Source organism: Panthera leo, chromosome D2 (genome assembly GCF_018350215.1).
Source record: "Panthera leo isolate Ple1 chromosome D2, P.leo_Ple1_pat1.1, whole genome shotgun sequence".
NCBI lineage: Eukaryota > Metazoa > Chordata > Mammalia > Carnivora > Felidae > Panthera > Panthera leo.
In genome coordinates, this window is record NC_056689.1 from 18,325,174 (window position 1) to 18,610,216 (window position 285,043).

Sequence of the window (285,043 nt, forward strand, 5' to 3'; positions counted from 1 at the left end):
GATCTCACGGTTCGTGGGTTCGAGCCCCGTGTTGGGCTCTGCGCTGACAGTACAGAGCCTGCTTGGGATTCTCTCTCTCTCTCTGGCCCTCCCCTGCTCTCTCTCTCTCTCAAAATAAATAAACAAACTTTAAGAAACAAAATAAAGAGAAAGCTAAAGGTTACGCATTTCACGTAGAAGCACATTTTCTTTTTCTTATCCTTGGACACACCAGGACATCCAGGACCTCTGACTCCAGGAAAACTCAAGTTGGGCATGAAGAAGAGAGCTCAACCTAGCACACAGCAGCCTCAAAACATCCACCGGAAGCTAAAACCCAAGGAGAACGAAGCACCTGTCAAAAATTCCCGAAAACCTGGATTTCGAGGTGGGAGAGTGTCTCTCTCCCCCACCGCTCCAGCTCTTGACCAGCGGCCCAGTCTCAGCTTATCTAGTCTTTTCCCCAAATGCCCTCTGTATTTTAGCAAGAAGGGTCCAAAATTTTCAGGAAGATAAGAAGTTCTTAACAAAACCTTCCACGGTCCAGAAGCCCATGGGCAGGAAGAGCTACTCACCCAGATCGCTGCAGGCATCTGTCCCTGGAAGGCAGCCAACTGAATCATCTCACTTGCCCCTCCCCCCCAGCCCCACCCCTGCACAAGGAAGGAAAAGGCCACCGGGGCTTGGGGGGGGGGGGGGGATTTCTGTAAGTCACCTCCAGCCTGGGTATCCTGAAAGGAGAAGCGTCTGCCCTTCTGGAGACTTTGAAAGGAACCTTTGCAGTTCTCCCTCCTCTCCTCTAGGGAGGAAAGGCCACATGCCTGCATCTGCAATGGATATGCATTTAAGGGGCTGGAGGAAACCCATTAGCAATTGTGGAACGCACAGCTAATGCAACAGTCTTTGGACACGCATGCTAACCATTTTGACAAGCTGCCCGCTGAGAACCGAGAGTGCCATCCAAATGCCACCTAGAGAATCCTAAGAGGCAAGGAGGCCGTTAGGTCTGTGCGGTGCCCCCGCTCGGGGGAAGGCACGGGGGACAGGGGAATGGCTGCTTTCAATGCACTCCGGCTGGCTCTCTTCGGGGCTCTCATTGCAAAGGGAGCCACCGGTCCCCGCATTTCCAGCACCGCACGCCCACGCGAGCAGCAGGACGCGTTGCCAGGAGCTTCCTCAGAATATCAAATCTGGCGGAACCGTCTTCCACCTGCTCTCAAATCTGAGTGACGGCCGAAACGAGATGCTGGCAAACAGGATCCAAAAACCTCAGCCTCTGGGGCTTAAAGCGGCCCTCTTGACACGTGCTGGATCAGGGACGATGCATCTGGGAAATTGTGACGACCGGGAAACTAAAACACAAGAACCGAACACCATGCTAGCATCGCATTCCCCAGATTTTGCTAAAATGTAAGCTGCGGGCGATACGTGGAGGACCCAGCTAGGAAGGTTCCCTGCAGTAAACAGCGGCCTCTGCAGATCCAGGCCGCGACGCTGCACCCGGGGGAAGGAAAACCTCATTGGCCGCTTCACTTGTTCTTTCAAATATTCTACAGAGACGCATTCGCTGACATTTAGGAGGCAGGAGGGTGGAGCACGGGTTTTCGAACTGCTCTGCTGAAAGCCCGGCGTTCCCAGGGGGCTCCCTGTCACAAACATGAATTGAACACCTACTACGTACCAGGCACTGTTCTGGGTGCTGAGACACAGCGAATGAACGGCACAAACATCCCCGTTCGTGTGGCTCTTAACTTTTGATGGGAGAGAGGGCACCAGATGAATTTAATAGGTAAAAGACACCGTAAATTGGAAAGCAGCAGCAATAATAATTAGCAGTAGTAGTAATAATAGGAAGAAGTCACCAAGCAGGGAAAGCGGATAGGATGGTCAAAGGAGGGAGGCTGGGACTTGCGTTGGGTTTCTAGGGAAGGCTTCACAGAGAAAGAGGCTTTCAAGTAAAGCTCTGAAAGAGAGACCCTGCTAGTCCAGCCGAGCTAGGGAGGGAGGACACGGGAAGGCAGAGCCGGGGATGTTCGGGGCCACGGGGGCGGAGGTGGTCAGGGAGGGGAGGGGAGGGGAGGCAGATCAGAGACAGAGGACAAGGGAGGGAAGAGAGCGAGCTCTGCCAGGTGGCCCAGTGCTTCAAACTATGGCGGCCCTATTTTCATCTGTTCAAAAATACTCATGTTCTACATCAATTTTTGTTTGGGGAAAATCATTCACTGCTAAAGAGAGCAGGGGTCAGGGGGTAGGGTTGAAAACAACCCCCCTGTGGTATAAAAAGGCCGGGTTCAATTCTCAGGCCGGTCACTCGTGACCTGAGTTTTCTGGAGCTCTCACTTCTCATTGTGCGTGCACCCGGCAGAGGGAGACTCGAAGCGCAACTGGAGTAGGGTTTGGAACCTACCAGAGCCCAATGGAGGGTTTCCCTGTCCCTACTCTGGTTTGGGCTGTGCTTGAGGGAAGTGCGGACACTGGGACCCGGCTTCAAGGAACGCACCAGCCAGTGGGCAAGGTGCAATGGTGCACACAAAAACATGGTGGGAGGCAGCATCGGGCCGTGGCCTAGCTACAGCTTTCATCTCCAGAAGTCATTATTTTCACCTACAGGGATCAGGAGAGGGCAACCCGGGCATGAGGCCTGCGAGCAAAGGGCGTCATTGTAACACAGGATATGAATCAGGGAGGACACTGCGGGTGGAGGGGACAGAACACATGAGGTTCAGGTTTAACAAGCAGGATGTGTGTGAGGGATGGCAGAGAGACCACTTTGGGGAAGGTCCTTCCTTGACAGCTGGGAAGGCTGCGGAGGGACGGCAGTCTGACCACAGAGAGCCCCCAGTGCTGGGATAAAGGGGATGTTTTTAGAAAAGAAAGGGTCCTTGACGGTTTTTAAGCAAGACAGAGCGATTTAGAAAAATACATGGGATTGATGAGCGGAGGCAGGAAGACAAAGGAGGACAGACAGGGGCCGGTACATCAACACAGATGCAGGGAACCACCGCTCAAGCCAGAAGAGTTAGACAAGAATCTGGAGACGGAGAGAGACAAATCCACTCTCTCCTCTCAGGCAGTCAACTCAAGAAGCAAGACAGGGTGATTCAGTGTAGACATTAGGCGATTTGAGAGGGTCTTGCACAGAGGCAAGTGGTGACGTCAGAGGAATGGAAGGGATTGGGGTGGGAGGAGAAGGTTGAGAGAGAATTGCCAAGGTCTGATCCTGGATCCTGGGTGAGGGAGACACCAGCATTTCAGGGTGGGACTGAGAAAAAGGAGTCAGTGAAGGTAAGAAAGCATTGGAGATATGCAAGTCCCTAGAGACAGAAGAGTAGGAGAAGCCAATGGCGGGCCCAACAAACCAAAGGGACCTCGAGACGAACAAGGTCAAAGATCAACCCAACAGCCATGATGCTGGGTAGTTAAAATTGACCCCAGGCCTTCAGAGGGCAGTTTCAATGGGGAGGATTATCAAGATCAAGGGTGGCAAGGTATGAACAACAAATGTAGGCTATTCCTTGTTCTTGGCTGGCAGTCAAGGGAAGGGACTGCCAGCGATTTGGGAGGATAACAGGAATAATCAAATTTTTCAGATCAAGGATGTTCTGTGTCTGTAAACAGAAAGTGACAGACATCCAAGAGGCAGAAAGGATATGGTTAGAAGATCGGAAAAGAGACTGTTTGGCTCATTTCCTCTGTGACAAACAGCTCAAAGAGGACTTAGAAACAATACCAGCACAGTGAGCCCACAGAACACCGGGCACGGAATGCTGTGGGCATCCACGTTCACGCACGCAAGGCCCATCACCCCAGTCTTCAAAGTGGCCACGGTTGGGAAACGTGAGCATGGCCGTGTCCTCCAGCAGGACACCGGTACATCCCTGCTCATTTATTGGTGTGGCTTCCCTCAGGGCTCTTCCTCTGGGGGTGTATCGCCAGTGGGGCATCTGGCCAGGCATTCCCGGGAGGATCTTCCATGGTCCTATTTTTCTGAATGTGTCTCTCACCCCACCCACACACCAGGTGAGCCTGGTCCCACTGCGTGTGGTGTGGCTGGTGCTGAGTCACGTCCCTCAGGCCCCCTTTGTAATGAAAACCCTGCCTCATCACATCGGTTGTGTCTGTTACAGAGCCTGTTCCAAACCTCCTTCTCTCATCTGTAACATTTATGTTACACAATCAACCGGAACTTTGTACTAAAACCATCACAATAATCCAATCACCACTAAATCATAACATCTCACAGATGCTTCTCCCTCTGATTAAAAAAAAGGAGGGGGGCGCAGGGCGTCTGGGTGGCTCAGTCAGTTGAGCATCCGACTTTGGCTCAGGTCATGATCTCTCAGTCCTCGAGTTCGGGCCCCACATCGGGCTCTATGCTAATAGCTTAAAGCCTGGAGACTGCTTCAGATTTTCTCTCTCTCTCTGTCTCTGCCTCTCCTCCACTCATGCTCTCTCTCTCTCTCTCTCTCAAAAAGAAATAAACATTAAAAAAAAATGCTTTCCTCTAAAAAAAAAAAAAAAAATCTTTTCCTTCAAACAGGTGGACGCAGCTGAGGAGAGAGGAGATTTTATGGCGAATCATCACCAGGATTCTATTACCTTCTCTAGCCACAGACCTTGCCCCCTTGGAAGGAGGAAGCAGTGGGATAACCAGGGGCATCTCGGGAGCTTGACAAAGTCACAACAGCCAAAGGAGGGAGCCGCCAGATGCAGGAATGGGAATACGGGCATGGTGACACAGTGGCCACAGGGAAGAAGCTGGGTGGGGGGACAACAGGGCGGACAGGCTGAGACCAGGTGGTACAGAGGGGGAGGAGACACTGGTCCTTGGAGTGAGGGGAGCCTTGGGGAGACGGATGCTGAAGGAGAGCAGAAGCGGAGGCCCCCGGAAATGTGAGGGCCAGAGGGTCGGAAGGGTGTTCCGCGTGGATGCTGGGGCTACAGAGGAAGCCAGGAGGAAACAAGAGGGGAAACCGGGTGCAGCGGAAAGGGCTGGGAGCTGCAGGCATAGCCACGGTCAGCTGGCCAGAGAGCCCGGGGACAGATGCTGCTGAGGGCTGACGCAGAACAGTGTCTGCAACAACCCTGGGGACAAGACATCCCTGCGGCCCCCTGGCCCAGGGGAACACACGTCACACCCATGAAGAGTGACAATAATCACCTACAGGCTGAGCAGGAGAGGAAGAGCCGTTAAAGGAATAGAGAAGCTTGAGCCCCTCAGAAAGGGAAGAGGAACGAACAAGAAAAAGTAAGAGTGTTGAGAAGACAGAAGACACAACGGGGAACAACGACTCGAACCCTGACTCGGCTGCTGCCTCGGCGATGGATCTTACGAGACTCAAAGCACAGGGATGTGAGCTCATCAGACGCGAGAGACGGGGCTGTAGCCTGGCACCTTGGCAATAGGTCAGTCACCTCTGTGAACTATTTGGAAGACTCACCCCAGATCCCTTCCAGGTACACACACACCCTCCTTGACGTGTCTTTTCTTCTTAAGCCTTCACACCCTTCCACGGCATCGGGCAGTTTCCACAAAGGAGCAGCAGGGAGGGTGGGGCAAGAAAGGAGGGGAGATGATGTGGAAGGTCCACATTTCGGGAAGCCGGAGAGGAAGACAGGCTGTGAAGACCTACCCACTGTGGGGCCTGGGTAGTGGTCAAGGTCAAGGCTGGGAAAGGGGCAGCTGGCCGTCTGTGTCTCCTTTTGGGCCGCTTGAGGTGCTACCATCCACGGCGGCTCCTGCGAAGTCACCTCCCAGGCAGAGCCCCCCACATCAAGCCTTCTCCCTTCCAACTCCCCCCACATCTGCCCCTCCCCTCGGGGGCCTTGTCTCTGCCCAGACATGTGACAAGAGAATTCAGAGCGGGCCTCCTTAAAGGCCCCTGCCCTTCAACTGGTTGGCCCCTCATCTCAGGCAGGTGTCAGCTGAAACGTCACCTCCGGGATGGCCTCCTCCTGCCAGCCCCTGCGCTTCTTTCCTTTGCTTCCCATCCCTGTGACCACCCCCTGGAAGGATCACGGTTACGTGACTGCTGGCTCCGTGTCGACGTGACAGCAGTCCCCGAGCAATGACGGTGAGGAAGGGGGACAGCGTTTCTCAGGAACAGGCATCCTGCCGAGGCAGCATGTTGGAACTGTGCGGGAAGGCCGCAGCGTTCAGCCTTCTTTTCCTCATTCCCCTTCCTGCAAGGCAGTGAGCGCTTCATATACAGGCGTCTCCAGGCTTGGTTCAAAGCAGCGCACGGCCTGGAGTTGCGGCCCGCAGTGCCACCGTGAGGACACCGGAGGAACTGCTCCACCTTGGCCCGCACTCCGCGAACATTCCCAGCGTAGGAGAAAAACAATTACCGCTCATCTCCGGCCTCTGTGAACAGCTGGCAGAAAAAAAATAATACGTACTACTTCGTGAGGGAATTCTGAGACCAGCGACCCTCCTATCTGGGCACGTGACCAAAACGGTAAAAGCAAGAACATGGTTTTAATTCCAGCTTCATTTACAGCCTGTGTCCTTGAAAGGTCACCTGCTTGCGCCAACACATCATCTCCAGGTGTGAACAAGAAATCACGTCACCAACCTCTCTCAGAGTTAGAGGTTCCTGCAGGGAATTGGGCACGGAAACAAAATTTCATCAATACAGAGCATTAAGCGAAAAGATGCCAAGCCACCTGAATCCACTTCTGGTTACCAGAGCTTAGAAGCCTCTACACACACTGTCTAGACAGAGGGAAGGAAGTGGATAAAGCATGCAGCATACAAAGCAGAATCATCTCCCCAACTCAGTCAGCCAATGCAAGAAACAAAAAATCAAATCTGGGGCAGGAAAAGGGAGCTGTTTCTCACAGGTAGCCCAAAAACTCCACATTATAATGTCTGTTCCAATCATATGTGCTAGAAAAAGTAGAGTAAAAGAAGTTTGTTTAGGGATGACCTTCAAATAATTTAAGTCTGTATTTCAGGAGAATTCCAATAGAAATTCCACAAAGATAGTAAGAAAAAAAAAGCAAATATCCCAACTGAGAAACAGGCTAATATTACATAAGAAACATAATTACATAAACATAGTCTATATAAAAAATAAAAACGGTAAATATGAAAAATGTATAAGCTCTTGGTAGCTAAAGAAATTGAAGAGAAAATAACGTATCTCTATCAAGGAAGCATAAAACCAAGAAAATCAATTACATTAAACTTGATTCACTAGTAAGAAAATAAATTAGTACACTTTCTGGAAGGCAGTTTGGTAATATTTATATAAATCTTTAGAAGGGAATAGGATTCAAAAAAAATTTTTTTTAATGTCTATTTGTTTTTGAGAGACAGAGCATGAGTGGGGTAGGGGCAGAGAGACAGGGAGACACAGAATCTGAAGCAGGCTTCAGGCTCCAAGCTGTCAGCACAGAGCCCAACGCGGGGCTCGAGCCCACGAACCAAAAGATCATGACCTGAGCTGAAGTCGAACACTTAATCGATTGAGCCACGCAGGTGCCCATGAATAGGATTTTTTTTTTTTTTTTTTTTTTTTTTTTTTTTATGGGGCACCTGGGTGTCTCGGTTGGTTAAGCATCCGACTTCAGCTCAGGTCATGATTTTAGGGTTCGTGAGTTCAAGCCCTGCATTGGGCTCTCTGTCAGTGCAGAGCCTGCTTTGGATCCTCTGTCTTCCTTCTCTCTCTGCCCCTCCCCTGCTCATTCTTTCTCTCAAAAATAAACAAACATTAAAAAAATATTAAAAAAAACTAAATAAAACAAAGCAGAAACAAAAACAAAACCTGGATAGGACGTTTTGACCAACAATACAACTATGGGAGATCATCTTACGGAAGTAACGACAGAAGGAAAGGGTCAGCTGCCAGCACCATCTGTAAAAGGAAGTTTAGGAAGATCCTGATGTCTAACCAGGGAAGATTTATTAAGTTGAACAACTGTATCTACTCAATGGACTACTATGTAGCCATGAAAAAGTGTGTCAAATGTCTTCATAGACCCAAAGATGTTACTGCAATAGGGAAAAAGCGAGGCAACTAAAACAAAACAAAATTGTATTTAAGATCCAATTTGGCAACTATATATTTACTTACACGAACATCTAGACAGACGCACGGGGATGAAAATAAGGTACTCATGATGACACATACTGTCTGTGTAGCCGATACTAGGAGTGTTCTAAATTTTTTTCTTTTTCTTTTCTGAGGTAGCCACAATAAAATATATTGCTTAAGTACCTTAAGAAGACGATTAAGAGTATTTCTTAGACTGAACAGAAAAAGAAAATTCTAGAAGAAACTTCAGAGAGCGGAAGCAGGAAGAGCAGGCGGAAGAAGAGAGCCCTGGAGAGGTCCATGCACGTGACACAGGCTGACCACTCCCACTCGGAGCAGGGGCCTCCACTAACGCTGGGTCTCGAAGCTCTGACATTTCCCGGCTCCATCAGAAGGTATACTCCGACGGAAGGTAGATCAGGGACAGTTCAAGAATACTTCCCAAGTTACCTGAAGAACATAAAAGGCGATGATATTTACCGGGGACTTAATTACACAGCCATGTACCTACACAGTGTCCAGTGGGGAGAACAGACATCAACCCCCTAGACGACAGAGACAAGAACCACATTTGGAACATCCACAATGACCATTTTTTATTAAATTCGCCTTATTCCAGGGTCAATTATCAGGATTCCACAGCAATACATACTGCATAAAAAGACACGTTAAAAAAATATTCAGTTTGCAAAACATGGCTGTAGAGTGTGTATTACATAAACCCACATTATCTCAACATTACAAATTAGCACGTCTGAAGTCTTTCATTCTCCAACTCTTTCAGAGCAGAGGGCCAAAGCCGCCGCACAGGAACACTGGCAGCACCTCTGGAACACAGCTTCAGGCGGCGTATCTTCTCTCGCCTTCACGTTTCGCCTTGTGGTACTTCGCATAATCGTTGTACAGCTCCTTAAAGATGTCTCTCACTCCCGGCTGCAGTGAGACCCGCAGGAACTGGACGTCTGGCTCAATGCAGAGGTCCAGGATCAGGTAAATGCCCTCCTGCAGGAGATCTTTCACCGCCGGATACAAGGTGACCTGGAAGAGGAGGACACGCCCCTCCGTCAGAGCAAACACACAGAGAACAAGCCCTCGGACAGCCCTACCCTAGCAGGAATTTCCACTTCGGCCCCCAACGTGGGGGCAACATTTTGCACATAAGTATTCGTATCTTAAAAAAAGTTTGTATTTTAGGGAAATAAAAGCCAACTCAACTGACAAAAACCTGGAATAAAGCATCACAGAATCACAGAGGTAGCTTTGCTATTCAGTAAATGATGCCTACCTACATATCTACCAGGGGCACATAAAAACTGGAATCCTTAAATTTAAAATCTTGTAAGAGCCACAAGCACATTGTGCCACATTCTTCAACCTGACCAATCACACTGGAAGCGACGCTAACGATGGGATAACGGCAGCGATGTTCACTACGTGACTGACTCTCACTCCCAGCCCCGGCACACACAGCAGGGCAGCTGGGGTGCGGGGGGCAAGGGGTAGGGGGCAGGCTCCAAAGCGCTGCAAACAGATCAGTGATAGGCCTAAGTCAGTAATTAGACCACATCACATCCAAATAAATCAGATGTGATTTATGATTACACCTAATGCATCTTTTTATTTCTACCAACAATAGCTCAATGGGACCTAAATTTCTAACATCCCCAGAATGGCCAGATCGGTCCTTGAGCCTAGAAAGGCCTTTCTTCCCTGAACTTCTGGGTTAACTAAAATCTGGGGCACAGCAGGAAGGCTGGGCAGTCGGCTCCACCTTGGCTACGTCGGATGTTGCACACAAACCCTCAGATCAGAGGTCCAGACTAATGTCTAGACAAACAGGCCAAGGGACAAGGCTCTACTCGCGTCTGCCACACCCACTTAGGTTTCAGCTGAACCTGGTGCTCAACAGTCTGAATACCCCAGGAGCTGTAACCAAAACGAACAGGAAGGTTCTGGCAGACAGGTCTGGGATTTGGCAGATTCTTCAGAAATGTCTTGATGGCCTAAAAGAGTTAAACTGCAAACACGTCGCTTCTGGTGAGGACACACCGCATTAACTGGAAGTCTGAGTCACCAAAGCCACCGCTGGGACGCAATCTGTGGGGCCCGGGGGGCTCAGTCAATTAAAAGTGTCCGACTTTGGCTCAGGTCACAGTCTCATGATCTGTGGGTTCAAGCCCCGCATCAGTCTCTGTGCTGACAGCTCAGAGCCTGGAGCCTGCTTCAGATGCTCCTTCTCTCTCTGTCCTTCCCCCACTCGCTCTCTCTCTCTCAAAAATGAATAAACATTAAAAAAAAATTTAATAAAAAAAAATTTAAAGATGCAATTTGTTTCTGTCACTAAGATGGTGACAGAAGTTACGGTCATTTTCACACGATAGCTCAAAAACTTTCTGACAGATGATCGTCTTAAGTCTTACTGTTTACAGATGATAAGAACATTCAAGGACCGGGGCACCTGGGTGGCTCAGTCGGTTAAGTGCCCAACTTCAGCTCAGGTCATGATCTCATGGTTCCTGGGTTTGAGCCCCACATCAGGCTCTGTACTGACAGCTCGGAGCCTGGAGCCTGCTTTGGATTCCGTGTCTCCTTCTCTCTGCCCCTCCCCTGCTTGCACTCTCAAGACTAAATAAACATTAAAAAAAAACAAAAAACCACTCAAGGACTGACGGTGGAGCTGTGATTTTACTGGAAGGTATTAGGGAATGAAGGAAAAAACAAAACGAAACAAACAAAAAACAAGTCCTGAATCGTACCAGCTGGGTGTGGACCCCTGTAAGTTCACCGCTCATTTATTCATCTACTCATCACTCACTAAACAAATAATTCTATCTCCAAAGGCAAAGAAAGTGAAATAACTGTCCCAGTGGCAGAACTGAGACCTGAACTCAGGCAGTCAGAGGCCAGGTCCTGTGAGTTCCACCGCCTCCTCGCATGGGGACTCAATAGTCAAAGGACAGCACGGGGCACAGAGCTCTGCTGGGTCACAGGAAGGCCAGCAGCATCCAGCCGACACAACCACCTCGCGTCTTTGTGTTTCAAACAGCTTATTTATAAAACAAGGGGGGAAAAGTCAGTTTCTACTCCACCAGGATCACAGACCTATGAATGCACGGGTCTCTAAATCGCATAAAAGGACCTTATGCAGGATGGGCAGTACAAGCTATTTACTCTAGGCTATCAAAATAGACAGCTGTAAATTTGATCTATGGATAAAAGAGAAAAGTGGCTGTGATTTCCCTGGCACATCCCCACTGTGACACATTATTGCACGGAGGGTACAAGATCTGTAGGAACCGCTCAGGACACGCTCTCACCAGGTCACCTGCCCTAACCACTGTCAGGTCTTCACCCATACCCTCTCCTCATTTAGCTGTACCTGCTATCTAGCATTTAATTAAGCTTACCAATGTCTTTCTGGTCTGGAAAAGATTTACAGTGCTCAGTAGAAGCCTCTGATACATATGGAATATTTTCTTCATTACTTGAATTAAAAACTAAATGAAAGATAAGATGTAGACTCTTGCCAATAAATTCTAGGATGCTACAGCCTTAGAGAATTCCCAAGGCCTTGGGCTTTCCAGATTAAAAATAAAAAAATAACTGATGAGCATAAATTAGACATGAGTAATGAGGCCAGGAAATCAGAGACTTCTCATAAAGTAAATCTCAGAATAATAATTAGTGACTTAAGGGTTCAAATTATCACCTCCCTTCTTGGCCCTTAGTTACACGATATTACTAGCTCTCATTTTATTCTTCACTGAAACAGAAAATAATGCCAGCTTTTCTTTCTGCAAAAGCTTACATATTAATGACTTGGGTATTTGGGAAATATGAAGATTCTATAAAAATGCTAAGTAATTCCAAGGAAACCAAACCCGAAGCCCATCTCTCACTCAAAGGCTGACTTGAAGGGGTCTTCCCAGGTTGTCACCGCTCCTTCCCTGCCTGGGGGGGACCCTATGCACACCCACGGGGCCGGGCTGCACCCTGCAGGGGGTCCGCCCCACCCACACCCCATCTCCAACCCAAGTGCCCACCCACATGACAAGCATCTCCACTCACCGAGAGTAAGGCTAGTGTGTTTGAAAATTATTTTTATAATTAGACTCGCCCTGGAAAGGGGTCGAGATGAAAACGGATACAACACCAGATTTTCTGAGAAAGCTCATTCAACCCCATCTCCCTCGAGAAATCTCTAACGTGACAAGTTTACCAATGGTTTTAATGTTACTCTTACAAGATTTACAAAGGGGGGCTATTCTATAGAAAGCAATACAAACAATACAGATGTACATTTACACCTGCAAAAGTAGACAGATATACACACAAACACACTGGACTTCAAGCCTCTGACGTTCCATTTAAATACAGTTAGATACGAAGTCCTGTAGTGAACTTTACCACGTGGGTCACACAGGGCCTCGTGGAATTTTGAAAATAACACACTGACGTTCCAAAGTGAGATCACTGCTGAACAACGAATGAACCATCCACAATACCGAGTCAAAAAGTCAGATGAGATAAGACAAAAGTATTTCTGTTTGACGTAGTTGAATGCATCTGCCGCTGTCTCTACCCTGAGTGTCCGAGAGCAGCTGATTCACATGCACGATGCACTCCAAGAGAACTCCTACTGCTGGGGGTCCCGAGACCCCTCTTCCTGATCACCATTAAGCCTGACCCTATGCGAGCTCCTGTTCTTAAACCTGGGAGGCATTTCACCTTGCTTACTCCACAGACTAACCAAAACAGGCCCCGCGGCTTGTGTCGAAGCGAGAGGGGAGATCTGACGGTCCCTGGGCGCCTTCTGTGTACCAGACACCGCCAGCCCTCTGACCATCACCTCACTCGGTGGTCCCGGGCACCCTGCAGGGGTGCTGCTGCGCCCGGAACACAGGCAGGAATGGTTTGGGACCGTCAGGCCAAAACGTCGCTTGCCACTGTGGTTGAGGAGCCCTTCTACAAAGGACTACAAATGAAAGCACCGGGTAAGAGTGAGCTCGGTTTACCTTCTGCACCTCCATGACATACTGGGCCACCATAAAGGGGGAGAACACCGTGAACTCTTCGGCCCGCGACGCGATGTGGCTGTACATCCTTGCCACCAGGCGGGCACACTCTAGGACCACCGACAGGCCATCTGTGCTTCCTGTGGAAGGAAAGTGTTTCCAAACCGGATTAGTCTAAAACACAGGCGTTTTGACCCTTCTAATGTTAAACATTTAACACAGCTGAAAATTATTCAAGTCTTCCCTTTTTTCCAAGACTCTTTAATTGGCTTATTTTGCAGACAGAATGAGGGAGACAATATATCCAAATATTTGTATTATGAAGGAAAGAACACGTAACATAGTCAAGAGTATGTGGGTTTGTTTTTTAAGAAGCCTAGAACAATCAAGATTTTTTGAATGAAATCTGACTGCTATTGTATTTAAAAAGGAGATGGGGGTCTATAAGTAAAGTATAAATTGAAAAATTATCTTTAAAAAACACTGTTTTGACATCATACGATTTTAAAGATCAGATGGCTTCATTAATTATGCCTTTGCCTGCTTATGTTTCAGAAATTGTGTAGGCAGATAGATATAAGACTCAGCTATCATTACTAGAGATCTTCCCATCATCCCTGATTTACTTTCGATTTCCTAGTTCTTTCCACCCTATGGTGCCAGGACCCCCAGGCCTGAACAAACTACTCTCAAGCGTTCTAACAACCTACCATGTCCCCAAGGCCCTGGTCACACCCGCTCCCCCAGGCCTTCACAATAGAGCCAGGTGGGGAACCCCAACACATGCCAGAATGCCTTCCCCAACTTCCATTCAACAAGAAATATACCCATTTTTATAAAACTCTAGAAGCCACGAACAAATCTACAGCGACAAACAGATCAGTGGTTGGTAGGGGCAGAGGCCAGAGCAGGAATAGTCTACAAGAGGACTGTTCTGGGGACGATGCAAATACTCTGTATTTTGATTGTGTTTACCTATCAAAACTCATTCAGGACAGCTGGGTGGCTTGGTCGGTTCGTGTCTGACTCTGGATTTTGGCTCAGGTCATGATCTCACAGTTTGTGGGATCGAGCCCCGTGTCAAGCCCACTTGGGATGCTCTCTCTCCCTCTCTCTACCCCTGCTCCACTTGTGTGCACTCTCTCTCTCTCTCAAAACAAAACCTCATTCATTTGTATACTTTAAACAGATGCAGCTTGTTACACTTATTTTACGACTCAATAAACTTGAGTTTTAGAATGCACAATGCCTTTTTTAAAACCTTGTTTATATGTACAAAACATCTTGAGTTTTTTCTAGATACAATGTAACTTTATGAAATTACGTAAATTTCTTCAAGTTTGAGAGAGAGAGAGAGAGAGAGAGAGAGAGAGAGAGAGAGAGAGAGAGCATGAGGGAGTGCACGCATACACGCATAGTGGGGGAGGGAGGGGCAGAGAGGGAGAATCTCAAGCAGGCTCCACGCTGTCAGCACAGAGCCCAATGCGGGGCTTGATCCCATGGCTGTGAGATCATGACCTGAGCCGAAATCAAGAGTTGGACCCTTAACCGACTGAACCACACAGGTACCCCCAAGTTATGTAAATTTCTAACATTCACTGGACACTTCAACACAAACGTACTTTAATGAAGCACTTGAATATCTACTACGTACCGTTTCTTCCCTGTTTTCCCATGGCTCAGTACACATCCAGTTCACGTGAATACCTGGCGTGAATCATTTCAGCCACAGATTTCACGCGTGGTTATCGCAAAGAGTGCATTGGATGCCAACAAGAACAGAGTACGTAGTTAAAATTCTACTTGGCTAATCTGTGAGCACATCAGAGAACCGGGTCTTGGGAGATGGGAGGTCACTGAGCCACACCAGCACAGACATGGCAGAGCCACGCTCATGACCATGTCCCACGCCCCTCAGAACATAGGACAAAGGACACATTTTCAACCACACGCAGGGCACACCCGAGGCAGTGTGTGCCCAGGGCTCTGCTCCCCCAGTGCTCAGCCAGGGGTGGAATAGGGCCTTCCCGACACTGCCATTTCCCATCTCCTGTGCAGGCGGATGTCACTACTAAAACAGGGGTTCTTCCTGCTGTGCTCAATCATGACTTCGGGGGCCCTGACACAGCGCCGCAGTTAGCCACCACCAACGGACCAAGGCTAGCACGGGAGACGGCACCCGTTTCCCAATCCTGCCCCTAAACACTCTCACAGTATCACACTGACACCAACATTACGTGGCTCCGCACCAGGCTGGGAGAAAGCACAACACCTCGTTATGCCACCGACTTATCTCAAAACCATGCAGAATAACCTCAGGAATTACATGCCCGCAGACCTCTTCTCTCTTCTCAACAGTTACTGAAATCTACAAGTCTGAACCCACGAACCCATTCAAGTGACTCACACTGGAGGGGGAGGAGCTGAGTACCATTCATTTGTTCCTAGTCCGTCTACAACTGCGGCCCCAGGGTCTTCCCTGACACCCTGAGTTAGAGAGCCCTCTTCTGTGGTTCCAGAGCATTCCACCAGGTACCCACTCCTTGTGCTTAGCAGCACCTCGAACGCGAGGAGGCTGTTCCACACTATGCAAATTTGAAATAGCGCAATACAGACTGCCTCAATTTATATGCAAATTTTTAAATAATGAGAATCTCCCCCAATTAGAAAGTTAGCAAGAAGCAACAACCTTCAAGGCTGACGACAAGCTGTACACGTCATTTGTGCTGTCACCGTGTGGCAGTTCGCTTCAGCGGCGAACAAACACAGCCCTGCCACAACAAGCTGAAACGGTGACCTGCCCGACCTCATCCCTCTAATAAAATGGAGCAGCTCTGTAAATGCCTGTTCTTTTTCAGCTTCCCCATCAAACTGGGGACTCCTCCAGGGCAAGAATGGGATTGTACTCACTTTACATCCCCCTGGCCGCAAACACTTCTTGAATCTAGATGCTTTTCTTTTTCCCAGAAAAAGAACTATTTCAGTTAAATCACAAATGCACTCACTGCTTTGGACACAGCAAGCAAGCAAGCAAGCAAGCAATAAATAAATAAATAAATAAATAAATAAATAAATAAATGTGACAGCTTGAAATTTTAAAACGCTATTTGAGGTATTCATCTGCTGATCTGAATGTTTCTTATTTAAACTCAACTGGGTGAGGGGCACCTGGAGAGCTCAGTCAACAGTTAAGTGTCCGACTTTGGCTCAGGTCATGACCTCATGGTTCGTGAGTTCAAGCCCCGCATTGGGCTCTGTGCCGACAGTTCAGAGCCTGGAGCCAGCTTTGGATTCTGTGTCTCCCTCTCTCTCTGCCCCTCCCCCACTCACACTCTGTCTCTCTCAAAAATAAGACATTTAAAAAAAAGTTTTAACTCAACCTGGTGGTTTTACTTTCAATAACATAGGAAACCAGAGACACCACAAGATAAACACATTTGAAATCATGTATCTGATACTGTTACTTTGACATTTACCTTTGTCTTTCTGCCTCCCTTCGTGCATAACTGAAAACACCAATCTATTAAAACAGTTCAAGAAAGAAGGGATGGCTTTCAGCATTACCTGGAATAATAGACAAAAGAATATAAACACATGTAAGTAACTGTTTATTTCAAGTTCTACTTTAAAGGTGCTCATATTTATTTCCTTTTTTGTTTGTTTCTTGAGACAGAGCACACAACTGAGTGAGGGGACAGGAAGAAGGGACAGAGAGAGGGAGAGAGAGAGGCAGGGAGAGAGAGAGGCAGGGAGAGAGAGAGAGGCAGGGAGAGAGAGAGAGGCAGGGAGAGAGAGAGGCAGGGAGAGAGAGAGGCAGGGAGAGAGAGAGGCAGGGAGAGAGAGAGAGGCAGGGAGAGAGAGAGAGGCAGGGAGAGAGAGAGAGGCAGGGAGAGAGAGAGGCAGGGAGAGAGAGAGGCAGGGAGAGAGAGAGGCAGGGAGAGAGAGAGGCAGGGAGAGAGAGAGGCAGGGAGAGAGAGGGAGGGAGGGAGGGAGAGAGAGAGGGAGGGAGGGAGAGAGAGAGGGAGGGAGGGAGAGAGGGAGGGAGAGAGAGAGGGAGGGAGAGAGAGAGGGAGGGAGAGAGAGAGGGAGGGAGGGAGGGAGGGAGGGAGAGAGGGAGGGAGGGGGAGAGAGTGCAGAGCCCAAAGCAGGACTCGAGCTCACCCAAAGCAGGACTGGCACTCATGAACCGTGAGATCATGACCTGAGCCGAAGTAGGATGCTTAACCAACTGTGCCACTCAGGTGCTCCTGATTTATTTCCTTCTTACCCGTGTCTATCAGGATGCTCAAAAGAGTGTGGCTACCTCTTTTTTGCTTGCTTTCGGGGGAAATCGCTCACCCACCTTGACTCTTTAGCATTTGTTTTAATGGTTTGGGATAGGGTTTCTGTGCCTCAAAACTTTAGGAGTCTAATGGGGTGATCACCGTTTAGAATTTGCTCAATCTGTGTCTGTTATCGTAAACCGTTACTAATGCACTCTGGAAATGGGTAAAAGAAACAATAGCCAACATATTCAAATATAACTGCACTAGAAGGAGATGACATAAAGCAAATCCATTTAAAATAAGGATCAAAACTTCTCATTTTTTAGTGATGAAGAGGTCTGGCTAGAAAGTTATCTTGAAAAATGATACAAAAATTTTAATTTTTTTTTCTTTTTTTTGAGGGTAGGGGGTAGAGGGCAGAGAGAATCTTAAGCAGGCACAGAGCCAGCTCAGGCCTCGATCTCACAACCATGAGATCATGATGAGCTGAAATCAAGAGTTGGATGCCGTGGATGGAACTAGAGGGTATTATGCTAAGCAAAATGAGTCAAGTCAGAGAAAGATAAATGCCATACGACTTCAGTCAAATGAGGACTTTAAGACACAGAACAGATGAACACAAGGGAAGAGAAGCAAAAATAATATAAAAACAGGGAGGGGGACAAAACAGAAGAGAGTCATAAATATGAAGAACAAACTGAGGGTTACTGGAGGGGTTGTGGGAGGAGGGATGGGCTAAATGGGTAAGGGGCACTAAGGAATCTACTCCTGAAATCATTGTTGCACTATATGCTAACTAATTTGGAGGTAAATTAAAAAAAAATAAAATTAAAAAAAGAAAGAGTTGGATGCTTAACCAACTGAGCTACCCAGGAGCCCCTATATTCAACCACTTTTAGATTGTGATCAAAACAACACGCTATCTCATAAAGCGACCATACCCTGCATGAGACTACTTAAATGAAGTAAAATAAAAATTCATTTCCTAGTCATACAGCTCCTAGGCCACATTTCAAGTGGTCAGGACACGCGTGGCCCCTGACTGCTGTGAACAATGCAGACACAGACCGTGCCCCACAGTGCTTCAAAGATCTACAGGACATCACCGCTCTTTTCTCAGAATTCTGAGAATGAGCAAGAGTGAATCAAGTGTTGGGATTTTTTTCCTTTGGTATTAATTTATCCAACCAAATTCTTGACAGCATAACATCCCGTTCTTTACATCAAATTACTGACCTCACAGCATGCTCAGAAAGAACTCGTTTTTGCACAAGTATTCCAGAGCTTCATCAAACTTCCCAAGGACCCCTCATAATCCTCTATCATACTGATTAAAAGCACACGGAGCCAGAGCCAGACTGAGTTCACACCCTGGCTTAATATGGCACCAGCTGCTGACCGGTCTGCTGGGCACTCTGGCTGAGGTGGCCTCATGCTGTCCCCTTGAGATTCACCTACGCAGACGCTAGCCTGGTGCTTTTGTCAACTCAAGCATGCACACGGCCGACGGTGTGGTCACGCGCCATGTGGGCCCCGTCCCCCACCCTAACCCAAAGGCAGTGAGTGAGAGCCACTATCATCGGTCACATCACTCTTGATTGCGACACACCGTTATCCCTGTCAATTTTCTCCTTTCATTAAATGGTCTAATTCCGCTACGTGATCATTTGTTAACGGTTCCGCGGGAGGTTCCCACAGCTTTCTAATATTGCTTTTCATCAACTGCATGGAATCCTACATCTTTTGCGAGATCAGCAATTCCAGCTTATAACTGATTTGTACTACGTGCATGCCATACGGTCACATAAAAAAAAATCTAACCATCAGCAGAGAGATCTAAAACAAAATGCTCACAAGACAGCCGGGGACAAAGGCAACTGTTCAGTGGGGAAGGGCTGGAGTAAGGCCCAACGTCACGAGTGCTTAGTCTACCAGAGAACTTTTTTTAAAAAACTACATTGCTCTCAGGTCTCTAACTCAAGGACATGAAAACACTGAAAAATATTTGCCTGCGTCTGTGTCTATGTGTACACAGCGTGTCTGTAAGTTCCCACACATCCCATGGATTGGCACTGGCGCACTGGGAAAAACACAGGCCAGAGAATCAATAATCCTGTAGCTAAGATTTAGACTCAGCTGGGTGACTTTGGCCAAATCCCTTAGCAGCTCCCAGCCTCAGTTCCTTTACCAACAGAATGAACTCCCATCTACTTTACGCGCTTGCTGTAAGGGTGAAGCGAGACACAGAGCAAATGTTCAGTACAGGTCGGCTGAACTGGAATCTTTTCTATGGGACGTTTAGTTTAATTTCAAAGGTGGTATACTATAAAACTGGAACTCCGGATGCCTCACTCCCTACACCCATCTGAGTCACAAACCTGTAAAGAGACCTAAGCAAGTGAGTGACATTTAGATATGCGACCTGCAAAAAGAGAATAATTCGTAACGAGCTTCCTTAAATAGCTAGTACACAAACGCCGTTCCAAGCGTCAGACCCAACAAAGATGAAACTCAAACAGCCTGGTGTGAAGATCCAACATTTTTGTGCCTGAGAAACCACTGTGTCCCTGGAAAGTACCGGAATTCAGAAGTTTGCTTAGCAGGTCACCATTTTTATCGTCCTCCCGCAGTCGGGCTCTCTCCTGCTGCTTTTCTGCCGCCTGGCACCCTGCCCCACCTCCTCACCTTTGGGTGACACTGCAGGATGGAAAAGAGCACGTTGTGCGTCCTCAGGAAGATGCTCCCATACTCAGGGGGCTTCAGGTGGTCCAAGGGCACGGTGAGCAGGATGCTGAAGGCCAGGCTGACGTGGTGCGGGTTGCCGATGGTCCCCTCCCCCCGTCGCAGCAAGGCTGCGAGCACGTCCAAAATGGACTCCACCACCGCCAGGGGCACAGTCTGCTCCCGACAAGCCTCTCGGTTTTGCAGCTACAGAAAAAGACAGAAGAAAGGAGAGAAAATGAAGGTGATGCTCTACAGAGAAAATACAAGTGAAGTAGACGGAGGTAAGAACTAAAGCGACAGCGGTAAGAATGTCCAAAATGAACTGATATGGTCAGAGGCATCCTTCCGAGGAGAGCAGGAGCCCAGTGTTCCATCTCCAACGGCGACCCACGGTGGGACTCTTTGTTGGACTCATCGACCACAAAGAGAACTAATCCCTTATAAGCACTGACTCCTCCAATTTGTCAGAACAAGGAAACTTCACACCAGATACACCTAATAATATTTTCCCAAAAAGATCAATAGTTCTACGTATCTTTAAATTAAAGTTTCTTTGTTACATGTCTTAAAAATCAGCTCCAGGGGGCGCCTGGGTGGCTCAGTCGGTTAAGCGTCCGACTTCAGCTCAGGTCACGATCTCACGGTCCGTGAGTTCGAGCCCCGTGCCGGGCTCTGGGCTGATGGCTCAGAGCCTGGAGCCTGCTTCAGATTCTGTGTCTCCCTCTCTCTCTGCCCCTCCCCAGTTCATGCTCTGTCTCTCTCTGTCTCAAAAATAAATAAAACGTTAAAAAAAAAAAAAATTTAAAAAAAAAAAATCAGCTCCAGATGTTTGATTATTGTTCTAGAGAATAAAGAGAATGGACTCAAAATGATGAGGGGCAACTCAAGGTCTGACCTACGTAAGCTGGGAGAGCTCACCAGTGACCCTCTTCCTCACGCTGCCATGTGTCACCAGCAGCCCTGCTGGGGCCTCTCACAGCGCCCATCTGCCTGGGGACACCGGCTGTGCTGACTTCATGCCGTTAGATTTACAAGCGTGCATATTAATGCAGCCCTACTGTGCACAGCACCAACACTGACCGTGCACCGCACGAGCCCCTCTTCCCTCCAGCCGTCACTCTCCCTCCTGGTCCCCACTACACGCACTGGGGAAAGATGAGGGTCACCCACCAAATGCAGATTCCCAGGAAAACGAAGAAGCAACAGACCAGAACCCAGAACATTAAGTCCACTCCTTAGGTCCTTCTGCCCTGAGAATGTGCTAACCCAAGCCAATTCTCTCAGGCAGCACAAGAGACTTACAGAGGGTGATGATGTTGAAACAGATACGGCTCTTTTGAACCCCAGTGCAAGGATAGTGACTGGAGACTCTAGAGGGCAGAAACACTGGGACAGTCCCAATCGAGACGAGGGTTTTGTGCTGGTCAAACAGAAAGTCATGGGACTGCCCCACGTGTCCACCAGGTGCCAAAATCTAACAATCGGGTGCGACTGTGATAATAATCTATCTGCAACACTACTATCCCATTCTATAAAGCCACTTTCCTCTCACTGTATCACACACTGTAAATGTACACACACCCCTGCAAATGAATGAATGCACTAAACTGACCCCAGAATTTGTGGGGACAAAAGAAAGCCCCACAATTCCTTCTCATCTCATCTACTTTAAACAGGCTTCCACAGGAGCCCCATCTGATCGCCGCGTGCCTTCCTGTACCGCCCGCCGAATGCTGCCCGAGGCTCCCCGACACGCCTACACACCGCCGCTGCACCCCATCTGCAGGGGACACACAACAGCGCGGACGACACGGGCATGGACAGAAAACCGCTCTGCCGGCAGCTGTCTTCAGGACGCGGCGTCCAGAAACACACTCTGCATAAAGCCAGAGACGGCAGAAGCCAAAACGCGGCCTACAGGAACAGGGGTGAAGAGTCAGAGGGCATGACCCAGGGGGACTCACAGTCAGAGCCGTGACTATCTGGGGGCTCGCACACCAGAACAGACTCGCTTTCTCTCCGCCGAGTGGGCAGCTCAGGAGCAACTTGATCAGTGTGATGGCTGACAAAGTGGCCTGAGGGGGGAAAAAACACAAAGTTAGCAGAAACGGCCAGCTCTCTCCTAACAAGTCTATCTTGGGAAGAAGCCGGGTCACGGGCGCTGAAGAGATACAGCAGGGCCCGTTAGCACCCCGGTGTCACGGGCATGGACCAGACCTGGTTTAAGGCTAAATCCTGAGGGGGAGGCCCTTTCCACCCTCAAGCAATCAGGAAATAAAGAAGATGAGCCCAACTGTGGCAAAGTAGAGGCCTCTGCAGTAGCATCTCACTAAACCAAGCAGGCAAAGGCACCAAGAGAGTAAAATAAACAAGGCCACAGATCGGTGCAGCAACCTAATTACACAGACCTCGTCTCGTCCAGATGTTGTGGAAAGAGGCAACGAGCCGTAAGTCACCTGTACAAGAATCGTATGTGCTCCTGGGGAAAAGGAGGAGCCAGGGGAAAACACGGACACAGTGAAACCATTAGATTAGGTGCTACAATTACAGGTGATGGTTTTAAACCAGGAGAAGGAACTCTGTGGGAAAGGAACTCACTTTAGCGAGTGCCTATGTCAACAAACGTCTGACCCTAGGCTGGCATTTTACACCATCGATTTCAGCCTCATGCCGGCCCTTCCTCCCCTAACCCCGCGGCCCCACAAACCCATACAATTCTGGCCTCTGCCCTTTGCTCTCCCTCTCCCTCTCTCAAGCCCTGACCAGCCACGCCCCTACACACTGCCTCACCCCGAGGTAGCCCCGCCCCCTGCCCCCGCTCATCTTCTCTATTTCCTGATTGCTTGAGGATGGAAAGGGCCTCACCCTCTCTCCCACCCACCTGTACCCACCAAGGGCCTGCCCACTGGCGCCTCCCTCGCTGTCCACCTTCTCACACCCACACAACCTCTGCCCTGCTGCGCACACAACACCCTCCTCCCTGTCTCCATAGCAACGTCCCCCCCAGCCAAATCCTCTCTGGCCCTGAACGCTCAGCCTCCAGTCTTGCCTCCTCTGTAAACCAGCCTCTGACTGAGACTGACCCTTCTCAACGCTGGGGCCCAATCATGCTGCACGTGCACACGATGGAAACTTCCAGAGGGGCAAGTGCCACGGCCACATAGCAGTGGCCCCGGTCCAGCCTGGGCCTCTTGCTCACGCACGAGAGACGTGAGCTCTCCCGCTGCCCCTCTGTGGCCTCAATTACCCTCTCCAGCTCTCTTCCCATCCAAATCAAAACCGAAGCCAGTGTGCTGATTACAACCACAAGTCAAGAAGCCACTCATGAGGCAGAGAAAGCTCAGAACCAGAAGGCATGGGCTGCACGGCTGGCTCTGTGGCATTCTTCCTCCTGTGCGAGCAGGGACAGCTGACCAGTCCAGTGCACACGGCTGTTTGGCAGAAATTCCAGCACGTAAGCTCCATGCAGAGGCTCTCCAAAATATGTGATGCCAAATGCAAATGCAGGGCTCCATTAGCAACCACCAAATACACAAAGTGCAAAGGACTGCAGGGCAGCTTGCCGATCAGAGCGATTCTCAAACGGGATCGGGCCCATGTGACCGAATCAGTTTTTAAACAGTATGACGGGAGATGTCTTAAGCAAAGAATGAGCAGAATTTAGCTTTTTTATATGCCAAAATTACGAGGATGCTACGTTTAATATTTCATATGATAGCACACAGAGTTGTACTTTGAAAAAGTTCCCCTTTGAAAACTAAGGCCCCTTACACTAAGGCCCCAGGCCTCTCTGCAGGCCACGGTTCCCTCCGTAAAACCCCCTGGCCCAGTCTCTACCAGGTAGATTTTGCGTGTTCATTTCCAGGGGTGATACCACAACTTGAATAAGTTTTCCCTTCGAGCGGATTATCATTTATGCCCCTGCCATACAAGGGAGAACGGGTACCCACCTGCACATCTCCTTTCCACACGTTACTGACGTCTAACCCTTGGAGAACATACCGCATCGCCATCCTCAAGTCCTCTGTCGTCCCAACTTCTAACATTTGGGTCAACAAGGCTCCCAAATGAGGCTCCAAGTCCTGAATTATCTGACCCGAAACTGCAGGATCTGTGCAGAAAAGAAACCCAAACGGCTAAGATGTGACAGGAAAGGGGCGGGTGAAATACACCAGAGTAACCACATGATGGAACAGGGTCCCAGCCGGTGAAAGTCACCATTTGAGGGGTGTGGAAATACTCGTGAGGCGTGTGGCACAGTGTGACCGCGCTCTCCCGCACACGGCTGACCTGTGCAGAGCACACACAGCGCGGGGGGTCGAGGACGACAGCGGGTAGCAGTGCTTCACGCCGGACTCTGCACGCGGGTGACTGCTACTTTCTCTACGTGCTTTTCGACGTTCCTTGTACGGGCAAACCTCAGAGATACGACAGGATTGGCTCCAGATCACCGCCAGGAAGCAAGGGTCGCAATCAAGTGAATCCAATGAATTTTCTGGTTTCGCGGCACAGATAAAAATTATGTTTCCGCTATGCTGTCGTCTATTTGGTGGACACCATTACGTCCAAAATGCGATGCACATACCTTCATTTAAAAATACTTTTTCCGTGAGGCACCCGGGTGGCTCAGTCGCTTAGGCGTCTCACTTGGGCCCAGGTCATGATCTCACGGTTCATGGGTTTGAGCCCCGCGTCGGGCTCTGTGCTGACAGCTCAGAGCCTGGAGCCTGTTTCAGATTCTGTGTCACCCTCTCTCTGCCCCTCCCCCACTTGCACTCTGTCTCTCTCTCTCTCTCTCTCTCTCAAAATTAAATACGCATAAAAAAATATATTAAAATAAATAGATAAAAATATTTTTGGGGCGCCTGGGTGGCTCAGTTGGTTGAGCATCTGGCTTCGGCTCAGGTCATGATCTCAGGGTTCCTGAGTTCGAGCCCCGTGTCGGGCTCTGTGCTAACAGCTCTGAGTCTGGAGCCTGCTTCGGATTCTGTGTTTCCCTCTCTCTCTGCCCATCCCCCACTCATGTTTTGTCTCTGTCTCTCAAAAAATAAATAAATGTTAAAAAAAAATTTTTAAAAATACTTTTTTGCTAAAAAATGCTAACCACCATCTGAGCTTTCAGTGAGTCATAATCACTGATCACAGATCATCATAACAAATGTAACAACAAAATAAGTTTGAAATATTGCAAGATTTACCAAAATGTGACAGTCATGAAGTGAGCAAATGCTGTTGGAAAAATGGTGCCAACAGACTTGCTCAAGCAAGGTCGCCACAAACCTGCACACTATGAAAAATGGGAGTATCTGTGAAGTTCAATTAAGAAAACTGCAATGAGGGAGGGCGCCTGGGTGGCTCAGTAGGTTGGGCATCCAACTTCAGCTCAGGTCATGATCTTGCAGCTCCTGAGTTCAAGCCCCACATTGGGCTCTGTGCTGGCAGCTTAGAGCCTGTAGCCTGCTTCAGTTTGTCTCTCTTTCTCTCTGTCCCTCCACCGCTTATGATCTCTCTCTCTCAATATGAATAAACATTTAAAAAAAATTTTTTTTTTTAAGAAAAGTGCAATGACGGGGGGTGCCTGGGGGGCTTAGTCGGTTAAGCGTCCGACTTCGGCTCAGGTCATGATCTCTCCATCTGTGAGTTCGAGCCCTGCATCAGGATCTGTGCTGCTGAGAGCTCAGAGCCTGGAGCCTGCTTCAGCTTCTGTGTCTCCCTCTCTCTCTCTGCCCCTCCCCCACTCGTGCTCTGTGTGTGTGTGTGTCTCTCTCTCTCAAAAATAAATAAATGTTAAAAAAAAAAAAAGAAAAGTGCCATGAAACAAGGTGTTCCCATATTCTTTTACAAAATCAGCAGGGACACAGGAGCGGCATGGCACTTTTAGAGACATGAAAAGAACTCCAAACTTCCGGGTCTGCCTGTCGCAATCATCAGGCTGCTTCCCACTTAACGTGGGAAGGCCTTCTGATGTCGCCACGGCAGACTGGTCCCCCAGGTCAGGGCATTCAAGGCCCTCTATAATCTGAACCCAGCCTACCTTCCCAGCCACATTTTGGCTCACAGACTATTCCACATTGCCAGAATACTTTCCCAGTCTTCGCTCACTACATAGGCATCAGGGGTGGAGGGGACCACAGGCTTTGATGGATAAAGACCTCAGCCCCAGCGTCCAACAAGGTGTAAGATCCTGGACCCCTGAGCTCTCCGAACCTCCATTCCCTCACCAGTGAAATGGGCAGAACCGCACCAACTCCTGTGGTTGGCAAATGAAGGAAAGAGCAGCGCGGGGCATCTGCCGTGCGGAGGGCTCGGCATCAGCACCCCCACCGTCTCCGCCTACCCCACCTACTCTTCGAAGGCCACTGCTTTCTGACGGTTTGCCCGCACACGCTCTAACCCACGGTCCCCAGGTCCGGGGTCCCGGAGAATGCTGCACCGTTCTGCGATCTGTGTAAACACCTGCTTACTTGATTACGCAGGTCAAAATCAACACTGCAGGGGCACGGGGGTGGCACAGTCGGTTAATCGTTCGACTTTTGGTTTCAGTTCCAGTCATGATCTCACAGTTCGTGAAATCGAGCCCCGCAGAGGGCCCTGCGCCGACCAGTGGAGTCTGCTTGGGATTCTCTCTCTCTCTGCCCCTCCCTTGTGCGCACCCGCATTCTCTCTCTCTCAAAACAAATAAACTTAAAAAAAAAAAAAATCAACACCGCATTCATCTCCAGAGTAGGATGTGGTTCCACGTGTGTATGGAGCATTTGTAAAAGCGACGGTTTCTCATAACTGAATTGAGGCAGCCCTCAGTAGACACTCCTTCCAGACCTCTCACTCCAGTCCCTCTTCTAGACAAAGTCTAGCAGCTCAAGGAGAGGAGGCCCGGACCCAACAGCAACGCCTGAGCCTGCGGTCTGAGGGACAGTGGGGCAGGCGGCCTCGGTCCCCCGATTGCCACAACAGAGGCTCTGTCCCTGGGGTTCTAACCCTCAAGTCCAGGGACACACGGTCAGGACCTCGAGTCCCCCTCAGGTCGAGAGGGTTGGAGGGAAAGAGACACACACGATATTCTGTATAACAAAGGGGAAGAGGGGCCAGAGCTTCAGGCCACGCGCTGCCATTTCTTGGATCACTCACTTAGGACACTGTAACCAGTGTTCGTCAAAGACTAAAATTCTAGCCTCCCCTAAGGTGAACACCGTTCCCTAAAAGAATCGCTGACAGAATAAGATAGAACATGTGACACCAAAGCCTTTTCAGTCAATCCACAATCAAGGCAGGGACAGAGAGGCTATTGAAAGGGAGACAACGGCAGTGTTATTCTGGCCTCAACACTCCAGTTCTGGCACTGGTCCGGGCGGCTCCGCTTCCTACAAGGTCCTACTAAACGCTTTTGTGTCTGATCACGCCTGCAGCCCCAGCTGCGGCTCCCTCCCGCCTGTCACAGCTTTTCCTCCGGGACACAGAAGTCGGCATGCCTTCTGGGGGCTACGCCCGGCCGACACGCTCCCCAGTCTCACCTCTAAGGACTACCCTAACTAACCCCGACCCTCGGTAACAAAACCAAAAGAAAACCAACCCACGCCAACCTGAAACAGAGACAGAGGTGGCCCTTCGACCTCGGGGACAGCAGCTATCAGATGCTTCTGCACACAGCCGTTACGAGGTCTGTGGTCTTGACTGGCTGGCCCAGGAGGATGACATCAAACTAAAAGACCGTGAAGACAGCTAAGCTCCCGCCCAATTAGCACCCGCAGCCCGATGATGGCCAGGCATCACACTGAGACCCAGGGGTGGAAGTTCACTGAACTGCCTCGAGGAATTTTGTGAGGTTCCCTATAAATTATTTGCGGTTTTTTCTTTGACTTGGCTTAACGTCGCCTTCGGTTACTAAAGATGGCAGTGGAGATTGGACACGGGGAAGCCTACCAAGAATGAAATTTATATGTTAACCATCAGGGCCAGGACAGATAAAAGGTAAAAAAGATAAAGAGTAACAGATTTCAAAACTATAAACCAGAACAATCCCCCAAATAAGTAAAAAGCTAAGATGTCAAACAACATACCTAGAAGGCCGCAATCTGTGTAGAAAACAGAACTGTGAGCTTTATATGGACAGAGAATGCAGACACTGGACATGAGTTCCTGGGAGCGGGGCAGTGGGGGGATTTTCTCACTGCCCACAGCATGTACCTTCCACAGTGAACAGCTGCTCCACGGGAGTGGGGGGGGGGGGGGGGGAAGGGGCACTCACCTTGCTGGTGGCTTACCAGCTTTTACCAAAAGCTCTATGGTACAGAATTAGCTCAAGAGAAAATACCTTACCTGCCAGAACTTTCGTCACAGAATGAAACACGGAGGCAAAAACAGAATCCTTCTTGGGATGGAGTTCTGGGGCCAAAAAGAACAGAGTTAAAAACCGCATGGCCGCCTGGAAAGACTGCTGGTCTCCTGCAAGGGCCGGTAACCCTGACAGCAGCTGAGAGTAAACATTCTGGTAGAAGGCGGTATGGGAGGTCAGCATCTCGCCAGTCATTTGGGAACCCTGGGCCCCGTGCCCGGAGCGCTGGCCCACATCCGCCTCCAAGAGCGTGCTGACCGACGAGATGAAGGCGGAGGGAAGGCGCTGGCCCCGGGCCCCGCGTGCCCAGCACAGTTGCAGCACGGCTCCTGTCTGGACAACGGCCTTCTGCAGCAGCTCAGGCAGCGCTTCTGAGGCCTCATGGTGCTGCCTCCGCTCTTTGACCAAAGGCCCCAGGACTTGGCACAACTTGGTTAGAGACACCAGAAGGAGCTGCTGGCCCAGAGGATTCTGGTTTTCCACCTGCTTGCCTGACGGTGCTTCGGTGGACAGTTTGCAGAGGAATGCAATGATTTTCCCAAAATTGAGCACCAGGCTGAGCTTCATCTGGATAAGCATCTGCAGTAGCTGTTCCAACAATGTCCCTGTCAGTTGGAGGAATTCCAACCAGGAGGGGTCATCCGCAGCAACAGAAAATCTACTACTGGCTCTGAACGAGGAGGTCAGCATGATCTCGAAAATCTCACTGGCGTACATGGTCTTGAGGACTGAGCGGGCACCTTTCCCTCTCTGCAGGTGGCCAAGAAGCCGGTAGCAAGTCTTCAGAAACCTGAGGGTCAGTGAGGAGGGGCAGGAGCTCCCCAGCCTGGTGACGGCCACGGACAGTAACAGAAGAAAGTAATGCACGTGATAGGGAGTCGAGAGGCTGTCCAGTTGCAGAGCAGAAATAACTTCCAACAATCCCAGGATGCTCTCTAATTGTTCTCCCTCCAGCTGAATTGGGAAGCCACTCTTGACCAAGGATAGTAAGTTTTGGGCAGTTTCTCCTTTTGGTTCTACACCTTCGGGTCCAACTTTTGCAAATCTGTTTTCCCAAAGAGCCACACCCATGTGCTCCTTTTCAAAGAGCCAGGGCAGCTGCTGACTGAGAAGACTCGGGTCACCCTGGGCCCCAGAACACAGGATGCCCGCACAGCCTTCGGACAGGCGCATTAAGAAAGCAGAATGGAGGGGCTGCATTTCCGGAAAGAGAGGGCTGTGAAGGACGGCACTGGATATTCTTTCAAGTGTGAGGTCTGCCTCTTCTTCTGCTGAGACCTCCTGGGCTTTGCTCGTCGGTAAAGTTCTCAGCAGCACACTGGCCAGGGATCGCACATCATCCGGACAAAGATAGGATATTAAAATTGTGAGATTCGACACGATCAAGTGCCAGTGCGCTACGGGGTACGTGAGTGCACTCACTGTCCCCACCTGGCCATCCCAGGAGGCGGTCGTCCTCCGATTCAAGCTTTCTCTGCCAGACCCAAGAATGTAGGCAGCATCACGCCTCAGAGTGCAGAGAGCTTCCTCAGACCGGAAACTAGTTTGCATTAAAGTCCTTTTCATTTTCTGCAGGTAGAGCTGTTCTAAGCAATACCTGCTGAGAGAGTCAAACCGAGCCACAAACTTTTCTATCTTCTTCCAGTGGTGCGTTTCTACACCGGGGAGCAACGAGGGGAGGTCTGCGGTCTCCACAGCAATGTCCGTAAGAGCCCCAGACACAGAGCGATACTGGCTGCAGTTCATGCTGAGCATGGTGTCGACCTGGGCCCAAGTGTAAGAGAGCAGGAGTGCAGAGTCACTGACCTTCTGCAGCCAGAGCTCAAGCTCCGGGCCCGGGGGGTCCAGGAGAAGGTCCAGCAGGGGCTTCACGAGCTCCCGGAGCATCCTCTCCATGGTGCGCTGCATCCGCCTGATGACGGGCAGAGGCGTGCTGCCGTCCAGGCTCCTCATGTTGAACATGATGCAGTGCAGCAGTGAGCTCAGGGACAGCGACTTCAAGGCCATGTCGGCATCGCCCCGCAAATAAGGCAAGACCAAAGACTGGAACTTCTCCAGCACGAGCGACCACGTGTCCAAGATCTGACTCGGAGGCAACTCCAGGAGGCACTCGCAGAGCACCCGGGAGGGGCCCGCGGCCAGCACGGGCTGCCTCAGGGCCTCGGCGGCCGGGCGGCAGATCACCCCCAAAACCTCCTCAAACAGCCGTGGCACTTGTCGGAGCTTCGCGTAAGTCTGGAAGAGGGTGTGAAGAAGCGCCTCCTGTGCTTTTTTCGTTCGAGAGTCTGTCACTTCTGCATCGATCCAAGCTGAAGCCAACAGGTCGTCGAGGTCCGGCTCCAAAACCAGATGATTCAGAGACGTCAAAGCCTTGAGGCAGCGGAACCAGGCCGGCACGGACGCTTGGGAATGGTTTGTCAGCAGCTCGGCCAGACGGCGGTAAAAGCGGAACTGAGCCTCTCCGTGCCGGATCCTGTCGGCGGCGATGTTGTAGATACCGCTGTGGGCCACCGAGGTCAGCAGCTGTTCCACAACCAGCAGTTCTGAGGTCCAATCCGATGCGGCCAGGGCGGCCAGGTGCTCCTCGTGCAGCTGTGCGATCCTCAAGCAGCCGAACAGCCTGGGGAGCACCTGGAAGCAGAGAAGCTGATTCCCCTCCCTGAAGTAAGAGTCCAGAAAGAGCTTATACAGCAAGGCCACTGAGTTGGCTACAACGGCAGCATGCAGTGACGGTTCACAGTAGCCCGTCTCCACCAGCCTGGCAATCACAGTGTCCGTAGGAGCGAGAACATTCTTCAGGGCCCCTATCTTCGCATCGCCTCGCTGCTGGTCCAAGAGCTCCTCTTTATAGGACGAGAGCAACTCGGGCTGAAAGACCCCACCTCGAAGCACGGCCTCAATCTGACTCTTCACATCCCGGCTCAGCGCCTGCCGCAGCTGGCCCTGGCCGGCCTGTGCCCACGGGCCCCCCGAGAGTAAGTGCCTCAGGACCAGGCAGGGCTGGAGCAAGTGCCCGGTCACCTCGCCAAAGGCTCGTCGTGGGTTGACTTGCTGCTGCTGGATCAAGAGGTAGCGGCCAAGCGCCAGGTGAATGACTTCGAATAACTGGGCGACCCCGGCTCCTTCTGGCTGCCTACAGGCCAACCAGCACAGCTGGCTTAGCAGCGCCACTAACAGCTCCTGTCTAGCCGTGTAGATGACGGCGAGGGCGGGTGTCGAGAGGATGCCCTGGCAACAGCTCAGCACGGCACACATACTTCTTTGGGATCCCAAAGGAGAGAAGTCAGCTATCCTCTCGTTTATGATCTGAGCGTTAAAAAAGCAAGAAAACTCATTACGACACCCACCCACACACAAGAAGAAGACAACTGAATCAGTGGACTCACTCTTTGTCCTTATCTTGAGGAGGAGGAAATCCCCAGATCACCGTATCTAAATCAACTTGACATTCGCTTACTGCGCCAAAGGACGGCAGAGTACCTGTTTTAAGTCCTTCACACAGCCATCTCCTACCAATATAAATTCAGAAAAGGGATCGGTGCCTTTGTAATTCTGCTGTCCCTTCTAAAGAGCTTGTTTTTCATAAGACTTGAACTCCGAAGATTACTTTTCCTTATATCCTAAGCCTCAAATTCAGCTTAGAAGTTATACGTGGATGGACAGTGGCTTTGGACTATGATCCTATGGTCCGAAATACGTTTTTACAATTACACTTTATATTAAAAAAAAAAAAAAAAAAAGCAAAAGGTACTCTTAAAAGAGAAAAGCAGAGGGGTGCCTGGCTCAGTTGGTTAAGCATCCAACTTCGGCTCAGGTCATAATCTCACGGTTTTTGAGTTCAAGCCCCGCGTCGGGCTCTTTGCTGACAGCTCGGAGCCTGGAGCCTGCTTCAGATTCTGTGTCTCCCTCTCTTTCTGCCCCTCCCGTGCTCGCACTCACTCTCTCTCTCAAAAATAAACATAAAAAAAAGTTAAAAAAAAAAAAAAAAAAAGGTCATCAGGGCCCCTGGGTGGTTCAGTGGGTTGAGTGTCTGACTCTTGATTTCGGCTCACGTCACAATCCCAGGGTCGTGGAATCAAGCCCTACGTCAGGTTCTGTGCTGAGTGTGGAGCCTGCTTAAGATTCATCCCCCTCCCCTTCCCGCCACCACCATCACTCTCCCCCGCTTGCTTGCTCACTCTTTAAAATTAATTAAGAAAAGGTAATCGACCACTACCCTGAAATAGTTCTAAGCTTCCCTTTAACATTAAATAACACAAAGTGCTTAGCACAGTGTAGAGCATAGAAAACGCATTCGATAAGTATATTTAGTATAAGTATACTAAAATTCTAGTAATATTATTTCCTTCTCGTCTTTCTCTACCTTGATACTTCCTATATCTTGAATAATTAACCCCAAAATAAATGAGCCTACAGCATTAACAGAAATCAAGAGATGCACGTTAACACACACAAGATAACACAGGAAACAGATAATCACCTTGACTAGGGAAATCTGAAGGTTAATTGTCTTTCCATTCTTGAGGAGATTCTGCAGTTTTCTGCTGTGTAGAATATTATCTATATAGATCCAAAGCCTTTCAACAATGTCTTCTTTCAGTTCAAGTTTTTTCTTATAAAATGCAACCAATGACTGTCTTGCCCAATCAAGTAATACCTGAATTTGGAAGAAATATGCTCTGAAAATATATATTTTCTTACCAAGAAAGATGCTGAACATTTATAAGGATGTTCCACGTATAACCAAATCCAATTGCCAGAGAAAAAGCTGTCTTTTAAAACCTACCTTTAGTATTGAGGAGGGCACCTTTTGGGATGAGCACTGGGTGTTGTATGGAAACCAATTTGACAATAAACTCCATGTATTGAAAAAAAATAAAAAATTAAAAAAAATAAAATAAAACCTACCTTTAGTAATATTATTTTATATATAATAGAATGTCCTAGTAACTTAAAATGCTTATTATTACAGAAAACAATAAAAAGAAAAACTAAGGGCACCTGGGTGGCTCAGTTGGTTGAGCGTCCAACTCTAGATTTCAGCCCAGGTCATGATCCCAGGGTCGGGCTCCGTGCTGAGAAGGGAGCCTGCTTGGGATTCTCTCTCTCTCCCCTTCTGCCCCTCTCCCCTGCTTGCTCACTCTCTCTCAAAAAAAAAAAAAAGTAAATAAATAAATAAATAAATAAAATAATAAAAACAGAAAAAACTAATTTTGTCTTCATTTGAGGCCAATAAAAAGTTTCAAGTGAAACTCTAAACAGTTTCTTCTAACTCTTCTCGAGTTATGCTAAATTTCAAAAGTTAGAAGCACAACAATTGCTCAGAATGGCCACTCAAAATGAATCACACCCAGAAGCAAAAACAGAGTCAAAAGGCAGAGGTTTGTGTCCTGGCTTTCCCACGTTACCTGTAAAACCTCTAGGTCTATTTACCTCATCCAGAAGACGGAGACGGTCTTCTGCGAAATAATGCACGGGGTGCTTTATGAAAGGGGGGGGGGGGTCAGACATGCATAGTTTCCATTACTGTAACATGTTCATCAAAGGGGTGAGGCCTCAGGTCATGACAGGAGAAATGTTGTAACAGTATGAACAGTGACAGATGCTAAAGGGGAAAATAGTTCTCAGCATAAGACTACGGAGACCTTGATCCAACCGCCACTGCTACTTCCGCCTTCGGCTCACCCTGGGTAGCACCTGCCAGGTGACTATCAAGCTGCTAAGATGATTCTCAGGTGCAGCCAAATTTAGAACCCACCGGATGTGAGAGCGCTCTACCTCCTGGACCTCATCATCATCTTAATAGATGTAACCCATCTTTGATGCATTTTGTTCTGTCTTCTTTAATACTAGCACATGGGTGTGTGTTAACACAATTTCATGAGTTCAACATCCTGGTGTCTCTAGTATATTAACAGGATTTTTGTTTGTTTGTTTTTTGCCAAATAAGCTTGAAAAATGTTAACAAGACCTGCCTTTCTTGGTTCCTAATCTACTTCTAGAATGGCTTACTACAGATACTAAAGCTTCTCTACTTCCCACCGGGTCAAATTCCAAAGCTGTTTAACAAATCACCAAAAAGCAGTTGCTTATGGAGCATTACCTTGGATTCACAAACAAATGCAGCTACCTACAGACTCGGATCCTAATTTTTGTAACCCAGTTCCCAATTCGTTCACTGATGCATATAGTTGATTTGAAATATGAGAGGCGTTTCTTTTTTTTTTTTTAATATGAAATTTATTGTCAAACTGGTTTCCATACAACACCCAGTGCTCATCCCAACAGGTGCCCTCCTCAATGCCCATCACCCATTTTCCCCGCCCTCCCACCCCCCATCAACCCTCAGTTTATTCTCAGTTTTTAAGAGGCTCTTATGGTTTGGCTCTTTCCCTCTCTAAGAGGAGTTTCTAAACACACACAAAAAAATACTGACTTTGTAACAGAAAATCTCTGTTAATGAAATATTTGACTCATTCATTTTTTTTACTGATATTACTTTTAACCTCTAACCACGTTTTATTTTCCGACCTTTTTTCTTTTTAAATTTTAGTTAAATTTCAACACATAATTTATATAAGTGACTGTTCTTTTTAGTAGTAAACAAAAAGGTAAATTTCACATTAAACTTACTTGCTCTTTATTTGGAAGAACGCACTGGTGGGAAATCCAAGCAAAATGAGCTAGTTTTAGTTTATCTTCCCAAGAAGTTGTCTTGCTTTTGAGCTTAAAGGAAATGCCAGAATAAATAGCAGCCATTGCTACACTTTATCTAAAATTTAAAATGGAAAAAAATACTGTATTAAGGCCAAACTCAATAGGCACCAAAAAAAGAACATCATGTATCTTATTATCTACATAATACATATTCCTTGAAAAAAAATTTTAATGAACTAAAATATATCAACAGAGTTATTGGGCATAAAGCTATACATAAAATGCTTTAGCCCATGAATTTTCCGGGGGAAATTCTGACAAAAGCAGGCATAAAAAGAATTACACTCACACATGTACCAGTATTCCTGCTGTGATCAAACATCATATCCTCCGATGTGAATGTGCAGGAATACAACCGGGCAAAACCCAAAGTATTCAAATTATTTGTGAAAGGAGATTCACGAGAGGTTTTAGACTGAAAATGTCTGCATAAATCACCTGCAACTATGTATCATCGATATGACTATCACCTATATGACAAGCTCCACTAGTTTAGAGAGAGAAATAAGCAATCTTTGGAGAAAATATTTCACCAAGTAGAAAAGAAATATAGTATAAAACCAGTCCCAACAGATGTACTGTTATTTCAGCTGCAACAGTAACTTTCCACTGTAACTTTATTCTGTTTATATACATGTAAGCTTATAGACATGCTCTGCTTCCAAAGACTCGATACAGTTACACAACTGAAACTATAAAAATGAGATATAAGAAAATTATAAGGGAAAGCAAGCATACTGACCAGCTATAATTCCATAAGCCTGAAGTAAATATAGCTTTGAGTTTCCTAAACGTCATTAAAAAAAAAAAAAAAAAAAAAAAAAAAGGCGGAAACCTATCACATTAAGTCATATTCATTATACACAAGAAAACAAGTTCCTCAAAAGTGAACCATTTTCCTACTCGGTACTGAAATTAAAATATTGTAAATAAAATCAAAATAGGACAATACCAAAAAACAAAAACAAAAACAATCGCAGTTTCATGATTCTGACATACTACCAAAGGGAAAGAATTTGCTATGCCAAGGGCTGGATCACTTGTATTTCTTCAATCTACGGAGCCTGAAATCCTACAGACCTACCTTCAGAATTATACAAGGAATGAGCGACCACCACGGGAAGGACACTAATATCAGCACAGCATCCTTCCCTCTATTAGAGAACAGAAGAGTCAAGCGCTGTCAGTTTTCCCAAACTGTCAAGAGGTCCACACGTGCCCAAAGAAGAACTTACTTGTAACTTCAGTGTGTCAGAAAGCCAACGTACCAGCTACAAAGTACTTAAAAAGTGTTGGCAGAATTGGTTACAAAGACCCTCCCGGAGGCTACCAACTTTCCGCTCCCGGTGCCATCCGGCGGCCTACGCGAGGGGGCGTGAAGACCACCAGGCCGCACGCGAAACCGTGTTAGTACCCACGCAAAGGGAGCTTAAGCGCGGCCACACTCGGAACCCCGCGGCGCATCATGAAAGCAAGCAAGGAGACCCAGAGAGGAGCGAGGAGCGACGTAAGGGGCTGCCGAAGGAGCGAGCCCCGGCGGCTCTCCGCAGCGCTCGCTGTCCGCGGCGCGGGGACGGACCCGGGGCGGAGGACCCTCCCCGCTTAAGGAGCCCACCTCGAGGCCAACCCCGGATAGGGACGGCGGGCCGGGGCGTAGCGCCCGCCCCGCGGGGGAGGCTCACCTCGGGGCCGGCCCTCGGTGAGGGGCACACCTGGAGGACGCCCCCAGGGAAGCTCACCTCCCGCCCCGCCCCGAGCAGGGCGGCGGCGCGGCCGGAGGGCAGTCCCCAGGTTAAGGAGCTCACCTGGCGGCCAGCCCCGCTTAGGGACGGCGGGCCGGGGCGCAGCACCGTGGAAGCGGCCACAGGTCCGGACTCCCGGACTGGCCCACCACGTGGGACCGGCCCCCGCGCTCCTTCCGCCCGACGACGGCGGCGCGGCGGGGCGGGGCGGCGCGCACGCCAGGCATCGCCAGCAGAGCGCCGAGGCGCCTCGCCCATTGGTGGAGACGGTTGCGCGTTGGAGGCCCGAGCGGCCCAGCCCGCGGCCCGCTCCGTGTCAGTCAGTCATGGAGCGGCCGCCCATAGCCGCCGCCGCGGGGGCGGCAGGGCGCGGGGCGCGGGGGCCCGGCTGAGCCGGCCGTCGGAGCGAGACCCTGCGGCAGAGACGACGGAGGCGGAAGCAACCCGATCCCGGAGGCGGCGGCGGCGGGAGGAGCCGGAGCCGCCTGGGATGTTCAGTGAGTGCGGGGCGCGCGGGCGGGGAGGGCCGGGGGAGGGGGTCGCGAGCCGAGCGCGCGCGCGGGCGGGCGGGGGCCGGGAGGGAGGGCGCGCGGGCGGCGGCGCGGCGGCGCGCGGCGAGGCCTAGGCGGGGCGCGCGCCCGCAGCTCCCGCCGGCGGGGCGGTGGGGGCGGGGCGGGCGGGCGGGGCCGGCTGTGCGCGGGCGCGGCGGCCGCGCCTCCGCCCTCGGCCTGCGAGTCCCAGGCGGCCGCGGGCGGCGTGGCCTGCAGTCGGCAGCTACACCTGGAGGGCTCCGCGTTCCTGCTCGGGGTGGGTCCCGCCGGGGCGGCTGCCGGGCACCCGCCGGGAAGGGGTCCTGAGCGCTGGGCAGCCGGGGCAGGAGCACAGGTCCGCATCTCCTTTTCATTTAAGGAAAAAGGAAATGCCTTTTGGCCGAACTCACGATTAAACTTCGCACATGGTGCTTGCGGGTGGCCGGGTGTGAAATCGACCTCTGCGTGTGACAGGGGGGCGATCTCGAGTTAGACTAGTTGCTGCTGGAGGATACCGACCTGCAAGGCTGCCTTTGAGGCTGCTTAACTCATGACAGCAAGAGGTTTGTGCGCTTAGGCGGTACTCGCGAAGCTCCAGCCAGGGCTTTTTGAAAATGTATCAGGGGAGGCGTCGGTCCGAAGTCAGTTGATGGTTAGAAATAGTGGGTGTCATTTTAGACTTAGCGGAAGTGGAGGACTTGAAAGCTTCATGCAGTTCTCCCATCAGTTGTGAAAGTGTCGTTATACTGCGGATCTCGCAGCTTGTGTGGTTCTGGGATCAGAAGGTAAGTCTGCCAATCCCATGCGGCGTTCGTCTTCAATTACCTAAACTCTGACCTTGCAGATTGAAATCTTGGAATGGGGACTCCCGCGAACAAGCAGTTGGGTGCCGTGTCCGGAGGAGCAGTGAGGGTGGAGTTTGTCTGCTCTTAGGTGATACAAGTGCGTGACCTACCTGAGTTGTGGGGTGGGAGGACACGGCGGCCGTTCCCCCATGCTCACAGCCCTGCTTGAAAGTGAGAGTAGGAAAGGGAGTTTGTGCCACATCTTTAAACTTCCGAGAAACTTCAAGCAGTGGATGGCGCTTGATGACCCTGTAGACCTAAGGTTGAAACCATGTAACCTCTTTGAGCCTTAGCTTCCTCTTCTGTAAAACGAGGTGAGGACTGATAACTTAAAAGTAGGTCTCTTAAAGGGTGCCCCCCCCCCCAAAAAAAGGAATAAGGAATGTGAAAATGCCTGACATATAGAAAGCACTAAGTAGTAGCTATTGTCATTTCCTTTTGGGGAGAATACCTTTTAGATTCCTTGTGGGCCTAAATTCTTCGTGTAAAATGTGAAGCCTGCTAACTTTGATTTGCTTTGCCAATTACAAATCCTTCTTGCCTCTGAAAATGCAGTGTTAAACTAGGAAGCCAATGGGTGGGCTTGCTTTGAGTGCTTTTTCTTCATCATCAGACAATAAATCAGGTTCTTGTGTCTTGGAATGATTTTGTTGCTCCTGCCTATAAATGTGAGGTTTACATGTGCTTCTGTCCCTGTGAAGCTAGGTGAAGGCCTCAACCGCTCAGTAACTGGTTTGGGGGGTTTTGTTCTTACAAACAAATGTCCTTCGTAACACCTGTGAAGGACATCCCAGGAGAAAGGGAAGGGGTTCTGGTTTGGATGATTGGTCTTAGCTGGAAGGGAGCCCTAGCGGTCCTCTGTTAAACCAACATCACCCAGTGGATGCTACTGGAAGTCGTTTCCAGCCTCCTTGCGTGTGAGGGGCAGCTTCCCAGGTAGCAGTTCTGACCATTCTCTCAACGAGCAACTGGGAAGCCTTCACTGTTGTCAAGAAGCCTCTGTTTTCATGTGGAACCTTCTTGGGCAGCAGGACATTGTAAAGGGTCGGGGCCCAGGCCCTGAAGCCAGGTGACCTGAGTTTCCATCCTGGCACTGTGAAACCCTAGGGTAGCGTCTAACTTCTCTGGGCCTCAGCTTTCCTATCCAAGGAATGTTACTTAGTTTCCGGGGCTGTTGAAGCGTACGGGAGATGATCTACGTGCGGCCCTTAAAATAGCGTCTTGCCAGTGGCATTCGCTCAAATAAGTATTAGGTGTTAGCAGTGGTAGTGTAGGAACCAGTGTGGTGAGCAGTGAAACAGGTTGGTCCTGGGTTTGGCAGTGGACCGGGCTGAGCTGAGCTGTGTGGAGGAGTAGGCCTTAACCAGGTCGGAGTGCCAGTGCGGTGGGGGGGTGCCTCCCGTCAATGGAGGAGTCTTGGCCAGAGCCCCTGACGTGAGCAAGCGAGGTTGGTACCCACCAGTTGGGTAAACAAAGGTGGATCAGAGTAACCTAGAGATGACACGATGGAGATTGATGATTTTTTTTTTTTTTTTTTTTTTTTATCCTCCACGCTGGTGGAGGCAGCAGAAAGGTTTTAAGTTGAGCACAGTTGCCATCAGATTAGCTTTTTGGAAAGATTGTGCCTGCAGTAGCACGGGGTTGGATTAAAAGTAGGGAAGGCCCATCCATCCACTTGTCCTGGCAGCTTTTTGTCTGCCTGTGACTCAAAAAGGAAAATGACTGCTTAGCAGACAGGCATTTCTTTCCAAATCTGGAAGCTTAGAGAGCATTCGCAAAAGGCACGAAGAAACCTTTAGATCATCCCAGGCAGCCTTACCTCTTAAAAGTTGTTTTCAAGGATATACTGTACATACCTGACTACGAGGCCAGGCTCCCCGCAAACATCTGTCTGTAAAGAGGGTGTCACCACGTGTTCAAGTCTTTCCTATTTATTACAGGGCACTCTCAATTACTCTGTTTTTGAACAACAGGATGCTGTTTGGGAAATACATAGTGCACTACAAAACCTCAGTTGCTGCTAATTTGGTATGTTTATACAGTGAATCAGTACAGTCAGTGATGACTGAAAAATGTTCCGCCCTCCTGAATACGTATTGATGGCTTCGGTTGGTTGAGATTTCCAATGAGAGCATCGTGTGTGGATTCAAAAAGCATTCTTTCGCAGCTGATTTGGCAAACGTGAAGGTGATGTGCTCTAGAAAACGGAATTCAATCGTTCAGAGGGGCTTAAGTGACCACAGAGACACTGATATGTGGAAGACGAAAGTGAAATAGAATAAAATTGTTTCATGAATTAACATATTGCCTTTTATAACGTATTTTTAAATACACATAGGTTAATAAGTTAAAGATTATAAGCAGACATTTGCATATTTCATCTACAGCCCTCCAAGGTTTTATTTAAATTAATCCTCACAATTTCTTCTTAATTTTCTCATTGCAAGGGTATCATTGTCTTAGGTTTGAACTTAAGCTCCTATTTGGACATTTCACAGAAATTGTTGATCTTTTTCTCTAAAACAGATTCCCTTTTCTCATTTTTTAACTCTTAGAAGGTTTAAAGAACATTGTGTACTGGCAGGGTTCAGAAAATATCATGGAGAACTTCCATTCATAATTCTTTGTTGAGCAGTCAAATAAGCTACTCTTCTGGTAAAATGTATTGAAATGTATCTTAGTCACCTTGCAGTGTTTGGTTATAGTAAAAGGTAGTTGTGTCTTACTAGCAAAATACAGCTGACCTTTGAACAACACAGGTTTAACTGTGCGGATCCACTTATACACAGATTTTTTTTCCCATAAAGATAGTACAGTACTATAAATATTTTCCTTATGGTTGTCATCACATTTTCTTTTCTCTGGCTTACTTTATTGTGAGAATACAGTATGTGATTCTCATACGAAATACGTGCTGATCGACTGTATTTGTGATTGGTAAGGTTTTCAGTCTACAGGATATTAGCAGTGAAGTTTTGGGACAGGCAAAAGTTATATGCAAATTTTTGAGTGGGGGCTGGGCAGGGTCAGTTATGTTGTTCAAGGGTCAACTGTACTAACTTTTGGCTATTTGGTAATTTAGTAATCAGAAGTGTTTTGCCCAACTTTGTGAATCAGCGTTTTTAGATGCTGATACATGAGTTTCGCAAAGTAACGCCATGCTCTAGAACCGTGTTGTCCACTACAGTTAACATCGGCCACGTGTGGTTACTTAAATTTAATTAAAATAAAAGTTCAGCACTAGTCACAGTTTAATTGCTCATTAGCCCTTTGTGACTGGTGGCTACCGTACTGAACAGTGCAGACTTAGAGCATTTTTATTATTGCAGAAAGTCCTGTACTGCTCTAGAATGAAAAATGGATATCATTCCACTTGAGACACATAAATGTTTTAAGGTCGTTAAATTGTTCCTGACATATTCCCCCTATTCTCTGAGAGTAAACCATTCTTTTTTTTTTCCTGTCTACAATAGTGTTTGCGAACAGAGCACGTATGAAAGTTTTCGTTCTGAAGTCGTAGTAAATGTAGATATCCATTCATGTTCCATACTCTTCCGTGTTAGTGAAGTTTTGATAGAAATAGTTTTTCTGTGCTGTAAAACAGTTTTAAAGCAGGAGGCAAATATTTGTGGCTCATAAAAACTCAGAAAAATCACGAACCTACAGTAAACTGTCACGAATTCCAACAAACAGAAGCAAGACAGCACTCACTTTATTCTTCATGTAAGTTTCAAAGATAAGAAAAGCTCCATCCTCCGGGAAGTCTCCCGTCTGTCTGGGCGAGCTAAGGAACAGTGATGGCGGGATTGGACAACCTGCACTAGGGCAGAGGGATAGCAGTTTTAAACCTGGGAGTAGCATAATCAGATCTGTCTTCTACTCTGGCTGCATTCTAGAGGGTGGTTTGAGGTAGGGCCAGAGGTGGAGGGGATATTGGAACATTCCAGTTGAGAAGTGATTTGTGCTGTCACATTGCAGTGGATGGGATAGCAGCAGTGGCTGCAAGAAAGAATTCTATATACAGTAGGAGCTGGTGGCCTGTTAGAAATGAGAGGGAGAAGAAAAATCTCAAGACGATGGCTGGGTTTTTTGCTTCGGTGGTAGATGATGGCATCACCAAGCTGGCTAGGAGCAGTAGGAGAAGGAAGAGGGTTTGAAGGAAGACAGTAAATTTGAGCATGTTGAACTTAGATGTTTGCAGCATCTAGGCGGAGATGTCCCTCAGACTGGAGCTCAGGAAGGTGGTCCGACTAGAGACGGTGTGAGTCTTGTCTAAGTAGAGTCATGATGTAGGGAATGTGAAGAATGAGAAGCAGACCAAGAATGGGGGAGGGGGAGCGACCAAGGGAGAGGGAGCTTCAAGGGAGGAGGCGCGTTCAGCAGCCAAGAGACCTTGTGGGGTAGTGTGGAAAGGGACTGTTTGATTTGGCAAGAGTTGAGGAATCTCAAGTCTTGGTAAATAGCCTGCTGAGGTGGGAAGCAGGGTCAGTTGGTTGGATAAGGAGGCTGGTGCCGTTTTGGAATGGCTGGGTGAGAAGCTATAGGGCAAGAAACTAGTTGGTGAGAAAAAACATCTGGAACATCGTAGAGGTCCCAGCTGATGTTGGAGAAAAGCAATTCCTGGGGGCATCTGTCCACCTAGTTGTGTGAGTTCTGCTCCCCATCCCCCACCCCAGCCCCAAAGAACCTCCAGGTGCCACACTGCATCCTGAGCCCTCAGCACTGAGCCTTATCTTCGTGCCGTCTGTTTCTCGGGGCACCATAAGAAAGAGCACAGCTTCTCGTTCAAGTATATTCATGTCAGTCTGGGAGCACAGGTCGAAATGAAAGGCCATCGTAATGTTAACATTATATGAGGTATTAACTAAAACTGAGTGTACTGTGGCTCACTTGTCATCTGTGCTTTATATTTTCACGAAGGTAATTGAATACACTTTACCATGATGATTAATGCAAAAGCTAGCTTTCTAAATCCTCCTTCGAATGACTTTTTGATAGATACTGCATCTATACTGCTGCCAAGTAAAGAAAAAAGAACTAATATATTTGAGTACCCCGTAGGCGCTTCACATGCCATTTAACAAAAAATACACAATGATTTTTACCTGTTTGAAGCCTAAATGTATAATTGGAATACTTTTGCTTCAAAGCACACTCACACACACCCCTAGCCACCTGCCAGTGGGCTCATTTAGGGAGCTGATTGGAGAATGGTGGTGGTGAGTTTGCCTGGATTTATTTGGATGTTTTTTTGTTTTTTAATTTTTATTTTTGAGACAGAGAGAGACAGCATGCGCAGGGGAGGGCAAAGAGAGGGGGAGACACAGAATCTGAAGTGGGCTCCAGGCTCTGAGCTGTCAGCACAGAGCCCAATGTGGGGCTCGAACTCATGGAGCGTGAGATCGTGACCTGAACTGAAGTCAGACGCTCAACCGGCTGAGCCACCCAGGCGCCCCTGCCTGGGTTTATTTTGAACTCACTCAAAGCTGCCACCTTACCCAGGAGGTGCTGTGCAAGCAGTAGTCTGTTGGCCTTTCATGGAATTGTGAGTCCTTCGCCCACCTAGCCCTTGACTTGGCAAGCACCCCTCACCAACATGTATGTTTGAACGTAAGTGGATGGGGTTAGGTTGCAGTCTGTAACCAATAAGAAATGTACTTGGCTGCAGCCCCATCTTCTTAAGAGTGTGCCTGGGTTCCAGGTGTCTTTGCCTCTCCCTATTTCTGAAGTTAAATATCAAGAGTGTGTCTGTGGTTTTTCCTGCGCTGTTGCTACTTCGAGACAGGAAGATGGTCACGTCTTGATTTTATGTAGCAACTTTGTTAAAGTATTAGTTAAACAGTAGGCAACTATTGACATACGAGAAATAGATACATATTGTGTCAGAATCCCCATTTTAGTTTCTAGAAATATGAATATGGCGTGAAAAGAAAGGTATGCGGTCATCTGTTTTTGCCTTTAAAAGTTAAGATATTATGTAAAACAGAATGTTGTGGGAAATCTTGAAGTTTTAACAAAGATGTAATTGTATCCAAATTTACTTTAAATTTAAAAGATTGTATAATTCTGGGAATAGCTAAGCAAGTAACTTGAAATTGCAGTGTTCGTCTCATGTCTGAGTCTCTCAAAAGACAGGTCTATTTTAAGGAGTTTTCTCTCTCTCTCTCTCTCTCTCTCTCTCTCTCTCTCTCTCTCATGTGTCCATGTATGGGTATTGGTATTACGGAAATCAGTCGGGGGAGGGGAACTGGTTTCTCCACAGAACTCTTCATTATTTATCTATTTCATCTGAAATATGTGTGCATTGGAATCAAATTCAGTTAAGTCGATTGGATCATGTCTCTGGTATTTCTGTTGAGTGCAGTTGTAAAAGAGAGTCAATGCCAGCATTCTTGCTGTTAAGGTCCTTGGCCCTACAGTTGGCTCACCGCCCACCCTCAGGAAAGGTCCCTTGTCATACATAGTGGTTTGGGTTCAGAGAAACTGCCATTTGGGGCAGCTAATTGAGATAGATTCATTAGAATCAATATCTATAAACTAGTTTCTAGCAATTCCCAAATATGGCCATTTTTTTTTTGCTATTGTTCATTCTCCTATTTGCTCTTCCATACCTTTCATATTTTGTCCCCTCCTCCTCAGATGTGCATAAGCATGGCCCCGCTGTGAGGACATGTGTCATTGCAGGGTCTGTTCTCTCTGTCGGTTTTTCTGTGTCTTCCACACGCATGGTTTCTTCCCATTAGAGAGGTGATCTCTTACTCCCACCTTGTTTGGAGCACTAAGGGACACCCATTGATATACGCATGCATTCCCGTGGTGACAAGAGATTGGCAGTAGGAAATCTGAAAATGTTGGTCTCAGCTAAAACACAAGGAATCGGGCTGCTTTCGAAGAGTTTGGGGACTCTGAGCTCTTGAAGTTAGATTGAAAGCAGCTTTAGCAAGCATCCTGGGGGATGGGGGCGTGGCACGGGCTGGGAAATTGGGAGCTGGTTGGATTTGACTAGTCCCGACTTTGGGCCAGACTGGGAAAGGGCAGTATCGTCACAGTCTCTGTGTGCATTTCATTGTTTTTCCCTAAATATAACATCAAATCAGAATCTTCAGGGCTGAAATTATTTACACACACAGTCACAAGAGGTTCTAGGTATGGCCAGGTTAGAGAACCAGAGAGAATCCCTGATACAGTCAAAATGATACAGTAATGCCTATTAGTAATCTCCAAAAAACAATTATCTACCTTCATTGATGGACAGATGAATGCTTAGAGCAGTATTCCTGGTTGACATTCCTTTGCCCTTCCTTTTTAGCGAGTGATACTGTACTGTCTTTGGTAATCCAAAACTGAAATGCATGGGGGATATAATTTTACAATAAATGGAGTTAAACATATTTATAGTTTATACATATTTATGATGTTCTAACATTTATATTTTTTGTATAGATGTATATGTTTTAGCGCGTGTATCCCCAGCCTTCCCTGTTTGCTCTGTTGTCTGACTTTTCCGGAATTGAAAAGCAGACCTTCTGGGGCGCCTGGGTGGCTCGGTCAGTTGAGTGTCCGACTTTGGCTCAGGTCATGATCTCACGGTCCGTGAGTTCGAGCCCCGCGTCGGGCTCTGTGCTGACGGCTCAGAGCCTGGAGCCTGCTTCCGATTCTGTGTCTCCCTCTCTCTCTGACCCTTCCCCGTTCATGCTCTGTCTCTCTCTGTCTCAAAAATAAATAAGCGTTTAAAAAAAAAAAGAAAAAGAAAAAAAAAAAAAGCAGACCTTCAGAGTTTATTTTAAAAGGGCCACCACAAATCAGTTCGGAAAGAAAGAAATATTTTTGCAAATGACTTTAGAACAGTTTGTTGCTACGGTATCTGTGTAAATGTTTGGTTATTCACCACACATTATACACTAAAATTGCAGACAGATAAAATTAGATGCAAATAAAATATTTTGAAATGTTTAAAGGGGGAAAAAAAAGGCAGATTTCTGGAACGGGAGGAATTTCAAATCCTAAAAGAGAACGGAGGAAATCACAAAGAAGGCCAGTGCGTGTCATTGAAACAAAAAAACTCAAACACACCCAAATGAGTTACCAAAAGCGGATTTTCCACAGAAAACATTGGGAGCCCTTGGTTTAGAGAAGATCGCGGTGATAGGGACAGTCCCAAGTGTGTGGCTGATGTTACATGCGCTCCATTTTTACATGACCGAAGGGAACATGCAGAACTCATCGGGGTCATTGGCCACATGGACTACAGTGCCGTGTACTCCTGGCAAAGTAGCTTCTGAGACCATGGCACGTCCTGTTACTCATTATAATCAATTTGGTAGTCAAGGAAAATAGTCCTTTGGAGGGGAACCCTCAAATTGGCTTGAATTATCAAAAGTCATTTACCCCTCTTTGGTGCACTTCATTTCCTTTCCTTTCTTGCATGAATTCGTGAGACATTTACCGCGTATACATGCCCTCTCACCATGTTGATGCCTTTCTGTGCCCGAGGTTATAAATAAAGAGTAAGAGAGGTCAATAATGTGATTACAACGAAAACACATTACTCAAATCTTGGACGTGGTGCTGCCAGCCTTCTCCTATTTGGAAAAACACAGCCTTCCTTTCCTCCCTATTAATTTCTCACTTCCTCGACATCTATTCATCCAGTTTCTGAATTTCTCAGATCTTCGATTTTGCATTGCCTCCAGCCCGCTTTATTAGCTGGTTCACTGCCAATTAACACCTCTCTCCCCGAGTAGGCAGGAGAAATAAAAGACTCTGGAATTGACCTGGTCCCCTGTTAGCAACCCTGATGAAAAGCTCCACCAGAAAGACTGAAATCATAGTATAAAATGAAGTTTGGGGGGGGGATCCATGGGGTGTTATTCTCAGTGACATTCCTGTTGTCCATAATTGAAGGTGACCGTATGACTATCGAGAAAATGGATAAAATGGAGAGTGCCCCAGGTTAGTAATGAAGGAACTTTGTTTTGTCTCAACTAGGTCACTTGCTTAGCCACGTGGCTAGTCTGTCTCCTTATTTTACCCATGTGATGTCCTCGTTGGGTTGGACGATCTCGCAAATGCCTCAGTGTTCTGTGGTTCCCTCTGAAGGTCATGAAACGAGTGCGCACCGAGCAGATTCAGATGGCAGTGTCCTGCTACCTCAAACGCCGGCAGTATGTGGACTCCGATGGTCCCCTAAAGCAAGGACTGCGGCTGTCACAGACTGCTGAGGAGATGGCAGCCAACCTCACAGGTACCCGCGGGCCCGCTCTGGGGGTGGGCCGGAGTGTCCGTGACAGGTCACGCTTCTCCGGAGGCCTCAGTGGGCACCACCAGATGATGGTGCTGGCCTTCAGAGATGCTATCTATCCTTCAAAGCCGCTCCTAGAAGCCTCCTGTCGTAATCCATCCCGCCTCGGAATTCTAAGTGGTTTTGTCTGTATCTGATGTTACGTGCGACCTGTCCTTCTGTGAACTCCTATGCTACAGGACCCGGAGGGCCAGGGTCTCTGTCCCCTTCCTGCACTCATCCCTCTGCTGTAGCCCGGAGCCTGGCCCACGGGAGTCAGGTTTGCTGGGTGAACGAATACTTTGGGACCAGTGGTTGGAAAGATTGGCATCCTAGATATGTTCCTGAGGTTCTAAGTTTGGGTGTTGTTTCTTGTTTTGAAATCAGATGCTTTTTCGGGGGGGGGGGGGGGGAAGTGTCTTAAATCTGTCCAGAATAACAAACACTTATTACTTAGCTGTGCTGTCAGTTCGGTTTTTATGTAATAGAATTTTCTTCTATTGGATCCGTGTACTGGAGATTTGGGGGGAAAAAACGAATGGCTGCAGTGTTTTTAGGGTGACTGTGCCCTTTAACGGCTGCAGGTGGAGTTCGACATTGCAGTGACTTCTCCAGCTCAGCCCTGATTCCTCTTATCTGCTCAGACTGGACTCTTCTCTTTTTTATTCTTGCACTTCGTTCTGCTCTTCTGAGTGTCTGCCTCCACCTCCTCCTTCCCTTAATGGTTTCAGCCTCCATACTGGTAGCAGCAGCTCCCTCTGCCTCCCTGTATTACCTCCAAAATCATGAAGCCAGACCCTGCGTGCTCTGAGGGTATGTTGCCATTGCTGTAAAGGAAGAACGATGGGACAGTAAAACCCTGAGGGTGTCCTCAAACCCTGAGTGGTTCCTGACCCCCCCCCCCGAGACCGTAGAAGTAGCCCAGTCAGGCATTTGCCTTCCTGTTCCTCAGCATCAAATCCACTCCGTTCTTCCTTCCTTTCGGACTGGGTTACCCTCGACAAGAACGGAGCCAGATGACAGACGTGGAATAAATTACTAAATGCCTTATTATTTCTAGTAGGATGGCCAGTTTATAGCGCCAGAGTAATTCCTTGTAAACTTGCCATCATAGCCCTTGGTGTGCATTAATCATCTCCGGCTGCCCTGTATTCATTAGAACCTGGGAACAGTAATTCTCTGCAGTTGTTGGTAGAAGGTAGAAGCAAGAACTATTACACAGACTTCCAGAACATGACTCTTAGTTGCCTTAGTTAAGACATAATGGCTTCCTAGGAAGGTCTCTGTTGTCCCTGGAAAACCACCAGGAAATGTGAGAAACATGAAATGTGATCATCCTAAGATGTTGTCCAAGGTCTTTCTGTCAGTTGAGCAATCTGAATAATATTATGTCTTCATTCAGCAGACCACCTATTGAATATCTGCTATTGCCAGGTGCTGAAAAGTCCTAGAGATAACTAAGGTTTGATCCTAGCTCCTAAAGAGCTTAACATTGTAGCCAGGAAATGAGGCAGATAAATCACTGATGATAGGGTATCAGTATGATACCCTATGAGATACATAGAGTACTACATCATACCCTATGAGATGATAGGGTATGATGTAGTAAGTTCCGCAAAGGGAGAATGCCTCAGGTTCTGTAGGGACAAAGACGATGGTCGTCTCAATTAGCCTAGCAGGTCAAGGATTGCTTCCCAAAGGTCTCGTGGTTGGGGCTCCTGAGCGGCTCAGTTAAGCATCTGACTCTCGATTTCAGCTCAGGTCATGGTCTCACCATCATGAGATCAAGCCCCGCATCAGGCTCCACACCAGACATGGAGCCTACTTAAGATTCTCTTTCTCCCTCTTCCCCTGCCCCTCCCCCACTCACATATGTGCACTCGCGCGCGCGTGCTCTCTCTCTCTCCCTCTCTCTCCCTTAAAAATTAATTAATTAAAAAGGAAAAGGTCTCGTGGTTCCTAGCATACAGTCAGGGGTTAGTAAATAGAAGGGATGAGCTAGGTTTCAAAAGAACCATTAGGAGCTCACCAGGGGCCAGTGGAAGGAGGGTATCTAAATTCTCAAATGTGAATTATGGAAAGATCACTGTGGTGGCTGTGGTGTTTGGGGAAGGCCCAGAGCAGAACCAGGGAAACCACTTACAAGGCCACAGAATAATCCAGTGAAAAGTGAGGACGACCTGAGTTAAGGACGCGGTAACAGTGGAGAGGAGAGGAAAGATTTGAGGAACCTATAGGACTTGGTGACTGGTTAACTCAAGTTGGGAGCCTCATGGAGGACAGAAAGGAGTCCCCTTCTTCCATGTGCAGCATAGTCTCCTGCTTTAGGCTGTCGCTCTGACTTCCAGTGGGGCACACTGACTTCTCATCTGTACCCCCTCCCTGCACATTTTATGTTGTGGCCGCCTCAGACCTGCTGCATTAGATTCCACTCCTACATTATCTTCCATCTTCTGAAATCTGTTAATGTTTCATCCAGATTATTAAAGATGGCTCCCGCAGCCCCCAGCCACCTTTCCCCAGTGTCTCCCTCCTCCCACAGAAAGGGTGAGGGAATGTCGTTTTTCTTCTTAGAAAGCATAAATTCATAGCATGGAGACTAAGTGCGTGTCTACGTACTGAATATTAAGACTCCAGTCTTCTTGGGGTGCCTGGATGGCTCAGTCGGTTTTAAGCATCCGACTTTGGCTCAGGGCATGATGTCGTGGTTCATGGGTTCGAGCCCTGCATCGGGCTCTGTGCTGACAGCTCAGAGCCTGGAGCCTGCTTCCGATTCTGTGTCCCTCACTCTCTGCCCCTCCCCCACTCATGCTCCGTTTCTCTCTCTCTCAAAAATAAATGAACATTAAAAAAAAAAAAAAAAAAGAATTTAAGACTCCGGCCTTCTTGCCCACATTCTGTTGCCCAGAATACTAGTAACCAGTCACATATCCTTCAGGAAGGTGATTACAGATTCTTCCCTGGTGAATCTGACCTGCCCAAGACAGAAGACCTACAAAGGCATTGACATTGGGAAACAGCCCATCCAAGTCATGCTGGGTGATAAGCATACGAAGTTTCTGTCAGCTCTGTAGGGCCTCACTTTCAGCCATGAAAGAACCTACCATACCCTCTGTGAAAAGGAGATGTGGAAAGAAACCGTAAGAAGCAGTTTGGATGAAGCAGACAGCTGAGAGAAGAAAACTTCAAAAATACCTTCAATGATCGCCTCGAAACAAGAAGAGAATGCTTCTTTTAAAAAACAAAGAACATTCAGAGAACAGCAAGAAATTGGATAAATTAAACTACAGGGTAGTAAAAATGAAAAATCAGTAGGAAGGCTGAAAGTTGAGGAAGCGAGATCTAACCTTGAAATCGTAGGGTTTCCAGGGGTGCTTAGCTGGCTCAGTTGGTACAGCATGTGACTCTTGATCTCGGGGTCGTTCGTTTGAGCCCCACACTGGGCCTAGTGCTTACTTAAAAGGAGGGGGGGGTGGAAGAAGAAAGAAATAGTAGGGGTCCCAGAAAGAAAACGGAATCACAAAATTTCTCAGAACCAAGAGACATGAGGGGGCACCTGGATGGCTCATTCGGTTAAGTGTCTGACTTTGGCTCAGATCATAATCTCACGGTTCAAGCCCCGCGTCGGGCTCTCTGCTGTTAGCACAGATCCTGCTTCAGATCCTCTGTCCCTCTCCTCTCTCTGCCCCACCCCTGCTTGCTCTCTTTCTTTCAAAAATAAATAAACATTAAAAAAAAAGAAAAAAGAACCAAGAGACATGAATTTCAATTGAAAGGGCCCACTAAGTGTTCATCACGATGGTTGAAAGTAGACCCACACCAAGGTACCTTCTTGTAGGATGTCAGAACATGGGGTCAGATGCTTTCAGATAGGTCTCTCATGAATTTATGGACCTGTCCTCTCACTCACCTTTCTCTGTGCTTTATACTTTTTCATTCCTCCACTGTCATTTTCTTTTGGGTATCGGGAAGGAGAGGAGATACATAGGTGTCATCACTTGGTCATATTTACCCAGAAGTCCCAGCATACTTTGAAAATGTACTGAAAAGTCCATTGCTGCTGATGCGTACTCAACACCCTCGTCCATCCATCCTGCCACAGATTGGATTAATAATTGTGTTTCCCATCCCCATCTCGTGTATCTTTTCCGCCTCAGTCCAATCCGAATCCGGTTGTGCCAACATCGTGTCCGCAGCCCCTTGCCAGGCAGAGCCCCAGCAATATGAAGTACAGTTTGGACGACTACGGAATTTTCTCACTGGTAAGTACTCAGCCCCAGGAGCTACTTCTTATCAAGAAAGAATCATGCAAATTTCCCTCAGAACCTGGTATATTCCAGGTATGGTGTACATAGTAGAGATTCCAAGGTGGTTTCGCACAGCCCTTGTACTCAGTATTACAATCTATTGGAATTCGTAAGAGGGTTAAAGCACAAGGTTGAAGTGTGCCAGAACCAGGGCTCCAGATGTTTTGTTCACCGTTTTATCTGTGGCTGTCAGCAGACTGACTAGAACTTGGGTTGAAACAGCGAAAGCTCAATCAGCCGTGTAGAGAAACATACTTAAATGTAGAGAATTTGAAATGTACATTGAAATTGCTGTTACTAATATAGCACATCTCAGGATGAGCTTTTCCCCTTATTTCCCCAAGTGCAAGGCTGTTGTTCTCATGAATCAGCAAGATAAAAAATTAGAAGTAATTTAGACCATTCATGGGTGGTGTAATGACCACTAGAATGCAAAATCAGTAGATACGAGTTCCAATCAGTTCTGTTAACTCCCTGTATGACTTTTTAAATTCATCACTTAAAAAAAAATGGAGTTGCTTGGCCTCTCTGGGGCTCTGGTTTCCTTGTATTTGAAATAGAAAAGGCGATTCAAGGGGTGCCTGGGTGGCTCAGTCGGTTAAGCGTCCAACTTCGACTCAGGTCATGATCTCACAGTTCGTGGGTTTGAGCCCTGCGCCGGGCTCTGTGCTGACAGCTCGGAGCCTGGAGCCTGCTTCGGACTCTGTGTCTCCCTCTCTTCTCTGCTCCTCCCCGACTCATGCTCTGTCTCTCTCTCTCTCTCTCTCTCTCAAAAATAAACATTAAAAAAAAAATTTTTTTTAAAGAAAAAGCGATTCAAAAGTATAACCAAGTGTTCTCATCCATCCAGTCCCAAGATGACTGATTATAATTTTAATGTTGGAAAGATTATTGCAGTGAGGGAGACCAGCTTGATTCAGGTTATTAATCAAACTTTCTTGAGTACTTTCTTCATACACGATACCTTGAAGTACAAGACATACAAAACTCTCTGCCCTCAAAGGATTGAGAGTAACTGGCAGATAAAATGGTTAGTAGTAAATTGTAGTTAAAACTCTTTGAGGTTGTTTTCTTTTTTTTTATTTGAAAAATCCTCAATAATAATCTTTAATGGTAAAGGTGCATATAATGCAATCAGTTATAAACCAAAATAATACATCTAGTTTTATTTCACTTAGGGTTGTCCTGATTTTACTTGACCTTTAATAGTTTGTATTTTAAAGGAGAGATTCCATATTTCCTGTGTCCTGCGGTTGGGGAAAATGGCCAAAATGTTACAGGGAATAAACGTTACGAAATAAAACCTTAGAGAGGGTTATCTTATCAGCCTCAGAGTTGTTGATTGCTGGAATTCAGAAGTATAGTCTTTTAAATGGTTACAAAAATGAAAAAATCATGAAACTTAAAGGTTTAGTAAAAAGAGTCTATTAAGTTTAAACTGAAAAGAAAGAAATTCCATTAAGATCCTCATATCATATGAATGTTAAATATCTCAGAACAGTGATCAGCTGCTCTCCATCTCCAGTAAGGATTAAAAAAAAAAAAAAAAAATTGAATTTATAAGAAGGATTTCATTCAGAGGTAAGCAAGAACTTGGAGATAATTTAATCATTGGCATTCGCTTTGGAGGCTTAAAGCAGTATTTCAAAATTTTTAATTCAGTCTTTAGAAAGCCATTTTACTCTGTTTTTAAAATAGGGCTCTATTTCTCTCTCCACGATAGATTTGTCTCTCTGTGCTATTGATGGGGAAGCTGGTTTGGAAAGGAATGCCTAACTCTTCTCAGCCTTTGTCTTTCATCCATTCAGCCGATATTTATGTTAAGCAGTGGTATTGCAATAGAGAGTATTGGTGTGGAGCCCACTGTCTAATGAGGGAGACAGACAAAAGCATAAAGCCCCAATGTATCATTACAATAGTGATGCCTTCCCTGTACTCACCTCATGAGATGACTCTTGTCATAGATACGACTTATTTCTATTATGCATGACACTCGTGACTGTAGTGATACTGTATAGATTTTTGTTTACGTTTTTAAATCAATGAAGCATAGATATGATAGGCTCATTGGAATAATTTCATGATACAGAACTGTGGTTACTTCTTGCAATGGAGAATTATGAATACATTTAATTGCTCACTGATGTGATTTACCCTGGTGCTAAGTTTTCTGCTTCAATTTATTTCTTTGGGCTCTTGATGTTATTCTTAAATATTTGCGGGGCGCCTGGGTGGCTCAGTCGGTTGAGTGTCCGACTTTGGCTCAGGTCATGATCTCATAGTTCGTGAGTTCGAGCCCCGCGTCAGGCTCTGTGCTGACAGCTAGTTCAGAGCCTGGAGACTGCTTCAGATTCTGTGTCTCCCTCTCTCTCTGCTCCTCCCCTGCTTACATGCTGTCTCTCTCTCAAAAATAAAGATTAAAAAAATATGTATATACCTGCTCAAACTCTTAACATGGAGTAAATGTTGACTCCTTGTATTTGAGGATGCTGGTTTTTTCCTAATATGTGGTATCTTCTTTATTCTCATCTCATAATTTCCTTCAGCCAGAACTTTACATTGCAGTAAATTGTAATCTACTAACCCTCTCCTTTGTCTTGTTTCAAAACTGAGGAAGTTGTCTGTTATTTTACCTATAATTCCTTAATCCACTGGGCACAGGTTATTTGGAGGGGGTGAATATATGTTTTGTCGTGTGTTTTTACAGACTGCTTTTCCCGAAACATTTTTGCATACCCTCAGGCCTCTGAAGAGTAGTCAACCAAGTCAAACGAACAAGTGTTTCCTGAGCACCAAAATAAAGTATAAGATATAGTAATTAATCTAAGTGAGAAGCAATCCAAACCACAGAAGTCTAAAACTAAAAGTTTTTAAATAAAGTTCAAACATAGTGGAAGAATTTTCACAAGCAGTGTGAAACCAGTGTTGAATTTTGTACGTCTAGGAATCGCATTCTGAAAGAAAGGTGAACGTTGGATGGGGTAGTCGAGAAAGCCTTCCTGAGTAGGGGGTAGAATTGAAGTTAGCATTTGGAAGGTGGGGTGGATTTCAGTAAATGGTGGAAGAGGAGAAGGAGGAGGATTCGGGGTATGGGGAAAAGATAGGAACGAGAGGGTACAGATGGCAATTTTCCCCTCTAGGAGCAGGGAGAAAACGAGCTTGGTTGAGAATAGGGCTTTCCGATTGCAGAGAAAGCCAGACACCCTGGAGCCAGGCTGAGGAGAGACCTGACCACTGGGCCTGGAAGCGTGAGCCTCTTCCTGTCTCCTGGCGGAGACAACCAACAGGAATGTTAGTCTAAGGGCAGTTTGTGACAGGGTTTGCAAGTGGGATGGCACAGAGGCCAGCCTGAAGTCCGCTGCAGTACTTGCTTGCGAAGGGAGGTGAGTAAGGACCAGAACTCAGCGGAGGTGTGAAAATGGAAAACAGGGTCTGGATCTCATAATTAAATTTCCAAGGTAGACTCTCCAAGGCTCAAGATCAAAGGAGGATGACTCGGGCTCTGTGACAAACCGGGGCTTAAGCTACATTGGGCAGAAATAAGTCACGTTGTGTCTTGTACATCATGATGATGGTAGCCTCCCATGGTATAGACTGCAGTAGGAAACCGAGGCTAGTATTTAAGAGAAGATACAGCCTTGTGATACAGAACTCAGCATCAGCTTCACGGAGGTGCAAATTCCAGTTTTAGGAGATGATCAATCTCGAAGATAGTAGGAAAATAAGAGCATCTCGGGCTGGAGCACCCGGAGTGGTTTTTTCCTCCGTAAGTTACCTGTGGGCGAGAGATTCTGGGAGCTCACCTACTGCTGTGGGCCCTTTTCTTCAGGAGGCACAGTAGGAAGAGCAGAGGCTTTGGAACCATTCGGTCCAGGTGTGAATCTGGGGCCAGCCGTGACCCTTAGACACAATGACGGATGTCAGGTGCCTGGGTCACAGGAAACACACACTCCGTGTTCACTCCTGAAAGTGAAATGAGCATTTGAGGAACACGAGGGAGAAGCGGAGCCCAGGAGGGAGGGAGGTGAGAAGTCAAGCTGGGCAGTGTGGTGTTTCAGAGTAGAGGCCGGGGTGCCACGTAGTGGGGTCAGACCACACAGAGACAGGCAGGAGGACACGGACTGACAAGCTCGGTTTTCACTTAACCTCGTGTCCTTTTCGCTGCTGATGTCTGCAAACTCCATGAAAAGCTTCCTCTTCTTTCCCACCAGAGGAGTGTGGCTCCAAGTAGGCATTTGTTACGTAGCCGGCGGGTAGATGGATGGGAGGAAAGAAAATCACGCTTTTCGGAGGATATGCTCCTTTTGAAATTAGAAAAAATCTATTTTAAGTGGGTCCCCTTTGAGCAGAATCCAAAGTGCGTGTTATGATTGCAAGGAAACAAGATGAATCATGTGGGTCTCACCTTGTTCCACATAATGAGTATGTTGATCAAAATGTTATTTTATACCTGACCAGTTCTCTTCAGACAAGAGAGAACAGCTAAGCAATTTTGAAACTGAGCTGAAACAGCAGTGAATTTCAGTCAGTTTTGAAGCAGTGCAGCCCTGTTTCTTGCTGGCTAGGTTCTTTCTATAAACTTATTAAACTAAAATGCCTCTCATTTTGAAAAGGAAGCCTGAAACTAAGATTTTAAGGAATTGCAAACAATTCATCCCCATCGTATATCGGAAATCCAGTTGATAAGGATTGAGCTGTTTTGGTTTTGGTTTTTTCATTAGTATTTTGGGGAAAAAAATTTTCCAGAGCTCTTCTAAAGAACTACAGCATTTAGGGGCACCTGGGTGGCTTAGTTGGTTAAGTGTCTGGCTTCGGCTCAGGTCATGATCCACAGTTTGTGTGTTCGAGCCCCGCGTCGGGCTCTGTGCTGACAGCTCAGAGCCTGGAGCCTGCTTTGGAGTCTGTGTCTCCTGCGCTCTCCGCCCCTTCCCCGCTCGCACTCGCTTGCTCTCTCGAAAGTAAATAGACCTACAAGAATTTAAAAAAAAAATTACAGCTTCTAAAGAAAAAATTTTCGGGAGCTCTTCTAAAGAATTACAGCATTTACAGAAGAAACATTTAAAGAATTGGGGTGCCTGGGTGGCTCAGTCGGTTAGGCATCCGACTTCAGCTCAGGTCATGATATCACAGTTCGTGAGTTCAGGGCCCCACGCCGAGCTCTGTGCTGACAGCTCAGAGCCTGGAGCCTGCTTTGGATTGTGTGTGTGTGTCTCTCTCTCTCTCTGCTCCTCCCCCGCTCCTGCTCTGTCTCTTTCAGTGTCTCAAAAATGAATAAACATTAAAAAAAAAAAAAAAAGAATTAAAGACCAAAGTCTGTATCTGGGCCCTCCATAGAAACACAACTGATAGGGTATATGTGCAGAGAGATACGTTTCAAGGAGTCAGTGCATGCAGTTCTGGAGGCTAGCAAGTCCAAAATCCACAGAACCGGCAGGCAGGCTGGATACCCTGGGAAGCATTGCAGTTCAAATACAAAGAATTCCCTCTTCTCCTGGCAGAATTCCCTCTTCCGGGGAGATCAGTGTTTGTTCTTATAAGGCCTTCAATTGATTGGACGAGGCTCACCCACATTATGGAGGATAATCTGCTTTACTCAAAGTCTACTGATTTAAATGTTAGTCGCATCTAAAAAACAAAATACCTTCACAGAACCATCCAGAATAATGTTTAACTAAGTATCTGGGCATTATGACCGAGCCAAGTTGACACGAAATTAACCACCACAAGTCCACCCCCTGTCAACTTGGCACCCGTACCCATCTCCTGAAAGCGTACTTACTCTCCAAATAAAGGTTATTAACAAGGTCATTATTCCACCTAACATGATACAGCTCTCCTGAGGACAGTGAAAAATGCACTAATCCTTCCCCCAGAAGAAAAAACAAAGTCCTTAGGTGATTTACTCTTTTCCTTGATATCCTGAAACTTAAATACTATGGCATAAAGTTAATACTTAAATACTCTGATACAAAATCAGAGTAACTTGTGTACATGATAAGGGAATAAGAGAGGAAAGAAAACAAAGATATTTGCCTATAGATACACACACACACACACACACATATTCACAACAAAATAGGGTTACATAAATAATCTTCATTTCTGTAACTGGTCACATATTTCATTCTTGGTGGGTAACTACCTTCTTCTACCCGTTCTGTATTTTCTTTCCCTTCGGCGAACCCCTCAGCTGGTCCTGGGTCTTTACCTGACGGGATGATCCATACCTTCATTTCTGAAGAGCCTTGGGCCGTTACTGGACCTGCCTCGATTAGAGTTTTGTAGTTTTCCGTTACCCTTAACCAAGGGACAGAATGAGACCAAGAGATGCCCTAAGGGATCTCCTGTAGTCCAGACATACCCTTCCTTTCCTCCACTGTAGAGTGACCGTCCAGTGTCCCCTTGGTAGTCAGGATCAGTCGGCCCAGCCAGCACTGCAACTCCCTTCTTTGCCTGCTGGAGACAGGAGGAGCCCAGAGCGGCCCGGTGACAGTCGTAATTTCAGTTCATTTTCTAAACATGTCTTGCAGTAGGGACGCCTTTATTCTAAACTGTACGTATTGTACAATTAATTCACCTGTGATAAAGTGAAGTAGGGTGTTGGGTAGAGATACCATGCGGGTATCATTTGTCATCAAATTAGGGAGGCAAGATTCTCCGATGTTCCTGCTTTTGAGCCATGAATGGATTCTTTTTCACGAAGGGGAAAAAAAGATGCCAGCAGAAGCAGCAAATGCTGACTGAAAGCATTTGGGTACTTGTTTGTTTATGTGCAAACATTACACTCGATATAAAACCCTTATGGCTGCCGTATTTCCGAATGAAACCGAAACTCACAAATCAAGTGCAAGCAAAACCACAAAAGCATTAAAGTTCAAATTAACAGCAAGTGAATATATCGGATGGATTTTGCCGGAACTAACTTGCCGCTCCAGGTGGAGTTGGTGACGGTGCTGCTGGCTGTGACACAGGCTAGCCTGCACTCAGCTTCCCGGAGGCCCTTGCACCCCGCGTAAGGTCCTGCCACCCCCACTGGCCTCTGGCTGAACGACCTTTGTGCCTTCATGGCTCACTCTGCCCTCACTTAACGTAGGTGTCATACACCTCAGGGCTTTTCTCGTTCGCCTGTGACATTTAAAGCCGGACCCTTTTTTGAACATCCTTTGTCACATAGCTTCCTGATGTTAAAGTCTCAAATTAGTAAATGGTTTAGACTTAATGACATGAAAATGTCTCATCTGTGAATTATCACTGCAAAAGAGAAGTTTTATTTTGTAGTCAACATAATCAAAATGATCACACTGGCAGATACGGGACAACAAGGGATGGATGTTGTCATCTTAGTGTTAGGGCGTGCCAGCCTGGGTAGGGAGACACGGTAATGAACTCACAAAAATAAGTACTCCCTGATATCACTTTAGGTGACGGCTGCCAGAAGTAATCACAAAATTAAATCGAGCACTAAAATCGTATGTCAGTACTTGCTTAATGGCCATCCAGACATTCTGAATACACTTGTGTTCGGTTTTTTTTGTTTTTTGTTTTTTTAATCATCATCGAGTTAAAAAGTGTCTGTGAAGAAGTCACAGTCTCCCAAGAATATATCTAAGGACCCTCAGAGGTCTGCGCTCCCCAGTTTTGAGAAACATATTGAAGGGAAAGTACTGAACCTCGAAGACCTGGGCACAAGCCCCTGACGTGTCGTGAGGACTTAGGCAAGTCACTTAACCTCTCTGGGCATCAAAGTCCTGATTTGTGGCCGACTTCAGACCCAGTTTTGCTGGACTTCAGAGTCCCTGCTCTTTCTTCTTCAGTCAGAAGGCTTTGAATTTCCACAATTCCACGTTGGGCTTCTATTTCAATCGATAGTCCTGACCAGAAAGTGTTCTGTGATGGTGGGCTCCCCGGGAGAGTCCCATTATTCCTTGAAATTATACTGATTATAAAGCCCTCGTTTTTTGTTTTTTGTTTTTTTCATTGTAGATTCTGATTCCCAGCATAGCCACGAAGTGATGCCTCTCCTCTATCCTCTCTTTGTCTACCTCCATCTCAACCTGGTCCAGAACAGTCCTAAGAGCACAGTGGAAAGTTTTTACAGCCGCTTCCATGGGATGTTTCTGCAGAACGCTAGCCAGAAGGATGTCATTGAGCAGCTACAGACCACTCAAACCATCCAGGACATCCTGTCTAACTTCAAGCTTCGAGCATTCCTAGATAACAAGTACGTGGTCCGTCTGCAGGAAGACAGCTACAACTACCTTATCCGCTACCTCCAAAGTGACAACAACACCGCCCTGTGCAAAGTCCTCACCTTGCATATCCATCTTGACGTGCAGCCTGCCAAGAGAACAGATTACCAGCTCTACGCCAGCGGCGGCTCCTCCCGGAGCGAGGGCAACGGCTTAGAGCCCGCCGACATGCCCGCCCCTATCCTGCAGAACGAGGCTGCCCTGGAGGTCTTGCAGGAGAGCATTAAGCGCGTCAAGGATGGCCCTCCCTCCCTCACTACCATCTGTTTCTATGCCTTCTATAACACAGAGCAGCTGTTGAACACTGCGGAAATCTCCCCAGACAGCAAGCTGCTTGCTGCGGGGTTTGACAACTCCTGTATAAAACTGTGGAGTTTACGAGCCAGGAAGTTAAAGTCAGAACCCCATCAAGTAGACGTGTCCCGCATCCACTTGGCTTGTGACATTCTGGAGGAGGAGGTATGAATATCAGTTTTCTTGCCTACACCTGCCTTACTAATTTGCTTAGAGTTCTTACCAAACATGACAGATCTTATGGAGAATGGACTTCGTTATTTCCTTCACCGTATAGCCGCAGCCAGACTAATGCCCATGTAACCTGTAGCCATTGAATTCCTGCTCATGCCTAACCTTGGAAGACATGAAAACTATTCTTAACAACATTAACTGAACATCATTAATGATCGATCAGTGTTTGTTACTGTCTGAATGTGGATAACATTGCTAAGCCTAATTAAAGACCTTTAGCTAATATTGAGATTTACAGTAAGTGTGGGTGTGGGTGGCGGTGACAGCGGTGGCAGCCAGGGTGTACACTTGTGCAAACATAAACATTTAGAAGTAGGATTGCTGGGTCAGAGGGTCTGCACTTTAAATTATGATAAATATTCTCATTTTCCGGTCACATCAACGGTAAATGAGAACTCTGGTCTCCCTTCACCCTCACCAACACTGGGTGTTACTGGCCTTCCTGGGGCCAGTGCACGTCCTCTGGCTTCATGTCCCCCCGGGGCGTTCCCAAACCCCATTTTGAAAAGTACACAGAAAGTATAGTTGACATTTCACCCATCAGTCGGGGTAATGATCTTGTTCGGTTTGTTTAGGGATGGTTACCGAAAAGGCAGGCCGAGTGGCCCGAGTTTCAAGTCCCTGAGAGTTACTGTCTTAGAAAACATGTGGGCAAAGAGAGAAATTTCATAGAGTTCGCCTTCCCTGAAAGTGGCCCCACAACAGCTGGGGGCTAGAATATTTTCGTCATCTCACCACTGAAATTCAGGGAGCTGTGGCTCAAGTTAGTTTCGATGGAAAATTCTTTGCATGGGGTTGAAAAATTAAGGAGTTTAGAAAAGTTCAGCGTAATTTCCATAGGTGATAAGGATATCAAGAATATTGGATGCACAAAATAAGCCCTTTTTTCCAATTCTTGTTTTCTTAATCAACTTCCAGTTAATATGATCTTTGAATTTTTGTTTCTTGTGACTGAGATGACACAGAGGAGTTTGTTGTGATGAGTAAAAGGTCTAAATTCCAATACACACCCTTTGATTTCTAGAATCTTACAAGTGAGGGAGGGTCAGAGAGAGAGGGAGGGAGAATCCCAAGCAGGCTCTACCCTGTCAGAGCAGAGCCCAGGGCGGGGCTCGATCCCCCAACCATGAGATCATGACCTGAACTGAAACCAAGAGTCAGACACTCAACCAACTGAGCCACCAAGGCACCCCCGAGATATTTTTTATTGCTCATGTATTTGAATTTTTAGATTTCTTTTCCTAGGAGACAATTCTAGCCTGTTGAGCATTCTTCACATACAACTGAAGGATGCTGCCTTCGTTGAGTTACAACCTTCTGTAAATACAAGGAGAGAAATTATTCCTGCTGACCTTATCAGCTTGATGATATTGTTTGGAGATTATTCTAGGCATTACAAGTTAACATAAAGGAAGACAGCAAAGAGAAAGATAAATACGAAGAAGGAAAGAACATTAGGTTCAAAAAACGTTTTAAGATTCTACCTGGGCTACCACTGAGAATTAGCTTTGTGACCTATTCTGTAGAGATTTCCAGGCTTTGGAAGGCGTGCATTTGAAGACCCAGAAGCGAAGAATAACATGATGAATTCCAGGAAGTGATAGAAATTAAATGTAGCTACCGTTGGGAGTGGTAAGACAGGAAGCAGTATGGCGCCACAGGCTGCGTGAGGGATTGCGGTGGCCTGAGCAAGGGGAGTGGCGGCAGGAAGGGAGCACAGTGGACAGGTTAGATGAGGGCTCCAGCATTGGATTCAGTGGAGGGGCTGGAGGCAAAGGAAGAGTCGAGGAGGACATCTGTGTCTCAGACTTGACCACCTGGGTGGATGGTGGGACATGCTATTCGACTCAGAAGAGGTGATGTCAGGGGAGCGCTTGTTTTGTTTAGGTATCTTCCTGATTTATTCGCCATTATCCACATGGAAAGTACCATAGATTCTGCTACAGTAGGAAGGTACTGCTTTCCTTGTGAACAAACTTTCTTTTACCTTTAGAACTAAAGTTGAGATCGTCCCATTATGTTGTGAGGGGTTTCCTGTTTGGGATTTCTACCCCCCACCCCCCCCACCCATTTTGTCATAGCAGTTTAGGGAAGTTTTTGTCGTTATGGTGGGGAGGGGGGTTGTTTTTGGTTTTTTGGTTTCTGATGAGGAACATTTTGAGGGAAAGCAAGGTATAAATCAGTTCTGATAGTTTTTAATGTTTCTTGAATGAGAACTTGGACTTGTTATAGAATTCACAATTAAAATGGAAACTCTTAAAAAAATTTTTTTAATGTTTATTTTTGAGAGAGAGAGAGACAGAGTGCAAGTGGGGGAGGGGCAGAGAGAGAGAGAGAGAGAGAGAGAGAGGGAGACATGGGATACGAAGCAGGCTCCAAGCTCTGAGCTGTCAGCCCAGAGCCCGACATGGGGCTCAAACTCACAAACCACAAGATCATGACCTGAGCCGAAGTCAGATGCTTACCCGACTGAGCCACCCAGGCACCCCTAAAATAGAAACTCTTTTTTTTTTCACATTGATTTATTTTTGAGAGACAGAGTGAGACAGTGCACGAGTGGGGGAGGGGCAGAGAGAGAAGGAGGTACAGAGTCTGAAGCAGGCCCCAGGCTCTGAGCTGTCAGCACAGAGCCTGACACGGGGCTCGAACCCACAAACCGTGAGATCATCAATGACCTGAGCTGAAGTCGGACACTCAACTGACTGAGCCACCCAGGCGCCCCTAAAATAGAAACTCTTAATGCAAAGATCACAAACTCACATGCTTGTAGAGGCCAAGCAGGTAAAAGTAAATGGTAAAGCTACCTGGATCAAAGAGCTGGTAGGAAGTACGAAAGGACACGAAAACCCAATCAAAACTCCACTTTGCAACCTCTGCCTTAATCTTTGTGAAGCAACAGCTGTTGCACAAGTTAGTGGATAAAATGTTTTAATAGTAGGTATTTAAAATATTGATCAGACCCAGCAATTCCATTTCCAGATATATGCCCAAGAGAATTGAAAAGACATGTCCACACAAAAATTTGTACATGTTCAAAAAAAAATTTGTACATGTTCAAAAAATTGTACATGTTCATAATATCATTATTCATAATTGCCCCAAAGTGTGAACAGCCCAAATGTCAGTCAGCAGATTAATAGATACACAAAATGTGGTATATCTGTGTGATGGAATACTGTTCAGCCATAAAAAGTTATAAAGATACATATGAGACCTGCTGTAATGTAGATGAGCCTCGTAAATAAACATTTTGCTAAGTAAAAGAAGCCAGCCACGAAGGACCACTTACTATAGGATTTCATTATAGGAAATATCCAGAATAGGCATATCCGTAGAAACAAAGTAGACTGTTTCCCCAGGCCAGAGGCTGGGGACAGGGAACTGGGCAGCGATTGCTAATGGGGAAAGGGGTTCTTTTTTGAGGTGATGAAAATGTTCTGTACTAGGTAAGTGGTCATAGTTGCACAATTCTGTGAGTATACTAAAAGCCATCGAGTTATGCTGTAAAAAAAAATTTTTTTTAACGCTTATTTTTTGAGACAGAGACAGAGCATTAGCAGGGGAGGGACAGGGAGAGAGGGAGACGCACAATCCGAAGTGGGCTCCAGGCTCTGAGCCGTCAGCACAGAGCCCAACGTGGGGCTCAAACCCATGAACCACAAGATCATGACCTGAGCTGAAATGGGACACTTCACCAACTGAGCCACCCAGGTGGCCCGAGTTATACTTTTTAAAGAGAGTGAATTTTAGAGTATGTGAATTCTGTCTCAGTTTTAAAAAATCAGAAAACAAAAGCTCCAACGAGGGCATAAAATGTTCTCTATTAAGTCAAGTAAAACTGGATGTACGGCACTGCCCCGATATCTTCAACTTGGAAGATATTCTGGATTAACCTCTGAAAAGCTGTTAACTGGCACGGCAGTGCCCTTCTTCCCAAAGGTAGCAGCACCCCCCCCCCCAACCCCCGCCTCCTGTCTGAGACCCTCCATCCTCTATAAGTTAGCAATGAGGTCCGGCGTTTACCCTTGTTGATTGTTAACTATGTCTTTTTAACATTCGAGCAACATGGCCAAACCACAGATACCAGATCAAGGATTTTCTCTGTTTCAGGTATGTGTACACGATCACCCTCATCCCTGCCAGCCTCCCACCCTCCTAGCAGCCCTGCAGTACAGCATCCGTTCACGCACTGTCTAGCGAGCCTTGCCCCAGTCCAGCAGTCTTTCAGTCTGAAAAGGAAAGCAGTCAGTGTTGTGAATGACACTCAGTTCTGTGATTTGTGTATAAAATGGTCGTTTAGGTCTTTGCCGGCCTGTAAGAGTGTAACGTGAGCCTTGTTTGTACTTTTTATTTTTCTAGTAGCCACATGAAAAAATCAAATTAATAATGTATCTTATTTAATCCAGTGTGGCTAAAGTATTATCATTTCAACATGTAAGCAATATTAAAAAAATTATTACCGAAATCTGTTATATTCTCCTTTTTTGTCCTAAGTCTTGGAAATCTGGTGTGTTTTACGCTTACAACAACGTGTTCAGCTCCACGAGCCGAGAGCCGCCTTCTCTCGTTCCCAAGTCTTAACCAACTCCCAGGCCCGCCATATTTAATCTCTTCCAGTTCCATTGGCACCTGATGATGGGAGAACAGCCCAAGGCCAAATCTCAGACCCCAAAGAGTACCCTTGAGCTAAGAAAGTCTGGAGTGTGAGCTGAGGCACATCGAACCTCCTAGTCCAGGAGCAGACATCCATAAGAAGTCCGAGATTTGTAGGGCCTCCGTGACCTAAAGCAGGGTTTAGCAAACTATGGCACAGGGGTACGAAACACAACATTCGAAGACCTTTTTATACTTCCTTTTCTTATTTTTAAATTTCTTACGCGTGTTTTATAATGTACACGGTGTCATTTAGTATTACACGAATACACTTTACAAATTAAAAATTCCTATTTGGGACCAATGCGCATTTGCTGTCGGTTCAGCCGATTGTAGGGAGTTTGGGGTTTTGTCCTGTTGGCACGAAAGGAAGGAGAGGGAGAATTGGGCTGGGCATGTGTGAATCAGCTGCTTGTTCAGAGTTTCAGCTTGACTATGCTGAGGCCCTTGTGGGACTGGGTTGAGCCACAGAAGAAAATGTGGCTGGGTTATTTTAAGCTGTGGTCCTGGCATAGGGCTGATAGTGATAGCCAGCAGGAATGCTCTGGTTTCCCCATCTCTTGGTCTATACAGTCAACCAGGCACTTTTCCATGTGCTCGGGACAGTCGTCAGGACCCCTGGAAGTGCCAGCCTGATTTTAGGGTCCCCACCTAGGAGGCGAAGACCCACTTCCCTAACTTCTTGCTCCAAATGAAGACCACTTAAGCCTCAGAGATGGTAACGTGCCCTGTGGATTACCTTCAAAGGGTCTCTGTGTAATTCATCCGGGGTCGTTTTTTGTTCCCACGGTTTTTATATAAATTTTCTGGTGTACAGCAGTGAGTCATTCTTGAAATTTTAAAGTGTTGTTGTAACCTCTTTTGAAAGGAAAATTACTAATATTCTTGGTAACGCTCGGTAGAACGTTGGGCTCCCGAATGCTTATGTATTTTTAATGTTGAATGTCTGGAATAGCCATTCTGAATATTCATGGACGTCAGTATTTATTTTCTCTTACCTTTTCCTCAAATATGTACACATTGAAGGCATTTGTCTTATTTTGATTTTCATCGTGTTCAAATGGAAATGAGAAAGATGCCCTTTTCCTGTACCAGAACCTAAGGCTCGTAGACCTTTTTATTTCTAAGGCAGCAAAGCCAGTTGGTTCAAAAATCTTCTTACTCCCCGTTCACCTGGGGTTTAATTAAAACCCGTGTTAATTTATGAATTCCTGGACAGAGAGCTGTAGTGCTAAGTGAGGTGCTTGTCTACGAGAGAATGAAGGGAACCGGGATTTTGAACAGAGATAGTGTCCTTGGGGGGAAGAGGGTGAGGAAGGGGACTTCCCTCAGTACTATGAGCGGCTATCTTCTTTTCTGTCCCCACACACAGGAATTTATTTCCAAGAATCCCATGAGTCTCTTGGCTTTGTTTAAAGCTATTCTAAACCCATGCTTTGTTTGGGAAAATGTTTGAGACCCTCCAGAAAGTCTCAGTTTAACATTTCATCTTAGGGGGGCGCCTGGGTGGCTCAGTCAGTTAAGCATCTGACTTCAGCTCAGGTCATGATCTCATGGTTCGTGAGTTCAAGCCCCGCGTCGGGCTCTGTGCTGACAGCTCAGCTCGGAGCCTGGAGCCTGCTTCAGATTCTGTGTATCCCTCTCTCTCTGCCCATCTCTCCTCTCTCTCTTTCTGTCTCTCTCTTTCTCTCAGAAATAAATACACATCAAAAAAAAAAAAAAATCCCATCTAGGGACACCTGGGTGGCTCAATTAGTTGAGCATCTGACTCTTGATTTCAGCTCAGGTCATGATCCCAGGGTCGTGGGATCCAGCCCCGAGTTGGGCTCCGTGCTCAGCATGGATTTCTCTCTCTCTCTCTCTCTCTCTCTCAAAAAAAAAAAAAAAAAAAAAAAAAAGAAGAAGAAGAACAAAAAAAACCCTTCATCTTTATTTCTTTTTGGACACCAGCAGTTTATGGTTTATGCCTGGTCGCAAGGTGTGAGTGTCATTTATTGGTAACTGCACCTTTCTGGTTTACTATTCGTTCTGATGTGTCTAAGCTTTATTGTGGACAGCCCCTACGGTGGTTTTGGATTAATTTCGAATCAAGACCACGTCTGCCTTCGTCATTGACCCCAGTCATGGGAATGCCAGGAATTTTCTTAGCAGGGTAGAAACAGGGAGCGATGTGGTTTATAAAGCAGCTAAAACTGACCGATGAAGACCTGCCCACAGAAGAAAAGAACCTAAGAACGTAATGTGAATTCAGAAGTAAATCTTTCCAAATGATGCCCATCCAAATTAACAGTGGAAATTACCATTGACTTGTTTTTTGATCAGCGTTTGAAATCTCTTATCCCCAGCCTAACGGAAAGGTCCACAGTATTATAATAATAGCCTCGCATCTGTATACTTTTAATATAGTCTTAGCTGCAGGACGAATGTCAGGAAGCCAATTTGTAAGTTGTAGGAGACTTTTTATGCAGTCATGCGATGTTTTCCTGGGCTCACCCTTAAGCGCGAGGCCACTGACACTGGGCAGATGCTCTGTTTTTGCTGGACTCTTTGGTTTTCATGGCAGACCACTAAACATTTTTTTTCTTGTGTGTCTCTTTGCCATCCCCCACCCCCACCCCCACTGTTCCCAGGATGATGAGGATGATAATGCGGGCACAGAGATGAAGATACTACGGGGACACTGTGGACCGGTATACAGCACAAGGTTCCTCGCAGACAGCTCAGGGTTGCTCTCTTGTTCTGAAGACATGTCCATTAGGTACTGGGACCTCGGGAGTTTCACCAACACTGTGTTATACCAAGGACATGCCTACCCCGTGTGGGACCTGGACATTAGCCCATATAGCCTGTACTTTGCCAGCGGGTCCCATGACCGCACCGCAAGGCTGTGGTCATTTGATCGGACGTACCCGCTGAGGATATATGCCGGGCACCTGGCAGATGTGGACTGTGTCAAATTCCACCCTAATTCGAACTACTTAGCCACAGGCTCGACCGACAAGACTGTCCGGCTGTGGAGTGCCCAACAGGGGAACTCGGTGAGGCTCTTCACCGGCCACCGCGGCCCCGTGCTCTCTCTCGCCTTTTCTCCCAACGGTAAGTACTTGGCATCGGCCGGCGAGGACCAGCGGCTGAAGCTGTGGGACTTGGCCTCTGGGACCCTTTATAAAGAACTGAGGGGCCATACGGACAACATCACCAGCCTCACCTTCAGTCCGGACAGTAGTCTGATCGCCTCTGCGTCCATGGACAACTCGGTACGCGTCTGGGACATTAGGAACACGTACTGCAGCGCCCCAGCCGACGGCTCCTCTGGCGAACTCGTGGGCGTGTACACCGGGCAGATGAGCAATGTACTGAGCGTGCAGTTCATGGCCTGCAACCTTCTTCTAGTGACTGGAATCACACAAGAAAATCAGGAACATTAATTTCTTTCTTCCTTTTTTTTTTTTTTTTTTTTTTTAATCTTTGTTGTAACGGACTGGGGCAGTAGTGGAAAGGCTCCAGGTTGCAAGTCTTAGGACGAATTGAGATTGAATCACTGACTGACTGTGAAAGACTCCCCGCTTCCCCCCCCTTCTCCCGTGCAGACGTCCCGAGCACGTCACCCCTTCCCTCCCTCCGTCCCCCCCAGGGTCGAAGGACTGGGGGCAGGAGAGGTGCTGTCATTGGACATGAGATGGAGAATCAAGAGGCTCTGGAGGTCGGATTGCAAGTTCTTACAAAGATCCCCCCGCATCCTCGCCTGAGCACCTTCCGGTGTGTGTCTCGCTTTCCCCGCGTGTAAACCCGAGATGCTGCTTCCCTCGCCGCCGCCACCGCCGGGGTGCTGCGTTGGGCCCAAGGATGGCCGCAGGGCGCGCTCAGGACAGTGCCCCAGGGTCACGTGTTCTCGGTCGCCTGGGTGGAAGGGGGCTTTACTGGGGTAGGAATGAGGGGGTGGGAACTAGGAACGGGGCGGGGATAATCCTGGCAAAAAGTCTTTCCTTTTCCGTGATTACAGAGAACCAGGATTTGTTTTTTATTATTATAATTATAATTATTATTATTATTGAGAAGAGGAAACCTAGCACTGGCAGAGGGGCTTTCTCTGCTCTCATCTTTCAGGTTTTACTCCTGGCACTGGCTGTGATACTTGGAATCTTGAGGTTCAGGGAATTCAGAGAATTTGGTAGCACAGTGTTTTGGGAGAAAGGGAAAATTTCTGGGGTGACGGACTGATCACTCCGGCTGACATGTTTCTCGAAGCGGGCGGTGGGGGTGGGGGGGGGGGTGGGGGGTGCGTGTGAGCAAGTCCTGGGCTCTGGCGGTGATGGTGGGAGAGAGTCTCCTCGCGGCTGCCCTTCTGTGAACAGTTCTCTCCCCCCGAAAGGACAGATTGCGGCAAAGAGATGAAAATAAATTGAAGCGATAAGGCAAAAGATAGAATTAGAAAATGTTAAATTTCCAAACGCCCACCTCTTCAGAGGCGTGGCTCTCTCAGCGTCCTTTTCTCCTGCGATCGGTTGCTCCCACCTGCGCTGCAACAGCGGTTTAATGAACAGTTTGCGGAACAAATCGTTGAGTACGCCCGCACGCATAGCCAACTGTGCTTTGAGGATAAAGCAAGTTCGAATTCGTGGAAAAAGGATTAAATATTTCTGTTTTCTGAAAAGAGTTATTTTGTATTTTGTTTTCTATTAAAATGTATTTAGTTTCAAAAAAAAAAAAAAAGTGTCGTATCTCATTGAAACTGTGAGGACAGGTGGGCGTGCGGCCTGTCCCGGGGTGGCGCGCAGCCCGCCTCTCCCGGGGATGGCAGCCATGGATGTAGGCCAGGCCAGCCCCGATGCAGGTGTACTCTTCTCTGCCCCTATGTCCTGTGCAGCTTACTGTGAATCGTGATTCCTCTTCCCATTCACAGGAATTATTGGTCGCACTTAAGACTGATCACATTTCTGGGGCTCCTGGGTGGCTCAGTCGGTTAAGCGTCCAACATCAGCTCAGGTCATGATCTCGCGGTCTGTGAGTTCGAGCCCCGCGTCGGGCTCTGTGCTGATGGCTCAGAACCTGGAACCTGCTTCACGTTCTGTGTCTCCCTCTCTGTCTACCCCTCCTCCACTCACACTCTGTCTCTCTCTGTCTCTCCAAAAAAAGAAAAAGACTGATCAAATTTCTAAGGGGCATAAGAGCTGTGTTTTTTCATTAATTTAAACCATGTATTGAACAATTCTGGATAAAGGTCTTGTGCAAAAATTTAAATGATGTGAGAATTTTTTAAATGTACTGGTGAAACATCAAAAGCTCTCAGGAAACCAAATAGGAAGATTCTAGCATTATGTGTGAAAATTCTGTTTTTACTTGAGCCTAAGATGCTAATAATAATAGGAAATGTTTCTTAATCATAAAAATCTGTATATTTGAGATACAGTAAGAAGGATCCTATGGCAACTTAGCCAGCGTCACTTTCCACATCGTCTGTGGAAGAGCCTAGATAGAATTCAGATGTATTCTTATATGTAAGAAGTGAACTCTCAAGTTAGATTGTACGCTATATTGCCAGAAACAATAATCCCTAAATTGAGCTGAATCATTTTCCAGAAGTGAAAATACCACTGATTAGGGATGATTTGGAAACGGTTTGTGTTTGTTTTTGAATGCAATATTTCTTTGATTAAACACAAAAAATGTATTAGGTTGGTCAGTCTTAAAATTACCGATCATGTATATGCTTTGTAATTTCAGTTGAAGCTCTTAATGATCCGTATGTTTGGCCTCTTTTTGCTGTTTTGAACTAATTTTAATGTGGAGTAATTTAACTTAATAGAACCCTCCTCACAACATCCCCCAGATTCTTAGAAACATCATATGTGTGATTATGGCCACGAGGGTGCATATGAACATAGTTCTACTCTTAAGGTTGCTCTCCTGCATTGTTTTATTTTTCTCTTCAGAGCAGTTTTGTTCGGCACACAGGACTGGTGATATCACCACTTGGTACATGAAATACCTAAAGCCCAGAGAAGCTATATTATCTACACCCAACAGGGAATGATCACATGTCTTGGATGTTTTACAGAGAGGATCTCTATTTAGTATCCTCAAGTTCTAGCTGGAGGATATAGCCTTGAAGATAGAAAAACCTTTAAAAAAAAAAAAAAAACCTTCAGGAAAGAAATATGCATATTAAATATATATGTATGTATATGCAGTGCTTACTGTCTCTCAGAAATCATTCTATGATCTCCATAACAACTCTGGGAGCTAAGTGCCATTTTTATCCACATTCTACGTTGAGGATTTTGAGGCCCTGTTGGATTAAGTCACTTACCATAGAGTCACACAGCTAGTAACCAGAATTTGAACCTGGGCAGTCTGGCTCCAAAGTGCATGTCCTTCCCCAGACTCTTGTCTTCCTTCGTTCCCGCATTGCCAGGTAAAGAGTGACCTGAGGTTACTAGAAATTAAATATTCTTGCCAATAGTTGTTAGACTCATGCTTCCCTTTGCCAGAGAAATCAGCAGCAAGCAGATCGAACTGACACTAACTACAAACAAACAATATGTACCAGTTTCTAAAAGAAACTTGAGAATCTTCAATTATTTTGAGCCACGATGATAAATCTCTGTAATGTGTGTCAGGTAGGGGAAAAAACAGCTTGAGATTTCTTAGATTGAGAGTCTCAGAAAACCTGACTGTAATTTCAATTTAGCAGTAGACAGGCCAAAAGAAAGAGAAAGTTAAGATAAAGGAAAGTAATAAATTGAGATGAAACGGGAAACAATTTGAAGTTTATGTGTGTGTGTGTGTGTGTGTGTGTGTGTGTGTGTCCTTAGCTTCTAAGTATAGCTGTGATTAGCTTTTCCCTTGTTTTATTCAGATATTAAAAATGTGGATGTATAAAAAAAATCCATTGAGTATGTAGGCTTCTAAGTTTGCTATTGCCCAGATTGATATTTAAGTATATGGATTAAAAGATTAGTCTGTGGGCGCCTGGGTGGCTCAGTTGGTTGAGTATCTGGCTCTTGATCTCGGCTCAGGTCAAGATCTCACGGTTCATGGGATGGAGCCTTGAGTCACGTTCCATGCTGACAGCAGAGAGCCTGCTTGGGATTCTCTCTCCCCATCTCTGCTCCTCCCCTGCTCATGTGCGTGCTTTCTCTCTCATAATAAATAAACGTTAAAAAAAAAAAAAAGATTAGTCTATACATCAACTTGTCTTTCGGTTGCATGTTTTAGAAAAGTGTTCATTATATCTATGCCCGGCCCACAGCAAGGATTCATGTTATCGAGCCCCACATGGCAGCCAATTAATTCCGAAACTGCTTTATGGTAAACAGAAAATCTTCACTGTAGAATTTGAGGAATGCAAATGTTCCTTGTCAGTTTGGCCCATCGAAGGACAACTTAAGATACTTTCCCATGATTGGCTGAAATTTCTATAAGAAAGATTTTTATGTTAAATATGTGAACGTCTGTTATGATCAGATACTGTGTTAGCGGGCAAAGATGCAGCAGTAAGCAAACTGATATAGACCCTGACTTGAGTTTATAGTTTAAAGAGGGAGGCGAATATTGATCATACAATACCATAAATAAATATATAATTTCAAGCAGTAGGGAGTGCTATACTGGGTGCAATGAAAGAATATGCCCAGGAATCTAATTTACACTAAGCATTCAAGGAAGGCCTCCCTGAAGAAGTAACAGTGAAGCTGAGACCTGGAGGGGAAGCAGGAGTTAGCCAGGCAGAGCTCGGGAAAGAATGGTCCAGACCCCCAACTGGGGAAGAACCTGGTACACTCAAAGAAGTCCACTGGAGCTGAGGCAAGGTGAGTAAGGAGCACAACAGCTCGACATGAGTTTGGATAATTGGCAGAGTTTTGGGGCACTGTCGGGAGGTTGGCTTTTATCCTAGGTGGGATGGAAACCATTGAACGGTGTACCTCAGCCAAGTGACGAAGTCCAAGTTCCACCTTGATGTCACTGCCAGCAAGAGGACATAGACACATTTGCAGTGGACTTGCACTTCAGCATCAGGATAACTAAGCAACATTTACTGGACCTGTCTGTACCGAGCACTGCAGGGCAGCTGAATGATGGAAGCCAGCGACCGTGTGCCAGGCAGCCCTACGTGGCATGACCTGTGGGGCAATGAACCGAAAGCAGCCTCTAACCAACAGCCTGTGAGGACCCGAATCCTGCCAACTACCACACAAATGAGCTCCGATGCAGATGCTGTCCCGTTCGAGCCTTCAGATAAGACTGCAGCCTCCTGATCGACCTTGAGACAGAGACGTCCAGGTAAGTCTGCCTGGTTTCCCAACTCACAGAAACCGTGAGATATTAAGCCACTAAGGTTTGGGGTGATTACTTCTGTAGAGTCGATAACTAACCTATCAGTCCCACTCCATAGTCCATCCTTTTAACTGCTACGCTGTAGAAAATGAGATCATTACTGATTAAAAAAAAATCACTGGCAGGTGTAAGGAGCATGGATTGAGGGTATGAGAGTGAGCAAGGAGGCCAGTTAAGATCATTGCAGATGTCCAGGGGAGAGATGGGGGTGGCATGGGCTAAAGTAGCTATGGGGGAAATGGGGAAACGTGGACAAATCGAGTGAATGTTACAGAGGTGGATTGACTAGACTTTATTGGGTTGTATGGGGGGAAGAGACAGAAATAGATGACCCACATGTTTCTGGCACGAGCAGTTTGGTGGGTAGAGTTGCCATTTATTGTGATGAAAATCCTAGAGGAAGAGGAAGTTTGGGGCAAAAGGTCGAGAGGTCGTTTTGTACCTCTAAAGTTTGAGGTGTGTACGAGAAAACCAAGTGACGATACCGGATAGGCATTGAGATAGAGACACGTGGGGCTTAGAGCAGAGGTCTGGCCCTGACGTGCTAGTTTGGGACTTCTGTTCATTAGAGGACTTTCTGCCACGGGCAGAAATCTGACTCCAAGTGGTTTACAAATAAGGCATTTTATTGGTTCCCGTAACAAAGTGTACAGGTCAGGTGGGTTTCGCGTGCAACTCACTAAGGGCCCCGCCTGTGTGCTGCGACTCCTCTGTGTTCTCTTCCGTGGTTGGCTTGTTCACAGCCTGGCTTTTCCCATGGTTGTGAGAGGGCCGCCAACAACAATGAAGGCCAGGCTCATCCTCAGTCATGTCAAGTGGGGATGTGAGCTCACTTTCCATTCCTCGCTTTTAAGAGCAAGGAAAATGTATCTGGAAGCTCCAGCAAACCTCTCCGATTTGCATTAGGCCTGCTAATCATGGAACCTGTCCCTGATGAGGGCAAGAGTCATTAGCACGTAGTTGGAATTTGAAAGCTCCCGAACAGATGTGATTACCAAGGTTAAGAGCATAGAGTAAGAAGAGATGAGGGCCTACAACTACGTCTTGACGTTCCCCAACATGTACAGTTTCAGAAAGGAGCAGCAGCCAACAAAGGAAGGAAAATAGAGGGCCCTGTCTCAGGAACCAAGAGAAGAGGGTACTTCACGATGGAAGCAGGGGTGGCCTGGCTGGCTCCGTTGGTGGAGCGTACGACTCACTCTTGATCTTGGGGTTGTAAGTTGGGTGTAGAGATCACTTAAAAATGAAATCTTTAGGGGCACCTGGGTGGCCCAGTCGGCTAAGCGTCCGACTTCAGCTCAGGTCATGATTTCACGGTTCATGGGTTCGGGCCCCACGTCGGGCTCTGTGCTGACAGCTCAGAGCCTGGAGCCTGCTTCGGACTCTGTGTCTCCCCCTCTCTCTCTGCCCCTCCCCTGCTCATGATCTGTCTCTCTCTCTCTCTCTCTCTCAAAATAAGTAAATAAACTTAAAAAAAGCGTGTTTAAAAATTACTCAACCTTGTGTTACTCAGGGAAATGCAAATGTAAAACAATGAGATACTGTTAAACACCCGTCAGACTAAGACTAGCAACAATGTAAAAGCCTAACAGTGCCACGTGTTGGTGCATCTGACCCGCCTACACTGGTGAGAATGTAAATTTGTAACCTACTTGAGAAGCCATATGGTATTGTGCAACTAAGCTGAAGAGAGGTGAACTCTGTTATTCCCGGCATTCCTTTCAGCCGCCAGGATACATATATGAAAATGTCCATGGCAACATTGTCTATCATTTCCCAAAGCTGGAAACAAACTAAATGCCCATGAATAGAAGGGATAAATACATTATTGCATAGTCATGCAACGACAACCTTGACTCTAAGAAAACACTAGAGCTAGGGGGCGCCTGCGTAACTCAGTCGGTTAAGCATCTGACTGCGGCTCAGGTCATGATCTCACACTCCGTGAGTTTGAGCCCCGCTTCGGGCTCTGTGCTGACAGCTCAGAGCCTGGAGCCTGCTACGGATTCTGTGTCTCCCTTTCTCTAACCCTCCCCCATTCATGCTCTGTCTCTCTCTGTCTCAAAAATAAATAAACATTAAAAAACAATTTGAAGGGAAAGACACATCATTCCTATAGAATGATTGCATTTACATAAGTCTGAAATCAGACCAAGCTAACTGCATAGATGTTAGTGTGTGTTCAAAGATGCTCTGTAAAGGGGGAAGGGTCCTGATCAGGAGGAGGCGCTGGAGGGCCAGGAATGTTCTACTTCTTGACTTAGGTGGTGGTTACCCCGGCGTGCACTTAAGAACTCTTCATTATGTGGTACAATTTTATTTCATTATAATTAAAACGTTTCTGAAAGAGTAAAAAGTAGATGAGAAAGTGGAGTGCGGGGTGCAGATAGCGTGAGACACTTGAGAAGGGGCAGAGAGTGAGACCTGTTTGCCGGTTTGCTTTGGTTCGGTCTCTAATGGAAGTTCCTCAAGCAGGGGCTTTCAAATGTTGAGACCTCAACAGACAGTAAAAATGTATTTTGGGGCTCCTGAGTGGCCAAGTCGGTTGAGCATGCAACTCTGGATTTCGACTCAGGTCATGATCCCAGGGTTGTGGGATCAAGCCCCTCATCAGTCTCCTTGCAGAGCATGGGGGCTGCTTAAGACTCTCTCTCTCTCTGTCTCCCTCTGCCCCCCTCCCCGCTTGCGCTCTTTCTAAAATAAAAATAAACCTGCTTCAGGTGAACACGAACCCCGTTTTGGGTGAGCTAGTGCCCCTCTTTGGATAAAAAATGAGCCCTGGGTGAGATCCACTTCTCTCTCTCTCTCTCTCTCCCTCTCCTCCCTCCCCTCCCTTCCTCCCTCCCTCCTTTCTTCCCCCCTTCTCTCCCTCTCTCTCTCTCTCTGCCCCTCATGGTATTCTTTCTCTGCCCCTCACTCACTTGTACCCCCTCTAAATAAATAAATGAATAAATAAGCAAATAAATAAAATAAAATATCATATATACAATGTATATACAATATATGTTATATACATGTATAATAATGTATATATGTACATATGTATGTATATAGAAAGACAGATATACATATATATGTACGTATATACATACATATATATATAATAATTATATAATGACATAATAATATATACATATATGATATATATTTATTTATTAAATAAATATATATTTTATTTTACACTGTGACCTAGTATGCACATATACTGGGTTTTATTAAATTAAGACTCCATTGACTATAAGAGGCACCATTCTTTCATACACCATTTATTTTCACTGCCATCAAATGTTGAACAATGCTTTCTTGTCACTTAGAAGTTTTGTCTATTTCAAATGTTATGTTCATTTAAAAACTTTGAGACTTGCATGGTTCCTCTCCCTTGAGTGAAATGCGTTGCGATTGTGTTCTGGAAACTTGAGCTTCGGTTCAACTTTTTGAGTCAGCCATCAGGATTGAAGTTTTCCCTTCTGTGCCCCTAAATAAATGTTGGATAAGGCATCCTAGAAGAGGGCGGGCACCCTTGTCCCCAGGATTTCCTTCCAAGCTATTCTGCAAGGTTTGAGGTTGGCCCCTTCTTTCTCTTAGGTGTCAACAGAAGGCTTCCAGAAAACACCCAGGCTTCGCATCCCTTCCTTAAACTGTCCTTAAATAGTCTGCTGATGGAAATAATGGGCGGTCGCGGTGAGACGAGACCGTCCTGACACCGGGACTGACTTCATGCGTCACAAGTGCCACCTGGCCAAGAGCAGCTATAGTGTCATCCGGCTGTAAGTCCCATCCTCTCTTGATTCCAGAAATGTTCAAAAAAAATTGTCTTAATTAAATCTTAGACTCAACAGTGTAGTGCGTAACAACTTTCTATGTGTGTTGTACCGTGATATATAATTGTTAGTATTGGTCACAACCTACTGGTTAATTTCATGGCCCACTAATGAGGCCGGTACATAGAAACAGGACAGCACTACCCAGGGCCCCTCTGAATGCTGGGGAGGGGAGCCCAGATTGGGGGTGGTGGAGGCAAGGGGTGTTGCCCATGGAGATGAGTAGGTAGGAGGGCTGGGATCAGAAGTCCTGGCTCCAGGCCCTTCCCCAGGGCTTACAAGCAGGAGGAAAGAAAGGAAAAGGAGGAAGAGGAGGGAGGTTATAAATAAAAGAATGAGCTTATGAACCAATATGATTTTTTTGGTTCACTCGGGTTTGTATTTTTGCATTAGGTTTTGTCCACAACACTCAGCTTTGACAGAGATATGATAACCAGAGCAAGCTGCTTAGCCTCTTTGAACTTGAGATTGATTTTGAAAACATGAAGAAGGAAAATCAAACAAACAAAAAACCCGGAGAGTTCAGTGAATGCTGGCTATTTTGTCTGGGTACAATCCCAGCAGCTAGACCTGATCTTCCCCTAGCCCAGCAATGCTGCTCAGTCTAGCTTCCTGGAGAGGCAGTAGGATGTACAGCTTACTCCCTCCAGCAGTGTAGACACCGAATTCAGATGCTACGAAATGCACATACCTGTCAGAAAGCAATCTGGGCTTTTATTGGGGGATGGGAGGAGGGGAGAGGGTATTTTAATTGGCTTGCTTAGTTTGAGCTGGTGCCAAGGAGGGAGCCCAGGGTTTATTTGCAGAATGTGGAACACTGTGGCCTGAAGAGGCGAAGGGTGCTGTTGATTCCCAGCTGCAGTGAGGTATGCCATGGGCATGGGTAAGTTACTTGGCTTCTCGGAGCTTATTTCCATCCTTGAATATGGAAAAAAAGAATTGAATTGGAATTTAAGATAGTTAAAATTTCATAATCAAATGGTGTCATGATATAAACTTAGTAATACTAACCGAAAAATCTAATTTGGTAAAATATCTGTTACCAAAAATATGGAAAAGCCAACCAGTTTGCCTAGGGAAATCAAAGATAAAATCAAAAGGTAACAAGGGTTGATGAAACTCGATCATGATGATTGCACAACTCTGAATACACTAAAAACCATTGATTTGTGCACTCTAAATGGGTACATTGTATGGTGGGTGAATTAAATCTCAATTGTTACCAAAATTTTTTTTTTTCAAAAGATACGATGTAACTGGCCTATAATTGGCACTCAAACGTTTACTAAATGAATCAGTAAGTGAATACATAGCAAATGATAGCTACACAATCATGGGAGAAAACATGGCTCCTTTGGCCCTTGACAAGACTTCAACACAACTGCCTACAGGATTTTTTAGGCTCACATCTTCACTGGAGCAGAGTCACAAATATCAAGTCGAGGCTTCAAGTTTTATATTTTGAATTGTTCTAGTTTCTTTTGCTATTTCCAAAACACAAGATTTATGCTTCCTAAAAGTGTCTCTAAAATTGATTGGAAATGTATTTCTTGGCTCAGCTAATATCCCTAGGTTTATCAATGAGAATAAAACCACAGGTAAGTATACCAAAAGCAACTTTTACTTCAGAAGAATAAAGTAAAGTGATTTGCAGTGATATCAAGCTAGAATTCAGTGCCCAGAAATGCACCATACTCTGCTGTGCACTTAATCTACCTCCTAATCATAGTCTTTGTTAAGGGCTAGTCCTAGAAAACAGAGAAATTGACAAACCCACCTCTTAAAGGACAGAAAACTAGTATTTCCATAATTAGAGACCTTTCTCTTTAATTGTAAACTCTTTTTAAATCCCCCCCCCTCAAAAGAATCCGATCCCTAGATTTCAGTGCTACTAAGAATCTGTCACCCCCAACATTTTGCTCACTCTTTGGAGAACCTTCTCCCATCTTAGCTTATCTCATCTTTCTCCGTTAGCCAGTTTTCCCACATTGGTTATTATTATTATTATTTTAATGTTTGTTGCTTTTGAGAGAGAGAGAGACAGAGTTGTGGGGGGGGCAGAGAGTGAGGGAGACATAGAATCCGAAGCAGGCTCGAGGCTCCCAGCTGTCAGCACAGAGCCTGACGCGGGGCTCGAACTCACAAACCGTGAGATCATGACCTGAGCTGAAGTCGGACGCTTAACCGACTGAGCCACCCAGGCACCCCTTCTCCCACGTGGGTTCCAAGCCTTGTCTCTTTTCTAGACTTGCTAAGAGTTCCCAAACTATCACCGTCACTTTGACTCTGACTCGAGACTGTATGACCAGTCAGATCCCACCACCTGAGCACACAGCAGGGCCAGGATCAGACATGTGGCTCACAGCCGGGGCTCTGAAGACATCTCGTCCTCAGCACTCTGCCTCACAGCACAGTGCCCTGTGCGTCCTGAACAGTGAGGACAGAGCTGCTCGGGCTTCCTCCCAGCCACAGTCAGAGCACACAGAGGGCCTGCCGACTGCCTCTGGGGAGTCCTGAAATGGCCTTCTATCTGTGCGCGGTGCCCATCTGAGCTGCGGTCCGAAAGCGTGCCACGACGAGGCCACCTGGGAGTCTCCCATCAACTGCAGCAGACAGCTTACTGTCCGCATCCCTCGTCTCCCTCTGCTGGGCGCTGAGCGATATTTACATGAATTAGAGGCAGGCCATGAGTTAATTTCCCCTCTCCTTCGCTCTATTTTTGGACTTGTCTCTCAGGGCTTCTTGTTCTGATGACATCGTTCTTACAGCCAGTGGTTCGTACATTCGTTCTGAAGGTCCCATAGATCTTCCCTCACTCCCCCATTCTCTGACCTTCTTTGTGAATAATGAAGAACGTGAAAAGTGAATCCCTTGAGGAGCAGGAAGTAGCTTCTCCCTCTCTCGGCCAGCTGTTTCTTTTCTGTGGGACCCCCCCCCCCCCCCCCCCCCCGTGTAGCAGCAGGATTCAGAGACTCTTTGGGGGCAGTGTTCTTCTTTTGGTCTCTGGGACATTTGGAGGTGGGGAGGGGAAGGGGGGGCGGCTAGAAGCCTAATAGAATAATAATAGAGGATAATAAGCACAGGTGTCACTTACAGAATATATACCGTGTGCCAGGCATGGTGCTAGATGCCAGAAACTCCGTGAGAAACTAGATAGAGATGCTCCTTCATTTTTCAGTTAACAGGGAGGCCTTGCTCACGGTGGGTGCTCAGACATCATTGATCTGAAATGTTTGCCTGTAGGTTGAACGTCAGCATTGCCGCTTAAGATCTGCCCACCTTCTCGTAAGTGTGCACAGCCCCTCAAGAAGTTCCTGAGAACAGTAATGCCATGGATCTAGCCTATGAGCAAATGACAATAACCTAAATTACTTCTCCCCGGTCAGGTGGGGTGACACAGCATGGCGCCCCGTCCACTGATGCGATATTCTGCAAGTTCAAAGAAGGTGATGTTAAGTGTGGCCCAGGAATTTTAAGATCATATACAATGTTTCATGACACTGAGCCCTACTTCAACCGTGCCCTCTAAGCAGTCGTAGGTAGGACCCACTTCTAGAAGTTGTCAGGACTGTTGGATGTAGGGTGAAGATTTTACACTTCTGGGTTTGTTCAACTGGTTACCTCCAGTTTTCAGGTAACAGAGAGGCCAGGCTTCTTATAAGTGCTCAGACACAGGAAATGTTTGCCTCTAAGTTGAATACTAACAATGTGTGCTGAGCCTGCCCGTTAATGTTTTGTTTTGTTCTTGGTGAGTGTGCCCAACATGTCAGGAAATTCCTATGCACATTAATGCCCTAGATCTAGCCTATTAAGGAAAAATCAAATTTTTTCCTTTTTTAAGTTCAATTTATTAAAACAGTGCTCAAGAGGTGCCTGGGTGGCTCAGTCGGTTAAGCGTCCAACTTCGGCTCAGGTCATGATCTCACAGTTCATGGGTTTGAGCCCCGCGTCGGGCTCTGTGCTGACAGCTCAGAGCTGGAGCCTGTTTCCGATTCTGTGTCGCCCTCTCTCTCTGCTCCTCTCCCACTCACACTCTGTCTCTGTCTCTGTCTCTCTCTCTCAAAAATAAATATTAAGAAAAAAAGTTTTTTAAATAAAACAATGCTCAAAATCCAGGGTGGTTTGGTTAAGCATCCAACTCCTGATCTCAGCTCAGGTCTCACGTTGTGAGTTCAAGCCCCACATTGAGCTGGGCATGAAGCCTACTCAAAAAAAAAAAAATATTTTTTTAATAAAAAAAAAAAGCCTCAAAATCCAGTTTTATGGCAAATTTCAACACTTTGTCTAAAACTTAAGGCTATTTTTACTGTGTTATATATTACCTGATCTGATGATTTGGTCTCAAACAAAGCCAGAAAATTGGCAGGGCAAAATGTCTTCCTTAATCATTCTTTTATTGCTTTAAGACCACGTATTTTTATATTGGAGGTCTATATCATGGTTTTCTACCACTTTATGTGCCTGGCCCAACACATGGGAAGGTAGCCGACCTTTCTAGGCATATAACCGTGTACAATGCTGATATCGTGCCGGATAAGCTTAAGCAGGTGCACTGCTCGATATTCTGCCCATAGGGAAGATTTCCCCTGTCTGCTTTCCAGGTTGTCCCTGAGTGTTGCTACAATGTGCACTGGATAAGCAAGAGATTGCTATTGTGCTGGAGGCTGTTTAAGCCACGTGATCCCAACAGGCCTGAAGCTACTGCAGGCATCAGCGGTAGAGAAGATACAGTAAGAAAGTGATGGCAAGCTCCAGATGGAGAGTCACAAAGCAGGCTCAGGGTCTGGAACGAGGCTGTCCAATCTGCTACTTAAAAAAAATCGTTCTTGGGGCACCTGGGTGGCTCAAGTCAGTTGGGTGTCTGGCACCTTCAGGTCATGGTATCATGGTTCGTGAATTCGAACCGGGCTCTGCACTGACAGTGTGGAGCGTGCTTTGGATTCTCTCTCTCCTCCCTCTGCCCCTCCCCTGCACGCACACACACACACACACACACACACACACACACACATGCTCTCTCTCTCTCTAAAAATAAATAAATAAAACATTAAAAAAAAATAGCTCCTGATGTGCTACAGGGCTCTGGAAGAGATCAGATGTTTGACCATGGACACCAAGTGGCCATGCGTTCAGAACTGCCTACCATAACCTGGCTTCTGTCAGACTCATTAACTCACAGGATCAGGTGAGCCCAGAGACAATCCATCATAAGATGGAAATGGTACATCCAAATCGAGCCCAAACAGGACAAGGGAGTATAAGTAAACCACATGAGCAAGTAGCCAGACCCCTGCCACTCACCACGGTTGCACCTGTACCCCTCCCTCAATTTACATGAATAGCCATTGAGGTAGAGGGTCCCCTATGATCAGGTGAGACGGGAGAAAATACCCAAAACGTGATTTATGATGGTTGCCTCAGTGAGTAAGTTCAAGCCAAAAATGGCAGCTACATTGTAGCCACACTCAGGGGTGACCTTGAAAGCAGACAGGGGAAATCTTCCCTATGGGCAGAACATCGAGCAGTGCACCTGCTTATGTGTGGTGTGTGGAAGGAAGAAAAGCACAAGATGAAAATACACATGGGCTTATAGGTGGTGTTGAATGACCTGGATGATCGTGTCAGGAACCTGGAAGCCCACGACGAGGAGGTCTTGGATGGAGGAATGTGGACGGCCACGAGGGAGTGGACACAAGGTGGGAAGATCTCTGAAGTACATGCTAGGCTCAGCAAAAGTATCCACCTCAGAAGAAGGGCCATTCAACTACGCAGACAAAATGACTCGGCCGGTTGACGTTAACCAGGCTAATCAGCCACCCCAGAGCAGAGGGGCATAGTGCCAGAGATGGATGCCCGACGTGGGCCCAATTGCATGGATTGTCACTTACCAAGGCTGTTCTAGCTACCATTGCTTCTAAATGCCCAACCTACCAGTGATTGAAACCATCTCTGATCCCCCAATATGGCACTATTTTTGAGGCAATCAACCACCCACTTGGGAAGTTTCCAGCACTGGGCCTTTTCTATCCCGGAAGGGTCCACAGTTTGTCCTCACAGGAGTAAACACTTATTCCAGCCAGGATGGCCTTTTCTGCCCACAGAGGCTCAGTCAGTACCACAACCAGAGAATGAGGAAGTACCTGATCCATGGAGCATCCAACCAGGAGGCCCACTTCACCAAACCCATCCCAGAGCAGGCACAACAGGGCACCAGAAGGCCTGCTCTGGCACTGCTGCTAAGTCAGTATGGAAACAAGGATGCTGTCTTCCAGGTCATACGCGCTGAATCTGAGGTCTCTGTACTGCGTTATATCCGATAGAAAGAATGCAAGGGTCAGAGAACCAAAGGACAGAAGTGAGAGTGGCCCCCTTATCATCTCTTTGACCCAGGGGGGATCTTTGTGCTTCCCATCTCTCCTCCTCTGTGCTCTTTGGGGGTTGAGGGACACATTTCAACCCATGCACCTCCCAATAATCTGCTGTACTCAGTGTCTGCTTCTCAGAGGCCCCAAGTGACACAGAAGGGAAAAAGGTGGGTGAATTGGCCACCCAATTCAGTTTACACAGAGGATTAAGTTAGTCGTCTAGAGGAATCCATTGTCTGATTTCATTGTTTATTATTTCCTTACAGCCCAGAGTCTTTGAAGCATTTTACTACATAGATATATCTCTGTCAGGTAGAAAAGATAATCCCAGAGGTTAGAAGGAAGGAGATTTGGTGCCAAACTAGAGCTGTCTGTTACCTGAGAAAAGTGCTGACTTTTCTTCCAGGAACAAGGAAATTTACTTTTTCTCAGCAGACTTTATAAGTGTTGTGGGAGACTATTGCAAAATCGAAACAGATCCATAGATACAGAGAACAAACGGATGGTTGCCAGAGGGAATGGGGTGGGCACAAATGAGTGAAGGGGAGTGGGATGTACAGGCTTCCAGTTAAGGAATGTAGAAGTCACAGGGATAAAAGGTACAGCATAGGGAATACAGTCAATAGTACTGTGACAGCATTGTATGGTGACAGATGGTCGCTGCACTTGTGGTGAGCACAGCAGAATGTATAGGCTTGTCGCATCACTACATTATACACCTGAGGCTAAGGTGGTGTGTGTGTCAACTACATTTCAGTTGGATGGATGGATGGATGGACGGACAGATAGATGATAGATAGATAGAATTTTTGGCATGTTAAAATACTGCTTGTTTGACATACCAGTTATATGCACATTAACATATTAACTGAAGACATCCAGTGGGAAAGAAACCTGTTTAGCTTTGGTTTAACTTGCTCCTAAGAAAAATGATCCAAAATTTGGAAACAGGCAAAAGGTCCCACTCAAAGTTGGTAGCAAGCTTGCTGGAAGAGCCTTTGTTTGACTTGCTACTCACCTTTGATTAGGATATTTGCAACTCTGAAGGAGATTAACTTGAAGACAATTGATGGTACAGCAAACAATATTTGTCTTATTAGAGTAAAGATGACCTCCAAAAATACCACGTATTGCCTTGTGGGAAATTAACCATGTTAACATAGTAATCTTATTCTACATTTTTTAAAAAAAAACTTTTTTCCTTGTTCTTCAATACTTCTGGAACTAGTTTTACCATCCTGCTATTCCTTCATCAACAATGTAGTTAATAGATCTTTGACACATTTTGATTCTATATTTGTAAGAGGTAGTCATGCTTCATAAGTTATTGGAAATTGTACTTTAACAACTGTTTCCAAAAGTTACTTAGTTGCAGGAACACCACTGGTTTTTGTTGCTGTTGTTGTTGTTGTTTTCTAATCTCTTGCTGCCCATCCCTAGTGTTTTCTTTAGGCTAACTTCCTAGAAGTGAAACACTAAAAGGAAGTGCATTTTTCTTTTTCTTTTTTTTTTTTTGGGGGGGGGGGGGACATTATTGCTAAATAGTCCTCCAAAAGATTGTACAATTAAGAATACCACTGGGGCACCTGGGTGGCTCAGTCGGTTAAGAGTCCAACTTTGGCTCAGGTCGTGATCTCACGGTCCGTGAGTTCGAGCCCCACGTCGGGCTCTGTGCTGTCAGCTCAGAGCCTGGAGCCTGCTTCGGATTCTGTGTCTCCCTCTCTCTCTGCCCCTCCCCTGCTCATGCTCTGTCTCTGTCTCAAAAATAAACAAACATTTAAAAAAATTAAAAAAAAAAAAAAGAATACCACTAACAGGTGTATGAGTGTGTTGTCCCTTACATTCTCCACAATAGTGGGCACCATATTTTTAAATATATTGATCCATTTAATACATTGGTTAATATAATTGGTTAATTTAATAGAGAGATTAGAATCTCATGGTTCTGATTAGCACTTAATTATTAGTAAGGTCAATACTTGTTCATATTTTTTGGCCCTGTTTTTCTAGGTGTGTGTTTATTTTTCCTAGGAATTTTAGTTCTATGGAAAAGATTTTTGGTATTTTTATCGAGATTGTGTTAAATTTGGAAACTGACCAGAGAATTTATGATACTGAGGTGTTTTACCTAAGAATACTGGATATATTTCCATTTGTTTTAATCTTTCAGAAGTGTTTTAAAGTATCCTCCTATAAACTTTGAACATATATGTTTATGTTTATTCCTAAACTTATTTTCTATATTATATAATTGTTGCGTATCTGAAGGCTTTTAATTTTTGTATGTGGATATTATATTTTGCTATCATAAGGAAACTCTGTTGTTTCAGTTAGCTTTTATCATTGATTCTCTGAGACTTTCTAGGGATACTATCATATCTTCTGCAATAGAGATCGTTTTACTTCTGTTACCAATTCTCCTAATAGATTTCTTTTCAGAGTTTGCATTGACTAAAACCTCTAGTAGAAAGTGAAATCACGTAGGTAGTGGGCATGCTTTCTGGTACCTGATCTTAACAGAAATGCCCCTCGTGATTCCTCTTTAAGAAAGATGTTGGGGGGTACCTGGGTGGCTCAGCCGGTTAGGTGTCTGACTCTTGACTTCAGGTCAGGTCACGAGATCGGGTCACAATCTCACGGTTCGTGAGTTTGATCCCTACACCAGACTCTGCGCTGGCAGCACGCAGCCTGCTTGGGATTCTTTCTCTCTCTCCCTCTTTGTCTGCCCCTCCCCTGCTTGTGCAACGCGAAGTTCTCTCTAAATAATTAAACAAACTTAAAAAGAAAGAAAGAAAGAAAGAAAGAAAGAAAGAAAGAAAGAAAGAAAGAAAGAAAGAAAGAAGAAAGAAAGAAAGAAAGAAAGAAAGAGAGAGAAAGAAAGAAAGAAAAGAAAAGAAAATGTATCCTTCTTCACAGTCAGTGCTTTTTTTGGCTTGAATTCTATTTTGTCTGCCATCAAGATCACAGAACTTGCTTTTTTGTTTGTTTCCATTTTTCTGTCCCCTTTTTTTTCACCTTTCTTTTATATACAGACTACAGTTGATCTTGCTTTATTGGACACATTGGAAACCTTTCTGTTTCATAGATCAACCTTATCCATTCACATTTATTTATCCATCTTGCGTTAAAATTGCTTTGTATACATATAATTAGTTGAAATGCTTCTCTACATGTGTTTTCTTTGCTGTTTTATTTTTATTTTTATTATTTTTTTAATGTTTACTCATCTTTGAGAAAGAGAGAAAGACAGAGTGTGAGTGGCTAAGGGGCAGAGAGAGAGAGGGAGACACAGAATCTGAAGCAGGCTCCAGACTCCGAGCTGTCAGCACAGAGCCCGACGTGGGGCTTGAACCCACAAACCGTGAGACATGATCTAAGCTGATGACTGAGCCACCCAGGCACCCCCGCTGTTTTATTTTTTAATTTTCTTTTTTTACTTAAAATGTTTTCATGCTTGTTTATTTATTTTGAAAGAGAGAGAGCAGGGGAGGGGCAGAGAGAGAGAGAGAGAGAGAGAGAGAGAGAGAGACTCAATCAGGCTCCAAGCTGTCAGTGCAGAGTCAGACACAAGGCTTGATCTCTTGAAACATGAGATCATGACCTGAGCCGAAATCAAGAGTCAGATGCTTAACTGACTGAGCCACCCAGGTGCCCTTAAATTTTCTTTTGATATTTAGGAAACTTTGTAATTTTATACTAATGCTTAGTTTTGGAATTCTCTCCTTTATGTTCTTGTTTTTTATTTTATTATTATTTTTTAATTTACATGCAAGTGAGTTGGCATATAATGCAAGCATGATTTCAGGAGTAGAATCTAGTGTTTCATCCCCTGCATATAACACCCAGTGCTCATCCCGACCAGTACCCTCCTCCATGCCCCGTATCCAATCAACCCATTCCCCCATCCCAGAGCCCCCCAGCAACCCTCCGTCTGTTCTCTGTATTTAAGAGTTTCTTATGTTTTGTACCCTCCCTGTTCTTATATGATTTTTGCTTCCCTTCATTTATGTTCATCTATTTTGTATCTTAAATTACACATATGAGTGAAGTCATATGATATTTGCCTTTCTCCGACTAATTTCGCTTAGCATAATACCCTCCAGTTCCATCCATGGAATTCTCTCTTTTCTGATGCCCGTCCCCTTTTACTTTCTGATTTGTCCATTTGTATTCATATCCACCGTTCCCATCTGTTGTCTAGACGATGAGTTTGTTTTGCTTTTTCTTTCTCTCTTCCTTCCCCTCCTATTTTAGTTGCTTAAGTTTTTACTTAGAACATATCACATTTATATATTACTATTTTATTCTCATTCCCAACTTTGTTTTGGCCTTAAATTTAATTTTTATTACATGCTCATCATCAGCTCGTTTGCTAACAATCTCTCAATCATCTCTTAGTTGAAGGTCACCCTCTCATAGACTCCTCAAGAAAGATTCATAAGTTCCATATTTCCCAAGCTTTTCCATGTTCAAAATGATTTTCCTATACTCTTGGTACTCAAGTATATTTGCAGATACAATCAAGGATCTAGGGATGAGACTATCCTGGATTTGGCATAGGCCCGAGGTCCAATGACTGGTGCCCTTATAGAGGAAAGAAGGTGAAATTTAAAACACAGAGGAACCTAGGGGAATGCCATGTGAAGACAAAGATAAAGACTGGAGTTACACAGCCCCCAAGGCAAGGGATGCCAGTTTTGTCAGAAGCCACCAACAGTTCAAGGCCAGCCATGGGACAGATTATCCCTCAGAGCCACCAGAAACACCAATGCTGCCATCACCTTGAGTTCAGATTTCTGGCCTCCAGAACTCTGAAAGAATAGATGTCCATTTGTTTTAAGCCACCAAATTCCTGGTAATTCATTATGATAGCCCTGCGAAGAGAACATAGACAGCTTGGCTGGTTATAAAATCTCTAGTTCATGCTTTCTTCCCTCGAGTTTCCTTTCTTTCTTTTAAAAACGCTGCTCCTGGGGCGCCTGGGTGGCGCAGTCGGTTAAGCGTCCGACTTCAGCCAGGTCACGATCTCGCGGTCCGTGAGTTCGAGCCCCGCGTCAGGCTCTGGGCTGATGGCTCGGAGCCTGGAGCCTGTTTCCGATTCTGTGTCTCCCTCTCTCTCTGCCCCTCCCCCGTTCATGCTCTGTCTCTGTCTCAAAAATAAATAAAAAAACGTTAAAAAAAAAAAACAAAAAAACAACGCTGCTCCATAGCTGCCTACTTTGCATATTACTTTTGAAGAGTCTGGAGGCTGAAAGCTGTCTCATTCTCTTGCCCTTACAAGTCATTGGATCCTTTTGCCTGGAAGCTTTGAAAACATGTTTTTATTTTTAACGTTTAACCGTTTTGCTATCCTATGTCTGAGAATTGATTGTTCAGTGTCCATTTTCTCCAGTGGCTGTGGGCTTTTTAAACAGTAGACTCAGATTATTTTTATTTTTGGAATGTGTTCTTAGATTATAGGTTTTAATGTTAGTTCTGGTCTATTGTTTTGATTTGCTTCTCCATTATAAGAATCTTGGACCTTCTCAGCTATTTGTTCCCTTTTCTTTTATTGTTTTGCTGCTTCTTTCCAATGCTGCTCTTTAAATTTTTTATTTAAAACATTTTTCCTTGGGTACTTAACCATTTAGTCAATTCTTTTTTTTTTTTAATTAAAAAAAATTTTTTTAAGTTTTATTTATTTTAAGAGACAGGATGAAAAGGGGAGGCGCAGACAGAGGAAGAGAGAGAATCCCAAGCAGGATCTGTGCTGTCAGTGGGGAGCCTGATGTGGGGCTCAAACTCATGAACCATGAGTTCGTGACCTGAGCCAAAACCAAGAATTGGACGCTTAACCGACTGAGCCACCCAGGCGTCCCCTTCATAAAATTTATTTTTTAATATTTATTTTTGAGAGCCGCCTGGGTGGCTCAGTCAGTGAAGCATCTGAGTGCAGCTCAGGTCATGATCTTGTGGTTCATGAGTTCGAGCCCCGCGTCAGGCTCTGTGCTGACAGCTCAGAGTCTAGAGCCTACTTCAGATTCTGTGTCTCCCTCTCTCTCTCTGTCCTTCCCCCACTGGCGCGCTCTCTCAAAAATAAATAAACATTAAAAAATACTTAAAAATAAATAAATAATAAATATTTAAGACAGCTCCAGGGAGGGGCAGAGATGGGGGACGGGGAAGAGGATCAAAAGTGGGCTCTGTGCTGACAGTAGAGAGCCCAACACAGGGCTTGAACTCAACGAAATGTGAGACAACGACCTGAACTGAAGTCAGACGCTTAACCAACTGAACCACCCAGGTGCCCCAGAATCTGGCTCATTTTTTAGTTCTTTTCTTTTGGTCAGTGGTTTGGCCCACAAGAACTTTCTCCCCACCCCGCTGCCCTGCTCCATATTTTCAGCTTTAAATTCTCCTTCGCTCTCATGACCTTAGGCCAATTTGAGACCCTTACATCACCCTCTTCTCTTGTTTTCACAGTTTTTTAGGAGTCCTCCTGCCCCAGGTATGTTCAAAGCCTTGTGACAGACCTGGACAGATAGCTCTGGTAGAAACTGGTGTTGATTTTTCTATGTAATGGCAATATGAGGTCTGTAATTACATTATAGGTAAGAGATTTGTGTGTCTTTATTTGTTCTTTTTGTTACTCCATAGAGTTTTGGGGAGCAGGTATGAGAAGCTTCATATTTAATCGGCTTCAATTACCAGACATTTCCCCTGGCTACTTTATTTTTTTTATATCCTAGATTCACTTCAGCAAGTTTAGAAATTGCTTTTCATGGGTTTAGTTGGAATTATGTTAGATCTATAAATTAACGTGAGAAAACCAACTTGGCTGCTAGGCATGTGCTTTGGAAACTGATTGCCAGAATTCAAATCCTGCTCTGCCATCTACTATTTGTGTGATTTGGGGCAAAATGCCTCGCCTCTGGGGGCCAGAGCTTCTTCATTTGTTTAAAAACAAAAGAAAACAAAACAAGGGATGCCTGGGTGGCTCAGTCGGTTAAGCATCCAATTCCTGATTTCGGCTCAGGTCAGGATCTCATGGATCATGAGCTCGAGCCCCGTGTTGGGCTCTGCATTGCAGGGAGCCTGCTTGGGATTCGCTCTTCCTCTCTCTCATCCCCTTTCCCTTAAACTAAATAAGCAAACATTAAAAAAAAAAAAAAAAAAAAGACCCACCCCCTAAAAATGTAGTGCGATTATGTGTATAAATTGCTTAACATAGAACCTGGTACATATCGAGTAGTATTCAGTCTACATATCCAGGAAAATATTGCATTTCTTCTTTTTATTTAAGTCTTATTTCTACCTAAGCACAGCTTTATTATTGTCTTCACATTTGTCTTGTACATTCTTTTTAATTTCTTAGGTGTTGTACCTTTTTATTGCAATTATGAATGCCATTTTTTGGTAGTGAATTCTCTACCTTCATACCCAGGAAAACCTATTTTTTGCCAATGTTGGGTTCAACGGTCTGGTAGAATTCTCTTATCGCTTCATTATATTTTCAGTTGACTCTCTTTGGTTTTTTTAAGTAAAGAAGGATATAATTTGCCTGTAATGACAATTTCGTCTTTTTCTTGTCCGTAACTACACCTCGCTTATTTTTGTCTCTTGCATTGGGTAGGACCTCCAGCACCACGTTTCACAAGAGCGGTGATAACTGGCATCTATGCTTTATTTCTGGTTTAGATAAGATGGTCTCTGTTGGTTCACTAGTAAGTATGATGTTACCTAATGGCTTGATCGAGATGCTTTTTCTCAGGGCACTGATTGTGCAACGTGGCAGTTCTATTCTTATCATGTTAGTTTAGTAATAATGTGTTTTTTCTAAGTCTTTTAATATTCTGTTGGATATGATTTGCTGTGGTTTTATTAAGGATTTATATGTTGATATTTTCCTGTGTTTTGCTTTTGGTGGTGATCTTTGTTAGATGTAAATATTAAGGCTAATGAATTTCATAAAATGGATTAAGAAGTCTATCTTTTTCTTATGCTTCGGAATAGTTTATATACCAGGGGAACCATTTATTCTTGAAAAATTTGAAAGAAGCCCTCGACACAAGTATTTGTAAAACTAAGCAAAAATAAAAAATAAAAATAAATAGCCCTCAACACAAGAGTTTGTAAAGATAAGAAAAATAAATTTTAAATTTTTCCTCTTTTTTCTACATAGGAGGCTATCTTTTATTGTTTTCTTAATTTTTTAATAAATACTTTTAGCATATTTTTAAAAAAGCTTTGAATGTTTTTTTTTGTTGTTTTTTTTTTTTTTGAGAGAGAGAGAGCGTCAGCAGGGGAGGGGCAGAGAGAGAGGAGACACAGAATACAAAGCTGGCTCCAGGCTCTGACCTGTCAGCACAGTGCCTGATTCAGGACTCAAACCCACAGACCGTGAGATCATGACCTGAGCCAAAGCTGGATGCTTATGCGACTGAGCCACCCAGGTGGCATATTTTTTAATAGACATTGGAAAATCCAAAAAGACACATACCCTAATACCCTGGCCATTCACTTCTCCATAGAGAAAACCACTGTTCCTTGTGTATCCTTGCAAAGATACTCTGTTAATATATGAGTGTGTGTGTGAGTATATATATTTTTATTTTTTACTCAAATAGAGCATACTATACATGCAGCTCTGCACCTTGTTTTTTTCATTGTATGTCTTACGGTATGGTTCCAAATTGGCACGTGTAGAGTTGCCTCATCCTTTCTAAAGATTGCATGGCCTTCCACTGCCTGAATGTACCCCAATTTATTTAACTGATGCCTAATGCTAGACTATAGTTTCCAGGCTTTTTAAAAAAAATTTTTTTAATGTTTATTTTTTTGAGAGAGAGAGAGGGAGAAAATAGGGGAGAGGGAAAGAGAGAGAGGGAGACACAGAATCTGAAGCAGGCTCCAGGCTCTGAGCTGTCAACACAGAGCCCGATGTGGGGCTTGAACCCATGAGCTATAAGATCACGACCTGAGTTGAAGTCGGAAGCTTAACCCATTGAGCCACCCAGGCGCCCCCCCCTTCTTTAAATTACTTTTCCAGTCTTTTTCTATTATAAACAATACTGCAATGAATCTTTGTATAAATTTATCATTCCATACATGTGAGAATGTATATAGAATTTAAATTCCTAGAAGTGACACACCCATTGGAATGGCTAAAATCCCAAACAGTGATAACACCAAATTCTGGCAAGGATGTGGAGGAACAGAAGCTCTCATTCATTGCTGGTGGGGATGTGAAACAATGCAGCCACTTTGGAAGACAGTTTGGCAGTTTCTTACAACACCGAACGTACAATCCAGCGATCTCTCTCCTTTGTGTTTACCAAGAAGAGGTAAAAACTTTTGTTCGTATAAAAACCTGCATGTGGATGTTTATAGCATCTTTCTTCATAATTGCCAAAACTTGGAAGGAACCAAGACTTCCTTCTGTAGGTAACTGGATAAACTTCAGTACAGACGAGGGATTATTATTCAGGGCTGGAAAGAAATAAGCTATCAAGCCATGGAATGACATGGAAGAAACTCAAAGGCCATTACTAACTGAAAGGAGCCAATCTGAAAGGCTACATACTGTACATAGGACATTCTGGAAAAAGGCAAAACTATGAAGACAGTAAAAAAGATCAGTGGTTCCTGGGGCGAGGGGGGAAGGAGGGATGGATAGGCAAAGCAGAGGATTTTTAGGCAGTGAAACAATTCTGTATGATGTTGTAATGGTGGATACGTGTCCATATACATTCATCCAAATGTACAACACCAAGAGTGAACCCTAATGTTAACTATGGACATCCATCAGTGGACTCGGGTGAGGGTGTTGTTAGTGGGGGGGTGGGGGGGAGGCTGTGCTTGTGTCAAGGCACGGGGCAGGTGGGAAATTCCGTATCTTCCTTTCAATTTTGTTGTGAACCTAAAACTGCTCTGAAAAATAGTCTATTTTTAAAAATCCTGGAAGTGACATTGTGCGATCAAAGGATATATGTATTTACATTGTTAATAGATATAGCAAGTGCTTTCGTGCAGCAATTGACATTTTTCACCAACATGTGGACACCTCACCCTCATCAAGGCAATGCAGTAAAACTTTTTGATCTTTATTCAAATGATTGAGGAGAATCATGGTATCTGCTTGTCATTTTAGTTTTCATGTCTTCTATTATACATCAGATAGGGACACCTGGGTGGCTGAGTTGGTTAAGCGTCCAACTCTTGGGTTTCAGCTCAGGTCACGATCTCAGGGTTGATGAGTTCAAGCCCCGTGTCGGCTCTGGGCTGACAGCTCAGAGTCTGGAGCTGCTTCGGATTCTGTGTCTCCCTCTCTCTCTGCCCCTCCCCTGCTCGTGCACTCTCTCTCTCTCTCTCTCAAAAATAAATATTTTTTAAAAATTGATACCCTACTCCTACTCCAATATGGCTTCATCTTACTTTAATTTACTATATCTGCGACCACTCTGTTTCCAAATAAGGTCACATTCTGAGATACCAGGAGTTAGGATTTCAACATATCTTTTTTGGAGGAACACAATTCAACCCATAACAACCTTCCTCTAGAGTCTTTGGGGAGGGGGTGAGAGAGAACGTAAAAGCGAAAGATGCCGAAACCTTCTGCTTACACTGCATTCAGCCTGCCTGAGTCATATTGCTGAGACAGTTACAGCCTCAGCCTTCACTCTAAGCACACAATGCAGAAGAGTTACCAAAAACTTCAATCTGGACTTCAGAGGAATTTACAAAACACTTCTGCCCCATGTAGATTGCACCCCTTCCTGGTTCATGCTTGAGGGAACTGTAGGCTCATCTTTCAGCCGTTGCCTCGCCACTCCGGTCCTTGACTGGATAACCTGCAAGCTCGAATTAAGAGAAAAAGAAATGTACAAAGAAAGGTCAGATGACAGCCCCACCTCCATCCTTATCAGATCAGAGACCTCACACCAGGAAGATTTTTGTTTGCTTCTTGTGCTGCCCATGGGGCGGGGCAGGGCAGGGGTCCTGCTGTCCACATGAGCTCCCTATTCGCCCTTTGAGAGGTACAGGAACCCACAGGTGGAACTGTTCTCGAAGTAATTCCACTGCTCTCAAGTTTCCGTCAAAAGACATCCTTTTTGAATTCAACACCTGTTACCCACTAAACCTATTAAGAGTCTGTCTATTCATGGAAGGCCAGATTTTACTGCTTGGTTCAACCACACCTCTACCAAGAGCCCTTTCTGTCTGTCATTGGTCAGGATTTGGACTTTTGTTGTCTCAGGATTAATGCACAGGCTTTTCTTGCTTTTCTATGGTGTTTTATACTATACCCTGCATCCTAGAATTTAGACACCCATGAGAGGCTAACCTAAGTCATGGTTAACTTGGGTGGGGATTCCATGCTCCCCTGGGTCTAAGAGGTTGGAATTTAGAGGAAGGCATGCTTCCTGCTCACTTCCTGCTCATCAGGGCATTTGAAGCACTATTTAATTCCACACCACCTTTCTATGATCAGTACTTCCTCTCAAAAGTCCTACACTCCTTACCTACCCGGGCCCCAAGTAGGGTGAGGTAAGTGAGGCACTCTCCTGGGGGTGAAACTTAAAGGGGCCTAAAAAGTGTCCGTAATCAAGATAAATAACACTTTCATGCAAAAATAGAATAATTGGCAAAGTAGGCCAGCTGCTAACTGCCTAATTTTGTGAATAAGGTTTTTAGGGGTGGGATTAACGTGGGAGGAGAGAGGCAGGATTGTGCAAATGCAGAAATGCATTTGAAATTTTGATACATTGCTCATGATGGATTTTTTTGCATTAATTTTGATTTTAAAAAATATTGCATTAAAATATTTATCTTGATTATGGGGGTTTAGGGTTTTTTTTCTCGAATCCATACATTTTGCGATTGAAGCACGTGTCTCTCACTAGCCTTACCCTCGTATCGGCTTTGTAAAATTACGAGTCAACAAAAACTCAATCCACCTTCTTCAGCCACGCCTCATACATGTTAGAGAATCAGGCTGGTCCCATCCCTAATCCCCCAGCGTACAGATGCCTGCACCTTTAAGTCTCCTTGCGTCCCGGTGGGTTTTAAGATCCTCTCCTCTGGCTTTCCTTGCACGTGCATTAAAATACTACATTGCATTTAGATTGGTCTTCTGCACTCTCAGCAGCCGGGGTGTCTCGACCATGTGTTTTTGCACTGCGGCTCAGGTTAGGAAATGATCTCTTCCTTTCCTCAAAGTTACCCAATTTCACGGCTCGCCAACCACCTCCTCCAACCACGACGCCTTCCATAACCGCGCTGACCCGCAGCGGTGTCCTCTCCAGCAACGTTCTGCGTCTCAGTCCGTTCTCGGCCCTGGGACGTAGGGTGACAGGACCGGCCCCAGCCAGGGTCGCCGGGGCCGCGGACCCTCCCCGAGCCCAGACCAGCTCGCTGTCGGGCCTCCGCATCCCTTCACCGGTCATCGTGTGATCCGGTCTGCGCGCTCCGCCGAGTCGTCCGGCGTGAGAAAGGGCTCGCAGGCTTTTACGGGAAGGGACTGAGAAGCGCGAAAAAGCTCCCCGCACGATAGTGCGCAGGCGCAGCAGCGCCCGACGCTTTCTTCAGCCCGGTCTTTGGCGCCGCCGGCTCCGCGCCCCGCGCTCGGCAGCCCGGTGGGGGGCGCTGCGGGGAAGGACCCCCGAGGCGGGAGGGGGCTCCTGGGAGGGGGTGTGGTGCGGCGCCCGGGTCGCCGCCCTCGGGGGCGGGGACCCGTGCGGGCGGAGGGCCGCGGCTAGGACGGGCATGGGGCGGGCGCGACCCGGGGCGTGCGCGGGGGCCGGGGGCCCGAGGAGAAGGGTGACGGCGGGTGACAACGGGCGGGGCTGCGGGCGGCGCCGCGTTCACGCCCTCTGCTCGGCCGGGCCGGGAGGGTCCTCGGCCTCTGTGCGCACCGGGCCGGGCAGGCTGAGGCGCACGGGGCGGACGCGGCGCCATGCACGGCCCCCCTGCTTGGCCGCTGCGGCTGCTGGTGTGGCGAAGCCCGGCCGCCAGAACGTGGGCCCCGGGCGCCCGTGTCCCGGGGCCCCGGCCACAGTTGACGGGCCTTTGGCCGGCGCGGCCTTGGGGCGCGAGGCCGCGGCTCCTCGGGGATGCCGGAGCCGCGCGAGGCCCGCGCCGCTGGACTAGCGGCTACCCGAGCGGGGGTCCCCGCGGCCCCGGGGGCGGAGCAGGCCTCGCGCGGCTCCTGGGGCTGTGGGCGCGGCCCCCCGGCGCCTGCAGGTGCTGGGGGCTCGCCGGGCCCGGCGCTGCGCGGCTCCCGCGCGCCGGGCTCCCGGGCGGCCCAGCAGTGGCCGCCCGGGTCGGGGACGAGGCCAGGCAGCGCGGGCCGGCTTTGCCTGCGGCCGCGGCGACTCCCAGAGACGACTCGCGAATGCGCTCCGCGGCGGCCAGGCGTTCGGATGCCCGGAAACTTCTAGGGCTGGCGTATCCGGAGCGCGGGAGGCTGGCAGGTAGGGCTTTTTCTCCGTCCGTTCTCTTCCCAACGCTGGTCAGCACCCCTTACAAAGCGCGTGGTCCCGCGACCGCCGAGAGGGGACACCGCGGGGGCTGCAGAGAGACCCTGGGCCACTTGTAACACTGGCTGTAGGGACGGGCTGGCTTCTTACCTGGAGATCTCCACCAAGAAGGGCTGGGTGGAGCGCTCACCTCCCGGTAGCACTGTCGAGCGTTCAGGTTGGCCGAGTTGTGTTTTATGTTTCTCAGCTTGACACGTGATACGAGTGGAGCAGTATTTCATTATTGGAAACTTTGGGTCTGTTCTGCTTTGGCATTTGCCAGTATTCTCAGAATGGGCCGCGTCCCCCGCCCCCTTCATTGTGAAATTTATTCTAGCCAAAAATATACCTATTTTGTATTATACACTGATAGTACTTAAAAACATTTTTTGCCTTAGACAAGTTTATTAAACAGCATTTTTTTTTTTTTTTTTTTTTTGCTATGTGAAGTAAAACAATCTAAGCCTTTCAGATTTGTCTCATGTGCTTTTTGCCTCCCTCAATGGTAAGCAGGAAGTTACTAGCTCTTCAAAAAAAAATCAAACACTGCCTACCATCAGTGATCTGTAAACTCCAGAAACTTTGAGCAAACTATAGACCAAACCCCAACTAAATCATAATTGAGTAATTTTTTTAAAGAAATAAAAGTGAATGTTTTGAAATGTGTATTTTTTTGAGAGAGAGAGCGTGAGCCGGGGGAGGGACAGAGAGGGGGCAGAAGATCTGAAGCAGGCTTCTTGCTGTCTGCACAGAGCCTGACTTGGGGCTGAACCCACTAATCGAGGGATCACGACCTGAGCCAAAGGCAGGCACTCAGCCGACTGAGCCACCCAGGCGCCCCAAAATGAATGTTTCAGAACAATTTTCTATAGCTCCTCGTTTTTCACCATAATTCGGGAAATGTTGGCCTTTTAAGATTTAAAAGTTTCTGAGATTTCCCTAAATCTTCATTTCTTTAATAAATATTTATTGAGCCCCCTCAGTGTCTGGTGGGCCATGGGGTTGCGTGGGTGAGCAGAAAGAAACACAGTTCCTGTTCCTCCTAGGGCTTTCAGCTTAGCGGGGAAGAAACATAAATGAAATAATCATATGACTGGAGAGAAAACTGCAACCGTGATGAGGGTTTGGGATCGAGGCCTGTGAGGTTGTCAGATGCAGCCCTTGAAACAGTGAGAATCCCACACGCTTTGCCGCAAATCCACTGCTTTAGAAAAGATTTTCCAAGAGAGTCATTTGCAATGTAGGGCAGGTTGGTGCTACGGAGGAGGGCAGCTAGGGAGAGAATATTTCTCTTCTTACTGTTGAAGCTTAGGGGAATTCTTGGTATCACGGAGGTAGACAGAATTTATGTCATGGCTCAGTTGATTGTATGTAGATTTTGATGGAAATAAAGATCTTTTACTCTATTAAAAGAACATTTTGAGGGGCGCCTGGGTGGCTTGGTCGGTTAAGCGTCCGACTTCGGCTCAGGTCATGATCTCACAGTCTGTGAGTTCGAGCCCCGCGTCGGGCTCTGTGCTGACAGCTCAGAGCCTGGAGCCTGTTTCAGATTCTGTGTCTCCCTCTCTCTCTGACCCTCCCCTGTTCATGCTCTGTCTCTCTCTGTCTCAAAAATAAATAAACGTTAAAAAAAAAATTTTTTTTTAAAAAAAGAACATTTTGAGACTGGAAGATCCCACTGGACTGTGAGCTGCTTGAGAATGGCGCTGGGTCTAATTCTGTCTAGTTCTTAGCATGTGTGCTGCCTAGAGCAGGGGCTCCGAGTGCCTGAGGTGGAAGAATAAATAATGGTACAACCAGGCCCAGATTGAGGCCCAAATGTAGAGACCCTGAACCCTACAGGGTGTGTCTGCCATTCCCATATGCAACTCAAAGTAAGTGCCAGGAAAACCAGGGTTTTTTAAAGTTTATTTATTTATTAAGAGAGAGAGAGAGAGAGAGCGTGCGAGTGAGTGGGGGAAGGGCAGAGAGCGAGGGAGAGAGAGAAGCCCCAGCAGGCTCCACGCTGTCAGCACAGAGCCCCACGTGGGGCTCGATCTCACAAACCGTGAGACGACCTGCGCCGGAACCAAGAGTTGGACACGTAACCGGCTGAGCCACCCGGGTGCCCAGTTTTGTTTTCTTTCTGAGATATGAGGCGCTGAGAAGGTTTTTTAGGTGCCAGGCTTTGCTGGTGCCCACGTGGGCTCGGCACCATGGGTAGCCTCACCCCGCATCTCGCGTGCCCATCATCCCTGTACCTTCTTACTCTGTTCCCACATGTCCCACCACGCTGGTATGTGGAGAAGTAAAGCAAGGGCTGCACCGCCTTTTATTATAAGAAGAGCTGGTTTGATCTGCCCCGCTGAATAATTGTGAACATTTAATCCGAGAAAGGCTGAGGTTGGTTCACTAATTCTTCTAAACGGACAATCAGCACGTGTTGTACCTTATGAGGAAATCTGATGAAAAACCCTTACTAGGACATACGGTTTCCTTAAAAGTCATTGTGTATGATATATTGAAGCCAATCTGGATGTTGGCATTTGTGGGATTAAAAGGAAGTGGGGTGTCCTGTCGTCATTAATTTGTAACTTATCATCATAAGGGCAGCCTCAGATGTTGGCACAGCTCTTCGAAATGCTACAGATAATGGGGCGCCTGGGTGGCGCAGTCGGTTAAGCGTCCGACTTCAGCCAGGTCACGATCTCACGGTCCGTGAGTTCGAGCCCCGCGTCAGGCTCTGGGCTGATGGCTCAGAGCCTGGAGCCTGTTTCCGATTCTGTGTCTCCCTCTCTCTCTGTCCCTCCCCCGTTCATGCTCTGTCTCTTTCTGTCCCAAAAATAAATAAACGTTGAAAAAAAAATTTTTTAAAAAAAGAAATGCTACAGATAAGGAGCTGTGTGCGTGTGTGCGCGCGCATGTGTGTGTTATAATCAAGAGACCAAAAAAAAAAACCCGAGCTGCAGAGAAGGAATTCCAATGTTAACATGCTGGTTTTTAGGAAAACAAACGCAAACGTCCTTTTTTAACAATTCAGCCGTACATCTGATTAACGACATTTTCCTCTGTCTTCAGCAATTTGCTGAGTATGCCACCTGAAGTGCGTGACCGGGAAAGTTGGATCTTAAGTAATTTGTGTCAGAAACTGTAACATCAGGGTCTGCCATTTGAACTGTTTCCAGATGTGTGTGTGCAGAGAGCGGTCATAGCGTCACCCACCTCTCCCCACCCCCCCAGGTCTTCTAGAGGCACTGCAGCCCCTCACCCGCCCCTGTGCCCCCTCCCCTGCTACCCACTTGCTAGAGGAACCCGCAGCCCATCTTCCTACAGCTGTGGCCCACAGCGGTGCTCTCCGGTCTCACTGATAACTCTTCCTCTTATCCCCTTGGCCAGAAGGAGTCTTCAGAGATACAGGAGCTCACTGAGGAGCCCCCAGTGGACTGCTGGGATAAGAAGTCATTTGTCAGAGCCCCTTGCTGCGCCTGGCAGATAGAGGGGGGCGGTGGAGGGCTCTGACCATCCCATTGAGTTAGGGGCAGGGAGCACTGCGTGAGCTGATCTCAGCCGTGAGGTGTGTGGGCCGTTGGGGTCCTGTGGGGTCGTGACCACAGTGCCAACCTGGAGGTGCACACAGAGACACCTTGCCAGGCAGGTTCCCGGTTACACTGTGCAAGATACACCACACCCCTCCACCCACACCGTTCAGTTGAGGCCTCTGTGGAGGACCTGGGAGGGTGCCTCTCACTTAAAATACTGATAAGGGCTGTGTGCTTTGAGATTAGGGCCATTCTGAGAACCCCATGCCCACCGGGAGCTTTTGCTGAATGTATAAGTTATATTTTATGAAGTGACCAAAAACAACGAAGTGATAAAGCCAGTGAATACGGTAAACAAGGAGCGGATGAGCCGTGCTGAGAGCGACTATTCCCTGAAGTCCCCAGTCAGGACAGAGGCTCTGACAAGGACAGTACTAACTGGCACATGAGGCTGTACCTTTGAAATGAGGATTGCTCCAGAAAGCGGGGGATGTTTGTTTGCTCTGGAGACACCATATATCAGAGAACGCCTTAACGTTCTGTAGCTGTGCTATGAAACGTGTTAGCATTGATTTAAGTGGAAAGTGCATACCAGATTTTAAAAGAACTTGGTATGAAGAAAAAAAAAAAGTGAAATATCATTGTAGGGTTCGCTATTATTTTTATGTAGATTACGTGTTGTTGAATAACTTGGATATATTGGATCAAGTGTGTTGTTAAAATTAATCTTACCCACTCCCTTTTACTCTTTTAATGTAGCGATTAGAAGATTTAAAATGACATAGGTGGCTCAGTCGGTTAAGCGTCCGACTTCAGCTCAGGTCGTGATCTCGCGGTCCACGAGTTCGAGCCCCACGTCGGGCTTTGTGCTGACAGCTCGGAGCCTGGAGCACCTGCTTCGGATTCTGGGTCTCCCTCTCTCTCTGCCCCTCCCCCACTGGTGCTCTGTCTCTGTCTCTCTGTCTCTCTGTCTCTCTCTCTCAAAAATAAATAAACAAAAAAAATAATAAAATTACATAGGTGGCCGTCATGTCCACTGAGCAGAGAGTACTGGAGGCAAAGGCAGCCCCCCCTCCCCCCCATTGCAAATATGACCCAGATGCCTCAGTCTTCAGCGCGTGCTGACAGTCTGGAAGGTCTTTGTTCTGCATGAACCTAAGAAGTTTCCTAAATGCTCTGCTTCCTGCTAGTCTGCCAGCCCCTCGCGTCTTCACTTCCTTCCCTATCCAGTTTAGATGCCAGGCTTCTTCACCTCACCCTCGAACCTGGAGTATCTTCTACTCCTTTGTTCCCCATGGTACCCACCTTGCATCCACGGAAATGTCTCCCAGATGCCTGAAAACTCAACATGGCCAAAATCCAAAGTTGCCTTCCTCCCCCAAACTGCCTTTTCTGCTGCCACTTCTCTCAGAGAGTGGGCTGCTGTGTGAACCCCTTTGCCAAAGCCAGAGACATTCTTGACTCCTTGTGATGAGGACAACGGAAGTGATATCTACTATGTATTGTTTGCTAGATATCGGGCACCGTACCAGATGCTTTACATGTATGTACTGAATTTTCTCCTTGTGGTATCTCTATGAAAGAGGTATTATTTTTATTGCCATTTTACAGATGAAGAAACTGAGGCACAGAGAGGTTGAGTGACTCACTGAAGGTCCAACAGCTAGATGGCAGAGCTAGGTCTCAGTTTAGAACCTACCCGCCTAACACGCTTCCCAAATCCGGTCAATTCTCGGGTCCTCTGGAGCCTCGTTCCTAAAAACATCTCCAGTCCTTGTCACCTTCCTTGTCCCCTCTGTCCCCACCCTAGTTCCCCCAGTCCCCCTTGCCTGAAACCCTGGAACACCACGCCCTAAGCAGTCTCCGTCTGCGGTCATGCTGGCCTCCAGTTCTCTCCTTTCACTCTGCAGCCAGAGCGGGACATTTAAAATGCAAAGCTGCCTGTAGCACTCGCCAGCCTAAAGCCCTCTGACAGCCTGCCATACTGCAAATTCCCTGTTTCACTTCATAATCTGGAGCCCCCCACCTCTCCACTTTATTTCTCAGGGCTGCTTTTGTGTCACGAGGTCCCTATTCCAGCTCTGTCCTGCAGCCCTTCTGGTGCTTCCTGGCCTGCCCCAACCCCAGGCTCATGCCGATTTCTCTGCTTGGAATGTAGGAAGAAGAGGAAGGCTTTGTGTCAGAACAGGGTTCTGTACTATATGAACTGGGTGACCTTGGGCAAGCGCCCTCACCTCTTTGCTGGAGTTGCCTCTAAAATAATGAGGGTAAGAGGGGCGCTGGGAAGATTCAAGGAGATAATGCCTATCAGAGGCTTCAGATCGTGGTGGGGGCTCGTTTTTGTGCTTCGTCTTTAGTCCTGGAACGACACTGGGGATAGCTGTACCGGCCTGATGGTCAGATGCGTCACTAAAAGATTGGTTCTATGTCCAGCAGCTGGGGGTCATGCTGTACAGCTTCTTCCACCCACCCCAAAACCTCTGTGCTTTCATGAGTAAACTCTGCATTTTAGGATTTCTTCCCTCCTCCCTTTGAAGAATATTTCTTGCACTTTTTGGATGCCGTGGTTCAGTAGAACGAGGATAATAGGAAGATACCTGAAGAAATCTGTCAAGAGATGCATAACAGTTGCTGGGTCCCATCAGGCAAGAGGCTTAACCATGGAAAGCAGTTGAAGAATTTCAGAAGGGTTGCAGTGTCCTTGGCATGTTGGGTTTAGGGAGGAATCTGGAATGATAGTTCTGGTTCAAATCTAAATTATTCACTAATGTCAAAGACAGTGGTATGTAGGGAAGACGTCCATTAAAAAGAATCCATCTAACTGAAAGCTGAAAAAATCTTTTATTTTACTTTTGTCTACGTTCATTTACTTTTGTCTATTTTATTTTACTTTTGTGTCCTGCATTGTAGGAGAAGGACATAAATGGCAATAAAACAGGCTGATAATCTTTTTTTTTTTTTTTTAATTAAAAGGAAAAAGGGGATATCCTGGAATGAGTTTGGATTCAACTAAATTCTTTCCTCTTCGTAATCATTATTATGACTGTGTCAGAACTCGGGTTCAGAATCTAAATCATGGGGCATTTCATTCACGAACTCCAGATCCTGATTTGGAATCATCCATTTGAATGAAAAGACGGGAGGAGGGAGGGGGAAATGGACCCGTCTGGCACTTCACATGCATTGCACCCGTGGAGGCGTTTGCCAGAGCGAAAGAGCAGACTGGAGAGACTAGCTAGCTACTGATGACAGATGAAACAGAAAGGCCTCTCGGGTTAATCCCTCGTTCCTCAGGACGCCTCTCTCTGGAGCCCACCAGCTCCCTGAGGTTGTGCTGGGCGGAATCCCGAGTAAACGTTCTCTGTGCCTGGTGGGCTTTCAGTCCCTCTGGGCTCTTGTCGTCAGGAGCGTGGCATTTTGAAACAAGACCCCAGGTCTTGCATCAAAATGAAACGGCCCTTGACCAGGTTCACATTATTCAGTTAAACTGTGGTTGTGTGGTAGGAAGCCAGACACAGGAACTTTCTGGCTCTGTGCAAGGAATCATTTCCATGTGGACTTTCCGAGGCGCCAGATATTCCGTTCCTAGTTAGGCTCACTGAGGCGCTTCGGCGTGATAGACTTTTGTGCCTTCTTTGCCCCAGTTCAGTTTATTTGTTTATTCATCCAGCAGATGTTTATTGAACTTCTCCTGTGTCTCTGTCCCCTAGGCGGTGGGGGGATAGCAGTGAACGAAACAGACAAAAATCTTTTAGGTCCTAGTGGAGAGTAGACAGTAAACAAGTGACACTTTTCATTTAGAATGCCAGAAGATGGCAAGTGCTAGGAGAAGAAGGAAGGGGGAGTGATGCAGGCAGTGTTTGGGTATTTATAGTTTCACAAAGGTTGTCAGAAGGTTGTCCGCTAAGGTCTTCTCCAGAACAGGATGTCAGGAGGCCTCGAGGAAGGAAGAGAGCCATTGTGGGAAATGTTCCTTCCATGAACGCCTCCCCTTTCTCCTAGCGCTCTGCCAGCCAAATAACCGTTGGCACTGAGTCTGCTCTTTGCTCTTTTTTAAGTCTAAACAAATATTTTTGATTGAAGTCTAGTTGATGTGCAAAGTTATATTCGTTCCAGGTGTAATATATTGAATCATCAATTCTGCCCTTTACTCCGTGCCCACCACGATAAATGTAGTCGCCATCTGTCACCAAACAGCATTTAGTACTGTATTATTGACTGTATTCCCCAGACTGTACTCTGCATCTCTGTGGCTTATTTATTTTATAACTGGAAGCTTGTTCCAGTTCATCTCCTAAATCTATCTCTCTCTCTTTTTTTTTTAATTTTTTGTTTAACGTTTATTCATTTTTGAGAGACAGACAGAGACAGAATATGAGCGGGGAAGGGGCAGAGAGAGAGGACACAGAATCTGAAGCAGGCTCCAGGCTCTGAGCCGTCAGCACAGAGCCCGACACGGGGCTCGAACTCACGAACTACGAGATCATGACCTGAGCCGAAGACCGACTGTGCCACCCAGGCACCCCTGTATCTGTCTCTTAATACTCTCTCCCACCTTTCCTCTGATAATCTCCAGTTCTCTGTATTTAAGAGTCTAAAATATTTTGTTTGTCCATTTGTTTTGTTTTTTATGCTCCAAATGTAAGTGAAATCACGTGCCGTTTGTCTTTCTTTGTCTGACTTAAACTTACTCAGCCTACTACCCACTCAGTCCATCCATATTAGAGCAAATGGCAAGCCCTCGTGCTTTTTTATGGCTGAGTAATATTCCACTGTGTGTGTGTGTGTGTGTGTGTGTGTGTGTGTGCGCGCACATGCATGCGCGTGTACCACACTACCCATTCATCTGTGGATGGACACTTGGTATTGTAAATAATACAATCTGTATTCTTTTTATTGAGGTTACGTGAAAGTAATACCTTTAACTGCAGTGTTAGCATTAGACAAAACACCAAGGAAGCAATTGCTACTTGCAGGGTGTGAGAGCTCCCATCTCCTGGGGTTCAGTCCATATCGTGTTCATCTAGGAGCCTCGCCACTGACTTTATAGTGGTGGTACTAGGTGGGTTCCTAATAGGACCAAGCTCAAAAGTACGCAGTAGCACATACCCTGTCCCCCAGTCACCCTGGTCTTAAGAAGGAACTTTTGTTGCCTGCGTCTGATTACTCTCCTGGAGTTGTCCTGTGTGTATGCAAACTTCGAAACCAACAAGAAAATGTTAACATCCGGGTCCTGGGCTGCTTTCACTAATATTGTAGCTTGGTGACGTCAATACCTATAGAGTTGCCCCATTCTTTTTAATAACTGTGTAACACTCAGAAAATAAATGCTCCTTTATTGATCTAACTTGTTCCCCATTTGTGGATGTTCCGCTGGTATAAGTGATGCTGTAACGAACATCCGTGAGGGTACATGTTTTGCATACACTTAGGGGAGTACACATAGAAGTTAGAATCTTAGAGGCAGAATTGCTGGATCAAAGGGAATGTACATTCACATTTTAACCGGTATGATCGCATCACTCTCCGTTGCATTTGTACCACTTTGCACACCCACTAACAGTGCAAATGCCCCTTTTCCTACAGCTTCTTCCAGCACAGTGTGTTATCGATCTCTGATTTTTGCCAATCCAGTAGATGAAAACTGGAATACCTTTGTAGTGTAGATTTGCACTCCCTTATTATGAATGCACTTACCTGTTTTATGTGTTGTTCCTGATTGGGTTTTCTCAGTATCTTCCTTTCTGTTAAGACTCTATCCCACTGTTTTTTAGACGGATGAACAATTGTGTTATTATCTATTGTCCTATCATGCCAGTACTCTGGTGCTTTATTCCCCAAAGCAGTAAGATTAAGAGGGAACATACCACATGTGTCATGGATGACAGCAACTGCTTTCCAAAGGTTATTTAAAGTTTTGAAATTCTATACATAATTCAGAGATTGACCTGCATTGCTTGATCTTCAAGCGAAGATACAGTTCAGATGCCAGGGAATAACCATGTGTAGCATGAATGTAGGAAAAATCTCATCTGAGATAAACACCAAGATCAAGCGGCAGGGAGGGAGGCCAGAACGGATTTTCAGATTTTCACAGTCAGCTCTTGGATATTCCTGGCAAGGAAGACAGGATCAAACCTGGGTAAAAGCAAAAGTCATCTTCTCTGGCTACTTGGGTATGCTCGGTCACCCTCCTCACTCTGTCCCTGGAAGCTCCTTGGTTCTTGCCTTTAGTCAAGGGTCCGGGAGCTGAAAGAAGGAAACTCGCAGCACCTGCTCTGCGCAAGCTCTGAGCAGCGCACGCTCTGAACAGCTGCTGCGGGCAAGACGCTTGGTGAATTCGGCGCCCCGCCCCTCGCCAAAGCACCCCCGGGCCTGAGAACTTCCTGTGTTTTCTAGCTGCAGTTGGGTTTCTGGCCATGTCCAGTGTCATCACCATGTCCGCTCCCTTCTTCCTGGGGAAGATCATCGATGTCATTTACACAAACCCCACCGTGGACTACAGCTATACCCTGACCCGCCTCTGCCTGGCGCTCAGCGGCGTGTTCCTGTGCGGTGCTGCTGCAAACACTGTTCGCGTCTACCTCATGCAGACTTCAGGTAAAAGGGCCCTCATCTTGCCGAGCGAGGCGTTCCAGAGGATTCGCACTGGGGCTCACGTGGGGTTTCGTGTGCTCCGGGCCCCCTGTTCCTCTTTTCCCACAGTCCCATCCAGCGGGGACAAAGCCCCATGTCTGGCCAGACGTGGGAGCTACGAATATTTTTCGATCCGGCACTCACTTCTCAGCTCCCCTGGTACGTGGGTGGAAGGGAGGGAAGCCGCCTGTCTTACGGGAGGTTCGCGGGCGCGGCCCGTGGACAGGAGGCTGGAGTTCTGAGCCTTCTCCAGGGAGCTGTGGAAATCTCGCATGCTCCGTGTTTGTGTTTCCCCTCCAGTGGGCACTGGGGCGATGGTGTTTTACAGCCTTTCCGTGACGAGGCCTGGCTGTTAACAGGCCGGTGACAACCACAGAAATCACAGAGCCCGGGGTGCCCGACTCTTCCGTCGGCTGCTCGCCACTTAGCTCATAAAACGCTCTGCGGATGATTAACCGGCCCTTGCCGTTGCCGAGCTCAGCACAGAAAAGGATTGCCAAGGGGGAACAGAATCAGCTTTGGGGAAGTTAGCGTAGGAAGCCTTATTTGTAAATAGCACTGTTTTAAATGTCTCTCAGCGATCAGCGATCCTCTGTTTTATCCCCAGATCCCCTCCTGCGCATCCACGGTCTCCACACGGTTCCTGAGGCAGAAAGAGTGCTCGTTACCAGTGTGTGCGTGTCAGTGTGCTGGGGCTCAGAGGGGCCTGTTGCCGGCAGGTGGACGCAGGGCCCCAGACGTGCTGGGAGGAGGTTGACGACAGCGGCCCGAGCCGCTGCCTGTTAGCTGGCTCGACCCAAGCTGATGCCGTTCTTCTTTGCTTTTGCAGGTCAGCGCATTGTGAATAGGTTGAGGGCTTCGTTATTCTCCTCTCTTCTGAGGCAGGAGGTTGCTTTCTTCGACAAGACTCGCACTGGAGAATTGATTAACCGCCTCTCCTCGGACACCGCACTCCTGGGGCGCTCAATTACAGAAAACCTGTCGGATGGGCTCAGGGCCGGGGCCCAGGCTTCCATTGGCATTGGCATGATGGTACGTCGGCCTGGCTGGCATCGGCGCCTTCTGGTCAGGGCTTTGGCCTGTGCCGGGCCTCTCAGTCAGGGGATGAGCTCTAGCTGAGCTGTTCTCATCGCCCCGTAAGCCACTTAGCCAGGAGTGCTGCCACAGAGGCACGGGGGATGTGGGGCTTGCATCCTCCTGTGCGGCCTCCTGCACCCTTCATTTCTCCAGGATGACTTCTTATCTGGAGCATGCACCATTAACATTTAGGAAAGATTGCATTATTGCCTGGGTTTTCTAAGAATGTGTGAAAGAATGTTGCTGAAAAAAGCAACAGGTGGAAGGAGCGCTTTGAGCACCAAGCTGTGTGTTAGAGGAAAGGTAAGTAAGTTGCATTCCACCCGCCTCCCCGTGGCCCACACCAAAAAATGCAGTAAAGCTGCTATTGCTGTCTTGACAAGACCAAGGGATGGTTTCCTTTCCTCTTCATAAGGAAGACGATAAATTCTATCCTGTACACGAGTGGGTCTGTACTCCACTGAAGTGAGCCCTCTCTACTCCCGCAGCCCCTTTTCCTGCCTTAACCGGGTGGCTTGAGCACCGTCGTCTGTTTGCCTCGCCTCTTCAAACCCTGTTTCTGTTCAGACCTGTGCTGCTGGCCACTAGAATGTAATGCAAACTACATAGGTCATTTTAAACTTTCTAGTAGCCACATTTTATTATTATTTTTAAATGTTATTTATTTATTTTGAGAGAAAGAGAGAGAGTGCGAGCAGGGGAGAGGCAGAGAGAGAGAGGGAGAGAGAATCCCAAGCAGGCTCTGTGCTGTCAGCGCAGACCCCAAAGCAGGGTTCGATCTCACGCACCGTGAGATCCTGACCCGAGCTGAAGTCAAGACTCTGACACTTAACTGATCGAGCCACCCAGGCGCCCCTCTAGTAGACACAATGTAAAAAGCAGAAAGAAATGATTTTTTAAATGTTTATTTGTTATTCTTAAGAGAGAGCGAGAGTGAGAGCAAGCAGGGGAGGGGCAGAGAGAGAGGGAGACAGAGAATCGGAAGCAGAGTTTCCACTGTCCGCGCAGAACCTGACGTGGGGTTCGAACTCACAAACTGTGCGCCGAAGTCAGATGCTTAACTGACTGGGCCACCCAGATGCCCCAAGATGAGATTAATTTTAATAATGTATTTTACTTAATCCAGCATAACAAAGCATCAGTTCCACATGTAATTTTTGTAACAATTATTAATCTGATATTTAATATTATTTTTTCATGTTAAGATTTCAAAATCCAATGTGTATTTTATACTCATGGAGCATCTCAATCCAGATGCTAAATTTGCATTGGAAATATTTCAGCTGTATTTAGATGTCATAACATTTGCCATTGAAAAGGTAGATTGACATGCCAGAACTTGACCTAAACTTGACCAATAACTGAATAGAAATGAAATATTGGTTTTTAAGTTTAAATTTTAGTGAAAGCTAAACAAATTTAGGGATTCAGTTTCTCAGTCACACTGGCTCCATTTGCAGTGATCAGTGGCCATGTGGCCCTATCATTGTGAGCAGTGCAGTCCTAGATCCCCAGAGTGAAGATTCTAATTGATCCCATCTCCCAGGTGGAGCAGCTTGGGTTTTTGTCCTCTTTGCGGCCACGCAGCGCTCAGTCCAGAGCAGAAGGACGTACTGCCAACCTGAGCCGGTAAGATCTGATTTATGAAAAGCCGCTGTGAAATCCCGTGTTTTCTCAAGAAGACCCATCCTGCACTAAAGCATCATTCCTAAATATCAATAGTTCTGGGGCTCAGGAAAAGTTGGGAACCTCTTCCTGTAACAGTTTCAGACAGTTCAGAATAAGTCCGATGGCTAATCAGAAGGGGCCTTAGTCTGCTCAGGCTGTCTTAACAAAGTACCACAGAGCGGGTGACATAACCGACAGAGATTTACTTCTTACAATTCTAGAGGTTGGAGTCGAAGGTCAAGGTGCTGGCCAAGTTGGTTCGTTGTGAGTCTCTTCTATTGGCTTGGCTTGTAGGTGGCCGCCATCTTGATGGGTGGTCACATGGCCTTTCCTCAGCGCTTGCGTGCAGGTTCTTAGAGACTCTTAGGGGTCTCTTTTCTTAAGGACCCTGATCTCATCAGGGCCCTACCCTTATGACCTCATTTCACTTTAATTACTTCCTTAGAAGCCCCATCTCCAAATATAGCCACACTAGGGTTAAGAATTCAGCATATAAATTTGGGGAGGGCACCAACATTCAGCCTCATGAGTTGGCATCACCTGGGACCTGGTCTTTAGCCCTGGAGGAACAAGAGTAGCCTTAGTTTCTCACAAGCTCCCTGGACCTGACCTCTGATAAGTCTGCTGACAAGAACCTAGTAATGTCTATACCAGACTGCAAGTTTAGTAATTTACATTACGGGATCTTCCTTCCTACAGTAAGATGTGTGTTCCTGGGGCGCCTGGGTGGCTCGGTCGGTTGAGTGTCCGACTTCGGCTGAGGTCAGGGCCTTGCAGTTTGTGAGTTCGAGCCCCGTGTCGGGCTCTGTGCCGACAGCTGAGAGCCTGGAGCCTGCTTCAGAGTCTGTGTCTCCCTCTCTCTGCCCCTTCCCCACTCGTGCTCTGTCTCTCTCCGTCTCTCAAAAATGAATAAACGTTAAAAAAAAAAAATGTGTGTTCCTGCTCTTCCAAATGCTCCTTTTTTGGTGACAGGACCCTGCGTTAGGCTTCAAAGACTTACTACCAAGCACGGAACCAGAGCAGAGAGAGGTGGGTGGTGCCGAGACATTCTGATGGCTATTCCGGCCCCACCGCAGAGGACGCCCCATGCAGTTGGTTTGCTTGAGCTCTGTCGGATTCAGGCCCCGGAACTGTGAGGCCTGCCTTGATTGCATCCCTGGCCCTGCACATGGCCTGCAGGTGACCTGCTGGACTGCACGGCCTGTGTGCTCAGGGTGGATCGGTCCATAAGTGGTCAAAGGTGCCAACCACCTTCCTGCCTCAGGGCCTTTGGGCACTTGCCCTTGTAAGACCCTATTACACCTGCAGTTATCCTCTGTGTGTCTCTCTCTTTTACCCATCTGCTATCTAGCTGTCACTCTGATAAAACTCCACATGGATCAGCTGTCTCCCAGGGGCCTGGAATAGTGTGAGCTGTCTGTAGGCGTTCAGTAACGGGCTGTTGAATGAACGATTGGCTGATCCGTTTATCACTGTACGTTTCGGTCTGCGACTTTTCCTCAGCGTTTTAAGAAAGCCTCATGCCGACTATACTATTTCCCGTGCAGATGAGATTTGGCGGATTTTAAATTTTTTTTTTTTTCAACGTTTTTCATTTATTTTTGGGACAGAGAGAGACAGAGCATGAACGGGGGAGGGGCAGAGAGAGAGGGAGACACAGAATCGGAAACAGGCTCCAGGCTCCGAGCCATCAGCCCAGAGCCTGACGCGGGGCTCGAACTCACGGACCGCGAGATCGTGACCTGGCTGAAGTCGGACGCTTAACCGACTGCGCCACCCAGGCGCCCCTGAGATTTGGCGGATTTTAACCATTTGTTGAAGAGACGCTGGTACCATTGAAAATCCAATCACCGAACTGCAGGGTTGGCAGGAACCCCATTATGTCATGTCTATAGAAGTTGATTATTTCCTCCTTGAGCAGCTCCAGTTGCTAGAAACTTCTTAGGTTGAGTCCACATCCCTCCTGCCGAGACTTCAGTCCTCTGAGCCCTGGAAACAGCTCCAGCTCTTCTTCCACTTGTTAGTCCTACTTTCACCTGATCGTCGATTGATACGGGGTTTTGTGGTGTCTTTGCCGTCTTGGCCATTTCAGTGCGACGTTGCTCTGGTCATTCAGTGCCTTAGAGGGGATCCAGACTTGAACACAGAATTCCTGGTGTGGTCTGGCCAGCGTGGAGCAGCCTGGGCCTCCTTCCTTCACTCCTGTCCTGCCTTCCCCCCCTCTCTCGTTGGACAGCATGGTCTAATGTGCACACAGCACTGTACCGGCTGTGGTCCAGCACTGGACGGTAAAATATTTCCATCCTTTCTTCAGCAGCTTTGTCCGTATTACCCCTGTGTGGTGTGCTCAGTACTCAGGGGGTTTTATGAAGCTTGAAGGTGTCTGAATAACACACACACACACACACACACACACACACCTGTAGTAGGTAATGAAAGTGTCTTGCTGCTCTATGTAACAAACACCTAACACCTTTTGGCTTTTGTTGTTGACAGTTTTATGTCTCACCTCAACTGGCCACTTTTGTTTTGAGTGTGGTGCCTCCAATATCCATCCTTGCTGTGATTTATGGACGTTACCTACAGAAGCTAACCAAAGTTATGCAGGATTCCCTGGCACAGACCACTCAGGTAAAAGCCCCTCCCTTACGTGGTCTCCGCTTGGAGGAGATGTGCTTCTGCTTTTCAAAAAAGTACTGAACTTTTCCTTAAGGGAGCCCTCAAGAAGGCTAGAAACCCAGACTAGGTTTCTATAGGCTAGAATCCTATAGATTCTATCCTTCTAGAATAGGCTAGAATCCTAGAAACCTAAAATACCCTGCCTTCTAGACTAGATTACTACCCACACCTTGAAGTACATCCCACTTGACTAAACATTGTGTGAACTCTCTAGTTCTTTACCATCACTGTTTCTTATAGGATCGAAAAGCTCATTATATTTTGAAAATAGTGTCTGTGTGACATTCTGTCCTTCGTTAATTGATAAGTGAAGCTTTGCAATGCTATCCAGTATTGCATTTTTTAAAAATTAAACATAGCTGTTACATTTTCATGTTACAAAAAACATGGGTGTTTATAATTGAGAACTTGAAAATATCAAGAGAAAAAATAACACATATAACTCTACCTCTCAGAATGAATGGTATTAACATTTTTGGAGTCTATCCTTTTTATCTATCTTTTTCTCTGTATAAAAATATATTTCACAGGGCACCTGGGTGGCTCAGTCGGTTAAGCATCCAACTCTTGATTTCGACTCACAATCTCACAGTTTTGTGAGTTCGAGCCCCGCGCTGGTCTCTGCACTGACCACACAGAGCCTACTTGGGATTCTTTCTGTATCTCCTCTCTCTCTCTCTCTCTCTGCCCCTACCCTGCTCGTACTCTCTCTGTCTCTCTCAAAATAAGTCAACTTTAAAAATATATATATACTTCAGTATCTATTAGCCCCCATTTGCCTTTCTATCTACATATATATGGCGTGTAAATGTGTAAATATAACAAAAATATATTTGTTTCCCAAAATAAAATTGTTCATATACTCTGCTTTGTAATCTATTTTTAATGTCTTAAAAATGAGAGCCCCATTTTAACTTAGCTCTAGAAATCTTGGAATGTGACTTTCCTCCCCTGAAATGTATTTATTATTCTCCCAGCTAGCTGAGGAAAGTATTGGAAATATAAGAACTGTTCGAGCTTTTGGGAAAGAAATAACAGAAATAGAGAAATACACCAGCAAAGTGGACCACGTGATGCGGTTGGCAAGGAAAGAGGCGTTTGCTCGGGCTGGCTTCTTTGGAGCAGTAAGTAGATCATTTTGAAAAGAGTGCAAAGGACAGATGTTACGACTGAAACAGATTTGTATTCCCTTGACTTTGCCGTAAATAGAAAATAATTCTGTTCCACTTCAAGATTAGTTCTGAGAGTTCATTTTTGTGAAAGAAGAGGAAACCACTACATGGGACTAAGCGGCGGTGGGCGATGAGACCAACACGCGTGGGGGCAGGCAGATCCCCAACATGGCCCAGACCAGCCACGTCCGCCTCACCGGGGAACTGTCTAGAAGTGTAGACCCTCAGCTGCACCCCAGGCCTACAAATCCAATGCTCTGGGGCTGCGCCCAGCCACAATCTGTTTTAACAGGCCCCCAGGTCGCTTCTGATGCAGGCAGTTTGAGACCCACTGGGGATTAACCGAAATAACTTCAGTGTGTTTCAAGAAAAAAGTATGACAAAAATGATCTCATTGATCGCAATGAACTCAAATACAACACTGAACTAGAAAATCACCACGAGCGGGAAATCTATACCATGTTCAAATGGGAAAGAACTTCAGAGGTGATTCAGTAATGGTCATGATTTAGGGACACAGAGGAAACAGGCCCAGATGAGGCAGCATTACCAAAGACCATGTACCTAACAAAGCTCAAGGCAGATCAGAGACAGGACTCCAACTTCTTGTCTAGCCTTTGCTCAGGGCATCACATTAAGATACATAAATGCATATGCTTGCTGTGCATTCGTCTTGTTGTTAGGCAGGGAGGCCTTAATATCGTGTTTTCCTTTGCAAACCGAGTCCGTTGAGTAAAATAGGAATCTGATGGGTGACTTAGCTTCTAGGTTTTCACGTTGATGAGATCATTTCCTTCAATACTGTGATCTTTCCAAAGTAGTTTTTTATTTGAAATTCAGATTAAAACTTAGTGTTCTGGGAAAACCTTGTTGTGATAGTTAAATGCAAAAAAGAGACTATAGGCCATGTTTACGCTTTTTGCATTTAGGTTTCTGGCTCCTACCTGAGGTGTCTTCATTTTCTTCATTTGACAGACGGGGCTCTCCGGGAACCTGATTGTGCTTTCTGTCCTGTACAAAGGAGGGCTGCTGATGGGCAGTGCCCACATGACCGTGGGTGAACTCTCTTCCTTCCTAATGTATGCTTTCTGGGTTGGATTAAGCATTGGAGGTATATAATTTAAATAGGCTTGGGAGTTACAAATTAAAACTCAGCTTATTGTCTCTGCAGTAATAATTTAACTTTGCCATTACACCACCTCTCGTCAGTTAACTTCAACTGAAAAAAACATTTCCTAGAATGTTAGTCCAAATTGCCTCTGAAAGAAGATGTAAAGATATGGGTGCGATCTTGCCATGTAGGTGAGCAGCTCCTTGGCTGGGAAGGTGAGGATTTTCATAGGCCTCTTGTGGCTCATTGAGCTCAGGGTCATACTGGAGCCGTATTTTCCAACTTGTATGTTAACACAGCTTGCTGGCTCTGGTCCTAGGAGGTGGGACCAGCAGGTGGGGGCTCTGGGACCTAGGAGGTGGAAGGAAGGACAGTACTGAACAGGTGTGCACACAAAACCCACGGTTCCTGTGGCTCTGGTAGTTACCCGACTGACAAATCACCGTGAAATAAAATTCCTTTTGTACCAAGTCAACCACATTCAAAACTGATGAATAGTCGTAAGTATAAATCAGAAAGTGCGTGAAGCAGAGTCGCTTGCCTTGGTCCAGAATCTCTCGAAGTTCAGCTTCTGTTGTTGAATCCTGGCCAAAGGGAAGCAAGTTCTTGGAGACAGAGCTGTGTGAAGTCTATGAAAGTTTTCTTTCCTGTACCTCGCCTGCATGCCCAGCCAACAGGGGACAAATGATTTCCTGCCTTTTGTTTTCCTCCTTCCCTGAAAACTGAGATAGAAAGGTTAGATAAATAGCTTGAGGTCTGGCCAGCGGAACTCTGGTATCCCACCGTGGCATCTCAACCCAAGACTTTTATTTTCAGGGTTAAAGCTAGAGGCTTTTCCTTAGACGTTGGCAGGCAAGTGAGGATATTTTCTGGACTGAGATTTTGAGAGATCCCTGAAAAGAGCATGTTAGTTCTGCGGGCTGCTCTGGAAGAAAAACCTGATTCAGACCGGTCAGGGTGCTAAGTGACTTGGGAAGTGAGAGGGTCAGTTCGAGAGGACCCGGTGAGGTGGGGTTGCTCTCCTCTCCACCCCTGGGATGAGCCTGCTGGGCCACAGGGTCTCACACCTGGGTGGTTGTGTTCCTTCAGTCTTCTGTCCTGCCCGACGGTGGATTTACCTTCTACCACTTACCCTCTATGCGGCCTTTCTTTCACATCCCACGCTTGACTGCAGTCTGCTGTCCTCCCCAGCCTCCCCCAATCTTCTGTTTTCTGCCACAAGCTGCTTTGATCTTTCTTAGTCCCTCCGCTCCTCGCACCTGCTTTTCTCCAAAATTCTTGACCCGACAGAAGCTTTGTTTTGGGGTCTTCACTGCCTTAGTTTTTGTCCTGACAAGTTCGCAGCTGTGTCTTATACAGGAGTAGGTGGGAAACACGGTGTACCGGGTGACTGACCGGGAGTTAATTCCCTCCCCCAGTTACGGAAGCTGCTGCTGAGGCTTTGTCTGTGCTCGAGGTTTGAGGGTAACTTTGCTTTCTGAACCACAGGCTGTCCCATGACCTCTGGTCACTGCCTGATACAATACCTGCCATCTGGGGCCGGAGGGAGGAGAAAAGGTGTGGGTAGATGGGTGGGGATCTGTGACCACACGGTTTCCCCACATTTACAACCTAGATAGGTACTTAAGGCTATAGGAACTTGATTCAAGAAGCTGAAACAGATTTTAAATGTTTTTGTGAAGCTCACTGTTGAAAATAATCGCATGATGAATCCGTAAGCAAGAAATTCTATTTTGTTGATTAGAATGTATTTAATAATTAAATGTTAAAGAATGTTTAGATGTTTTCTGCTTAGAATAGCATACTGAAAAACAAATACAACAAATTCTATGTACATTCGAGAGAGGATCAGAAGGGCTGTTTGAAGAAAAGCATGCTTGTTTGTTTTGTGCCAGAGAATGCCCTTACATCTACCTAGCGAACCCCAATATCTCGTTTCTTATTTATTTTTATTGAGGTGAAATTCACCTAACGTAACGTGAACCGTTTTAAAGTCTACAGTCCGGTGGTATTTTGTACATTCACAGGGTTATGCAACCACCGCCTCCCCTTGGTTCCGAAATATCTTCGTCACCCCCCCCCCCCCAGCCCAAAAAGAAAATCCCATACTCGTTAAGCAGTCGGTTTCCATATCCCTCCCTCCCCCAGCCCCTGGCAACCACAGTTTGCTTTGTGTCTTCCCGTCTTTACTGGAGTTCGCATAAAAGGAATCACATAATATGCGGCCTTGTATGTTTGGCTTGTTTCACTCAGCACGTTTTCACAATTCGCTCACATTGTAGCGTGCTTTGGTCCTTCCTTCCTTTTCACGGCTGAATAATACTCCGTTGTATGGGTGGACCACGTGTTGTGTATCCGGGGCCATTTTGCTTTGTTTTTATTTTCACTATGTTGAACTAACTCCAACTCCTTCCCTCCTTTTTTCTTTTTTTTTCTTTTTTATTAATAGAAGATTTGTTAGAGGAATTTTAGGTTCACAACAAGATTAAGCAGAGAGTATAGGGAGTTCCCACATGTTCCCTGCCTCTACGCGAGCACAGCCTCCCCATCAGCATCCCCCACCAGAGCGGCACATTTGTTATCATTGACAAAGCAACACTGACAGGTGATTATCACCCAAAGTCCAAAGTCCATCGTTTACATTACGTTCACTGGTGTTGTATATCCCATGGGTTGGAACACGCATCTATCATTACAGTATCATACAGAATACTTTCACTGCCCTAAAAGTCCTCTGTGCTCTGCCTATTCTCCCTTCCCTTAACCCCTGGTGACCACTGATCTTTTTACTGTCTCCATACTTTCACCTCTTCCAGAGCGTCATCTAGTTCAGATAGGCATCTTTCATTTCGTTGGTGGCATTTAGTGTTCCTCTGTGCCCTTTCAGGACTTGATCGCTCGTTTCGTTTTAGCACGGACTAATATTGCATCGTCCGACGTACCACGGTTTCTTTACCCACCCGCCTACTGAACGGCATCTCGATTGCTTCCAGGTTTTGGCAATTATGAATAAAGACGCTCCAAAGATCCACAGGCAGGTTTTTGTGCCGACGTGAGTTTTCCCCCTCTCTGGGTAAACCCAAAGGAGTGAGATTGCTGGGTCGTAGGCAAGAGTATGTTCGGTGTAAGGAACTGCCTTCCAAGGTGGCTGTGCCATCTCGCATTCCCACCAGCAGTGAATGAGAGTTCCCAATGCTCTTCGTCCTCGCCAGCTTCAGGTGTTGTCAGACTCTTGGATTTTCATCCTTCTGCTAGGTGTGCAGAAGTATCTCGTTTTATTTGCGTTCCCCCCGATGACATGTGATGTCACCTGTAGATCTTTAGTGAGGTCTTTGTGTTCAGGTCTTCTGCCCATTTTGTGATCGGGTGGTTTTCTTACTGTTGAGTATTAAGAGTTCTTTGTATATCGTGGATACCTTTGTCAGCTAGGTCTTTTACAAATATTTTCTCCCAGTCTGTGGCTTGCCTTCTCATTCTCTCTGAAGAGCACAAGTTTTTGATTTTAATGAAGTCTAATTTGTCAGTTCTTTCTTTCATGGATCATGTGTTTGGTGTTGTGTCTACAAAGTCATCACCAAGCCCAGAGTCATCTAGGATTTGTCCTATGTTAGCTTCTAAGAATTTTATAGTTTTGTTTTTTACGTTGAAGTCTGTGATCCATTTTGAGTAATTTTTGTGAAGGGCATGAGGTCTGTGTCTAGATTCTTTTTTTTTTTGCATGTGGATGTCCAGTGTTTCCAGCACCACTTGTTGAGAAGACCATCCTTTCTTTATTGAATTGCCTTTGCTCATTTGTCAAAGATCAGTGGACTATATTTATCTGGATCTGTTTCTGCCCGGTGCATTTTTAATTCAACACGAAGAATTTAATCCACTGTATCTTGCACAGATTTCCACAAAAAATGCACCAAAATACCTTAGAAAGAATAGTTGAATTGCATTTTTGTGGCATCCTTACTGCATGTTACAAGTATATGTTCTTGCGGTTGGCATGGCCTAGTGTACTTGGAGTTTGTTTGCTTTAAGTCATTAATTCATTCACAGTTCAAAGGTGACTTTGGGGTACCTAGGTGTCTCAGTCGGTAAAGCATCCGGTTCTTGATCTCAGCTCAGATATTGATCTCAGGGTCTGAGTTCAGGCCCCATGTTGGGTTCCACGCTGCATGGGGAGCTTATTTAAAAAACAAACAAACACGGGGCGCCTGGGTGGCTCAGTCGGTTAAGCGTCCGACCTCGGGTCAGGTCATGGTCTCACGGTCCGTGAGTTCGAGCCCCGCATCAGGCTCTGTGCTGGCTGCTCAAAGCCCGGAGCCTGCTTCAGATTCTGTGTCTCCCTCTCTCTCTGACCCTCCCCCATTCATGCTCTGTCTCTCTCTCTCTCTCAAAAATAAATAAACATTAAAACAAACAAAAACAAAGGTGACTTTAAAAAGAGATTGTTGGAAAATTTAACTTTTCCAAATTCCTTTTCAGTTTTTAGCCTAGTAAAAGTTGTATTTGTCGAGTGCTTGAAATGGGGTTTGATTTTGCAGATATGAATTTAAAATGAATATTGGGATGTTTTATATTCCTTTTAAGTAAGCATTATATTCTATTTGTATTGCTCTGTTTTTTCACTAGGTAGCTTTTCTCTGTAACGTTGTGATTTTAATTCAGTGGTTGATTACTGTGGCTATATGCATTTGTAAATTCCCAATCAAACATGAAATCTGTATTAGAAATCAGTGAAATCGGAGGAGGAGAAGCTGAAGGCAAACAAGGGTATGAGATAGAGGGAATTTTGAGTACAGATTCCCAGGCAGTTGCCTCAAATCCTGTTTGAAAGTGAACAGATGTTATATTAAAAGCAAGTTACCGTTACTGTTTGCAGAGGGCTGTAGCAGATGGTTGTTTCCTGGCATTGGTGATGAGTATGTTTGCTTCTTGTCCTTAGGTCTGAGCTCTTTCTACTCGGAGCTGATGAAAGGGCTGGGTGCCGGGGGACGCCTTTGGGAGCTCCTCGAGAGAAAGCCTGAGCTGCCTTTTGACGGTGGGTATCCCACGGGTTTGTTCTTTGCTGGGATTAGACAAATGTTGCTTTGGGGGTGCCTGGGTGGCTCGGTTGGCTGAGCATCCAACTTTTGATTTCAGCTCAGGTCATGATCTCGCAGTTCACGAGTTTGAACCCCCTCCCTTCCCCTCTGTGCTGGCGGCTCAGAGCCTGCTTGGGATTCTCTGCTTCTCCCTTGCTCGCTTGCGCTCTCTCTCTTTCTCTCTCTCAAAATAAATAACTAAACAGTTTAAAAAAAAAAAAAATGTGGCTTGGGACAGTTAGACCAGCTCTACCTGTGAAGGCTGAGCATGACAAGGATGTTGTCCTTGCCACGTTACGGAAAGGGTGATCAGAGGGGCAGGTAGTGGGAGGGGAAGGACAAAGGAAGCGTGGGGGCTGACCATGCAGTGTGTCAGTCCTGCCGGTGATTTGTTACCACCAGCAGCAGGAAGGAAGCGAGTACCACCCGGGGGTACAGACGGGAAGGGCCCTGGCCAGTCCGCCAGATTTGTCTTCTGTAGGGCTTTTGATGTTTGTGTTGGGGCGAGGGCGGGGCAGGGGGGAAAGGAAGGCAGGTCACACATTAAAAGCCTCCAAATTTCTTGGCTTGGGGAGGGGGGTAGGGCTAGCGGATGCTGGTGTTAATTGGCTAGAGCCATCTCCTTCGTCAACTCCTTCTCTAGAAGCTAGTGCTCCGGGGAGCTACGTGACACAGAAGCAGTGGCCACTCCGTCACTCGCTGACTCCCAGGACACTGACTGCTGCTCAGCCCCAGTATTCTCCAGTGTGACAGGCTGGAGGAAGTAAGCCCGGCTGAGGGAGATGGAGTGGCTTCTCCCGAGTCATCGGCAGGGTGAGGAATACGAGGACAGAGCAGCCCTCGGATCCCTCTGGCTCTGCGGCTGGTGTACAATGCTCGGCCCTCTGTCATCCTTCTCTCAAGACATTTAGAGAAGAGAAGATAAACCCTGCACCCGAGGAACTCGAGGTGGCGGCACAGAGGGGGAAGGCAATCGGGTTCGAAACCAGACTGCCCTACGGGTGGACGGTAGCCCCGCTGCCCGTTGGCTTGGGCAGGTGGTTGTCTCTGAGACTCCGTGTCCCGTCAGTAAAACTGGGACAGTCAGCTCTGCCCATCAAGGGCCATGAGGCTCAGACGAACGCAGAGGTATCGTGCCTCGCACAGAGTGCGTGCAGAGCAGGCTCCGGGTGAGCGTTAGACGGAGGCCTCTTCCTGGCTTGCCCGGGAAGGGCTCACAGTCCGGGGGAGTGTGGTGGCCGTGGCCCGGCACCGCCTGGAGTCAGACGAGTGGGAGAATGGAGTTCCGCTGTCCGTTCGATCTTTGCGTTAAGTAACTCGTATTCTGTCTTGTTTCAGAAGGGGTCGTTTTAAACCAGGAAAGTTTCCAGGGCACTCTGGAGTTTCGGAACGTGCATTTCGCCTACCCCACTCGCCCGGAGGTGCCTATATTCCAGGATTTCAGCCTTTGTATCCCATCAGCGTCGGTCACGGCGCTGGTTGGCCCAAGTGGTTCTGGCAAATCAACGGTGCTGTCCCTCCTGCTGAGGTTGTATGACCCCATTTCTGGTGAGTGGGTCATCGCCTGGTAGGGTGGGAGGCCTCTCCAGAGCCCCCCTACCCCTGTGTTCTGGGAGAGGACCAAATTATGCAACGACTTGTAGTGTGAGACTTCTGGATGCCAGAGGGTTTGTTCCCAGGAAAGGAAGCCCCTATACAAGGGGGTCCCTCTTAAGAGTACACAGAAGCCCCGTCAGGCAGTTTGTAGAGTTCCTGTCTGGCCTCTTCAAGTCCCGAGCGACTTCCTGAATCCTGCCTCCTCTCCCGTGCCGGTGTCTCCTTCTGACGCCCCCATCCTGGGAGAGGACAGGCAGGGCTGCCCCGCAGCTACGGGAAGGTGCCCCACGTGTGGCAGAGCATCACTGCCCAGCAGCCTCGGAGTAAGTGCCTCTCTGTGCCAGCCGCTCAGCTTGTAAAGCTTCTCTGGAAGCCTTCGGGCTGCATCCGCCCGTGAACTGCCCCGTGGCCAGCGTGCAGACGGGTGATTTGGCAGTCCGTGGTTCACTTCTAGTTTGTGACTGCTTTCTTGAAGTCATTTTGAGGTAGTAGGAATTTTTTTAATGGATTTTTCTCGCTCTGGTTTTTATTTTGTTTTTAACTGGATCATAGCATCTTTTAGAGCAGAGAACATGTTATTTTACTTCCTTATGTCCTTTGTCAATTAAGATGTAATTGACATATAATATTATATTAGTTCCGGGTGTACAACCTGATTTGCTGTATGTATATCTTATGGAAGGTCTAGTTAACATCCATCACCACACATAATTATAAAGTCTATATCCTTCTTTACATCAGAGCCTGAAGTAGATAGTCCTTATGTATGGCTTTCATTCTGGATTGAGACAACAAGGATGTTTCTCAACAAGAAAACAACCGCTTGTTAGTAAAAAAAACCACATCATTAATTTAAAATGAATACGTCTCGTGGCTTTTGTAGCTGTGCTTTTTGGTTAAAACAACGAGAGAGCTGGCTGTGTGCCAGATAAGTATTTGACTTGCGGATCCTGACCCACAGAATAGCCAACTGCATTAAAATGGGTGTTAGCTCCACTGTTTGCCTCTGGAATCCCCGTTTTGATTCACTCTACTTGCTATAAAATTCTGAAATGAGAAAAATCCTAGTGAAGTGAATGCAAAGCAAGTCAGAACATTAAGCCTGTGGATTCTTTATCATAAACTGCCTTATCATAAATCCCAGCCTTGGGTAGACTATATATAAATATATATACACTTGTACTTTTTAAGCCAAAGACCTCAGATGTTTGCCAGTTGGCGAACGTTTACAGCTGGCTTGTAGAATCCCACACCACTGAGAAGGAATGGCATTTCTGAGTCACCATCACCGTCACCACCAAGCATTACTGAGCGTCGTAGAATTAATTCTGTTAGCGAGGGTCGCAGGGTTACATCTGATTATTTAGATGTTCTGCTCTGGTATCAGATTCTCGGTGGCGGATAATGATTCTCCTCCAACTGCGTTTATGCAGGAAGAGATATTTTAAGGAAGAATAAAAGAGCCAAAAAAAAAAAAAAAATCACTGGCGGGGTTAAACTCCCAGGACACGTCTCGTAACTTCACTGCAGAACCAGGCCTTCGAGGTGGTTGCTGACGCTGACGTGGCCCACAAGCTCCAGGATGAGGCAGCCACCGTCACAGGTGCCAGCTTCAGAGCCGTGCCACCACCGCCAGCGTCTGTGACAGCCAGCGGGCACCTCGCTGCTTGCCCCCTTCCATGTAACTCTCTCCTGAGTCAGTTTCGCACAGGTGCATCTTCTTGCGGGGCCCTGAGTCACTCCAGAAAGGAAGCCATTGCAGCAAAGTGAGCTGCGTGGTTGAGCGAGGAGACGGGCCGGTCAGCTACCCGCCGCAGGGAGATGGGAGACACGGAAGTTCCATGAAACATGTTGATTTTAGATTCCGTTTGGAGATTTTGAATGTACTTGTAATCTTTGAAAGAACCGAGTGTGGAATTTTTCCACCAGATCCTTTCTCTGTTGTCATGAGTCATTGGCCCCGTGACACTCCGTGACTTTCCTCTCCTCTCTACAAGGAACTATCAGTCTCGATGGCCATGATATCCGTCAGCTAAATCCAGTCTGGCTGAGATCCAAGATTGGGACAGTGAGTCAGGTAGGAAGAGAGGTTTCTATTTTTATTGTACTTGTCCTTTCACTTTGCTTTTATTATTTATTTTTGCCTTAGACTGACCCTCCCAAAGGAGAAGGAAGTTTTCCAGATGTACCGAACTGAGCTCACCCACGGGTTTTGTAGATTTGGAAACAGAGCTGTATCCTGCAGACCTTAAACACTCGATCCAATCGAAACCGATTTTTATCAAAAGCTGGGGACTAATGTTACTTTGTAGAGCAGATAGTCTAGAGGGTGAGGAGAAAACAATAGAACTTTTCTACGTTTTACTGACTCCTCCACAGTTCCCGTCTTTGTCACCAGCACAGTCTACGGTTTCCCACAATGGGCTTCAGGGATAGTAAGCAAGCCAAGGTTCGGGCGAGAGCCGGCGTCTCCTTGCAAAGAGGTCGCGGATTTCGAGGCAAAATTGTTAGTGTAATACGGCGACTTTGATGGGGCTGTTTTCCCGAGACCCTTTGGCGCGGGGAATTTTTGACGCAGTTGTTTATATTTTTATTACCAGGCTATGTGCACAGCAGGCATATCTGAGCCTCCCCTCAGATCTTACCCCTGCCCCCACTCCCCTAGGCGAGGAGCAGGGGCGGGGGGTTGCTTGGTTGTATAAGTATACCAGCAGTGCATATTGTTTAGGGATGAAGAAAAGAAGCTGGAGGTTTATTTGCTTCTCAGGACTGTTCCACAGGGTTCTGTGAAAATGTCATGTCCCCACCCTGGTTTGTGTATATTTCTAAAAGTAATGAAGAGAGATGGATTCCCCCCTTGATTCTCAGTGGGAAGCCCCCAGCTGGAAAATTCAGGTGGACTCGGCATCTTCCATACCTGACAATTCCTAAGGGGAGGAGCTTGCATTTATGAAGTATCTACCGTGTGCCAGGCACCTGCTGTGGAATCTCATTTCCTGCAGTATAATGATGAAATCAGTCCTGTTCGTGGAACAACATGAATTTTTTAGAAGTCGGCTGGGCGAATTTATGGAGAACGAGGGAGTAGAATTGAGAAAACAGTATACAGCTGACCCTTGAACAACATGGGTTTGAACTGCATGGGACCACTCATATGTGGATTTTTATAGTGCAGGACTGTGAATGTGCTTTCTCTTCCTTATGATTTCCTAATAACATTTTCTTTAGCTTGCTTTATTGGAAGAATACGATATGGAATACATAGAACATACAAGATACATAGTAATCACCTGCTTTATGTTATCAGTAAGGCTTCCAGTCAGCAGTAGACTATTAGTGGCTAAGTCTTCGGGGAGTCGAAAGTTATACTCAGATTTTTGACTGCACGGGGATCAGCACCCGTCTAACCCTCATGTTACTCAGCGGCCGACTGTGTGTTCTTGGGGAGCAACTTAATAGTTTCTTAGATATAAGTACTGTATTAAGCTTCACTATATTTACTAGATATGTTTGAAGTCTGTGTTGAAATTTGCAATAAATATGTTGTATTTCCAATTTGCAGGAACCAGTTTTGTTTTCTTGCTCAATTGCCGAGAACATTGCTTACGGTGCGGACAACCCCTCCTCGGTGACTGCCGAGCAGATAGAAAAAGTGGCTGATGTAGCCAATGCAGGTGCTTTCATCCGGAATTTCCCCCAAGGATTCAACACTGTGGTCGGAGAAAAGGGCGTTCTCCTCTCAGGTACCTTTTTGTTACTGCTTTGTAGCGAAAACTTGCTGTTCCAAAGAACTCTCCAGCATTTCGTATGGCAGTATTAATTTCTAATTAGGCTCTTGTCCTTAGAGTTTATGCAATTTCCATTTCCTTTCCATTTTCTAAAATTTCTTCTGTATGTGGACTGCTCCCCAGTGTCCTTCACTTTCCACCCCAAAGGTGTTCCCAGATTCCCACGCAGTGTCCCACTGAGTAATAGCCACAGCAGCTTTTTTCTCACCTGAGAAAAAATGTGTTTTGCAACTTGAAATCCTTGAATTTTGCAGAAAAGAAGACAAACACAGGGTAGCAAGATGATCTGTCCAGGGAGGCAGAGGCTGTGAATCAGGAACAGAACTGAAATTGAAGAATTCTTTATTCCCCACTCTGTACTTTGCCCGTTAGACCAGGAGTTTCATTAAAGGGCCAGAGAGTAAATATTTTTTAAAAAGATTTTTTAATGTTTATTTAATTTGGACGGAGAGAGAGAGAGAGAGAGAGACAAAGTGCAAATGGGGGAAGAGCAGAGAGAGAGAGAGGGAGACACAGAATCCGAAGCAGGCTCCAGGCTCTGAGCCATCAGCACAGAGCCTGATGCAGGGCTCGAACTCACAAACTGTGAAATCATGACCTGAGCTGAAGCCGGACACTTAACCGACTGAGCCACCCAGGCGCCCCGGTGGTTTATTCTTTTGGTTTTCTCCTGTTCTGTGCACACACACAGACTGCTCCCTGTGCCTGTTGTCCCCCAGGAAAGGAAAGACAAGAGGACAGCATGAGGACGGAAGGTGTCGGGAGTAGCGCCCTGAGGTAGAACAGCAGAATGACAGGCCCCAGCACCACGGATGCCCTCTGCGCCCGTATCGGCTCCCATCCCCTTCACATACTGTTCAGAGACCCCTTGATGTCTTGAGTTTCTGGTTTCCTTGCCACACGGGATGTTCTGCAAGGGAAGCGGTGCGTGTAGCAGTTAAGAGCATAGGCCTTCGCTGTTGGTTCACACCTCCGCTCTGCCACCTACCAACTATAGACCTCAGACTGATTATTTTCTGCCTTGGTTTTTCATCCGTGAAAAGGGAATGATTACAGAATCTACTTCATAGGGTTTTTTCAAGATTGAACGAGATAACATCGTAACACATTCAGACAGTGCCCGGCACATCGGAACTCCTCAGTAAATGTTAGCTATGATAATAATGTTTGTTACTAATTTTGAGGTTGGTGAGGCGACAGTATATCTTAAACAGAGGTCTCTGTCCCCCGACCCACCTCAGCTGTGACTAACTGGAAGAAGCTGTCTTCAAACTGCCGCGTAGCTGATCAGAAAATCCTATTACCAAGAATTTTTGTTAAGGCTTTCAAGTTTTTAAAAAAAAACATTGTCATTGTCAGGTGGACAGAAACAGCGGATTGCAATTGCCCGTGCTCTGCTTAAGGTAAGCTTCAAGCCACTTGGCAGGGATTTTTTGTTGTTCTTGTTATCATTTTTAATTAGAGAGCTTATCATTTGTAATTTACTACTCTTCTTCCTTTTGTTTTTTTTTGGAGGGGGAGGCGAGGTACGTGGTTGAGAGTTCTGGTGAAAGATGGGTGGGGAGTGTTCCACCGGCTACGTCTCGTCCCAATTTAACAAGTATTTCTTGGGTATGAGGAGCCCAGGACTAAGCTAGAGTTGTTGGAGGGAGAGAAGTTTGGCACATGAACCTTCCGTCCTGAAGTATACGGTCTCATGAGTGAAACCGTGATTAATTCAAAATATCAAACAATACAAGTATGATTCCTTGTATCGTCTATAGTCACCTGTTCAACTTAATAGTAGTACAGACTGGAAATACTTATACAGGACTCCTAAGAAGAGAGGGAAAGCCATTTTAGCTTAAGGCCCCAGACATTGTATTTCTTAGCAAATGATAGCCTTCCCCTTTGTTGTATAACTGTTCTCCTCAGGGTTATAGGTGAGGTTTTACTTTTAAAACTTTTTTTATGAAAAAAAATTTGTTTAAGTTTATTTATCATTTATTTTTTGAGAGAGAGTGAGAGTGCATGGATGAGGGAGGGGGCAAAGACTGAGGGAAAGAGAGAGATTTGTAAGAGGGCTCTGTGCTGACAGCACTGAGCTCGATGCAGGGCTTGAACTCACAAACCATGAGATGACCTGAGCCAAAATCAAGAGTCCGACATCTAACCAACTGAGCCACCCAGGTGCCCCTAAAACTTTTTTTTTAAATGGTTACTTATTTTGAGAGAGAGAGACAGTGTGTGTGAGTGAGGGAGGGGTGGAGACAGAGAGAGAGAGAGGGAGGGAGGGGCAGAGAGAGAGAATCACAAGCGGGCTCCAGCTGTGAGCTCAGAACCTGATGTGGGGCTCGATCCCACGAGTCGTGAGGTCATGACCTGAGCCAAAATCGAGTCAGACACTTAACCGACTGAGCCACCCCGGCGCCCTCTTAGGTAAGGTTTTAAAAAACAGCTATATTGAAGCATACCATAAAATTCACCAGTTTTAAATGTACTTTTCAGCGACCTTTAGGAAATTTACAATTGTTCAACTGTCACATGGTCCAATTTTAGAACATTTCTATCACCCCAGATTCCCTTGTACACACTTGTAGCTTTTCTTCTCCCCACCTCTAGTCCCAGGCCATCGCCACTGTAATTTCTATCTGTCTGGATTTGCCTTTCTGGACATTTGAGATCAATGGAGTCCTACAGTTTGTAGAATTTTGGGTTTGGCTTCTTTCACTTGGCAGAATGTTTTCAAGGTTCATCCCCGTTGTGTCGTGTATCAGTACTTTTTTTTTTTTTTTTATTCCTGAGAGTTTGTGTTTTCCTAATAAAATTGTGTTCCTTTTCTTTTTAACGTTTTTCTTTCTTCAGAATCCCAAAATCCTTCTCCTAGACGAAGCAACCAGGTGAGGATATCTTAATCGTATGTATGATTGTATAAGCCACATTCTTCCTTTACCAAATATTACTCCTTACTTCAAAGTGATACAGCTGAAAAATGCCGTTTCCCCCCCTTCCACTTTAAAGTGACCGAGTGTGACTTAACGAGGCCAGTGGACAGGCTGAGTCGTAAGTTGAGTGTTCTAGTCTCAACCTAGACACGCTTGTGACGAGCCCCGAGTCACTCTACTCAGCAGCGGTCCCGCAAGTTGTGTGGAAATCAAGGGTTCCGAGCTTCCTTTGTAGTATCTTTACACTATAAGAAGTAGATAGTAGACCCGAGAGGTTGTCATTTTGATCGCAGTGAAAATTCACTGCCGGTTCAGGACAGCTGTGTGTGCAACAGGAAACACGTAAATACGCAGTATGGGTGGCACTGACAGCTTTGCTTTCTCATGTGGGTTTCCTGTTTAAGTGCCCTGGATGCTGAAAATGAGTACCTCGTTCAAGAAGCTCTAGACCGACTCATGGAAGGTAGGACGGTGTTGATTATTGCCCACCGTCTGTCCACCATTAAGAATGCTAATACGGTGGCTGTTCTTGACCAAGGAAAGATCACAGAACGTGGGAGACATGAAGAACTTCTTTCAAAACCCAACGGGATATACAGAAGATTAATGAACAAGCAAAGTTGAGTCCGCATAAAGAAGTGGTTCCCGATGAAGTGAACGCGAGAGACTTTAGAGCGAAACATGGTCACAGGAATAAACGAACTTAGAGAGAGGATGTGAAATCTGGGAGTCACACTGCAAGTTATCTTAAGTATGCCGATTTGTTCCCAGGGTGGGTAAAATATTGTTTTGAGATGCACCTGTTCTCAAGACCTTTTTATTCAGAGTTTTAATCACGGTAACTTTCTAAATGTCTCTAGCACTGAGATTATTTTCAGGTGTTTTACTTTCTTTTATCTTGGAATACTTTAGTTAATATAACGTGGCACCTCATTTGTTTTTTCTTACCTGCCATTACAGATTGAAACTATTGTCACATGACAATTTTTAAAAGGGGATTTTAAATAAAAGGCTTAATCATTTTAGGTGAGTTTTCCAATCACTGTGTAATCCTCTCGGTAGTATTCTACCTCCTTTGTGTCTAATTTTACTAGAAGATGAAAATCTTACCTTTTTTTAATTCTGATAATCTCATGAAGTGAACCTCACATACAGACCTACAGAAATCGTAAACATCACAGGACAAGATGGGAACGTTTACATTCCATACTTCCTGTATTTTCAGAGGTATGAGAGTTTAGGAATATGTGTTCCTCTGGGATGAGACTGTTTGAATGTGTGTGGCTTTCAAAATCCTTAGCACGCGAAAGCCTGACGAGTTTTAAAAAGGGTTAAGAAGCCTATCCTTTGAATAAGAAAACTTCTATTTTCATTATTCACGCATTTGTTACTGTGGGAAGTGAGGCATGAACTGCCAGGTATTATTAAGAGGTAAAAATGAATTCTACCTTGAAGTCACCCAAAGGCATGTCTTTTGACAATTATCTTTAAAAAATGTATAATTCCTAACCAAATGTTACTTTTCATCAGTTAAATACATTCGAAATTTCACTCAATGAGGCAAAAACCTAAATAATTTTCAACCCTAAAACATTTGAAAAAAGCTTAGTTCTTTCTATTCTGTACAATGTCATGAAATGTTAAGAACTTGTCACTCTTCTAAAAAGAGGACAATAGTCATTTTTATTTATGGTTATAGTTTTATGCACCCAAATGCCTCGGAACTCATAAAGCAATGCTGAGAGCCATTAGATTTGCCATGTTTCAAGCCAGTGCTGTTAATTTGCTGTTGCCTCAAGAAAAAGTGGTTTTTTTTTACATTGACAATGCCAGAATCTAAGAAATAACTATGTTGATGTAATGAAAATAGAGGTTTTCCCTTGTTCTACATGTTTATTAGTTCACTGATTATACTGGAAGGAGAAATCACTACTTTATGACAAGCACAGAGTATTAGATTTCATTCTACATAAAGGAGTTTATTATTGAATAAAGTGAACTCAGTGAATGAACGAACTCTATGTTCTTTGAATTAGGAAGCAGTACATCTGTGACAATCATTTTCACAACCTTTACTTGCATTCTTTATACAATTTGCTGTTAGGGTGTGGTTCTCAGAAAGCAGGCAAAACACGACGACAAGGGTGGATCTCTTTGTGCCATAGAAGTATTGACAAAATTGAATTTGATCATTACATTTTATTCTCTAATACAAAAATGTTCAATTGTGTCTTTAGGGAACATTTTATATCCTGGATTAAAATTTATAGTGAACTTTATCTGTGTCTGTCACTTCTTATAGAACTTTATTACATTCAGTTTCTCATTAGAATTTGGCTTTGGAGATTCAGAAATAAGGAAAAAAACTGACATTACAAATAAAGTAAGTAGTATTACAAGTTCCCTTCATTTCCTCTTTACCTAAGATTGTTACTGTCTTTTTTATTTTCTATTTATAAACTGTTAGAAGGTGAGGGAGGGATAGTAAAGTATCCCCCAAACTGAGACAGCATTGAAAGACTGGAAAACGAAGCAGGTGACTCCATTCAGCTTACACACAGTTTTATTCAAGGTAACTTACTGATGGGAGTTCGGATGGACGACCATCCAGGCAGCTGCACAAATATTCTCCGCAAAGTTGAGACCTTAGTCTAGAGATTTTATAGGGCACTATAGTGAGATCAAAGGGCTTGCATGCACCTGACCTCGAACCTGTAATTAGATCTTGTGGCACCATCCGGGCATCGCGCAGAGGAAAGACTATGGTATCTCTACAAGATTTATGGGAGCCCAAAGCAAGCCTCCATCCCTCCCAGCCTTGGCGGTCATTTCTAAGGTATGTATGTCAATCTTCAAGGGGCCTGGAACACAAGGGAGGTCATTGAGCAAACATGAACAAGATGGAGGGCTAAAGGGGGAATCAGTATTGTCAGTAGTCCCACAGAAACATTGTAATTAGTTGCTTCCGTGCAAGAAATAAGTATCCCCTGCCCCTACCACGGACAAGGAACTGTGCTATGGAGTGGACAGATTAGCACCTGCCCTCAAGGGGCTTCTGTTCAGAAGGAGAGATGAGGCAGATAAAAATTAATTACAAGAAGCTAGCTAAATATCACAGAGGTGTCGCTGCCCATACCGTGGTGGTTCCTACCGCTTTGTCTCCTGAGTGTTTGCACGAGTTACCACGTTTGATACTTCGACGGTCCTGTAATTTAAATAAATACCTATCATCCCCTTTTCACAGAAGAGGAAATAAGAATAGGCAAGTTGTAATTAATTCAGCGTTGATGCCATATACAAGAAAAAATTAGAGAAATAGGAGCCGGATCATGGCGGGGGGGGGGGGGGGGGACCTTCAATATCATGCTGAAAATCTTAGTTTTCATCCTACATGTATGGAGAGCCATTGAAGGATGTGTATATTCATAGGGGCAATTTAGAAAATAAGCAAAAAAGGACATTTTAATCACCTGAAATTTTACACGTGAAGATAAAATATCACGTTAATGAGCTTAACATTTTGTTGTCCGCCCTCCCAGGCTCATCTCTATGTGCAAGGCCTTCTCTGACCGCGGACCTGACTGCTTCTCAGGGAATAATCACAAGCTAAATAAAACATTATAGGCTAAACCCTTGCAAATACAGTTTTATAAATTAGGGCTCTGTTTTGGGAAATCCATTTTATTCCATAAAAATGCCAAAGTGGCTAGAAAATAAAACAAACGTAAATGTTATAAAACATTAAGTATATTAATGAAAGGAATATAGGACAACTACCTTGTAAATGTTCCTTTGGGGGTGTTCTCTGTGATTTATACATCATGGTATCATGGTAATCTATTCATTCAACTCATTCGAGAAACATTGATCATCCTCTATTTTGTTAGGTCCTATGCTAATAAAGGACCAGTGCCTCCCTCCTGAAACTAACCTGTGGGTCACCAAAGTGCAGCCTGCTGCCTGATTCGTACGGCCTGCAAGCTAAGGATGGTTTTTATAGTTTTAAATGGTTTTTAAAAAATCAAAAGAAAAATATAACACATTAAAGTTCTCTGAAGTTCAAACTTCAGTGTCCATAAACAGAGTTTTATTGGACCACAGCCAACTTGTGAGCAGTTGCAACTGACCGTACGGCCTGCAAGCAGGTGCTCTCTGGCCCTTGACAGCTTGCTGACTGCAGAACTAATGGAAACAATATGCGTGCTTCCCCGCTCGAAGGACTTGGAAAGCTGCAACGAAATTTAGCATTCTCTCAAGAAGTTCCACTGGCATTAGAGGGCAATTAAATGAATACCGTGGACACTGGCTGGGGCATGGATGATTTCCATGATGAGTTCTCCATTGTTTCCCTGCCTTTCCATTTTAATATTATCACCATTATGTTGGTGATCATGGAAGTCTAACAATTCCGCCACAGTCACGGGATGTAGTTCTGGCTACTATCCTCTTGTTCATTGCAGTGATTACTACCACATAAATCAAAGTTTGGTCTTAACTGGAAGGGTAGTACTTTAGGAAGGGTATACAGAAGGGAGGCACGGGTTGAGGTTGAGCATCTCACACTTGTACTTACATGTCTATACTTAGGAGGTACTTTATTTCAGTTAAAAAAAATGGGCTCGTATTGGACATACTATTTTTTGACCAATCTGCTTTTTAAAGTTTGATATTTTCCTATATCCTTTAAGTATTCATTACACGTATCTACATGTAGTCTTTTTAACCATATAGAATTCTATAATGCGAATATACTATAAATCTATCATTGGGTATCCTTCTATATTCCTTGCTATTATAAACAATACTATCTTTGTTATGATGTGATTTGTTCAGATAAACTTCTAAAACTTCAGATAAATTTCTAATTGCCAAGTTTAAGGAACACATACAAGTTATAAGGCTTTTTGATAGATTGTCTGCTTAAAAGACTGTACTAACGTATAAAAATCTCCCCAGAAATGTATACATCAGCTCCTCTTCCCCCCGCAGCCTTTCAACATGAGCTATTTTCATTTTTTAAAACCTTCCAGCTAGGGGCGCCTGGGTGGCTCAGTCAGTTAAGCATCCAACTTCAGCTCAGGTCACGATCTCACGGTCCGTGAGTTCGAGCCCCGTGTCGGGCTCTGGGCTGATGGCTGCTTCTGATTCTGTGTCTCCCTCTCTCTCTCTCTGCCCCTCCCCTGTTCATGCTCTGTCTCTCTCTGTCTCAAAAATAAATAAACGTTAAAAAAAATTTAAAAAATAAATAAATAAAACCTTCCAGCTAATTCAACTGGCAAATAATACTGATGGATGGTTTGATTTGCATCTCTTAATAATTACTAGTGAAGTTGAAGACCTTTTCATTGTTTTTGGTCATTTGTAGTCTTTGACTTAATGCTAGCTCATGCCCTTCGTACATTTCCATCTTTTCCTATTGGGGTAGCTGGCTTTCTCTTACTGATTTTCTTTAAAGAGTATTATTTATTGGAAATGCTGGTTTTCAGCTGGTTTGCCCTCACTATGTTTGTGGTTTTTGACATCCACAAATATAGTCATATATTATGTAATTCTCACAAGTGAGTACTATTCGTAATCTAATAAAGGCTCAAAAAGGTGACACAGATAGCAAATAGCAGAGGTGATTTGAAGCAAGTCCCATTTGATTCGAGTCTATGCCCTCAATTACTACACCAGTCGTTATCAAAACGTCCCCAGATGGCAGCATCACCAACACCTGGAAACTTGTTAGAAATGTAAACACGCAAGCCTTAGCCCAGACCTAGGACTCAGACGCTGTGGGTAGGCAGCAATGCGGCTTAACAAGCCCTCCAGGTGATGAAGCACCCTTGAGTGTGAGAGCCACCGCACTACGCTATCCCCTCCTTCTTGATTTCCCCGTATGAGAGACTATACTATTTAAAATGAGGCCCGAAGTAAGGAAATGAATTTTTTTTTTAATTAGGAAACGGCAGCCACTAGGAAAATGTCGCATCCTCGGTAGTGATAAAGAAGCACTCCGCTGCCCCCAAGGCATAGTCCTGAGTATCTACTGTTTCACTCGCCCTCCCCACCATACACTGCGGGAGGCTGACATCCATGGACTGTACTCAGGAGCCACAGTGTCCCAGCCTGTTGCAGTGGCGGGAAGTGTGAAGAATGACTCTAGGGTAGCGCCCTTATTTTTGACTTGGGTGATCGGCCAATTTTACCAAGTAGGGCAGAGGTGGTAGGAGAGGGGTCCAAAAGGAAAACAAGAATTTAGCAGGTGTATTGTGAGGAGTCTGCAGGACATGCAGGGCAAAGTGTTAGGAGCCCTCAGTTTTTGACCAAGATCCGGGATAGAGGTGGACTTGGGGTGTTACTAGCGTGGATGAGACAGTGCGGGGCTGAATGGGGAATGACAAACCTAGAGACCAACAAATACAACGCTAAGAGTGAAACCAGTGACAGCTTTTCGGTTTTTCTCCCTTCTCAGCGACGGACACTTTCCAGTTCCCCAAGAGGCTCAGAAAAGACCAGCGTGCAGAGAGGCTTTGCCTTCAGGGTGCTAGCGGGCCAGCCCCACCCACCGGAGTCGAGAAGGGCACCTGGCTTTCCAGTTTCACTTCTCCGGAGGCTAGAGACACCCGCCAGCTGCCTAGAACCCTCCACACTAGCCACCGCTGCGATCACGCCTCGCGGCGGGACACTACCCTCTGACGTCATTACGACGCGCCCCCTTCCAAACCGCCCCCACCACGCCCCGCGCCTCGGCGCTGCCCTTTGACGTCTGACCGCGCGCTCTCCCCCGCCACCTCGACCACGCCCCGCGACTCGGCGCCGTGCTTTTAACGTCATCAGCGCGCGCCCTCCCGCTCGCGGGTGTTCAAGCTCCGCGCGCGAGCGGAGTTTCAGCCCCACAGGCGGAGTGTCCGTCGCCTCTCCTTTCCGTCATGTTCCCGGCCGTCTCCTCTCCGCGGACACCGGGGCCCGGGACTCGAAGGGGCCCGCTGGCCGGAGTCGGGCCGGGCTCCACGCCCCGGGCGACAAGCAGGAAAGGTCTATCCCTGGGGTCTGCAGTCAGCTCCCCGGCGCTCTTTTCGCCGGTCGGCCGGCGTAGCTCGCTGAGCTCGCGGTAGGTGATCGTCCCCGGTTGGGTCTGGTGAACAATAGAGTTAGTGGGCCTGATGGGGTAGTGTCTCCAGACGCCTTCGGAACGCGGAGGAGGGGGCGGGGAGGTAATGCCAAGGCTGGGGGAACTAGACCTTCGCCATCTTTGCGAGCCTCAGTTTAATTCATCTCTTAAGCCTTCACTTTGCACTTTTCATGGAATTACCTCTGTGTATAAGTGAACAAATTGGATTTCAGTCAGTGGTTACCTGCCTCCTTACTACCCCCGTCTTCCATTGTAAGTCAGTCATGATTCATTTGGTGAAATGGCAATAGTAGGCGACCTGAGCCTGCTTCTCTTAAGGCCAAATGAATCAATACGAAAACCCTCGACGACGGTGGGAATGAGGATCTCCAATTCTGGAAAGTGATGTTATGCCTAACATAGTTACTGCCATTAATATCTGCTGACTGATAATTACATGACTTTTAGCAAGAGAAGTTATCTTTGCAGCTAAATTAATAGGGGAAAGTCTTTCCTAGCAGGGAGATAAGAATAGTAGTTTTGTTCCCAAATAAAAGTGTGGCACATCAGTCCACGTCATTCCTTAAACCATACTCTGCATCCTGCTTTCATAATTAATCTAGAACTGTAGAAGGTAACATGTTTCTAAGTAGTTTCCTCCGAATTCATCTACGAAAAAAGAATTTTCCTTTGCAAGAAAAGTGTAATATTGGGTCTTGAGCTTATAGTTAAAATTATCTATAGATGCTTGCAATACTTTAAAGGAGAAATGATTTTTAATTTTTTTAAGTTTATTTTACTTACTTTGAAAGAGAGTGTACACAGGAGGGGCAGAGAGAGAGAGAATCCCAAGGCTCCACACTGTCATCTCGGAGCGCGATGTGGGGCTCAAACTCACCAACCGTGAGATCATGACCTGAGCAGAAAAGAGGATTTGGTTGTTTAACCCACTGAGCCACCCGGGTGCTCCAAGGAGACATGATTTTTAAAGAATTCACTGCGTCTTTGACTTTTACATCTCGAAAGTGCTCTTCAAAGTGGTGATCTTTCAGTGTTTTTTTTACTACCTTTGAGAAAAGTAAAGCTGTACTTTATTTAATGCGTTTTGTTTCAAATCTCTTTTTACCTTCCAGTGATCATTTAAAGAAAAATCTTTGTTGTAATACTCTCAAGAAACAAAGCTCACTTAATCCTCATGATAAGAGATGGAATAAATTTTATACTGGTAACTTTACATTATTTTTTGAATGTTGACAAGGTGAAAAGATCTAATTTCTACACTGTATCTGCTATTAAAGAACAGGTAACAGCAGATACTCATGACCCTATTTAATTTCTTAGTTATAGAAATCTGGTAGATTTCATGTAATCCTAGAGCTGATGAGGGCAAAATGGGTGAAGGGGAGTGAGAGGTACAGGCTTCCAGTTAGGAAATGGGTAAATAATGGTGATGAAAAGTACAGCCTAGGGAATATAGTCAACAGTACTGTAATAGGGTTGCGTGGTGACAGATGGTAACTGTCCTTGTGAGCATAGCATAGAGTTTCGAATCACCATGTTGTACATCTGAAACTAAAGTAACGTGTGTCAGTTATACTTCAATTAAAAAAAATTCTAGGGGCACCTGGGTGGCTCAGGTGGTTAAGCATCTGACTTCGGCTCAGGTCACGATCTCATGGTCTGTGAGTTCAAGCCCTGCGTCAGGCTCTGTGCTGACAGCTCGGAGCTTGGAGCCTGCTTTGGATTCTGTGTCTCCCTCTCTCTCCACCCTCCCCCACTTGTGCTCTGTCTCTCTCTCTCTCTCTCTCTCTCTCTCTCAAAAATAAATAAACATTAAAAAAAAAAATTCCAGAGCTGATGAGAGCTGAAAGATAATCTAATCCAATGTTTGTAAAACTTTTTGGCCACAGTGTAGGATAAATTCTAGTTTATATCCTATTTTATTTTTCAGAAATGTTAATTGAGACCCTCACAGTGACCCACAATTTGGAAAATGCTGATCTAGTCCAACCTTTGTATTACATAGCGAAGGATACAGTCATATAAAGAGTTTAAGTGAACGGAGCATGCATCTGATTACTAGAGCATAAGAGTCAGAAGCCAAATTTTCCTATATCCTGTCAGTCTTTTTTTAATGTAAAATATATTTACACAGTACACATGAGCCAGAGTTTTCTTTTACTGCTACAGCTCATTTTTTTTCTTGTTTATCAAAGATCTTTTCTTTATATGAAAATAGTACATAAAAGTAAGCATAACGGAAAATTTTAAATATCATGCAAGTTGTATGGTCTCTTTTCTTTAGAGGAACACCTACACGAATACTGCCACACCACTGTGTAACTGAGTCTATGAACTATGATGTGAAAACATTTGGATCTTCTCTCCCTGTTAAAGTAATGGAAGCCCTAACATTGGCTGAAGGTGAGTGTCATTTCCATTTGCCTATATTAGCAATTCAGAATGAAGCCTGTCCCTGGGTCCGAGATTGAAATTTGTGCTTTTTCTGGTATACCTTCACTTAAATGGGGTAGAAACAGGTAACATTTGGTTTTCCATGAATTGCAAAATGTAATAAATTTGAGAAGCAGAGTGAGTCCATTTTTAGCACAGATTACTTCTTCAGTGGTCGTAAACACTGCATATGCAAAACTCAGTCCAATTTCAAAATTTGATTGCGAGTGTCATGTTATGAGTATGGGTATAATAACCACTCTGTCATGTTATGAGTATGGGTATAATAACGTTATTGTAAGATCAAGTCTTACCTCCATTTCTGGATCCTTTGGAGTATCCCAGAGGCTATATGTACACATTTATGTTATCAGCGTAAAGTACCTTCAGGAGATTCTGTTGGCAGAGAATTAGAGTGGGAGTTTGGAAGATGCAGTCACGCAAGCGTCAGAAAGGCAACAGTAAGGATAAGGGGTTGGGTGACTGGCAGAACAAAGTTCACAGCATCCTCCATGATCTGCCCAAGTCATTTTTATTTATGATTCAATTCTAGATTTCTGTGATTTTTTTGGAACAGTGTTTTTCAAACTGTAGGTAGTGACTGAAATCAGTTTAGTGGTCATGGCCAGCACTTAAAAAAATTGAAAGCAAAACATCAGAGTGCGTTTTATGTCATAATGTTACATAAGTTTTGTGTGTTTTACTTAAATTACATGTGAATGCATCATGATATAAAATATATTTCATATTGTGAATGATGGTCAAATAAGTTTAAAGTACTCCATTCTAGAAGGAATATTTCTCATCAACTTGAACTACGTATCTTGCCTGTGAGACCTTGGGAACCCAGGTACAGAGGTTTTCAGACAACTAAACTTCCACTGTAACCTCCATCATGTACTTTTCTTGTTTTAATTATATATAGCATGTATTATATTTTTCTTTAGTCCTCTAAAAATTTCAGCTCAAATAGTATTTAAACCTTTTAACATACTCCTGGTTCATGCCACCAGACTGTTAATAACAAATAGTACACAGCCTCAGAGGAGAGAGTCCCTCAAAATCAAGATGTGTAAACTTAAGGGTGTGTAAACTTGAAGAACTTTTCTGAATATGGAAACCTACCAAGTGCTGTGTGTTAAGTCAGGGACCCCACAGGTTTGCCAGTAGAGTCTTTGGAGCTGCTATATTGCTTTCAGGAAATGAAAATATTGAACAGATACTCTAATTCAGCAAAAGCCCACACTTAGCCTAGGCATGATTTAGTATTTTAGCTTGTAGATTATTGATGCCTTTTATTTTGCCCTTCTACCCTGCTTTAGGCAAAGAGCAGAGCTCAAATTAATTAAGTTTCCAGGGCTAACACACTTAACTGAGGTTTACCGCCAGTGCTTATGACAGCAATATACTAATTTAGTTTTGTCACTTACTATGGAATGCAACCCTTGATGTCTACGTATAATGAAGTGATTTATCAAACTTTTAAAGAAGGTATTTGAAAGTCATGTTCTTTTGAAGGAATAATTTTTTCTTGAAATTCTTTATATATTTAATGAGAGAGATTATTATTTGCATTGCTGTATCAAAATAAAATTATGAATGTTACTAAATATTGTAGAAAGTAAGATACTTGTTTATGGCCAATATTAAAAGATAGTAAACCTAAGGCCAAAATATAAAAGGCTAAAAGGCTAAAAGTGGTTATCAAAGTTAAATGGCTCTCTTGTTTTGGATATTAATAACTCTAACTCTTGAATTACTCAAGGGCATTTTTTTCATATGAATGAATCTTTTTTATCTGTGGTAATTACTTTTTTTTTTTCCAATAAAGAATGTATCCATAAAGAAGATCTTGGTATAAGGAATTTTAACAGTTTTTCTTTTCTGTTTCTTTTTTTTTTTTTGTTACAGTTTTTCTTACTCGTTCTTTGAGGTTAAATATGTAAGTTATGTACTTTTTTTTTTTAGTTGATGATCAGCTGACTGTTCACATAGATGAAGGTGGATGGGCTTGTCTGGTCTGCAAAGAGAAACTCATTATTTGGAAGATTGCTCTGTCACCTATTACTAAGGTAATGGCTCTTGAGAAAGCTAGAAGGAGAAGAGGAAAGGATTACCAGTTGGCTCTTAATTTTTACTCTAAATTTTTAGAGTTGTTGGAGGACACAATCTGAATTTACTCATTAGATTTGCATTTTCATAGTGGTATGAATTACAGAGCATACATTCACATTTTTATGTTGGGAAAAAAAGTTTCTCCCCTTTCATAATTTTAAATAGGATCCATGTTATTAAAATTTTTAGTGAGTGTTATGAATGCCATGCCAGTCTGCCTAATGAAGTTTAAGAATAAATACTGCCCACATTAGCTAATGAACTGAGCTTATTTCTTTTTTTAATTTTTTTCTTTTTTTTTTTCTTTTTTTTCAACTTTTTTTTTTTTTTTTTTTTTTTTTTTTTTTTTGGGACAGAGAGAGACAGAGCATGAACGGGGGAGGGGCAGAGAGAGAGGGAGACACAGAATCGGAAACAGGCTCCAGGCTCCGAGCCATCAGCCCAGAGCCTGACGCGGGGCTCGAACTCACGGACCGCGAGATCGTGACCTGGCTGAAGTCGGACGCTTAACCGACTGCGCCACCCAGGCGCCCCTTTTTGTATTTCTTTTTTTTTCAACTTTTTTTTTTTTTTTTTTTTTTTTTTTATTTTTGGGACAGAGAGAGACAGAGCATGAACGGGGGAGGGGAATTTTTTTCTTTTGAGAGAGAGAGTGAGGGAGAATCTTAAGCAGGCTCCATGCTGAGTGCAGAGCTCAATCCCACGTGATTGATGCTGGGCTCAATCCCATGAACCTGGTGTCATGATCTGCGCTGATATCAAGAGTCGGATGCTTAACTGACTGAGCCATCCAGGCGCCCCTGAGGTTATATATTTCTAAGATAGGACTATGATTCACTGAGTCTACTGAATGGTGTTTAATGGGAAAAAAATGATACCAATTTTAGCAATTGCTAGTTTAACTTTCAGTTGTCGGTTTCTCACATGGGATTATCATTTGCGTTTCTAGGAACTTATCCTCGGCAACCTATTTTCCTGTCTGTTCCAGATGAGGCATAGTCTCTTGCAACCACTCACTGGTCACTGTTACTGGGCCATCGTTCTGTTGGACCTGGGGATTCTTGCTTACTTAAACTCTTCGTGTCTGCTGGCCTCTGTACTTCTGCCGAGAAGATAGTATTTGTAGTTAAGAGCATAGGTGAGGGAAAGTTCTGGGGGCCATGAAGAGTTAGCAGCAGGAGCCTGATATTTGGCTGAGGCTAAGAAATATTTTCTAGACACCTTGGTATAATTAATTGCTCTGTAGTCATGCTGATTTTAGATGTCAAATAAATCAAGACTAGACTGGGAAAATTCCATAGGAAGCCTACATACTTCTTTACGGGAAGTATGACTTCTCTTAAGTCTTGCAGACTTTTTTTAGTCTAGAAAGATACTGAGCTAGTTGATGTTCAGAGTCTGGTCTAGCTCTTAAGTTTTTCTGATTCTATATCTCTTAAAATATTTTGCTTTAAAATGACTGAAGGGCCTGACGAGAAGCTGATCAAAAAGATGTGAGAAAAAAGTACGTTTGTAGAATATTTCCAGCAATGACTCAGATTCTGAAATGTACAAGGAAGGGAAATCATGAAGTCGGGGTGCATATGCAAAGAATCGGATTTGATGTGAAAGATTTTTTTTTGTTTGGGTTTGTTCTTTAGTTATCTGTTTGCAAAGAGCTTCAGCTGCCACCAAGTGACTTCCACTGGAGTGCTGACTTGGTGGCTCTCTCTTATTCTGCTACCTCAGGTGAAGCACATTCTACTCAGGTAGGTGACTTAAATGCTTGATGTGTGTGTGTGTGTGTGTGTGTGTGTGTGTGTGTGTGTGTGTGTGTGTATTTTTTTTTTTTTTAATTTAAATAAGGGAAGTTGTAACATTGGAGGAATTATCCAATCAACATTATCCAAGTTGATTCAGAGACATAACTGTAAAGCTACAGGAATCAAGATACTAGTATTGGCAAAGAGGTAGACACCTAAGGGCAACTGAACAGAATAGAGAGTGCAGATGCAGATCAACAAAGAGGTGTCCCTTTGGTCTTTAACAGAGCTGCAGTAGCAAGCCAGTGAAGTAAGGGTAGTCTTTGCGGCAAATGGTGCTGGGACCATTGGGCATCCTTAGGCAAAAAACAAAACAAAAAAACACCTCATACCGTATACAGAGGTTAACTCAAAATGGATCGTAGGTCTAGATGTAAAATGTTTAGAAGAAAACAGGAGAAAATCATCATGACGTGGCGTTAGACAAAGAGTTTTGGGAAATCACCGAAAGCATGATTCATGAAAGAAAAAAATAGATAAGGCAGACTTCATCAAAATTAGAAACTTGGTGTCAGAGACACTGACAAGAAAATGAAGAGACAAGCTACAGACTGGGAGAGAATCTTTCCAAGTTATATATCCAACAGAGGACTTATATCTAGAATGTAAAACAAACTCTGAAAGCTTAATAAGAAAACAACCCAATTTAAAAACAGGGGACAGGGCTTGAACAGACACTTTATCAAAGAGGATGTAAGGATGTCACAGAGATGTTCACATCATTAGTCATTAGAGAAATGTAAATCAAAACTAGAGTGAGATATCACAGTACTACGTATTACAGTGGCTGAAATACAAAGTACTTGAACTGGCAAGTGCTGACAAGGATGTAGAGCAACTGGAAATTGTGCTTTGCTGGTGGGAATGCAAAGTGGTACAGCTACTTGACTTTCACTTTCTAGTAGTTAAAATACACTTGCTGTTTTGACCGAGCAATTCCATTCTTGGCTGTTTACCTCAGAGAAATTAAAACTTACGTTTACACAAAAAACAGTACATGAATGTTACAGCATTCATATCACATTGTTTATGATAGCCAAAGGTGGAAACAACCCAAATGTCCTTTAGCGAGTGAATGAATAAACGAATGGTTTCATCCATAGAATGGAATAGTACTCAGCAGTAAAAAGGAATGAGCTCTTGATACAAGTGACAACCTGGATGTATCTCAGAGACATGCTGAGTGAGATCAACAGTGCTTAAAGGTTACATTCTGTATGGTTTCATTTGCTTGACATTCTCAGAAAGATGAAACTATGATGATGGAAATAGTGGTCGCCAGGGTTAGGATAGGGGAAAGGTCTGATCATAAAGGGATACATAGCACTAGGGAGTTTTGGATGTTAATGGAACTGTGCTGTATTCTTATTGTGGTGGTAGTTACATGGATCTTTGCGTGTGTTAAAATTTACAGAACTGCACAGCAAAAGGAAAAGAAAGTCAATTTTATAATGTGATAATTTTTAAAATACAAAAAAAGAGGTGGTTTTTTTCCCCCTAATTTCTCTTAAATAATAAATTGCCCTGTTTTCTTTTTATCAGTGTCACCAGATTGCTAGTTTTAGGGTACTTCTTTTTACTGTGATTGCTGAGCGTTATGATCTTGTTTCAAGGCTGTTGCTGTCATGGTTGCCACCAGAGAAGGATCCATCCGCTATTGGCCAAGCCTTGCCAGTGAAGACATCTACACAGAGACCTTCGTGGATTTAGGAGGTGATAAGACTTACAGTTTCCTAACAGCAGTGCAGGTATACAATAGATATTCTTTTATATTTATTGGAAAGCTGTAATTTGACTTGGAAGTGAGATGTGAACAACTAAAAATACAGGGTTTTGAATAGACCATACAGGCCAGAGAGGAATTCAGGAGCCAAGAGAAGAATGTAAGGGTCTAGGATTTGAACAGTTGGGCAAAGGAAAGCCCTTCTCCTAGGACTCTGAAATACCAGTATCCGGATAGTAGCCAGCGGTATTCATTTCTTTCGGAAATATTTTCTGATGGTGGCTTTGAAGCCCTTAGACGTTATGAAGTCTGGTTGGCTAAAATACACTCTGTAGGTCGACCAAAGAATAAAATGTGGTACTTGATTTGTTGAACCTGTAATGTGATGAACCTGTAATTTAAAAATCAGAATTCAGACACTCAATGAAAAAAACAGAATTGCAACTGAAGGTTTCCTATGTAGAATTAGTAGTATTATGTGAATGGATTCATAAGTAAATCATTTTAATAAAGTTTTCTTTTTTTATTCTTTTAAATCTGTTTTAAGGGAGATGCTAGATCATTTATCTCTGTATCAAAGCATTTTTTGTTAATGTTCTTCATCTTAGTTATAGAAGCTTACTTAACGAATTTCACGATATTTGTTCATAGGGAGAAAGTTTTATTTTGTCCTCATCGGGAAGCCAGCTGATTCGACTGATACCTGAAAGTTTAGGAAAGATTCATCAACATATCCTGCCTCAAGGACAAGGCATGCTTTCAGGAATTGGTCGGAAGGTTTCTTCTCTCTTGGGGATTTTATCTCCAAGTACTGATCTCATCGTAAGTTGATGAAATGACGTTGTTTTATGAGCCTGTTTCTTCATGAAATCATTAAGTTGGAAGTTTCCTATGAAGTTGATATTGCCTCCGTATGAACACTAGTGTATATGAAATAAAACCTTTGATCTTTTCAATGATGCATATTTATTGTGATCAAATGAGATGCCATACTAACCCTCTCACACTGTAACTGTAATATTCTTAAATAAATCATATGGATTCTTTTGAATCTTCGAATTAAAACTGTTTTGTAAAATTATATATGTGCTTAAGGACCAGTTTTGCTTTTTAGACTTAACCAAAAGTGTGTTCACTCCCATTACTGCAGCTGTTTGTGTGGATGACTCAAATCTGGGTCTGTTGGCTGGGCTTGTGCCTCAGGCTCTGGACTAGTGAAGGGAGGCGGATGGGAGCTCACATTTATGGAGCATGGTGGGTGCTCTGTAGTTGTTATCTCGAGTAACAATTACAATCACCTATGATGTAGAGAGCTTTCTCCCCAGTTTGCCAATGAGAATACGGCCTCAGGGATGTCATGTAAGCTGCCTGAGGTTATGGAACGACTCCGTGCCCAGGCACGTTAGAATGGAAAGCACATTTTCTTTCTACTGTGCTCTTCCCTTCTAATTTCAGGTTGCTCTCATCATCTGCTTTCTTGATGCTCTTTGAACCTAAAACCTGACCTGTCTGAAAACAAATGGACCATATTCCTTTTTCTCTCCCATTTTCTACACCAAAAGTGTATATAAAACTTCTCTTTTGACCTGTTTATTTCTGTCCATGACCCTGTTTTTTCAGTGACCCAGGTATAAACCTTGATTGTGTGTGTGTGTGTCTCTGTCTCCTTCTTACTTACCAGATACTGTAGATTTGATTTCTGTCATGTCTCATTTTCATCCCTGTCTTTTGCTTCCATTGTTATGCCCTAATCTGTACTCTTGCTAAATTTCCCCTAAGCTCTTGGTGCCAGTTCCGTTCACTCACCGTCGGCCTCCTTACCCATTAGTGGCCAGAATCATGGTGACAAGAGAAACGGAGAAAATTAGGGCTTCAGCTCAAAACAGTCGTGTGCCCATCTTAAAAAAAAACACGTCTGTACTTCATAACCAAGTGTATACTTGAAAAGGCAAAATAATCTGCCTACATGTAACTAACTATACACATCCCTGCCACATTCACTTTCCTGTAACACAGCTCTTGAGTTCAAAAGCCATTGAGAATATCTCCCTTGCTTACTAGGTTTACAAACTCATATTCCCGACTCTCTGCCGTGTGTCCCTCATGTTTCATTTAAGCATTATTTCTACTTGTAACATTGAGCATTATTTCCAATGTGCTGGTTGCTCTTTGAAAGACCTTACAACTTTCCTAACTCCCAACTGTGCTCTTTGTGGGCTGTCTGCTTTCATATTTCTGCCTATGAAAATCTGACCTGGCTTTCAAGGTCCATTTGAGGATCACTCCTTTCTTTGAATCCTAAATGAAGAATTCTGCTAAGATTACTAATAGAATACTCACAAAATATATAAAATTTAGATTTCAGAAAAATAGTTCATTAACATTAGAACTAAAAAAAATCTATAAACTTAACCTTTTTCTTCTCTCCATACAGCTTTCAAGTGTCCTTTGGGATAGAGACAGAGCAAGTTTTTATAGCCTGACAAGTTCAAACATCAGTAAATGGGAATTAGATGATTCTTCAGAAAAACAAGCACATAGTTGGGATATAAACAGAGCTCTGAAGGAAAACATTACTGATGCTATTTGGGTAAGGAACAATAATATTCATTTCTGTAATTCACATTTATGGCTATATGAGAATGCTAGTTTCTCTCATTATTTAGATGACATTATGCAATGCACTGTTTTTAGCCATCAGATAAACAGGGCGCATTCAATCTCTAGAAATAGTGGAACTCACTGATTTACCTAATAATTTTTAAAATGCATCCATTATTTTTATTTATTTAATAACTATTTGAACCGTTTAGTAGGTGCTGGGAATACAAAGTTGAAAAGAAATCCTTACACTCCAGGAGCTTACGTTATTGATGTTTTCACGTAGGGATCTGAGAGTAACTACGAAGCTATTAAAGAAGGGGTCAACATTCGGTATTTGGATTTGAAGCAGAACTGGTAAGCAGTTAGTTTGTCTCATAAAGAATATAGATCGTTGTTTGGGAAAATAATGTTTATTATAAAATGATGAGCAGTCTTGCTATCTGTTCTTCTAATGCTAATCCTTTCATACTGTTATACCTCACTCAATGATTTTATGTTCTTTATCTAGAGATGCTGGTTCATTTGACAAATGTAGGCAGTTCTCAGCCTTCAGCTGTGTATTCTTATATTACTTGCCTGCCCTAGTTCAAGACTCATCTTTCCTGCTCTCATGGCTGGAGCTTCTCTTTCTTCGTGCTAAGAAATGCCCTCCCTGCTGCTGTGGGTGCTCCGTGCTGTCCTCCTTCTCTTCTCAGTGGAGATACCAGGCATATTTGTCCACATCTTTTGCTTTAGTAAGCCTGTGTTTGTGGCTGTATTGGAGAAAGGAAGGTGGGGTGAGGTTTTGTCTTGGCAATACACGTTAGAACTCAGAGTTTATAGTCCCAGTGAATTTCCTCTTAGAAACAAGGCTCTAAGTGGTACTTAAGATCCCAGGTTAGTCTGATAAAGTTAATATATCCTGTCTTACTTAGTTTTAATACCAAAGGTCATATGGAACTTAAAAATCATTCGTAACATGGCGTCCATGAGAAAGTTCGTAATCAGTGCCAATGTATGACTTGGAATCCTTCAAAACACAACTTACCAGAAGTTAAAGGCAGTTTTTATGTGTTTTTAGGGTAATTTAATTTAGTAGAACAAATTCTTATCTCTTGGAAGGATATTATAGTTTTGCTGTATAATTTTTCTCTCTCAGGCTCTTGAGAATGTCAGTAAGATCCTTCTTTATAGTTTCTGAAAACCTTATATAAACTATCAAAGAGGTATAAACAATAGTATATACTGAATTCTCATGTATGGTTTAATTAAATATAGTTTATCTGTTTTCCTTTATCTTTACCAGACTTTCAGAGATTTAGAACTGCTGGTAGGACGCAACCCACGTGGGCATACGATGCAGACATGTTTCCACATACACTTTTCAGAATGGAGACGTGGGCTGAAAACAGAAAAGAGAAACATACTTAGGAATTGCTGTACTGGGCCAAACCCCAAGCTCCTTTCCCCCATTTTTGTCATGCTAACAAGATGCTTGTGGGGTTTGCAAGACACGGCTCTTGTTCTCCTTCTGGGCCCTCTAGTGATCCATATGGAGTATCTGTGTCTGCATATGTTTCTTCATTTAAGAATAGTGTTTGTTGGGGCACCTGGGTGGCTCAGTCGGTTAAGTGTCTGACTTCGGCTCAGGTCATGATCTCACGGTTTGTGAGTTCGAGCCCCCGGTCGGGCTCTGTGCTGACAGCTCAGAGCCTGCCTGGAGCCTGCTTCGGATTCTGTGTCTCCCTCTCTCTGCCCCCCCCCCCCCCCCCACTCACACTCTCTTTTTCTGTCTCAAAAATAAAAACATCAAAAAAACTTAAAAAAAAAAAAAGAAAAAGAAAGAATAGTGTTTGCCTTCCCAGTGCTTATGGATGCTCCTTGATCTGTTGTTCGTTTTGGCCAGGTTTACAACCAAGGCTTATATTTTCAGTGAGCAGGCTTATAAGTTCTTTTACTAGATTATTACTGACAAAACTCAGATTCATTTTATTTTTATTTTATTTTATTTTATTTATTTTTTATTTTATTTATTTTTTATTTTATTTTATTTTATTTATTTTTTATTTTATTTTATTTTATTTTATTTTATTTTATTTTATTTTATTTTATTTTTTTAAGCTAATTTATTTTTGAGAGAGAGGCACAAGTCGGGGAGGGGCAGAGAGAGAGGGAGACACAGAATCTGAAACAGGCTTCAGCCTCTGAGCTGTCAGCACAGAGCCCGATGCGGGGCTTGAACTCACAAACCATGAGATCATGACCTGAGCCGAAGTCGGACCCTTAACTGATTGAGCCACCTAGGCTCCCCTCAGATCATTTCATTTCATTCCATTCCATTCCATTCCATTCCATTCCATTCCATTCCATTCCATTCATTTTAATTTTTTTTTTTAATGTTTATCTTTGAGAGAGAGAGAGAGACAGAGTGCGAGTGGGAGAGTAGCAGAGAGAGGGAGACAAAGAATCAAAGCAGGCTCCAGGCCCTGAGCTGTCAGCCCAGAGCCCAACGTGGGGCTCAAACTCATGAACCGAACCACAAGATCGTGATTTCAGCCAAAGTCGGACGCTTAACTGACTGAGCCACCCAGGCGCCCCTCAGATAGCTTCATTCTAGATATGAAGTTGGATTTTTTAAATCATAAATGTATTATGTATGTACTCACATAAAAATTTGTTAAATTTTTGCTGGTTTGCAAAATTTTCATTATCTATTGTTCTGTCATCTCTACTACCTAAAACAGCTTCATGGTTTTTAGAATGTGACAATGTTTTTCTAAAGATGTCAAACCTGGCCTAGCACCACTCTCTAAGGAGTTCTGTTAGATGTGTCTCCATGACTCGGCGCTCCTTATCACCCAGTGATGTAGTCTTTATTTTATTTTTATTTATTTATTTTTTAATGTTAATTTTTAGAGAGAAGGAGAGGTGGAGAGAGAGGGAGAGAGAGAATCCCAAGCAGGTTCCACACTGTCAGTGCAGAGCCCAACACGGGGCTCGAACTCACGAACTGTGAGATCATGACATGAGCAGAAACCAAGAGTTCGACACTTAACTGACTGAGCCACTGAGGCCCCCTGAGGCAGTCTTTAAAGTAACTTCAACGTAGAGTCTTATCATCGGTGTAACCAACTGTACCTCCGTCCTTGGTATTTTTAAGACTGCATTCTCCAGGAGCTCGCTCGGTTCCTTTTTTGTGTTGTGTTTTGGCAATACTTTTCATCTCTGTGACTTGTTTATTGTATAACTGAAAGTTTGTACTTCTTAGCCCGCTTTATTTCACCCATTCCCTCACCCCCCTCCCTTCTGGGGAGTCTTCTTTTGTTTTTGTTCATTTGTTTTGTTTTTAAGATTCCACATGTAAGTGAAATTGTATGGTATTTGTCTTTCTGTGTCTGACTTATTTCACTTAGCATAATACCCTCTAGTTCCATTCATGTTGTCACAGATGGCAGGATCTCATTCTTTTTTATGGCTGGGTAATATTCCATCGTCTTTATCCGTTCATTTGTTAATGGACACTGGGGTTGATTCCATATCTCAGCTGTTGTAAACAATGCTGAATTAAACATAGGGGTGGGGCGCCTAGGTGGCTCAGTCAGTTAAGCATCTGACTTTGGCTTAGGTCGTGATCTCACGGTTCGTGGGTTCGAGCCCCACATCGGGCTCACTGCTGTCAGCACAGAGCCCGCTTCAGATCCTTTGTCCTCCTTTCTCTCTGCCCCTCCCCTGCTTGCTCTCTCTCTCTCTCTCTCTCTCTCTGTCTCAAAATAAAATAAACATAGGGGTGCATATATCTTTTTGAATTAGGGTTTCGTTTTGTTTGGATAAATACCCAATAGTGGAATTATTGGATCATATAGTATTTCAATTTTTAATTTTTCAGGAAACTTCTATACTATTTTCCATAGTGGCTGTACCAGGTTTGCATTACCACCAACAGAGTATGAGGGCTCCTTTTTCTCCACATCCTCACCAACACTTGTTAATGCTTGTCTTTTTGATTTTAGCCATTCTAATAGGTGTAAGGTATTATCTCATTGTGGTTTTGATATGCATTTCCCTGATGATTACTAATGTTGAGCATCTTTTTATATGGCTGTTGGCCATCTGTGTGTCTTCTTTAGAAAAATGTCTATTCAGGGACACTTGGGTGGCTCAGTTGGTTAAGTATCCATCTTTGGCTCACGTCATGATCTCATGGTTCGTGGGTTCGAACCTGTGTTGGGCTCTGTGCTGAAAGCTTGGAGCCTAGAGCCTGCTTCGGATTCTGTGTCTCCCTCTCTCTCTGCCTCTCTCCCTCCCACACTGTGTCTTCCTCAAAAATAAATAATAAACATTAAAAAAAATGTCTATTCAGGCCCTCTGTCCATTTTTAAATTGGGTTTTTGGGTTTTTTGGTGTTGAGTTGTATGTCTTCACATATTTTAGATACTGACCGTTTATCAGATACATTATTTGCAAAATTCCATTCAGTGAGTTGCCTTTTTGTTTTGTTGATTGTTTCTTTTCTCATGCAAAAGCTTTTTATTTTGTTGTAGCCCCAATAACTTTATTTTGCTTTTGTTTCCCTTCCCTGAAGAGGCATACTCATAAATATGTTGCTAAAGCTGCTGCCCCAGAGATTACTGCCTGTGTTTTCTTTTAGGAGTTTTATGATTTCAGGTCTCACATTTAGGTCGTTAATCCATTAGTTCCTTTTTATGCGTAACATTCTTCCATGTCCTGTATTAGCTCTTCAGGTCATTGCCCGTATGTTACAAATTTGGACCGATATTTTTAAATTTCTTTCAAGAGTCCAAGTAGAAGTGATAAAGGTTCAGGAATTGGGTGAAGAAAACAGTGGAAAAGGAGTCAGAGCCACGTTAGGACTGCTTGGTTTGGAGTGGTGTGTCACTGAGTCCCTGGCTGCCACTTTCTTGGTTTTTTTGTTTGGTTCCCCACCCCCCGTTTCTTGTTTTTAGTTGTCAGTAGAGGGCGCTTACCGCCCTGTTAATGTTTCTGAGACTTGAATGGAAGTGGCTAATAATTAACACTACTGAAAGTTCCGGAGGGGTTAAGGGTAGAGACCATTTAATTCTTTTTGAGGGCAACAATTTTGATAGACTTGAGAGGAACATAGAAGCTTTAAGAGAGAAAAAGGTTTGTCTTCACATGGAGATTTCTGTAACTGACTATTACAATTAAAAACAAAATCTTCTTCTGGACCAAAGTAAACTTCAAAGAACAGATTAGGCCAGGGTTTGGCAACCTTTTCTATGAACGGCCCCAGACTGGCTGTTTCAGGCTTTGGGGGCCATTGTGGCCTTCACTGCAATTATTGTACTCAATCAGTGATAGCACAAAAGCATCCATGGACAGTATAGAAATAGGTGGACGTGGCTGTATTCCGGTAAAACTTCATTTATAAAAACTCACTTGGGCACAGTGCGGCTTGAGGGTTATGCTTTGCCAACCCCTGAATTTGATGATTTGATTTTTTAATTTTTTTGTAATGTTTATTTTTGAGAGAGGGAGAGAGAGAGAGACAGCTTAAGCGGGGGAGGGGCAGAAAGAGAGGGAGACACAGAATCTGAAGCAGGCTCCAGGCTCTGAGCGGTCAGCACAGAGCCTGACATGGGGCTCGAACTCAAAGACCGCGAGATCATGACCTGAGCTGAAGTCAGACGCTTAACTGACTGACCCACCCAGATGCCCCAATTTGATGTTTTTTTAAGTCAGATTTATTGAGCTTATTTTATATACAGTAAAATTCATCCATTTTAGTGTATAATTCAATGAGTTTTGACAAATGCACACTCATTTGGGATACAGTCAAGAAGAGGAATAGTTCCGTCACCCCAAGAATTCCTTCGTGCCCCTTTGTAATCAACCCCTCCTCTTCTTTCAGCCCCTGGCAACTATTGATGTGTTTTCAGTCCCTGGAGTTTTACCTTTTCAGAATGCCATATAAGTGGGATTATATAGTATTCGAGCCTTTTGAGACTGGCATAATGCATTTGACATTCATTCAGTAGTTTCTTCTTTTTTACTGCTGAGTAGTGGCACACTGTGTAGAATTACCAGGGCTCATCAGTTCAGCAGCTGAAGGATCTTGAGCTTCCAGTTTTAGGCAGTTACGAATAAAGCTACTCTACCTATTGGCACACAGGTTTTTGTGTGAACTTAAGTTTCTGTTTGTCTTGGGTAAATATCTAGGAGTGGGATTGCTAGGTCATATGGTCAGTGTATATTTAACTATATGAGAAGACAAGCTGTTTTCCAAAGAGCTATAGATCTTTCTTTCTCATTGATTAGTGATGGGCTCCTGATTTTGGCAGCTGCATGGCACCCAGCGGACAATCCATGTCTCATCTATTACTCTCTGATAACAGTAGAAGATAATGGCCACCAAATGTCTGATGTAGTAACTGTAGAAGTCACTCAGTATAATCCACCTTTTCAGGTAAGATTTCTATCGTAAATTACAGATGACAGTAACATACTCATGAGTAACTCAACTCATACGAGTTGTTTGTCTTAACCATTGCAGGGTCAAATCTTTTTAGGAGATTGATCTGTGGGGCTTGGAAATATTTTTAAATAGCCAGTGTTTAGGCATTGCATTTTGTTTGCCATCTTAGATTTGTTCCTTTGTGCAGCCTTAGCTAAATGAGAGTGGAAGCAGCTGACAGGAAGCAGTTGTTTAATATTGTAAGTATTGTTTAATAATGGTGTCTTAAATCAGGAGACTATAGATGCTGGAGAGGATGTGGAGAAACGGGAACCCTCTTGCCCTGTTGGTGGGAATGCAAATTGGTGCAGCCACTCTGGAAAACAGTGTGGAGGTTCCTCAGAAAATTAAAAATAGACCTACCCTATGACCCAGCAGTAGCACTGCTAGAATTTTACCCAAGGGATACAGGAGTACTGAGGCACAGGGGCACTTGTACCCCAATGTTTATAGCAGCACTCTCAACAATAGCCAAATTATGGAAAGAGCCTAAATGTCCATCAACTGATGAATGGATAAAGAAATTGTGGTTTATATGCACAATGGAGTACTACGTGGCAATGAGAAAGAATGAAATATGGCCCTTTGTAGCAACGTGGATGGAACTGGAGAGTGTGATGTTAAGTGAAATAAGCCATACAGAGAAAGACAGATACCATATGGTTTCACTCTTATGTGGATCCTGAGAAACTTAACAGAAACCCATGGGGGAGGGAAGGAAAAAAAAAAAAAAAAGGTTAGAGTGGGAGAGAGCCAAAGTATAAGAGACTCTTAAAAACTGAGAACAAACTGAGGGTTGATGGGGGGTGGGAGGGAGGGGAGGGTGGTTGATGGGTATTGAGGAGGGCACCTTTTGGGATGAGCACTGGGTGTTGTATGGAAACCAATTTGACAATAAATTTCATATATTGGAAAAAAAATAAGAAAATGAAAAAAAAAAATAATGATGCCTTAACAGGGGTGGCTCTGGTGGTTGAGCATCTGACTTCGGCTCAGGTTCATGGGTTTGAGCCCCGCATCAGGCTCTGTGCTGACAGCTCAGGGCCTGGAGCCTGCTTCGGATTCTGTGTCTCCCTCTCTCTCTGCCCCTCCCCCGCTCATGCTGTCTCTCTCTCTCTCATTAATTTATATTATATTTAATTCTCATTAAATATAATCTTTAATTTTCAGTCTGAAGACTTGATTATGTGTCGGCTGATGGTCCCAAACTTTTCAAACCAGACTGCTTATCTGTATACTGAGAGTGCCGTCTATGTGTGCTCCACTGGAACTGGGAAGTTTTCTCTTCCTCGGGAGAAAATTGTCTTTAATACACAAGGTATAGTATCAGCTTTAGACAGGATGATTAACGACTCATTAGTCATTCCTCCTAGCAGTCTTTATTGTCTTTCCATAAGTGTTATTTTAAGCATGATACCTCCAGGTGTTATTGAGACATTCATTCTGTATGATACCAGTGGTAGCTGAAGTCCTAACCCTACCGAAAAACCAAAAGGGTAGTAAATTCCCAAACTGTTTTGGGCAAAAAATAGTAACATTTTCTCCAGAAGAAGCCAGGAAGGAAAGAACCAATGGTGAGAGAAGTAATTGCTTATTCCTAGTTATAATAACTTATCCTGAGTTGCTGTTCTTTAAGGAAGTTTGTCCAGATCTCTGGATAAGAAGAATCCCAGGTGCTGGACTCATGCGGGGGGACTGGAATGGGGGCGAGGGGAGCCAGGCAAGAGTGGAAAAAAAAAAAACAGCCAAGTAGGTCTAATTAGAAATTTTAATCTAAAGAGATTGGACATAGTGCAAAATCCAAGTTGGGCAGTAAGACGGAACATAGATTTTCTAGTTTAAACACAAGAGCCTTGACTTTGGGTTGGGAGATTGTTATTAAGGCATTGAGCAAGCGTAGACTTTTTTTTCCCTCTCCTTTGGCTTACTTAGTAAGTAAAAATACAGGGCACCTAGGTGGCTCAGTCAGTTGAGCATCTGACTCTTGATATTGGCTCAGGTCATGATCTCTCAGTTGTGGGATCGAGCCCTACATCAGGCTCCACACTGGGTGTGGAGCCCGTCTGGGATTCTCTCTCTCCCTCTGCCCTTTCCCCCTGCTCATTCGCTCGCTCTCTCAAATGAAGTTTTTAAAAAGCTGAGTTCTGAGTAGGAATATTGTAAAGGAAAAAAATGTTTTTATTGTAGCAAAATTTTTTTTTGCTTAAGGTGGTAGATTATATTTGTATTTTATTTTTTTAGAGAGAGAGTGTGTGTGCAGGGGAGGGGCAGAGGGAGAGTGAATCTCAAGCAGGCTCTGCGCTGTCAGGGCTCAATCCCACACCCCTGGGATCATGACCTGAGCTGAAAATAAGAGTCAGATACTCGACTGAGCCATCCAGGTGCCCCTAGAGTGGTAGATTTTAGAAAACATTTTTTTTGTTTTGTTACGTATTTTTGTATATTTTTCTTTCTTTTAGGAGATAGTATTTTAGGAGCTGGTTCCTGTGGTGGTCTTCCCATTCTTTTTTCTAGAAACAGTGGGTTGGTGTCTATTACATCAAGGGAAAATGCATCTATATTAGCAGAAGACCTTGAAGAATCCCTAGCATCTTCAGTTGCTGGACCCAGCAATGAGGTAATGCAGTTCTATAAGACTCTTTAGTTTTTATTAGAGTATTCCTTTTAAAAAAATTTTTTAATGTTTATTTTTGAGAGAGCGTGAGCGGGGAAGGGGCAGAGAGAGAGGGAGAGACAGAATCCGAAGCAGGCTCCAGGCTCTGAGCTGTCAGCACAGAGCCCGACGCGGGGCTCAAACTCATGAACCACGAGATCATGACCTGAGCCGAAGTCAGACGCTTAACCGACTGAGTCACCCAGGTGCCCCTGGGTATTTCCCACAAATGTTTTAGTTGAACAGCTTAAAAGAGTTGTGATGAAACATAATTCTTTTATCTCCCTCATCTCCTCTGTCCTCCTTTCCAGAAGCAACTCCCTTTAGGTCTTTGAGCCGTGTCTTCTGGTGTTTTTTTCCATATTTCTAAGTAACATCGTATGTTGCTATCTCTTAATTTACCGGTTTTAGACACCTCTTGATTTCCTATTACGGAAGGTAAGGATTTAGGGTAACTTACACTCCTTCCTCTGCCTATATTGTCCCAGTATAAATTTTTTTCCTTTAATGACAATGTGAATATTTATGGTTCACTGAGTCAAGTAATGTACTGTTACATTTCCTTCGTTATTCAATTTTATGTGATTCTTGGAGTTTTTAATGGACTAATTTTGTATTTGCTTTCATTCTTTAGTATCTGGCCCATCTTCTAACAGCCTCCAGCAGCGGTTTAAGTGCCTTTCAGTATGGTTTTCCCCATAGTCAAATCTCTAGAAATTCTATGTCTATGATCACCTTGGAATTTTTCTTTTCATTGTCCACAGATCCCCACCAGGATCTGTCCCTGCACCACCCACACCGATTTGCTTTGTGTCCTCTCTGCTCTATCATCTGCCTTTCCTTCTGGTTTTTCCATCGCCATGCGTTGTAGTTGGAATCACAGATGTTTGGGTGGTTGTGCTTCCTGCTATTGTGGGATTATATTGAAAGGGAGAGTGGGATACAAGTCATCAGTTTTTTTTCTGTCTTGAAACACGGAATACCCTGATCTGTAGATTTGTATCATTCTTTTACAGAAGACTAAATTAATATCATGTGGGGCAATTTCCATTTGAATAGAATGTGAAATATATAGACTATTTCTGTAATTCGAAATTGGAATGACTTGGTAGTTTCAACGGGAAGTAACAATTTTTTTACTTTTATTCTTTTGTAGCCTTGTGGTTTTGTAATACTGCCTTATGTTCTGAAGCTATCTTAGAGCATTCTACTTCTTTAAAATTTTTCTAAATCCCTGTTTAAGCCTGAAATCAACTGTTATTGTTAGTAATATACATTGTGGTGAACTGTGTAAGAGCAAACCTATGAAAGGTTGTGTGGCTTATGATGAAACCCCCAGATAGTTTTACTCACAATATAGTCCCTGAGTTATATATATCTTTTTAAAAAAAAAAATTGTATGAGTCGATTCATATTCTTTATTTTTATTTTTATTCCAGGATAGTTAACATAAAGTGTTACATTAGTTCCAGGTATACAGTGTAGTGATTCAGTAATTCTATACATTACTCAGTGCTCCTTATGATAAATGTGCTCTTAATCCCCTTCACCTGTTTTACCCGTCCCCCCACTCACCTCTCCTCTGGTTACCACCAGTTTGAGTCTATTTTTCACTTTGTCTCTTTTTTTTCTTTGTTTGTTTGTTTTGTTTCCTCCACGTGAGTGAAATCATATGGTATTTGTTTTTCTCTGACTGACTTCATTTAGCATTATACTTCCTAGATCCATCCATGTTGTTGTAAATTGCAAATATTCATTCATTTTTATGGCTGAGTAATATCCCAGTGTGTGTGTGTGTGTGTGTGTGTGTGTGTGTATACATCTTCTTTATCCATTCATCTGTGGATGGACACTTGGGCTGCTCCCATAATTTGGCTCTTTTAAGTAATGCTGAACTAAACATAGGAGTTCATATACGTTTTTGAATTAGTGTTTTGTATTCTTTTGGTAAATATCCAGTAGTGTGATTGCTGGATTGAAGGGTAGATCTCCAAGTGTGCGTGTGAGTGGGAGAGGGGCAGCAGGAGAGGCAGATCTTCAGCAGGCTCCACACCCAGTGCAGAGCCAGACTCAGGGCTCCATCCCACGAACCGTGAGATCATGACTGAGCCGAAATTGAGAGTCAGACACTTAACTGAGCCAGCCAGGCACTCCAGGGTAGTTGTACTTTTAACTTTTTGAGGAATCTCCATACTATTTTGTACAGTGGCTGCACCAGTTTGCATCCCTACCAACAGGGCACGGGGGTCCCTTTTTTGTCCACATCCTTGCCAACACTTGTCGTTTCTTGTTTTTGATTTTAGCCATTCTGACAGGTGTGAGGTTATATCTCAGTGTGGTTTTGGTTAGTATTTCTCTGATGATGAGTGACGTTGAGCATCTTTTCATGCGTCTGTTGGCCATCTGTGTGTCTTTGAAGAAATGTCTGTTCATGTCTTCTGCTCATTTTTTAATTGAGTTGTTTGGTTTTGGATGTTATATCAGTTCTTTATATATTGTGAATAGTGACCCTTTGTCAGATACGTCATTTGCAAATGTCTTCCATTTAGTAGGTTGTCTTTTAGTTTTATTGTTTCATTTGTTGTGCAGAAGCTTTTTGAGTTAGTCCCAATAGTTTATTTTTGCTTTTGTTACCTTGGCCTCAGCATACATATCTAGAGAAATGTGGATGTCAGAGAAATTACTGCCTGTGCTCTCTTCTAGGATTTTTATTGTTTCAGGTCTCATGTTTAGGTCCTTAATCAAATTTTGAGTTTCTTTTTGTGTTTAGTATAAGAAAGTAGTCCAGTTTCATTCTTTTGCACGTAGCTGTCCAGTTTTCCCATCACCGTTTGTTAGAGAGGCTTTTTCCCATGCATATTCCTGCCTCCTTTGTCAAAGATAAATTGATCATATAATTGTGCATTTACTTCTGGGCTGTCCATTCTGTTCCATAGATCTGTGTGCCTGTTTTTGTGCCAGTACCATACTGTTTTGATTACTACAGCTTTGTAATTTTTTTTTTAAATGTTTATTTTTGAGAGAGAGAGAGACAAAGTGTGAGCAGGGGAGGGGCAGAGAGAGAGGGGTGGGGGGGACACAGAATCTGAAGCAGGCTCCAGGCTCCAGGCTTCGAGCTGTCAGCACAGAGCCCGATGCAGGGCTCGAAGCCACGAACTGTGAGATCGTGGCCTGAGCTAAAGTCGGACACTCAACCGACTGAGCCACCCAGGCGCCCCTGATTACTACAGCTTTGTAGCATAACTTGATAACTAGGATTGTGATACTTCCAATTTTTTCTTTTCCAAGACTGCTTTGGTTATATATACCATTTTGATAAGGTTTTTGTTGACCATTTGGCCCATTTTATCTTGTTTCAATGTCTTAAGTATATAAACCACTGGTATAAAGTGTATGGTAAACAGTTTGTGCATCTGTGTTGTTGCTGTCATAGGTGGGTCCAGTTTCTATTCTAAATTCCAGTAACTTAGAATATTCTGATACCTTCACCTCTAAATTACAGTTTTTTATTTGACAGAGTATGGTTTTTGAGGCTTCTACAAAGAATGAAACCATAGCCCAGGAAGATAAAACTAAAGTGTTAAAAGCTGCTTTTCTGCAATACTGCAGGTATGAAAAGTTTTTTTAAATTATGGCTTAGTTGATGTCTGAGCACACATTTTACTGACGTGCGTTCCTTATTTGTTGACTGGTGAGCAAGTTGGAAGAATGCTGCCACCAAGGAGCGGATGTTTTTCTGAGCTTCGGTGCTTTACCAAACTTACCGTGCACTTGGTAGGCACAAGAGGCTTCCAGCTGGTCTAGGAAAAAACGTGGTGTGACATACCCTCTCCGCTTAATGGATAACAACGTGCTGTTAAAAATGGTGATCGTGGGGGGCGCCTGGGTGGCTCAGTCGGTTGAGTGACTTCAGCTCAGGTCATGATCTCGCCGTTTGTGAGTTGGAGCCCCACGTCGGGCTCTGTTCTGACAGCTCAGAGCCTGGAGCGTGCTTCGGGTTCTGTGTCTCCCTCTCTCTCTGCCCCTCCCCTGCTCATGCTCTCTCTCGCTCTCAAAACTAAATAAATATTTAGAAAAAAATTTTTTTAAAAATGGTGATCATGGAAGACCTCTTGCAAACATGTTTTATGTATACTGTGAAGGCAAATAAGTTGCATACAGAGGTTTAGCGATGTTATAAAGAAGTGAGACTTGGCCTATTCATTGGGTTTTGTTCTGTACAAAATCACCCGAGAACTTAGCAGCTTATTTAACATAGCTCATGATTCTGCAGCCTGGCTGTTCAGGGGTTGGGCTCATGTGGACTCGCTGTCTGTGATCAGCTGCCAGCCACCCAGGCTAGACTTGCCCACATTTTGGGGTCTCTGGCTGGTCATGTCTCTGCTCGTGTGCCCCCTCATCATCTAGCAGGCTCTCCCCTCTGGGTGTTCTCCTCCTCCCCGTGGCCTCAGTTCTTTCCTAAGATGCAGACATTCCTGCTCATGGGGGTGAGGTGTGCTCTCTTTGCCCCCGTGTGCCCTTCCTCATAGTCCCTCGGCCTCGCTGCTCTTCTTCCTTGGCTACAGGCCTCTGCTTATCCATGCCTTCCTCCGGGAGGTTTTCCCTGCCCCTTGGACGGTTTTGGTTTCCCTTCGGTGTGTTCTGTAGCGCTCCCCTTTCTTTGTCGCGGGGTACGTGTGACTGCTTGTTTAACTCTCCGGCTCCTTGCGACACCGTATCCTCTGTGAAGCCTTGGAGTGTGTTCTCAGTGTCTTGTCCTTCTGCCTCCAGTCCCTGGTGTGTTGTAAGTACTCAACATATATTTGTTGAACTAATAAATGCATAATAGGTGTCTCTCTTTTATTTATGTTTTTAATGTTTGTTTAGAGAGAGAAAGAGAGAGCAAGCGGGGAGGAGGAGAGAGAGAGGGAGACAGAGAATCTCAAGCAGGCTCTGCACTGCCAGGGCAGAGCCAGACGTGGGGCTCAAACTCACGACCCACGAGGCCATGACCTGAGGCAAAATCAAGAGTCAGACATATAACCGACAGAGCCAGCCAGGCGCCCCTCGTGTCCCTTTTAAACAAATGTTGTTAACTTTTAATAATGTTGTTTTAATGTTTTAATAATGTTATTAACTTTGGGCTAAAATACGGGAGTTTCCCAATTAATGTTTATGTGGTGAATTTTGAAAATGTTTGCCTCCTTTAATACTTCTGTGTTCCCATTTTATTTCAGAAAAGATCTGAGTCATGCTCAAATGATGGTTGATGAGCTCTTTTCCTCCCACTCTGACTTGGATTCCGACTGTGAACTAGACAGAGCTGTTACCCAAATCAGCGTGGACCTGGTGGATGACTACCCGGCCTCAGACCCGCGATGGGCTGAGTCTGTCCCTGAGGGTGACAACTTCTACTTTTCATATTATGAGTGATCTGTTTTGAGAATGTTCTGGTTCCTTTTTTAAGCATCTCTTGAAGCGTGTCTTTTTTAGTTTTTAAAACAGTTATTAATTTATTACGTTTTAAAAGGTTGTAATTTACCTTATAGTAGATTTTGGAAAGGGCTCAGAACAGATCTGCCTAATAAAAACTGAAGGAATATCAGAGCAAATCTTGCTTGTTCTACCTGAAGCAGATTAGCCCTACTTAGCTTCCTCTCACATTTTATTTCTAAAAAATTGGTAGCATAGGTAAGCATTTGGCATCTGTGTGTGTGTGTGTATATGTGTATATATATGTGTATATATGTGTGTATATATATATACATGTATATGTATATTTTGTATCATATATATTTTTTATATATGTATATATTTTTTAAAGTTTATTCATTTATTTTGAAAGAGCGTGCGCAAGCAGGATGGGGCAGAGAGAGAATTCCGAGCAGGCTTCACTCTGTCAGTGCAGAGCCTGATGCGGGGCTCAGACTCACGAACTGCCAGATCGTGACCTGACCTGAAGTTGGACACTTAACCGACTGAGCCACGCAGGTGCCCCTTTGACACCTGCTTGTTAGCCCCCAAATTAAATGATAATTCTGGCATAATCACTGTATTTGCCTAATAGAAGGTATACATTTTCCTAAGAGCTGCATTGAGCAAATCTCAGTGTATACAAGTGGGCGTGTCTTGACATTCGGCCCAGGATTTTCCTCCCTGCCCTGGGGGACTGTCCCTCTTAGACTTCTACTGCCGCGTCCCAGCAAACTGTCTCAAACCTCCATTTCTCTCCCTTATTTCTTACTTAGCAAGTTTGCTAAGCCTTATTAGAGGTTTAGGAAGGAAACGTCAGTGCTTACCTTTTTTCTTTGACTTTATTTTGATCTGTCGAGCTTAGAATGATATAAATGATTAAGCTATTGTTAGCTTAATGTTTTTGTGTTTTGAATAAATACACTATGAAATGTATCAAACTCCCAAAATTTCCCTCTAAATTTTTTAAATTCTTGGGTAATGTTATAAATAATTGCATTGAAAGGTTGGTGGTTTCCTTTTGTATAGATTTTTTTTGGTTTTATTTTGTATAGATTTTTTTGTATAGATTTTGTATAAGTTTATTTTGTATAGATTTTATTTTAATAGCAGTAGTTATTGTAAACCCAGTATATTATGTGTTTAAATTTTGTTACTGTGTTTCAACAGAAGCACCTGGGTTTAGCAATACGTCGCTGATTATTCTTCACCAGCTAGAAGACAAAATGAAAGCCCATTCTTTCCTTATGGACTTTATTCACCAAGTAAGCATCTAGTCGCTGTGAACAGGGATGGCCAGGACCCTGTGTCTTTTGTCAGCTCTAAGGCAATGGGAGATCCTTGCTTATTGTGAGATGTTTCATTGGGTGGGGACATGACCAGTGTTCTCATTTTCTTTGCTGACTTAAAAGTAAGTAATTCCAGGGCTGAGGGGGTGACGGGGGCGAGGTATTCAAGTATAAATAGTGCATTGAAAACAGGGTGAAAAGAAGAAAAATAGTGTCTTTCAGCAGAAATGTTTCAGTTTTTCTTATCATTTTCTGTGATGTCCCGCTTTTCATTCAGATCTATTGTGTGCTTTAATGTAAACTTAGGTTTTCACGAATTGACTTTGTATTATTAAAAAGAGTGAACCATATTAAGGTGATGACAGATTTTGATACATGGGCTTTTAATTTTGAAGTGCCATTAGAATCAATTCCCTATTTAAAGTGTTTTCTTTCAGGAGTATTCCCGTTTATATTGGGTCTAAAATTAGAATATTAAAATTTGCTGCTAGACAGAATTGTTACGCAGAATCATCCACCTCTGCTTTGTTGATCAGTAGTGGCTTCCACGCATATTGTATATCCACATGAAGAAATTCAATCCCACTTTTGCTTACTTTTTCCAAAATCAGTAATGCCTTGACATTAAAGAGATTCTGATGCTGTCTCAGTAGAACTTCCTGTGGTGACGGGAATGTTCTGTATCTGTGGTCTTCGGTAGTCACTAGTCACAGGCAGCTGCAGAGCACTTGAAATATGACTGATACAGCTGAGGAACTACATTTGTCTTTAATTTAATTTTAATTAACTTAAATTTAAATCACCATTTGGTGGAGAGTGGCTCTCTTATGATTCCAGAAATAGCTTGATTGTTCTTAATTCCACATTCTGCTTCATTATAATGCATGGTTTGGCTCCTGACTACTTTTATTGTCTTGGCAAGAGAACTCCATTTAAGTCGCTCTCTCTCTCTGTCTCTCTGTCTCTCTTTTTTTTTTTAGGGGTTTAGGTGGACTGCAGATTAATGGGGAAAATACAACATTTTCTTCTGATATAATTGTTTAGTCAAGTGTACTAATTAACTATTAGTTAACTATTAGTACCTAACAAACCACCCCCAAATCCTCAAAAGGTGGTGGATTAAAGCAGTTCTTTAGGGTACCTGGGCGACATTTCTGTTGATTTTGGCCGGTACCACGCCTTGAACTGCATTTAGGGTAGGCTGGGCTGGAAGGTCCCCAGGCTTCTCTCGCCTGACGGACAATTGGCCGTCAGTTGGGCCACTTGGTTCTTCTCCACTTAGTCTCCAGTCCTCCTTTCGCCTGGACTGGCTTCCTGTGGTCTCGGGGCAGCACTCACCGGGGATGAACTTAGAAGCTGTGGTCTTGCTCAGGTCTTACCTTAGATGTCACATCGTGTTACTTCCACCAAAGTGACATTGGTCAAAGCAAGTCACCAGGCCAGCCCAGATGAAAAGGATTGAGAAGTGGATTATACCTCTTGACGGGAGGAGTGGCGGTCACGTGGCAGGAAGGTGTCATACTGGGATGGAAGGAGTTCATGCCTTAACATGCCACACCGAGGACACACTGACTGATCAGAGGGGGAGGGAGCCAGGGGGCAGGAGCAGTTACCGCCTCTTTTGGCACAGCCTCCCTGGGCTTCAGACTCCTGCTGGAGTCACTGCGCTCTTGGAAGCAATGTGCATTGCAAGGTAGTGTCTAGCTGGATCTAAAAATCCCATTCCGGCTATGTGTTTATACTTGCGTTACCTTGTTAACGCTTATTATTAATTTATATTAATAATCAGGAAAAACGTGTAACCAGATACTTGTATCTAAGGAAATAATTCTGAACATAAGGCTCTCCTCCTCGGGCCAGATTCAACACCAACAAGGCCATATCTCATCCCAAAGGGGAGGAGAATTAGTATCCGGGCCTCGGGACAGTATCTTTGCCTCTGGGTTTCCGGTGTTGAGGGAAGCATATATCCTCACACATAGTGCAGAGAACCTTGGAAGCAGGGAGTTAATGTGCTCCTCTTTGCTGTGTGGCTTGAGTGACGTTACTGTGTCGTTACCACTTCACTGGCCGTGCTGCCGCACTGAGGCAAATAGAAGCAGACGAGCAGAACGTCCTCATGTAAAAACTACATTTGCGGTATTTGTGAGGGAACCAAGAAGGGAATTCAAATCAGAAAGGACAATGGAACTCTTATTTTAAAATAGCCAGGTGAACAGGTTGAATAGATTAAGACAGATTGATTCAGTGACCTGTTCCACGGTCACTAAAAATAATGGGTAAAAAGAAAAAAAATGAATAAGTGTGTTGTGAAAAATAAGATGCTGTCAAAACAAGGTACAGGGGCCCCTGGGTGGCTCGGTTGGTTAAGCGTCCGACTTCAGCTCACGTCACGATCTCCCCATTCGTAGGTTCGAGCCCCACATTGGGCTCTGTACCGACAGCTCAGAGCCGGGAGCCTGCTTCAGATTCTGTGTCTCCCTCTCTGTCTGCCCCTCCCCCACTTGTACTCTTGTGTGTGTCTCTCAAAAATAAACAAACATTTAAAAAAAACTAAAAAGCAAAACCAGGTGCTGAACAACATATATAACGTGACTCCTTTGTGTTACAGAAACCAAAATGTCTTCCAGAGTAGAAATGCCACAAAAGCATATAAAGATATGAAGGAGACAACTGCAGGTCCAGTAGGGAATGGGCGGGGGACTTGTACCTCTCCACGCTGTTAAGTTTCCTAACCATGTGCAAGTCAGGCTCTCTGCGTTCACCGTGGACAGTGTGGTGGAGAGATTTCCGGAGCGGTGACCCACACCTGCGCTGTTAGTTGAGCCTTAAGGGGAGGAGCGTGTTGGGAAGAGAACCCTTTGTTATATATTTTGTATTGTTCTCTTCCATGGGTTAGAGCTTCACGCCGTCTTTCCTGACTTTGCTATTCATTTGGGATGGTAGAGAATGTTCCTGAGAGCCTTGAGGTCCAACCTACAGTATTATCCTTCCTTATGGCCCTGGTTTATCACACCCACTCTCTTTTGGTTGTATTCTCTGAAGGAAGGGTTCTTGGGCGCTGTCCTCTTAGTCGATGTGTCTTTATGTATGATTGCTGTACGTTCTCAGAAGTCAGGGTGTGGCTTTTCTTTAAGCAGTTTAATGAGTGAATTTGGCAGCAAAGTGGCAAGAAATGGTTCTCCAGCCAAGAGAGGTCATGTTCGTCCTCTCGTTGCCCAGGTTCTCTGCTCGCAGAGGCAGGCAGTGAGAGGTGCCGGCAGCACCCTGGACACACAGCATTTCCATGGTCATTCCCAGTGTAGAAACCATCTTCTCCCATTTAGAAAAAGGGAGGAAAGAGCATTTTTACACAGAGAAAAAGGAAAAAGATGCATGAATGTCATCTTTTGTCTTTTGTTTTCAGTTGGCTGATGTTGGAGTGTTTGTTCTTGACATGTGCTTGTTTTTGTGTTTTTAAAAAAATTTTTTTAATGTTTATTTTTGAGAGAGAGAGAGACAGAGACAGAGTGCAAGCAGGGGAGGGGCGGACAGAGAGAGGCATAGAATCTGAAACAGGCTCCAGGCTCTGAGCTCTCAGCACAGAGCCTGATGCGGGGCTCAAACTCCGGATCGGCGAGATCATGACCTGAACTGAAGTCCGATGCTTAACTGACTGAGCCACCCAGGCACCCCTTGACATGCACTTGTAAACCAAGTTTGTTTACAAAACCAAGTCTTGCCAAGACACAAGTTGTTTTGGCTTTTCACTGTAATTACCTCTTGTTCTTCTTGTCTTGACTGCTGATGCTCCTAAATGATTCTATTTTGTGGGAAGCAGCCTTCCGCCCTGGGTTTCCTTTTACACACTGCAGGGCTGTCTTTATACTTTAAAAAAAAAAAAAAGAAGAAGACTAACCTCATGGGGTATTTGCAGAAAACCATTTAGCAAAAGGTAGATTCCTCATTGTTTTTTTGAGCTCGTTGTAATAAATCTAATTCAGAAAAAAAATTTTTTTCTTAATTTTTTTTCTTTTCTTAAAACAAAAATTTTTTTTAATGTTTATTTTTGAGAGGCAGAGTGTGAGCGGGGGAGGGGCAGAGAGAGAGAGAAAAACACAGAATCTGAAGAGGCTCCAGGCTCTGAGCTGTCAGCACAGAGCCCGACACGGGGCTCGAACTCACAAGCCGTGAGATCATGACCTGAACCGAAGTTGGACGCTTAACCGACTGAGCCACCCAGGCACCCCCCAAAATTTTTTTTTCTTAACCATGTGCATTCATCACGTCTGTCCATAGGAATTCCCTGGGGATTTGGGTTACTGTTTATTTTTGTTTTCTCTGTACTTTATTTAAAATAAACCTCAGCATATAAAAACCAAGTCACTTTGTTAATGAAATAGATCACACTTAAAATGTGGAAGAGTATTCAGTATTTAGATGTCTCTTGGCTTCCTAGTTGGGATGTAACGCTTCATCAAATGAGAAAGCTTAGAAGTCCTGGAACCTAGCAACGCCTGAAACAGGCATCAGGCAGACCAGAGGTAGATAGTGCAAAGGATTAAAGACTCTCCCACCCTCCCCATGGCTTTAAGGTTCTGGGAATCAGGTGCTGAAGATGGAAACTGCTGAGTGTCTAGTTCCTGAGGATCTTAAATGTAGGGAAGTTATGTAGAAAAGAGCAATTTTACGATTTTCATAACTGTAAGTAAGAAATAAGATGGAGTGATGGAATGGCCCTAATCTCAGAAGAGGAACCATCTGCCCTTTCTTATAGGTGCTCACAGCTCTGGCTGAAGTGTGTGTGTGTGTGTGTGTGTGTGTGTGTGTGTGTGTGTGTGTGTGTGTGTGTGTGTGTGTGTGTTCGTGTTCAAAACAGCAAAAAGGAGAGGTAGCTGAGGTACTTTTTTGGGGGCAGATGAGGCCAGTGGCTCTGTACCCAGTGTGCTCCTGGGGCAGATAAGGCTGCATTACTTTGTACGTTACTGTAAATGCTTTCTAAGAACATGTGTTTGTGTTTTCACCAGGTTGGCTTATTTGGACGTCTTGGCACTTTTGCAGTTCGAGGGATGCCCATGGCAACTCGCCTGTTGCTCTGTGAGCATGCCGAAAAGTTATCAGCCGCCATCGTTCTCAAGAACTACCACTCGAGGCTCTCTGAGCTCGTGAACACAGCAATAATGATTGCTTTAAATAAGAGGGACTGCGAAATCCCATCCAACCTGACCCCCGCAGACGTCTTTTTTAGAGAAGTAAGAGTTGTTATTTTGCCCTTAATGTGGCTTTGTAGAGCTGGGCCCTTGGCCGATCATGCCCCCAACAGAGAAAAAGCTTGAGGCCAAAAAAAAATCTCATTGAAATTTTAAACAGGACTCCATATTTATTCGTCACTTTCCCTACAAATTAGAGCTTGCAAACTTGACTAAGAAGTCTTCCCTACTGTCTGCTGGGTGTTTTCCTTTTGTCTCTCCAAATCCACTCTTGACTCTGCCTCAGAGGGCACCTTCGCCAGTGGGTTCCTTTGCCCTGTGGCTTCTTGTTGCCTTTAACAGAGGTGAGGCACTGTTATTCTCTGTTCTGTCATGCCCCCCTCCCCCCAGCCTCATTCCCTCCCTGCTTCCACTGCAGTTTGCTGTGCCTTCTGTCAGAGACTGCGGCTTCCCTCTGGCTGCTCTCCGCGTTCCCGGTAACTGCTGCTTCCCAGTGCCCCTTCACCCCTGGGCTTAGTGGTGGCTTCCCTGTCGCTAGCCCTGGGTGCCGCCCCTTCCTCTGCAGATCCCCTTACTCTGCCAACCGTCCCTTCACTAAACTCTTCTCAGGCACCTGCTAGGATCCTACTATCTACCTTGCTGTTAAAATCAATTTATTTTCAAAGGAAAAGAAAAACCTGCTGTAAACTTTGGAGGGAGAAAAGAGGAAGATGCTGGTCAGCTGGCCATTGTGAAATAAGTACTTTTTGGGAGGGAGAGGTTAGATCTGATGCCAGAGCTTGTCCAAAGAGTTGGGGTCTATCCCTAAAACCCTGCTGGAGAGCTGTCCAAGTTAACTGTTGGGAGTGTTGGGTGTTGGGGTCAGTCTAGGTGGAGGTGAAAAGGTCTTGGAATTCTGAGGAGATGGGACTAGTGAAGAATGTGTTCTTAAGATCCAAGTCCGTGAAGTACATGGTGGAGGGTGGCGTGGCGGAGAGGAGGGTATATGGATTGGGGCCAACGGCCTCAGGTAATTCTGAGATCCCGAACTAGTCTATAAGAACCATCCGGCTTTTGGAATGGAGGGACTGGAGTATTGTAAGGAGAGTTAGTAGGTTTTAATACATTTGAGGAAGGAAATTCGGAAATGGGTCGTAAGCCTCGCAAGGCCTCAGCTTTGAGAGGATGTTGGGGTTTTGAAGGGAAAAAGATAGGACCCTTAAGGCATATAGGTTGCTTTCACAATCAAAGTGTTTGTTGTAACTTTTGTGTCTTTTTTTTTTGTCTTTGTTCATACTTAATTTTATACAGCAAAACAAAGTTTTTTTCAAAAAATTCACAAATTATTTGAAAGAATTAAGAGTCGTGTTCTTTTTTTCTGCATTCGGATCAAAGTGGAAAGCATACTAGTTAATTCAGTATATATTTTCCAGATAACTGGAAAAAAAAGGAGTGATTTGGAAATGAGAAATGATTATCAGTTGGATACATAATTCAGGAATAGTACCTTAGGAATAGCATAGGACAAAACCAAAAATGTGATAGGTTTTTCAAAAAAACACTCCATATGGGAAATGGTAATGTTTAAGACTATGACGTTTACTGGCCTTAAGCTTCCTTTGGGTATAGTTCTGAATCCCAGGGTTCCATTAAAGCAGAGGTAACTGTTTAAGGGTCAGACTTTCAGGTTAGCATATGAACAGAATTTGAGACCGCTGAGTATGTAACTCCTATCATAAAGGTGTTGAGCAAATGTTTTGACAATAATTTTCTGCTATCATATCATATATCATATCATATATCATATCATATATGCTTTCCCTATCGTTTTCACGTTAACAGTATTAAAAAAAATTCTTAAGTTTGGGGCACCTGGGTGACTTAGTCAGTTAAGCATCTGACTCTTGATTTCAGCTCAGGTCATGATCTCATAGTTCGTGAGTTCAAGCCCCTCATCGGGCTCTGCCCTGGCAGTGCAGAGCTTACTTGGGATTCTCTCTCTGTCCTGCTTGCTCGATCTCTCTCTCTCTCTCTCAAAATAAATAAGCAAACAAACATGAATTAAATAAATAAGTCAATATTGCACCCTATAAAAAAATTCTTACACTTAATCTTTTAAATGAAATGAGCCAGAAGTCTCTTGCTAGGGCTGTTAATGTGCCTTTGACTAACATCTGAGAAGGCAGAACAGGGTTTAAAAGACAGTGATTCTGTTTGGGCCACGGTTTGTGTATAGGTCTTGCTCCTTCAACTAGTTTGTATCCTTAAGGGCAGCAAACCTGATTTCTGTTTTTCCTTCTCTCTGAGTGCCCAATGCTATGCATACTCTGGTGTATTAAGTAGTAAGGTAGGGAAAGTTTAACTGTGGGCTGAAACTGGAAACAAGGGTTTCAGTGCTTTAAGAACAGTTTTGCACCGTTACCTCCGTGTGTTAGTAATGACAAAAATTAGAAAAGAACAGTTAGAAATTATATAATTGACCCTTGAACAATGTGAGGGTTAAGGGTGCCCGAGCCCCCATGTAGTCAAAATGTTTTTAAAAAAATCCTGAAGAAGAGAAAATAAATTCACAGTACTGTAAGGTATCGAAAAACATCTACATGTAAGCAGACCCACGCATTTCAAACCTGTGTTGCTCAAGGATCCCTTGCACAGTATTTTCTCTCCCTACTTCTTTTTAAATGTATTTTTTGCCATCAACTGTTTTATTCTGAGTAATGAGCTAAGAATATGACTTTCTGAGAAAAGCCCGTTGAGTAGATTCTGGGCAGTTGTGATTATTACCCACCGCCATGGTTTTTGTTAAAAGTAGTTGCCTTCTCTGTACTCCCTCAGGTGTCGCAGGTAGACACCATTTGCGAGTGTTTACTGGAGCATGAGGAGCAGGTCTTAAAGGAAACATCTTTGGAATCTGTTGAATGGGCTGAAGTGGTGATCAATGTGAACAGTATTCTCAAGGTACAAAACCACGGTGAAGATTTCAGCAAATCAAAGACCAGAGTGTGTCTGGAAGAGAAAGTGGTTTCCATATTCCAACTCTGTATTGCCAGTAATTTAAAAGTGTTTAGCATTTAATTCAAAAAATGTAGAAAAGTACAGTCGTTTTATTTATCAAGCATTTTGAATGTCTTATGCATATTAAAAGTTTCTATAATCCTGGGTTCTGGATTATAATAAAATAATAACCTTTTATCTGGAGAAAGATACATATATCATGGCAAATGTATTAATGTTATAGTAACTAAGTGTCTTAATTACTCAAGAACTTAATAGTTACATTATTGATTAAAATGTTCCATTTAATCTTAGATAATGGTCTTCATAGCAATGGTTTTCCTACTTTGGTTAGTAAGTTTTCCAAAATTAAAGTTAAGTTATGGAGTAAAACAAATTTCAAATGCAGAAAGAACCAAAAGAGTAATTCTTACAGACTTGAGCTGAGTATTTTTTTAGTATTAATAGACTTTGATGTTTCAAATTACCTTTAAGAATACTGGGACTCATCACTTTCTGCATATGCTGATGCATTTTTTTCTAGGACATGCTACAAGCTGCCTGTCATTATCGACAGAATAGAAACTCCTTATATAGAAAAGAGCCGGTAGAACAAGAACCTGAGTATGTTCCTTGGACAGGTGAGATTGCAAGCTCTGAGCGCAAATGTACTGGTTTATTATTAGCAGTCGTTCAAGATATATTTCTAATGGCCTATCGTTTCTGGAAGCTGTATTATTCCATTAGTGTGGGTTTGTGAGCGAAATGAAAAATAAGTGCCACCTCCAGAATGAGTAATTCTTGTGAAAATTGCTTTATTCTCTTAGAATAATTTGTAGATTTGCCTGTAATTTATGTAACTGATACTTATTATGCGTCCACTAGATTTAAAAAAAAAAATTTGTAAGTAATCTCTACCCCTGACGTGGTGCTTGAATTCACGATCCTGAGATCAAGAGTCACATGCTCTACTAAGCCAGCCAGGTGCCCTTTGTCTACTAGATTTTAGTGCATATGGTTATTCAAAGAAGGAGGTCCTGGCCCTAGAGGTATTGACAATAGTTAATGTTGATTTAATACAAGAAAGTAAGTGGAGTTAGCACTGAAGGAATTTAGAAGGGAGAGGATCATGTTCACCTGGCTGTGTTGAAGTCTCCGTAGAGAAGATGGGATTTAAGCAGGACATAGAGAGGGATCAGCTGAACCCCTATTTGTTTATTTTTTCCAGCAGCGGTGACATGATAGTTCTTAGGCAGTTGGTCTTTCCCCTAGCCATTGTAGAACCCTTACTTACCATATTACTTTATGTGATCTCATAGCAACGAGTGGTCCTGGGGGCATCCGAACAGTAATCGTGCGCCAGCATGGGATTGTCCTGAAAGTGGTATATCCTCAGGCAGACAGCAACCTCCGAAACATTCTGACAGAGCAGCTGGTAGCACTGATTGATTGCTTCCTGGATGGTTACGTTTCCCAGCTTAAGTCTCTGGACAAATCTGGTGATCAAGAAAGATACAGCAGTCTGGAAATGGAATACCTACAGAAAAGATCAGATCTCCTATCTCCACTTCGTAAGTGCATGATATTTAGCAATGGCTATGGGTCTTTGACGTTGCGGAGCGGGTGACGGAGTCCAATCGTTAATGTAGCATATTCAGTGTAATATCATTAATCCAACTGTAACCAAGAACGTAAAGCAAAGCATGTACGTACAGCTTTCTGCATTCATTCATTTGTTCGACCTTGTCTTCACACCTTTCCAGGTACGAGTACCATAGATGGTGCTGAAGATGATTTGAAAATGAATAAATTAAAAACAACTGGAGACTGTGCTCAAAGAGCTTATCTCAGACTTTTACATGAATAAGTCGACTGCACAGTAGAGCACGATGAGGGCGGTTAGAGGGTACAGACGGGACAGTGTGGCTGTTCGGCAAAGGACACGTTATTTTCATAGCTAGAGTTAGGAGAAGTAGCTCGTTTTGCTAGTATACCAAGGAAGGGACTAGCATCATGGGTAGGCAGTGATGAAGCAGGGGATTAAATTTGCCTCTCTAATGAGTTTATAAGGGTTATGAAACTAAATGCCAGTAAGTGGAAAGGTTTCTATTCTATTCCGTTATTTTTTAGAATATAATATGAATTAAAGGTAAAGTTTCAAGTAATACTTTCTATCACATAATAAGTTTTCACTAACAGAAATTTTTCCATCTGTTCTCATTTCTACAGTCACACTAGGCCAGTACCCGTGGGCTGCTTCATTAGCAGAAAAGTACTGTGACTTTGATATCTTAGTGCAAATGTGTGAGCAGACTGACAACCAGACCAGACTCCAGCGCTACATGACCCAGTTTGCTGATCAGGTAACGAGTGTTGGGGACGTAGGAAATTGATGCTGTTGTAAGGTTTTACCATTTCAAATCTTTTTTTTTTTTTTTTATGCTTATTCAAGAGAGAGAGAGAGAGAGAGAGCACGTGTGGGGAGAGGAGGGGTAGAGAGAGAAGGAGAGAGAGAAGTCCAAGCAGGCTCGGAACTGTCAGTGCAGAGCCTGATGCAGGCAGGGCTTGAATTCATGAACCGCGAGATCATGACATGAGCAGAAATCAAGAGTCAGACGCTTAACTGACTGAGCCACCCAGGCGCCCTCGTTTCAAATCTTACTTGGGTGTTTTGTTGGAAGATGATATATAGTCGTTTTGTAGTTACCTTATGTACTAATTTGTGCATTAGGTTTCTTTGTAAATTGGCAGATGATTCCAAATATTGTTGAAAGGTTCTGTGACCTTTGACGAATAAGTTAAAATTTTCATTTCTATTCATATATTTCCAGTCATAATTAAAAGTACTTAGGTATATGAAAATTGAGAGAATTTTTAAAATTTGAAAAGAAGATCTTAGGAGCACAGGATGCTGCAGCTTTTAGAGAGCTCAGCTTTCCATACACCAAAGATTTGTGCTCTCCTTCTTTGACATCATGCTTCTTATTTTTTTTCTAATTTTTTTTTTAAATGTTTATTTATTTTTGAGGGAGAGAGAGAGAAAGAGCGTGAGCAGAGAAGGGGCAGAGAGAAGGAGACACAGAATCTGAAGCAGGCTTCAGGCTCTGAGCTGTCAGCACACAGCCTGATGCGGGGCTTGAACTCCCGAACCATGAGATCATGACCTGAGCCGAAGTCGGATGCTTAACCGACTGAGCCACCCACGTGGACCCACATGCTTTTTATTTTTCAAAAAACTTTTCACTATGACACTCTCTAGGTGAATTTAAGCTAGTTGATTGTCAAGTAAGCACTGACTTTTTTCTTACTATAAAAGTGAACATAGGGGCGCCTGGGTGGCTCAGTCGGTTAAGCGGCCGACTTCGGCTCAGGTCACGATCTCGCGGTCCGTGAGTTCGAGCCCCGCGTCGGGCTCTGGGCTGATGGCTCAGAGCCTGGAGCCTGCTTCCGATTCTGTGTCTCCCTCTCTCTCTGCCCCTCCCCCGTTCATGCTCTGTCTCTCTCTGTCTCAAAAATAAATAAAACATTAAAAAAAAAAAAAAATTAAAAAAGTGAACATAGTATAAAATTCAGAAAGCCCCTATAAACCAGAAAGATTTTAAGAATCATTCAAAATTTCACTACCCAGAGAGGAAGAACCCTTTGTAACATTTGGTTTATGTTGTTCTAATCTTTTCACGCTATATTATTGTGGACAAATATGTTTTGCCAGTTGCTAATCACAAACATTTGTCCTGATATCATTAAATATTTCATAATGTTTTGATGGTATTGTGGTATTTCATGGCCTGGATGTAACTTGCTTTATTTGATCAGGGCCTGATTGTTTGACATGGCTTATTTAGTATTTCACGATAGCACTAAAGTAAATATTTCTGCGTCCATCATGATTTCTATTCTTTTGTGGATTCTAGTTCTTTGTTGACATTTTTCATCCATTTTTTCTTTCTTTTATTTTCTTTAATGTGTTCAGTAGTTCTTTAAAAAATCCTTCTGTACTACCTCTAAAATCTGATCATCCTCAGATTTGTTTCTCTTGCCTACTTCTTGGTCATATTTTTCTGCTTATTATGTCTTATGAATTTCTGGTTGTATTTTGGATATTGTGTGTAAAGGAACCTTAAAGATGAAAATAATGTTTGTTTTTTTTTCTCCTGAGAGGCAGATAAAGTGAGAGGTAGGTCACTCAGTTCATCAAGAACAGAGGTGGGCCAAGATTTGGTTGAGGCTTTTGTTACATTCATTTCATTTCTGGTTTCAAAGTCTTGTGGGACTGGTGTGTTCATGGCAGAATTTCCTTTAGTGGAAATACCTCTTAAATACTGTGTGACTGTAGGACATTTTAATCTTCCCTTCCAGCCTAGCCTTCCATGCTACCCCAGCATCCGGCAAACATCAGGTGGGGAAAACTGGCTAGGCATTTAGACCCTCTCTAGAATCCTGTTTATCATTCCAGTGCACATGGCCTTCTGGCACAGAATTGAACCCCTGGAGGTGTGGAGGCAGCGCCTGGGTGGCTCAGTCAGTTAAACGTCCAACTTGGGCTCAGGTCATGATCTCACAAGTTCGTGGGTTTGAGCCCTGCGTCGGGTTCTATGCTGACAGCTCAGAGCCTGGAGCCTGCTTCGGATTCTGTGTCTCCCTCTTTTTCTGCCCCTCCCCTGCTCATGCTCTGTCTCTTTTTCTCTCTCAAAAAAAAAAAAAAAGAATAAACATTAAAAAAAGAATTTGACCCCTGGGAATCTTTCATTCTGCACTGTTGCATAGAACTTTCCTGTGTGTTTTCTAAGATAGGACATGGGGCACGTTGAGCACCTGATGTGATTAGTGTGACGGAGGAACTGAATTTTAACATTTTAACTAGGTTTAAACAGCTGTACATAGCTAATGGCTGTCAAACCATACCACGCACATCTAGAGTTTACATGATCTTAAACAAGATCCCCTTTCGGAATCTGCATTCCTCTTTTGTTAAACTAAGTTAAGGGTTTTTTTTTTGAGGATCCTAGTATATAGAAAATAAACGTTTAAACAGGATCTCTGTTCTGGAATCTAAGACCTTTGAAAAAAATATTAACGTTTTATTATCAGAAATATACTTTTTAAAACTGTATTAATAAATATTATTGGATTCTTTGCTCTTTTATTTGTAGAATTTTTCAGACTTTCTCTTCCGTTGGTATCTGGAGAAAGGAAAGCGAGGCAAATTATTATCTCAACCCATTTCTCAGCATGGAGAGTTGGCAAATTTTTTGCAAGCTCATGAACATCTCAGCTGGTTACATGAAATTAACAGCCAAGAATTAGAAAAGGTAAGAATTGAGTTACATGGAGCAGGTTTAGGCAGTTTTTTACTTAGTTGTTTGTTTTTTTTTTTTTTTAACTAGTTTTTATTTTATAGAGAAAGAGCACAAGCAGGGGAGAGGGGCAGAAGTTCAGAGAGAGAGAGAGAGAGAGAGAGAGAGAGAGAGAATCCCAAACAGGCTCCATGCTTAGCACAGAGCCCAATGTGGGGCTCCATCCCATGACCCTGGGATCATGACCTGAGTTGAAATCAGGAGTCAGACGCTCAAATGACTGACTGAGCCACTCAGGTGCCCCTTTAGTTTTAATTAGTTTAGTTTATAGTGATTAAAATGCTATTTAGAAATTATTTTAAGCATATGTCTCCTTTCTCTGACATAATTTGAATAAAGTATTCTTGTTTATTTATGATGGCATTGCTCTTATTTTTAATGTCTCAAAAAAATGTAGCCTGTTGTGGTTTGACTACTATTAGAGTAAAATAAAGCACAAAAATTGTATTAACATGTAAATAACCATTGACCTTTATTTGCAATGAGTATTAAAATGTTCAAATTATGAGTAAAAACAATACACGAATTAATTTTAAAATTTGTCCTTGACAGGTCGTTGAAGTGACTCTGTAATTGTTACAGAGCAAATGTCTTATACATGTTTCTTTTCCCAATAATTAGTGTCGCTGGTTGGTATTTTATTGTGTAATTACTCTTGGTGTATAGAACCAATTAGTTTTTAGGTTTGCTAGTACTGACTTGATCTTTCATTGATATAAATTAGGGGGGAAAACAAGTTTAGGTTGTGCATTAGCCTGTATTTCAACTTGAATTAGTACGAGGGGTCTTAGCAGTTTTCGTGTTTTGTTGTAGGCTCATGCAACACTTCTGGGTCTGGCAAACATGGAAACACATTACTTTGCAAAGAAAAAAACCCTTCTTGGCTTGAGTAAATTGGCTGCCTTGGCTTCAGACTTTTCAGAGGATGTACTGCAAGAAAAAATTGAAGGTAAAAGAAAGAATTTGAGCATCAAGCATGCTATCAGTGAACTTTTATAATGCACTCCTAGTATTGTTCAGTGGTATTCATTAGACACAGGACCCATCTCTTCTTTAAGAGGAATGCTTTCTATTCAGTGGCTTTAGACAATTACATAAGTACATATTTGGGATTCTATTTTTTAGAGAAAGTTTGTATGTTAAGTAAGAATTCCTAAAGAATAAAAGTAAATGATTTGACCCAGTGCTTTGATTACACCCTTAGTGACTCACATTCTAAGAACAGGAAGAACTGCAAAGAAATCTTTATTCAGTGGGTTTGTTGTAGATAGTAGTTTGTTAAAGCTACTGGTTTCAGAATTCAAAGCTTTTTGGTGTCATAATTGTGAGACTTTTGTTATGTTGTCAGTTAAGAAAATGTTTGGATATACTCTTATTTTTGAGAACCAAGGGGAAGAGGGAGATAGAAATCTAGGAGGAGGATGAGGAAGGGCCCTGGACTGTACTTGAATTGGAGATTTCAGATGGAATCACGATTGTTCAAAATTAAAGTATTTCTTGGGCTCTGTCCACTGAAAAGGCCTAAAAGCAGTGACACCCCAGTGACAGGAGCGTACCTAGTCCTGTATCATGGCTTCTAACTATTTCTCAGTAAAAGGAGATGAGGGTTATTGAGGGAATGATCCTGGGGAGTCTTGTTGGGCCAGAAAGCAAGCTTAATGTAGAGATGTCAATACGACAGCCACCACTGGCCAAGTTTGGGGATAATCTAAACACCAAAAAGAATGATAGTAAAACATTTTATTTCACAGTTTAAAAACAAAAAAAAATCCATAAATCTACAGTGAGACCCACAAGGGGAGGGGTCAGTGAGAGTTTCCTTTAGGAAAAAAAAGAATACCAACTAATAAGTGTAGAATGGGACTTGGCAGATCACCACCTGCAACCATGGTGACTAATGTGTCATCCAAGGACGCTAAAGCCATTGAGTTTAGGGCTTAGGGGAAAAGGATGGCCTCATATTTTCAGAGTATCGTGACATGGACCTGACAGGTACCATCATCAGCACTGAGACAGGCTCACCGTAAATACTTCCCAGGGTGATGTCATGTAGCAGTGTGGAATACCACCTTGTGCTATTGTCGTGTCAGAAATGTTCGACCTGAATCTAACCACAGGGAAGTGATTAGATAGATCCTGTTTTGGGGCATTTTGTAATATAATTGGCTCCGACTCCCAAATTCAGCAGCATGAAAGACAAAAAACTTAAAAAAACAACAAAACAGGAGGCTGTTTTAGATTAAAGTAACCTGAGAGCCATGACAACCAAATGTAGGGAGAGAGGCTGGCTCAGCTCCTCGATCATCCCCCAAATAACCAACCATGACGCACGTTTTGGGGACAACTGAGGGGATGTGAACATAATTAACATTAGATGGTATTTCTGTATTTGTGTTAAATTTTTCAGATCTGATTAATGATATTGTGATTGAATGCCCTTAGGAGGTACATCCTAAAGTATTTAGAAATGTCATGATGTTTGCAGCTTTCATTTGATTTAGGAGGAAAAGCAAATAGGTAGATTGGTAAACAGGTAGATAAAGCCAAGATGGCAGAATGCTAACAGGTAACTGTAGGTATACAGGGTGCACTGTATTCTTCTTTAATAGTTTCTCTAGGGGCGCCTGAGCGTCTGACTTCGGCTCAGGTCATGATCTCACGGTTCATGAGTTCAGGCCCCGCATCGGGCTCTGTGCTGACAGCTCGGAGCCTGGAGCCTGCTTTGGATTCTGTCTCCCTGTCCCTCCCCTGCTCGCACGCTGTCTCTTTTTCTCTCAAAAATAAAAAAACGTTAAGAAAAATTTTTTTTAATTTTCTGTGGTGTTAGAATTTATTTTTATTTTTCTAATGTTTATTTAAAAAAAATTTTTTTTAATGCTTTATTTATTTTTGAGAGAGAGAGAGTACAAGCAGGGGAGGGGGAGACACAGAATCCAAAGCAGAGCCTGACTCAGGGCTCAGGATCATGACCTGAGCTGAAGTATGCTGCTTAACCAATTGAGCCACCCAGGCCCCCCTAGAATTCTTTTCTAAATCGGCTGCATGCCCAGCATGGAGCCCATTGTGGACTCGAACTCACGACCCATAGATCAAGAGTCATACACTTAACCAACTGAGCACCCAGGTGCCCCAAGTTTGGAATTTCTCAAAGTAAAAATTGGAAGGGGATCTTAACTCTGTGATCAGGGGTGAAGGGTATACAAACATAGATACTTGTATTTGGTTGCAGGGCTTATCCACAGAGGCCAGCCTTTGAGGTATGGATTCTATTTATACTACCGTCTTTTTTTCTTCAAGGAATGGAAACAGTAGAAAGAATCTTGACAGAAATTGGACAGATCTGGTTTCATATGTTTTCTCTGGCTTACTAGCTTTGTGACCTTGGATACCCTCTGAGCCTCCGTTTCCTCAGCTATAAAATGGGTAGTTGTAAGGAGTGGAGACACTGTGTTCCTTGAAAAAAATGTCTTATACATATTAAGTCCCCAATAAAGTGTAGGGTTAGCATTTAACTTTTATTATTAAAACTATTTTTCACTGTTTATAAAGGAGATTTTCAATTTTATTTTTAAGCACTAGTAGTGTTTATTGTTCTAGAGAAGTGTGTATATATTCTGCAAGGTTGGCTGATAGTCTGACATGGGAAGCCATATTTTACCTAGTCACCAGAGATAGACCGTGTTATTCAAATCCAGATGGTTGTTTTATCTATCTATTTATTTATATTTGAGAGAGAGAGAGAGAGAGAGAGAGCGTGCTCGTACAAGCTGGGGAGAGGGGCAGAGGGAAAGAGCAAAAGAATCTTAAGCAGGCTTTGTGGTCAGCTCAGAGCCTGACACGGGGCTCAATCCCACAAACCGTGAGATGACCTGAGCTGAAATCAAGAGTCGGACGCTTAACTGACTGAGCCACCCAAGTGTCCCTCAAATCAAGGTTTTATTTCTTGCTCCCCCCACAACCGACTCACCAGAAATCATTGGAACTGTGGTCACCATTTTACATTTGATCACTTCTTTTTTTTTTTTTTTTTTTTTTTTTTTTTTTTTTTTTTTTTACATTTGATCACTTCTTAACTTTTGCTTTCTTAACACAATGGGAATGTTTTTGGGTGTCAGTAATTACCTGCAGACCATCATCACAGTGTATCTAATCCTAGGGAGTAGATTTTTTTTTTAATTTTCTGGTTATATAAATAATTCCTTACTGAAATTTGTAAATTACCGGGAAAAAACATAACAAACAGATAGTCTATATAATCTCACTGCCCCAGAGAGAACTATGGTCACTGTTTCGTGTACCCTCCCAGTCTGCTTCTCTATGTATGGAAATCGCACAAAAATTATTTAATTTTTACAAAATTAGGATCACGAGGGATGTCAGTATTTGAATGAGCATATTTATGCTTTGGTCATTGTACCTGGCGGTGACAACTGTGTTTATGAGAATACATAGCAGTTCTCAGTCCTTGTCTCCTGCAGTCCACATCTTCCTGGGCAAAACCGGGTAATGGGCTGCAGCCTGGATGGCTGATGTCACCTCATCCAGTAGAGCTCACCATTGCTAATTAATAGGTTTGGTGCATAATCTTCCAGGCTTTTTTTCTTGTAATAACTCATGGCGGCTTTTAAATAGATCATTTCCCTTAGTGCAAGATTCTACTAGAAACTGGTGGGAAGAAGCACCTTCTTGAGTTAACATAAAATGGGACCGGGTGGCCCCAGATTTGGGGGACTTGTGTCTTGTGAAATAGCCATCTGTTCTCCAGGCAGTAGGTGTATTTTCATAGCTCTTCTCTTCTCTCCTAACTCTGTCTGGTTACTGTGACTGTTTATATGACTTGGATCAAATCATGAATATGTTTTAACATAATCAGGAATCAAAGGCAAGCAGAATTAATAACATTTTAAGATCATCAAATAACGATGAGATTACCATTAGAGGTGTTCCTTTTTTTTTTTTTTTTTTTTTAATTCAGATTTGTTTTATGACAGAGCAGAACTTTACTCCCCTCCCTGCCTCTCATTTTGAATTCTAGAAATGGCTGAGCAGGAGCGCTTTCTACTGCACCAGGAGACCCTGCCGGAGCAACTGCTGGCAGAGAAAGAGCTGAGTCTCAGTGCGATGCCGGTGCTGACTGCACCACAGCTCATCAGCGTACGTCTTTGCGAATCCTTGCGCCATTCCTCAGTCTCAAAACGACGTCAGTGTTTCTTGAGTCAGAGGGACAGTTCCTAAGAGTAGTCCTCTTTCCATTTCCATTTTTCCGGTAACTTTCCCCTTCCTCTAAAATAAGTTGTTAGAAGCTGCTTGAGAACAGGATGCCAGTTGGCAGGAAGCGGATCAGCCTCTGCCTCCCGTAGATCTCCAGCTGTTCCTAGAGATGCTTATCCAGGTGACCAGAAGGAAGTACTTGGATTTTCTTTTCTAGCATAGGACATATACATACCATGAGGTACAGTTCAGGCTCTTCCATAAGAAAAATAGTTTAAGGAACTAGATTTACATAGCCTGTGAGTACTGTCCTCCTGCTTTTGTCTGGAACACAACACATTCCTAAGGGCAGGAACACAACAGTTCCCTAGATTATGGGCTGCAGCCTCCATGAGACAGTCTCATTGTTACGTACTGCACTTGTAGCCTTAACTCTGCTTCACTCTTTGCCCTTCAACAGAGCATCCCAATACAAGAGTGATGTAGGATCACTTTGAAATCACTCTAATTATAGTAACAGAAGACAATTCCAAAACTTCAGTATTTTAGTCATTATTGGTAACAGATTTCCTGTAATTGAGCCCACAACAGCCTCTCTTTATATAGCATATCGCAAAGAATATGCCCAAAAGAATACTAAAGTATGTTACATTATATTGAACCTAAGAATATGAATTTACTGACGTTTTTAAAGTATATATACCAAGTTACACAAATGAAGTACTGTTGAGTATAGGCATGTTTTAAAAGAAAGTTGATCGTGAGGATAGATGGAATGTGATTTCCAAATGTGACAGTCTTCTTCGTATAAAATACAAATACCTGTGACTTATTTGGAAGACATAATGACTTATTTTCTCCCTAAATTTCTCTAGTCTTAGTTATATGATCACTTAAAATAATCCTCAACCTTATTTGAATTTCCCATAGCTATATATCTGTGAAGAAAACAGAAGAGCTAATGAATATGATTTCAAGAAAGCTTTGGACTTGCTGGAATATATCGATGAGGTAAGGAAAATCACTGGAGACGATCAAAGGCAAGTATCACAATTGCATATTTGGTTTGCTGTAGAATTGAAAACGTATTAAAAAAGAAAAGGTAACTTCTTTTAGCCAATCATGACAATGTGTTAATCAAAAAAGACTCCCGGTGGGGCGCTTGGGTGGCTCAGTCTGTTAAGCGTCCGACTTCGGCTCAGGTCACGATCTCGCAGTCTGTGAGTTCGAGCCCCGCGTCAGGCTCTGTGCTGTCAGTTCAGAGCCTGGAGCTTGCTTCGGATTCTGTGTCTCCCTCTCTCTTTGCCTCTCCCCCCTCACACTCAGTCTCTCTCTATCCAAAAATGAATAAACGTTAAAAAAAAAAATTTTTTTTTTTTTTTAAATTAAAAAAATAAAAAAGACTCTCGGGTGCCTGGGTGGCTCAGTCGGTTAAAGCGTCCGACTCTGGCTCAGGTCGTGATCTCACAGTTCATGAGTTCGAGCCCCACATCAGGCTCTGTGCTCACAGCTCAGAGCCTGGAGCCGGCTTCAGATTCTGTTGCCCTCTCTCTCTGCCCCTCCCCCACTTGTTCTCTCTCTCTCAGTCTCTCTCTCTCTCAAAAATAAATAAATGATTTTTTTTTTTTAATTTTAAAAAAGACTCTCTGGTTCAGCTATTCCTAACTCTTGGAATGTGTAGCTCTTTAGAAAAGTTGTCAGGAGAGTCCCTTTCCTGATAATTCTCGCATGTTCCCTGGTGTCTTTTTCTGTGCACGAATAAAAAACACGGCTTTTCAGAGTCCTGAGGTATTTTTTTTTCTTTCATGTATTAAGTCATTATTGGTTCTTCATTCTGATACGTTGCTTTATCAATATATTTTTCATAGTATTCACCCTAAGAGGAGCTGTTTCTCAGCCTTCTTTGGGGGGAAAAAAAGATTATGATGATAATTCTGTAGGATAAGAATTGGCCTTGCAATTGAAAGTAGTTTGGTAGACTTAAAAAATGTAATGCATTGGCTTTTATGTTACCTTGTTTAAAATCTTAACCTTTTCAGGGTTCCTGATAACATCAGATTATCACAGAATAATCAGAAACTGATTCACACAGAGTTATTAATTGGCTTACTCTTCTGCGTATTAATGTCTTAAAAGGAAATTTTTTTAAATTATGAATCAAAAGTAAAACAATATGTAGAATTAGAAACTGATAACAACTCAAATGTAAGCATGTATTTCTTAAAATCAGGACTTAATGAGAATTTTTTTGTTTCACCATAAAGGAGGAAGATGTAAATATAAATGATCTAAAACTGGAAATCCTTTGCAAAGCTCTTCAGAGAGATAAGTAAGTTCTCATAGCATGAATCTAAGGTACGGTTTTGGGAAAGGATTCTTTAGGAAGATTATGATACCATACATCAAACGGTCTTGTAGCCTAATTGTTTTATAACATATACTATGAAAATTGTAATGGTTGCATTAGTAATCTAAATTTTTCATTCAATAATTAAGGGAGAGTTTAAGGACTTAGGACCACTAGGTTAATACATCTCTACTTTCAATTTTAAAATTTAGACTGTCAGTTTGCACAGAAATGCCTATGTTCCTGATTTTCACACAAGTTGGGCCAATTCTGCCAAACAAGCTGCTGTTGTTTTAAATAAAAAGTTTATTAGAGTATCAGTACTGTCTTGTAAGTTATTGAGACCTCTCACATTATCTCCTTCTTAAGGGGGGAGATTTCTGCTGGAAATGGTGGCAAAGAAAGGTGGTGGCTGTGAAAGACTGAGAATCAAATTGCTTCGGGGAAAAAGAATTTTAAAGAGAACGTGACTTGAGTGTTAACGTCCTTCCCTACCCACAACTTTCCTTTTTATATCGTGCTGAGAAATTACAGTAGAACTATTTTTACGAAAGCATTTCTTCCTCTGATCACTCCCAAATGGTTCACATTGTTCTGCTTGGTCTTGGAGGTCACGCTCTGAAGCATCTAGCTCTGCCACTTGATTCTCCTTCCTAATCTAAAAAAAAGTATGCCATCATTTGGCTGGAATTCTTTTCACGGCTTTATGTTTAAAAACTTTAAGGCATCATGGGATATATCCATTGATGATACAGAGTAGTGGTTCTGTGTGTGTGTATTTCAGCGGTAGATAATCTCATCTAGATAAGACTTACATTGTATTAGACACCAGTTACCCTTTTACTTTTATGAAAAGCAGACTCTGTTACAATATACTGTAACTATTGTGCTCCGAAGATCATACTTTGGAGTCCTTACTAGATTTGTTATATATTTATAGCGTTTTTTGGGAACAGATACCTCACTGCTTGGTTTTGACATCACATAGGTATGGTTACGTTGGGCAGGTAGCTACTTGAGTGTAACATCTTGTATCTACTCTAAAGACTCTAAGTGTGTTCAACATTTAAAGCTCCCTTATTTTAATAATTTGAAACAGTATCACAAAAACTTAAGATTCTCCACCTGACCCCCCAACCCCTCCCCAGCACAACCATTAGAACAAGACTGTGGTAGCAAACAGAAGTCCTTTATTTCAGATATGTTCACGATTTCATTTTCTTCCCATTGCACTTTTGTTTTCTAGCTGGTCCAGTTCAGATGGTAAGGATGATCCAATTGAAGTATCTAAAGGCAGTATATTTGTGAAAATCTTACAGAAACTTTTAAAAGATGGTAAGTAGTTTGTTGACACTAGAAATTCTGGTATCGCTCCTCAGTTTTAGAAATCTGAGAATGGGATTTGCCAAGGTGTCAATGCGAGGGCAGTTTAAGATTAAACAGTACCGTACTCAGAATTCGATTTGTTTAAAATGAAGGAAGGGTTGGGGTGCCTGAGTGGCTCAGTCAGTTAAGCGTCCGACCTCTCCTCAGGTCATGATCTCACGGCTCATGAGTTCAAGCCCCGCGTCAGACTCTGTGCTGACGGCTCGGAGCCTGGAGCCTGCTTTGAATTCTATGTCTCCCTCTCTCCCTGCCCCTCCCCTGCTCACGCGCTCTCTCTCAAAAATACACAAATATTAAAATGAAGGGTTTTTTTCTTTCCTCTCCAATTGGGGGAGCATGTGTCAAGGTGAAGTCTCCATCCACATGGATCCTGGGGGACTCCAGTGGGCAAAGTCTCCATGCTGATTGGACAAGGAATAGATTCAAGTGTTGGTTGTGATACCAAAAATGTATATGATAAATGAGATGTAACTTTTTGTTATATAACTGACCATACTATGCTTAAGAATAAATTACAAATGCTTTTTCAAATCCATTTTGGATGTTAATACTCTAAAATTCATTTTAGGAACAAAATAAAAAGAAACAAGAAGGGAATGTGTTCTGCACATGCTCCCATACTAAAGCAGTGAGCAAAATTCCATTTGCTGATTGAGACACAAATTAGGTAAAGAAGCTTTTATGGACAAAATGCTGTTCTTAGGGAGGTATATGAATTAGAGGATGCAGTTGACCCTTGAACAGTGTGTGGATGAGGGGCACTGATCCCCAGCACAGTTGAAAATCTACGTATAACATTTGACTCCCTAAAAACCTAACTGCTGATGGTCTGCTATTGACCAGAAGCCTTACCAGTAACACAGTTAACACATATTTTATATGTGTGTTATGTACTGTATTCTTATCATAAAGTAAGCTTAGAGAAATGAAAACGTTCTTAAGAAAATCATAAGAAAGAAAATACAGTCATAGTACTGTACTGTATTAAAAAAAAAAAAAAAAATTCGCAGGTAAGTGGACCCTTGCAGTTCAAACCTGTGTTGTCAGGGCTCAGCTGTATTTTTACTTTTACCATTTTTTATATTACTGGGAGCTTAATATATGGAGAATATTAGGTAGAGATGAGCAATTTTGCACATTTTATACCTATGTGACTCGTATTATAGAATTGTATCAAAACGTATGCTACTAAATTCAGGCAATGTGCAAAATAGGCTAACTTAGTGTTCACCAATCTTTTCAAATATAAGGACACTCTCTTTTATATCAAATGGAAAAAATACACAGTGATAAAAAGTTGTAAATTCAGCAGTCCTTCTAAATGGATGGGACTTCTATCCATCATACTGACATTTACACACATTTGAAAGGTTTCTATATATACATGTGCAAGATACATTCTTTAATCTACGAAAACATGCCAAATCCAGTCCCTGATACATAGTAGTCACTCAATAGACATTTGTCCTTTGAATGCCTGGAAGTATTTTGCAGATTCATAGGACTCATAGCCCCAACTCCTCTGCGATAGATTGTATTCTGCAGTCCTGTGTTTTAATTTTTTTTTAACGTTTATTTATTTTTGAGAGAGACAGAGCGTGAGCAGGGGAGGGACAAAGAGAGAGGGAGACACCGAATCCGAAGCAGGCTCCAGGCTCCGAGCTGTCAGCACAGAACCTGACGTGGGGCTCAAACTCACAAACTGTGAGATCATGACCCGAGCCGAAGTCGGTCGCTTAACTGACTGAACCACCCAGGCGCCCTTACAATCCTCTATTTTAAAAAATCACTGGCTTAACCAAGTGAAATGAAGGAGGACCCGTAGAAAAGTTCTATGGAATTAACCACACCAACCAGTATTCTGAGGTTAAAGAGAAGCAAACTCTCAGTGTTTGTGTTTCAGAAGGCTTTTTTTTGGTTTTTTGTTCTTTTTATAGCCCATCTGTATGGGTCTCCTAGCATTAGTTTTCAGATTTTTAGTCTCCTTTTATAAGTGATCCAAAGAAAATGTAATTCTGTGACTAGATCACTTGGAACTTGCTCAGAAATGATTTGAACTTTTCTTCATGAAAAAGGAATACTTGATTGCTCCATATTGACAGATTTAATTCATTCATTTTCAAAAATGAGCAAGTAATACAAAGGTTAATTAAGACTTTACATTGTCACAAAATAAATAAAAACTAAAAATGAAATAAGGAAGGAATCTAGCAAAAGAACCTATTTTTTTGCTTGAAAGTATTTGAAATGCTTGAAATTCCAAAAGAGCTAAAACGCACCAAAAGGCTTTTCTCTTTTCTGTATTTGGAAATGAAGAAATGATATGGCTGACTTCTATGTATGGTTGAAGAGTTGGAAACCATTTGGACCCAAATCCAATGCTGTCCATGAAATTTGTTCTTCTAAAAGTGCCACAGAGGGGCACCTGGGTGGCCGTCGGTTGAGCATCTGACTCTTGTTTTTGGCTCAGGTCATGATCTCGCAGTTCGTGGGTTCAAGCTCCACTCCGGGCTCTGCAGCTGGTAGCATGGAGCCTGCTTGGCTTCTCTCTCTCTCTCTCTCTCTCTCTCCCTCCCTCTCTCTGTCCCTCCCCCGCTCAAGCTGTCTCTTTCTCTCTCTCTCAAAAAAAAAAAAAAGTGCCACAGAATTGAATTGTGGCTAAATAAGTGGTGCTCTTTAAAGGTGACTTTGCTGTTTTTGTTATTCTTAGATCTTACTCATAAGGACAACAGGAATGTAAAGTTGTGAAGAATTATTACATTGTGACCAAAGGACAAAAACAAATAGAAATATTATATTATAGAAATATATATAAGTATATATAAATATATATAATATATATAATACATTCAGACACATTTACATACATACATGTACAAATTAAAGGTATATATATTTATTATATATAACAAGAAGCCAAAGACATTTATTTTTGGAACCTTTTTAATAATATAGTTACTATATACAATGGTAAATATTTTTAAAGACAGATCCTGAAGATAGAGAGTTATAGATAGCCTCATATTTCATAAACTCTGACAACCAACAATTACTTTTGCTTGTGGAAATGTATTCATCCTACAGATATATTTAACTTACCCATACAGAGCTTTTCAGTTTGTTGTTTTTTTTTTTTTAATATATGAAATTTATTGTCAAATTGGTTTCCATACAACACCCAGTGCTCATCCCAAAAGGTGCCCTCCTCAATACCCATCACTTCAGTTTGTTTTTATATATTATTGAAGTGCATTATCCACACAAAATAAAATGCACGTATCATTATATATGGAGTTTAAATTTTTTTCTAATTAGTCACCAGTATTTAATAGTTGAGAAGAGTTCTTACAAAAGTCTTCTTTTCTTTTCTTTTTTTAATTTTTTTTAATATTTGTTTTTTTGACAGAGAGAGGGAGACAGAGCATGAGCGGGGGAGGGGCAGAGAGAGAGAGGGAGACACAGAATCCGAAGCCGCCTCCAGGCTCCGAGCTGTCAGCACAGAGCCTGACGTGGGGCTCGAACTCACGAGCTGTGAGATCATGACCTGAGCCGAAGTCGGACACTCAACCGACTGAGCCACCCAGGCGCCCCACAAAAGTCTTATTTTCTTAATTCTCTTAAGAATCAAACTGTTTGCCTAAACTGAACTGATCTATTTATCTGGCAACAGTAAACTGGATCTGATGAGCCCTGCCCCCTTTGGATGAGGCATTGGCTCTAAGTTTACCAACGTCCCCGAGGCCACCTTCCTCATAACCACCTGCCGGAGTTTTTGGCCCCAGCTGAAACGAAAAGAAACCCACCAAATATTAGTTCTAAACAGAGGGCGTGCCCCGTAAAAATAGAAGCCAAATAAGATGTTACATTTTTTTAGAGAATTGATCTTTTAGAAACTAATGTATTTTCACAAGTTTAATACTGTTTTACAGATAAAAAGTCTTTATTGAAAGTATTTTAATTATAATAAATGATGTATAAATATTTTGAATTTAGCCTCATAACATTCATTAACCAGATTTTTATTATATTACAATTAAGTACCAAAAACGGTGCTAGGCACTTTGAGGGCCTTTGATTTTGAGACCCTTATGCTAATGTAACGGATTATAAAATACTGTCTTATATGAAAATTTTTTTTCCAGTTTTCTTTATCAGGCGAGAAAACTGTACATGCCTTTTTGTAACTACACAGATCTTGATTTCAGCAGTTCTGTCTCATCAGTGCTCATTGGCTTTCTGGCTTTTAGAGGACTAATGAAATGGTTCTTCACCTATCTCACTTTTAACTATAATATATATTTTGAGAGACTGTAGCTAGCTTTCATGAGATTGCATTTACTGAATTATTTCCCTATACATATAATTGGATACATATTTAATATATATAACTGTCGAAATATTGGAATATGTAATTATAAGATACTTGAAATACCTGAATACATAATTGTTGGAATATATAATTGTTTGAAGTATTTGTTCTCAGGTGATTGTTAGTTAAAAACTCCCACATTGAAGAAATAAATGACTTAAACTGTAGAGAAAAATGAAAATATTTCAGGTCTTATTAAAGACTTTAATTAGATTGGCTGTTTTGACCACTAGGGGGAAAAAAACACTCAAGCAACCTCTTCTAAGTAAAGCATGTCGTGTTGTTAGATCTGCAAGTATGTTTGACCGTGGAAGGAATTTAGAACAGAGTATTTCCCAATAGTGGAGTGACATTATATTTTAAATAGAAGCACAGATGCTGTTATCATCAATCATCTTAATTCATTTGAGAGTTTTATCAAAGTAAAAAAGGACTTTCTGTGTTTGTGTTTATAGGCATTCAGCTCAGTGAATACCTGCCAGAGGTGAAAGACCTCCTACAGGCAGACCAGCTTGGGAGCCTCAAGTCCAATCCTTACTTTGAGTTTGTTTTGAAAGCGAACTATGAATATTATGTCCGCGGACAAGTGTAACTTCTGAAAATGGTCACTGCTGCTAACAATTTGTACAGGCTCGTCCTTAGAAAAATCGTAGACCTTAAATATCTAAAAGTTTGTACAGTTTTATAACATGAATTACTGAATTTTTTGTACTTTATTTGGGAACGGCCGTGTGACTGTAGTTTTTTGTTTTTTAGTTACAAGATCTTTTCTCCTTTTGCCATCGATTCATCACCTGTTATTTCCCTGCTGGCTACCCTTCTCATTCCATCAAGGGCTCTGGAGTTCTTGTTCTAGTTGTGGCTATTTGTTTGCACAAAGCACTTCTAGGCCTCAGTCTCTATAACTCTGAACATGACAAGATTGCACTGATTGTCTCTGAGATTGCTGTCACTCTGGAGACTGTGCACTGAGGAGAATTGGGAGTCTGGTATCCGTTTGGGTTAGGGCTGCTGCGAAATGTCCAGGAAGACAGATGTCAGATTTGGTGACTTGCTGTAGGACCGAAAGACAAAACAAGTGGGCATAATTCCTGTGAGTTTGAGAACTGCTTAATTCACTGGGAAAATACTACACATTTCCATGTAAATAGAGTATTAGAGTAGTGAGTAAAACACTTAAGTGGTAACCTGCCTGCAAGTTACCATATGGTAAATTTGTAGTATTAAAGTTAGTTATGGCCTTTCAGTATGGGGATTCAAGCTGTATTTTCAAGGTGATTTACACTGAATTCCTGCTTTGCCACAGTCTGGCTAACATAGAGCATGTGTTACGCTAGAAGCCGTTATGGGTTTTCTTAACACGGCATCTGATTTACTGAAAAGTAGTGGCTCTCAGAGCTTCATTGTTCTGACTAGTGTCATTACTCAGTTTTTCTCAGCTTTAAATAAAGACTAGAGGTTGCACAGGGTGTTGCTGGCGTATTCAGATTCTGGCCCAGTTGAATGCTCACTAAACAACTCGCTCCAACAGCTGAAAAGGTCAGAAGTTAAATATGGTAAAGAGTCCGGTGCCTGGTTTCACAAAGTGCGGCCACCGTGCCTCTCTTCCCGTGCCCTCTTCCCCTCTAGGCTTCAAATCCAGCCTTTGAACATGTTGGCAAGAACAGGTTAATGGAGCTCGTTACATTAATAACCAGAGGAAAGACACTAGCAGTCTTGTCTTTTTCTGTTTGCAGCTTGTGTGCTGGGACAGCATGAGGGTCCCGGTTAGGAGTATATGGAAGGGTGCGGTGCTAGGGGAAGGTCGGAAGAACTTGTCAGGTGGCAGGGAAGAGATGGTTGAACTCTTGTGTTCTAAGCCGAGGCTTTGCTTTTACATAGACATTAACAGTTCTTGCCCGTATGATCCTTTTTAGATACTCGTGTGCTCTGGGAACACAAGATGGTGCCCCCTTCACATGCTACCACAAATCTAAGTATCCCTAATGTGACAGGAAAGCCAGTCTGACGGTGACCCTGGCCCCATTGATTGCCTGATGTCAGATTACTGCTCTCACGGTGTAATGCGTAGTTGTCTTATGTTGAGGGAGGAGAAGCCTCACTCTTCTAGCTCTCTTAGCCTGGCACCAAAATGGTTGGGTTTTTTAAAATTAATAAAATTAAGGTCGAAGGTTTTAAGTAACTTTTCTAAATTTTAAAAAGTTGTTTCACAGTGTAGTCTTTATCAAAGAATTACTGATTTCTGTATAAATTGAGTAATAAAGGCACATTATAAAGGTGAGCATGTTTTCTAAGGAAAGAGAACATTACTGCCTTGGGAAGGGGTTTTTTTCACTCCTGTCTTTGCTCTTCTGAAAGTCACAGTTTGCAGCCTCAATTACATGAAGCAACGCAGTTTTTGATAGCAGCCAGCTTCGTGCTCTGGTATGTTTCGTTTTAAGACTTTGTGAATGTATCAAGGGTGAAGATAGAACCTGAGATACACGTAAGGGACTTGCTGAAACCCTTAGCGAAGTAAAAGGCTACAGACACCCTCTGTCACAGGGATTTTGTTTTTGAAGAAGCCCTCGAAATCGGATTCTTTCTTTGACTTCGGGGTCCGAATCAAAATGCTGAAGTCTGTCACCCGCCAAGCGCACGAGGCCCACGCGAAGGGCACACGGCACATTTCCCCTTCGAGGTGGATCGCTCTCTCTAGTAGCGGGAACAGACGGAAAGCCACGTCACAATGTCGTCAGGCTCCCCCTTGATCTCTTGTGATCCATCACACTTGTAAATCTTGAGGCTGATAACTACAGAAAAAGGTAGTCCCACCTTTTTATCCCTGGACCTTTTATTGGAGAATGCCTGAAGAGAAAGTAGTTTTACGTACTCCTATGTAAAATCCACTCATTAAATACAAAAATGCAATTTTAAAAAATAATTTTGTGTAATTGTAAAATTATGAAAAGCTGTAGAAAATGTAAAACCTATTTTTTTTTTAAAGTATGTGGAAGAACATAAACCCCCGTAATACCACCAGCCAGAAATCATTTCAGTTACCAGCTTAGAATGCATTTTAGAGGCACCTGGCTGGCTCTGTTGGAAGAGCATGCATCTCTGGATCTCGGCGTCATGAGTTCGAGCTCCATGTTGGGTGTAGAGATTACTTAAATAAACTTAAAAAAAAAAAAAAAAAGGTATCTTAGACTATGTGGGACTGTCCATACTTTATAACCCAATGTATATTATGAGCATCTCCATATATCCTTAATCCAATGTTTCCCAACCTTTTTCCCATTGGCATCCCTAAGGGATCTTTTTAGACACTTTTGCCCTAATCACTCCACCCCCATCCCTCCATGAAAATTTAATACTGCAGATAGATAGATAGATAGATAGACATACACACACACACATAATGTACTATGCCTTTGGAGGCCACAAATCATTGTAATATCTAAGTTTTTTTCACCCCCCCCCCCCAAGAAACAGTTTCCCCCCTTTGAGAATGCATGATTTTTCAAGATACAATTTTCTAATGAGTGCCTGACGCTTTACCACATGGCTATGCCATGGTTTATTTAACAGTTCTCCCTTCTTAATGATCTTAACATTTGAGTTCATGGTTTGGGTTTGGGTTGGGTTTTGTTTTTTGTTTTTTTTTTTTTTGCCATTTTAAATAATAGAATAAATCTTTCTACAAAAATCTTTGTGCGCTCCAAGTTCCTTTAAAATTACATGACTTTTCCTGTTCAGTTTGTGATGATGCTTATACACGTTTAGTGAACAGTTATAATCATTTTGAATGTCCTTTGCTCACCTACCCACCACCCCGCCCCCCACCTCCTCCAGACACTCAGAAGAAAGGTATTGTACTATTTATTGAGCACTTCTGTCCAAGTCAGTCTTAAGGAGTAGGTAGTACCCTCAGTTGAGGATACAGAGTCTTTCTTGAAATGACCTGCCCAAGGCCACAGAGCCATTCAGAAGGGGTGAGGGGCATACCCAGAAATGCCAAGTGCAGATTTTTCACCAGGTTCTTATGCCAGATATTAGGAGGTAGTGGGGGCAGAACGAGAGGTGGCGGAAGCCGTCACTTCCAGGGCAGAAGCCGTGACTTCATTTCTGGATGTCCTTGGCTCCTGTTGGAAAAGATCCCTTGAGGATCTTCTATATTTCCAGAAGGAAACCAAGTTTTGGGGAGGATTGAAGGAAGGGAGAAAGGTGCTCCTGGTGGGAGGGGGAGTCGCCCAAGCCCCAGCTGTGGGACCCCGGGGGCCCTGTGGTCTGACTCACCGAGCCTTATTTTTCTGAGTTTTAACTGAGTTTTAACATTGAATGGCATGACTAGTACGGGTCTTATTTCCCTCAGAATAGTTACAAGCATCCAAGGGAACCATGTGAAAGCACGTAAAGCGTTCTATGAATTCGTATTTGAATCAGTAGGAAATAACAATGGGAGGCTGAGACGCAGCAAGGTGGCTCACAGATGAGTGAGGAACTGAGGGGACAGGGCTCTGGAGAAGACAGCTGAGCGGCAACCCAAGGCCCCGTCAGAGTGTCAAGAGCCGGGGAAAACTTAGAAGCCGACGCTCTCTGTCAAGCATTCCCTCCGTGGCTGAGCTTTACTTGGCGATAGTTCTCAAAAGGCTACGCGGGCAGCCACCCGCTTACTAGGCGAGAGCAGAGCACTGCTGTGTTCCCCAAAACCGTACATGTATGGAGGTGGCCTTTCCACTCACCCGTTAGGTCTATTCCCTAGGCCAATGAGAACTCAACAAGACCAGGATGGGATTGGGTGGCCCCGTGGTGACCCGTCAAGAGACCATTTAAACAGCCCCAACCGTGGACGGAGAGCAGATGTCCGGCCCTGTGTTCTCGGGCCCCAGCTCCCGAGGTTTCCTTCCCTTGGGTTTTCTTCATAGCTTTTCACGTGTCTTTGACACCGATAGACTCCGGGCTCAGAAAAGCTTGCTGTAGGAGAGAGAGGAACCACACCGAGCAAGAGGTTTGGAAGATACTGGCAGCCCAGTTCCCCTTTTTAAAAAGGCAACAAGTTCTTAGGCATCCTTGCTACTTTCAGGCCAGAATTTAAGCTTTACCCCTCAAAATTGTGCATACAGTGCATTTGCAGGGTTTTTTTGGATTTTTGTTTTTTTTTTTTTTTTGGGGGGGGGGGCGTCTTTTTGTTTGTTTCCTTCCTAGCATCTTCACTACCCACTGACAGCAGGACAGAAGGTATTAAAAAGGACACGTAGCTCTGTCTGTTACTCACTCGTTCTCTGCAACAACTGAAAAAGCCACATGTGAAAGAAACTACAGCAGCTTTTAGCTGACTCTTCATACTCCCGACATAGGCCCCCTGCTAAACAAACTTCATTTTTTAATGGACTTTGATGGTTTAGGAAGAGCTGCCATGATGTGGGCTACCGGGGAGGGTTACATGTGCCTTTATATCCGTCCTCCGGGGAATCCACACCTGTCCCCCTTGCCCAGCTCCACAACCAAATGCGAACTGCAACTATTTTGGGAACACTTAAGCCCATCAGAAAAATGAATGGTTCCATTCGCGCTGGCACCACAGCACCGATGTACCCGCTCCAAGCATGTCACTGAGTTCATCACAGAAAACCGTCTCTCCTTCTGCCTTTGATGGCAGGGTTAGGACTGCGCTTGTTCCCCAACCCCCACCCTCACCCCCACCCCCACCCCTGCCGAAAATGCGAGTCCGGCACCGACTGGATAACCTCTTCTGACCCTCGCTCCACCTTACCATAAGTAGATCCAAATCCTTCTAGAAAATCTGAAAGGCATATCCCCATGTATCAGTGGTATAAATAGAACCGCTTCAGCAGGCTCTGGTAGAGGGTGAGTTGCTCCAAAGTGGACTGGGAAGCGGCCTGGCCTTGGCAAGGCTGCACCCTCTAAATAGAAAGATGAGTTTGTTCAGCCTTTGCAGAAGGAAAAATTGCTACCCATCCTAGAGTGCAATGTCCTTGTCCTCTTTACTGGGAGGAAGGTCGAGCAAGGTCTCATTTAGTAAGGGCGCTTCGCCCATTCCACCACCGGGTCGGGAGTTGTGACCCCTGCCTTTCAGCCCCAGGACAGGGACACTCTTAGTCCCACCAGGGAGGTGGGGGTTTGGGGGCTCAGCCCAGCCCACCCAACCTGGGGCAGGTTCAGTCCGGGAGGAAGAGAACACCCACCACCAGCACCACCAAATTCACTCCCTTCACGAACACCCGAGTGCGCTGTGTGTCACTGAGAGGAACAGCTCCGGCTGCCCTGGCGTTGTGCCTGGCGCGCCCAGGGCCGCCGCCCGGGCCTGTCCCCGGGAGCCCTCCTCCTCCTCCTCCTCCCCGCCTCTCCGCCCTCTCCTCCCGCCGCCAGCTGTCTGGCCCGCGACAGCTGCGCGCCCTCCCGCCGCCGGTGGCCCTCTCCGCGGTGGGGGCGGGTCAGCCCTCCGAATCGGGGAGCTCAGGGGTGGGAAGGGAGAGGCGAAGTTCACCGGGGAGCGGGGGTCGCCTTCCTTCCCTTCCTGTGACCGCTTCTCCCATCCTCTCTTGTCCCACCACTGGGACACGGCTCCCTCCTCCCTGTAGCCGCACGTGGGGCTCTGAGGGTCTGAGTAAACCCAAAGAAGGGATGAAATGTGGGAGGCACCCTCCGGAGCGCCCTGTGCGAGCAGAGCGGACAGGGTGGGGAGGCCTTGCGGACAGGTGCAGCTCCGGGAGCGCAGGCGCACACGCGCACCCACTGGCGCTCGCGGTGACCCTCGCCCCACCCCATCCCCTCGGGCGGGCAACTGGGCCGGGTCGGGAGGGGCCGACCGGCCGGGGAGACACTCCATATACGGCCCGGCCCGCGTTACCTGGGCTCGGGCCAGGCCGCTCCTTCTTTGGTCAGCGCAGGGGACCCGGGCGGGGACCCAGGCCTCGAGCCGGCTGGGGGACGGGGCTCCAGTGCCCAACACCCAAATATGGCTCGAGAAGGGCAGCGACATTCCTGCGGGGCGGCGCGGGGGGGAGCGCCCGCGGGCTATATAAAACCTGAGCGCGAGGACCAGCGGCCACCGCAGCGGACAGCGCCGAGAGAAGCCTCGCTTCCCTCCCGCGGCGACCAGGGCCCGAGCCGGAGAGCAGCAGGTGTAGCCACCCGCCCAGGTAGGGCGGGAGTGGAGGAGGGGGCCGGGGACAGGAGAACAATAGGACAGGGGGACAAGGTGACAGGGCACCACCGAGGGGAGCCTGGAGAACTCCGGGGTAGAACCCAACCGACTCACCCGATCAGCCCCAAGGCCTGCTTTCTGCCCGCCCACCCCGAGGCTTGGTCCTCAGAGCCACACGCGCTTTATAGAGGAGGCCCGAGGCCATCAGCTTTGGGAAACATCTCCAAATTTATCCCCAGCCCCTTTGGGCTCCTTTACCTGGCGTTCCGTATGTGCCGGGTGGATTAGAGGTTTTGCTTTAGTCGTCCCAAGGGCAACGCCTTCCCGAGGAAGGCCGGAGCCCGAGAGCAGCAAGGGCCGCAATTCTCTGGGGTCGCCATCAGGCGAAACGGTGCCTCTGTTCTGAGGTTGGAATGTCGTGGGGGTCCGGAATGGGCCACTCCTCTCTGCACGGAGCACCAAAGCCCTTCCCACGGGCATCTCCTTCGGCCCCCACGCTCGCCCGGCGAGCGGTATTGCCCGCCTCGACCGCCCAGACGAGGCCGCCGAGGCGCGAAGGCCTGGGGCGCCAGCGCCCGGCTCCTGCGTCAGGTAGCCTGCAGCGAAGGCAGAGGTGTCCGGGCGGACACTGTGCCGGGGATCCTGGGGTGGAGAAATTCTCCGAGATTCTCCGCAGCGCGGCCCTGAGCCCGGGGAGCGAAGCCCGCCAGGGTGCCCTTGGCCGCTCCCCTGGCCGGCGGCGCGCGGCTCGGGGCTGGGGACGTCCGTCGGTCCCCGGGAAGGGAGGGCGCTCGGGCCGTCGGGGACTCCTGCGCTGTCGCGTCGTGCGTCTCCACGGCCTTCTTGTCCTTTACAGAAACCAGACACCATGTGTGACGAAGACGAGACCACCGCCCTCGTGTGCGACAATGGCTCCGGCCTGGTGAAAGCCGGCTTCGCCGGCGACGACGCCCCTAGGGCCGTGTTCCCTTCCATCGTGGGCCGCCCTCGCCACCAGGTCAGGCTGCCCGTCCGCGGAGGGAGCCGGGCGGGGGTCCTCCCCCAACCCCCCGCGTAGGCCAGCCGCGGTCGCGGGAGTCGCCGTAACGTGGGCGTGGTGTCCCCGCTCCGCAGGGCGTCATGGTGGGTATGGGTCAGAAAGATTCCTACGTGGGCGACGAGGCGCAGAGCAAGAGAGGCATCCTGACCCTGAAGTACCCCATTGAGCACGGCATCATCACCAACTGGGACGACATGGAGAAGATCTGGCACCACACCTTCTACAACGAGCTCCGCGTGGCCCCCGAGGAGCACCCCACCCTGCTCACCGAGGCCCCCCTCAACCCCAAGGCCAACCGCGAGAAGATGACCCAGATCATGTTTGAGACCTTCAACGTGCCCGCCATGTACGTGGCCATCCAGGCCGTGCTGTCCCTCTACGCCTCCGGCCGTACCACCGGTGAGTGCGCGCGGGGCCGCCCCGCTCCCCCGCTCCCGCCCGCCGCGCGCTCCCGCGCCCGGCCTCGGGGGCGCGCGCTCACCCCCGCCGTGTGCCCCGCCCCGCCCCCCGCGCAGGCATCGTGCTCGACTCCGGCGACGGCGTCACCCACAACGTGCCCATCTATGAGGGCTACGCCCTGCCGCACGCCATCATGCGCCTGGACTTGGCCGGCCGCGACCTCACCGACTACCTGATGAAGATCCTCACTGAGCGCGGCTACTCCTTCGTGACCACAGGTGCGCGGCGCTCCGGGCTCCCCGGGCGGGCGGGGTGGCGCGCGGGCCCCGGGGCCCTGCGCTGAGGGCGCCTCTCCTGCCCCTGCCCCCCCACAGCTGAGCGCGAGATCGTGCGCGACATCAAGGAGAAGCTGTGCTACGTGGCCCTGGACTTCGAGAACGAGATGGCGACGGCCGCCTCCTCCTCCTCCCTGGAGAAGAGCTACGAGCTGCCCGACGGACAGGTCATCACCATCGGTAACGAGCGCTTCCGTTGCCCGGAGACGCTCTTCCAGCCCTCCTTCATCGGTGAGTCCCGCTCGCCGGCCTCCCCGGGAGCCCCGGGGCCCCGCCCGGTCCCCGGCTCGCACCCGCCGGCTCACGCTCCTCCCTGCGGCCCCCAGGCATGGAGTCGGCGGGCATCCACGAGACCACCTACAACAGCATCATGAAGTGCGACATCGACATCAGGAAGGACCTGTACGCCAACAACGTCATGTCGGGGGGCACCACCATGTACCCGGGTATCGCTGACCGCATGCAGAAGGAGATCACGGCGCTGGCCCCCAGCACCATGAAGATCAAGGTTGGCGGCGGCCCGCGCCCCCTGCCCGCGGGTGGGCCCCGGGGTGCGGCCCTCGCCGGCCTGACGCGCTCCCTGTCTTACAGATCATCGCCCCGCCTGAGCGCAAGTACTCGGTGTGGATCGGCGGCTCCATCCTGGCCTCGCTGTCCACCTTCCAGCAGATGTGGATCACCAAGCAGGAGTACGACGAGGCTGGCCCCTCCATCGTCCACCGCAAATGCTTCTAGACCCCATTCCACCAACAGCGTGCGAATTCTCCTCAGGACGACAAATCTGCTCAGGTTGCAGGTGGCTGACCTCGAGTCACCGCGCAGCAACTCCGTCTCTAACAACCTGAGTTGCCGCAGCCGCAATCCGACACAATGTTTATAACGTGTACATACATTAACTTATTTACCTCATTTTGTTATTTTTAAAACAAAGCCCTGTGGAAGGAAATGGAAAACTTGAAGCATTAAACTCAGCCATTCTGTCTGTTGCGTAAAGTTGTTCCTTGTGTTTATTTGCCGGGGCGGGGGGAGTCGCAGGGGGCAAGGGAGGAAGAGGGACCCCCACCTTCCTGCGTGACTTTTCACAATACTCGGAATGAGCGCGCTCCTTGCGACGCCTTAGTTAAGTCTTCCCTTGCTCGCGGTCTCCCCCTCTGGATCAGATCCGTTCCCAAACACTGGCAGGCCCGCCCCTCTGGTAGGTGGCGAGGCCATCTCTCCCACCGCAGGCTCTGGGGTGGCCGCTGGCGGGCGGGTGGCTCTGGCCAGCGGCCGGCGGCGGGCGCTGTCCACGGTGCTGGCGCCGGGAGCCGCCCCTCAGAGCGCATTTCCGTCCCACCTTAAGGGATCGGCCTTCCCTACTGCATCTGGAGATCTAACTGAAAAAGTGGTGCGCTGCATTTAATGAACCAGTTTTCATCTGCAAGGGAAGGCGGTCACTTCTCTTCCCGACTGGGAAGTCCTTTGCTTGGTGCCAAGGCGACGGAAGTGCCTCTTCCAGAGTGGGGGCTGGGGAGGAGCGCCGCCCAGAGGTGGGAGGAGGGTAAGGGACACGTGCGCTTTCCAGAAAGGGCGGCGCGTGCAGGGCTGGGCCGGGCACGGAGGGCAGCCCAGCAAGGAGGGGTCTGCGGCGAGTGGAGCTGAGACTGGCACTGGCACTGGTGCCAGTGGAGCGGGAGTAGTGAAGAGGAGTAAACAAGGAAGAAGGAAGACGACCGCCCTCCTTCCCAGCACTCGCAATGTTCCAAAAGGCACGAAATATAATAACAGAGTAGGAATTTCTATGGGACAGCACAGCCGTCTTCTTTAAAACAAAAACAGAACTACCTTAATGGCTTCTAGTCAAGATTACCAAGGACGGTGGTACCTAAATAAAATCGATTTTGACTCAAGGCAGGTAATAAACTCTTTTGGAGATAGGCTTATAAGTAGAATTAACAATATGCAATGTTATATGCCACATAGCCATGTGTTTATTCATTCTCTCCTTTCCTTTTTGAAAAGGTTCTGAAATCCTTGAGGCCTCGAAGGTGGGAATGACTGCCAAATGCAGAGATCAAGAAAATCAATAATTCGGTAGAATTTAAAATGTTAATAAAACAAGCATATGATACTATGTGTTATTGCCCACCAAGGGTGGATAGATGTTTAAAATGCGCTACATCCTAGTCTCTCAGAGGAATCTAGGTTTTACTGATAACAGTAAATATACATAGGCATATATGATCAAACAAAACACACACACAGCCCGAATAATCATGTAGCCGGCAGCCTGGAAAAAATGTCAGAATTACAAGAGTTAGCTAATTGTCATGTTGTTGGTTTTTTTAATTTAAAAAAGATTTGTTTCTGAGAGAGAGAGAGAGCGAGCACGAGTGGGAGACAGGCAGAGAGAGAGGAAGACAGAGGGTCCAAAGTGGGCTCTGTGCTGACAGCAGAGAGCCCGATGCTCATGTTAAGTGTTTTTTAACCAAAACCCAACATCACTTAATTAAGACTTCAGTAAGGTGTGTAAGGGGGTAACAACACATTTTCCCGGTGATCATAATCATTACATAGCTCATGATCATTTAGGATTCACAGAAGTTTTCGATATAATCTGGTAACATTTCCTCATGCATTGCCTCTGACATTTCTATGGACAAAACGTGCAAAAACTATCAATTGTGTGTTTTCACTGGGAATGTGTCAAATCTAAAAATTACCTTTCCTTTACTGACACTTCTAACAAACAAACAAACAAACAAACAAACAAAAAACAGGCATTTTATTGGCGTTCTGTACTTTCCTATCAGGTCGTATTACCTATGTTTGTCCTGAAAGAGAGTGGTGGGTGTGGTGTAATAAAGAATGAGTCTGTTGAGAATATATATCTAGAGCGTATACAAATGTCTGTGCTGGGTGAGGGGAGAAAGAACTATTCCCAGCAGCTCTATGAGTGTCTGTAGTAGTAACAGTCGAAAAGTCCCTGTGTGGTGGAAATACCCTTAGCACTAGAGTGAATAATGTTACATCTGATTCCCCACCGAAAAGCCATCTCGGGGAATCCATCGCTGGAGCAGTGAGAGAATTGAAAGCAGCAAAGAATCCACCCCCCAACCCACCCCCCGTTGCTTTTGGTGTGTTTCCCTAGACTTGGCAGTAGGCTTATCGGGGATCTTATTTCCTTCTCACAAACCTTGGTAAATTGCCACCAATTTGTTTTCGCTGAATCTATGTTACCAGTGTTCTGTCGAAGAAGGAAGGAATAGAGAAGAAAATGGGCAGAGAGTGTGTGTCGGGATTGAAATGAAGGATGAGGGCGCCTGGGAGGCTCGGTCAGTTAAGCGTCTGACCCTGGATTTCGGCTCAGATCACGATGGCACGGTTTTGTGGGTTCGAGCCCCCCGTCAGTCTCCACAGTGTGGAGCCTGCTTGGGATTGTCTGTCTCCCTCTCTGCCTGCCCCTCCCCCTTTCACGCTGTCTCTGTCTCTCTCTCTCAAAATAAATAAATAAACTTAAAAAAAAAAAAGATTAAGGCTGAGAGGGAGAATTGAAAGTAGTCAGTACCACGGCACATACTAGGCTCTATCACTTAAACCTTTGGAAGCTCGAATTAGACCGGGGAATATCAGGGTCCCTCCCAGCTGCATCTGTCCCGTGACCCATCACCCCAGATGTGGTAGAACCCACCAAAGGTTAATAAAATATTTTATTGCCCACGTACCATGTGCAAGGGGTACAGAGAGGGCTAAGATATGGTCCCATCCTTACGCGTTTGGGGCCCTGATCTCCAGGATCGCCAGGCACCTTATGCCTTCACTGTGATCACCACGAAGGCTGTTGGAGCCGCTCTGCAGGCTGTGAGGGAGGCCGGCACACGCCGCACTGGGAGCCATCAGATGCTGTGGACGCAGTGGCTGTTTTGTTGCCTGTTCAGTCAATTGCCACCATGAGGCCGGCTTCCCTCCCGTTGTTTTCCGACAAGCCTCGATGGGTTCCAAATATGGTTCTTATGGGGATACACATCCCTCATGGTGCTCAAGCAGGTTGTCCTGCCTGTGGTGTTGGGGACACAGAGTAGCATGGCCCCTTACCTGGGGGTGCCTCAGCCCCGAGGGCGGGAGGTGGGGAGGGGCTCATGTCACAGACTGGCACGGCCATGTGGGCATTTGTGTGGTCAGCCTGCCTACCTGACTGCCTCCTTCTCCTCTTCGTCTCGCTTCTGTCACTTTCATTTCCTTCCTGCCCTGCACCGTCCTTTGGAAGGCATCCATTTTAGCACCATGGAGATGTCATAGTTCTTTTGTGTAATTACCGTAAGCCGATGATAAGCCCTGAGACCTCTAAGTGACCCTTCCCCCATTATCAGTTTCTTAATGGCTTATCCTGACGTTGAACAGGTCCTGGGGGTGATTAGTGAGCGAGTAAAAGATCGGGGGAAGGTGCAAAGAGGACATTGGTGGTTCTCATATGTGTCAATAGAATCCGGATTGCCTTTTATGTGATAACGATTGGAGTTTCTTAAGCCTCATCATTGTGCAGAGTTGCTGGTCACCACAGCTGGCCTCAGGAACGGCAGATTATAGCATGGGTCAAGGGACAGCTGTGACACCCTTGGATCCTCATCACACCGTGTCCTCAGTTCCTTCACGGTACCTATGTTGGGCTCTTGTGGCTGCTGTAACAAGTTACCACGAAGTAGGTGACTTGGAACAACAGGAATTGCCTTCTTCACGGTTCTGGAAGCTACAAGTTCAAGGTCAGGGTGGCGGTGGGGATTGGTTTCTCTCTCCTTGGCTTGTAGATGGCCATCTTCTCCCTGTGTCTTCATTTCATCCTCCCTCTTTCCACGTCTGGGTCCAAATTTCCTCCTTAGAGAACACCAGTTATGTTGGATTTAGTGTCCACCCTAATGACTTCATTTTAATTTAATTATCTCTTTAAAGACCCCCATCTTCAGGGGCCCCTGCGTGGCTCAGTCCGTTAAGTGTCTGACTTCAGCTCAGGTCATGATCTCACGGTTCATGGGTTCGAGCCCCGCGTCGGGCTCTGTGCTGACCGCTCGGAGCCTGGAGCCCGCTTCGGATTCTGTGTTTCCCTCGCTCTCTGCCCCTCCTCCGCTCACATTCTATCTCTCTCTCTCAAAAATAAACATTAAAAAAAAATAAAAATAAAGACACCATCTCCAAATATAGTCACATTCAGAGGTACTGGGTGTGTTAGGACTTCAACATATGAATGAGTGAGGATACACAATTCAGCCCAAAATAGGGAGCAACAATTTGACCCACTATGGTACCTAAGAGGCCCTATAACAATTAAGTTATATTAACATCAATAATTAATTTTTTTTTAATTTTCTAATGTTTATTTTTGAGGGAGAGACAGAGTGAGAGCCATTGGAAGGGGAGGGAGAGAAGGAGACACAGAATCCGAAGCAGGCTCCAGGCTCTTAGCTGTCGGCACAGAGCCCGACGCGGGGCTTGAACTCATGAACTGGAGATTCTTACATGAGTCGAAGTCGGACACTTAACGGAGGGAGCCCCCCAGGTGCCCCTACATTAGTAATTCATTATAATAGGTCCTGCAGCTCTTATGCTAATATTGTGTCTTATGCTATATGAAGCACCTTCAAATGCATGAACTCATTTGAGTTTATAAGGTAGCTAGAGTAGAGAGTACGGTTCCATTTTCATAAATGATAAAGGTGAGGTTTCAAGATTGAATGACTTGCCTAAGTTTATAAATTAGGAAAAGGGAGGGGCGCCTGGGTGGCTTAGTTGACTGAGTGTCCGACTCTTGATTTCAGCTCAGGTCCTGATCCCAGGGTCATGGGATCCAGCCCCAAGTTGGGCTCTGCAGTGAGTATGGAGCCTTCTTGGGATTCTCTCTCTCTCTCTCTCTCTCTCTTTCCCTCTGCCCCTCTCCCCTGCTCTCTCATTCTCTCAATAAATAAATAGATAAATGAATGAATGAATGAATGAATGAATGAATAAATAAATAAATAAATAAATTAGGAAATGTGGTAAAGACTTGAACGTGGAACTCTCGACTCTATTCTTTTATTTTCAACATATAAAAACCTGGTGTTTTATATGTATTTCTTATAAACAGCATATGGTTACGTAGTTTTTCCAGCTTGACAATTTTGTCTTTTAATTGAAACACTTGACCCATGTGGTATCTGATGTAATTGCTGACATATTTGGGTTAAGTCTACCATTTTATTTTGTGCCATTAGATTCGGCTGTTCGAAGTCTAAAATTAATCACTTCTCCCTCCTGGTACAATATGAGACCCTCTGAGGACTGTCATTCCAACAATTTACCTTCCTCCTGACTTGTCATGTATTTTCATTCTATCTTTTTAAACCCCCAGGCGCGCTTGGGTAGCTCAGTCCATTAAGCGTCAGACTTTCGCTCAGGTCATGATCTCCCGGTGTTTTGTGAGTTCGAGCCCCACACCCAGCCCTGTGCTGACAGCTTGGAGCCTGGAGCCTGCTTCAGAATCTGTGTCTCCCTCTCTCTCTGTTCCTCCCCTGCTTGCACTCTGTCTCTCTCAAAAATAAAGATTAAAAAAAATTATAACCCCCCAGACATTATCATTTGTTATACATCAGTCATGGCTTTAACTTCCTCAAAGTATTATAATTGTCAGTTTAGATTTACTTGTATATTAATAATTTTCTTTGCCCATTTCTTCCTCTTTATGGATCCTTTCCAAGTGGGATCGTTTTTTTCTACCTGAAGCACAAAGTCTTTACAATGTCTTTCATGAGACTCTGTTGGTTGCAATATATCTCACTTTTTGTTTGTTTCTCCCTCATTCTTGAAAGATTTTTTTTTTCTGAATACAGAATTCCTGGTTGACAGTTACTTCTTTCAGCATATTGAAAATGACATTTCTCTATCTTCTGAGTGCCATTTTTGCTGTCGAGAAGTCAACAGTCATCCTGGGGTTTCTTTGAGGCAATTTGCATTTCCCTCTCCCTGCCTCTCAGTATTTTTATTTTGTTTTGCTTCGTTTTTTTTAAGATTTCTCCTTGTCTTTGGTATTCTGCAGTTTCTCTATGATGTACCTAATTGTGGATTTATTTTTTTACTTCCTTAGAATTTATGAGCTTTTTGAATATGTGGATTGGTGTCTTTTCAACAGGTGTGGGAAGTCACCAACCATTATTTTTTTCAAATACTGGCTCCGGTCCCATTTTTTCTCTCTTTTCGTTCTGAAGAATTGATCAATTGGGCTTCACCAAAATTGAAATGCTTGTTCATCAAAGGACACCATTTAAAAAATGAATAGCCAAACCTAATACTGGGAGGAAACGTCTGCAAAACATATTTGACAAAGGTGTGATATCCAGGCTATAGAAAGAACCCCTACACTTCAAGAACAAACAGATAAAAATGCAATAAAATGGGCAAAATAGTTTGAATAGACACTTCACAAAAGAAGATCTGTAAATGGCTAAGATAAGCGCATGATCATACTTGTTAGGATGGCTATAGTAAAAACACACAGAAAACCAACTACAACAGAATAACAAGTGTTGGTAAGAATGTGAAGAAATTGGAACTCTTGATCATTGCTGATAGTACTGCAAAATGGTGTAGCCTCTGTGGAAAACGTTATGGCAATTCCTAAAAAAAAAATTAAAGATAGAATCCAGCGATTTCTATTTCTGGGCACATCCCCAAAGCAATACAAGCAGGGACTCAAAGACGTATTTGCACAACCGTGTTCATAGCGCCATGGTTCACAAGAGTCGCAAGATAGAAGCAGCCCACGTGTCCATTGATGGATGATTGGATACACAAAATATGGTATATGCGTACAATGGGATATTATTCACCCTTAAAAGGGAAGGAAATTCTCACACATTCTACAACATGGAGGAACTCTGAGAGCATTACACTAAGTGAAATAAAACAGTCCCGTGAAGACAAATACCATATGATTCCACTTACATGATGTACCTAGTGTAGTCAAATGCATAGAGGAAGAAAGTAAAAGGGTGGTTTCCAGAGACTGGGGGGAGAAGGGAAGGGAGGGTCAGTGTTTAATGGGCACCAAGTTTCAGTTGGGGAAGATGAAAAAGTTCTGGAGATGGATGGTGGCGGGGGTTGCACAATAAAGTGAATGAACTTCATGCCACAGAACTGTACACTGACAGATGGTTCAAATAAAACATTTTATGTTATATATATTTTGCTGTAATTATTGAGGGTGAGCACTGTCCTCAGAGTGGGCTTTTCCTCAAGTCCCTGCCCCCTGGGCACTGTGTTTGCCATACCCTCATCCCAGCCCTGTGCTGAGTGTCTGTATTTTTTCCAAAGGGCATTTTGGGTAATTCCTCCAACTGATCTTCCAATCCACTAATTCTTCCTCTTACTTAATCTATCATGAAGTTCCTTTGTTCACTTTCAAGTCTCTGTTATTAACTTTCTCACTGATAGAAATTTTTAGAAATTGCTTTGTTCTTTTCCAAATCAACGAGGTCATGTTTTTATACTTTCTGTTCCCAGGAGATATTTGTTAGCTTTTCTCTTGCTTCCTTGATGGAGCACGCATAATTTTATTTCGTTTTGTTTTTGGTTTTGGTTTTTCACAACGTGTACCTAATAATCCCGGTAGCTGGAGTCTTGGAGTTTGTTTCTGTTATCCGTTGTTTTGATTCTTGTCCATACTACCTTGTTTCCATGTGTTTTCTTATTAACAATGTCATGTCCACTGTCCTGAAAGAATTACTTGTAGAAAACTTGGAAACAGAATAAAAGTGACTCTCTCCAGAAACGATTTGTATTTGCTTCTGCCAGAGAGCTCCTAGGCTACTAGTAATCTGCAATGATGGTAAAATTCACAGCCTGAGGTCTTTTGGTCCTCCCAGGTGATACGGAATGGGACTACAGACACACATGAGGGCTCAGCTGTGTTCACAATTTCTCCAAAATCCGCACCCCACACCACTACCACCACATGCTCAGTGTCAAGGCCACTTACCCTCCGGGGACTTGAGTGTCAGCGCGGGGTAGGGTTTACTTCTGGGTAACTCCTTCACTCCCACCCTGTGGTGTAGCCCTTAGGGGCCCCAAGCTTTACAAAGCTGTTAAACCCCAAGTGCAAGGTAATCAAGATAAACCCTCTCCAGGAAAGAGCTGTTCCTAGAATTGTTGTGTTTCTGGCTTCCCTTGGATTTTGGCCCTAGTAATTCTTTACTATCTTGTCAACTCTTCAGGGCCTGTAAGATTTTTTAAATACTTTATCTGGCTTTTTTTTTTAAGCTGTTTTCAACAGGAGTGTTGATTCTGAGAATTTAGCCTGCCATGCTCTCTAAAAATAGAACTCAACTTCTCTTACTTCTCAGGCTTGGCTTTAGCCACCTCTGAAAAACAGCACAAACCTCATATACAAGCTTCAGGAATTTTGCCTCAAGTTCTGCTGCCTTATTTTAAGGCTGTTATTTTTTCCTTAGACCTAAAAGTGCTCTGGCTCTGAAATATTCCCCAGGATGACAGGGTACCAGCTGGGAGGCAGAGGTGCCTGGAGCCCTTGCAGCCCCTATGAGAACGTGCCATGTGTCACCAGGGATCAGCTGAACCACGAGAAACAAAACAAAAATGAATGAAGGGCGACGGGGACAAAGGAACTAGGTCAAAGTGATAAGTCATCACAGCAGTTTCTGCAAGGTTGATGTTGATGGGCGATTTTTTCCCCTGCCTTTTTTATGCCTCAATATTTCTTCCAACTTTATTTTTCTTCAGGAAATGCATATTATGTCAATATTAAATATAGTCAGGAAGAAAATGAAAAACAAAACAAAACAAACAAACAGAAGAGAAAAGGCCCCCATAGCCCAGTAGCCCTGGTTAGTATTTCCGGCAGCAGGGACAAGTTTGGGCAGATCCATTCACAACCCGGCTGGTGACCAGAGGCTGGGCTCCTGAGACAGATGGAGGAAACTTGGGGTTTGGGATGGGCAGTGGATCACAGGGCCACCGTGTCATGCAAGAGCCCAAGGCGGCACCTGCTGAAAGGAGCTAAACTTGCTGAGCTCCAGAGCAGTCCTGGGTGAACTTGGCAGACAGCAGTGAGGAAAGAGTCCCCGGGGTCCCAGACACTGAATTCTAGTCCTGGTTCCAAACGCTTAAAAGGGATGCCTTACATGCTTCACATCTATCTCTGGAAGCTTCTCTGGAACCTGGATTTGCCTCTAATTTTTTAGACTCTAGAGTGTAGTGCCGAGCACACAGGTGGAGAGCAGGATGGCGGGGTGGGGGTGCGGGGGCGTGGGTGTAGAGTCAGGTGTGCTCAGACCACCAGGGACACTTAGGCTTGAATCCGCCGGCCTGGGTCTGCCACCTCAGGGGAGCCCCGTGTTTCTTCCCACACCGCACGGGCACTGGAGGCCAGGAATCTGAAAGCCAGGGTCTCAGGGCCTCTCAAATTCAAGGGACTTCATAGAGGAAGACACTCTGGTCTGGGCCAGGATGAGGGGGAGGACTGTCCGCAGAGGGGGCTCTTCCTCAAGTGTCTGAGCCCCGGGGCATTGTGTTTGCCACACCCTCATCCCAGCCCTGAGCCGAATGTCTCTATTTTTTCCAAAGGGCAATGTGGCCACTGTGAGGCAAACAGATTTGTCCCAGGCCACGGGAGAACACAGGGTCATGGTCCACTGCCAGGGAAGTATCCTTTTCTTCCACCCAACTTCCTGGTTGTCCAAGGACACAGACGTGGGGGCTGTCCTCATAAGTCTGAGAAATCAAGACATCCCCAACCTAGTCCTGATTCTTTTTTTTTTTTTTTATAATTGCATCTTGCCTTTTTACAAAAGGTTTTATTTATTTTTGAGACAGAGAGTGTGAACCCGGGAGGGGCAGAGGGAAGGGGTGGGGGTGCGGCGCGGGACAGAGGATCTAAAGCAGGCTCCGAGCTGAAACCACGGAGCCCCATGCGGGGCCCAAACTCACAGATTGTGAGATGGTGACCTGAGCTGAAGTCGGACGCTTAATTGACTGAGCCACCGAGGCGCCCCCTGCTCATTCCTTAGCTCATTTTCCGAAAGGATCCCGAGCGCTGTCACTGTTGCCTGCTTAGGGGCATACCCACCAGTCAGCAATTAATGTGCTGATTCATTCAACAAACACTTACTGAGCACTTCCTGTGTGCCAGGCACGGTGCTAGGGGGTAAAAGGGTGAGCCAAAGGACTCAGGGGCTCAGTCCTCAGGGGCCTTACAGGATCAGGGTGAAGGGAGACATGTCAGTTACATAACACAAATCAACGTAAGTCTGTAAATCTGGCACATGCGACGAAAGAGAGGTGTGGCGTGTGACAATACAGAGTGAGCCAAGGGCCACACAGAAGGGTTCAATGAGCAAGTGCAGGTGGAGGTACGTCTGAAGGGTCGAGAGAAGTTAGCAGGCGAAGGGCAAAGGAGCAGCTCATTCAAGACCAGGGTGGGGTGGAGGGTGGAGCCCCCAGGCCCCAGGAGGGCCGGGCGAGGCTGGGGTGTAGGGCGGTGCGGGGTGAGGGTGCAGCGGGAGGCGCCCCCAGCTTGAGCAGACCCTCCCTTGCAGAGGATGTAGTTTTTCCTTAATCTAAGAGTGGAAAGCCACTGACGTGCTTTAGGCAGAGACAGAGAGAAAACCGGGCATCACCGGAGGTGGCGGGACAGACGCCATGACGGCTCTCGGGCCCCTGACCCACAGTCACCCACAGTCATGGGAACACGGGAGCCAGTGTGAGCTGTGGCTGGTGCGGCAGCCAGGCAGTTGGCGGTCCCGGAGCAGGAGCGGCAGGTGGGGAGGGCAGGGCGGGCCTGGGGCCTGAGGTGGGGGTGGGGACTGGGGCCTGAGGTGGGGGTGGGGCCTGGCTCCTGAGGTGGGGGCGGGGCCTGGGGCCTGAGATGCGGGTACATTCTGGGTCCTGAGTTGGGGATGGGGCCTGGGTCCTGAGATGGGGGTACATCTGGGTCCTGAGGTGGGGGTGGGGACTGGGTCCTGAAGTGGGGGCGGGGACTGGGTCCCGAGGTGGGGGTGGGGTCTGGCTCCTGAGTTGGGGGTGGGGACTGGGTCCTGAAGTGGGGGCGGGGACTGGGTCCCGAGATGAGGGTACATCCTGGGTCCTGAGGTGGGGGCGGGGCCTGGGTCCTGAGGTGGGGGTGGGGCCTGGCTCCTGAAGTGGGGGAGGGGCCTGGGTCCTGAGGTGGGGTGCCCCTGGGCTGCAGCCTTTTCACTTCCTCCCAGTCTATCCCTACCTTGCAGCTGGCACAGAGGGTCATTAGAACTGGAATGTTCTCCGTAGAAAATCCGGAAAGAGCACAGGAGAACGAGAGTTCGTGCTATTTTGGCGTTTCCTCCTCAGGCACTAATGCAGAGGAATCTTAAATGGTAAATGAGCCTTGGGGGGAACCTGCCTCAAATAGCACCGCTCTATCCAGTGTCTGCTCTGAGGACGTTGCTTTGTGCACTGAGGAGGGGAGAGGGGAGAGGGGAGAGGGGGAGGGAGGGGGCGGAGCAAGATAGGGAAAGGCGAGGTGGGGGGGAAGGAGGAAAGGGAGGAAGGGGAGAAGGGAAAGGGGGAAAAGGGATGGGGCCGAGGAGGAGGAGGAGGAGGAGGAGGAGGAGGAGGGGAGGGGAGGAGGGCCGCAGCTGTCTGCCCAGCGCCACCGCCTGCCACCCGGTGAGTCACGGTGCCAGCTCCCACCGCCTGCCTCTATTTTTATATCAGCGCCTGCTCATATCTGACTCGTTAAATAAGCCTCCCAACTGGAGGAGGGGAATCTGATGGCAGAGAATGAGGACCGAGGGAATAATGTAGAAGTCTAAATAGGAATTATAAAGCGATCTCTCTCTCTTATTAGGAGATCTTCGCCTTTTTAACAACCAGGCGCTTTAAGCTGCTGCCGCACAGGGGAGGGGAGACCTGGGAGGCCTTGGGCAGCGGCCACACGAATGATCCCAGGATCCTAGCAGCCGGGGCTCTGGCCCCAGAGGGTGGTGGCAGCTGCGGGAGGGGCTGGGGAAGGTGCGCCCATCGCACCTGCCGGTGACACCCAGCACAATAGGCCCCGTCCGCAGCCAGCGGGAAGGCTGTGCCCTCCCACCCAGCAAGCCAGCGGGAGCGCACCGCAGATGGTCACAGACAGATGCGAGACACTGGGGCTGGCGGTCACATGGGGGAGGGGGCCACCGGCCCGCAAGCCAGGTCACCTTGCGCAAGTAATTCAACGGCCCCGAGCCTCAGTTCCCTCAGCTGTGAAATGGGGGGGGGGGGGGTTAGTGCGCTCAGCCTCGTGGGGTTGGAGGATTGCAGGGACACCCCGTGTCCGAGTCAGGTGCGCCCAGGGGACTGCAGGGCCCGGGGCTTCCTCTGGCGGTGTCCGCAGAAGAGCTCTGCTCCCCCGCGCCTGCTAGAGAATGAGTGCTGCTTTCTCTGGGATCTGTGATGGGTAGGTACGCCAGCCTTTCTGAGCAGGGGTCAAGGGCAAGAGGCGCCCTGCCAATGTGTCTTTGAGCCTCTCTGGATTATCTTCCATTTGGAGACTCTCCGGGGTGACATTCCTCCTCTGACGTTCCGTTATGTGACGCATCCTGATCAGAGACGTCTGTTTGAGCCCTGCCTTCTGAAGTTCACCTGCTTGCGTCAGATCGTGGGGTGAATATTGATGACGTCAGTCCTGGTGCTTTAGAGCTGCTGGGCAGAGGAGAGTTAGAGCTCGCTCTTGCCAGGAAGAACTGGGGGAGCTGGGACCTGTGCGTCCTTTTTGCCATGCTTTGCACCGAATGCACGGCTAGAACTCACGTGTGTCCGTGTGTCCTTGTGTCCCCAGGATCGACGCCGGTCCCACGGTTCTTTCCCGGCTCCTGGGCCTGGTGGAGAAGAGGCGTGAGCATTTCTGGTCTCTCCATGGCAAGGATCCCCACGTTCAGAGCAAGATCCTGGTGACCCAGGGGCCCAGGACCTGCCTGCGCCCTGAGGCTGCGGGCCAGGTAGGCTGAGCCCCGGACCCAGTGCAGCTCCAGTGCCCCGAGAGTCATGCCTGTAGGAGCAGGTGCCTGGCCGCTGGCACAGTCTTCTCCTTTCAGGGGACCCCCAGAACAGGCAGCTGCCCTCTCCTTCATACACTGCCTGACCCTAGAAGGAAGCCCAGGGACACTGACAAGGAGCCTGTTTTCTCCCCCTTTCTTCTTGTCCAACTAGGCACAGATTTAAACTCAAACTTTATTTTATTTAATTTTTTTTTTTTTACATTTATTTAATTTTGAGAAACAGAGTGAGACAAAGCGGGGGAGGGGCAGAGAGAGAAGGAGACACAATCTGAAGCAGGCTCCAGGCTCTGAGCAAACGGTCAGCACAGAGCCTGACGCGGGGCTCGAACCCACAAACTGTGAGATCATGACCTGAGCCGAAGTCGACTGAGCCATGCAGGCAGCCCTGAACTCAAACCGGAAGGCCAAGAGTGGCCCTGGTAGGCCCTGGGGAACAGTCCAGAGCATCCAGATGCTGCCAGTCAGGCTCCATGCACACGCTGTCCTCTCCTGCCCTGCCCTCCCCTCCCCCTTCCCCTACCTATCTGAGCACTGTGGCAGGAGCCCAGGGCCCCATTCTCCCAGACACAGCCTCAGGGGCCTGGCTCCCACATGCTCACCCCACCGCAAGAACCCCCCCACCTTTCCCATCCTGTGTGTGGTCGTTTTCCCTTTCCTGTGTAGTTCGCGGCCCCAGGCAGATGGCAGTGTGCAGGCCCCAGGGAGCATCGCAGCCTGGCTGGAATGGCTGAGACACTCTCCCCCTCAGAAAGGGGCCCCAGGGCCCATGTGGTTCCTCCCTCCAGGGCTGGCTCAGTGAGGGGCTGCCGGGCGAGCAGCAGGCCTTACAGAGTGTCGCCCATCGTGGACTAGAGGGAGGGGACCCTCTCTTGTGGCCAAGGAGCACCCTGCCCAAGAGGAAAGCTAGCCGTAGTCCCATTCTGCCGGTTTGAAAGACAAGGTCCAGAGTCGATCACACAGTCCCAGGCTGTTCTTCCATCACGGGCCCGTCACTTCCCCTGAGCCACGGGACTGCCCCCTCCCCCCCCCAGAACGCCTTAGCGGAGATTGTGGAGGAGTCTAGGGTAACCCTGGAAACGGGGAGCCGTCAGGCCGCTTCCCGGTGAAAGAGACAAGAGGACACATTCTCTCTTAGATCGCTTCAATCAGAGTCAGTGTTGAGGACCCAGCCGCCCACCTTCCTTAGGCAGGGTTTTCATTTTTCAGTCTTCCTGGTGGCCTGCGCTCCCTGATTTTCCATGTCGCGGGGTTTGTTATCCTCTGGGAGCTTGGGAGCTGGCTCGGGAGCCTGGGGGCAGGAAGGAGGGTGTGGGGAGCGGGCAGCCTTCCTGGGCTGGGCTCGCTGTGACAGCTCACCCCACATGCCTGCCACGGGCCACATGCTTGCCATTCCCCCTGGCGCGCTCATCCTCTCAATATAGGGCGCTTCTGGCACACCCAGGCAGGGGGCCTCTGGCTCTGGGGCCGGACACCCTGCTGCTTTAGGGCAAGGCCAGTGGGGACAGGCTGGGCCAGGTATCAGCTTTCTTCCTCTCCTTGCATGGCCAGGGCCTGCAGCCTGCCTTCTGATTTGCGTGTATTATTAGGTCCCAGGGACTCCGGCGGCCATGGGTGAGCCTCAGTGGTGGGGGGGTGGGGGGTAGGGGGAGCGCGATGTGGTCCTGGAGGGAGTTTATCCCTGAACCTGAGCTTGGTTGGGGGTCCCCAGGGCCGCCTCCGGGGAAAATGAAGAAGGTGCCTTTCCTTGTTCCCTTGCTGTGTGCCCCCACCTGCCCCCAAGCTCACACGTGGGCCTGCCTGGCCCCACTGCCCCCTTGTGCCCCCCACCCACCCTGGGGCTTGTTTCTGTAATATAAATTGACCTAGTTTGTGGCTGATCTGGGCTTAATTGCTTTCTCTCTCTGGTAACATATGGGCATGTTTACTAGGGCGGTTAATGTCATGGCTCTACAAGGAGAGTTAATTTGGGAAATGGGGGCCGTACTGCCCCGGAGGGTGCAGGAGGAGGCCCCTCCCAGGGCACAGAGCCCACCTGGCCCCCCGCTCGGGGGTCCCTGAGCTGCCAAGCTTTGGGATGGAGGGATGCACGCAGTTTTGCTTCCTGCCCCAGCCCCCGAACTATTTGACAATGGCTGGTGGCAGCAGACAGGCTGTGTACCTCTGCCACCAGAAGTGACCAGCGTCTTTAGGTGATGGGAGGAGAGGATATGTGCCCCTTTCACTGGCTGCGTTTAGCGGGAGAGAAGCCTGCCCTCTGCCTCTCCGGGGGCTCACAGCCAAGGTCGGACCTCATGGGCAGGGCACTTTGATTTTCTGTCTTCCTTCCTTCTTCCCTCCCTTCCTCCCTCACTTCCTTCCTTCCTTCTTTCCTCCCTTTGTTCCTTCCTTCCTCCCTCCCTCCTTCCTTCCCTCCTTCTTTTCTTTCTCCTTTCCTCCTTTCCTCCTTCTTTCCTCCCTCACTTCCTCCCTTCCTTCCTTCCTCCCTCCCTTCCCTCCTTCTTTCCTCCCTCCCTCCCTTCCTCCCTCCCTCCTTTCTTCCTCCCTCCCTTCCTTCTTCCTTTACTCCCTCCCTCCTTCCTTCCCTCCTTCTTTCCTTTCTCCCTTCCTTCCCTCCTTCCTCCCTTCCTCCCTCACTTCCTCCCTTCCCTCCTTCTTTCCTCCCTCCCTCCCTTCCTCCCTCCCTCCTTTCTTCCTTCCTCCCTTCCTCCCTTCCCTCCTTTCCTCCCTCCCTCCCTCCCTTCCCTCCTTCCTCCCTTCCTCCTTCACTTCCTTCCTTCCTTCCTTCCTTCCTTCCTTCCTTCCTTCCAGGCTGAGTTATCCTGGTTCCCCCGACCTCACTCTGGGACAATTCCTCTATGACTCAGTGCTCCCACCTTGGGCTTTATCTTCCGCATCTGTAAAACAAGGGACAAAATAGTCCCCTCCAGGGTCCCTTTCTGTCCTGAAGCTCTGAAGCCAGCCTACAGTTACTGCTCTGGGACACATAGGGCTCCCGAATGCCATCTTGGCCCGTGGTAGTCCTGGGAGATCCTCGGCCCGCCTCCCCTCTAGAAGCTCGGTGCCCTCCCTGGCTGGCACTGCCCCACCTCTAAATGAGTTAATGCAGGGCTTTTCTTGTTTGCAGGGCTGTTCCCCTGCCAACTGAGAGCTCCAGTCTCGGGCCAGTCTGCGCACTGTGGGGAAAAAAGGCCAATTGTAAAAACTCCCCTCACATAGACGAGGGCGGGGGTGGTGGGCAGTAAATAAGAGAGGTTAAATTCCTCTGCCTGAGCTATGCCCAGGAACTAGGGTGGGAGGGAAGGGGAGAAGAGGAGAGGGGGCAGTGGCAGGAGCTCTGCACGGGGGAGATGAGCCCTCTGACACTCAGCTTGGAGCCAGGAAAACTCTCCATGTCTCCAAATTTTTAGGAAAGGCCCACAAAGTGCGTTACTATTAACTGAACTCCAGAATTTTATTTGGGTTTTAGCAGCTTCCCCATGAATATCCTTTCTGCTCCAGGACCCCACCCAGGGAGCCCTGGTGCATCTAATTATCATGATTTCTTTTTTAGAAAAAAATTTTTAATGTTTATTTATTTTTGAGAGACAGAGAGAGACAGCATGAGCAGGGGAAGGGCAGAGAGAAAAGGAGACACAGACTAGGAAGCAGGCTCCAGGCTTCGAGCCATCAGCACAGAGCCCGTCGCGGGGCTCGAACTCACAAACCGCGAGATCATGACCTGAGCCAAAGTCAGACGCTTAACCGACTGAGCCACCCAAGGGGCCACCATAGGGGAGCTCTCAATTTGGGTTTCTCTCATGTTTTTCTCATGATCAGACACACGTTATGGGGAAAGAATATGAAAGAGGCCAAGTGCCCTTTTCATCACATCCTAGAGAGGGACGCGTGAGATCCACATGTCATCCTTGGTGGCATTTACCCTCCTCGCGTGGCCAAGGGGGTGTCTGCCAGCTTTCTCCACCCGAAGTGGCTGTTTTGTACTTTCCCTACGGTGTTTTCCGGAACCCAGGCTTAGAGCTTAGAGGAGGGGATGAAGCTCCACCCACAGCCCGGAGTGGAGAGTCTCCCCACATACTGCTTGGAATCTTTCGTAAGGAGGGGCTGCCCCTCTTCACTCCTTATTCACGAATTCAGTCGTAATCTACATCCGTGTGGAGACATCTATATTTTATGCTTTGGGCTATGATCCAATGCCACGTTATTTATTTCGCTGTCAAATCATTCCGGCCTTGGCCGTCAGGTGCTCTTTCGGGTTGGCTCCCCTGTTCCTCTGGCATCACAAACTGCTGTTCATCAAGCACTTGCTTACTTGCTCCTACTGTGATCTGCTCCAGCCACGTGGTGTATTCCCCCCCCACCCCCCCGCCACCGGCTCTAGAATCAACCACTTCGCCAAGGAGCCGTGGTGCCTTTTCCTGGGTCTTTAGAAACCAAGATCTGGCGCTGGGGTGCTCGTTGTTCCTGGGGTGTTTGTTCTCGCTTCTAGGCCCTCTGGGTAGGCAGCGCTCGGGAATACTGATGTGTGTGTACGTTAGCCCACGTATACGTACATCTGTAACTGTTTCCATGTATGCGTTTGCATCTATGTGACATATGTGTTAGGTTAAACGTGGCTTCTTACTGGTATCTCTGACTCTAACGGAGTTTTAAATGATGCATGATTTGAATGAAGCTGGCTAGCTCAGAGAAAAGTATGGACATGAAAACAAGAGTCTCTATTCCTGAGCTGTAGAGGGAGGATATTGGATTTTGTGCGGGATGGAATGAAGCTTCAAGTCTATCTTCCTTCTTTCTGTGTTTTTTTTTTTTAATTTTTTTAAATGATTTTATTTATTTTTGAGACAGAGACAGAGCATGAGCAGGGGAAGGGCAGAGAGAGAGGAAGACACAGAATCTGAAGCCGGCTCCAGGCTCCGAGCTGTCAGCACAGAGCCCGACGCGGGGCTCGAACCCACAGACTGTGAGATCATGACCTGAGCCGAAGCCGGACGCTCAACTGACTGAGCCACCCAGGCGCCCCAAGCCTATCTTATTTCAATCTTAGGAGACCACACAAGCCCAGCTGACATCTAGCTGACAGAGAGAACATTTAATTGCTTTGTTCACTTTTCAGCCAGTTGTCTGCCATCGCATAGAGACAGATGGAGATAGACTGAAATGACACATCCTCACGTAAAGAAAGTGAAAAGTTCCCTCCTTCCAGAGCCAGCTCTATTAAGGGTAGGAAGACAGTGCTGTCCAAGCAGCTGGGTGTGGGTCCTCTGGGCATGTCTTTCCCCCCTACTGTGCCTGGGGGGGACTTGACAATCTTAGATTCCGGCACCTTCAGCAGACAAGCTATCCTTGCTCTGAAACTTCTGGATACCCTGGGCAGGTCGTTAGGGCCCACAGACCCCCTTGCCTGGGTGGGGAAGCACCACAAGGATCACAAGAAACCTGGTCTTCCCTCCTTTAGGCAAAAGCCAGTCCAGACCAGGTAAGGTTGGCTTTCTGGTTCCCCAGTCTGAAGGTGGCCCAGGCTTTACCGTTATGCTGAGCTCTGCCTTCAACTTTGGGACAGATGGCAGTGACTGGCTGTCGGCCACCATGACCTGTTTAGTTTTTTTTTTTTTTTTTTTAATGTTTATTCATTTATTTTTGGGTGGGGGTGTAGAGGAAGGGGCAGAGAGAAAGAGGGAGGGAGGGAATCCTAAGCAGGCTCTGTGCTGTCAGTGCAGAGCCTGATGGGGGGCTCGAACCCACGGACCATGAGATCATGACCTGAGCCAACATCAGGACTGAGCCACCTAGCCCCCCCCCCCCCCCCATGACCTGTTTAAAGGGACTTTGTGGCAGGTGGTGGGGCACAGCTGGCTGCAGGAGCCCTGCTCCCCTTACCACCTCCCCCTCCTCTGCAGGGGCACGAAGGGCTCCAGCTTCTTGTCTCCCTCTTTAAGTCAGGACAGAGGACCTATCTGAGGGACATGCAGGGCTCATAGGTTCTGGAAGCTTCTAAATTAAAGGGAAAGGAATCTTGGCTTGAAGCACCAAGCACCTTTTTTTTTTTTTTTAATGTTTATTTTTGAGAGAGAGAGAGAGACAGACAGACAGAGCACGAGTGGGGAAGGGCAGAGAGAGAGAGTGAGACAGGGAGACACAGAATCCAAAGCAGGCTCCAGGCTCCGAGCTGTCAGCATACGCCCGACACGGGGCTCGAATTCATGAACCATGAGATCGTGACCTGAGCCGAAGTCAGACACTTAACCAACTGAGCCACCTGGGCACCCCCTGAAGTGCAGAGAGTCTTTAGAGATGTGACTTGTAAAACAGAGAAAGGCATGATAAGTCTGCCTTCTGCTTTAAACCTCTTAGAGAAGGGCTCACCAGGCCTGGGGGAGAGAACAAGTGAAAGGGAGACATCTGTTTTGCCCCGACAAGCCCACTGTCCCCTGGAGAAGGTGAGATGCGCAAGAAACCACACCAGAGGTAGGAGTCCTGGCCTGTGAGACCTCTGTGGGCTCTCCGGAGGCTGTGGGAGCAGGCAGTGGGTGACATTTGGGAGCAGACCCTGAATCTGGAAGCCATGAATCTTAGAGGTCGCTTTCCAGATGTGTGATCTTGGGGCGGTGGGTGGGGAGAGGGTTCACTTCACCATCCCCAGCCTCCGCTTCCTTGTCCATAAACAGAAAAATATTTGCAAGGATGTTGTGAGGACTGACGTGGTGATGTCTGTGTAGCCTTGGCTGGTTGTGAAATACCATTCGGTTCCTGGTAGCAGCCATCCCCGCTATTTAAAAGAGAAGGCCAGATTCTCCCCGTTTTGGCTACTGGCTCCCGTGTCAGTTTGATCTATGCCCTCACTGGGATTTTTTGATCACTCCTTTACCTGCTGGCACGACGAGATTCTCCAGGCTGCCCTTGTATATTTTCTGTCCTAGTCCTAGACTCAGCCATTTCTCCAGGGAGTTCGGGTTCCTTTTATCGGAGAATGGTCTTAGGATGCAGAGTTCTGGGGCTAGCTGTGCTTATTGCTACGTGGGTATCATTGCTTAGAGGACCTCTCAGCTGGCAGAGCAAGAAAGTATGCACTCTACACCCTGTGTATACACACAACTGTGAATATCGCTGTATTCGGCAACGCGTATATTAAACGCGTTGCCTAACGCGTTCGTGCGTGAAACGAGTTCGTGTCTCCAGCTGTAGTACATTACCTGACAAACAGCCAAGTGACCAAGATAATATGCTGATGTGCGTAACGTTGGTGTGATGAAAATGGCCCCTTCCACCTGTGCTCTTTCTCCAAAAAATGCACGACCCCCGTATAATTACGAGAAAGACGTCAGACGAAATCCCACCCGAAGGGCAGTCTACTAAATACCTGACCAGCACTTCTCAAGACTGTCAAGGTTATCAAAAACGAGGGAAGTCTGAGAAAATGTCACAACTAAGAGGAACCCAAGAAGACCCGAGAATTAAAGGAAATAGGGGATCCTGGAACAGAACAGGGACACTGGATAAAAACTAAGGAAATCTAGGGGCGCCTGGGTGGCTCCATGGATTAAGCATCCGACTTCGGCTCAGGTCATGATCTCAGGGTTCGTGGGTTCGAGCCCCACGTCGGGCTCTGTGCTGACGGCTCGGAGCCTGGAGCCTCTTTCGGATTCTGTGTCTCCCTCTCTCTCCGCCCCTCCCCACTCATGCTCTGTCTCTCTCAAAAATGAATAAACGTTAGAAAAAATTTTAAACAAAGCAAAAAACTAGGGAAATCTAAAGAATGAACTTTAGTTAATAATAATGTATCAGTGTTAGTTCATTGCAACAAATGTTCCACACTAATTTAAGATGCTAATAACGGGTATTGGGTATGAAGTATATGGGAACCTTCTATACTATCTTCACAACTTCTCTGTAAATCAAAAACTACTTTAAGGGCACCTGGGTGGCTTAGTTGGTTGAGCGTCCAATTCTTGATTTCAGCTCCGGTCGGGATCTCACGGTTCATGGGATCGAGCCTTACATCAGACTCTGTGTTGACAGCTCAGAGCCTGCTTGAGATTCTCTCTCTCTAATCTCTCCATCCCTCCCCAGCTCCTGTGCGTGCTCTCTTTCAAGTGTCTGTCAAATAAATAAACCTTAAAAAATACTCTAAAATTCAAAATTTCTTTAAAAAATAAAAGAGAAGGCCAAGGCCAAGGCCACCTGCTCTGGCTGCTCTCCCACGTGCCCTTGGGTCATCTTCCAGGATGCCTGCTCCCTTAGGAACGCAACTACAACTTTGTGCCCATCTGTTCTTGCCTCAACTTGTAGCAAACTAGGCTCCTTACCTGTTCCCTTGGAAGCACAAGAGCCTATCATGGGGTGGTGGACAGAATAACAGCCCCCAAAGATCTTGCAATCCCAGGACCCGTACCCCCCGTTAGCTTCTATGGCCAAACGAGCCTTCGCAGATGTGAGCCAGGTAAGGATCTTGAGATGGGGAGGTTATCCTGGATTATCCAAAATAGTCACAAGAGTCCTTACAAGAGGGAGGCAGGGGTTCTGAGTGAGAGAAGGAGATGTGATGGTTGGGGGCAGAGACGGGAGTACCACAGGGCCAGAAGGGGACCAAGAGCCAAGGAAAGACGCCTCTGAGGAAATGGAATCTTCCCTTACAGCCTCCAGAAGGAATGCAGACCCGCCAACCCCTTGATTTGAGATCCACTTTAGACTTCTGACCTCCAGAAATGCAAGGCGGTAAGTTCATATTGTTCAAGCCACTAAGTTTGGGGTGACTCACTACAACGTTAGACAGCCACAATAGGAAACTACAAGGGTCAAGAAAAGTGATCCTTTCTGGGGCTGACTTCCCTCTTCCTGGCACAGGCCAACTTGCCACAAAGCAAGAGTCCCTGTGGTAAAGGAGGTAAATTTGCCTTAGGATCGGCATCACAAACACCTGCACTGCGTCCAGGTGACCCGGGAGTCTGGAACAGCCGAGGGTAATTGACGTTGACGCTTAACGCTGGGTTTCCACCACCTCCACATCCACAGCAAATTTATCACCTGCAACCGTACTTGATGGAAGCGAACTTGCTTTCCTTTCTTTGAAGTTCTTGCCAACTTCTTTTTGGAAGGCAGTAATTGTCTGCCTTTGCTATTTAGGGCATCTTTATTTCCTGAATATCAGGATGAGAACAGTAGTCGGCAGATAAATTCTCTGCAACCTGAAGACTTATTTTCACGCGTTGCTTTTCCTTTCTAAATAATAAAGTGTCTCCAGGGAAAGGCTTCCCCGACCGGGGCATGCGGGTCTGTGTGTGCGCGTGCCTGTGAGGGTGTGGGTTCCATGTATTCGAAACCTCTCCAGAAATAGATGAACCAAACTTTCCATGAGATTGAAGAAGCTTTCAAAACAACAAGCCTACATTATTCTCTGTGCATCATTGCTGGTTTAAGATTGGAGCAGAAATACACCCCTTTAGATGAGGCTCCTCGGCCAGCAGAACGTCCACAAAAACAAGTCTGGGGTGGGCACCTGGGTGGCTCAGTCGGTAAAGCCTCTGACTCTGGCTCAGGTCATGATCTCACAGTTTGTGAGTTCGAGCCCCGTGTAAGGCTCTGTGCTGACAGCTCAGAGCCTGGAGCCTGCTTCGGACACTGTGTCTCCCTCTCTCTCTGCCCCTCCCCCACGTGTGTTCGCTTTCTCTCTCTCTCTCTCTCAAAAATAAACATTTAAAAAAAAAAAGTCCTGTGTTATGTCACAGTTGTAACCAGTGGAAATGCCTAAAGCTACATGTCGCCTACACCAGGAAAATGGCACTTTAGAGTCTGTAAAACAGCACTCGCACACATCATCGAAAACCTGTAATGTAGATGCTATTATTTTCATTTTATAAATAATCGCTACTCTTTTGGTCTTTTCTGAGAGCTTGAGACACGGCAGGGGCTGTGCTATGCTTCCTGCCTGGTATAGTGGTTGGGAGCCCTGTATGTGACTCCTAGCTTCCCCCTTTTACCCTCTCCCTTTACCAGCTGAATTGCGTTGCCCACATTGCTTAGCCCCTGTGGCTCAGTTTCCTCCACTGTAGGAGAGAATAACTGTATTTGCCCTCAGGGGATTCCCATGAGACTGACATGAGATGATGTTTGTAAGGGTCTTAGAACGGTGCCCCCCATGGTGGAAGGCCTCACAGCATCCCTTTGAAGCAGGTGTGTGTCCTAAACCCACATCAGGTGTATCATTTGCCTCACTCTGGGGCCTAGAACTGTGGTTGGATTAGCTTGTGTCATCTGTAGTCTTTGGCTAATGGTCAGTTGATTTTCAACAAAAGGGCCAAGGCAATTCAATGGAGGAAATAGGCTTTTCAACAATGGTTCTGGGACAACTGGGTGTCCATCTATGAAAGAACGAATTTGGACCCCTACCTCACACCATACACAAAAATTAACTCTACTACCAGTTTCTTTGTGGATTTTTCTCATCCACCTGCTGTGTAAGGGTCACTCAGCTAGTCCCCACCCTGCCAGAGGGCATTGTTCCATTCATAGCTGTAGACGCAGTGTGTTCATGAGAGGAAGTGAGTTGCCATCTTGAACTGGAAGTCCAAAATTTAAAAATGTGTGCCTCAAACGACACCATCAACAAAGTAAAAAGACAACCCACAGAATGGAAGAAAGTATTTACAACTATATATCTGATAAGGGACAGTTTTGGCCTCAGCTTACCCATAACCAGTGTTGTGGTTGGACTGGCTTTTATGGTTCATAATATTGCAAGATGTGCTTCAGCAACAACCAGCAGGAAGCGATGAAAAAATAGAAGTTTATTACTTCCAACACCTGGAAATTACACACCATACCTGGGGCCACATAGAAAGGTTGTTGGGGGAGAGAGTGCACAAATCAGGAGTTGTGCTTTTATTGGGATCAAGGGTGGGGGCCTAGGATTTCACAGGCTCACCGTTTGTTGGTAAGTTTAAACCATAAGAGTGGACATGTAAGGTACAGGAAGGGAAGAGACAAGTGACTCAAATGGCCAGTTACCAAAATTAACCAAGATGTCTGAAACAATGGAGCCTCAGTGAAGGGAGGTGACCTGGCTTTTAATCTAATCATCTAATCAGGCTGGCAATATGTTTATTCAAGAGAGTCATCTTTGAAATGGATACTTAAGCCATGAAAGCGAAAGTCAAGCACTTGAATTACAAAAAAGGGAAAAAGCAAACAAACAAACGAGTAGGGCTTGCGCTGCAGGGACTTGTATCCAGAATAGATAAATAACTTAACATTCAACAATAAAAAATAAATCCCCTCATTAAAAACGGGGAAAGGATTTGAATGGATTTTTCTCCCGAAAACAAAACAGCACAAAATCCAACGGCCAGTAAGCACTTGACGCTCAACATCGTTTGTCATTATGGAAATGTAAACCAAAACCACAATGAGATACCACTGCATACCCACTAGGATGTGAATAAAGACAGACAATATCAAGTATTGGCACAGACGTGGGGAAATGGGAACTCATGCGTGGCCGGTGGGAATGTAAAATGGGGTAGCCACTTTGGAAAACAGTTTTGCAGCTCATCAGAAAGTTAAACGTAGCATTGTCCGATGACCCAGAAATTCTGCTCCTTGATTTACATCCAAACGACTTGAGAACAGGCGCTTAAGCAAATACGTGCTCATGAATGGTCATAGCAGCACCATTCATAACAGCCAAAGAGTGAAAATAACCCAACTGGCTATTAACAGATGAATGGATAAACAAAGTGTAGTCCATCCATACACGTGGAATATTATTCGGCCACAAAAAAGACTGTAGCACAGACACATGCTCTAATGTACCTGAACTTTGAAAACCTTATTCTAAGCGAAAGAAGCCAGACCCAAAAGGTCACATATTGTATGATCCCATTTATATAAAAATATCCAGGATGAATAAATCCATAAAAACAGAAAGTAGGTGGAGTCCAGGAGCTGGGGGGTGGGGGGGGGGTGGGGAGAGGAGTATTGGGGCGTAATGGACAGTAATGGGGAGTAGGTATGGGGTTTTGGAGTAACGATAATGTTTTGGAACTAGATAGAGGTGGTGACCGCACAGCATTGTGGGTGTACTAAAGGCCACTAAATTGTTCACTAAAACGGTTGATCTGGGGGCGCCTGGCTGGCTCAGTTAAGCGTCCGACTTGGGCTCAGGTCATGATCTCACGGTTCTTGAGTTCGAGCCCCACATCAGGCTCCGCGCTGACAGCTCAGAGCCTGGAGCCTGCTTTGGATTCTGTGCCTCCCTCTCTCTCTGCCCCTCCCCCACTCATGATCTGTCTCTCTCCCTCAAAAATAAACATTAACAATTGTTTTAAAAAAGGTTGATTTTTATGGAGGTTCCTCAAAAATTAAAACCAGCACCACCCTGTGACCCAGCAATTGCACTACTAGGTATTTATCCAAAGGGTGCAAAAATGCTGATTTGAAGGGGCACATACAGCCCAATGTTCACAGCAGCACTATCAACAATAGCCCAAATGTGGAAAGAGCCCAAATGTCCATTGACTGATGAATGGATAAAGAAGATGTGGTATATATATGCGATGGAATACTACTAGGGGATGAAAAAGAATGAAATCTTGCCATTTGCAACAACGTGGATGGAGGGCTTTATGCTAAGAGAAATTAGAGAAAGAATTTTGAGAATTCTTGAGAAAGAATGTGGAATTTGAGAAATACAACAGATGAACATAGGGGAAGGGAAGGAAAACTAAGATAAAAATAGAGAGGGGGGCAATCCATAAGAGACTCTTAAATAGAACAAACGGAGGGTTGCTGGAGGGGAGGGTGGGTTAAATGGGGGAATGGGCACTAAGGAGGGCCCATTTTGAGATGAGCACTGGGTGTCCTATGTAAGAGATGTATCACTGGGTTCTACTCCTGAAGCCAAGACTATACTGTAGGTCGTATGTTAACTAACTTGAATTTAAATTTAAAAAATAATACAACAAGGTGGTTGATTTATGTTATGTTCATTTCATCTCAATAAGAAAAATGAGAAAAAAAAGAAAAATTAGGATAGTCATTCTTCTTGGGGGATATAATGCTTGAAAGAGGACTCTGGAGGCATCTGAATTGCTGGAAATGTTGTGACCAGTAGCCCATTTGGTCTTAAGAAAGTTCCATTGCTCACACCAGAGACCTTAGAAGTCAAATCTAAATTCCGAAAGTCGACTCAACTGCCGAATCTTAAAGCAGAATGCAACAGGTAATACTACTGAGGGACTATTTTACAAGAAAACAGATGGCAAGGAGAATGGACATGAGTGTTTAATATTGGAAAGATTCCTTCTGCCCTTGGTTATTAACACCATGCTAACTGCTGTAAAATATCCTCTAAAGGAATTTTCGTGGAAATTCTTAAGAGAATTCTAAGAGAATCTAGTCCTGTGCCAGGTTGTTTGTGAGCATAAGTTCGTGCACAGAGAGCCCTCCCGTCACCGTGGTGTGGGAGGAATTCGTGGCGATCTCTATAGCCCCAGGAGGACATTCTGTTTGGATTTGTACTGTGCTCCTGTCATCACAGACTCTAAGAAGGAGCTCGGGGTAGCACAGGCTTCCGTATCTCAGTACAGGAAGCACATGTGGGGGATGCACCTTGCTGGATGGAACCTTCCTACCCCCACCATGTTCCTGCCACTGGGTCACTTCCAGACCCCCCCCCCCCCCATTTTCCTGCCATTGGGTCACTTCCGGGTCCCCCCCACCATGTTCCTGCCACTGGGTCACTTCTGGGTCCCCCCCCCATTTTTCTCCCACTGGGTCACTTCCGGGTCCCCCCCCCGCCACCATGTTCCTGCCACTGGGTCACTTCTGCCCCCCCCCCCCGTTTTTCTCCCACTGGGTCACTTCCAGGTCCCCCCCACCACCACCATGTTCCTGCCACTGGGTCACTTCCGGGTCCCCCCCACTATGTTCCTGCCACTGGGTCACTTCTGGTCCTCACATAAGCCCATCTCTTTCCCGCCTTGAGGCCTCGGCTCCTGCTGTCTCTATTTTCTATGGACCCAACTTCCCCAAGGTCTGGGAATGTTGGCTCCTTCCCATCCTTGGGAGAGCGGCTGAAGCACCACCTTGCAGAGAGGCTGTCTCAAGGGGCCGAGGCTTTGCGTTAATCAGGTGTGGTAAGGCACGCAGACATGGGGATGACTGTGGAGAAAAAAAGGGTTTTATTCTGGCAGTTTCCCAGAAATAGACACCCCAACCACTGCAGGGCCACTCAGGAAGCACCAGGTTTTAACAGGACACAGAGGGAGCAAAGGGGAAAATGTGGGCACGAGCCATTATTACGGTTTCTGTGGGAAGGAAAGTGGCTGATTTGAATGGTGTCTGTGGACTCTGGGGCGGGGGCGTCCCTGGCTGTCTTGCCAGGGAGTAGGGCAGGTGGCAGGGATCCTGAGTGTGACAGCCCCATAGAGGAGGAGGTCAGAGGTGTGGGCTCTGGGTCAGTAGGTTCACATCGGAAAAGCACCCCCTTGGGGCAAGTTGTTTACTGTGTGTAGGGGTTGTGTGACCCTGGAAGGGGCAGTCCCTCCAGGTCCGCAAGGCCCCAGGTGTGACAGCATCAGAGCACAGAAAATAAAAGACATGGTTACTACGGAAGCCTTCCCAGGATGATAATGCTTATTATATTTCCTACCTTTCTTCCGGTTTGGTCTGTTTCCTTTGCTAAAACGGAAGCTCTGGTGGGGGAGGAGCCATGTCTGTCTTCTCTTTCCCCGTGTATCCCCGGTGGCTAAAACTCAGTAGATGCCGGCCACCTGGGTGGCCCAGTTGGTCGAGCGTCCAACTCGTGATTTCCGCTCAGGTCACGATCCCAGCACGGAGCCTGCGTAAGACTCTCTCTGTCTCCTTCTGCTTCTCTCTCCCACGCGCGCTCCTCTCTCTCTATGAAATCGAGAGATTTCAAATCAAATGAATCAAATCAAATGAATCAAATAACTAAAATAAAGTAAAACTTAGATGCTCCATAAATAGTGAATTAACGAATACATGAATCAAATTGTGTGGGTGTGGGCAATCTCTGAAATTTTAAGGTCTGTTATGCTAATACCCCAACGGTGCATCCATCTATCTATCTATCTATCTATTTATTTTCATTATTTTCTCTTTAAGTATTTTTTTTTTTTTGAGAGAGAGAGATAGCGTGCAAACAGGGGACGAGCAGAGAGAGAGGGAGGGAGAGAGAGAGAGAGAGAGAGAGAGAATCCCAAGCGGGCTCCATTCGGTCAGCGAGGAGCCCAACGCGGGGCTTGAACTCATGAACCACGAGATCATGACCTGAGCCGAAATCAAGAGCTGGAGGCTTAACCGACTGAGCCACCCAGGCGCCCCTGTAATTTTTTCTGTTAATTGGACGGACCGCTCTCAGTTGCTGACTGTTCCAAAATGTTGTCCTGCCCCACATGCTGTCAGATCTCCCGAATGTTTTGACAAATGTTCCCAGTCATGACTTCAGCGATGGGGCGGGGGGGGGGGGGGGGGGACTGAATGGGATGAAGGTAGGCCAGAACACCTGCCACTCCTGTCCTATTTTCATACCAGCTCCTTTCCCTTTTTTTTTTTTTCCCAGTGGCATTTTTTGCTGCGAAAACGGCAAGACTGTGGGAAGGTTGCACGTTCACTAAAGGGACGTGTCGTCTCCAGCTGAATATTTTCTAGACCAAGCCTTCTAATGGGAAATAATGCTTGTGCTAATTCCTGTAGAATTAACTCCCTGGCCACATAATTCTCCAAACTGGCCTAATGTGCAGCTGGCATGTCCCCAAACATGGACGAATTCCCTTTGGCTGTGGCGTCAAAGTAGAGGTTTCAAATTAGGCTGTGGAGTCTCCTGGGACGGGAAGGAAATGAGGACTCAAGACAGGTAAGCGGCCAACCCCTAGCTGCAGAAGGGAAGAAAAGAATAAAAAAGTGAAGAGAAGGGGCAGGTGGAGATGTGTGGGCCCCTCTCACACCGGGGTTATGATCACTTTTCTCTTTAGAAATGAGATAGGCAGGGCGCCTGGGTGGCTCAGTCGGTTGAGCGGCTGATTTCGGCTCAGGTCACAATCTCGCGGTCCGTGAGTTCGAGCCCCGAGTCAGGCAGCTCAGAGCCTGGACCCTGTTTCAGATTCTGTGTCTGCATCTCTCTCTGCCACTCCCCCGTTCGTGCTCTTTCTCTGTCTCAAAAATAAAAAATAAACGTTAAAAAAAAAGTATCAAAAACTCAGATGGATCGGGGGGCACCTGGGTGGCTCACTCAGTTGAGTGTCCGACTCTTGGTTTCAGATCAGGTCATGATCCCAGGGTCATGGGATCGAACCCCTCATTGGGCTTCATGCTGAGTGTGGAGACTGCTTAAGTTTCTCTCTCTTAGTCTCCCTCTGCACCTCCCCCCTGCTCATGCACTTGTGTGCTGTCTCTCTCTCTCTCTCTCTCAAATAAAAAAAAATTAATTAAAAAAAAAAAAACTCAGATGGACTGAAGGGTGGGTAGCGGAATGGGTAGTTGATAAAGCAAGTAGAGTGAAATGTTAGTGATAGACCCCACCCCCACTCTCTCCGCCCAGCTAACCGCTGTAAATGTACAGTGCTCCCCCTTCGTATCATCCCCTCACTTTTAAGGTGAGGTCACAGAGGCCCAGAGAAATTCCACTACTTGCCCAAATCTCACTGCTTCCGTCCTCCCGCCTAGGTTCACGTCACTCTGAGCTCTGCGGCCCCTTCTCCCTTCTCGCCCAACCAGCAAGGGTGCCCTAAGAGCTGCGGAAACCCATCGAGTGCTCTCTCTCGGCCCCGTGCACGGAAAGACACTTGAGGGAAGCAAGTGTCTCATCCCTGGTGACAAGGCTTTTCCTGCCAGCGTGAAACCCGAAACCCGACGCCAGCCAAGGACGACGGCACGCTAACTGATAATGTGTAAATAACTTCAAATCCACTTCAACTTTGCGGTTCAGAAAGGAGCTGCCCTGCAATGAGGGGCCGTGAAACGTGATTACAGCAGAGAAACCAGCCCAGAAATGGGCAAGGAGACGGTTCTCTCAAGCTCGTAGGAAAAGTGGGTGTGCTGTTCAACAAACGGGCGAAGGGTTAGTCCCAAGAGGACAAATTTAGCAAGTAAGCATATTCTACACACACTCCACCAAAAGTAAAGTTCAATGTCACTAGTAAACAAAGAAATACAAACACTGCTTTTTTTCATCTATCACAATTCTTTTTTTTTTTAATGTTTATTTATTTTTGAGAGAGAGAGAGAGAGACAGCGTGAGCGGGGGAGGGGCAGAGAGAGAGGAAGACCCAGAATCCGAAGCAGGCTCCAGGCTCTGAGCTGTCAGCACAGACGCGGGGCTGGAACTTGATGCATTTTTTTTAAAGTTTATTTATTTATTTTGAGAGAGAGGGAGCCAGAGGTAGGGAAAGACAGAGAGAGAGGGAGAGAGGGAATCCTAAGCAGGCTCCTCACTGTCAGTGGAGATCCCAACACAGGGCTCGATCTCACGAACAGTGAAATCATGACCTCTATGTGAAATCAAGAGTCGGACGCTTAACCAAGTCACCCGGGTGCCCCCCAAAAAGAAAAGCAAAGCTGGATGCATCACGATTCCAGACTTCAAGTTATATTACAAAGCTGTAGGAATCAAAGCAGTATGGTACTGGCACAAAAATAGACCCATAGATCAATAGAACAGAATAGAAAACCCAGAAATAAAGCCACAACTATATGGTCAGTTAATCTTTGACAAAGCAGGAAAGAGTAGCCAATGGGAAAAGGACAGTCTGTTCAACAATCGGTGTTGGGAAAACTGGACAGCAACATGCAAAAGAAAGAAACTGGATCCCTTTCTTACATCATGCACAAAAATAAATTCAAAATGGATCAAAGACCTAAATGTGAGACCTGAAACCATAAAAATCCTAGCAGAGAGAACAAACAGTAATTTCTTTGATATTGGCCAAAGCAATTTTTTTCTAGCTATATGTCTCCTGAGGCAAGGGAAATGAAAGCAGAAATAAGCTATTGGGACCTCATCACAATAAAAAGCTTCTGCACAGTGAAGGAAACATCAACAAAACTAAAAGGCAGCCCACGGAATGGGAGAAGATATTTGCTAATGACTTACCCGATAAAGGGTTAGTATCCAAAATTTGTAAAGAACTTACAAAACTCAACACCCAAAAAACAAATAATCCAATTAAAAATGGGCAGAAGACACGAATAGACATGAATAGACAAGACATCCAGATGGCCAACAGACACATGAAAAGATGCTCATCAGAGAAATGCAAATCAAAACTCCTGTGAGATATCACCTCACACCTGTCAGAATGGCTAAAATCAACAACACAAGAGAAAACAGGTGTTGGACAGGATGTGGTGAAAAAAGGAAATCTCCTGGATTGTCGTTGGGAATACAAACTGGTGCAGCCACTATGGAAAACAGTATGGAGGTTCCTCAAAAAAATTAAAAATAGAACTACCCCACTATCCAGCAGTTACATTAGTGGGTATACCCAGTATACAAAAACACTAATTCAAAGGGATACGTGCACCCTGATGTTGATTGTGGCATTATCTACAATAGCCAAACTATGAAAGTAGCCCAAGTGTCCATTGACTGATGAATGGATAAAGAAGAAATGGTACACACACACACACACACACACACACTGGAATATTACTCAGCCATCAAAAGAACGAAACCTTGCCATTTGCAACAACATGGATGGAACTAGAGAGTATAATGCTAAGTGAAATAAGTCAGTCAGAGAAAGTCAAATACCATATGATTTCATTCATAGGTGGAACTTAAGAAATAAAACAAGTGAGCCAAGGGGAAAAAGAGAGAGACAAACCAAGAAACAGTTCTCTTAACTATGGAGAACAAACTGGTGGTTGAAGAGGGGAGGTGGGAGGGGGATGAGGGGAATAGGGGATGGGGATTAAGGAGTGCACTTGTCGTGGGGCGCCTGGATGGCTCCGTCGGTTAAGCAGCCGACTTCGACTCAGGTCATGATCTCATGGTCCGTGAGTTCGAGCCCCGTGTCGGGCTCTGGGCTGACAGCACAGAGCCTGGAGCCTGTTTCAGATTCTGTGTCTCCCCCTCTCTCTGCCCCTCCCTGTTCATGCTCTGTCTCTCTCTGTCTCAAAAATAAATAAACATTTAAAAAAATTAAAGAAAAAAAAGGAGTGCACTTGTCGTGATGAGCACAGGGTGATGTATGGAATTTTTGAATCACTGTGTTGTACACCTGAACCTCATATAACACTGTATTGTTAACTAAATGGAATTAAAATAAAAACTTAAAAAAAAAAAAGATGTTACATGCACAAAGAGAGAGAGAGAGAGAGAGAGAGAGAGAGAGAGAAATTGGGTGTTGTTGGCAAAACAGGCTCATGTTCCCAACCCAGGAAGTTCTGTCCTCTTGGAGTGGTGGGAAAACAGACTCTTCCAAGTGTGTGTTCGTGTGTGTGCACGCCTGTGCACGTGTGCGTGGGTCTTGTGTGTGTGTGTGGGTGCAAGCTTGGCATGGGTTCCAAGACCCCAGTTTAGAAGTCAAAGACAAGAATATTCTCTCTCAGTTCAGCCTCTCCTGAGGCAGCAAAACTCAGCCTCTTATTGATGAAAGAGTCATAGGGCGGGAAGGAAGTACCAAGAATAGTATTTCAAGATAGTCATTCTTCTCCTTCGTGAAGATCAACGTATGTAGGGGCGTGTGGGTGACTCAGTCGGTTAAGCGTCCAACTTCAGCTCGGGTCGTGATCTCACGGTCTGTGAGTTCCAGCCCCGCGTCGGGCTCTGTGCTGACGGCTCGGAGCCTGGAGCCCGCTTCGGATCCTGTGTCTCCCTCTCTCTCTCTGCCCCTCCCCTGCTCATGCTCTGTCTCTCTCTCAAAAATGAATAAACATTAAAAAGAAAAAACCCAGTTCAACAGATGTAATGATTCATGTATCTCAGAGGACGTGCAGAGAATAAGAAAAAAGCTGAAAGAAATAGAATTAAGCCAGCTTCAGCACTAACTATTTCATCTTTTTAAGGGAAGATTACGTGTGTCATTTTTGTGGAAGCCACTTTTCCTTATGGCCCTATGGCCTTCCTGATTGGAGTAGAGGGAAAGAGCGCTCCCCTAGGAGTGGTACTGATTTTGATCATGTCTTTGAGGGGCCCGGTTGAGAGATGGACCGGAATGTAAACAAGTGATTCATCCCGTGGAATCCGGCACTTGGCTCAGCCTCCGTTATCAATGTGTGTGCGGATCGTTTTCCACAGCCAGGGAGGAAAAACACTCTGTACCCTCTCGCAAAATAAAAATAATACAGATACTGTGTCGAGTTTTGGTCCCCAAAGAACCAAATCTTGAGCCTTTCTTGTAAGTCTAGACTCTGGGCAGAAACAACCTCATCCCTGGCTTTCAGAGTTGATGTCTGAGGATGTAACACAATGGGTAGATGGTAACTGTGTGCGGAGTTTTAGTTTTTCCACCATGAAAACACAGACATAACCATGGTCATCTTGTGGCGTCTTTAATGTTAGATACTTGTTTGTTGTTTGTTTTTCTATTATTGGATGAGATAGTGTTGCTGAAGTCTGACTCCCTTGCCCCTTTTGCATAAACAAACTTCTTTTTGGGGGGCGCCTGGGTAGCTCAGCCGGTTGAACGTCCAAGCCCTCGTTTCGGCTCAGGTCACGATCCCACGGTTTGTGAGATCGAGCCCTACGTCAGGCTCTGCGCTGACAGTGCAGATTCTCTCTCTCTCCCTCTCTCTCTCCCTTCCTCTCCTCCTCCTCTCTCTCTCTCTCAAAATAAACAAATAAATATTTTTTTAAAAACTTCTTTTTTTGCGTTTGGAACACTTTTCGTTTCTAAACCTTCCCTTGACAGATACCATTCGGGAGTCTGATTTCAGTTTTCAAGAAGCCAGGTAACGTGTCCCTCTTTGCGGAGCCACACAGAACATCTGAGGGGCCCCAGGGCCCGGGTGCCTGCTTTGCCACGGCTGCATCCCTAGGCTGAACTCTCCTTCCCCGTGAACTGGTGTCAGGGTCCTTGTCTGCCCAGGCCCGAGGGACAGATATGGCCTCATTGGAAGGATGGGAGCATCGTGGGTCTGCCTCACTCGGTCCCTGTGTATTTCACGAGGTAGAGCTTAATCTCAAAGAAGCGTCTACCCCTGGGACCGTAGGTAGGCAAGGAGGTGTTGTGCGAGTCCCGGGGGACTTTGGTGACCTTCACACTATCCGTCACTTGGGGCCACTTGTAGGGCAACCGTGTATTTGGGAGAAAATATTGAGACGCCTGGCCTGATACCGGGACCACATTTGGCAGAGTCTGCATGGGAAACCCAGGAAGCCGTCCAGGGAGGCGTCTTAGCTCCGGTGGGAAGCCATCACATCAGTGTGTCTCTGGTTCATTGTCAAAGCCCCGGGTTCCTAAGGGCCCTGCCTCGGCACCCATGGTCGTCTGGCATGTCTTTGCCTTAATTGAAAGAGCCTTTTCCCAATGGAAGGATTTACTAACAGCACACACCGCGTCCCTGTGTCACCTCCAGCGTGAGAACCCGAGTGCTGAAATCGCCCACATGTGCTCCGTTCGGCTCGGGGGAAGGAGAAGAGCTGCTCACAGCTTGGGAAGGTGCGGACCGAGGTGTCTTTCCTGTGAAGCGGCTGCTGCTCGGCTAGTGGTGTGGACGCTTTCTGGTAACCTGGTAACCACCTGTGTTTTGGTCTATCGATTAGACTCCTCCTTTCCTCCCTGCGCTGTCAGTCACACTGCTGTGTGTCACCCGTCCCCCTCCGCCCACCCAAAACAGGGACCCGGCACATGAGCCAGCTTGAGCCAAGTTGGAAACAGCGGCCGGTCCTGGATGAGCCGGTGATCCAAACCCGTCCAGTGAGAGTCCTTGCCTAGACCGGTCTGCGGTGTTCAGAGAGGGAGGCTCGCTTCTTCTGGGCCTGGGGATGCCGAACAGGTGGGGGGGGGGATCCAGGAAGCTGTGGCCCTGGGGTGGGGGCTGGGGGAGGGAGAGTCAGGTGGCGATGCTCAGACTCCATCTGGGGACCGGGCTCCTACGCCTCAGTGCGTCCTCCCTGCTGGGGTCTACAGATGCCTCCCCACTGGTGTTTGTTTGGCTTGAACCGCTTCGATTTGGGTTTCTGTCGCTTTCAACCAAAAGAGGCTGGGCCAAGAGTCTCGTCCTGAGGCAGTTGCCCGGGGGGTCAAAGGCACAGATTGCGGCTATAGGCTTCCTCAGTCCGGATCTTGGTCCCGCTTCTCGAGATGGGCAGCTGGCCGGCACTGAGGCACCCTAGCCTGTCTCCTTGGCTGGAAGATGGACCAGTGTCTCTGCTCTAGCTCCGGAGCCCCTTTCCCGAGCCACGGGACACGCTGTGCAGCGTTCGTGATGGCCTCTCACAAAATGACCATATGCCGGCGTTCACGATGTGCAAGTCCTCGCGGGAAGCGTCAGGGGTTCCTTCACTTATTTATGCCGACAGTGTCTTGTTCTAAAAGGGATTTATGCCTTTGTGATAGCTGCTGCAAGATTCTGAAAGATGAAATGCAAACGAGTGAAGAAATTGGGGCATCGAGGGTTGGGAAGCTAAGGTAAACCTAGGAGTGAGATTAGTTAGCCAGGCAAGTTCAGATGAACCAGAAGTGTAATTCTTTTTTTTTTTTAATGTTTATTTATTTTTGAGACAGAGAGAGACAGAGCATGAACGGGGGAGGGACAGAGAGAGAGGGAGGCACAGAATCCGAAGCAGGCTCCGGGCTCTGAGTCGTCAGCACAGAGCCCGACGCGGGGCTCGAACTCACAGAGCGTGAGATCGTGACCTGAGCCGAAGTCGGACGCTCAACCGACTGAGCCACCCAGGCGCCCCCAGAAGTGTAATTCTGAGCTCACCAGCAGCTTAAGCGAAGAGGGAGCTGCGAGCAGGTATAGGACTCTCGCGTCTTCATCCTGATGTTTTCACATCTTGGGGCCTCGATGACCTAGTGAAGGCCCTGCCTGCCCCAGGCCCCCAAACCCGCCGAGATTATTCAAACTAGCCAATCCCAAACCTGCTTACCCTGCCTCAGTGGAAGCCACCAGGAAGGCTCCGGGCGACAAAACGTCACCTGCGCTCCGTCCACCGCCTCACTGACCTGGTGTTCCCTCATTTCTAGGGAAGCCATGGGTATAAAAACTGCTTCCTTCGTGACAGATATTTCCACGTCTGTGTATCTTATCACACCCGCGTACAGCAAATCCCTGGCAGGTTCTGCAGCAGTGACTCAGGGTATCCGTGGTATCCAGTGAGAAAGAGAAGTGCAATTATTCAGTAAAGCGAGGCCAAAGGCAGTTGTCTCCGGTAGCCCTCTTAAAGAGGACGTTGCGTCCTGGACTGAGCAAAGTCCTCAAAGACAAATGCATAATTTGAGAGGAGGCTTTCAGCGGCAAGTAAGGACACTGGCTGAAATAGGCTTAAAGACCACAGTTCAGAGGTGAGAGCGGTGCCATGGAATTTAGAGCCTCAGGAGAGGCTGGTTTCTTTGTGATTCTTTTTTGTTTTTGTTTTTTTTTGTTTGTTTCATCCCTGAGCGCTCTCTGAGACACGAAAAGTTCCATTTATCTTAATGTGGTAGGAAAACATTTCGAAATATTAGCTGCTCGTTTAAAAAAAATTTTTTTTAACGTTTATTTTTGAGGGAGAGACAGAGGATGAGTGGGGGAGGGGCAGAGAGAGACGAGAATCGGAGAGGGCTCCAGGCTCTATAGGTGGGGCTCGAACTCATGAACCGTGAGGGCCTGACCTGAGCCAAAGTCAGACGCTTAACCGACTGAGCCACCCAGGTGCCCCTTTAAAAGGCTGATTTTTATTCTTAGTATTCCTTTGTATCCCATGGCCCTTCTTTCCAACATTAGAGGCCAAGTTCAGAGTCAGAAAACAATCAAATTCTTAGCCTTGACACTAAAGAAAATAGGCTTGTGAGGACCAGAGAGGAGTAATGTCTTGAAAACTGAGGATTTCAATTGGCAAGAGCTGGGCTTTAAGGGAGATCAAAGGTCTCAGAACTGAAGAGCTGTTTGAAGTTTGCCTATAAATGACAGGAAGACGCTTGCAAGTGACATTTGGGAGAACGCTTACCTATAGCTTATTTTCTTCACCACAGAATGAGGACAGGCAAGCTCTTTGGGGCTGCAGGAAAAGAGGTTTTCCAAGTTTCGGATGGTAGGGTAGTGGGGAGGCCACCTATGCCGTCAGTTTCAGAGAAGAAACTCTGTGGCAGGCACACCCAGGCTGAATGAGCCATGATCATGACCCCTCGATATGTTGATAATGACCCCCGAGCCCTGGGACGTGGCCAGCACGAACCAGAGCGTGGAGCAGGATCTAAGTGGGGTCTTCAGGGGGGTGAGGTGGTCAGGCTGGATCCGGGAAAGGTCCTGAGACCCCGGGAGGTCCCCACAAGTGCTGAGAGAGCTGGGGGTCCTGGGGAGGAGGTTGTGGCTCCTTGCAGAGCTGGAAAGGACGCACAGTTGTGGGAATGAGGTCCCCACAGAAGGGCCACGTGGGCACAGGTGGACTGAGCTCAGCACCTCCTCATCAGCACTCACCTGAGTCCCCCCAGGGCCTTGCCACATCCCCAGGGGAGAGGAGGGCAGAAACATCCGATTTTAAGTCGTAAACTGACTTCACAGTCATTAACGAAATTTACCTGGAAATAACAAGATTCTTTTTGCTCTTGGGAGAAAACAGGGACTCAAGAAAAAGTATAGCATGGTTATAGAAAATACGGTTTCAGTTTTGCACAGCTGAGCTAGCTGCCAAGTTCTAGGGAAACGCTCTCTCTCTGTGGGGTATTTTGGTATTTAGTATCTCAGCGGTTGTTTCACTCCCAGCTAATACCCAGTTATTATGACCTTTTTTTAATGTTTATTTATTTTTGAGAGAGAGAGAGCATGGGGGTGGGGGGAAGGGACAGTGAGGGGGACAGAGGATCCCAAGCGGGCTCTTTGCTGACAGCAGACAGCCTGATGTGGGGCTCGAACTCACGAACTGAGAGATTATGACCTGAACTGAAGTCAGACGCTTAACCAACCAACCCACCCAGGCGTTGCTGGCTATTACTGATTATTAACATGAGTCTCAAATTTTCTCTGGCTTGTCTATATTTTCTTGATTTTGTTATTTTTCGATAATGAGCATTATTGCAATGGCATTTATTCATTCAATAAGCACTATTGAGGACTTCTAGACAGCTAAAGCATTGTGCCCCAATTTGGATCAGGTTCAGTTGTGAGTAAGAGACACAAAATAACAGTGGCTTAAATAAGATAAAATGGCTTTCTCTTTCCTCTGAAAGCCTGAGGATAGACCATCCAGGACTGGAATTGTGGCTCTACTCCACAAAGTTCTCAGACACCCAGGGCCATCTCTCTTGCTTCGCGTGGTTTTAATTTGCATCATCAATGATGCAAATGTAGTCCAATGTGGCTGCACAGGTCCGGTTGTCACACACACATTCCAGCTAGCAGGAAGGAGGGAGGCAAAGGACGTGACTAGCTGTCTTACGGAAAGCTCCTGGAAGCTGCTATTTAGTGCTTCATTGGTCAAAACTTGGCCAAAATGCATCGCTTCAAGGGTAACCCAGAAAAGTCATTTTTATTCTGAGCGGCCCTGTGCTCAACTAAAATGTGGGCATTCCATAAAGGTGTAAGAAAGGAGAATGGTTTGGGGGGCGGATAACGGGCACAGTTCTTTAGGGATGCTTTATTTATGTCTATCCAATTCAGCAAACATTTATTGAGCAATTATTAGGAGCCAGGTACTGGCGGGACAGGTCCTGGAAGTGTCCTCCCTGGCGAGCCCTTATCCTCTCCTTGCTGTGCTCCCTCTGATGAGGCAATCATTTCCTCTCCTCCTTCGGATCTGATTTGGCTTTGCAGAGATAGAATTAAAAAAATATATATTTTTATTTATTTATTTATTTTTTGCGGGGCCCCTGAGTGGCTGTCAGTGGAGCGTCTGTCCGACTTCAGCTCAGGGCATGATCTCATGGTTTGTCGGTTCGAGCCCCGCATCGGGCTCCCTGCTGTCGGCACAGAGCCCACTTCAGATCCTCTGTCCCCGCCCCCTCTCTGCCCCTCCCCTGCTCACGCTCTCTCAAAAATAAATAAAACATTTAAAAAATAATGAGAACAAAAGTTTTTTGTTTTTTTTTCTGCTAGGCCTACCACGCAATGTTGAACTCTGATGGGTAAGTGATTCTGTTTTACCCGCCTGATGCTTTGATTCTTTATGAAGAATCCCCTAGCCTCCATTTAAATTACCTCCAGGCCTTGAGGGTGAATCATCAATCAGTATTAAATCTCTCAGACTCAGAGTCACAGACTCTTAAAGCCAGAAGGGTCTCAGGGAGCGCCGAGCTGGAAGCCCTCTGTAGACACAGGAGGACCCGTCAAGCCCAGAGGCGGGCAGAAGCTTGCCGGGGCTCTCAGGTGCCCGGGGTTCGCGGCCCTCCAGCCCCCACTGCCTCCCTCCACCGATGGCTCCTGGCAGAGAGCAGCACGCTGGGCAATCCCAGGCCTCAGTCACGCGTCACCCAGGCAGTGCTGGGGGAGGAGGTCGTAACTGACTGACGTAACTGACGCTTCATCCTGTTCCTTAATCCCCAGGTGACCTGTCCCAGTTCTGCAGATGCGCATTTCTGAGCCCTGCATGAGGAAAAACTCAGATTTGGATTTGTATCCTCTTGCTCCCCGGGCCCCTCCCCCACCTCTCCCTGCTCCTCCCTCCCAGCCGCCTCAGTGTCACCCCTGCGGCCCTTGCCTACCAGTGCTTGCTACCGCTGGGTGCAGGGGGAGGGCCAGGGTGGCTCGGCACCCTGCCCATCGCAACCTCTCCCGGGGGGGGCCCCCACCTGTGACTTGTTGTCCTGGAAGTGACACTCCCAAGTCATAAGTGATGGAGTGTATGGAGGTAGGATTATCCCTCTACTAGGGATAATGACTTGGATGCCAGTGACCTCTCTTGAGTGGGACGGAAGGGCTGAAGTTAGGCCCCGGGGCGCTGGGGATCAGCCCGGCCCTGACACACCGGGGGAGGCGGTCTCAGAGGTAACCCGGCCTCTCCCCTGCCCCCTGCCAGGGGACAGGGTGCTAACTGCCGGTCATACCACCTCCCGCCTTCATGTCCCAGCAGAGGGAATGGGGTGGAGTGAGGGATGGGGTGAGGCTCCCTTGATGGGGTGGGGTGGGGGGAGGGGAGAGCCTGCCAGACCAGAGGCAGGACCCTGGTGGGATCTGAAGGGACAGAGCAGCCCCACCAGAGAGAGCATCACCCAGAGAGAGAGCCACTACCCTCAGCCTCCTTTGCCAACGGGGATCACCCCCCCCACCCCCACTCCCCGGCGAGCCTGGCTCCTGGTCCCTCCCTGGCCCCTTCCCTGCAGCACCGTCCCTGGTCCCTGTCCCCAAAGTGGTGTCTAGCGGGTCAGGAGGCAAGAGCAGAAGCGCAGCCGCCCTACCCACCAGCCAGCGCCCTGGGCACCACTGGGGCCTCCGGCCTGAATCCTGGGGCGCTGCAGCCAGCGGCCAGAGCTGTGTGCCAGCACAACACATGTACAGATGGGGCGGCGGAACAGGTCAGGAAATGAAGAGTAAGGGAGCATCACGATCCCACAGACACAAAACCAGCCCCCTGCCTGCCTCTCCCTGGGGAAACGGATCCCGGTTCATCTCACTCAGGGGCTTGGCATCTGGCCTGGGGTGAGTTGGGGCTCTCTGAGCCCTCTGGTCTGGACCCTCCTTTAATGCACCGGGTGGGGGGTGGGGCACACATGTCCCTGAATGGGGGGGGGGAGAAGGGTGGTGTCTCATCTGTTCCACCAGGAGGCAGCGAGGTGATAGGACCCCCCCCTCCACCCCTGCCTTCTCCCCCCTGCTTTTTTGCTGCCGCATCTGTCTCTTGTGCAGGTCAGAATTCCTCGCAGAAAATCTAACGAAAGGAGAAAAGCACATTTTCAAGCCCGAACAAGAAAGATGCTTCCCGGAAGTTATGACGTCATTGCATCTGGGGGCACTGCGCTTTTGTGGTGAAGAAAAAGGATGGTTAGTATTCCTGTTAGATGCAGACTGGTGGGTGGGTGGGTGGGCGGGTGGCCAATTTCTCGCGCATCATCCTAAGTGGAAGGCGTAGCTGCGTCTCCGCCCAGCTATTCTCCTGGAGTTCATTTGCAAAAAAACTTGCTCTGAGTTTTCCTACAGGAAAAGAACGTACCCTATTATTTTATGAGAAGGGGAAACACAGGCCACAAATCCCTGGTCCTCTTGGCCCTCGTCTACCACACCCTTCCCCATCCCTGGCCACGTGGCTGCCCGGGAGGAACCCGCTGGTCGATGCTCACCCCCACAGGACGGCATGAAACATTTCCCTGACTCCCAGCTCGCTTACGGGTAATGTTTTCAGGGCACAGACGAGAGTGGGGTGAAGCGTGTTTCCAGGTCCCACTCCCCAACAGACCCGTCCTAATCTGGTGCCTTTTGGATGCGATGGGAGTGACATCATAGGTCCGGCTACAAAAATGGCCCCAGGTCGCCAGTAGACTGAGCCCCCCAAAATTGTAGAGCCAGAGGTCTGTTGGGCCACATGTCAGATCGACCCTTAAGGCCACAGACACAGCCTCAGTGGGGTTCCCCCTGGAGCATGTACTCCTACTGTTTCTTCCTCTGTTTCCCAATCCTTATCAGAAACCTCAGTGTCTCAGGTCAGGGGAGGGCTGTGGGGAGGTGGGATTAGACTTGGTCAGTGAATCTTTTTTTTTTTTTAATTTTTTTAATGTCTATTTATTTTTGAGAGAGAGAGAGACAGAGCACGGGGGAGGGGTAGAGCGAGAGGGAGACACAGAATCCAAAGCAGGCTCCAGGCTCTGAGCTGTCAGCACAGAGCCTGACGCGGGGCTCGAACTCACAGACCGTGGGATCATGACCTGAGCCAAAGTCAGACGCTTAACGGACTGAACCACCCAGGCGCCCCAGCCTGTGTTTTCTTTTTTATGCTACGTGAGAATATCACCCATTACAGAGCCACGGCCTTTGGTCTTTGAGTGAGCTCACGCTTGAGGAAAAGTGTTCGATATTCCAGAGACGGTACCTGTTCCTTCCTCGCCCGCGTGAGTCAGGAATCCTTGTCTCTGGCAGACGGAATATACCCCGTCTCCTTGACTGAGAATTCTACTCTGGAAATAATCACATTTATACGCCTGACTTGGATCCTCTGTTCCCCTCTCTCTGCCCCTCCCCTGCTTGCCTGCTCTCTCTCAAAAATAAACACTTTCCGGGGCACCTGGGTGGCTCGGTGGCTCGGTCAGTTAAGCGTCTGACTTCGGCTCAGGTCATGATCTCGCGGTCCGTGAGTTCGAGCCCCGCGTCGGGCTCTGGGCTGATGGCTCAGAGCCTGGAGCCTGTTTCAGATTCTGTGTCTCCCTCTCTCTCTGCCCCTCCCCCGTTCATGCTCTGTCTCTCTCTGTCTCAAAAATAAACGTTAAAAAAAATAAAAAAAAAAAACAACACTTTCCAGGGGCACCTGGGTGGCTCAGTTGGTGAAGTGTCCGACTTCGGCTCAGGTCACGATCTCACGGTCTGCGAGTTTGAGCCCCGCGTCGGGCTCTATGCTGACAGCTCGGAGCCTGGAGCCTGCTTGCGATTCTGTGTCTCACTCTCTCTCTCTGCTCCTCCCCCACTTGCACTCTGATTCTCTCTCTCAAAAAAAAATTGAATAAATAAATAAGCATTTGTTTTTAACCAAGATGCCGATTCGAATTCAGTAGATCTGAGATGGTCAGGGATTCTGGCTTATAACCAGGTCCCTGGTGATGCGAGGCCGCCGGCCTGTTCCACGGAGGGAAGGCGGTGTCTCCCCATGTGTGGTCCTCAGGCCGTCTGCATCGGAGTCCCTGGAAGCACCTGGGCTCCCCTACAGCCAGAATCTAGGGGAGGACCCCCCGGCACCCGCAGTTCAGTAAAAGCCCCAGAAGACTCCGGTGCAGACGGACGCCGGTGAGCAGCTGCTGTAGGGACGAGAAACACGGTCACTCGTGGCAGAGCCGAGGTTGCAATGGCCCATGGGCTTGTGCCGCTGCCGTGTGCGATGGTGTGCTCCTTCTGTGCCCCCAAGTTTTGGCCTCCTGACTCCCCAGAATAGATCTGCTTCATGGGATGGCTACCGTAATTAGCCAATAAGGTCAGATCTGGGTGTAAAGAGGCCCTAGGGGGAACTGGGGCCTGAAGGAAAAATGACTCAGGAGAGCATTGGAGCTGGGGCAGGATGGGGAAGGACCCTCACCCTGCTTTGTTTCGTGGAGCCTCCCCTGTACCTCCAGCACTCGGCCCAGAGCAACCACCTGGGCAGGCAAGGAGGCCAGGGGACCCACGGGAACCGTGCACAGCCGGCAGGCCGGAGTCCGGATAACGACAGGAGATGCAGCCTTGGGGGCTGGGCCAGCCCTGCGGGTCCCCCATAAAGCACTGCCGAGAAATGCAGGCCAGCCCGGCACACGCTGCCCCTGCCCCAGCCCCCAGCAGGACCCACGCTGGGTGCTTTGCATCCACGCTGGGTGCCCCGCCCCCCGCCTTCTCCCTCTCTCCCTTCGTCCCCGGAGTATGTGGGGCGCAGCTGCTAAATGTTGAGTGGGCACTAAAGAGAGAAGAGCCAGCAGAGGTCACAGAGTATGGGCCGACACAGACAGCTGAGCAAGCTCCTAGATCCGCTGTGATGAGTGCAGCAAGGGTGGTGGGGTTGTGCGCTGCGGTGCAGGGGGAGGCGGCTGCTGGAAGCGGCAGTTGCCCGGAGTCAGCTCTGGAAGCTGGACAGTTTGATATTCTAAGGCGGAAGGTCTTTCCACCCGTAAGCAGCACGGCACCGGGGCACTTAGGCTGAGCGGGGGCTAGGGGAAGATGAGGCCAGAGAGGCAGGCAGGGGCCAGATCAGGAAAGGCTTTCTGAGTCCTGCCAAGGAGGCTGGCTTTTCCTCTCGCAGGAGCCCCCCATCGGGTCGTCAGCAGGGGAGCCTTGCGTGAGGTCCCCGAGGCGGCCGTGAGGAGGAGATCCTGGAGAAAGCATGCACGGCTGACCGCCTTGGAAAGAAGGGCCGTGTTGGTGAATCAGTCCTGCGCTTGAACTAGTAGAGATTTTGGCGGACTGAAGTGCCCATCACGGGTCAGTTTTTCTCTTACTGCCCTTCGAACCCCATTTGAAAAAAAGATATTGGTGCCCCGGATAGATCTGTTCAGTGAGGACAAAGAGGCCATCCATCCGCCACGAAGAGGGAAAAGTTAGCAGTGGTGGCGCCCAGCCCTCAGTTCATTTGCAAACAATTGACAGGGAAAATACTCCTCGCGGTCAGAGAAATGGTTAGTATAGTCATGACTAAAGAAAACAGAAAAAAAACTGACCTTAAAAAATCTCAATAGGAAAGCAGGCAACGGACATGTACAAACAAATCATAATTATACATATTGTTTTATTTTAGAGAGAGAGAGAGAGAGTGCGTGAGTGGGGGAGAGAGGCAGAGAGAGAGAGAGAGAGAGAGAGAGAGAGAAACAGAGAATCCCAAGCAGGCTCCACACTCAGCACAGAGTCTGACGCGGGGCTTGATCCCATGACCCTGGGATCACGACCTGAGCCCAAATCAAGTGTCAGATGCTCAGTCAACTAAGCCACCCAGGTGGCCCCCCGGAAACAAATCACGATTTAAGATACATATTCTGTAGAAGCACAAAGGACATAAAATAAACACACAAACCAAAACACGTGAAAAGTGTTTAACACTGTTCGTGATCAAAGTCACGGCCACGTAGGCACTGAGAGTTGGCGCTCTTCGCGTATCAAATTGGCGATATTTAAGGAGCTAACACGCAACTCTGGACTGAGAAGACTTAGTGGTGTGGGCAGCCTCCCAGCCATCCCGGTGGGGGGGGGGGGGGGGAGGGGGGGAGGGAAACGGGGAAACTTTTCCGAAAGCAATTCAGACAATTAAACCCCAAAGCCATAACAGTGCCCTGTCTGTGATTTTACTTCCAGGAATCTATCTTAAGGGAATAATGAACGAGGCTGCAGGGATGGATGTACAAGGACACCGTAGTGCTATTTATGATAAGCCTAAATTGGAAGAGGTAAGTCATGGATCGAGGCTAGCCCAGTTTGATAAGCTATGTTGCATGGTGTGGGATGGACCACTGAGCAACCACTAGACGTGTGTACTGAAGGATCTTGAACCGATCGAGGGAAATGCCCACGGGGCATCTCACATAAAACCAGTATATTAAACCACAGAATCGGCAGGGTCCCAATTTTATTGTTTAAAATGAGCATACACTTAAATAAGTGTTAGAAGGGCACACAACCAAATGGGGGAGATTATGAGGATATTCTTTTAATGCGATTTCCCCCTTTCCCTGTATTTGGCAGTTTTCTACAACGAATGTTTTCCTAATTATGTTTGAAAACTTAGTCTACGAAGCCTCCTCGCCCCATCGAGTGACACGGTCCTCAATGCCACAGCAGGTTGAGGCTGGCCTCAAGCTGTGGTTTGGGGCAGGTGGGGTGGCAGGTGGCCCTTCGTGGGCCAGGTTCGCAGAGTGTCACCGCATCATCGGTCCCCGCGGAGGGCCTGTGACCACAGAAAGGAACTCCACCAAACCCAAACTCACGTCTCCCTATCTCAGCGTCCTACCTGCCAGGTCCCCAGATTACCCGCAGCCAGCCCCATTCCGTATGAAGGACGTGCACTGGAAGGAAGGTTGCAGTTAAATTACTTAGTCTTGTAAATTTTGCCCAAACCAAGGACTTTCTAAAAACGTTGCTAGAGGGGCGCCTGGGTGGCTCAGTCGGTTGAGCGTCTGACTTCAGCTCAGGTCATGGTCTCATGGTTCATGAGTTTGAGGCCCACATCGGGCTCTGTGCTGACAGCTCGGAGCCTGGAGCCTGCTTCGGATTCTGTGTCTCCCTCTCTCTCTGTCCCTCCCGCACTGGCGCCGTCTCTCTCTCTCTCTCTCTCTCTCTCCAATTAAAAAAACAAAACCAAAAGGACAGAGTTTGGAGAGCTTCCTGGTTGTGAACACATGGGAATTTGGGGAGAGTGGTATCCTCAGAGAGGGCACGGGACCTCCTCACCCTTTCCCCATACCTTGCCCTACGTGTTTCTTCCATCTGATTGCTCCTTGTATAATGAATCCGTGATCTAGTACATGAGATGTTTTTCTCTGAATTCTGTGAGAGGCTCTAGCAAATTGATCAAACCCAAGGACGGGGTCACTGGAACCTCTGATCTATAGCTAGTTGGTCAGAGGCACAGGTAACAGCCTGGGCTTGCGACAGGCATCTGAAGTGGGGGGCAGTCCTGTGGGACTGAGCCCTTACCCTGTGGGATCTGACACCATCTACACTAGGTAGAGAGCGTCAGAATTGAGTCGAATTGTAGTACACCCAGCTGGTGTCTGAGAATCGCTTATTGGCGGTGAGAGGAAGAACCACACACGGGTCGGGACGGGCATCAGCATCATCAGATATGAAGCCAGCCCCTGAGGAGCTCAGGTTCTCGTTCAGAGCCCCAAACCTGCAGGACCCACAGCATTTTGTCCCAAGCTAGATTCCTAAGTCTTCCAGGGCACCAAATGAGCAGGGACCCTGGAGGTGGCCTCCGAGTCAGAAAAGCTCGGTCCCTTAGAAAGTTGAACCCTATTCATACGAGGTCCTTGGAGTCACGGCTCTGGGGTCTCTGTCCGGGATGGGTCCTCACACACCTGAAAACTCGGCCGATGAGAGCAGGCCTTTGTTCCTACTTTCCCAGTGGGGCAGTTGGAAGGGGAAATGGGGGAATCGGCACGTTTGTTCAAAGGACTTGCTGAAGTCTGAAGGCTCGGGTTCCTGAGCTCTGAGTGGAAGCCAGACCCTTGTGGGGAAGGACAGACACAGGGAAGGTATTTTTCTTGGATTCCTGGAGTGGGTTTGGGAACCAAGGTCATCAAGTGGATGGAGATCATGATTTACATTGTAGCTGAGGAGCGGGTGGGTGGGTGGAAATTCGGGTCACCTAAGAGACAGAAGCCATGCAATTTGCTTCGTATATGGCCGGCCACTTCTCGAGCAGGAGGCTTTGTTCTATCACCCCGTTGTCTGCGCTGCTGGCAGGAAAGCAATTTCGGGCACTCATTTAGAAATCAACATCCTTCCTGCAGCAAGTGCATACTCGCCCCGAGAAGGATCTGGCTCATTACCTTTCTCCGGGGACCAGAAACCTTCTCCCAGGCTTGCGCTCACCCAGCACGGCTCCCGCATGACTCAGGCAGGGACAGGCGCAGGGCACACTGTTTCAGGACATAGGTGGCCTTGTAGACAGCAAACGCCTGGCGGAGCCCTGCTTCCCCCCCCCCCCACCCCCCGCCCCCCCATTGCTGTGGCCCAGCCCCGCACTCACTTCTTACAGAGCTGAGGGATGGGGCTAGAAGCTGACTCTGTTGCCCATTTCAGTTGGGTCTTGCCCTCCACCCCCCACCTCTGGGGACATAGCCAGTGATAAATAGTATCACGATAAGGCCACCAGGGTGGTGGTGTCACGTGGGTTAAATCAATTCTTCGAACAGCCTCCTGCTTAGCGCACAGGCCCAGGCACGCAGAGGGCTTAGTGGACGGTTGGCCAATCGGTCTCTTTGATCCCCTTGATCTCCGAAGTGCATGCTGGGTCTTTTCAGACCACCGCTTTATACGCTACCTGGGATTACGCAGAATACCACCGGGTAAGGATTTTCGCAGTTAGGATTAATCCTGCTGGCCACCCTTCAAATAAATTCCTCGGCCAAGTCCTCTTCTGTTTCTCTGGAGAAGCCAAATCTGGACCATCAGCCCCGTCAGTGAGAAAGTGCTGAGCCCGAGGCCCGAGCCCCTACTCGCCACATACACAGATCTGTTTCTGTCATGGGCTTGGTTCAATGCAAAGCATTCGTGCAAAGCAATCGCTGAAGAGCTTAAAATGTTTCTCCTATTTCTCGTCTCCGCTGACCCCTGTATGTCCAGGGGGCCCCTGAGTCCCTCTGGAGATGTTTGGAGCTATTTATAAACGTGACACAGGATGATGCCTGGCTTGGCAAGCGGATCACACAGAACTTGAAGTTTTGGGAGGAGGAAACATACCCCGGTCCGAATCTGGCCATGATATCATTTACCTTCTAGTTCGTGGTGGCCCGCTGCCCGGGAAATGCCATCCGATCCCTTGAGGGATCCAGGGCTCCGTGGGAAAGTTCAGTCCCTGAGGACCCCAGCTGGTCGGTTTGGAAACGTCTGGACCTATAACACGCACGAGGGTTGGAGAAGACGCTAGCACTCGGTTTTCTTTGTCGAGTGATGCCCCCAGAGAAGCGCTCGTGCATTATAATGAAAACCGGAGTTTCTCTTTGCCTCACCGTCCTCTGCATTGTCCTTTTAGGCAAAAGCATAATCCAGGGCAGAGCAAGATGCTTTATGAGTTTCAGACTTCAGACCCAGGTAGTCTATAACTGCATTCTAAAGATGCCCCCGGATATAATTTGGAACGCTTTGTGGTGATTTAAAATTTTTGAAATGTTTATTTATTTTTGAGAGAGAGAGAAAGAGAGAGAGAGAGAGAGAGCGCTAGCAGGGGAGGGGCAGAGAGAGAGGGGACAGAGGGTCCCATGTGGGTTCTGCACTGATAACACAGAGCCTGACACGGGGCTCGGACTCAGGAAATGTGAGATCATGGCCTGAGCCAAAGTCGAACGCTCAATCGACTGAGCACCCCTGGAACCCTTTTTGGTGATTTTAAAAGAATCACAGATGATACCCTAGATCTAGATAATAGGAATATTAAACAAGATTGGAACCAGGCTGGCATGTCATTTAAAAAAAATTTTTTTAATGCTTATTCATTTTTGAGAGACAGAGACAGAGCATGAGTAGAGGAGGGGCAGAGAGAGAGGGAGACACAGAATCCGGAGCAGGCTCCAGGCTCCGAGCTGTCAGCACAGAGCCCGACGCGGGGCTCGAACCCACGAACCGTGAGATCATGAGCTGAACCGAAGCCGGACGCTCAACCGACTGAGCCACCCAGGCGCCCCTCATTTTTTTTTTTAAAGGAAAATATAGTAGATCCCAAGAAACTGTAGGTCTGTGTGACATTGCTTTCCAGAAAACTGCTGGGATTCATTGTTGAATATATGATTTCGACTATGAGGAAAAGCATAAGGAGATTTCTGGGAGTCTGCACTCGTTCAGAAAGAGCAGGTAAGTCATGCCAAAGTGATGCCATCCCTTGTTCAGATTGTGGTGCTCAGTCAATACCTCCGAGGGATCCCACAAGGGTGTTTGTTTCATATGGCATCCGACATAAAACCCTATGCATGAAATGGAGAAATGTGGGTAGTGACCCACGTGGACAGGTGAGAGATGGGTTGCTTGAACAATGATGTTTGGAAACTGGATCGATATCGTAGTAGGGGGTGGAGTATTCTGTTCTAGCTTCTCAATGTTTGGAAATGGAAAACCTGCTTGCTAAATTCGTAGACACTTCGAAAGCGACAGGGCAACTAGTCGGCAGACAACCAAACTTGACATCCAAGCTTGACAGCCTGAAATGGCGGGCTCAGATCAATGGGTAAAATGCCAACCAGGATGAATGCCAAGGTTGGATTTAGATTTTTAAATGCGAGAGAAACACGTTGGCAATTCATGAGAAGAATCACTGGGGAGTTAAGTAGAACACATTGCTACGTGATTAAAAGAGATACACAATCCCGCACTACCTTCCTGAAGCATCCGTGTCAAGATCATGTTCAAGCCATAGTCCATGAAAATCAGTTTTCACCTAGTTTCTGTTAGTCCGCATCTCAGTTCAAGTCTGGGCTCTGCATTTTAAGATCCGGGAACAGTGATGAATTCTGGAACGTTGAGCTGGGTGACCAGAATAAGGAGGCGTGTGGAATGCCATACCAAGGAGAGTGAAGGAAACTTTTTTTAGAGTTTATTTATTATTTTGAGAGAGAGAGAGCATGAGAGTGTGTGCTTATGTGCACACAGGCTGGAGAGGGGCAGGGAGAGAGGGAAAGAGAGAACCCTAAGCGGGCTCCCCACCATCAGCCCAGAGCCCGACGAGGGGCTCGAACTCATGAACCGTGAGATCATGATCCGCACTGAAGTCGGACGCTTAACTGACTGAGCCACCCAGGCTCCCCAACAAAGGAAACTTTTTCATTTTTAAAACATGTGTTTTAGTTTTTGACTGCAGAAAAACAAACACGTGTTATAAAAATTGGGAAAAGTAAGGAGCAGTGGAGAAGAGACACTCGTCTTCTCCCCAGGGAAGAGTTGCTTTTATACTGGAGAAGGTGAGGCCTGTGGAGAGGGGGAGGGGGAGCAGGGTGGACGGAGGGGGACACTTGGTTGAGAGTCAGGGCTTGGCCTCTGAGGTTCAGTTTCCTCCTTATCCAAATGAAGGGCTTGATTAGGTGACCCTTCAGGCCACTTCTAATGTCGCCAATGACTTACTGATAGGACAGACTGTCTCCTAAACACTTGAAGGGCTGGGAGGTAATCCAAGATTGATCGATACACTTCCAGGTTCCCGAAGATAATACTAGAATCATAAGGACAGGTAAACTAAGAAAACTCGGGATAGTTTATTATTAATTAAACATTCATTAGGAGCGGCCTGGGTGGCTCAGTGGGTCAAGCCTCTGATTTCGGCTCAGGTCACCATCTCACAGTTTGGTTCCTGAGTTCGAGCCCCGCGTCGGGCTCTGTGCTGACAGTGCAGAGCCTGCTTGTCTCCGTCTCCCTCTCTCTCTCTGCCCCTCCCCTGCTCGCTCCCTCGCTCTCTTAAAAATACACAAATAAACTTTAAAAAAAGTGATTTACGTTGAAATTGCTGTCACAGCTGCAGCCTTGGAAGGCAAGATCTCCCGAACGAAGTGCTGGGAGAGTGATGCATCGGGCGGTCGTGCTTGGTCCCTGTTCTCATAGTCACGGGCTGCTGGGAAAGAAGCAGGGGGCCCTTCAGAGCTGTTCCCATAGCCCCTCCCAGCACTTCCCCAGCCACTAGTGGCCTGTGCTCCTTCAGGCTTTCAGTCATCCCTGCCTTGACCCTGTGTCCTCGAAATGTTCGTCCAGCTCTGGTTTCTTCTCAAATGCCCCTCTTCAGAGAAGCCTTCCTCCCACTTTATATTTTCTCCCACACCAGGAATCATTCTGTCAACTCGGCCACTTGTGGGTTCCCTTTGTCCGCGTGGAGGGCAGGCTTTGTTCATGTCGTAACATCTGTTCCTACACCAGTGCTGACCCCACAACGGAGGCTCGGGCCGTATTCATTTTTTGAGAGAGCGTGAGTTGGGGAGGGATGGAGAGAGAGGGAGACACGGAATCCGAAGCAGGCTGAGCTGTCAGCACAGAGCCCGACGTGGGGCTCGAACTCACAGACCGTGAGATCATGACCTGAGCCCGAAGTCGGATGCTTACCTGATTGAGCCACCCAGGTGCCCCTCTTTGACCTTGGTTTCTGACACAGGGCTCTTAAATCCCTTGGAATTTCTTGGATGATACATGTGTCTGTTCTTTTTTTTTTTTGGAGAGAGAGAGCCTGGGGGAGAGGGGCAGAGAGAAAGAGACAAAGAGAGAGAGAATATCTCAAGCAGGCTCCACACTCAGTGTGGAGCCCAATGGAGGGCTCAATCCCACGACCCTGGAATCACGACCTGGGCCAAAATCAAGAGGAGGACGCTTCACTTACTGAGACACCCAGGTGCCCCTGGAGTGTCTGTTGTTCTAATGCGGTGACTCTGAGTGGGCTTCAGGATGGAGGCTGGTGACCCTCAAGACCAATCTAAGACCACGATTAGAACCTTGCAACTTTCAGCCCTGCCTGCCATCCTCTGGGAAGGGGAGAGAGGCTGGAGGTTGAGTTAATCATCTGTCTTGCCTACATGAAAAAGTCTCTACAAAAATCCCAAACCTATGGGGTTCTGAGAGTTTCTAGGTTGATAAACACATCTATATGCCAGCAGAGGCACACTCCAGCTCCATGGGGACAGAAGATCCTGGACTCCAGACCCTTCTGGATATTGCCCTATGTGTCTTTTCATCTGGCTGCTCATTGATATCCTTTATCATACCCTTTTTAACAGACCATCAAATGTTAGTACGTGTTGCCCTGAGCTCTGTGAGCCATTCTGTCCCGCAAATGATCAAATCCAAGGAGAGGGGTCACAGGAACCTCTGATTTGCAGCCAGGTGGCACAGAAGTTGTAGGTAACTTGGGGACAGGTGGTGACCTGCGATTGGCCTCTGAAGTGGGGGCCATTTACGGGACTGAGCCCTTAACCTGTGGGATCTGAGGCTGACTCCAGGTAGATAATATCAGAATTGAATTGTAGGACACCCAGCTGGCGTCACAGAATTGCTTGGTGTGTAAACACCTATGCATGTTGGTGTCAGTAGAGTTCTGAGTGTGGTGGTCACGTGAGAGTAAAAGAGAAACACGCAGGGCGTTTTTCTCCAACTGGTCCCCTCCCTTCCCCTTCTCCTTGTGACCTGGAAGCTATGTGTTGGGATGGCCTTGGGACGGCTGTGTCACAAGGTGGGGAGATCCAGGGTCCCTGACTCACTGCTGGGAGGACAGCCCCCTCTTTGAGTGAGAAACAGGCTTCTATTGTTTTTGAATATGGAGATTTTGGAATCTGTCTGCTGTAGAAGCTGGCCTGACCAGGTAGGAAATGCTCGAAGGAACTACTACCCTTCTGCAGATGAGATGAACAGTGAGTAAAAACTTTAGCAAATATTCTTGTTTTTCTAGAGGGCGAGGATTGACACCTAGGATTCCATCTAAAACAAAACCCTAGGGGTTCCTGGGTGGCTCAATCGGTTGAGCATCCGACTTCGGCCCAGGTCATGATCTCGCGGTTCATGAGTTCGAGCCCCGCGTCGGGCTCTGTGCTGACAGCTCGGAGCCTGGAGCCTACTTCGGATTCTGTGCCTCCCTTTCTCTCTGACCCTCCCCCACCTGCCCTGCGACTCTCTCTCTCTCTCTCTCTCAAAATAAGTAAACATTAAAAAAATTTTTTTAAAGGAAACTCTATCTGTTTCACCCGTTTAAGCTCCCTTGGTCAGACTTTCTTTAGCAAAAGATTTCCATGTGTTTTCTTTAAGGCGTAAAATGTCAAAGCTTCTAGCATTTATGGAGTGCTTGTGAAGCCCTCAGTGTGCGTCTCACTGAATCCTCCACAACGTCTCTGTGACACGAGTGTTATCATTCCCATCTCTCAGGGTTTGGCAGCTTAGGCTCAGAGAGGCAGACGCCTCGCCCAGGGGCACGCTGGGAGTAGGTGGGGAAGCTGGGTGTTCAGCCCAGCTCTGTCCAACCGCAGGGCCCTAGATACTAACTGGTAAGTGACCTCACTGATCTAATTCAGTCTTCCACTAAACAACCGAATCCCCAGCAAGGGTTTTCTGTGGTCCACACCTAAGCAGCCGGTCACATTTCGGGCCCAATTCCATTTGTAAGAAAGTTCTTCTTTATCCGGGGATGAAAACTGCCTCCCAGGCCGCCGATAAATGCTTAATGAATCAGGCCACCACGGTTCTACACTAGGACCACTAGATTATGTATGCATCTTTCCATTTTAAGAAGTCAAAGGATCTGTACGGGAAAAGGAAAGAGCTCAAGAAGAGTTGCCAACCAGCCATCACTGACTGCAGAGAGAGGTGCTTATTACAAAGTCGTGTATTTCGACATCATGGCAGGGACGGAAGCGCAGTGCTGGCTACTGATTTCCCTGCAGTCCCCCTGTGCCGGACTTTCATTGCTATTTTAAAATTTTTAAAAAATGTTTATCCATGATTAAGAGCGAGCGAGAGAGAAACACGGAGGGTGAGTGGGGGAGGGGCAGAGAGGGAGACAGGATCTGGATCAGGCTGCAGGCTCTGAGCTGTCAGCACAGAGCCCGACGCGGGGCTCGAACTCACGAACTGCGAGATCATGACTTGAGCTGAAGTCGGTCGCCCAACCGACCGAGCCACCCAGGCGCCCCTCATCGCTATTTTAACACCCTGTATCTCTAAATTATATATCTGAAACGTCTTTATTGGGAATCATAAACAACAGTGCTCTCCTGGTTCATCTTTGGGGTTTATGTCAGGTAGGCTCTCCCAGAATATATATACATATACATATATATATATATATATATATATATGTATATGTATATGTATATATATGTATATATGTGTATATGTATATATATATATATATATATATATATATATATATATATATACTCATTTAATGAGTAAAATGAAAGAGAAAATTCTGGTCCCAGCTCTGACAATAAGTGTATGATCTTGCAAAACTTATTTACCTTCACTAAATGACCTTATACAAAATTTTTTTAATGTTTATTTTTGAGAGGGGGGAGGGGCGGAGAGAGAAGGACACAGAATCCGAAGCAGGCTCCGGGCTCCGAGCTGTCAGCACAGAGCCCGACATGGGGCTTGAACCTGTGAACCAGGAGATCATGACCTGAGCCGAAGTCCGACACTTAACTGACTGAGCCACCTTCACTAAGTGACCTTATAAACGTATTCTCGGTTTTAAAGACTAGAGGAATGTGGAGTAACCAATATTTAAGCAACGTCAGGAGATCCATGAAAGGAGATGTGTTCATCTACTCCCACCCACTCCTGCCAACAGGGATTCGAATTTAACTTTGTAGCAATGATCAGAAGGTTCAAACACTTTTTCTCTACTATCTACACTTTTCCACCAAGAGTCCTTTGCTCCACTGTGTACTTGTGCTTATTAATCTCTAATATTGAGAAGGTAGCATGCCCAGTTCACAAGATCACCCTCGCTCTGGACACCAGCTCCAAGTTTGGGACGCCCCAGGTTTGATAATTCCTTAGAAGAACTCCCAGAACTCACTGAAAGCCAATGGTTGCAATATAAGGGCAAAAGGAAGCGTTGCGTGGGGCAGTCCGGGAGGGTTCCAGAAGCAGGGCTTCTGGTTGTTCCCTCCCATGGTGTCACGGGCAGTGCTAACTGCTCCCAGCAATGATGGGTGACGTTATTTGTGGAATATTGCCAACCAAGGAAGTTCACCCACGCCTCAGTCTCTATGGGGGCTCCTTCGTCAGCTGTGTATGTAGCTGGCCTCAGTTTCCAGATCTTTTGGAAGTTGAGCTGGTATTGCAGGACTTAAAAGCGCCCCTCATAAATCACATTGTTAGACATTCTGGTAGGGTCCAAGACGCCCAAGCAAACAAAGACACTCAGCGGTCAGGACATTCCAAGAGCTTGGAGATTACCCACCAGGGGCTGAGAGCAAAGGCCAGGCCTCCTTCTGGGCCAGGTTAAGTCCTTACTATGCCTGTGGAAAAGTTTTCTTTTAGAGAAGTTTGTGAAGGCCAATGTTTACAAACTATCTTGGCTTTTTTTTTTTTTTAAGTTTATTTATTTATTTTGAGGCGGATTGGGGCAGAGAGAAAGAGAGAGAGAGAGAGAGATTGAGAATCTCAAGCAGGCTCCTCACTGTCAGCTTGGCACCTGGCGTGGGGTTCGAACTCACCAACTGTGAGATCATGAGCTGAGCTGAAACTAAGAGTCAGACGCTTAACCCCCTGAGCCATCCAGGTGGCCCTAGAATATCTCGTTTCCTGTCTGAGACTCAACAGAGTCCACTGCATCATCAAAAAGCAAATGCATTTTGAACATCCACCATGGTGCTTGGAAAATCCTGTGCCAATTGTCCACAAAGTTTACCCCGCCATTCTGAGCCCTGTCTCCTCCATCGGCAGACATGTTTACGCGCCCCAGCAGCCCAGGCTAGATGAGGCAATGGAGGTGTTATCGCCCCTTGACCACATAGGGCTGAAGCTTTAACCTGGCTTCTGACCAGCCATTTTCGTCATGTTGCCAACTCCCAGGGTTCTGAAAAGAAGGCACGACGAGATGTGCCACAGTGTCAGCAGCCACACAATCAGTAGTTGACTTGTAGTTCACTCAAGTCCCTTTCACATACGCGCTTTCTCCTCCGCAGGCTCAGAAAATGGGCAACTCTCTGACTCTCCTGAGTCACGTTTTTGGGCGATAAAGTTTAATCGGCTCTGAAAGTTGAGTGGACTTTGCCATCCCAGTGGATCTCCAGAACCGGCGAAGTCTATGCTGTGGACTGAACCGTGTTCCCTCCAAATTCTTATGTTGAAGCCCTAACCCCCCTGAGCCGACTCAGACAGTAGAAGTCCCCCAAAGCGGTCAATGTGACTCTCTTACAAATTCAGAAAGAACGTGTTTCAGAGGTTCATTTAAACTCTCAGGGGAGAGATCTGCACGATGGTGAAGGCTGTCCTCTGTCAGGCTTTTAAAATGAGCAGCTTACGTTGGCTACGCTCATTTCCTCATGACTCACATACTATTTATTTATTATTTTTTTAAATGTTTTATTTATTTTTGAGAGAGAGAGAGAGATAGAGAGCGAGCAGGGGACTGGCACAGAGAGAGGGAGACACAGAATCCGAAGCAGGCTCCAGGCTCTGAGTTGTCAGCACAGAGCCCGACGCGGGGCTCGAACTCACGGACCGCGAGATCGTGACCTGAGCCGAAGTCGGCCGCTTAATCGACTGAGCCACCCAGGCTCCCCACTATTTATTTATTTTTTAAGGTTATTTATTTATTTTGAGACAGAGAATCCCAAGCAGGCTCCACGCCGTCCGCTTGGAGCCTGACGTGGGGCTCGAATTCACAAACCGTGAGATCGTGACCTGAGCTGAAATCAAGAGTTCGACACTTCACTGACTGAGCCACCCAGGCACCCCACACACTATTTATTTAAAAAAAAAAAAAAAAAAAAAAAAATATATATATATATATATATATATATATATTATTTAAGTATAGGTGACATACAATGTTATATTAGTTTCTGATGCACAAAAGTGATTTGACAATTCTAAGATTTGGCTTTTATCTCGTCTCTTCATTGAAACTTCATTTCTGAAGCTCATTCAACTCTTGCCAGTCTGATTTTTTTTTTTTTTTTCCATCTGTCACTATCCTAAGTTACTCGGCACACGGTCATCCTGGGCTGCTGCTTTCTGATAAAAAAGAGCTCCCGTCTCCCGGTTGCTTATTAAATGCACATGCAACTTCCATTACTTCACACACTGTGATTGTATCCAACCCTCACCAGACCTTGCTACTGCATCTATTTTGTGCCTACGGACACTGACGCACAAGGAGGTTAAGGTACTTGACCAAGGTCACATAGGGGCAAAGCCAAGATTCAAACTCAGGCAATCTGGCCCCAGTGCCCGGCATACTTACTCTCCACACCACATTGTCCCCACCCTCTTTATTCTCTGCCTCAGGGTACCTGGCCAACTGCTCCTCAGCCAAATTCCTTTTGTCTTAATCATCCCTTCTAGTAACGCGCGCGCGTTAACTCTAGAGTCGGGGGCGTGCTCGGGTTCTGGTTTCATCGGCTACTTACTACCCACGTAATCTTGGTCAAGTTTTTTTTATTAGGGCTAGTCCCCAGTTTTACCATCTCTAAAGTGGATGTAATAAGTCTAGTTGACAGAGTTGTTTTGAGAATTAATTGAGATAATGTGAGCAGAAAGCCTGATATTAGTAGGCATTTGTTAGATACCTGAGCGTATAGTTTGCCTCACGAATACGAGATGGGGCTTCTTTTCCTGGGATCCATTAGCTAGCACGGGGACAGGATGACAGGCAGGCAAATGTCTTGTGTGTACATCTATTTTTTTCTGGGGAAAGAGCCTATAGCTTTATTTATATTCCCAGAAGAGTATGCGACCCCCACCCCCGCCAACTGGAAACCACTGAATGCTAGTGGGCCTGGAAGTTGAGTCCTGAGTCTTTCACATTTCCAGACCTGGGTCTTTTAGGTTTCCTCCCCCGAGCACAGTGCTGGACACACAGCAGGCTCTCCGTGACGTGCATGAAACCGAATTCGACTACAGTTCGGCAGTGGATGTCAAGGCCTTGGATGGTGGGGTCCCTCGTGTTGCCAACCCGTTTTCTTCCATACAAAGATGCCCACTGTGAAAAGATTTCCCAAATCGCTTCTTTTGTCCAACAACAGTAATCCAAAGCGGACTATTCCAAATGTTGCATTGGAAAAGGACTCTAGTGACATCACATCACGCTGTGACGTCTATGGTTGGCGGAGTGCCACCTGGGTGGAGGGGGTGGCTGTGTGCACGGCAAGTCTGTATTGGCCCTCTTTGCCCTTCCCTCACTCAAACACCGTGACATAATAACGGCTGCCATGTAAAGAGTGGAAACACAAGCTATTCATTCTTATTTTTATCCATCTACTTGGGGATTGTTATGCCCACCCTCAATTCAAAAAGGGCTCAAGTGTACTTAGGTATCGGTTTCCCATTGAGATATTTAATATATCTTGCCTTCCTACGTAAGATCTGTGAGGTTTACGTTACATACCCCTGTGAGTCTCACTGAATTAAAAAAAAAGAAGTTTACATGTTACATCAGTTCGGAAGAATTAATGATTTTCAAACCGAAAAGGACTCATGCATGAAGAAAGGATTCATAATGGGTTTAAGTGAGCATCCAAAATACACCATGCGATAGGATAAGATCAGTAAAAGAGGCGACCAGAAGGAAATTAAAATAGAACAAAGTGACGGGAGGTTGGTGCACGAGAGTGGGCCACACGTTTGCCCCTGTCTCTGAACTTGACACACTCGAAGCCAAGCAAAACCACAGAAGTTTCAGTGCCCAAATGGTAAAAATAAGTCAATGCGTCAACAGGGGACCGAGACAGATTTCTCCTGTGAGATTTCACAAGGGGATCATGGGTAAAGGGGCAGACAGGGCATTTCGACTCCCTTGCATGGATTTAAAAGAAAGTTGCATCTGGCTGTTTCTTGGAGAATCCACCCGTGAAGCCAGTGCTCTAACACCACATATAACGCCTCTGTGAGACACCAGAGAAATGCTCTTGAAGCACACTCGTCCCATGGGTTGGCTAGAAAACAAGGCAAAGATTTAGAGGGGGGAAATAATCACTTAGAGCGGTGGAGTGAGTGCATACCCATTAGTCAATCCTCCATGAAAAATACGTTCTTGTTCCCAAGCCTAATAGAGTTGGGGGCTCTATTCTCTGGGGTGAAGGGGTGGGGACCTGGAATATAGATTTTCTATGCTGCTTACCTAAGTGGACAGTAGAATGTCCATCCTTCCATGAACATTATGAAGCCGCAGGGGAAAAAAAAAAGGCATCCTGGTCTACACGGGGGTGGGCTGACAGTATATGCAGGTAGGGCCAAGGATTTCTTCAGAAACACACACAAATAAGCAACCTGGGGCTCAGCGTTCAACATCGTGGAGCACTCTTTCAAAGCAGGCGTTACCATTGCAGCCAGATGAGACTGTGTTCTGACAAATTGCCATGGTAATCACACTGTGTTTCTGGATGTGATGGCTTATTATGTAGTAGTCAAGGTAATTGGGGGTATTTTTGTTTCTTTGCTAGATGGGACCAAGCGTAGGAAGATCAGGGACAGGGGATTGCTCCGGAGGGGGCCAGAGGCTCTGTGCTAGAAGTCAAGCAAAGAGAGAGAGAAGGAGGCGGGGAGAGGGAGGGAGAAGAGGGAGGAAGAGCTTGTAGGGCTGTTCAGCGAACGAACTAGAACAGTCGGTGAAAGGCAGCAGAGGTGGAGGGCAGAGGACATAGGGGTGGCCACAGTATGAATGTTTGTGTCCCTCTCAAATTTGTATGTCGAAACCAATGCCCCCCAACCCCCGCCCACTTATGCTCCTTACTTCCCACCCTTCCAGTTGGTATTAGGAGATGGGGCCTCCGGGAGGTGACTCGGGGCTGGAATCACCTCAGCCCTGGATGGGCTGAGACAGGGGTCTCTCACCTGACAGCCCGCCCCAGGGCTGAGGAGCCACTCAGAGGAGCTCAACTAGTGGTCAAGCTCAGGGTCTGTGGTCAGTGGGTCCTGGAGCAGAAGCTCTAGGCCTGTTCTCGGTAAGTGAAGGACTTTGGGTGGTTTCCCTCCCCCTTCGTGGGACTCCGGAAGCCGCTGGCCAGGAAGGAGTCTAACTTCTCTTCTGCAGAGACCGTGCAGATGGCTGGCGTTCTCTGCACGGCCACCCTCTGCCTGTTAACGGGGCTGCAGGCCCGAATTCTCGGTAGGAATTCAAGCTACACACTGTGTTTCGTCTTTTCATTCTTCCCGTGGCTGGTAGGGCCTTGAGACAGAAGGTTATGCCGACCAGGAACAATCCAGGCCAACAAATGCTTGGTCTAGGTCTTGTTCCTGTGAAAGGAATTCTCTGTGTGTACTTTTGCGTACGACAATTCCTGGCTACGTGCGTTGTAGACAAGGAGGGAAGGAAGGCAGTTAAACAGTCCTGAGGTGTCCTGGGGGATTTTTTTTTTTTTTTTAATGTTATTTTTCTAGACTCTCTTATTTAGAGTCTGGATGAGCCCACAGCTCTGACAGCTCTTTCCCACGCCACGGGCCCAGCTTCCCCTTCAGCTGAGGATCGGGGGAAGCCTTGTGGATGTAGCACCTCAGCTAGGCCTGCCCCTGACTGTATAGACCCCTTATCTGATCAGGTCCTTGCTCTCTGCAGGGCCGCCAAGGGGAGTCGGTGCTTGTGAGCGTGCCCCCAACTGGGCTGATGATAAGGTGGCGGGTGAGAGGACGGGCACAGGAAATACGGCCTGATAGACGTGATCACACCAGCGAGTGATTGCGCGTGGGGCACCCGGTCACAAAGATGACATTTTGACTGGGACTGGGAGAACAGACATGCCGTTAGCAGGAACTGGGACTCCAGAAGAAGGGATGGGCGGGCGAGGACGGTGGTAGATACGACGAACACTGAGCTGGAAGTGGTAGCCAGCTGGGCGCGAGGGGAGACGGTGACCCGGAAGGCGGTGTGGCCCCCCAGAGTGGGGGCGGGGCACCGGGGCATGGATGCCGTGATGCAGAGGGGTCACCGCTGCTATGCGATCCCTCGTGCGGGGGTGGCATGAGGAGAGCGGAGGGGAAAGAATGGGGGGAATCCGTGGCTTTAAAAAGGGAGACGGAGAAACAGGAAGCTGCCGAGGAAACTGGGAAACCCATCCGAGAGGAGGAGTCAGGACCGTCCGGTGTGTTGAACAAAGCGCCTAATTGCTCGGCAGACAAATCCGCTCTGCTCGTTTTAGAAGAAAAGACACATATTTAAAAACTTGCCTGGGTGGCTTCCAGAAGCTCTGGACGGGCTGGAAAACACAGGTGTGGAGCTCTCAGAGGGAGAATAGCCACGGAGACCGCCACTGCCCTGGAGCCCTGGGTGTGTGGCTCCCATCCCTGACTCGGCTGGCTCTGGACACTGGGGTTTCTCCGAGCGCTGTGGCCACTGCGGCCCCAGGAACTCAGCCTTGAAACTGACACGGCGGCCAGAGAGCCTCCTGGTCCCTGCTTCCGATGCAACAGGAAACCCTGATGGCAAGCCTCGGGACAGGAGTATCTGACCAACGGAGTTTAGGGTCTCGTAACTGCACTCCAGCCGCAGGAGAGGGTCTGGGAGAATATCTAGCGTTTGTAGCTTCTCCATTGGGAGGTGGAGTTGTAAAAAGGGCAGGGTGGACGGGCGACTTCTGAGTATGTTCGTGTTTGGAGAGGGGGTGGAGGGGAGGGCTCGGGAGAACTGGGAGCAGAGCCCATGACCTGAAAAGAACATCTTCTCAGAAGAAAGGACAAGTGAAGTGGAGAGAGCTCTTGGAAGACGGCCTCCCTGCGCTAAAGAAGGACGAGGTGATTGACCCAGGATGGGGTGGCACCCTGAGGGGGAGATAGTGCCAGATGCTTGGGGAGGGCTCTGGGAAGCAGGGAGCCCAGAGAATCAGCCATGCATTTTTGTGACCAGACTGAGTCACTAGCAGGTCTTCATAACGAATCTGTACGCCTATGTAGCAAATAGCTATTATTTTCCTATAGTCTCCCAGGGTTCAGCATTGCTTTCTATTGGTTCCCCAGTCACCCTGGTGGAGAGGCTCTCCCAGGGCTGCCTCTCACTGAAGCCTCCCTCTGCCAAAGTCAAGGGGGCAGATCTTCCCCCTCTTGTCCATCCAGGCCCCTGCAGCCTGGCCTCAGAGGTCTCCTTGAGGCCTGCCTGTTTTCCACCTTCTCTGTGTCTTCTGTGAGCTTCTTAGGCCATTCCTAAAATTTCCCTCTTGCTTAAGAAACCAGTTCCCAGGGGCACCTGGGTGGCTCAGGCGGTTATGCGTCCAACTTCGGCTCAGGTCGTGATCTCATGGCTCACGAGTTCAAGCCCCGCGTCGGGCTCTCTGCCAGCTCAGAGCCTGGAGCCTGCTTCGGATTCTGTGGCTCCCTCTCTCCCTGCCCCTCCCCTGCTTGCGCGCTGTGTCTCTCTCTCAACGATAAATAAGTATTAAAAAGAACAAAAAGCAGCTCCAAGTCCACAACGTTTGCCACAGTTGTATCTTGTACTCACTGTTTACGGGTCCTAACCCCACCTGCAAACATGACGGACACCCTCATCCACATCAGCAGCTTTCTGTGCTGTATGAACAGACTATTCTTTTTGTTTTTATTAATTTTTTTAATGTTTATTTTTGAGAGAGAGGGAGACAGACAGAGTGTGAGTGGTGGAGGGAGAGAGAGAGAGAGAGGGAGACACAGAATCCGAAGCAGGCTCCAGGCTCCGAGCCGTCGGCACAGAGCCCGACGCGGGGCTCGAACTCACAAACTGTGAGATCGTGACCTGAGCCGAGGTCAGATGCTCAACCGACTGAGCCACCCAGGCGCCCCGATTGTATTCAAATTCTTAACAGCTGTACCAGACTTAAGATCAACTATATTCCACGTTTTTATACCCCTCACACGTGCTGTCAAATTAGAACATTCTCATCTAGTTCTTCTTAGACACAAAGACAAACCTCCACGTGGGCACACGCAGTTTTGTGTGCCTATCACTCCTCCTTCTGAGGAGTCACTCCATCCTTATTCCCTGGGCTGTCAATCTCAGCCTGCCACCCTATCCCCATCGACAGAGATGGGCACGTTTCCCAGGCTTGGCCGATCATGTCACTTCCTACACCTGCCAACGGCTAAGCATGTGACCAGAGAATCTTTGTTCTCTTATGCTGGTGGTCCTCAGCTAAGACAACATAAGGCTACAAGGGGTTCTTCCTCAGCTATGTGGAAGAAGTCCATTTACATTGGGGGTGGGGGGGGGTGGGAAAGGCCAGCCCCAGGAGGAAAGCAGAGCTCAAAGACAGAAAGAAATAGAATCCCAATGAAATTGACTGGGACTCTGGGTTTAGCTCGGCCAGAGTCAGTAAATGTCCTTTCTGTTTAAGCTGGCTGAATTGGTTTTTATCACTTCCAAGTGGACGAGCCCTGATGAATAATAACACTTTAAAAAATTAGAATCAAAGTAGCACGCTTAAGTGTGCACAATAGGTAAAAAGGAAAACAAATCGGGGCACCTGTGTGGCTCAGTTAAGCGTCCAGCTCTCGATTTCACGAACCATGTGATCAGACCCCGTGCGTTGGGCTGCATGCTGACAAGGCATAGGATTCTCTCTCTCCCTCTCTCTCTGCCTCTCCCTCACTTGGGCGTGCTCTCACTCTCAGATAATACACTTTAAAAAAAAAATAAAACAAATCATTCCTAGTTCTATTTTTCAGCTATACAAAAAACAACAACAACAAAAAAAACCCAGTATATTACCTTGTAAAGTAGGACCGCAAAGTTCTCTACCCAGCACTCAGGGAAGTTAGCTGCTGCCCTTTTCATGCAGGGGTGAAGTTTATTTCTCTCTGAATCTGGGCTGGACTTGTGGTTTATTTGAGTATTAGATGCAGGAGAAGAGATGTATATGATCTTCCCAGGCCTTCCAGCTTGCCATTACCTTCTCAGAAGACAGGGGCGAGTGGAAAAGCCAGTCTAGCCTCCTGAGGATGAGGCCACAGGGAGGGGACCAAACGAGGCCAGTGCACAGCCAGCCCCACCAGCAGGCATGTGAGGCCCTCATGAACTCAACTCTCCCTCCGGCTAAAGGCCACTGTACAGTGAGTCTAGACCAGCAAGGTGAAACCAGAACTGCCCGGCTAGCCCACAGAGTTGTGAGAAACAGGCAATCTTTGTAATGTTAAACCACTAAGTTTTGGGGTGCTTAATCACGCAGCCAAGGCTGAGACAGCTTGCGTTCTGCATTTTTCATACAACTGCACATTGTCATTTCCCCCGGGTTATTAATATATTTGTTACCATTCTTTGGGTCGCAACCATCCCAAACCACCCCTGGCCACTTCCACAAAAGTGAAATGCATTAGAAGGTTCCTGGGGGGTGTCTCAAGGATCAAAAGGCAAAGTTGGGGAAGAGAGAAGTCAGGGCCGCTGTGGGGAGGTCAACAGCCAGGGCTCATGCAGTGGTCCATCCAGAAAACTGCCCTTAACAATCCAGGGGTAATGACTCCTGGACTGCTCATTTCAAGTTCTCAGGACAGTCTGACTTGTCCCATTTGGGCAGTGTTGACCTCTGGATCAGTCAGCTTCCATGAGGGGCTGGGGCAGAATATGAATGAAGACAGAAGCAAAAATAGCAGATGAAGGGGGCCTGGGTGGCTCAGTCAGTTATGCATCGGACTTCCGCTCAGGTCATGATCTCATGGCTCACGAGTTCAAGCCCCGCGTAGGGCTCTCTGCCAGCTCGGAGCCTGGAGCCTGCTTCAGATTCTGCGCCTTTCTTTCTCTCTCTGCCCCTCCCCTGCTCGCACTGTCTCTCCATCTTTCAAAAGTAAACATTAAAAAAAATTTTTTTTTAAATAGATGAAAAAAAAATAGGTGAATGGAGGAAAACCCACTACGGAAGCCAGACCGGTGTAACTCACTCATGCATGGCCTAGGCCTGCTTTTCAACTGTTTTAAGTATTTTGACTTTCCAAAGCTGCTTTCAAATCTTTTTTGTTACGAATGTATCAAGGCTCCTTTTAACGGAGGGTAAGGATCTGCGTGGGGCCACACTTGAAACTGTAACGACTGCAGCAACATTGTATACTGCCGCACGAGGCAACTGAATCTGTCCAGGCTTTTGGTGCAGACGTCTCTGAGAGGGTGGATTGGCGGGTTTAATGAAGTTGAAAAAAATGTTTGGGGTGCCGAGAAGAAAGGAATTCGTACTAACACGTGGAAAGGGGTTAAAACCACAGTAACAGGTGCTGTGTGAACACAGGAAGGAAGCAAGAGCGACCGCGGGGACTCGTTTCTGGGAGAGGAGAGCAGCGCAGGGGTGTCAGGAGGGGAGCGCAGAGGGTGCGACCCCGGGGGGGCTGCACCGTTCACTGGACGGGGCAGCAACCCCAGCCCCTAGCTGACGCCTCCGGCGGTGGCGGGCGCCTGGGACGGCGCCTACTGGGGACGCGGGGGCGCGGGCGCCTGGGCCGGGTGGGCCGGGGACGTGGGCCTGGGGCCCCGGGCTGGCAGCGCGCTGCACCCCCGCGCCTCGCGCTCGGCACCGAAGCGGCCGCCCCCACGCAGCGGGCGGGGGCCGAGACCGGGAGCGCGCGGGGGAGGCGTCTGCTCCCGGGGACTGAGGCGGCGCCTTCGCCTGCCGGCTGCCGCAGGGACGCGGGCCGCCGCGCCGTCGGCGACATCTTGCTCGGCAGGAAAGCGCGGGGGAGAGCGGGCCGCTCGGAGCTGCTGCGCCACGCGCGCGGAGGACGGGCCGGGGACGCAGGGCCAGGCCGGCGCGGGACCGAGGAGGTAAGCTCGGAGGGCGCCCCGAGGACCCCCCGCCCTTGCTTTGCCTCACTCCTGCCCCCGCCGGTCCCCGGCCTCCCGCGGCCCTGTCACACCAGCCCGCGGCCTCTGGCCGCCGTCCCCCGGGGTGACCCCCTCAGCCCCCGCAGTCCTGGCCGCTGCGCCCTCCTCCTGGAGCCTCCCGCGCGGTACCCCGCCGGGGCCGTCAGGACAGGGTCACGGGACGAGGCGCTACCTGGCCGGGTCCTCCCGGTCCCCGCCCCTTCCCGGGGCCGGCCGCCCGCTCCCTCCGCCCCCTCACCTCCGCCCCCGCCCGGGCCCGGCCCCCTCCGTCCGCGCCCCGCCCCTCCGTCCGCGCCCCGCCCCCGCCCGCCCCGTCCGGGCGGGGCTCCGGGTTTAAACGTCGCGGCGGGCCGGGTCGGCGGGAGGGGCGGGGCGGGTCTCTGTGTCGTGTCCCCGGCTCCGTAGGCGGCGGCGGCGGAGCGGAGCCGCGCGCGCTCAAGCCCGCGGGAGGCACCATGTCCCCGGGGAGCGGGGTGAAGAGCGAGTACATGAAGCGCTACCGGGAGCCGCGCTGGGAAGAGTACGGGCCGTGCTACCGGGAGCTGCTGCACTACCGCCTGGGCCGCCGGCTGCTGGAGCAGGCGCACGCGCCCTGGCTCTGGGACGACTGGGGCCCGGCCGGCGCCTCGGACGACTCGGCGTCGTCGGCGTCGTCGGGAGCCGGGGGCCCCGCGCCCCAGTTCGCCCCCGCCTCGCCGCCGCCGCCCGCGGAACCCGCGGCGCGGGAGGGGCCGGAACGGCGGGCGCGCGGGCCGGCGGAGGAGCAGGGCGCGGAGGCGCCGGAGGCCGGGGAGGCCCGGGACGCGGCGAGCGCGGAGGAGGCGGCGGACGGGGCTCTGCCAGGTACCGGGCCGGGAGGGGAGACGCGAGGGGGCCGGGAGGGGGCTGCCCCTGGCGTCCGAGCTGCCCAGCTCCGTGTCTCGCAGCGCTCAGGGCAAGCCCTTCCTATTTATTCATTTTTTGTTTTGTTTTCTGGTAGACGGAGAATGCGCCTCCCTAGCCGAAATAAGGGTGGTGTCAGCTCCGCCTCCGCCCTCCCGCCCTTATTTCCGTCATCGGGTGGCTCTGGGTTGAGCCCGCTGTGAACTGGGTTGAAGTGGCGCTGAACTCCGGGTCTTCCTCCGAGGGCGGTGGTTGCCTTAGTGAGCTCCGAAATCCCATCTATTTATATCTAAGCACCTTTTTTTTCCCCCCCGTAGAGGAGCCCAGCTTCCATCAGATTCTCAGAGGGGACCGAGCCCAAGAGGTTAAGGTCGCTGAGCCCAGCTTTCAGTCTCATGAATGGGGCCGCTGTTTTTCTGTGTTAAGTCCCTGACCTCGCTGCATTGTCCCTAAAGAGTATTTTGAATTTGTTGACGCAGGCGGTTGCGTAACTCCTGGTTGGTGGGAGAATATTCGTGCGAGGTGCTCTCCGCTTCTTGCCCACCCACTCGTCCCCCGTGCGCGCACCCCTCATCAAAAGGCTGCCGCGGGGTAGAGGTGGAGCCGTAGCTGGAAGATGGCCCTCGGGTGCTGTGCGTCTACTGTTTCTGCCCTGGTCCTCCTCCACCTCCTTTCCTGGCCAGACGATGGCAGAGTTGGGGTCTCAGCGCGGGAGGCCGGATGGACGGTCGCTGGTGCTTAGGGCCGGGTTAAATGCCTCAGGATGCAGCCTGGAGTAACCAGGGGTTCCTTCCTGCTACTTTCTAGCGTTGGCCAGACACTCCCCCCACCCCTCCCCCAGTCCCAATTCTCCACCCCCGTCCCGGGTCACTCGATTTTAAAGAGGCTTTGGCGAGAAAAGTAACCAAAATGTATTGACAGCTTATTATACCTCCAGTCGCTGATCGTAGAATATGTATTTTCTCGCTCAGCGTTCAAAACCATTCTAAGCGGTAGGGGTGTAATTTTTATCTCCGTTTCATAGATGAAGAAATGGAAGCTGGGGATAGATGATCAGTGACTTCAGTTTTGTTTGTTTACGGCACTGTGAAGCGGGGATTAATCAGCTTTTCAGTCTCTCATCGCAGCCCCTCTGCAAGAGGCTGGAAGAGAGAAAACTGAATCTTTTAGTCACAGAGCCAGCCTGCTTTGTTGCTGTTCTGTCATCTTCAGCCATTCTCAGTGCATCCTAGAGCTGCCTTTCCACCCTCACATAACCTGTAAATTCCCCAAGATTTGTGGCCGTGTAGTAGCTTCCCTAGCTAGCTTCTAGTAGCTTCCTAGCTTCAATGATCCCTGGTGGAAATCTGAATAACAGAAGGCAGAGGGGGCAGGGGCACATGCCTTCTGGTTTAGTCCTGCGGACACTGGCCTACCAGCTAAATTGTGAGATGTACTTGAGGTGCCTGTGTTTGCCTGAGTTCATGATTGTTTCGGTTTCCTTAGAGACACGGAATCCTCCTGGTGGCTGAGGTCAGTTATTTCTTATCTGCCGATATTTCTGGCTTAGGCATCAGGCAGAAGAAAGGATGTTTGTTGTGGCCAGGCCTCTCGGTGGCAGGACCATTGGCTTTGCTCCTGCCTGTTGATTCCTATGTCTGGCAAGACTGAAAATCCTTGTTTTTACGTGGATGGTTTTATATACCAGAATGATGAGTACCCTTGAGTTTCTATGAAACAAACCTTTGGTTCTTGTTTTTACTGAAGCCGTATGTACACATAGAAGCGTATAGTTCTGTATGGCTTGTTACAAGGATCCAGCAGACACACAGGCCAGCCCCCTGTTCCTTAGACGACCACTGCCAGCGCCTCTGGCTTTTCCTTTGGTGTTGATTTTTCTCCGGGTGACAAGGCTTTTGTTGACACTCCTTAATTTTTTTTCTTTCAGTCTTTAGCATTATCTATTGGCTTTCCTTTTTAACTCCCTCCTAACCCATTACACACGGGCCCTCCCCGCACCTGCTCAACAGTCGTCATGGAGTTTGTTACACCTACGACTGTATCTACCATATTGTGCCTGGAAAATGTTGTGCCAAGCCGCCCTGTATTGTCTGCCGTGACTCCTTTTTCTTTCTTTCACAATACAACCAACACATCAGGTTCGCTCTCGCTCTCGACATCTTAAGACATCCCTCCCAGCGTCTCTGACCTACTTCCATCTGGCCTGGTTGCTGCTCTCTCTTGCCTGCCTGGTTCCATGTTGGGCGGGCCCTTGGCTACCACCCCAGGGACTCCTTGGCTTCTCTTACGTAGGAGCCCTTGTGTGGCTCTCACATCATCTTCCTTCTTGGTTTACCCCTCCCGTTGGAACTTATCTTCTAGTAGCTTCCCGAGAAAGGGTATGTGCGAGGTTAATTTTCTGAGAGCTGGCATGTCAAACAATGTCAACAATAGCTTGTCAGACTATATGTCAAACAATAGCTTGTATTTCCGCCCTCATGATTTGGTGAGTTCGTGGCTGAGCCTGGAATTCTAGGTTGGAAGTACTGTCTCTAAAGAGTCTGGAGGCATTTGCTGTGTTGTGTTATAACTTGCGGTATTGCGCTAGGGTCCTGTGGTCTCCTGATTCTTGATAACGTGTCCCTACACTCAGGAAGCTTTTAGGGTCTTCCCTTTGTCCTTTGCGTTCTGAAATTTCTCCTTGATCTAGGTCTGTCTTCCTCCAGTGTGCTTGTGAGTCCTTGCAGTGAAACTCCTGCTTTGTCATTTTGGTAGGTTTTGTTTTTTCACCTCTGTTTCTGTTCCTGTTCCTTTCTTCTCGAACTCCTTAGTTGGATGTTAGACTTCATGAATTTCTCCTCTACCTTTCAAATATTCATCTGTCTTTTTCTTCTGTTTTTTTTTTTCTGGGCGATATTCTCAACCTTATCTTACAACTTTCTTTCTTTCTTTCTTTCTTTCTTTCTTTCTTTCTTTCTTTCTTTCTTTCTTTCTTTCTTTTTCTTTTATTTTAGAGAGAGTGAGAGACAGCGAGCGTGAGCAGGGGAGAGGGGCAGTGGGAGAGAGAGAGAGAGAGAGAGAGAGAGAGAGAGAGAATCTTAAGCAGGCTGCCTGCTCAGTGTGGTGCCCCCTCCCGCCCCCCCACCCCTCTTCTATTACTTTTTTTTTTTTTTTTTTCATCTGTGGGATTCTATTTATTTTTAAGTTAATTTTGTTTTCTGGACTTGCTACCTTCCCTCCCTACCTTCTTTCCCCCTCCCTTCCTCTTTTTATTCCTTTGTTATAAAGTTCATTTATTTATTTTGAGAGCGTGAGTGGGGGAGGGGCAGAGAGATGTGAGGCTTGAACTCAAGGAAACAGGAGATCACGACCCCTGAGCAGAAACCAAGAGTCCTACGCTTAACCAGCTGAGCCACCCAGGCGTCCCTCTTTTTATTCCTTCGTAAAAAATAGTATTCTCTTCTCAATTCATGCATATAGTGTCTTTTATTATCTTGCTGAGGATATTCCTAGAAGTTTTTTTTTATGTATTTTCTTCTCATTGTATTTCTACGGCCTAGTTTCTGGTTCCCCACCCTCTCCCCACTTGCGTTTCTTTTTGCTTTTAACCCTGTATTTCATGTTAGAGACCTTTTTGAAATGTCTGATGATCCTTGGCTTCTCACTCTTATTTAAGAGATGGGTATGAAAAAGCTGTCAGGACGTTTTATGCATGTGGTGGGTGTTACAGGAGTGTTCACTGTGGTATGCCTTGAAGCATGCTTTGGAGAGTCCTCTGAACTGTCTCTAATTCCTTCATATGTCTCCTTTCACTTAAATTTTATTTTTTAGCAAATTTACACATATGCATAATTTTTTAAAAATATGCTTAGAATGAAAAAAAAAAAATCTGACCTATTTCCCACCCATGCCCCTCGCTCCCGCGGATGCTCCTTCCGACTGTTTTTAGCTTTCCTTTCAGCGATGCCCACCCTCTTCTCATCTAGAGGCTTTTTATTTTATTTTCTTATTTTTTTTAACGTTTGTTTATTTTTGAGAGACAGAGCACCAGCAGGGGAGGGGCGGAGAGAGAGGGAAACACAGAATCCAAAGCAGGCTCCGGGTTCTGAGCTGTCAGCACAGAGCCCGATGCGGGGCTCGAACTCCTGAACCGGGAGGTCATGCCCTGAGCCGAAGTCAGACGCTTAACTGACTGAGCCACCCAGACACCCCTCCGTTGGCTGTTTAAATTTTATTTTAAACATTATATATTGACTTCCCATCATGGGAGATGATGTAGCTTAAGATCTTGGCTCTGCCACACCCACTCCCTGACATTTACCAGCACCCAGTTTGTCCCACAGTATTAACTACGTGACTATTTTGCTTAAAGCACGATTCTGTGTTTGAATTATTGTGGCTATGTAGAAGTATGCACAGGCGGGCCGTGTAGTATATTCTGACTACATTTTCTTTTTATTTATGTTTTTCCTGAAGTTAATCATTGTTTTACCTTTGTGTGTGTGTGTGTGTGTGTGCGCGTGTGTGCGCGTGTGTGTTTATATTCCCATGACTACTTCACCCTGAAATAGTCCGGTAGTATTTTAAAACTTGGCATATGCTAGACACATTAGGTGTTCTATTCATTTATTTTTCTTTTTTCCCTTGGAGACTTTTTTTTTTTTTTTTTTTAACCCCCATCCTCCTATTCCAATTTAGACATTGTGCTGTCAGTCTGGGACTTCTCTTCACTGTTTCAGTATTTCTTTTGCTCACATCCTTTCTCTGATCTCTCTTGTACATCTCAAGTGTTCGTTCGTGTGGCTTATCCCTTCCTTCTGGGGTAACATGTCCTCTGTAAGTCCTGAGAAAGTTGCATGGGAATAGAAATTTTGTGACCTTGCATGACCAAAAATGCCTGTATTATATCCAAAGGCTGGATTGATATTTTGCAAGGTAGGGAACTATAGATGAGAAATTTCAGTGTTTAAAGGTATTATTATATTGCATCCTAGTTTTTGGTCTTGCGTTTTAGAAGTACCATGCCATTCCAACACCTTGTGTATGTGACCTCTTTTTTGGGGGGGCGGAGAGAGCAGTTTTTAATAGATTCTCTTTATCCTAGGTGTTCTAACAGTCTATGTCTTCGTTTTTTTTTTTTTTTAAGTAAGGTCTACACCCAAGGGGCTTGAATACCAAGATCAAAGTCGCATGCTCTACTAACTGAGCCAGCCAGGTGCCCTTTATGTGTATGTCTTTTTTTAAAAAAAGTTTTTTAATGTTTATTTTAGAGAGAGAGAGACAGAGAGACAGAGCACAAGTGGGGGAGGGGCAGAGAGGGAGGGAGACACAGGCTCCAGGCTCCGAGCTGTCAGCACAGAGCCCGACACGGGGCTCGAACTCATGAAGTGTGAGATCATGACCTGAGCTGAAGTCAGATGTTTAACCGACTGAGCCACCCAGGCACCCCTGTCTTTTATCATTTATTGGGCTGACAAGTTGGTGGGCCTTTTTAGTCTGGAAACTTTTCGTTTAGTTCGGTAATATTTTCTAGTACTGTTTAAATAATTTCCTGTGCTCTATTTACTTTTTCTTTCTATATTTACTTTTAGTTGGATGGTGTAACTCCTGGATCAAACCTCTAACATTTTTATTTAAAACTTTTTTGATATTAGAATTTTGGGTTCTGTTTTCTGGAAGAACTCTTTAATTGTATCTTCCAATCTTTATATTGAAAATTTTAGTTCTACCATCTAATTTTGGAAAGATTACCTTTTTTTTTCTTTTGTCCCAAGTTTTATTTTTAAAAAGTAAAAAAAAAATGCGGGCACCTGGGTGACTCAGTGGGTTGAGCATCTGACTTTGGCTCAGGTCATGATCTCATGGTTCATGGGTTCGAGTCCTGCGTCGGGCTCTGTGCTGACAGCTGGGAGCCTGGAGCCTGCTTCAGATTCTGTGTCTTCCTCTTTCTCTCTGCCCCTTCCCCACTCGCTCACCTCTCTCTCTCTCTCTCTCAAAAATAAACATTAAAAATAAAAAAAAAATAACATCCTGTTCTTGGATTTCTTTTAACTCAAAAAAAAAAAAAAAAAGCCATAATTGAGAGGTCTGTTATATTTCATAGTCTTTTTGTATACTTTGGACTTTCTCTTTTTAGAGGATGTACTCAGATGTTTGCTCTTAGCCTGTCTGCTCGCATGTAAGAGTGAGACTTGAAGAGCTTTCCAGGAGCTCTGGCTGTGGGGGTGGTTGTTGACTAATTGGATGAGGACGAGCTGTTTCTCTGGGGGACTTAAACATAATAAGTACCCATTTTTCTTGTGTTCACCTCCCCAGATGGCAACCCTCCAGTCTCCTGCCTGGGGCGGGGTACAAGCCTGGCTGTCAGCATTCGGGGAGCAAGAGTTGGGGAAAGGGAGGAGGGGCCTTGTTCTTTACCACATAAACCTGTTTTTCAAGAAGGTGTCGCCCTTTACTTTTCCTGTGCCTCGTATCTCAAGCCCCTACCCACTCTGCTTCTCCATCTCTGGGGAGTAACCCACATGCCTTCTGAGCTAGGAGAGGGGCAATCATGTGGCATACCGACTGGAGGAAAGACTTTGCAGGAAGTGTCAACAACAACATAACCGAGTGACCCTGAAAACTAGTGGCTTAAAATTCCACTGCCCATTTATTACTGCCCACGGTTTCTGTGGGTTGGAACTTGCCCTGGGCACAGGGGATGCCTTGTTTCCACTCTGTGCCGTCTGCAGCCTCTGCTGGAAGGTGCCAGGGCTGGGGGCTGGCTGCTAGGGCACTCGCTTGTGACATCTTCATGCACCTGGCCTTCCTCATAATGTGCTGGCTGGCCTCCAAGGGCAACTGTTCCTGAGAGAGAGCAGGGCACGTGCTGGGCTGCCCTTTGTGACTTATCACCAGAAGCCATGGACCACTTCTTTCACCCCATTCCTCGCTTATGAAAGTCTGCCCAGGTTCAAGGGGAAGCATCCACCCCCCCCCCCCCCCCCCCACCAATCTCAACAGGCACGTTCATATTATGTTGTCAGAAGAGCATGTGGGTTGGGGGGCCTGGGCAGCTTAGTGGTTTCAGCGCCCGGCTTCAGCTCAGGTCGTGATCTTACGGTCTGTGGGTTCGAGTCCTACATCGGATGTGCTGACAGCTGGGAGCCTAGAGCCTGCTTCGGATTCTGTGTCTCCCTCTCTCTCTGCCCCTCCCCTGTTCACGCTCTGTCTCTCTCTCTGTCTCTCTCAAAAATAAACATACATTAAAAAAAAAAAAAAAAAGAGCATGTGGGCTGGGACACTGATTAATGCTGGACCTTTGGAAAAGGCATTCCATTACACTGGCCTTCTGCCTCATTTTCTATTTCCTTTTGGGGTTCAGTGTGTCTCCTGTGGGACTTTCTCCCACAGGGAGTTAGGATTCGTCCTACTCAGTTCTCAAGGTCACTTCTACATCCTCATCTATGTTCCAGCTTCCAGAATTGTATGGACACCTGCTGCCTGGTGTCATTGTCTCCCTTGCTTTTTGTCCTATGGGTTATGCGTTTTTTCCTTCACTTTAGTGGGCTTTTGGGAGGAAGGGACTATATGCACATGTCATCAGTGCGTATTAAGCCTAAATTCCATTTGCTGTATTTTTACTTAGATTTAGTAAAAAAAAAATTTTTTAATCTTTATTTTTGAGAGAGAGAGAGACAGAGAGAGAACAGGTGGGGGAGGGTCAGAGAGAGAGGGACACAGAATCTGAAGCAGGCTTCAGGCTCTAGGCTGTCAGCACAGAGCCCAACGTGGGGCTCGAACTCACAAACTGCGAGATCATGACCTGAGCCAAAGTCGGACGCTTAACCGTTTAACTGACTGAACCACCCAGGCGCCCACTTAGGTTTATTTTTTACTTCCTTCTTGATCAGTCTTGCCAGAGACTTGTGAATTTTATTAGTTTTTTTCCCCCCCAAACTAACTCTAGACTCTGTGGATTTTCTTTATTAATATGTCTTTATTGATCCATGATCTTTTCTTCCCTTACGCTTTGTAAGATGGGTGCTTAGCATTGATTTTTTTTTTTTTTTCCTGCCTTTCTTTTTGGATATGTTGATTTCAGGTTGTAAATTTCCCCACAGTTACTGCTTTAGCTATACTGTCAGTTGAGTAGGATGAATCTTAACTCCCTGCAGGAGAAAGACCCGAGTTTTGTTATATAGTATTTTATTTACTTAAGCAAAATCATTATGATTCTTAAAATACGTGAAAAAATTAATAAACCTTAACATTTATGTATATAATACAAACATAAGGAAATGTATTTATCTTTAAAAAAAAAAAAGGACTGGGGCGCCTGGGTGGCTCAGTCGGTTAAGCGTCCGACTTCAGCTCAGGTCACGATCTCACGGTTCGTGAGTTCAAGCCCCACATCGGGCTCTGTGCTGACAGCTCAGAGCCTGGAGCCTGCTTCAGATTCTGTGTCTCCCTCTCTCTCTGCCCATCCCCACTCATGCTGTGGCTGTCTCTGTCTTAAAAATAAATAAAACATTTAAAAAGTTAAAAAAAAAAGTTACTTATTTTTGTTGTTTTATCAAGGTGATTTACACTATAATTACACCATAATTACCTACTATATAGAGGGGACATTCTGTGTGATTTCAATTTTGTAAATGTATTAAGATTTGCTTTAGAGACTCAGATGCGTAAATTCTTGTAAATGTTCCACTTCACCACATTATATATTCTGTAGTTATGGGCTGCAGGGTTGTATGTATAGCCATTCGGTCAAATGTGTTAATTCTGTTGTTCAGATTCTTCAAAACAGACCCTCCAATAAAACTGAGCGGCCCGGTGGACGTGTTGTCTCTTTGTATCATCCGGCACGGTAGTTCCTAGCCACGTGGGGTTATTGAGCACTTAAACTCTGATCGGCTTAACTAAGGAATCGAATCTTTACTTTTATTTAATTTTCCTTTACGCTTATAGTTGATAGCCACGCGTATCGGCTAGCACAGCCCTATACCAAGACTGAATTTATTTTTGACTGTCCTGTCAGCTCCTGAGAAAGGGGCATTCTAATCCTCTCCCACAATGGCGATGACCGCTGTTTTTGTTCCTCTGAGAAGGTCTTTGGTTTCAACTTCAGCCCTCCAGGTAAGATCTTGACCCGTAGGTTCACATGCACTCATCTGACAGCAGGCAAGAGTTTCATAAATATTAATATTGGGCTGATAGGTTCTGTCTCTTCTGCATTTTCCGTCCTTGTCTCCTGCTGCTGCAGACGTACTTGGGTCGGTCTTTTTCTTTTAAGTGTTACGGAGAGTAAACGCAACGATTTGATAGCCTGTAAATGGAAAATCGCTCCCGCTGGCCCTTCCTTCTTGTCTTCTGTCCTTACGAGGCCGCCCATCTTTTGCAGTACGTTCATAAGCGCGTTTGCAAAATTATTTGTAGGGATAACTTGGCCCAGGGTCTCTAGAGAAGAGTTGACTTCTTTGTACCGGGCGCCTGTGGACCCTCGGGATTTTGAACATCAGTCTTTGTTTATCTGTCGGGGGGAGGGCTGGTCCGGTAGCTCACGGTTAGCAGAACTAGCCTCCACCTTGTCTAGTATGCAGCCCACCGTGACCTGGTGCCCCCACCCCACCCCGCGTCCCCCTCTGTCAGCAGTAGGCGGCCTGCTTGCCCAATGCCGAGTCTCTTCCCCCTCGTCTGACGGACTCCCCCCCCCCCCCCCCCACGGTGTTGAACACTGTTCACGGCTGCCTCCTTTACCAATGCTCTTCCCGTAGTTTTTCTCCTGGTGAGTTTTTCTCCTTTTCTAGCAATTCTTTCTCCCTCTTAGGCTCTCCTCCTTCAGCCTGGCTGCTCCTTAAATAATGGTGGCCCCAGGGGCCTGACTCACTGTCCCCTCCTCTGACTCCACGTTGCTTCCTGGATGATCTGTTCCACGTCCAGACCTCAGCTCCCACCTGCTGGCTCACTACCTTGTCTCCTGGCTTCATGGGCTGAGTTGTTCCAGATGTATCTCCCATCCGACGCCGCAAGTATCCTGTCTTTATCCTTGGGTGGACCTCTGTCAGAGGATAGCAGGACCATCCCCACTAAACATCTGTGGGAGCTGTGGACTCCTCTTTGCTCCCAGGGCCGCGGGGTGTCTGTCGTCTTCACTGGTCTGTCGCAGTGTTGCTGGGCCGTCTGCTCTGGAGAGGCCTCGGTACCACCCGCTCGCTGTTCTGGTCAGTGTGTGGTTCACAGATGCCCAGTGAGTCTGAGCACCTGCCAGGCTCGGTGGGCCCCCTTCTGGTCCTTTCTCTCCCCTCTCCACCCCTACCGTGACTCCTGGGCCCCACTGGCCCCCACTTCCCACCTCACCCCCAGACTGCCGTTGTTTGCTAGCTGGCCTTTCTGTCCTCCCCTCTCTCACTCATCCTTCACGTTGGTAGCTGGAGGCCATATCCGTAAAATGCAAATAGGGCCATGTCGCTTTTTCAGCTTACAATCCTTTAGTGATTCTTCATCATTTTCAGGATAAAATGAAACTCCTGAGTTTGGTGTGGAAAGTCTCCTCCTTTGCCACCCGCCCCATGCCTTCATCCACAGACTCTCTCTGGACCTGTCATTTTGAACTATTTATATTCCCTTTTCTTTCCGGGCCTTTGAACAAGACATTCCCTCTTGTTGGGACTCTCTTTTTCTCTTTTCTTCCTGACTGGTTTGTCCTTTAACCTAAATCATTATTCCCTTCTCTGGGCAGGCATCTCTGGAAGACCTGTGTTAGACACATACAGACCAGGAGAGGAAGAGAAGGAAGGGAACTTTGGTAGAGTCAAGGTCATTGCTGAAGATAGAAGATAGAAATGACAGACAACAATCTGTCAAGACTTCCCACTTGTGCCCCAATGTCTTGACTTCCTATTCAGGGGCTTACTCTAAAGGGAATGTGGGCAATAAATATAAATAAATAAATAAATAAATAAATAAATAAATAAATAGAATGTGGGCAAAAAAATAAATAAATAAAAATAAATAAATAAAGGGAATGTAGGCAGAAGCAAGAAAAGAATCACAACCAGAAATAGGAAGGGACAAGAATGTGTCCTAAAGAGGTGATGAGGTTTTAGAATAGCAATCTGTAAATCATCACCTAGAGTCAAATTCCGGAGCATTTGAAGTGAGGGGTATCCTTAAGACCTAAACAGCTCGGGTAAGTGAAATGGAGTTGTAGATGCATAAGGAGCCATTATTCAAAAGACTGAAATTAAATCACTCTATTGCATCATACACACAAATTAACTCAAGTGGATTAAAGACTCGGATGTAAGACCTGAAACCATAAAATTCCTAGAAGAAAACATGGGCAGTGAGCTCCTTGGCAATTGGTCTTAGCAATGTTTTTTTTTTCTGGATCTGATTCCAAAGGCAAAGGAAACAAAAGCAAAAATAAATGGGACTACAACAAGCTGAAAAACCGTGCAGCAAGGGAAAGCATCAACGGAATAAAAAGGCAACCCATTGAATGGGAGAAGATATTTGCCTAAGGGGTTAAATATCCAAAATACATCAAGAACTCACACAACTCAACAACAAAGCACCAAACAACCCAAGTGAAAACATGTGCACGGGGTGTGAATAGACATTCTTCCAGAGAAGATCCACAGATGGCCGGTAGGCATGTGTCAGGATGTTAAACATCAGTCATTAGCAGGGCAGCACAAATCAAAACCACAATCAGATATCTCCTCACACCTGTTAGAATTGCTATTACCAAAAAGGCAAGAGATGACAGGTGTTGTGAGGATGTGGAGGAAAGGGAACCCTCCTATACTTGGTGGGGATGTAAGTTGGTACAGCCACTATGGCAGACAATATGGAGGGAGATTCCGCAAAAAGGTAAGAGGAGAACTAACCATATTATCCAACCATTTCCCTTCTGGGTATTAAGCTGAGGAATACAAAAACACTAATTCGAAACGATATAGGCACCCCCGTGTTTATTCTAGCATGAGTTACAATAGGCAAGATAGAGAAACAACCCTAAGTGTCCACCGGTTGTCGTTGATGAGTGGGTAAAGAAGATAAGGGATATATACACACAATGGAGCGTTCATTACCCAGCCACAAAAAGAAGAAGGAAATCTTCCATTTGGGACACCACGGGTGGGTCTAGCAGGTTTCAGACCAAGTGAAAGAAGTCAGACGGAGAAAGACAGATGCCATGTGATCTCACCTAGAAAACAAGACAAAGGAACAAAACAAAAGCAAACTCCTAGATCCAGAGAACAAGTTGGCGGTTACCAGAGGGGAAGGGAGTTGGGGGAAGGCTGCGTGGCTGAGGGGACTCAACTGCATGGTGATGGATGGTAACTAGACTTAGCGTGGTGATCAGTCTGTAGTTTCTACAAATACCAAATTATAGTGTTGTGCACCTAAAGTTCATATGATGTTATATGCCGATCTTATGTCAGTAAAAACAACCAAACAAAAAAAATGGAAATTCGGGCCGAAATGAAACATGGGATCACGAAGCGTTGAAACAGCATCATATAACTTTTACCACAAATAAAGGGTCTATAGAAAGTAATGAGTGGCCAAATGATAAAATGTTGTTAAGGGAAGTAGGTATGTTTTAGAGTACATCCTTCATGTCTGACGTTCACCTCAGAAAGGGCAGTCCCATTTTCCTTCAGGATTGCTCCAGCTCTGCTGGCAGGCTTGAGGGCTGTGTAGACCCTGGGCCCGGATTCGTGCAGTCATTTCTATCGCACGTGTTGGGGAAGCCCTCTTAAAACAGGAGCCCACACCTCCAGCTCTTCATGCTGGGAATCCATAGTGAGTAACTATGGAAACCGCTCCCTATTGTGACTGAGGACTGTTCAAACTAAGGTGGGCAGCTTGCTCTTTCTTACAGCATGGTAAGAGCCACAGGGAGCTCTCCATATTCATGGCACCTCAAAAAGAAATGAAATTGAGCCCGTTAAGAGCCGTAAGGAGGTTTCCGTAATCATGGTGCACCAGAAAGAAACGGGATCCCGGAACTTGAGTTGAGTGACTTAACACCTAACCTTTTACATCTGCTGAGAGATTACCGCAAATCCCGATCTGTTTCTGAAGTGAGGCCTTGATGATTGGACTTCCCTTGGGGTTGTGGAGAAAGCCATTAGGCTGTGGTGCTTTTTAGGTTTTAATATTTAATTGGGATGCTTGATATCGGACTGTGAGCGAGAGTTGTGGCTTTTGAATAGGTTTGGTCCAGCCTTGGTGGATTTGCTGTTGATTTTAAAATGGGTTAGACCATTTGAAAGGTATAACCCTGGCTTGGTTTTGTATTTCTTCCTTACTTGGACTCGTGAATTGAGCTGTTACGGCATGAAGCGTTATGAATTTCACAACCCAGCTCTTTGAAGTGATTATATAGAAACGTGATTTTAAAGCATTCTCGTCTTGTTTTATCTCCTTTTTTTTTTTTTTTTTCAAAAGCACTGCCAGTGAAGGACATAAAAGAAAAACCTGAACAACAGGTCAGAGCAAAAGAGACTGACAAGTTACCCAGCAGTACTGAACCTCGACAGCAACCAAGTGCCTTATTTGCTAGAGGAAATAGGAAAGCAGCCAAAAGTCCTCAAAGATCATCAACTAAAATAAAGGAGAAGAAGCATCCGTTTGCTCTTTATGGGTGGGGAGAAAAACAGACCGATACAGGAAGCCAAAAAACTCACAACGTCTGCGCGTCTGCCCCCGTGCATGAGGTGGGTTTGTGGGCACCTGGCCGTCACTGCTTTTCCTTGGAGGCTGGGGGTTGGGCTGCGTTCCCGTCAGCGGGTGTCCTATTCTGTGATCACCGCGGTGCTTTGGGGTCATGGTAGATCTTAGGAGATGGCAGGGTGGGCCAAGGAAAGCCTGGAATTTGGGCATCTGATTGGCAAACAGATTGAGGGTGTCAGCTCCCTGGAGATCGAGGGGTGTTGCTGGAATTAGCTGGGATTCAGAAGATTTACCAACATGGAACCAGGAGAAGAAGTGGCTGGAGTCAGGGTTTTCAAGTTCTGGGGGGTGGTGGGGGGGCGCAGGTGCAGAGGAGGAGCCCAGCGGGGCTGGTGGCTGCCCGTGTAGATGTGCCGTGGGCCTCTTAACAGGTTTCTGGTTCCTGTGGCTTTGATAACTAGTATTCCTCGACTCCCTTGTTATCTTTTGTTAGATTGATTCTGTAGTTCTTGGCACCTACTGTAGATTCCCTTTGGCTCTTTGAGTTCAATTCGGATGATTGTGTTTTCCCCTGCTCATCCACAGCCAGTGCCTTTTACTCATTGGAGCCTTAGTTGTCCTCTTTTTTTTTTTTTTTTTTTTTTTTCATGTTAATTTACTTATTTTTGAGAGAGAGCACAAGCTGGGGAGAGAGAGAGGGAAACTCAGAATCCAAAGCAGGCTCCAGGCTTAGCTGTCGGCACAAAGCCCGACCCGGGCTTGAACCCACGAACCGTGAGCTCATGACCTGAGCCGAAGTCAGACACTTAACCGACTGAGCCACCGAGGTGCCCCCAGTTGTCCTCTCAGTCCCGAGAACACGTCTGACCAGAGGTCTTCATGTGTGCAGCCATAAAGCAATTACATATGTTAGCACTGACATGACTAAGTCGGCCTAAAGCAAAGAACGAATGAAAAGAAGCAGAAAATACAAAGAATTTGAATTCTGATGAATTACCATGATCAGATTTTTGCTGAACAGACTTCTCAACGAACCCTAGCAGATGGTGTTATTTGGAGTGATATTTGAGACAATGGAGCTGTGGTTTAACAAAAGACTCTGGCTATTGCATGGGATTAAGTTCAACAGAGTTCGTCTGTAGCATGAAACGTCTTAAGTGGTAAAAGTCCTTTAATGGAATACTTATCCAGGCTTACTGCTAAGCATCTTCAATAATTTTCCAGAGCCAGTTTCTAGAGACACATGCAAATTAGTTGCTTACCACTTATACCTAAAATTTAATGTCCGTTTTTTATTGTTTAGCGTCTTGGTCACTGACCAGGGGCAAGGGAATGGCTTTTCTGGAGGAGCTGTTATACCTAGGAGAAAGGGATATGATGAAGCCGGGCTGGCCTCTGGCCTGCTTCAGGTGACCTGGGGGTAGTAAATATTCATCGCAAATATTCTTGAAAATGAGTATAAAAGCCACGTAAGTTGTTATACTTTTATTTTAGAAGTAACAATACTCTTTTTATTTTTGAGTAATTTAGATTCATGAATCAGCATTACGAGCCAAGAACAGAAGACAGGTGGAAAAAAGGAAACTGGTCACTCAGAGGCAGCGCGCTCACTCTGTAGACGTGGAGAAAAACAGAAAGATAAAGCCTTCCTCCTCGGAGAACCCATGGATGACAGAGTACATGAGATGCTATTCGGCAAGAGCTTAAAGGCCGAAACAGTTGCTGGGACAGCCTCTTCAAAAGAGTGTAAATGAAAAAAAAAGAAGAAACAAAACAAAAGAAAACAGACGTAGATTTAAGAAACCAGCTGATTATGCAAGGTTTTCCGTAGGGAATGTCCAAAAGATTGCTCTATTTCAGTGAACCCTGGTCACCTACCTCAGCAGTAGGGCGACAGTTGAAGCCATAGATATTTGGTTATTTATGAAGCTCAGTCCCTAATATTTGATATTCTTATAAGGGTTTTTGTTTTAAAGCATCTTAATCTTTTCAGATACCGCCACCGAATGCCTTTAAATGGCTATTGATGCTTAACATTCAGTATTCTCTGTCAGTGTAGCCGGAGCCTGTTTTCATCCTGTCCTGAGTAACTTTCCAGATTCCATAGTGAGGAAGATCATTCCGACCTGTAGCTTAAGACTCATTTTCCTTACTCGTGGTTTTCTGCGTGAAAGAACGGCTCATCGAAAGGGAGTTTCGACGCTAACATCGATTCCTTGTATAGTGACGCCAGAACCCCCGCAGTTCCTGAAAAAGTAAACTTACTCGTCTTTCAATTATGGCACCACTTTACACAGACCGTGATATTTAAGAATTATCTGGGCTGGGTGAGGGTCCTCTTTTCCCTTTAAATTGTCATCTGGGCACTTTCTATCTCATGCAGATTTTAATAGATCGAATGCAGTCCCGTACGTAAAGTGCCAGTGCGGTGTGTCGAGAGGAGTACTGAACTTCTTTTGTGAAACTTTTCTTTTTATTATTGCAACTTTCTTAACACATAACGGGGGAAGCAGCTCCTTGCTGCGGTCCAGCCTTTTGGCATATACGCGCCGCGGACTCTTGCCTCTTCTTTAATAGTTGGCCGTGACATTTAGAACTTCCCGTGTGAAATTTCACTTAGCGATGTTGAGGTGGTCTTGCGCACGGGGGGGTGGGGGGGGGATGACATCCAGATACCAGTTAGAGATGTGGCTTACCCCTACTTTCCCCACTCTTTCCTCTACAGAACTCATTCCTAACAAAGCCTTGACGATGTACGTTGTTCAGACTTCCGCTGAAATGCATTTCTCCCGGATTCCTAGCCAGTGGAATGAGACGATGGTGGTGTTTGTCTAGGCACGGATGTTGAGCATGTAAAGAAAGCGCTCCTTCCCTGGTACATTTCCTTTGGGGTAGAACAAAATGGTTTTAAGGAATGCTGGTTTCCACCCAGCCGATACAGGAATCTACAGGAAGGAAGCGTGCCGAATTCTCTGGAAGAGGGAAAAAAGGTCCTTTGCCTGGGCCAGGTTAGCACCTGTAGATGGGTGAATAAAATTTGCTATTAGGTGTGAGGTTGAACATTCCCTTGCTGTTTTTACTCTGGATCTTTGAAGTGTTGTCAATTTTTACTCTTTTTTTTTTTTTTTTTAAAGTAGGCTCCAGGCCCAGTGTGGGGCTAGAACTCATGACCCTGAGACCAAGAGTATGCTCTACCAATTGAGCCAACCAAGCCCCCCATAGTCAATGTTTAGAACACAATTATGTTGTATTCCACATAAAATCTTCACACGATGTCCTCTTACAACTGTGTAAGCTTTGAAAACTCAAGAATCGTGAGCTTTAAAAAAAAGAAAAAAGACTTTTTAAATACTTGCATCGTTCTGAGGTGAATCCTTTTACATAGAGAGCTCTCCTAATCATTGAGATGGCTATTTAACAGGAAGTTCTATATGTTGGTCCAAAACAACCCTGCTAATAATCCTGGTGAACGTTACTGTCATTATTAAAGTCCTTAAACACTGCAGGTACCTAACGATCAAATTAACGGGGCATTGTGATGGTGCAGCTGACTGTGAAAACTGTTCCTTCCAAAGCCCTTCGTGCACGTTTGTGTTTAGGCATCCAGCTCAAGCGTTCCTGTTGCACCTGACAATCTCCGGGAAGATGGCCTTGGGTGTAGGTCAGGTTCCACACTGACGGGCTGCCTTAGAAACCCAGCTTCCTCTCGGCTTTACCAAGCCGGACTCCCTCCCCTTTAGGGAACAGGCTCGTATTTAATGTGCTTCCTTACTACTGGCAACTCCAGATGGAGACAAAACCTAGAAGGCAATATTGGCCAGTCTTACCCCTTTTTTAAGTAGAAGACCAATGGGCAGGATTTTTAAAGTACTTTTCATGTGCATGAACAATGAGTACATCAGCCTGAATTAACTGTGAGTCCCCTTCCCATGTCCAAGTCATTAGTTGGTGAGGGTGTCTTTTTAGGGGTGAAAATCACCTTTGGAGCCCATGAAGTTTTTTAAGCGGTAACCATTTGATGGTCTGACTGTTCCCTTCATTCTAGAAACTTAATGTTCCTAATTCTTATAAATCGTGTTCCTAATTCTTGGGACAGCGTGGAAGACAGCAAGCTAGTTTAAAATTACCTTTCATGTTGAAAAGTCTGAAACTGAAAATCCAGTGAGAATATGGAATAAAATAATTGCTGCCTAAGATTCTCTTTTTTAAATTTTGGTTTTAAAATTAAAAGTTTGCCATAAACATGGTTTCTGTGTTACTTTTATTAAAAGCAGTAATCGGATACTAAGTAACATCTAGCAACTCCGCTGGACCAAGGCAAATGACAAGTAAATAGAAATCTATTTCTTTTTTTGAAAAAATAGTTTGAAATACTTTTTTAAGTGTATCTTTATTTATTTTGAGAGACAGAGCAAGCAGGGGACGGACAGAGAGAGAGGGAGACAGAATCCCAAGCAGGCGCCGCACTGCCAGCACAGAGCCCGATGCGGGGCTCGAACTCGCAAACCACGAGATCATGACCTGAGCCAAACTCAAAGAGTCGGACGCTTAACCGACTGAACACCCAGGCGCCCCTATTCTTTCATTTTAAACCTAAAAGGCTGCTCTTATTTAGGAGGTATCAAAATACTCGGTACCTCTGGGTTTTATACACACACACACACACACACACACACACACACACACACATATACTCCTATATATATAAACTCCACCGCGGTAACATTTCTAAGTACATATATACATTTTTTAAAAGTTTACTAAAGGTATAATAGGGTATAGATTCTCTTAATTGCTCATGATGTAGTAGGCACCTATTTATGGTACTTCATATGTAATACCTTTGTCATTGTTTCATTAAATAAAAATTGCCAATAACTTGAAAGGTGTGTGTGTGAGGTCACTCAAACTCTGTAAACTGCACGGAAGAATGGTGTCCGTGAGCCATTAGACGTCACCACCCCCCCCCCCCCAAAAAAAAAACCTCTCCTCCCCAAACAGAATTTTGTGCAATTGGCAGAGTTTAAAAAAAAAAAAAAAAATTCTAGTGATAACCTTCCTCCTTTGACTTGAAATGCTGTACTGAGCATAAACTTTAAAAATGGAATGTTATCGTACTTGGTATTTAAAATGTTCAAAAGTATTATTGGCAAGGAGGCAGAGAGGCGAAGCATATGTTAGAAGTGAAAACAACTTTTCTGAGTAAAAAATAGTTTTACACTGGATTAGATACAAAATGGTGCTAATGTTTCTTTATCTTGATTCTGTGTTTGGTTTGATACTAAAATGCTAATGCCTGACTCATAAGGCCCCTGCTGTATAGTTTGGTGATAAGTTAACATTTAAAAAGCAATACTGGGGCACCTGGGTGGCTCAGTTGGTTAAGAAGCAATACTAAAAATGTGACCTGATCATTTCAAATGCTTTTGAAGTGGAGTTTTTGGACAGCAGAGTGAATAGGGAGTAATACAGTGTAAGAACACACTTAATCCCGAATTCTAGGCAAGGAGCTATGTCGAGATTATTGGCCCAGATTTGCTCCCTTCAAGCCTAGTAGTGTAAAAGGGAAATAAGTTACTTCTTTAACGCTTATTTCCATTTTGAAAGTCAGGACACCTGCATGAAGACATTGGAAGCCTCTCTTGAGATTTCTTTTACAATTTGCAAAACTGTACTTAAGAACAGTCCCTCCCGCCTCGCCCCGCCCCCCCCCCCCCCCCCCCCGCCATGTTGTTTTATGGTTATTT

The 285,043-nt window shown here is 46.2% G+C and overlaps 6 protein-coding genes and 1 long non-coding RNA gene across 15 annotated transcripts; 5 read left to right on the forward strand and 2 right to left on the reverse strand.

Annotated features, from left to right (window-relative positions):
• Positions 1-8,597: 8,597 nt before the first annotated feature.
• On the reverse strand, positions 8,598-37,007 carry URB2 (URB2 ribosome biogenesis homolog). Of its 3 annotated transcripts, none has more exons than XM_042907767.1 (10): positions 36,877-37,007; positions 34,988-35,126; positions 32,835-33,011; positions 28,339-31,660; positions 23,973-24,133; positions 21,987-22,097; positions 19,984-20,226; positions 16,510-16,597; positions 13,034-13,173; positions 8,598-9,056 (listed from the first exon to the last, which is right to left on the reverse strand). In XM_042907767.1, exons 2-10 carry the CDS (start codon positions 35,111-35,113, stop codon positions 8,859-8,861), a joined length of 4,566 nt encoding a protein of 1,521 aa, XP_042763701.1. In that variant the 5' UTR covers positions 35,114-35,126; positions 36,877-37,007; the 3' UTR covers positions 8,598-8,858. The 3 variants fall into 3 exon arrangements, with proteins under 3 accessions (XP_042763701.1, XP_042763702.1, XP_042763703.1); XM_042907768.1 differs by lacking the exon at positions 36,877-37,007 and adding an exon at positions 36,754-36,819; XM_042907769.1 differs by lacking the exons at positions 8,598-9,056; positions 16,510-16,597 and having other exon boundaries at positions 13,052-13,173.
• Positions 37,008-37,224: 217 nt separating this feature from the next.
• TAF5L (TATA-box binding protein associated factor 5 like) lies at positions 37,225-69,453 on the forward strand. Of its 2 annotated transcripts, none has more exons than XM_042907771.1 (5): positions 37,225-37,310; positions 47,288-47,432; positions 51,626-51,730; positions 59,759-60,483; positions 67,836-69,453. In XM_042907771.1, the coding sequence occupies exons 2-5, from the start codon at positions 47,291-47,293 to the stop codon at positions 68,631-68,633; spliced, it is 1,770 nt and encodes a 589-aa protein (XP_042763705.1). In that variant the 5' UTR covers positions 37,225-37,310; positions 47,288-47,290; the 3' UTR covers positions 68,634-69,453. The 2 variants fall into 2 exon arrangements, with proteins under 2 accessions (XP_042763705.1, XP_042763706.1); XM_042907772.1 differs by having other exon boundaries at positions 37,235-37,310; positions 47,177-47,432.
• A 27,122-nt stretch (positions 69,454-96,575) lies between these two features.
• ABCB10 (ATP binding cassette subfamily B member 10) lies at positions 96,576-130,734 on the forward strand. Its single transcript, XM_042908059.1, has 13 exons — positions 96,576-97,179; positions 107,142-107,342; positions 108,208-108,410; positions 112,620-112,754; positions 113,780-113,926; positions 114,950-115,085; positions 120,019-120,114; positions 121,496-121,705; positions 123,751-123,830; positions 125,316-125,496; positions 126,901-126,944; positions 128,386-128,420; positions 128,870-130,734. The coding sequence occupies exons 1-13, from the start codon at positions 96,663-96,665 to the stop codon at positions 129,087-129,089; spliced, it is 2,205 nt and encodes a 734-aa protein (XP_042763993.1). The 5' UTR covers positions 96,576-96,662; the 3' UTR covers positions 129,090-130,734.
• A 4,571-nt stretch (positions 130,735-135,305) lies between these two features.
• NUP133 (nucleoporin 133) lies at positions 135,306-191,237 on the forward strand. 4 transcript variants are annotated; one of them, XM_042908514.1, is made up of 26 exons: positions 135,306-135,561; positions 137,867-137,985; positions 139,984-140,087; positions 141,771-141,878; positions 143,546-143,680; positions 144,307-144,477; positions 146,090-146,245; positions 146,543-146,613; positions 152,536-152,683; positions 153,902-154,049; positions 155,191-155,348; positions 158,902-158,993; positions 160,601-160,764; positions 162,006-162,100; positions 167,131-167,355; positions 170,128-170,250; positions 170,831-170,927; positions 171,606-171,857; positions 172,516-172,649; positions 175,440-175,598; positions 176,457-176,592; positions 180,679-180,797; positions 181,785-181,865; positions 183,119-183,183; positions 184,448-184,536; positions 189,412-191,237. In XM_042908514.1, exons 1-26 carry the CDS (start codon positions 135,380-135,382, stop codon positions 189,546-189,548), a joined length of 3,468 nt encoding a protein of 1,155 aa, XP_042764448.1. In that variant the 5' UTR covers positions 135,306-135,379; the 3' UTR covers positions 189,549-191,237. The 4 variants fall into 4 exon arrangements, with proteins under 4 accessions (XP_042764448.1, XP_042764449.1, XP_042764450.1 ...); XM_042908515.1 differs by lacking the exon at positions 189,412-191,237 and adding an exon at positions 187,298-187,361; XM_042908516.1 differs by lacking the exon at positions 135,306-135,561 and adding an exon at positions 135,737-135,834.
• A 1,593-nt stretch (positions 191,238-192,830) lies between these two features.
• Positions 192,831-196,920, reverse strand: LOC122201967. Its single transcript, XR_006194398.1, has 3 exons — positions 196,365-196,920; positions 194,712-194,862; positions 192,831-193,912 (listed from the first exon to the last, which is right to left on the reverse strand). It is a non-coding gene; the product is annotated as an uncharacterized LOC122201967 (long non-coding RNA).
• ACTA1 (actin alpha 1, skeletal muscle) lies at positions 195,993-198,872 on the forward strand. The gene is made up of 7 exons (XM_042908043.1): positions 195,993-196,101; positions 196,963-197,103; positions 197,220-197,544; positions 197,661-197,822; positions 197,919-198,110; positions 198,206-198,387; positions 198,471-198,872. Exons 2-7 carry the CDS (start codon positions 196,975-196,977, stop codon positions 198,612-198,614), a joined length of 1,134 nt encoding a protein of 377 aa, XP_042763977.1. The 5' UTR covers positions 195,993-196,101; positions 196,963-196,974; the 3' UTR covers positions 198,615-198,872.
• Positions 198,873-265,160: 66,288 nt separating this feature from the next.
• Positions 265,161-282,356, forward strand: LOC122202194 (centriole, cilia and spindle associated protein). 3 transcript variants are annotated; one of them, XR_006194508.1, is made up of 4 exons: positions 265,161-265,610; positions 279,072-279,340; positions 280,827-281,623; positions 282,022-282,356. XR_006194508.1 is itself a non-coding variant. In XM_042908487.1 (4 exons), exons 1-3 carry the CDS (start codon positions 265,223-265,225, stop codon positions 281,001-281,003), a joined length of 834 nt encoding a protein of 277 aa, XP_042764421.1. In that variant the 5' UTR covers positions 265,161-265,222; the 3' UTR covers positions 281,004-281,042; positions 282,022-282,356. The 3 variants fall into 3 exon arrangements, 1 of the variants encoding a protein (XP_042764421.1); XR_006194507.1 differs by having other exon boundaries at positions 280,827-281,551; XM_042908487.1 differs by having other exon boundaries at positions 280,827-281,042.
• The last annotated feature ends 2,687 nt before the right edge of the window (positions 282,357-285,043 follow it).

Excerpts from the sequence above, each read along its gene's own strand:
- URB2 (XM_042907767.1), bottom strand. The coding sequence starts at position 35,113 with ATGGCTGCTATTTATTCTGGCATTTCCTTTAAGCTCAAAAGCAAGACA. Across the intron at positions 33,012-34,987 it reads TTCTTCCAAATAAAGAGCAA|GTATTACTTGATTGGGCAAG; the intron begins GTAAGTTTAATG and ends TTCCAAATTCAG. Across the intron at positions 20,227-21,986 it reads AGATAGTCACGGCTCTGACT|CTGCAAAACCGAGAGGCTTG; the intron begins GTGAGTCCCCCT and ends CTTTTTCTGTAG.
- TAF5L (XM_042907771.1), top strand. The coding sequence starts at position 47,291 with ATGAAACGAGTGCGCACCGAGCAGATTCAGATGGCAGTGTCCTGCTAC. Across the intron at positions 47,433-51,625 it reads GATGGCAGCCAACCTCACAG|TCCAATCCGAATCCGGTTGT; the intron begins GTACCCGCGGGC and ends TTTCCGCCTCAG. Across the intron at positions 60,484-67,835 it reads GTGACATTCTGGAGGAGGAG|GATGATGAGGATGATAATGC; the intron begins GTATGAATATCA and ends CACTGTTCCCAG.
- ABCB10 (XM_042908059.1), top strand. The coding sequence starts at position 96,663 with ATGCACGGCCCCCCTGCTTGGCCGCTGCGGCTGCTGGTGTGGCGAAGC. Across the intron at positions 120,115-121,495 it reads GCCTGAGCTGCCTTTTGACG|AAGGGGTCGTTTTAAACCAG; the intron begins GTGGGTATCCCA and ends GTCTTGTTTCAG. Across the intron at positions 125,497-126,900 it reads AAAGGGCGTTCTCCTCTCAG|GTGGACAGAAACAGCGGATT; the intron begins GTACCTTTTTGT and ends TGTCATTGTCAG.
- NUP133 (XM_042908514.1), top strand. The coding sequence starts at position 135,380 with ATGTTCCCGGCCGTCTCCTCTCCGCGGACACCGGGGCCCGGGACTCGA. Across the intron at positions 140,088-141,770 it reads CTCTGTCACCTATTACTAAG|TTATCTGTTTGCAAAGAGCT; the intron begins GTAATGGCTCTT and ends TTTGTTCTTTAG. Across the intron at positions 144,478-146,089 it reads CTCCAAGTACTGATCTCATC|CTTTCAAGTGTCCTTTGGGA; the intron begins GTAAGTTGATGA and ends CTCTCCATACAG.
- ACTA1 (XM_042908043.1), top strand. The coding sequence starts at position 196,975 with ATGTGTGACGAAGACGAGACCACCGCCCTCGTGTGCGACAATGGCTCC. Across the intron at positions 197,823-197,918 it reads CTACTCCTTCGTGACCACAG|CTGAGCGCGAGATCGTGCGC; the intron begins GTGCGCGGCGCT and ends GCCCCCCCACAG. Across the intron at positions 198,388-198,470 it reads CCAGCACCATGAAGATCAAG|ATCATCGCCCCGCCTGAGCG; the intron begins GTTGGCGGCGGC and ends CCTGTCTTACAG.
- LOC122202194 (XM_042908487.1), top strand. The coding sequence starts at position 265,223 with ATGTCCCCGGGGAGCGGGGTGAAGAGCGAGTACATGAAGCGCTACCGG. Across the intron at positions 265,611-279,071 it reads GGCGGACGGGGCTCTGCCAG|CACTGCCAGTGAAGGACATA; the intron begins GTACCGGGCCGG and ends TTTTTTCAAAAG. Across the intron at positions 279,341-280,826 it reads CGTCTGCCCCCGTGCATGAG|ATTCATGAATCAGCATTACG; the intron begins GTGGGTTTGTGG and ends TGAGTAATTTAG.